General features: G+C 37.9%; 2 protein-coding genes and 1 long non-coding RNA gene across 5 annotated transcripts; 2 read left to right on the top strand and 1 right to left on the bottom strand.

Moving 5' to 3' along the window:
- Nucleotides 1-3,495: 3,495 nt before the first annotated feature.
- On the top strand, nucleotides 3,496-30,568 carry PITRM1 (pitrilysin metallopeptidase 1). Its single transcript, XM_064391587.1, has 27 exons — nucleotides 3,496-3,609; nucleotides 3,776-3,878; nucleotides 4,696-4,802; nucleotides 5,347-5,498; nucleotides 5,937-6,051; nucleotides 6,168-6,264; nucleotides 6,657-6,817; nucleotides 7,887-8,013; nucleotides 8,697-8,785; nucleotides 9,316-9,444; nucleotides 11,072-11,185; nucleotides 11,610-11,706; nucleotides 15,636-15,770; nucleotides 17,706-17,844; nucleotides 19,240-19,356; nucleotides 20,447-20,579; nucleotides 21,271-21,391; nucleotides 22,141-22,217; nucleotides 22,514-22,679; nucleotides 22,803-22,903; nucleotides 23,859-23,979; nucleotides 24,752-24,823; nucleotides 25,885-25,997; nucleotides 26,480-26,605; nucleotides 27,799-27,944; nucleotides 29,487-29,589; nucleotides 30,072-30,568. The coding sequence occupies exons 1-27, from the start codon at nucleotides 3,572-3,574 to the stop codon at nucleotides 30,163-30,165; spliced, it is 3,093 nt and encodes a 1,030-aa protein (XP_064247657.1). The 5' UTR covers nucleotides 3,496-3,571; the 3' UTR covers nucleotides 30,166-30,568.
- Nucleotides 30,569-31,197: 629 nt separating this feature from the next.
- On the bottom strand, nucleotides 31,198-73,698 carry PFKP (phosphofructokinase, platelet). Of its 3 annotated transcripts, XM_064391842.1 has the most exons (23): nucleotides 73,339-73,698; nucleotides 65,491-65,564; nucleotides 58,651-58,728; nucleotides 56,223-56,412; nucleotides 53,576-53,741; nucleotides 52,874-52,918; nucleotides 52,671-52,779; nucleotides 52,129-52,224; nucleotides 51,319-51,411; nucleotides 50,829-50,954; nucleotides 50,192-50,256; nucleotides 49,422-49,491; nucleotides 47,049-47,195; nucleotides 46,056-46,126; nucleotides 45,517-45,604; nucleotides 44,394-44,546; nucleotides 39,113-39,265; nucleotides 35,412-35,576; nucleotides 34,345-34,406; nucleotides 33,741-33,852; nucleotides 32,914-33,013; nucleotides 32,194-32,299; nucleotides 31,198-31,731 (listed from the first exon to the last, which is right to left on the bottom strand). In XM_064391842.1, the coding sequence occupies exons 1-23, from the start codon at nucleotides 73,421-73,423 to the stop codon at nucleotides 31,581-31,583; spliced, it is 2,505 nt and encodes an 834-aa protein (XP_064247912.1). In that variant the 5' UTR covers nucleotides 73,424-73,698; the 3' UTR covers nucleotides 31,198-31,580. The 3 variants fall into 3 exon arrangements, with proteins under 3 accessions (XP_064247912.1, XP_064247769.1, XP_064247837.1); XM_064391699.1 differs by lacking the exon at nucleotides 39,113-39,265; XM_064391767.1 differs by lacking the exon at nucleotides 44,394-44,546.
- A 149-nt stretch (nucleotides 73,699-73,847) lies between these two features.
- Nucleotides 73,848-137,994, top strand: LOC135282361 (uncharacterized). Its single transcript, XR_010348583.1, has 3 exons — nucleotides 73,848-74,414; nucleotides 131,723-131,841; nucleotides 137,838-137,994. It is a non-coding gene; the product is annotated as an uncharacterized LOC135282361 (long non-coding RNA).
- The last annotated feature ends 72,554 nt before the right edge of the window (nucleotides 137,995-210,548 follow it).

The raw sequence follows: 210,548 nt of genomic DNA, 5'->3' as shown, positions 1-210,548 counted from the left end.
AGAAATGAGCATTCCTAAAGGGAGTCTACAAGAAATCTAGAGAGGGACTTGTTGTAAAGGCATGTAAGGGTAGGACAAGGGATAATGGCCATAAACTGAAACACGGAAATTTAGATTCGATTTTAGGAAAAAGTTCCTTGCTGTGAGGGTGGTGAGGCACTGATGTGAATTGCCCAGAGCAGCTGTGGAAGCCCCATCTCTGGAAGTGTTCAAGGCTAGGTTAGATGGGGCTTTGGGCATAGTGGAAGGTGTCCCTGCCCTTGGCAGGGGGTGTTGGAATTAGATGATCATTAAAGTCCCTTCCAACATAAACTGTTGTATGATTCTATGATAAATTCCAGAAACCAAAAAATTGGTAAAAAAGCAAAGGATACTAGTAGGGTTCTGCGATGCTCAAGGTACAGCTGAAGCTGGGATCGTGCTCCTATCCTCTCAAAGATTAATTATTAGCAGAACCTCTCTCAGGAAGGTGATGGGTGGTGATTGCAGGGAACTGGGGGAGAGAAGGGCTGGCATCTGGGATGCTGAAGGTCATTCCCAACCCACCAGCTAACACCATTGTTGTGAACCCCCTTCACTCATGAAGACAGCCTTTACTCATGGCCTTCAGGAAAGGGCTGGTAGGCAGAGAGTCTCTCTCTCTCTCTCTTTTTTGGATATTTTAACTTGGCAAAATGATATTCATTATCTATGAATACAAGATGCATTTGTCAAGTGGGAGGGACCAACCTCTGCTGCAGGGGATAAAGAATGAAACTTCTTGGTTAAACACAAAATAGCATTTCCATTCTTGAACATATTATGTTGGTTTTTTTGAAAGAAACAGCTTGTGTAGGCATGGGACTTTTTAGACCAAATATCTAACTTAGATAAACATGTGATTGAAAATGGAATCTTTTGAAGGCAAATAATACTAAGCAAAAGTATCTCTCTACTCAAACACTGAGAATTAAATTATCATCTCATTCTCACCATTGGAAAAGCTCATTTGATGCAATTACAGTTACACAGAATTTGTCACTAAATAACTGAAAGCAAAATCTGGTCATGGTAATCAAAATGGTTTTATGCCATTTATCAAGACAAATCAACAAAACTAATGTTAATTATATTTTCACATACGAGTGGTTTTTATGAATTACTCTTTTCTTAAGATGCAAAAGTCATGTTACATATATATGTGTGTGACTAGATTTTACAAAGAATATAATGTGCTACTCTTACATTATCACCAGAGATCTTACACAGTAAGAAAATGAAAAACACCAGTTTCTGTTTTGTTTCACAGAAGAAAAGCTTTGATGTACAAAACATATCCGAGACAATAGCAGAAGAAAGAAAAAATATTTGAAAGTTGTCTAAAGGATCGCATAAAAGACTTCCATCTTGTGATTAAGTTTAGGAATGATGTTTGATGTATTTTGAAACTCTGCTTGCTCAGACTGGTGAAGTTTGTGAAAGGTTGCCTGTCAAACGCTATGTCAGTGATATGAAAACAGACAGCCAGAAAATCATCCTTCCAATATAAACATCAACTCAAAGTAAATAAATGTCTGCAGCAGAATGGCAGCCTGATGTTCCATTAAGATGAATGTTATAAGCCATGAAGAAAACTAAATATTGATGACAAGAAATCTGTAAAGAGAGACAGTAGCTTATGGTCAGATTAGCAAACTGTTACTAAATGAAGGAGCTGAACAGTCAACACAAACAACAATATACCCTTGAATACAAAAATTACTACAAATTAACATTGTTGAGTCCAACAATAAGCCATAAGCATATGAAAACATTTAAAAATATCTGAAAACTGAACCATGCAGTGCAATTGCATGGTTCTATGCAAGCTCAAAAATACTTTTTTTTTAATATGTTCATCCTTTTGAGAACTTGTTCATTATATGTTTACACCATTGTCTGGTTTTAATTTGAAAAAATGTTGAAGCTCTTATCATGACTGGTTCTTCACAGTGTTAGACATAACTTCTGGGAACATAAGCATATACTGAAAAGAAACATATACTGGAAGCAGGTCCTATGTAAAGGGGTGTGACTTGAACCTAATCAGAAACAAATACATAAAAATAGGACAAAGAGAGGATGTGAATTGGTAGAAGGTAATGAAGAAATCTGGTATAATAAAAACAGGTAGCAAACAAATTGCCTTTGCTAGTATCCAGGATATAAGCTTTACATGAGCTACTAGATCTTTCCACTAACCTTAAAAAAGAATGAGGAAGGTAAGAATTAAGATAGATCACAGGTTATATGGGTTAATGCACAACACCCAGACTTTAACTACAGCAAGCTATTGGCTTTTTAATTTAATTTAAAAATTCATGAAATGGCAAAGTTACATGGAAAACACAAATGAGGCAACCAGAGAAAATGAAGGGTCTTGGAGCAATCAGGAGCCATGTGGCCACTGGGAAGGACAGCCTGGGGACAGCAGGGGCAGAAGGGCTAATGTGAATCCAGAGTCACCAGAGGGTGATAAAATCTCTGCAGTGACTGACTACAGCAGCAGCTGGAGACAGGCAGCTCCGGCCAGACAGGAGATCAGAGGATCAGAGACGGTGGATACAAAAATTCAAAAATTCCCAGCATACTTTAAATTCCTTTTTTTTTTTTTTTTTTTTTTTTTTTTTTTTTTTTTTTTTTTTTTTTTTGGTTAACATCATAGCTGAAGAATTGAGGAGAAGCAGTCCTTCACTACATATGTAAGCTCCCTATGTAAGATCCCATATACTCTCATTTGGCACCAGACAGGCATCTTATGTCTAAATCAGGTAACGAGGCTCGCATATCCCGGAACATGGCATTGGCAATTTGGTGGCCGTCCTTCTGGGCAACCTCATGAACATGCAGTATGAAATCAAATTTCAAGTTACCATCTGAAAATCCTATTCATCTACAAAACGGCAGGAATAAAATCCCAGGCTCGTACAAGCACTTTCCTGGTGGGTACGCCCTGCTGTGCAGCCGCAGTGAGGTCGCACCACGACAGTGACACGGGTGTTTCCAAGCTTATCCGGCCGTGCAGCCCCGGGCAGAGGGTGTAATGTTGAAGCTCCTATCTATGCCGTCATTACAGCGGCTCCAGTTCTGCCCCTGCTGCTGCCGCCCCTGCCCGTTTTCCTCACCAAGTTTTGGCACTAACACATCGACACACGGGCAAGGCACGGGCCAGCAGCGATGCAGCCCTCGGAACACACTGATCTCGGGTGTGTTGTTGTTTTCTTTAATTTGGAAAAGCAAGCAATAAGCTCTGCTCAAAGGTCGCTCCTTTCACAACCAGCGGAGCTTTCGATTTTCCTGAGAACTTCGTGAACAACGCAAAGGCAATTCCAAGAGATTCCCCGGCTATCCCAGGCCACCCCTGCCCAGAAGGGCGAACGAAACGCTGACACACACTGCCCAGGCTCCGCCGGCCAGGCCGCGCCGCCCGGGCTCGGGGCGGGGCTGCGGGGCCGCCGCCAATGCGGGCGGGGCGGCGGCGCCTGCGCCGGGGCCCGCTCCGCTCCCGGCTCCGCTCGGCCGTGCGGCCCGGCGCGCCCGGCCCCGCGCAGCCATGTGGAGCCGCTACCGGGGGCTGCTGGGCCGCGGCCGGTGAGCGAGCGCGGAGCGGGCGGGGACCCTTCCCCTGCGCGGCCCCGGCCCCTGAGGGCCGCGGAGCTCCGAGCCCCTGCCCGGGCGCGGGGCCCTGCAGCGCCGGGGCCGGTGTCGGTCGCGGCTGCGGCAGCGCGGTTGTTCAGAGCCAGTCGTGTCGTTTCAGGTCCCTGAGCCGGAGGGCGTGGAGGTGGAAGAGCATTACCGCGAACGAGAGAGCGCTGCAGTACCGGGTGGGCGAGCAGATCCACGGCTTCACCGTGGAGCAGGTGAGCCCCGCCGCAGTTTGCTCTGTTTGTGTACAGAAACTTCCCGTGATCATAAGGCACTGGTGAGGCCAGGCGTCTGCGCATTAAATACTTGCTTTGGATGGTCAGTCATGAAAATGATTCAGGAGTTCCTTGTAGTTACTTCTCTGCAGACAAATACTTTAAGTGCCATTAGTATATATTCTTATAGGCAGCTAATTCTAGAGTAAATATTGCATCCCACGAGCTTGTATGTCTGCTGCCAATGTGATCATTCAGTGAGGCCTTCTAAAAGTCCTGACAGATAACAGGACTTCACTGTGTGAGTGTGTTTTGATAAACGTATTCAAGTAATACGTTATTTCCTAAGATGGTTTTAATACCTGTGTTGGAAAGCTGCCATGGAAATATGTTGAATTTCTTTTTCAAAGGAAAAAAGCAAGAGTGGAGAGTAAAGGATATTTGTGAGAAGTGGTTGCTAGTGACAGAGCTAGTGGTACAACAGGGTCCTTGCTTTTCCTATATCTGCCCTAGCCACTGATACATGCCTTGAATATACGCCTTTTCTTTTTGTATTTTGGATTGAATTTTTATCTGTACCATAAGAGTATGGCTCCTTGGTGGTAGTATATTTTTATTAGGTTAAAAATTAATTTAAATTTTATTTTCCATTTGCGTAATTATTTTTTCTCCTCAAACCAAAGGAGAAAAAATTAATTTAATACGGTGTAAGCCACTATTATGTATAGGACCAACAAACTGCGATTCCTATATCATGCACAATTTATTTGATCTGCCTAGAGTCACACTACATTACAGATGTTTTCTTCCAATGCAGGTGACAGCTGTTCCTGAGCTGTTCCTGACTGCAGTGAAGCTTAGTCACGATGGTACAGGAGCCAGGTATTTACATGTGGCTCGGGAGGACTCCAATAATCTGTTCAGGTAAGACATTAATATAGGTATTGCATGTTCAATCTCCACATCACCTTGTGTTTTTTCAGTTGTAATCTGGTATCGTGGCTGGATTATTCTGTGATAACAAGGAGGACAGTATTTCCTTTGTAGGGCTTCTTAGAATTTTTCAGGTTGGAAGAGATATCATGAAGTCTGTTGTTCAATCTGCTGCTCAAAACAGGATCAGTGTTTAATTTAGGTCCAGTTCCTGCCTTGCGAACTTTCAGAGACAGAGATTATGCAACCATAACCTTCCATGAATTTTTTTTATTTGAGCCTTTTAGATAAAAATAAATGTGTTTACTCGTGTGCTGAAAACTGCTGTGCTAACTCCAGAAAAAGAAGTGCAGAGGCTGTGCTCCCTCTGAAAAAGATGGCTGAGCACTCAGGAATCTGAAGAAGTCAAGCTCTGCTTCTGGTGTGTGCCATGTTAGCTGTTAGGCAGTGGTGGTGCTCCCATAAATCACGGGGGCAGGCAGGAGTGGCACTTCTCTCGCAAAGCCTGCATTCCTCTCTGTGCTCTCTCTTGCAGCATCCAGTTCCGAACCACTCCGATGGACAGCACGGGCGTCCCACATATTCTGGAGCACACGGTGCTCTGTGGTTCCCAGAAGTATCCCTGCAGAGATCCCTTCTTTAAAATGTTAAACAGGTCACTGTCCACTTTTATGAATGCATTCACAGGTAAGTCCAAAGGAAATGATGCCACTTAAAATGCAAGGGGTTTTATTGCAGTACAGCTGTCTGTCGGCTCTCCTTGATTTGGCTTTGGAGAGTCATTATTATTGGGTGTGAATGTTGTGAGGTATTAAAAAGCTCACAAGGCAAGACAGCAAAATAAGTATTGTTCATTTGTCAGTTACAAAATCCCAGTAGAGCTGGAGCTTTATAGTATACAAAAATGCATTTAATTATTTATATGGATATATGGCTAAAGCAAAGTTTCCATGGTAAAATAGCTGCCGTGTTAAATATGTGTATTCCTTAGCAAAAACACATTTCATTTAATATGTTTCTTATCTTCCAGTTATTCATATGGATGAGAAATTAAAAATCAACAAGGGCAAAATGCATCTTAGACTTTCTAAAATTCTGATTATTTTTATGTTTATTGACATGCAGCTAGTGATTACACACTCTATCCATTTTCGACACAAAATCCCAAGGACTTCCAGAATCTCCTGTCAGTGTATCTGGATGCAGCTTTCTTTCCATGTTTACGTCAGCTAGATTTCTGGTAAGACAGTTTGAGATGTATGCAAACCTTAAATTAAAAAAAAAAAAATTAAAAAAAGCCCCCTCCCCAAATCAAAAAAACGTTCAAACTCTCAACACTTTCTGTTAATTTTTCAGGCAAGAAGGTTGGAGGTTAGAACATGAGAACCCATCTGATCCTCAGACACCTCTAGTCTTCAAAGGAGTTGTTTTTAATGAAATGAAAGGCGCATTTGTAAGTTTTGTGGATGTTTGGTTTGAGTTCTTACAGATGGTGAAGTAGTTTCAGCTGTTAGTTATCAATGGCGTTATTGCACCACAGATTCCCATTCCTCCCTTTGAAAATTTAAGTCCTCAGTAAAGTCAACACTGTTGCATAGATTTTATTTTTTAAAGTTAGCATGTCAAAAGTTTGTTTACATATAGAAAGGCACGTTGTTAGTGGATTTTATTGTAAAATACTCTCTTACATTAGTATGGAACCATAGCTCATTTTATTAAAATACATGGGACTGCATGTGAGAAGGTTGTGTAAGTTAGAGCTCTGAGATCTCACTGAGCGAGCACCTTTTGTCTTTTGAATATGTTTTGGTGGCTTTCACTGAAATATGGTGTTTTCCTATTAAGACAGATAATGAGAGGATATTTGCACAGCACCTACAGAACAAAATCCTTCCTGATCACACTTACGGTGTAATTTCTGGTGGAGATCCATTATGTATTCCTGACCTTACATGGGAGCAGCTTAAGCAGTTCCATGCCACACATTATCATCCAAGCAATTCCAGGTATGTGAGGTTGGTGACTGGCTTCCTAGGTTATTGCTTAGTGCTTTCTTTGTATTTTTGTGAGGAGAAAACCTGAAGCACAGTGTTTTTATCCATGTGGCCAGCAACAAAGATAACTTGGGCCCTACAGAAGTTAGAACAGCGTGGAATAATAATGTTAGCAATAATGTTAGGGGGTTAAGACACAAGCAGTAGAGATTAATCTAGGGGTTCCTGTCCTCTTTGAAGTAACACAGATTGAGTTAGAAGTTACAAATGAATGATTTTTAATTTCCTTCTGCATCATTGTAGTGAGTTCTAAATAATGCATAGTAATTTGATTCAGGTACTGATTTGATTGGTATTAATAAGCTGTTTAAACTGGAAGTCAATTTGAAAGTTACATGCAGGGAAATAATTATTTCTCCTGTACTAATATTGTGCCCAGTGTGTTATGCTGATAAATTCACTTGTGGAATATCAGCTTGTGTCATGACAGTGAATTTACAATCTGTTGATTGTTCTCATCATCCCAAGCATCCTGCTGTAGTGGTGTTGAGATTTTAGTCAGGGGATGAGATTTACCTGAGGCACTGCTTGTGCTCATATTTGGTCCAGTGGAAGTCTTTTAGGTGTGGGAGTGTGTTTGGTGGAGTGACCCGTGGAACCCAGCCGTGTTTTATAGATAGACAAAACCTAGGACATGGATCATTGTATCTTAAAGTGTGAGGACCATAAGAATTTTCACTTCTGAAACTTGGGAGCGCTGGGTTTCTGGCTTCATTTACCAATATTTTTTTTCTGGATCACTGTCTATACCTGCAACTGAACAAATTTGAACATAGTAAAACTGAGTGTAATGAAGATAATAAAGTGTTTTTTGGCCCACAAGCTGAGAAATGTGGGCTTTTATCAAGAGATTGTGAGTTCTATATGTGTTGTATACGTTGAAGACCCACCAAACTATTTTCCACTCCAAATGTAACAGAATTACTGGAAAGCACATGAAATTCAGAGTATAAGACAGGTAGCTGCTGTAAATTTCATATTAAATCAAGTGCTTAATCCCAATATTTTATTTGAAATGCAGATTTTTCACTTATGGTAATTTTCCACTGGAGCAACATCTGAAGCAAATACATGAGGAAGCATTGATAAAATTTGAAAGAATTGACTCAAATACTGACATCCCAAAACAGAAACTCTGGGATAAGCCTGTAAGTAAAACCAACAAACAAACAAAAACCACTAAATCCAAAACCCCCTCAGGTTAATATTTTAACCTAACCTGCTGGAGTTACTAATTTGCTTAGAATTGTGTAAATGAGCTGAAGTGTTTTTATTTTTGGTTACACAGGAGACAAACTACAGTTACTTTTGAATTTCAGTAATGTAATGATTGCCTGCAGTTTGTTTTTCTTATTTCCAGTTTTCAAGTCCCTTGTCATTTGAAACACTGAAGCGCTTATTAATGGAAAGCATTTAGGGCTAATGAAAGAAATACTGGTTCTTGGTGTCAGGAAATATGCTTTCTAACGGTATCTAATCTTTCAGACATTGGTGTCAGAAATAATTTTCATCGTTTCTTCCTCCCACCTCCTCTTTTTCCTCCTTGGCTTGCCCAGAGGTGTAAACATTTCTTTCCAAAATAGCTCAGAATGTTATTTATGGCCCAACTTTCTTCAACCTCTCCTGTATTGTCCACTTTTAAACATTGAGATGCCACTCATTTTTTAAGATAATGTGTGTTGTGTATTTACTTATGGATCTTGAATTTATTCATGAGCATCTGTAAAATTATTTTAAATAATTGGAAATTTGATGCTATGAAGATGCAAGTTATTTTTTGTTTGTAACTTGTGCTGTGAGTTTATTGTGTATCATTTATTGTACTTTATAGAGAGAACACAGGGTAACATGTGGCTTAGACTCCTTTGCTGCTGATCCTTCCAAGCAGACCACTGTCAGTGTCAGCTACTTGTTGACAGAGTAAGTATATCAAAATGAAATTCTGAATAGAAGGTTCATTTTAGATCTCTAAGCAAGGTGCAGGCATGTTTCTTGTCCCCAGTCCCTCTTGATAAATGTCATCTCTAAAGAAAATAATGCCATGGGAAAGTAGATCAGTCCTGCTTTAGTAAATAAAAGTTTAATTGCTGAATAATTTGCTTTAGCAGATAGACACAAGAAAAATCAGGTGTTAATTTAAAGAACCGTTCAGTGGATGAGACATTTGAAAACATTGTCTTCCTTTCAGTTCCCTGCCATGTGCAAGCTCTTCTGGATGACCCTGCCACTAACTTATCTCCCCTTGCAACCCAATTTAAATTGCTTTCCTGGTAGTTATAACAAGTGAAAGATGCAGAGCCCTCTTATTTCCCTAAGGTCTAATGTGGGCTTCACAGCTGACAGTTATTTCTCCCTTGCTCCCTCTACCTTTGTTTTCTAGTTCTTTTGAAATGGACTTGGTGAAACTGGGTGTCACATATGGTTTTTAAGAAGTAATTGTTTTTCTTCAGTATTACAGACACTTTTGAAACGTTCACCCTCAGCCTGTTGTCTTCACTGTTGGTTGATGGGCCGAATTCTCCTTTTTACAAAGCCTTAATTGAGTCTGGTGTTGGTACAGATTTTTCTCCTGATGTTGGGTAAGTGTTGCAATTCACATTTCATCACAATAAGCAGTGTTAGAAAAACTAAAAAGTACTTCTGAGTTGGAAGAACTCATCTCTTATACAGGCAATTTACACCAGAGTAATCTTATTTTAATATTAAAACATCATAAAAGTTTCTCCTGGTGAGCTGTAAAGCATTCTCAGATCTAACTGCTGTCTCATCAAAGTACTTGGATAGAAGCTAAGTTGGTTTAATCAAGGTTGTATTGTTTACTGCTTATGAACCATAAAAATGGATAGAATAAAATATGGACTACCTTCAGTGTCTTAATTTACATGGGTTTTCATCTTGGACATTTAAGTATTACTCTGAAGTGTTTGTGAGCTCTTCTCTGTAACTATGTTGCTTTTTTTGTTTTAGTTCTATGGTTTAGTAGTTTGTCACATGTGCCTTTGTGCAATCAGGTGCTGTTAACTTCCCATCACCTCAATACAGAATTTGCCTTTTTTGTCAGCACAAAGAAGGAAGTGCTTTCCAGGCACGATTCATCTGTCTGATTTTTAGACTTGAGGGTGACAAAAATCATGCCTTTTTCTCCAGTGACTCTCTCAGGTGTTTGAGTGGGAAACCTTAATTTCTCACTCACCCATAATTTTAGTGTCTTACTCTACCTGCCTTGACCTGTTTCTACATGAAGTAGTTGGCTTTGTGCAAGTCCTGTGTCATGCATGCCAGTGTCGTGTAGACAGCTTAATATTCCAGAGCATGGCAGTAGAAATCCCTCTTTAGACACTGAAGTAGGGACTGTGCTGTATTTTTTTGTCAGCTGGTCCTTTTCCAGGCTGGCTGGATTGGTACAGAGTTGAACTGTTGAGTGAACTGGCTTTAATTTGCCTTAGTGACTGTAGTGATGAATTTAGAAGCCTAAGTTTGAGTCCAGAGATGAGTATTGCAGAATCCAGGGCCTGAGCCTGCCATTGAATTCCTTCTGTGGTTTTCAGACGTGTAATAGTGATTTTTACTAGTGCATGAGCACCTGTTGCTTTTTGTTTGTTGGCTTTGAACTTCTTGGTGTTCTGTATTTCTGCAAATGCCATTTTGTCTCTCTAAAGATGAGCTGTGTGGTTAACCCTGCATGACAGCTTGGACAGGATTGTCTTTACTGTTATAACTTTTTTTTAATACAGTTGATAACAATTGCAGTAAATGTGGAAAACTTCACCTTAACCACTTACTTTACAAATACTGCTTTAGAAGTACTGTTCCACTCCCCTGCTTAAGTAGAATGTATGTGTTTGGTGTTACACACAGCTAAAATTTTCACCTTAAAAAGACTTCTTCATATGAAAGAAATTACAGATGCATGGGAAGATTAACAGAAAATACCAGCTTTACTTCTGTAGCTGTTTTTCTTTCTCTAAAACCATATACTGTGTGTTCTCTTGACAGTTGCTACTACTACTGAAATTGAACAAAAAATGCTTTTAAGTTCCATTTCTTGCCTCTTTGATAACTTTTTTTTTATATTCTACCTAGCTTTTAAATCTCGTGTGTTTGGGTATGTGGAAACAATGGGTCTTTTTTCCCTTATGCTTTTGTTGGCAGCTTTAATCCTTAAGTTCTAGAACTTACCACTGTGTTGGTTATGTTTTACTCTAGGTTTAATGGGTCAACAAGAGAAGCTTATTTCAGTGTGGGTCTACAGGGTATTGCTGAAAGAGACATTGATACTGTGAAACAGATAATTGACAGAACAATCGATGAAGTTATTGTGTGAGTAATGCTAATTTTTAAAGATTATTCTTAGTTAATATAATAATATGTAGGCATGTAATAATACAGACTTGTATATAATAACATGCCTTAAAAATCTAGTTATATTACAATAAAGGCACCAAAGCAAAAGTAATATTGTTCAGTACTCTTACAACTTGTGTCTGCTACTTCCTTTATTGTAGTTTGTTCTCATCAGTGTTTAATGTAATAATGTAATAAACTTCAGGAGTTTAATGATGTTAGTTCAGTTTCTCTATATGACAAACATGATTACATTATTTCATATAAATTTTTATTCAGTGTGAAAGACATTATGTTGTAATGCTTCCTTTAGTGATCTAATAATTCATTTTCATAACTTCACTTAAAGTGATCAGTGTTAATGGATATGATTTCCTTCTTTCATCATCCCTTCCCATAGGAAAGGATTTGACGAAGATAGGATTGAAGCTCTACTTCACAAAATTGAAATACAGTTGAAGCATCAGTCTACGAGTTTTGGACTTGCCCTGACATCTGTAAGTTTGTGTGTGTGTTTCTTTTAATAATAGTTTAAAAAAGTCTACCACCTATGTCTTTATAAAATACAGGGTCATTTTGTCAGCTCCTGATATGTAAAACTTTGCACTTAAGGGCTCTTCCTTTGTCATATTGTGTACATCTTTCTTTTCAGTAGCTGTCAGACTGTCTGTGGACTTCCCACTGTATGAGTTAATCAGGCAGTGAGTCTGTTGTCTTTGCCTGAATAGCAGCTTTGATTGTAGTTGCACTGGTTATTCTGTGAAGGGCATATCATACTGGCTCTGGGAGCTGTGTGCTTTGGCTAGATGCCTCTGTATTTTCTAGAAGCCAAATAGAAGTACTGTATTTTTCTGTGGACTTCAGGATTGTACTGCTGCAAGTTAATTTCTAAATTCTCAAGGGAAAATGTACATTAATACAGTTCTTGGCCTCAAATTTTAATACCAAACTGTTACAGAAAATCCATTCCACAGCAGAATGTTGTGTCTTGAAGGAGTCTGCAAGTCATCTTATATTTGGAATGAGTGAGGTGCAGTATTTGCAGTCACTGTGAAAATCAGGGTGTCCTGCAGCCACTCATTCTTTAATCTCCTCTGTTCCTTTCTGCTCTGCAGCAACTTCAGTTCCTCAGTGGCTCTTCTGCTTTCTGTCTCTCAGGTGATGTACATTCTTTGCATGAGCAGGGTTTCATTCCTGGATATATACAGTTAGGCAAAGAAGCAGAGCCCTGGATTAACAGGAGATTTGTAAATGGGTGAGCACAAACAAAAGTGGTTTCAAATCAGATTGCCATACAGCCAAATAGGCAAATTGTGGGTATTTAAGTGCCTGTCATGTTTCATGGTGAATCTGGCCAAATACGCCTGACTTTAATAGTCAGTACTTTCTGGCGTGTCTTCAGATGTTGCAACTAATTCTGTCTGATGAAATATTTGTGCAGATAACTTTATCCCTCAACATTTTTAAGTCAACTGCTATGCCTTCATTGTAGAAAAGAAAGCTCTTGTATATTTCTTGCTGTGAAAGACCAGTCTTGCAGCATTTAGTGTTAATACTCCCATAGAGGAGAGTTACTTTTCAGTTTGTTTCCCTGAAATCGTGTTTTAGAAGTTGGCTTTGAAGAGGGCCTGCTTACAGGGACCTAGTTATAACTAAAGTGATCATAGGTATCACAGAATTGTTTGTTTTGGAAGGGACCTCTGAAGATCATCCAGGTCCAACCTCCCTGCCATAACCAGGGCCATCATTCACTAAATCCAGTTACTCAGGGCACTTTAGACATGTCTTCAAACGCTTCCAGGGAATGGAGCACCCACAGCTTTGTCAGCAACCCGTTCCACTGTCTCACCATCCTCATAGTAAAGAATTTCTTATATCCAATCTAAATCGGTAATCTTTCAGTTTAAAACCATAGCTGCTTGTCCTGTCTGTACAGGATGTTTAAAAAGTATTTTTGTAAGCCCTCTTCATATATTGAAGGGCCACAGTAAGGTCTCTCCAAAGCTCGCTCTTTCTCCAGGCTGAATAACCTCAAGTCTCTCAGCTGTCTTTGTAGGAGAGGTGTTCCAGCACTTTGATCATTTTTGTGGTCTTTCTCTGACCTACTCTAACAGGTCAATGTGTGTCTTGCACTGCAGGCCCCAGAGCTGGATGTAGTACCTCAGGTGGGATCTAAGAGTGGAGTAGAGGGGCAGCATCACCTCCCTCGCCCTGCTGGTTATGATTCTTTGGTGCATCCCAGGATACAATTGGCTCTCTGGGCTGGGAGCACTCATTGTGGGCTCATTTCTAATTTCTCATCTACCTATATCCCCAAGCTCTTCTCTACAGGTCTGCTTTCAAACCTTAAATCACTAAACTTGTACTGATTATTGGTCATTGGGTCACTGGGTCCCCAGCCCCAGTGCAGGACCTTGCACTTGGCCTCATATGAACTTCATGTAGGTGCACTCCTCAAGCCTGTCCAGCTCCCTCTGGGTGGCATCCTTTCCCTCCACAATGTCCCCCACACTTCTCAGCTTGGTGTCATCTGCAAACCTGCTGTGAGTTCCCTCACTGGCTGTGTAATTAGTGAAGGTGTTGAATAGTATTGCACCCAGTACAGAGCCCTGAGGGACAGGCAGTGCTTGTTGCTGATCTTCCTTTGGATGCTGGCCATTGGAATGCAGCTGCTTGCATGTCACCATCCAGCCAATTCCTTATCCATCCCATGGTCCATCCATCAAATCTATATCTCTCCAATCTAACAGTGAAGGATGTTGTGTGGGACTGTCAAAAGTCCTGTGAAAGTCGGGATAGGTTATATCAGGGTTGGTATTAGGAAAAAGCTGTTCACAAGAGGGTGGTCAGACATTGAAACAAGCTCTCCCAGGTGGCTGGGATAGAGTTAGATCTCTTCCCCATGGCTGGAAGGGGGCTGTGTTCTGGGTTTGTGCTGAAATCACAGGGGGTGTTTCCATTATTGCTCAGTGTTGGCACAGTGTCAAGGCCTTCTCTTTTTGTCCCCCTCACCCCACCAGCCAGGAGGCTGGTGATGGACAGGAAGCTGGGAGGGGACACCAGGGAACAATTGACCCCAAATGACCCAGGGGTTGTCCCACACCTTGCTCAGCAGCAGGAGCTGAGGGAAGAAGAAAAGAGGGGATTGGTGTTTGTCTTTCCAAGTCACCAGTATATGTGATGATGGAGCTCTGCTCTCCTGGGCACGGTGAACATCTGCCTGCCCTTGGAAAGCAGGGAGTGAATTCCTTGGCTTGCTCTGCTCACACACAGCTTTTGCTTTACCTGTTAAACTGCATTTATTTCAACACATGAGTTCCTTCACTGTCAGCCTTCTGATCCTCCCCCCACATCCTGCTGTGAGGGGCACAGTGAGTGGCTGTGTGGAGCTGAGCTGCCTGCCAGGGATGAACCATGACACTGAAGAAGTGGTCATGACCTCAAGCCTGTCAGTGCTCAAAAACTGCTTGGACAATGCCTCCTCCATGCATGGTTAAACCTTCAGGCTGCCTACTGAGAACCAGAACTGAACTGTTGCAATGACTCCACAACGGCCTCAAATGAGGAGTGACTGCTTCTGTGCCAGGAGAATAAGCTCAAGCACGTTCTAAAATAATACTCTGCTTTGGATCATATTAGGGAATTTCCACAGAATAGTAAAAAATAATTATTATTTTAAAATAGGTATTATTTTAAAAGTATTGTTAAATATTGAAGGCTTATGAACCTGCTTGTAAGTAAAGAGGTGAGAAAAGAGAAGGTGGATTTGACAGTGATTTTATACTTTGGTTTGGTTTTGGTTTTTCCCCATTCACACAGAGTAGAAATGGAGAAATTTTTGGTATCTTGCACTTGTGTTGTTTTGGAGAACTTTCAATAGCAACTTGAGCATACTCAAATTAGAAAATAAAAGAAATGTCCTGGGGATGTTTCTGGTTATTTAGTATTTTCTTTTTCCAAAGTCTCATCTAATTTGCATACTTTATGTTTGAGTCACCTTCCTATAAATCATTTAACGTAGCTGATACAAAACTGTAGTATGTATGAACTACTTCGTTTCTACCACCTCTGTCTGTTTTCCTTTTTTCTTGAGCTGAAAAATTAATTTTAATGTGAGGGAGTAAAGAATATGACAGTATATTTCCAGATATGCCCATGCAAAAAAAAAAAAAAAAGGTAATAATTAAAAAAATGGTGGTTTGGTATGGTGAAATTAGAAGCAAGAATGGAGAGAGCAGGGTAGAGGTGGTGATGGAATAGAACCTTTATCTGAACAATATCTTTCCCCCTACAGCTATGTTAGGATTACTCACTCTGTGTCTGCTGTTCAAGTATAAGTGTTAAGGTGCTTTTGAAACACTGGTGCTGTCAGTTATAGAAATGCAGATGGATTGTCCTGCTTACCTAATTATTCTTTCCCATTCAGTACATAGCCTCATGCTGGAATCTAGATGGGGATCCAGTGGAGCTTCTGAAGATTGCAGATAAAGTCTCTCAGTTCAAGCAGTGTCTTAAAGAAAATCCCAGATTTCTTCAGGAAAAAGTTAAAACCTACTTCAAGGTAGGCAAACCAACAGAAAGTTGTATTGTATTAATTTTCAAACACAATTTTGTATTTGAAGTTAAACTGAAGGCTAAATTTTTTATCATCATATTGCCTGTTTCTAGGTGTGGCTTAGACAGCAATATATTCCAATGAAACATGCTAATTTTAATGGTTTAAATTTCCACTTTTCAAAGTGGAAAAAAATTACCTGGCTGGTCATTTGGAACCACATTTAAAAGAACACTGATAAACTGCTAATTTTTTACCAAACTGTGATTTCTGTAGAAGGGCACATCTTTTTCCTGATGAGAAGTTCAGATGTGAACAGAGAATTTTGGACTAGTGTGTTCCTTAGTATTGACATAGCAAGGTGTGGTTCCTTTTCCTTGCAGAGGATTTGGTTTCAAGTAACATTGTCTTGGTGTTCTTCATGTTCATTGAACTGCTGTGTGAATCTTGCTGTCAGTGCCAATTACTTTCTACTCTTTCTCTTCTTTTCCTCTCCATATGTTCTTCTGCGGTTTTTGCAGAAATAAAAAATATCCAGTAAAGGCATTATAACACTGAATAGTTCTGAAGCCCTGAATTAGTTAATTCCAGAAAAGAAAATTCCAGTGATAGCAGTGCAAAAGTGGTGTGGGTTTTTTGTGGGGTTTGTTTGTTTTGTTGGCTTTGTTTTGTTTGTTTGCTTTTCTTGGTAGGTTTTTGGTTGTTGTTTTTTTTTTTTTTTTTTTAATTTATTTTTTTCCCCTTAGTCAACTTGTTTGTTTTGAAAGGCAAATTTAGTATAAGTGTCACCCTGTAACTGACTGGACTAAATCTGGGTTTTAATATACTCAAAACTAACAAGAGACAGTGGTATCAGTTTTCTTAAGAATATTTACTAGTGTCTGGTGGTAGTAGGGAGCTGTTAAGGTTTTGGCTTCTGTAGGGAAGAAATACAGGTGCATTTGTGAATGTCCTTTACATTGAGGATGCTGAGGCAAAGGCACATCTCAGCAGGAAATGATGAGAAAAGTTGGGTGTTCTTGCATCATAAGTGCATCATTATGCACTGTTGTACCTTGTGCTGGGAAATTATTAAAGCAGTCAGGCAGAGAGCAAGGGGGAGAATGCTATTCATCCTGTCCATTTTACTATGGCTGGTTAATCTCACATTTCTCTCTTTAACTCTGTAGTCAGGTTTCTGTAGTCTTTTCACACATGCACAGGGGAGATAAACTCGTAGAACAGAATCTGATTACATTGTCCCAAATTATTGCTGTCAGTGCCAGATGTTGCTGTTTGACTGCTACATTGAAATGGGCATTTTTTGAGGTTGTCTTTTGGCTGGCCTCCCTTTCCTATTATGGAAAATGGAAGCTGCTTGAGTAATTTCGATATTGAAATTCCACAGTCTGGTGTAAACAAAGAAGAATTCAGCAGCAGTTATGACACTTGTGTAATGCCTGGATTTCTGTGGCAGCAAGGGTGACGTGTAAAGCATTTCTGAGCAGGATGAAGCATGCACATTCTACATCATTTGGGATCTCTGTGCACTCAAGCTTGGGCAGGTTGAAAGAGGTTGAAAATCAAAGCCTCCTGCATTTAACAGAATTTCCCCATCTTAGAACACCCTCCAGATAGAACTTACAGCATGTAGTGTTATGTGCAGTTGTTTAACCTGGATTTAATTAAACTAATGAGTATTTTGTGCTCTTGAGGGATTCTGACTCTAGAGTGAAACTTAGCAGAAGGCTGTTGGTGCTTGTTCTTGTGGTGAGCAGCTTCTTCCCCACAGCAGCTTGTTCTGTATGAAATCAAGGGTTCAGTCTGTGTGGTTGTGATACTTTTGATAACGTGCAAGCCAAATGATGCACAGACTGTTTATCTGCTGCTGGTGGAGCAATAAGCTGAGGCAAGGAAGTTGCCCTCAGAATTAATGCTTTGTTTTGGGTTGTATTTCTGCAGGATAATCCCCACAAACTGACTCTGGCAATGAGTCCAGAGGAAGACTACCATGATAAACAAGCTAAAATGGAAGCAGAAAAGCTGGAAAAAAAGGTCAATGCACTTTCTGAAGAAGAAAAAACACAAATCTTTGAAAAAGGTTAACTTGCTTTTTCACATTTTCATATGTATAACCATTTTTTAGCTGTTTTGTAGAATATCTTAAATTCTCAGGTGCTCTCCAGCATTTGCTCTTAAAGGGATGGGGGTTTTTTTGTTGCAAATTTGTGTGTATGTATTACAGGGCTATGCAGGGCAGTGCTTACGCTACAGTGGATGGTTGGTATATTTCATTAGTTTTAACAGTCAAAAATAGAATGATCAATGTCTTCATTAGGACAGAAAAAAGGAAATTGTTTTAAAATACCAGTCTGTTTATTCTTTAACTTGCACTGGGTGGAAGGTGAATTCACAGAATCCCAGAATGGGTCAGGTTGGAAGGGACCACAGTGGGTCATCTGGGCCAGCCTCCCTGCTCATGTCCTAGAGCACATGGCACAGGATTGCATCCAGGGGATTCTGGAATGTCTCCAGAGAGGGAGACTCCACACCCTCTGTGGGCAATCTGTTCCATGCTTGGTCACTGCACAGTAAAGAAGTTCGTCCTCATGTTCAATTGGAACTTTTTTGTGCATCACTTTGTGCCTGTTGCCTTCTGTGCTTTTGCTCAGCACCACCAAGCAGAACCTGGCTCCATCCTCTTGGCACCCTCTCTTCAGGTACTTACATACCATGTACCTTGAAGCTGTTTATTTATGAGCATGAGGTCTGCTCCATGCTCCTGTAAAGCTTACATTTTGTAGTTACATTTCTTACATTTTCTGGTTAAAAAGCCAGCTATAAAAGTAATGCTGGGTTTAACTTATTCTGGAGAATAACTTATGCTTGAAAACCGTGGGCAGTCATCTAATTTTGTTAAAGCAGTGTCTAGTCACAGAAATCCTCCAAAAGTGTGGCGTTAATCTTCTGAAGCTTTGGTGTGTGACAGGAGATAGGGGAGCACGAAATCAGAGGAGGCTTTCTACTTACAGAGATAAATTGGAGAGTACTCAGAGGTGACCAGCTAGTATCTGAAAGTCTGAAATGTGAAAGTAATCACAACAATTTAGCTGCATCAGTGTTCTGGCAGAGCACTTGAGTAGGAGCTGGAAGGGATTGGGTTAGAAAGAAGCTTCTTATCTGCCAGGTCTGGGTCGATGCTTGCAGAGCTGAGTGACAGGACAGACTGGCAGGTGTCACTTAAAGATTAAATTACATGTTACTGTAAACAGGTTGTGAAGAGGAGATTGGAAAGAAAATCTAACAAGAGTGTTCTCTTTGCTGTTGTTACATGCTAATCTGCAGAATTTGCTTTAGGAAAATATTTGCAAAATTGCTGATAGAAGACTCCAGACCTAACTCTTGAGTCTTTCTGCATCATCTCAGTAGGTTTTAGGTCTTGACAGCACTTTCATGACAAGCTGAAAATGACAATTTGCTATTCTCTTCTTAATAGGTTTGGAATTAATTGCTCTTCAAAGCAAACCTCAGGATACCTCTTGTCTCCCAGCTTTAAAAGTGTCTGACATCGAGCCCAAAATCCCCTTCACTGTGCTGGAGACAGCACTCACAGGTTGGTGTCTCACTGTCTCGTGTCCCAAAGAGCAGCACTGTTGGGTTGTGCCCTGGCTGCTGGCCCAGCTGTGGCCCCTTGCCCAGCACACAGACTGGCTTTGTGGCCCATAGTTGTGCTCTTTTTCCTCACTCCAGCCCAGCACCTCTGGCAGACTGGCAGTGGATCTGCAGAGCCTTTGCCTCTGAGGGGCAGCATGGACATGGAGCAGCCTCCTGACCTTCCCAGGGCTCCAGGAGCTCCTGATGGCAGCTCCCTGCTGCAGGCATGCTCCCACCTTGCCCTGCCGTCAGAGGAGTCTCTGGCTGGCACATTTAGTGCTCTTGAGCAATCTCCTCACTTTCCAAAGGCTTACCCAGGTTGCGCAGCTCTTGGCAGCAAGGGCAGCAAGCCTTCTTTACTGCTGTGCTTCCCTACCTGTTCTTACAGAATCTGAAATAGAGGAGCCACGGGGAAAAAATAAGTTATTGTAATTCCTCATTACTTCAGTGCATGTTTTTCCCTGCTTTGCTAGTGGTTTCCTCAGGGACTGATAGGAGATGGTAGTTTTGAATTTTGTTACAGTTCTGTCAAAATTTTGCAGGTAAATACAGTTCTTTCATATATTTCTAACAGACATTTTTCTTCAAAAATTATCAGCAAGTGTCAAGCGTGTTTAATTTTGATGCAAAAAGTGACCTGGTTTTGGGAAAATTCTAATGTCTATATTCTAATGACCTGGTTTAGGAAAAGTGTACACTGCAAGAAGCTGCTTTCCTCAATTTTTGAACATATGCAAAAATAAGCAAGAAAAACTTTTTGGCTTGTTCAGGAATAAGTTACTACTTACTTGATCTGTTATTTCTCTATTAGAAGAATTCTCTTTTCAAATTGTCCAGGTGTCCATTACCTTACTATGAACAGAAACAGAAAAACCCCTTTGGTCCAGCATTCAGTATAATGTGCAAAATGTAAACAAGAAGTGGCTGTGAAATAAAATTGTTCTTAATGGGATGTTCTTGTAAGAAATAATTTTACTTTTGTGTGTTTGTAGTAGGAACTGCTGGTTATTCTTTGCTGGTTATTCTTTGCTTTTGTTTTTTATCCCTAGCTGATGACATTCCTGTGCAGTACTGTGCTCAGCCAACCAATGGGGTGGTTTATTTCCGAGCTGTTTCCAGCCTGAACACGCTTCCTGAGGAGCTCAAGCCATATGTGCCACTCTTCTGCAACGTCATTACCAGGTGAGAGGTTTGCTTTCTTAGAAGCTGAAGCAACAGGCTGTAATACAGCTTGCCAAAATACTAATACTGCCTTTAATAATTACAGCATCTGTTCTTACTATAAAAGGGAAAGGCTGATAAATTGATTTCCTGCAGAAAAAAGCCTTTATTCCTCAGTGTTGCTGAATTGTTTCCTCTTCTCCACCAGTCTGTGTTGCCTTTTTGCCCAGTGTCAACCCAAGCATTCCCTCAACAGACTGGAAAGTTTCTATAAATGAGAAATAGCCTAGCAGAGATTAAAGTTTTTGCTTGAATAGACTTCTGGTGCAATTGTGCCATGTGGGGACAGAAAGAATGACCCCATCACAAGGGAGAGAGGAGGACAGAGCAGAACAAGTGACCTAGGCTGGGAGGAATTTGTTTTTATTCATGAGACCAATTTATGTTATTAATGTAGTTCTTAAGGATGTTGGTAGCAAGCCTGCACATAAAGCATGCTTTTTAATACAGCATTTTAAATTAGCAGGATGCTTTAATTGAAAAGCTTGGTGGGAAGTTTTTATAAGACATGAAGTATTATGTTTGCTTGATAATGCCCCAGATTGTTTAGTTGCTAAACTAGTATTGTCCTAAACAGACTAATTCACTAATGCTACATGGATTTTGGTTTTGGCATGCACTGAAAAGGGAAAAATCTCTCTCTTTTTCACAGGATGGGATGTGGAGCCCTTGATTACAGGGAACAAGCCCAGAAAATAGAACTAAAAACAGGTGGTATGTCTGTCAGCCCACATATCATTCCAGATGATTCACACCTGGATGTCTACGAACAGGTAAGTGAGTCAAAACCTTGCAGATGTTACACTTGCAGGAACAGTTCTGTAGTTAAGGGTCAGTCAGGGCTTCCAGGTAGAGGGTCAAGCTAATGTGCATTGAAAGTCCTTGTAAGATATAAATTAGATAATTACAGGAACTGAGTGTTTTGTGTTAAGGGGAGTGCTTGATGTGGGTGTTGTGTCTAAGGCAGTGCTTTGCTAGCATCTGTCACCATATTTTTGAGTGCTCCAAAATATTTTGGGAGCCGAGAGTAGGGGCCAGAAAGGTGTGGTGTTACACACAAAGTTTGCTGTTAACGTGTTATGTCACTGTTGGCAGCATCATTAGATCTGTGTGTTGGGCGTAACAGTTCTGGCAATATTTCTTGAGATTTTTGCAAATTTGCTGGGGGTCTGCTCTGTGTGGATCCTGGAGTTAAATTAAGGAAATTCCCTTGGAGAAAGGTGCACCCCAGAACAGAACTTGTACTTTATGGGAAAAAATATGAAATTTTGTGTCTGAACTGTTGCTTGCTGTTGAAAAGAAGAAATTGAGGAATTGCCAGTCTTGCTTTGTGAGAAGAGCAATCACATTTCATGTCTGCTCTCATTTCAGTAGCACAGCCTGCATTAGACTTTGTCATGTGTAGCATTAGGTTGGCATAATTACATCACTTCCATAAAAAGTTACTGTGCATTTCTTGGGCCATTGCTGTGGTTGTTTTGTGTGAAGGGTTTTTTGTGTTTTGTTTATTTTTTTCCTTCAGGGTGTGCTCTTTTCATCTCTGTGCTTGGATAGAAATCTGCCAGACATGATGAATTTATGGAGTGAAATATTTAACAAGTACAGTACTTTGGGTTTTGTTTATTTGTGGGTTTGCATGTGTTTTGGGGTTCTCTTTTTCGCTCTTCCCACAATCGTTCTTCTCTTCTTAGAGGTTCTACTTTGGGATTTATTTTCATAATTCTATCTCTAATGTCTTTCTAAACTTATGTATTGCATCAAAAGCATGACTGTATAGTGGATTAAATGGACAACCAACAGTTTAAATGCACTTTGAACTTGGCATGATGAATGATTCAGTAAAATAAATTTCAGTGATGTCCTTTTGCATGAGACCTGCTTGTATTCTTTTTCAGCCCAAGATTTGAGGAGGAAGAACATTTCAGAGTGCTGGTTAAGAAGACTGCCCAGGAGCTGTCAAATGGTATTCCAGATTGTGGGCATTTATATGCCTCTATTAGAGCCAGCAAAAACCTTACACCTTCTGGAGAGCTGCAGGAAATGTTCAGTGGGATGGATCAGGTGAGAAGTTAATAATGCCCTTCAGCAAGGCCCAAATCCTTGACTGTGGAGTTACAGGCTCGTTTGTGTTAATTCTTCCTTTTAATTTAATCTGTGGTCTTTCTGCCTTCCCTTCCTGCACAGGTGAAATTGATGAAGAGAATAGCAGAAATGTCTGATATTAAACCAGTACTGCGCAAACTACCACGGATTAAGAAGTATTTATTAAACAGTGACAACATCAGGTGAGCTAAAAAGAAAGGGACATTTTGGTTAAACAAAGGCCATGGCCTGTGAATAATGCTTTTCTCAGTGCACCTCATGGTGTACTGGGGTTTTATGAAATGAGACGTCCATGGGAAGACTACAGAAATGTTTCATTTAAATTCCCCTTGCTTACAGAGAAATAGATATGGTAGCTCACTTTGTTCAGTTTTCAAATGGTTTGAGAAACTTGCAGCAAATTTTGTAGGTAAGAGTTGTACCCAAAGCTTGTAAGTGACCTGTGCAATTTTACAGAAATAGTCAAAAATCTGCCTTTTACTTTTCTCTTCAAGGTGCCCATTAGACAAATACTGTTAAATTGTTTTGTAGCAGTTGAATATAGTTTGATTTGGATTTTTGTTTCGCTCCTAAAAGGAGAGCAGTGACATTCTGAAACTTGCTTTATGCATATATTGGAAAAGGTAAAGAGAGCACATTAAGGAGTTTAAAGTCAGATGCATGAGTTCCAAAGATGGGTCTGTTTGAAGTGACATAAGTTGCAAAGTTTTGTTTTTTAAAGCATGAAATGATAAAGGAAATTATGTAGATATTTGTAGTGTTCAAAAGCATGTTAGGGCTGCCTGTAAAGAGAGGATAAAGAGGGCATTATTTTCCTTCAGAGACCTTTTTGTTTGCAAAACTGAGCTAGTCCTGTCTTGTGCACAGAAGTGGTTTGACAGCTACTGCTCAACTTTTGGTCTGAAAGTGTTCTAGGATGAGCAAAAGAACAGCAATTGGACTGTAATTCTTTTTTTTCACATTAGATGCTAGATTGAATATATTGCCTTTCTCTCTGTTAATGATTACCTGAGATCACTGACCTAACATTCTGATGATTTAATAGAAAATATTTAGAAAGACAAAGTGGTACAAATTATAAAAGACTTTCTGAAAACACAAAACCATACTTAAAAACTTGATATGTATTTTTGATAGATGTTCTGTGAATGCAGCACCTCAGCAGATACCAGCAGCATCTAAGGAAGTAGAGAAATTTCTAAAGGGCATAGCCAGAAGTAAAAAAGAGAGAAAACCTGTTCGTCCACATGTGATTGAGGTGAGAAATTGTCATTTGTGATTAGGGCATCAAATACAATTGACTTGATCATGTCAGTACCATTATGCAGTCAGAAAAGTTTGAGCTCAGATATTGTGTCCATGTGGAGATGTCTGACGAAATCTGCCAGACATCTGTGATCAGCTGCTCTGTGTTTTGCCATGGAGTGTCTTCACTGCAGCACAGTGGACAATAGAAATGCAGGAGATCAGCTGTTAAGCCTTACCCTGGGGTTACTGCTTCAGCGTGGGATGTGGAAAAAGAATTTCTTCCTTTCCTTGTTGCATAAAACTTTTAGCTGAGCTTTACTTGAAATGGTGGCCAAAAGCAAATAGGGCATGATGTGCAGCTCCTCAGTTGCATATGAGTTTGTTTTGTTATCAGGGTGTTCAGGACATTTGGCACAAAATATGCTTGATTCAATGGAGTTGACAAAGGATCTGCTCTGTCACTATGCAGATCTGTCTTAATTTCTGATGAAACTGGAATCAGCTCCCAGTTCCTTACCCCTGAGTGAAATGATAGTTTGTAACTTTATGGGCCTCATTTAATCAGGGTCTTGATGTCTCTCAGTGCCAGACTTCTCTTGGAAGAAAATAATTTGGCATTAGTTTAGAAAATATAAAGAAGCAATTGAGTACCTTGCTTATGTTTGTGAAGGCATGGTTTGATAATTGCCTTAGAGAGGTTTGAGTGGAAGGGTTTGCATTTCTAGTAGTCTTGGTCTAAATTGTTAAATCATGTTTTAATATGAGAACTGGCTCTCTTGTAGAAATCTTCGGAAGTGAAACCTGTGGGAAGTGAAATGGTTACTGGTTTGCAGATCACAAGGAAATTAGTTAATGTAAGTACATTATTGGTGAGGGATATTGGTATTGCAAGGCTGTTACTGATGGTAATGGTCCATCTTAAACTGTTACAGAAGCAGTGAAACATAATTCATGCCCATCAGTTCCAGGACTAACCATCAAACTCAGTCACTTCCAGTTAGTCCCTTCCTTTCCTTGGCCTCGTCCCTAAATGATTCTCAGTGAGAGTGACACCTCACAGAAGAGCATTAGTGAAAATTAGGTGCAAATGAAGATCTGTATTTGGCTGCAGGAATGAAAGGCATACCCTGAACTCTCCTTTTAGAAGAGAGGGGCAGGGAGAGCTCAGCCCAGTGCTGCAAATACACTGCTCGGCCCAGCCAGAGTTGTGTGAGGATCTGGGAATGGGGTTTCTGAATTTAAGAAAGGATGGGAAGTTCTGAAATAGTGATGCTGTTGGTGTGTAAGGATCTGCTTGTGGCTAAGTGAGCACACAAGCAGATGATGTGTCAAAGAGGCAAAGGGCTGTGCTGAGGCCCAGAGACATTGAAGGGGACTGGAAGGTTGGAAGTGAGGTTGTAAGCAAGAATTGAGTCTGTTGCAGGGGATGTTTGAGCACGAATTTATACTACAGCGGCTGTCATAAATAGCTTACTTTTTTTGTGGGTACACAGTTCCTGACTCTGTTTTCAATGTCTAGAATGGATGGGTTGGGATATGATGTGGTGACATGTACATGTGTGACACAAGTGGAGAGTTACAAACACGTGTTTCAATCAAAGTAAATCCGTGGCTAAATCCAAACTCCTTGGTAGTGATTGAAAATCTGCAAAACTGAGAAGGGGGGCTGCAAGGATGGGTAGCTGGTGTATGGTGTCCCCTCTCCTTTAGTTTTCCAAGGCAACTCTTTGTGCTGGATTGCTGATCCAGGAACAGGCACAGGGGCAGTGTCACTGGTTGCAGGGTAGGATAAGTGGCAGCTTTAGCATTTGTGTGTCTGTATGTTTGGCAGAATTTCTTAGCTCTCAAAAATGTGAAAGTTATCAGATGGGTAAATTGTCTCTGCTGCTGTGACAATAATGTGTTCTTCTCCTAGGATCCTACTTTCAAGCCTTGCCAGATGAAGACCCATTTTGTACTTCCCTTCCCAGTGAACTATATCGGGGAATGCATTCGAACGGTTCCCTACACAGCTGCAGACTATGCCAGGTGGGAAGCACAACGTCAGGGAGCTCTCTGTGCACTGCACAGCACAAAGCAAAACAGAAAGGGTTGGGCTGACTGTGGAAAATGGAGTGTTGATAGAAAATGATTTGCAGTGCATTTGTCACAAAATCTGTACAAAGCAGCTGTTGCAGGGCTGGACCCAGAGCAGCCCTGTGAATGCTGAGATTAAGTGATGAGGGGCTGCTGTCCCCTACCCTGGAATAAACAGCCCTGCCTACTTGGATGTGTCCTGAGTTGACAGTCGTGTTGCATGTAACAAAGTTCAGTGCCCCTCTTCAGTGCCCATCTTACAATGTTGTGACATTATTCAGCTATTATTAAATAGTGAGCATTGCTGTTGAAACTGTCATAGATTACGAGCAGCAGTGCATTGCAAATGGGGATCTGGGTGAGCTTTAGAGGCAGTTGAGGCTATTACTCTTGCCCAGTTCACATCTTCACTGCTTCTGTTTCTCTCATTTCAGCCTTCGAATTCTCGCGCGGTTGATGACAGCTAAATTCCTACATACGGAAATCAGAGAGAAAGGAGGGGCTTATGGTGGAGGTGCTAAGCTTAGTCAAAATGGCATATTCACATTCTACTCCTACAGGTAACAGTGCATTTCTTTCCTCTTGATGGCTAAGGGGACCACTGATTGCATTTCGCTGTCTTATTTTTGACTTCCTTGTAGCAGTCTTTAAAGAAGAAGTGAAGTAAAAGGGATGAAATTAAGTGAGTGATTCAGTGCTAATGAAGTTAGATTGCCCAATAAAACCATCCTTGCTTTATCTTGTTTGTATCCTTGGGAAAGCTTAATTTATCTCTGCTGGTAGCAACCACTGCTGCACATCTGCACTTCGGTGTTTACTGTCTCAATCTCAGGTTTATCTATAACTGGCTTTCACTTGTTTATTTCTGGGTTAAGGAGGCCCTAAAAAAAATTAAAGACTACTGTAAATTTGAGACCATGAAGTAGAATGGTGATGTTCCTTAAGGTGCTGAGTTTGAAAATATGCATCTTCCTTAAAGGAACTGGCTGAAATCATCAGAGATTCAGCAGAAAGCATTGCTGGTGATAAGCTAGAACGACTTGTTCCTTCTTTTCTTCTCTTTTGCCAGTCCAGAACAGTTACCCTGTATTTAGCTTACTGAGGCACTTTCTGATGAAATTTGAACTGGAGGTATTACAGTTGTAATCCCCACTAGCACTGTTGTGTGGATGGAGTCCTGGCTTCAGTCGTTTTCCTAGCCCAAAGGCAGGCTGGCACAGTGCTTGGTCAGGGTTCCTGACTGAGGTTTGAGCAGTCTGGCCTTTCTGTGAAGTTTCAACATGGTAGGACTTGTCCTTGCCAGTAGTAGTTAACCTGTGACACCTGTTTTACAGAGAGTAAAAACAGGTGTGGCAAGAAAAGCAACAGAGAGAAGATAGGGCATAAATATTCCTGGTGTGGGCAGTAATGGCAGTGGTGCTTTTTGAGCCCACTGTGAACAGCTTACCTCACCTGCTTTTATTACACCACTTCTCTCTGCACCATCTTGGAACTACTTTTAGGCAGTTGAAGATCTGTAGCTGTGTGTCTAAAATTCTGAATCTGCTTGGTTTGTAAGACTACTTTCTTCTGGAAAAGAAATGCAAAACCAAACCCCAGAATCTCTTTTTGTATGAAAAAAGGAAGTTTATAATTTGTTTTTCCCCATGTGTGATGCATAGTAAATTATGAATGAAGTGAGAATAAAGGAATTTTGGTTTTTCATTTTGTAAGACTGAACTAATTAATTTTTATGTTTTCTTTTTCTTCTAAGAGACCCAAATTCATTAGCCACCTTGAAAACATTTGAAAAAGCAGTTGAATGGGCCAAATCTGGAGAATTCACACAGCAAGATATTGATGAAGCTAAACTAGCAGTGTTTGCTGCTGTGGATGCACCAATAGCTCCTTCAGACAAAGGTACATTCTCATCATCCTCCCAGGGCTGTCAGTGTTTGTTTGCTTTTTAATTTCAGTTTAAAGGGAAGAAAACAGTTTGCTGAACTGTGTTAGATGATAAAATTTGTGTTTGGAAGATGAGAGATAATGACAGTGTCAATGACTCTATTGATTCCTGTTGCTCCTATTCAGAAACACTTCATCCGCTCAGGTTCTGCTGAAGTTTTGTGTTACTGCTCCTCTGCATCACATGGAGGTAGATTGAGGAAATTATTTTAGGTTTGGAGAGCATTATATGCAGACAAATGAAAAGAAATACTGGTCCTCTGATTCAAAAAGAGCTGAGGGATTACTTTCCTGACTCAGGCAGGCATATTGACTGTGAATGTCACTAGCCCTTTGTGCATATGTTCTCTGAAAAAGTTAAAGCACAGAGGTCTGCTGGGGTGGAGGGTGTTTTTAGCTTCTTTGCAGATCTGCACTTTCATGATGCATTGGTAGTATCTTTTCAGTTTACTGACATGTAGCTTTGCTGTCCTCACTTGTTCTCTAGCTGAATTTCAGTTGCCCAGTTAAAACACGTTTCCTTCTCATACACAAAGGAATGACAAGGTTAAGATGAGCATTATTTTAAAATGTGTTTGTATTAGCACTAACTTTTTAAACAGGAGCACTTCAAATGAAACTTTTATCTGTCAGGACCTGGTTTTGGTCTGGGCAGTTAAAAAGCAATTGGTGTGAGGTGCACACGAGTGCAGTGCCTGCACTCTGGGTGTTGGTATCAGCGAGGGATGACGAGCATTCTTTGGCATTTGAACACAGATCTTAACAGAGCACTGAATAGGAGAGCTCTGTTCCAGAGGCCTGGGAACTGGTGCAAGGAATGCCTGTCCCTTCATGCTTTTGAGTCACTGGAGCACTGCAGATGGATGTGAAAACTTTACCTGGCTGGGAAGTCAGCCCTGCCTTGGGCAGGAGCTTGGACTAGTTGACTCAAATCTTCCCAGCCACCTTTATTTACCTATGGTTATTTGCCTGACAAAAAGCTTTTCTGTGATTATTTTGGAGTTCTCTGGTTGTTCAAGGAGTGATTAAAATGCTGTGAGCAAGTACTCCAACAAAACATTAAAGCATTTGTATGCAGATTTCTGTGTGTAGTACAAAACTGTGAGCAAACCTTCACGTTGCAGATACATCACAACTCATGGGAAATAAAATAGCTCCAAAAACAGAAGCTTCATGAAATGCAGTTTGTTTAAAGTTGTTAGAACTGACACTCTTCAGAATGAATTATGTCTAAGTTTCCTGGACCACTATTATGTTCAGATTTTTGACATTTGCTAAAATAGAATTGCTTTTTTCCTAAATAGGAAACTGTTACTACCTCACCCTGGTTTTACTGTGCTTGATTCAGTTGGATATTCTCTCAGCATGATGGTGTGATGGAAGCCTCTATTCCTTTTGAGCACACATTCCTATTGTAGTTTGCTCTCATTCCTGCACGTGGCTGTGACAGATTGCAGTGCACCAGAGCAGTGTGTGGTTTTGTTTTCTTTTTCCTAGGAATGGGTCATTTCTTGTATGGGGTTTCAGATGAAATGAAGCAGTCGCACAGAGAACAACTTTTTGCTGTCAACAGTGATAACTTGGTTGATGTATCAAACAAGTAAGCCTGTGCTCAGTTGTCATATTTAAGTTACTGGATTTCTTCCCTTGGTCTTTCATATTAATCTCACTATTTTCTTCTGTAACCTAGAAAGGGTATGTTAATTGTATCCTGTTTATTGCATGTTTAGCAGATGTAATTCCCTCCTACACTCTGAGTTTATAGGAGATTGGGTTTGATTTACTTTTGAAAGGCCCAGAAACTGTCTGGGTAGACCAAATGAGTGCACTGTATGAACTGGTTCTACTCCACCTGTAGCATTTTATGTTCGACTTCTGAATTCCACTGTAGATGTAAGAATTCCACTACAGCCAAGTGCAGGGTTAAGGAGAGACTGTTGTGATGAGTGGGAACAACACAAGTTGTAGCAAACTACACTCTTCCTGAGATGGGAGTATTTTTAACTTTGACAGCAGAGCTGTGGTTAACCAAATGTAGCAGTTTCTCACTTGTTTATGTGGTGTTTTTTTTTTTATTTCCAGGTACCTTGCAGCTGGGAAGAGCACTCGTGGTCAAGCTGTACTTGGCCCAGAAAATGCAGATATCACCAAAGATCCCTCATGGGTCAAACGATGACTTTGGCTTTTCTCTGGGTGTTCAGCTGCAATCTGACTACAGCTGCAATCTGCAATGTGTGACTAGAACACTAGGGGTTTTTAGTAAATTTTAGCAGTGCTATGGTCCAACTGAAATAATCATTGCTGGTTTTTAACAGTATTCACCAAACCAGTTAGAAGCTCCCCCTCTCAAAATAACGATGTGAAAAATTTTCTAACCATTCAGTATTTAAGAGCAAGAATTACATGCTCTGCATGGCAAAGACAGACCTTGATCTTCTACTGAAGACTCACTCCTCCAATCACATACGAATACTATATAAATTAAATATTTTTGTATATGTAAAACTCTAGTTTTAAATGGTGTTTTGTTTGAAATCATGTCTGCTATTGGGTATATAAAGAGCTGTCTCATACTGACAGATTTCATTCTGTCGTGTGGTAATTCCAGCTGCCTTTGCATAAGCCACCTCCAGCCTGAGCAGTCTCTGACATTACATTCCACCAAGCTGAGTGTACGGTGCAGTGGGAAAACCCCTAATCAGTCAGGGGTGTCTCTTTTGTATCAAGTTCAGTTTAGCTTGACAGTTTGGGCAACGTTCAGTCAGATTTTGGTATGCCACGATTTAGTATTTACCTTGTTGTCAAGGTCCAGTTAACATAAACTAGCATGAGAAAACATTTGTGAGTGTTTTTCAGCCTCATTCCCTTTCTGATCAGTACTGGGGGTGTTAATCTTAAAGAAGCTCTGAGAAAAAGGAAACATGAAGCAAGGGCCAGGTTACACCATTACGAATCTGACTTTGCTAAAGCTGTTCTTCCCCACTCCCAACCCCAAGAACTAGTTTTATCATTCCTGTACAAGGGGAAATTATTCTAACTCCTAGCCTGATCCTGAAGCAGCAATGAAAAAACACTTGCCCTGGTGTGACTAACTACTTCCTGCAGAGCTGAGGAAGGAAAAGGGGAGTTTCTTTTTCCTTTACTGGAGTCTATAGAGAATCCTTCAAGTGCTATTCCCTCAGCTGTCTAAAGCAAGTGAACACACATGTGATGTTTGCAACAGTATTTTATTTCATTTCAGGAACATTTAGCACATCCTGTAACTCAACACAAGAACTAGCCATCTACACTTATTTTTGGGTGTAAGTACTCTGAAACAAAGTGCAGTAGATGAGTAACTTACAGAGTGCATAGAACGGTGTTGCACTTGCTTGTTAAAGGGCAGTATCAGTACTGGTGTTTTCCATTAGATGCAAGGGTTTGTTTCAAACATAACACACAAACAGGACAAAATCTGTGTGACAGCTGAACGTCTCATTTCACATAAAGTGCTGGAACAATAATTTAAATGTTACAAAACAAAGCTTTAAGGATTCTAAAGCATTGTTACTCACAATGTGCATCTATGACAACAATCTAAGTGTGGTGTGTTTAGATGGCTCCGGTCTCAGCTTCCTTTGGGAGCATGGCCACATGTTCCAGCTGGCCTGAGTCTGACACATCGTAGCTGGTCTTGTACTTGGCCAGGATCTTCATCAGCGGCCGCAGCTTCAGCCACCACTGCTCCTTGGGAATCCTGTGTCTGGGGGGGGGAAACAGGGAGGTGAAATACGTGGGGGTAAGGCAAACACCTTCCTTAGGAATGGAATCAGGCATTGACCGTCATGGGGGGATGTAAAACACTGACACAAAATGAGAAGAATCAAGGACAGAATCCCAAAGAAATGCACAGGTCTTACTGGAAGATGTTAAGCATAATACCAAATTTGGCACATAAATGCTGCCCCACTGACCTAAAGTATTTCTAGGCATTAGGCAAAGGCAATCCCATGGAAATTACTTAACAGGACAGCAGAGTCCCAGACTTCATCAAATGTAAGGAGGATGAAGTAAAAGCACAAAGGCAAGAGAGAAGCAAACAATCCAAGTGGATCTGGCAGAATTCAGGCCTAAGGCAAAGCAGTAAGGCGTTGGGAAGTGTTTGTTTGAAGTGGTGCAAGGCAGGCTGTGGTGAGGTGTTTACCACCAGGCAGTGCATACGTACACAAAGTCTGTTTCACTCTTCAGCTCAGCCACGGGTTGGAAAACAAGGTTGCGTCTCCGCATTCCCAGCAAACAAACTGAGTCATCAGTATTGGCAAATACTTTTCCTAAAAAGAATGAAATAATTCAGCATCTTTCTTACAAGTATAAGGGCAAATACGGCTTTTCTGTAATTAAACTGAACAAAAACTTACAGTAGCCTAATTTCAGCTACTGATTATTTAATAGGTATAACATCAAATTAGTGTTTTAATAGGGTTAAATCTTCACTTTTTAGCATAACTTCAGTGATTAGCAATGAAATAACAGTGCAATTAAAATGATTGAATTTTAGCATCCAGTTTTAGATCAGATTTCAGCAAGCAGTGCTTTACGAGAATTCTTAAAGACTAAATATTACCTCCTTCTGTCTCCCATGAAGGCAGCATGAAACAAAAAAGAACAAGTGTAACTATACAAACATCAATTCCTGCATGCATGAAAATCTTCCATCACACTGGCTATTTTGTTTTAAGAGGATGATGAAACAGCTATCTGAATTACTGACCTCACTCAAGTGGAAATGCTCATATAGCAAGAAGCACAGCAAGGCACTACTGAATAATAAAAACACCAAGCACGTTGTCTAACAAATATTCCTATGTTTGCAAAATGGAGGAGTCTTACATACTGACAGACAATCAAAGACAGTAACAAGAGACTGCACCAAACGTTTCTGCACCTTTCCGGTAGGTTTCCTTCAGTTTTTTGGAGATCCACTGCATAGCTTTTGCTGAAATTTTTGTCCCGAAATTTCTGTCAAATGGTGAAGGTGCTCCACCCTGTGCAAAAATTGAATTCTGGGTTAGCTTATCAAAGCAGGGCTGGTGTTTATCAGTTATCTCTGCTAATGGCCTGCTCTACCCCTTATTTCCATTTCCCCCACTTAGAAAAACAACCAAAAGCCCCACCCCATCAGTCAGTCTAAGGTGTTTAAAATTAGTGTCCAGCATCTCTGGAATTCTCACAGAATCAATACTACTTCTCCCTTAGAAGAATGGAGGGGACTGTGCATTTTCCTCCACCTCAGCCTCAGTGATGAGTGTAGCCAAATCAGGACTTCTCTTTGCCCACCAACCAGCTGCACAGTGAGATAAAGCAATGCAGACAACACAGGCCAAAGGAGTAGCTCACTTCTGTCTCTTCCACAAAAACACCCATCTGCACAGATTTTCTTAATGAAATCTCTGCTCTTCAAGAGAGTTCAAGAGGCAGAGACATTATGTATGGGCAGATAATTGTATTATGAAGAAGGTATTACAATTGCATATAAGACAAAAAGTGGAATTATTTATTGATATAGACAGAAGAGGAATAAAAATTAAATCATAAATAATCTAATGCATTTTTACTAGATTTTTAAAAGGGTTTGCAATAAAGCCTGATGCTAAAAAAATCTTTCTGAGTTGCCTACAAACAAAAATCCACATTTTTTTTTCCCTTAATCTTGAGTCAGACTTGTTTCAAATGCTTGAATAGTGCTGTCTATAACTTTACAGTTCTATTTACCTGCTGCATGTGGCCCAATACATTTTTTCGACAGTCAAAGACTCCTTTTCCTTCTTCAGAATACAGCTGATAAATGAAATCAGTTGTGTAGTTCTCATTGCAATTCTCGTTTCTGTAACAATTAATGCCAGATAGTTAGCAAATTACTCTGCACTGGATGTCTTTGCAGCTACTGAATGACAAGTCTTTTCACTTTTCTTGACAGCAGTAATCCTGGCTGGGACATTTTTATCTGATCATATACACTCACTTCCATGTAACAGGCTCACGATTTTTAGGGCTTTTATAGCAAAGGCCATTGTGTGACACACTACCTTTAGTAAGAAAGAATCTGGAATAAAAGACAAACCCAATGAGAAAACAGACTGAAGACAGGATGAAGTATTAGATTACAGAACAAATATACATAGAATGAAGTTTTAGACTTGCACATCCAGACAGGTCCCACAATTGCCTTTTGGAGCAACAGCTTTTCTAAAAATCTCAAATTAGAGGAATAATCAAGGAATATAGACTTGGAGTGTCTTTCCAAGTGGCCAAGCAGCCTACCTGGCTGGGATGCTCAGTATCACTGATGCCATCTATTACAAGTACTTTTACCTACCTCAGCACTAGACCACGCTGGATACTGGTTTTCATTTTTTCAGTCAAGTGTTCCACATTAGCCTAGAAACAAAAGTATTTTTAAAGATCCATACAGAACTCTGTATCTGAAACAACATTAATGAGCCTACATGAGCCAGAGAACTTCTGTCAAATAATCCACATAAAGTATTATGTGCAAATTCAAATTATCAAGATTTTTGGAGATGCAGGATAACATACTGTGTATGGCAACTCATCTTGGGTTAAAACTAACATCAGAAGTAACAGATTTTATTAAATCAAAGGAGGTTTTTATATGCTATACTAGTACAGCATCCAGCTTGATATACATAAAAATACACAAATTGCCACTAAAGTTTACAGCCTGCCCTTTCTTCCAGTCCTGCCAACAACTGTGTGGGGATAAGTTCTGATTCATTTCACATCTCTGTGCTTCCCAGGAAATTTTTATCCTTTTAGCTTTGTGTTTGTCCATGACTGCAGCTAGCACTAACCGTCTCAGAAGTGTAAAGTCCTCACAGCAGACAAGTTCCATATCGCCTTGTGTACATACTACGCCATAATCCGTAATCCTTAAAGCCTGAGGGCTTTATTTTAGTAACACTTCCAGACATGCTCTGAATAGCTGTGGTAACTGAGTCAGTATCTAATAAACCTGACATACTGGTCAGTTCTTTCCTGAACAGCCTTTAAATACAACTCTACCGTAAATGAAAAAATACTGTTCTCTTGTTTTTGGCTTTATTCTAAAACTACCCAGGTCTATTCATTTAATTTGAATTTCAATAAGAAGACTAAAAATGAAACAATTAATTTAGTAGTGCTTAATGGCCAGTACAACTATTTTTGTCATTTTACTGAACTTGGGTGTCAACAGTGATTGTGTCTACACTCCTTTATATAACGTTATGGCACAGGAACTGGGCACGACAAGTGCAGATTTGCAAAAAAAACAACCTCAGCTGTTTTTTTTCTTTCATGAGCCTACTACTTCAAGTATACACATTACGCTACGCACGTACAACTAAGAATTCCACTTAAGAATGAGCAAAGGGTGCTGAATACCTGGAGCTCTCTGATATCAAACTGCTCTTCGAAGATGTAAGCAGCATCAGCTCCTGCTGCCAGGGCGCCCATGTTGGCCAGGTAGCCGCAGTAGCCGCCCATGGTCTCGATGATGAAGACGCGGCGCTTGGTGCCGCTGGCCGACTGCTTGATGCGGTCACACGTCTGCTCAGAGACACCACAGCCTGAGTATGCACTACAACCCCTCACTGATTACGTTTTTTTATGTCATGCAACTTTGTGTCACCTACTGGTAACAAAAAAGTTAAAAATAAAGCATTTATAAAGAATGAACCTTTAAAGAATTCTAAAATGGTATATGTAACTATAATAATTATCTAATAAAGGATTTCTTATAAATTATACACTGAGCATCAGGATAGAAATAAAATGTTTTTCTACTAGCAATTCTTAACATATACTTACTTGCTTCCTGAAAATACTGAAACGAGTTCATTTTGGTTTGTAGTGCCATTAACCAGTTGTGTATCTGCGTTTTCTAACACAGATACAAATAGCTATAATGAAGCTTTTCAAGAAATTGTAGGATTAATACATTTCTCTTCTTTATTCATTACTTTAAGCTTACTTCTTAGTATTGATACTAAAATTCCCTGCCTTCCCATCTATACTGAACTTCTTGAGTCCTGAGCAGGTACTGCCCAATTATTTTCCAGTAGTGATTTCCACATAAATATAATTCTTTCAAGCACTACTGGTGCATGTTTTAAAATGCTTTTGGTTTTTGACTAACCCGTACATAGTTACTGTAAGAAGACTGAAATCTCCACTTGCACCTTACTCTGACCAGCATAAAGAATGGAGATCTGTTACTTACGTGAAACCAATTAACACCAATATTTTTTAGAGCTGCCTAAGAGATGTGGAAAGTAACAAAGACAGAGGCAATCTCCAGTGTGGCAAGACCTAGGAATCTTAGGAAAACATTGTAACTCAAGAAAATGCAGAAACCTAGGAACTATTTACTATCCACCTTTAGGTTTTAGTAATAACTCAAGAATCTATTTGACAAACTCACCTCCTGGAATGGATTTTTTTACTATTTGAAGTTATTTTAAAGTTGTTGATTAATGTATTTTCCTTTCAGAAAGCGAGTCAGAGAAATAAAGAGGCCCTATTTTCTTCTTTGTCTTAGAAACAAATAAATAATTAGGATATACCACACTTTGTGACAGGAAGAATTTTGTGAAACTGATGTAGTGTCCCAACACCAGTTCTGTTTAATAAAAATGGAAATGAAAGTACCTGGAAAGTTCGTCATCTTGCAACCTGAATTATGGTAACATTAAAAAATCCCCATGACTTACTGATTTTTTGAATGAATAACTATAGGTGCCATAAAATTTGAGGTATTTCTAGTTCACAGTTTTTTAAAACCAGAACTTCATTCAGCTAATTGAAAATACTATTTCTGCAATTCAGATTGTGAACAAAATAGTCTTAAAACCATACCTAACACATCACAGAACAAATCATTACCTGATATGTGAGAAAACTTAATACAAAACTCTAGAACTTCTAACATAATACAGTTTAATGCAATTAAAGACTAAGACCAGTGTATGCATGTATTCAGGTCAAGTTAGCAAAAGATACATGTAATTTAATTTATACATATTTTATCTTTGTATTTGCATATATGCATATTATGTGCTTACATAAAAAGTGCATCATTCACATGAATTTATTCAGAATATGGATATTCTGTTATCCCAAGCAGAGAAGTATCTCCATAACAAACTACATCACAAAAGTCTATGTTGACTTTCTATCAGTTTTTCAAAATGACACTTTTACATGTCTTGGGTTTTACAGTGTCCCCAAGCACTTTACTTTCTTCTTACAGACATTGTTTCATGAAAATTTTTGCAGAATAATGTAGCACTGGAGCAATTTAACTCATTTTTAAAGAGCTGCCTGAAACCGGATAGGTACTATTGTGTTTAACTTATGTTGTAAAACAATCTTGTCTTTAGACAATATAGATGTGAAGATTCCCACCATTTTGAGAGACTTCAAATATTTGTAAACCCCAAGATTTCTAAAAAGATTTTCCATCTGCTGGCAGGAGAGTGGACTTTTCTGCCTTTTGAGAATCCCCAAGCACTAAGCAAGGAGGTAAATCAGTCACTGCCTATGGGACTAATCACTTGAAACCTACTTAGAAGGGTTTCTGTCCTTGACCCTACAAGAGATGGAGCATAAACTTTCTACTACTCTTGCTGTCTCAGAATGACTGTGACAGAAATACCCAAATAGGAAATTGGCACAGGTAGACTTAAATGAATTGTTAATTCATACACTACACTACAGGCTGGAAAAGCCAAACCTTAAATTCCTGGTGCAGGTTTCAGATATCATAAACAAGGCATGAGGATTCTTTTTGGAATTCTGTTGCTAGCTGAGCTTTCATATGAACTGACCCAGCTTAATAAAAATCCTAATGTTCAAAACACCAAATCAAGTGTTCTGCTATTAACATTAACTAAACATCCTAATGACAATAAAATTCATATGATGCAACCATATTTTTTTTTACAGAAAGCATTACTGATATCTATACAAACTGTAATTAAATTACTACCAAAAACAATTTCGTAAGAGGAAGCAGCACTATATGCAATCATTTGTTGCCCCATTGTTACCACTTTTGAAGGTGCCACATCACAATTAGCAGACTTAGCTGCTTCTATAAATGTCAGGCCAAGAGGAGAAAGAGCTGAAGGAGTGGAAAAGTACCCATGTCCTGCCTATGAATGCTGCTACATGACATGCCCAAAAGACACCTTAGGACATCTCAGCCCAGGGATGCTGCAGTGCAGCCACCCTGTTTTCTGCCACAGCTCTTCCACTTATCTACTGAGCTTTTTCACTCACTGTGTAAGAACAGGAAAACAAACCTGCTTCTCCCAAACCCCTGGATCTGTAGTCTTGATTTGACTTCCTTGACAAATTACTTCATGATTAGTTATATGGCTTGCTAATGATGGGTTTGATAAAACTCAGAGCTGGTAAGATTTACTCATTTGTTTGCATTGCATCTCAGCTCAGTTCCCTTTGCTGTGTCTTAAGCAGAGTAAACAGGACTGAAAGAGCTCATAAAACAGTTGAACCCAAGGGAAAAACTATGGCAGACTAAAACTAGAACACTGACTGTTCTGACCCCACACTATTTAGTTGAACATCAGTGACAGACTTAACTGCTTATACTATCCATGCATTTATATGCACTTAATGTATGTTAAGCCTAATGGAGTCTACAGGATTTTTCATGTATTTAGTGTTAATCATGCATTTAAAATGCTCTGCTGCACTGAGCTCAGTCAATAGTTCATCCAACAAATGGGGCATTTATTTATAAGATATATGCTTTCTTCTTTTCCCTAAGTAATATGTAAGATAAAAATGAAATTGAAGAAAGCAAAATATTTTATTCTCAGTAAAAGCAAATACCCTAATACAGGAGTCTTGAAGAACAAAAGAGAGTCCCCAAAAATTAAGCATTTAACATAATACTTTTTCTAAGGTTAATCTTTAATCAGTTTTGGAAAACTGAACTATTAACCAATAAAAAACACAAGTACCTGAATTATTTAAGAAAACTAGACATTTCAACGTCTTTAAGTATCCTCATCTTATGCATTTTATCATCTTAACTTTTAGAAGATATGCAGTCTTACCTCCACAATAGCATTCAAGGCAGTGTCAGTACCAAGGCTATAGTCTGTGCCTGGCACATTGTTGCTAATAGTAGCAGGCAACACACACATAGGAACGCTAAACTCCTCAAAGCTGGCTCGCGCCTCGTAGAGCTGCAGACAACTTTCAAAGGCCTGAAGCAGTGGTACAAGTGTGAGTGAAACATTCCTTGTCTTTGGACTGCTCTGCTAATGACTCCTGGCATGTGATGGTAAATGTGGCTGTCCACTGGCCCAAATAAATACAATTGGTGAGATTATTTGGGGGGAGGGGGGGTGAAAATATCCTGTACATACCACAACAGTGCACTGGGGTTGCATTGGCACAATGCTCTTTGAAGAAATGCAGAGGATTAGTACGAGTTAGTACAGACTGAAGGAAGTGTGCACAGCAGAGAGGTCTGAAGCAGCTGGGTAGGAAAGGAAGGCAAAAAGCTAGACTGGAAGTCATTCCACAGGAAAGAACTTGAAGAACAGAGTATGATACATGCTAAGGAGCTTAGAAAATTAACTAGTAAAACCCTTGCAAATTGCTTAAAGAAAGACACTTTTTAAAAAAACTATGTTATCCTAGAAAGTCAAGACACGCATCTATTTCCACCAAGAGAAAGGAAAAAAAAGTTCACCCATGCCTTCAAAGTTTCTATCAACATCTCACATCTGCCTCTGTGAACACAGACTGGATGTAGGCCTAGAAAAATCCAGGAACATATGCAGATGGATGAGTTAATAAAGTTTGCAAGTATAGTTCAAGGATTCTTTGAAAAGCAGTTTTAGGTCCTTGGAAAGACTCCAAAATCTACAATATATATTATCATGTCAAAAGGATTAGGTGCTCCTAGTGGATGTCAAAATAAATGTTAAGATTTTGCAGGTGTTTTAAATAAACATACATTACATTGTTCCAATTATTTCTAATCTAAACTCATCAGCATCTCTCATGAAGTGTGGCAGTTTTTCAAACTGCCTGTGTAATGGCTCTCCACCAGAAAGCCTGATTACGTAATACACGACTTTTTCATCTCTTTCTCCCAGAAACTGATGTTCACAGAAGTCTCATTTTCTTTATTTCTCAAATCGGTTCAGGGAAGCCAACTATTGCAGATCAAAGTTAGATACCTACTGAGGTATCTCCAGGCATATCTCCACAGTGACTGGTATAAGGAAAAACTTAGAAGAAAATTATGTGTAAATCCCCTACCTGTGAGAGTTCTCCTTCTGAGCTTTTGTCCTAGACAGAGCAGGTCCTGTTCAGTGAGAAGACAGGATATTTATGCTGTAGGTGCATTTATGGCTGTAGGTGCATAAATGCAAACTGGCTTTCTAAAAAATCTTTCTCTTCTCACTGTTTTGTAAATGAAATGGCTCACTACTACACTTTCAGTTTGAGGTTGAAACATAGCCTAAAAGATGTGCTTTCAGACCCAAAGAGCTCAGAAGAAGTAGAGCCAGGAGCAACAAATAGGAGGGGTTTATTTGGGATTTGGTTTTTTTAGTGGCTGAGACTTCACTTAGGAAATTTCAGTAATTGCCTGGCCCAACTCAGCTCAGTCAGACTGCTTTCAACATTTATTTCTATTAAAAGAATAAAGACATACAAAGTAACAGTGGTTTGGTAAAACCACACAGCTTCCTGGAGATCTGCAGAACACAAGTTTCTCTAAAAAGTTTTATATTAAGACTTCTGGAAAAACAAGTCAAAGGGAGATGTAGAGCAATAACTAACATAACTGGTTAGTCTGCATTTATGGTATGTTAAGATGCAGTTATGATATGTTTTACTTGCATTAAATATTGCCATTTATTTGATGCAAGTGATTTCAGCCAACATATCCAATGTTGTACCTTCACCAAGCACGAGCATTAGATGATTATATGCAACATCTTTGCATCACTGTGGCAAAACATGAAAATGCTTTTAATATATGGTCACTTAATTATAAAAGGTAAATAAGTGATCAATGGTTTTAGCAATTGCTATGCTAGTATATTTTTTTAATTACTACACTAAGGCCATAGAGGGATACTGCACTGTGTTAATAAAATGGTTTAATAATTTCCTACCCTTTTATTGGATTTGTGTTACTAAAAAGATTGTTGCCATAACCAAGGATGCTTTATAAAAATTCATGCAGTCAAGCAGAGACTACTGTTTGTTGACTTTAAGATGACCTAAGTACAAATGGCAGTTGAAGGGAATGGAGTTACTGCCCTTACTCCACATCAGCTGTTACTAGATTGAAGGAGATGAAAAATTAACAGGTTAGCTAGTGGCCTGGCTAATTTTCAGCTTCCTAGTTCAGAGTACTGTGGAGCCACACATGCTACTGGGAGGGTTCAGGCGTCTGTTTTCCACAGGAAATGTGTGGAGACTGCCTTAAGGCATCTGACTGTAGCTGTGCTCCTCAGGGGACATTTGTTTGGTATTTTTTACCCCCCCTCAAAACCAAATCATCAGTCTGTATCCCCTTTTCTTCTGGTGAAAGGAAAGATTGAAGAAACACAACAGAAAGTTTTTAGCCTCTCCCTTTTTTGGGTTCCATTATTCTCATCTAGTTGATCCCTTTTCCTTTCATTTCATGGTTGCCACATTCCTGAGGTCTGACATCCAAAATAACACCCTATTCATTTCACTGAATTAGCAACATACTTGAAAATATAGATATTTTTATTATGGTAGATATTTTAGTGATGCTTCATTTAATAGAAAATCTGAAGTTCATGTTCTTATCCTGCAATCCTAAAAGGATAACTTTTTATGCCTACATATATCAGCCTTAAGCATATCCTCCTCAGGTAGAAACATTCAGCTTTTCCCAGGTACTTTGTATTTATGTTGTCATTAGCAGTTTTTCTAATATTCTGAAAAGTGAAGTGAAAAATACAGTTTATCATAAATTTAAAACACTATTCAAAATCTGAAGCCAAGATTTTAGAAGAGAAGTGGAAAAAATTGAACATTTCAGAAGGGTCCCCATGATCTGTTACAGAATCTAAATTAGTTATTGAGAAATGTACATGCCTTTGTGAGGAGCACACTCATTACTAATCTCTCATTCAGAAGTTATGTATCTGCTAAGTCTGTTTTTTTTTTCTCTTTTTAATTGCAGAATTTTAACACATTTTATCAGCAAATGTTTCAGCATACACTTGCCAAGTTAAAACAACTGACAAGTGTCTAATGATGCCAAACAGCAACAATCCCTGATTACCAGCACAATTGTACTTACCTGACTAGAGGTAGGCAAGATCACTCAAGTAAGAACTGTACCAGAGAAAAACTAAGTGTGATGACACTTTTGGTGCCCTGAAAGCATTGTAAACTGTGATGCATTTATTGACCTAACTGTGGTAACGAGAATAAAACCTACATATAAACTTGATAAAATGGATATTGATGTCCACCTCCTGCTTTTGTTTACCACAGCCAATTGTATGACATGTACTGAGCTTATCTGGTCACATTTAACAGGGGCACAGTTGCTACTGCACCTGATCTGAGCATGGCACAAGAATGAAAGGATGTATTTTTCACTGAGAGTTTTTGTGAATCAGGTTCAAACAATCAGAGCAAAAAACTGAAAGGATGCTTTCCAAACACAAGTCTGCTCCTTCCAAAAAACCAAAAAAAACCAAAAAACAAACACACAAAAAAACCCCAACCAAACAAACAAAAAAAAAAAAAAAAAAAAAAAAAAAGAGAAAAAATCAACCCAAATTTAATTTTCCACTCAACTGAATATAGATCTTGCAAAGCCATTACTTTTCATCTTTAATCCTGAGAAAAATCTAGGCAAAATTAAACATAAACATAAAACAACAAGAAAGCCATTAGTAAAAAAAAAAAGCTTTTGAAAAGTTTTCAACTATTGCATTGAAAATACAAATGTTTTATCTAATGAAGGCAAATGACACCTAGAAACCTAAATAGAAAAGCAAACCACAGCAACACAGACTGACTGCCTACTATATATCTCCTTTGCATGAAATAACCTATAAAAAGAAGTCAGTTTGGTTAACAAAGTTTATGAAGATAAGAAAAGAGGGAAAGCAGATGTTATGCACAATCATTTTACTCACCTTAGTTCATAATCAGTCATTTTGGACAGATATTTTTATTTACCAGAACTGGAAACAACATCAACACTTATAACCCAAGTTGTCAATAAAAAATTAACTCAATGAATTTTAGTTAGCTTACAGTCTTATTCAAGCCAATACTTCAAGAAACTGATATTTCCTAACTGAAGAATTTCTTTTGGTGAAGTTAAAATTATTTATGTTGGAATGGTGGGGAAAAAAAAGTTATGGCAGTGCATTTAAAGTTGGTGGGACCTGAAGAATCCTTGAAATTAAAAAGCTATCATGATTAAAATTTTCAAATACATTTAAGTGATAAGATAACTTGTCATTTAATTTTCAAAAGCAACTTGAAACTCTTTTTTCCAACTGACTAAGCTTTCTGCTCAACTGAAATTAGTATTAGAGAACTGAGGAATGGCTGGGGATGGATGGGGCCTCTGGACCTCACGGAGATCCAACGCTCTGCCAAGGCAGGAACACCTGAGCAAGAGACACAAGAACAATCCAGGAGGGTTTGGATTACCTCCACAGAGACTGCACTACCTCCTTGGGCAGATTTCTCCAGTGCTCTATCACACTCCAAGTAGAGAAGCTTTTTCCTCATAAAGCAAAAACTGGATGTTTAATCTCTTATGTTGTATAACTGGATTTGATTTTTTTAAAATTACTTAACATGTCTCAACTCTTTTTATTAAATCTGCTATTAACAGAATAAATGTAATGCCTATTATTGAGAAATGTGGATTTTACATATTCTCTTAGAGGAGTAAAGATGGTAAATAACTAAGAATCTCCTTCTCAACAGAGCAATTTTCCTTCAGTGTTTGTTGCAGGTGCAGAGACTGCAACTCTATATATTATGAACAGAGATTTTTCCCCCTCTACAGAGCAAATGATCATCCAAGTCTCAGTTTTAGGTTTATTTCTTTCTTTCTTATACAACAGATGCCATCTTATCCTGCACTTAAAAAATTTAGAGGTCATTGTAGTTTCAGCAGAAACCAAATGGAAGCATTCGGGATCCTAGACTTTCTCTTTTCTAAAGTGGTGCCATGAAGTAATTATAATTTCCCAGATCACATTTCTTAAGTTCTGGTCTACAAAAATATCCAGAAGTAGCCAATTGAGTAAGTCTAAACAACTGCTTTGTTAGTATATGCACACACCAGAGCAGACTTACATCAGTTATAGTGTTCAGAGCAGTATCTGCACCAATGCTGAAATCTGAACCCGGTACATTGTTGGATACAGTTGCAGGAACCATAACCATTGGAACACAGAATTCATCATATTTCTCCCGGGCAGCTGACAATTCCAGAAGTCCAAGGTAAGCCTGTTGGGCACAGGCATCAGGTAAAAAATTAGGATGAATAAAGGAAGGGCAGAGTTGGGAGTGACAAAATCAGAAGGGCCACAGGGGGAGCCATTTCTACCACAGCACACTTCAGCAAGTCAGAGCACTAAGGAACCACTAAAATCTAACACAGACAAAAAAGAAAGCGTTAGAAACAGGCATATATTTGAAAACAATAAATAGAACATATGTTTTCATGAAAATGAAAAATTTAGGCACAGAAAGTTGGTTTTCAACAAAACAAACTAGTTTCCCAATCTTCAGGTACTGTTACTCCTGATTTAAAAATCTTAATATTCCTGAATTAGGGTCATAGCTAACAGCTTGGACAAAAAAGGAAGACACAGTTTTTCTCAAAGGAAGACACAGTTTTTCTCAAAAAGCAATGAACACATTCTTTTCTGAATCTTTCCTGAATCTAAATTTCAAAAAATATACTTTCCTGAATCTAAATTTCAAAAATTATCTGTTTTTTTAGAACAAAGCAAACATGAAATATAGCAAAAAAACCCAAAACAACAACTTGTCTAGATCCATTACAGATTTTGACATGCACTATGTGAGAGGAGTGGCTTTAAAAAGGAGCCATAGTGCAATTTCTACTAAGAGTCAAGAACTTCTGCAATGATGTTCTAAGTATTGATACAGTATAGACTGAAACTTGCACAACTGAAGTTATTTATTTATTTTAATACAAAAAACTGTAACACTATCTCATCTCATTTATCCATTTAGCACATCAGTTTAGCAGTTCCAGTCACAGCCTTGAATGCCAGCTTTCCAGAGTACCCCTGACTGACAACACTTACGATTCTAAACACTATGTCATGTATCAAATACAGATAGAGCCAAATGCACCTTACATGAAGATTGGGTAAAAATCAAACCAGACTATTAATTTTGTTAGGATTTCTAGTCTACTTAGACATAATTAGATATTTCAGTGTACCTCAAATCCACCAATAACCATAAGGGCGTTAATGTTGTTAGTGCGCATCTGGTCAGCAATCTTCTCCAAATATTTTGCAGGAAGAGTACTAAAAATCATTAAACCAAAAGAAAAATAAAAACAATTTACAGATTTTGAAGCAGTAAGAACTCATTACTAAGCTGAAACCATAAAGTCAGCAGGCAACACAATGGTTTTTGTTTTACATATTTATCCATACAAGTAGCTCTTCCAGACAAACAATAAGGACTCATGACAAGTGTAAAGAAACTGCAGGTTTGAAATCCTTCAAAGTGTAAGGAACCCCAGAAATTTTTAAGTTGAGATCCCAGCTCCCACTCTTCAGAGAGGGTTCAGTACTACAAAGATATCCAAGTTGGAACACAAGGATTTGAACAAAAAACAAGCTCAAAAAACCCAAATGTACAAAAATTGAGGACTTAAAAACAGTCAGCGGGAAGAAAAGAATATGGAATCATACAGCGGTTGTATAAAGCACTACAATTCATCATATCAATTGACAAAAATATTGATTTTACCGTTTTGTACCAAGAATTGATCCTCCTTGACCAGTCCAGCCTCCAACATCTCCCCAGGAAATTTCCTTTATCTTTGAATAAAAGTAAAAAAGGAGATTTTGTTAAGTGATTATCCAATTACTTCTCTTGAGTTGCAGCAAACAACAGGTACTACTTCATGAAAAGCTCTTGGAACAAGTTGTTGGGCACTTGACATCACTAAAACTAAATGAGGCTAATGAAGAAAACAGTATCAAGAGTTTAACTCTATTTCTCTTGAATTACTACAATCCCTTTTGGTGACACCCCTGGATACCCTAACTGCTTTGTTGCCTTGCATTAGGCTGCAAGTCTGTTCCATTCCATTTGTTCTTTCTTCTTCTATACCAAGATGAACCCTGTCTGTCTCTGTGTTTCAAATCTCTATTTTCACATCCTCTCCTACTCAATGTGAAACAAAAAAATCTAAAGCTAGGTCTTTGATATAAGTTTTGGGATCTGTGGCTCCAGCCAGGCACAAAAATCAATAATCTTGCATTCAATTTCTCTTCAGTTTCACCAACCAATGCATAACAATTAAAAATAGGAGAAGAAAACAATCTAACTTACCTAAGGGAAAAAAAGCTTCCTCCCTCAATAAGCACCATTACAAAGTTTCTTCCAGCAAAGGAATACATGTGCAATAACTCATTGTTCAGAATCAGAGATTACTCTGCTACTCTGTGAAAAAACTTCAATATGCTAAACATTGACCAAAACTCAAAGGCAGGATTCATCTGAACTCATTTTGTAGCTCTGCAGCATGTGATTAGTAACACTCAGCATAAATGACTCTACAGACTTGAATAGTTGAGAAATACAGCTACAATCTAAGTTTTAGAGATCTTAATGAATAAAAGCACTTAGAGAAGCAGTTCCCTCAGCAGTTACGACACACCTTCCATGAACATGAGCAAAGGTGGTGGTGTGGGATGGGGTACCTAGCACTTGGTAAGGCACACACGTGACACTGACCTTTCCTCTAGCGAACCCTTCAAAACCATCAATGACAGCAAATATTTTGTGACCCTCGGTTATGCCAACTCTCACTGCAGCCCTCACGGCGGCGTTCATCCCAGCTGCAGGGGCACCAACGTTTAAAACTGCCACGTTAAAATTAGTCTGCAAGATAAAAATAATATTTAGTAAGGACTTTGATTTCTACACCACGGTTAATTTGTACATCATATGCACTTGCTAAGTACTGGAATGAAGGAAACAAAATTTCAAAGCCCCTAAACATGTTGAAAATTTAAAGTTAACTGCAAGGTGCAGACACACTTCCCCACTTGCAGAATATCAAAGAGACACACAATTAAGAAAAAAGAATGTTTCTTCTTAAATAAGACTTTATAATAATTCCATTTGGTTTACAAGTTAAATTATTCAGGTTTTTATATTCTAGCCCAGGTTCAAGAAACATAAAATAGAATCACAGAATACTTGGGGTTGGAAGGACCATAAAGATAATCTCATTCCAACCCCTTGACATGGCCAGGGACACCTTTCACTAGACCAGGCTGCTCAGAGCTCCACCCAACCTGGCCATGTTACCAGCTTCATGTTACTAAAGCAGGATTTTGTGTTTTTTGCAAACACACCAACAATAGCAAAAGAAGAAAAAAAAGTAGGAACTGACTCTAGCACCACAGCATTTATATGGGTATCACCAGTACAATGCAGAGAGGATCAGACAAGTTTTAAAATTTAGCTATTGGCCAGGTTTCTCAAGAAGCTGACAATACATTAGCGAACAGGAGCACTCAGCATCTTTCCCAACACCACACAATTTCAGATTATGGAAGTTTTCAAAATATTTCTGAATGACAACTGTAACACATTGGTCCTGCAGAAGAGGTAGAAGTTATTTAGCTTTATTCTGAAAGATGAGAACAAAAAACCAAAACAAAAAATACAACAGTTGTTAAGTAACTATCATGGAATCTCATCTGATTAAAAACCATAACAAGCAAACAAAACCCCAAACCAACAACAAGCCCCCCCAAAAAACCACAATAAAAGAGACACAAACCAGAGTATATGTAGGGGGTTTTTGGGGTTTTTTTTGGTTGTGGTACAGTTGAAGGATTGTAGAAAAATGCAATGTAACCACAAACAGCAAAATATAATGTGTGCAGAAGCACTGCTGAAGCAGAGCACTCAGATGGCTCTTCTGATCCTATCAGCTTAGTTCTTTCCTCAGCTCCTGTGACATGCACATTTCATCTACTTTTTAATTCCTATTCAGCCTCTTTTACTGAAGGCACACAGATTTTGTTAGTATGCTCAAATCTGAGTAGTTAGTAATTACACACGGCTTACATTTCCTTCTAATGTCATTTATAACAGAAGGTATGACAGAAATATTAAAAAAATACAAAAGACCAGTAATAATAGTCCAGGATTTGCACTGCTGTATTAAAAATAAAACAAAACCCATCTGCCAAAGAAAATGTTAAATATCCATTAAAAAATCCTGAATTCCCTGATCTCTTGAAGGTCAGTTTTAGGTGCTTACTGTACTATCAATGCAGTTTTGCTCCTTAATAATATTGAGAAGCTACCACCAGTAATCATTACTCAAATATTTATTTGGGAAAAATATTTCTAGAAAGTATAACAGCAACATAATAATGTAAATAAGGTAACAAATGGTCACAAACCACAATTAAAAGAGGAATTAACAAGTGAGATGACATAGTCACCAACTATGATCAAACACAAAACTAGTCAGTAAACTTTTAATTTAAAAAATCCTAAGATTTGTTTGCACACAAAATTTAGTGTCTGCTTCCTAAATAAATACAAATTTCCTCTTATACGAATCTTAGGAACTACAAAGAAACTAAATTTGTTATTGTATTATGCAGAGTAACTTATTTTTTCACACAAAGGTGATGGATCTTTGCTCAGTACTGCTTCCCATGAATTCCTGTATTTGCCCTCGCCCATGAGTGGTTTTACCCTTCAAAAGAAAGGGTAAGGATACTTTTAATATAGTACCCTCCTTTATCTAAAGATTTTCAGAGTCTTAATCATGATCTTAAACATCACCCCTCCTTTTCTTCATGGTAAGAAACACAGGGCAAAACAGTAACTGTTAGGACCAGACCTTTTAAGAATTGGGACCAGCTGTACATTCAAGACAGAAGGAAACTGTCTACAGCAATTTTCTAGTTACAATTGTATTTCACTTTAAAAATGCTACTTATTATTAGAATAAACTAGTGTGCTTCAGGCATCTTTATAATATTTAATTTGTAACCTATGCTATAATAGAGGTTTGAAGGGAGTTATTAATAGATCCCAAAAGCAGACATGCATTGCCCATTCAACAAACCCCCTTACCTTTGGAAGCTCAGCATCTGGCCTTCTGTGCGACAGTAATTTGTATGTGTTAAGGTTGTTTTCAAAGCTCCTAAACAAATGAGCAAATAAGATAAGCAAATAAAATAGTAAAATTTCAAACTCATAGTTATTTTAAAGGAACATCTGAATTTTTCAGAAACATTAAAAAACGGGTACGAAATATTAACACCATTATTACTGCAAATGTAAAACATGGCAAAAACTGGAAATGAGAGAACAATAAAAAATATTCAATTCTTTAAGAGTCATAAAATATAAAACAACTATGCAGCCAACAAATTAGTTTTCTAGACTGGGGAGAAAGCATTTTATTATCAGATGACTTGAAACACAAATCACTTTCCTGAGAGGACTGAAGAACACCTCCTCCAACATTACTGCTGGAAAACTACCAACTTCTTACAAACAAGCTCACAGGACTGGCCTCAAATTCATGAATAAACAAGCTTATGGTAACTACCAGTCAGGTCATACAGCACAGCAGCTTTTTGCTTTGTGACCAGTTAGCCTAGGAACAGCTCCCAGTCTGACACAGGAGAGAATCACAGTTTGCTTTGTTTTGCATGTTTTGATGCAGGTAAAAATTTCAATGATTCTATTTAGGCAACTCTTCTGTCTCCTCTCATTCTCAAACCCATAAAATCATACAGTTAGTAAAATATCTAAAATAAAATGTCACGTGCCAGCATAACAGCAAAGTAACTATGCTTTTCTACAGCAAATAAACTGATATAAGCTATTGGCCATACCTTCCACGAAGCCTCACAGCCTCAAGAAATCTTCCCTCATCCATGGCTTTCTGGACTTCTTGAGTCTTGAAAAAACAAGTTGATTACTCAGAATGTTTAAAAAACACAGGAGTTCAATTATTTAATATATTCCATGTGTTAATATATTTCCACAATGAAAAAAGAAATACTGACAATTCCTCAATTTATGAGCTACCTACTCACAGCATAAATTACAGGGTGGAGGAGGAGGAGAAGAAAGTAGAAACAAATACCTAAAGCCTTAATGGGACAAAGAAATCAGCATATCTGTTATTCATTTTCTTCTTTCTGTTTAAACTGCAGTTTTAGTAAAGAAACCTGACTTGTGTATGACATGTAAATGGATGCAAGCATCTGAAGAATTTGTTGTAACAATAAAAACAGAAGATCTGACATGAAATTTTAGAACAAATTAAGAAGATGTATTTCTTATTCCTTCATAGTTTGCAAATCAATGGTAATACAGAGAACATACATGAACTTCATCATTCATTCCCAAATATGGGAAAGTGCTGTACAATTCCATCAACGTCCTAATGAGAACAGGCAATTACTGTACATAGTAGTCTGTTGTAGTAAATAAATAACATAAATTGGCTTTTTGCCAGAGCCTCACCATCTGCACACACTCCATCAGAGGCAGACGGACAGCCTGGTTTCCAGACAGGGACACAACACAGGCAGGGGTATCTGGAGTAGCTTCTAAAAGGGCAAGCACGGCTTCCACACCCATACGACTCGCCTGCAAGTAGAGAACGTTTGGGTGCTCAAGCAAGCACTGAAATGCACAAGGCCTCAATCACAGAAATGGTCCTGATTTCTCTGTAACTCAAGCTGACTCAAATCACTCCTTAGTAAAGTGAAAAAGTTGTAGGCTACTTATACCCATAAGTACAGATGATTAAGCTTCGCATTTTGATCCTAAGCTCAGATTCCTTCACACAAAGTGCTGCACTACTCTGTATTTGAGCTATTCAGACAGTTAGTGTGAGGTAACAGTTTGATTTGTCTAATTAATCAGGTAGAGAACCATCCCACCCCCAAATAAACAATAAAATGCGGTTGCCCTATGTGGTGCCATGAGCAGCTGTTTTGGGAATACTCACAAGAATTCTGTCAAAAGCTGAAGGGGTTCCACCTCTTTGCACATGGCCCAGGATGGTTACCCGGGTGTCAAAACCAAGCCGCTGAACCACAAGCTGCATAGAATTTCAAAATACAGTGGGTTTATCATTATCAGTAGTTATATGTATGCTAGCATCATGTACACTTAGGAACACTTAGTGCTAAATGTTACTTCATAAAACTGCAATTCTAAATGAAGTCAAAGGTTTTCTAAAACTGACAGCTATGTGACTTCATAGTCACAGGACAGATAAACCCCAGCTAAAGCCAAAGTGTGATAGCTCCTTTCCACCAATGAGTATTTCACAATTTATTTCTTAATGACCACTAAAAAAAAAAAGCTGAAAAAATCAGCTTAAAAGTTTTTTTAATCTTAAACACTAATGAAATTTTTAGTAAAGCAATGATTTGGACAAGACTTTGTTCAAAGCACACAATATTAGTTGACTGTGAGACAGACCAATATGAAAAATTTTACAAGACATACAAAGTAAAACAGGATTATAAATACAGTTTGAGCTGATTTCAAATTATCAACTAAGCACCCATGAAGCAGATGCTTTTGAACTGCTGGGCTGCATTATAAGGAGAAAAGGTTCCAATAAATTGCCACTGAAAACATTGCCCTTTAATTTGACTATGGAATTTTAGATGATAAAGCACAAGCATAAAATAAAATTGTGTGATAAGTTACCTTATAGGAACGGATTTACTCTAAAGAAATTTTATTATTAACAATAAGGCCCATCTTATGAACAGAAATCTTGTATCATAGGGATGTTGACACTTACATCCTTAACCTTCTCTGATGTTATAGGTTTGTTGTGGCAATCAATAGCTCCTTCAGCTACAATAATAATATTCAACCTTTTCTTTCGTGCACGGTTCTGTAATAAAAATAAAAGCACATTCTTGTAGTAAAAAAAAAAACCAAGAGTAATTTACAACATAATTTTATAATCAATTGCTCTACATTAAGCTGCTAGGATTTGAGGAAGCATTTCTTGTATTTGATCACTCATATGTGATATGAACTCACAGCTTTTATTTTCATATACTTCTTTTCACTGAGGAAGTAGAATGTCTAACATCAAATTGCTGAGGAAATATGCACATATTGCTTAAATAGATATAATTTTATGCAATTCCCATGGCGGGTCATATGATTCCTCAAAACAATCACAGAGTGCAAGAAATGTTCAAGATACAGAGAACTTTATGTGACACCAAAACCAAAGACTTGCTTAAAAGTCCTGATCACACTTTTTAATCATTGCTTGCAAATAAAGATCCACAAAGACATCAGGGAATCTCAAACACATTAACAAATTACCTCTGAAAGCTTAACACACATTGTATCTTCCCAGCCTTCTTCTGGTGGGTATTCAGGAATAAACACCCAGTCTGCCCCACAGGCTAAGGCACTAACCAGAGCTAGATAGCTAAAAAATAGAACAAATTATTAGATTTTTATGGTTCAGATTTCTTTAATAATTGTACCTGTACAAGACACAAAATGCTGAAGACAATACATACCCACAATGTCTCCCCATAACCTCCAGAACAAATGTCCTCTGATGGCTGTCAAAATAAGAAAACAAATTAACTGAACCTAGTATCATTAAACAGCTTGTGTTTACTGTGGTTACTGAACTCAGAATTCCTTAGCAAAACAGAAAAACATTAGGAAAACAAAATCATTGTATATTAAATAATATATTTAAAATTAAGTCTCTTCCAATGCATAAATCATTTTCACTACTTTCTTGCAAAACACGTATGGGCAGCTATGAGAGAAGATATGAACCTTTACTGGAATTGTAAATGATGCAGACCCATAGTTAAGAACTGTAATGGTATAGCTGTATTAAAAGATAATAAAATTAATTGCTTCACTCTTACTGAAATAAAGCTTATATAAGACAGATGCTATTTTTGTACTATTCACGGTGTGTCTGGATCTTCTCTAACAGACTATGTCTGAAAAAGACTAAAAACATTGAAACCAAGTCTGCCCCTAAGGCTGATGCAGTCTCTATGATTGCACACTTGAAGTGCTCCATGACAGGAATGATGAAAAAGCAGTTACTAAGAAAAAAAGAAACCAAGCCATTTGAAACACGCTGTCAAAAAGAAATTTTATTTCCCCACCTACCTAACCTCTATTTAAAATGAACTTAAACAAAAGCATAAATATGTGTGTATTTATTATCAATCTCTATAATATGCTCAATTTACCTCTGAGCAGTGGTCATGATGGCATCCACAACTTCAATTATTCTGTGCAGAGCTGAGTCAGTACCTATGGTCATATCAGTGCCACAGAAGTCATTGTCTATGGATCCAACCATTCCCACAATGTTAAGGTAAGCATATTTCTTAACAGCCTCTGCATCAATCTTTCCTGTAAAGGAGTATTCAGAGAAAGAACTGTAAGACTACCAAAAAAAAAAAAAATTAGACATATTGCTCGGGTGCTCTACTTTTACAAACTAAACATATCCAAACATGAAATTATGTTTAGATATTTTAGGCAACAATGTTAGTCAAAACTACAAACAAAAGCCAATCAAACATCCAAACAAAAGAATCCTGCACGGAACTCCTTACAGTAAGGAAGGAAATAAGAGCTTTTCAGTCCACCTCAAAGTGTCAAATAATTAACAAGTTTTGCAACAAACCTTAAAATTGATGGTCTCAAATTAAAACAGTATCATTCAAACTGTAGTCTCAGTGTATAACACGCAATGAAAGAAGCAAAAGGATGGAAACTGGATGTGATAATGGGCATATGTAAACAGTTAGCAACCAGCATCCAACTTTTGAAGACTTCTCTTTTGCAACACTGAAAGGCTCTGATTTCATGATTAATAAGCAAACAGAACAGAAAAGCTCCTATTCTATGTCTTAGCAGTGTCTCCCAAGACAGCAATGAAAATGCTGTATCATCCAAGAGTTCTAAAGGACCTCAAGGATGAAACATCTTAGCTGCTTAAGCACTTAAAACTACCTTAGTATCTGTGGATAGGATGGTAGTAAATATAATGCCGAATTTTTAATATGAGATTCAAGAACTATGTATCAGTTTGTTTAATCTCTACATTACAGAAAAACAGCAGAAACCATAATGAAAAAAATATAAGTAATGTCCATGAATATAACATTGTAAAGAAGAATCAAAATGTTTTCTATGAATGTATACCATGCATTACAAACCTCTTCTAGAGTTCCAATTGTGGCTTAATATCTGGTTGACATATTCTACTTAGATTTCTAAAAAGCCATTGACAAAGTCTTTTGCCAAAGGATTTTAAGGAAACTAAGCAGTCACTGTATAAGACAGAAGGCTTTTCATAGAGTAATAATGTGAATAATGTGAAAGAGAGGGTAAAAATATGAGGCAGAGGGCAGTGGTAAATGCACATTCTTGTATCTTAGGAAGGTAACCAATGGAGTTCTACAGGGATCTGCGCTGTTCAGCACACTCAGCAAAAACCTGGAAAGGGAATGAGCAGCAAAGTGCCAAAGTTTACTGATCAAACTGAATTACTGGGATCTAAACGTATGGAGTGTTTGAGAAGAAATGAAGACTAGCAAGACACAGTGAGCAGTAAAGTATCAGATGGAATTCATTGCAGATAAATGTAAACTAAGACACATGAAAAAATGTACCCTAACATCACAAACAAAATAACACTATTTCCAGCATAATATAATAATGCTGTTTTCATTAATGAATCAGCTTCAATGCTCAACAGCAGTAAAAAAATCAAAATATTAGAAAATATTAAGAAAAGAATAGAGAACAAAACAAAGATCATTATACTACTGTGTAGATCCATGGTTTGCCCTCATCTTGAATACTGGGTGCAGTTGTGGTCCTCCCCACCTCAAAACAGGGTAGAACTGGAAAAGGTTCAGAGAAGGGCAACAAAGATGATCAAAGATATAGAACTTACATATAAGGAACAACTAAGCAAACTAGGGTTCTTCCATCTAGAAAAAGAGATGATGAAGGGAAAATAAGACAGCTGTAAAATTTCAAGTGGCATGCAGAGAGGAAGCAGGATTGATCATTCATGGTTTATTCTAACACAGAAACTATGGATATCAAATGATCTAGAAGCCAGCAGGATCAAAATAAACTGAAGAAGTTTCTTCACAATCTTCATTATTCAGTGAAGCTGCAGAACTCCTTGCTACACAATGTTTTCAGCAAAATTCTGTATGCTTTCAAGTAGACTTTCAAGTATACATTGATAAAAGAGAAATTCATAAAGGACTACTAACAGCCTCTGGTTCAGGAAGCTCTGAAGACAGAAATGGATGGAACCTATCAGAGTTTTTATGTATTGTGAGTAACACATAGCATCAACACAGCATTATTTTAGTCTTTACTCTTCCCTATACATTCTCCTGGATGCTATCAAAGGCAGCTACTGGGGCTGGCTGTACTTCTATCAACAGCCACTTAACGTTCTGATCTTAAACAAATAATGACATACAGGAAGGAAAGCATCATAATTTAATAACATACAAATGTGTAATTGTTATAGGAGAGGAATTACCACCTCAGATTGGATATGAGGGCATAGGGTTTTTCGAGCAAAAGGTAAGAAGTTCAGATCCTGAAAATCTTTGATAATAGAGGACAAAAACCACACAGACTGTTGCTCAGTAACTTATTTAGCCTTTTTTGGACCTTTATGAGACACACGAGCAGATGTACAGAAACCAAAAGCTATTATTTTATGAAGAACCACACGATTTCCTAGAATGAATACATTTGATTTTTAAACTTGAGATGCACCCTCTGGATACAGCCTGCACACCCACAGTTTGGGTTCACACCTTCCCTGCAGACTGGGCCTGAAGGCACACTCACCTTTCTGTGCCAGCTCTTCCAGCAGCCCGCTCCACTCCTCCCTGAAGAGGTTGGCGCCGGTCAAGCTGCCGTCGCCGCCGATCACGCAGAGGTTGGTGATGCCTCTCTGCACCAGGTTGAGGGCAGCCTGCAGCCGGCCCTCGCGCGTGCGGAAGGATTTGCAGCGCGCGCTGCCGATCACCGTGCCTCCCTAGGAGAGGGAAGAACAGCACTTTGGTTAGTGATCCAGGATATTGCTGTAGGTTTCTAAGGTGGATCAATGATGAGTTTTGTAGCATAATCTCCGTCTTTTCATTTTACAGTGAGGTAAGGTAATGATAAGCAAATTATCAAACCTGCGGGAATTTATGTTCAAGGACAGATACAGACACAAGGGAAAAACAAAAAAAAAAGGTCAAAAATGACTGATAAAGAGCTACTCTGGAAGGAAAACATTAAATTACATGGGATTAATTTTAGCAGTATTAAAATAAATAGATTGCTACTTATATTAAGAATAAAAGTGATGTATTAACTAGTTAAACATTTACATTAATTTGCCTCAGTATGGTATTTTCCCCCTTAATATCACAACATACATAGACAATAAGAGAAAAAATGTATCCCTGAAATTCAAAATTAGTATCCATTGTCATTCCACAGAATTATGGAAATAACTGTCTTTAATTCCTCATAAATCAGACTAATGCTACAATTTCTGTTTTATTGATTATCTGTAGCATTTATTACTATGCATTAAAAAGCTTCTTTTGGAAACGGTGGTGGGCATTTTAAAAAATAACTGAACTGCCCTGTCACTGAAAACTGCTGGGCGTCTTCCTGGACACACAATTTATATGTCTTCTGTGTTTATGTTGTTCAGTCACGAGGAGTTTAATTTTTGCCTTATTTATTGTCACAGTAAAAAGTAGTATCAAGTAAGACTTGATACTACTAAAAAAACTATTTTTTTTCCTGCAAGCAAATCTGAAGATGATTACATCACTTTTGCATAAACATTCCCTTCATTTTAACTTGTAGTAAACTTGTCACATCCATCTAAACTTGAAGAAGTTCAAATCTGCAGTGGCTGTACTGACATGATCTGCCCTGTCAATAGATGCTTCAGCTCTCAGGCCAGTCTGCCTGTGTTGCATAGCTGCTTGTGGAAAGAAAAAAGTGGAACAGAATTCAGCTGTCTCCAGACAAAAGGTAGATGTATACACACAGAGATGTTAAAAAAAAAAAAAAAACAGGACTAAAAAATGTCTCTAAAACTAGATATTTTCATATTTAGAAAACAGCTGCAAGAGCAAAAGAAACTGTATTTGAAACAAAGTGCTACTTGTTCTGAATAAACAGAATATACAATGGGCTGCAAAACCTTTCTCATCAAAACAACTAAACACATTCTGTAAGATACATGCTGAGGTTCATTGTTGGTCTGTTGAATTACCAGGAATAAAGCTCAGAAAGATATGTTTCTTTTACACTACACACGTAGAGGAGCCTACATCCTGCTCCTCCCTATGCTCTTGTGTGGCTTGGCCAAGAGAACACAATTTTCCTGTCATCATAAGATGCATCTGGATGATGCTCTTAGTCATATTGTTTAGTTTTAGGACTCAATGATCCTTATGGGTCCCTGTCAACTTGATATAATCCATGATTCTACTTACAGATTCTGCAAGATAGACATGGGGGGAGAAAAGAAGAAAAGCAAAACAACCAAACACAGGGGACAAAATACTCCAGGGCAATGGTTTTAAAAAAAAAATTGTCTCTGCTAACTGTTTTATGTTCATTACAAAAAACTCCAAAGAAACCCACGCTTCACCTGGAGGTAGTTTTCAGAAAGCTTGGCAAGCAGTAAGGCCTCTTCGCCAAACATAGCACCTGCTCTGGAAGAGGTAACAACATTACCATGCTGAGCAAAGGCTGAGGAGATCCAAATGGCCACACTGCAGAATGTTGTAATAAAAATGTACCAAGTCATTGGCAGTACCTGAGCTCTGCAGAACTGCACTGCAATTACATCCGTTACTATAATTCTAAATCCACTTACACAGAAAACCAACAGGGTTTCGTAAGAAATTATTTGCCTTACAAAACACAGCTGTTTCATGTTTTGTCCCTATAATGTCATTCTTATTAAATACAGACTTGCTAATATGGCTTTAGGAGGCTAATGACATGTGACAGTGCAAATCTAGAACAAAGGTTTTCAAGATTATTTCTGGGCTCCAAATTCAAGACCACACCAAGATCTTTAGCAAGTGTCAGCCATCCACACTGCAGAGATCAGGCTCTGCTGGAAGTGGCACATGCTGGTCACTCAGTCACCACACAGTCCAAATAAATAACTCCAGTGGGTGCCTGGATCTAGAATTTTGGCTCTTCTGTTTGAATAAAGAGGTTTTGGGTCCCACTCTCACCCCTTAGCACTTACCACTTGCAGGATACTCGAAACACTTTCCCAGGAAACTTCTACAATATTATCACCTCCATCAACCATTCCCTGGTAACCCTGTAAAAGGGAAAGTATTTCATAAGTCTGATTTTAAAAACTACATAAAATTTCCACTACAGTAATACTCACTTTGTGCACTTTAATAAAACTTTCATTAAAAAATACTCAATTTAAATGAAACAATAGTCAAGAAGGTATCAGTGTTTCTTTTATGGGGGGAAAAAGCCAAACAAACCCTCTTCCTAAAGGATTAGTTCGAAAAACAACATCAAGATAAGATAATACTTTACAGAGATTACACAGATATAAAACTAGAATGGTAATGTGCTTCTTCTTTCAGAATAAATGTTCAATCTTTAAAAAAAATCGACAAAGAACTTTGAAATGCATTATAAAATATGTTCCTTAAAAACATAACCTCAGCCTGGGGCCATGAACTTAGGAAATCTTTGTAACACATTGTACATTTTTCCTCCCAGTGCTGGCAATAAGCAAAACAAGATAAAGACCAATAACCCAAATTTCTTCATGAAAGAACAAGAAATCAGATGACACAACCTTTTTTTATTTTTTTGAGGCAGTCACACAATAAATAAAAGACATTTAAGAGGAAAGAAATACAATTTATAGTGTTGTATTTAAGAAACTCCTAATACCTTAACTTAAGTGGTCTTCTAAACCACTGCATGCTTTAATATGAGAAGAACTACACTTATCTGAAAGAAGGAAACTATCCAGCAAGCAGCTAAAGGGTTTTGCCTGGCTTTGCTTTATTTCCTCTCTACAAAAAATACTAGCAGGATGACAATTACAGATTATTTTCCATTAGGTGATAGTGTGAACACTGATGAAAAGGAAAAGGAAAAGGAAGAAAAGAAAAGAAAAGAAAAGAAAAGAAAAGAAAAGAAAAGAAAAGAAAAGAAAAGAAAAGAAAAGAAAAGAAAAGAAAAGAAAAGAAAAGAAAAGAAAAGAAAAGAAAAGAAAAGAAAAGAAAAGAAAAGAAAAGAAAAGAAGCAGTCAAGTCCTAAGTTTGGAAATCCCTAACTGACAGACACCAGAACAAAACTGGAATTACCATTCAACTTTTTGATTTATTTAAATCCACAGGAAAAATCATAACATGTTAAAGAAAATAAACAAAAACCTACTAAAGAAAAATAACTATGACAATGTTTATGTCTCCTTTTTAGACTATGTGTACATATCCCCACACCAAGGAACAATTAGTTAACATTTTTTTTTCTGTGCAGTTTTTTTTTTTTCAATAAGTCAGGAACTAGAAAAAGAAGGGAGTTCAGAAAACAGTAAAACTGACATTATAAACTGGAAAAATTTAATTAGGCACAATTCAGGGTATATGCAGAATTTACTCAATGCGCAGTAACTTGGTAATATACTGAGCCTAAAGTGGCTGGTATTCATATAATATATAAGTTTTTTTAATGTCAAACTTTGAGTCCTCACCAGCATGAGAAAATAACAATGTAAAGATAACCTGGACACAGCAAAATGCCAGTTACTCAATTAGGCATTTCAGGATTCCAGTACAGCTTCCAAGGGGAAAGCATGAAAGTTTCTGCTCAGTGAGACAATATGATAAAGCAATAGCAAAAAACATTCAGATGGAAAACTACTTATGTCTCTAATTTCTGCCATCCAACAGATCTTTTCAGTATCTTGTACACTCTCCAGATAACTTTGACCAGGCTGCTCAATGCCCCATCCAATCTGGCCTGGAGCACTGTCAGGATTGGGGCATCCTCACCTTCTCTGGGAAACCTGGCCAGTGACTCACCACTCTCACAGTAAAGAATCCCCTCCACACAGCTAACCTACATCTCCACTCTTTCAGTCTGACCCCATTATTCTTTGTCCCACCATTACAGCTCCTGGTGAACCATCTTCCCAGTTCCCTTGTGGGCCCCTACATACAGGACATACTATTTGTATGTTAATGTACACACACAATGACTTGAAGATCAAAGACATTATTTACACAATTTGTTCAAAATAAGAGCAAAGGGGAAAAAGAATGATGCTTAATCTACACAGCAACTTTAAAAATATTGTCCCTCAGATAAAGTGCAAAGACCTTCAGAAAGAAACAGGGCAGTAGATACAATTAAGCCTGATGATGGCTAATAAGTTACTAAATTCATTCATCACCAGCTTTGCTTGTTTGTTTTTTTTTTTAAACATAGAATTCGATGTTCCTTACATCATTCAGTGATGGAGTAAAAGCTTTTTCTCTAGGTATTTCTATTGACAACTACAATAACTCAAGAGATCTACTGGCAATAAATAGTGTAATGTTGCATCTTAATTCAGTTTGTAACACTGACTACAGTAAGCTGCACTGAGAGCTGACAAAAATCTGTACAGTACATGTGTGCTCAAGGCATTCACCTTCCATTTTAACTTGAGGGGAAAAACAAAAGTGCATCCAAAGAAGTATTACATATAAGAAATATATATATATAAATAAGACTGATGGAATAAAATTCCCAATTTTCAGATTAAAAAATCTAAAACACGGAAAAAAGCAAAGAGAGAAAATAGTAGCTTAAGACATGAAACACCTCACAGCTAGGCTAAGGGTGAGCTATGATCCATTCCTGAACCATGTTTCTTTGAAATAGAAGGAATTTGTGCATTTTGGTCAGGAGTTCATATCTGTGCTGACAAGTGAGAACTGGGGATGCATTAACAATTCCTGCCACTACAAGGCAAGGGCAGGGAACCTTTGGAATCATGATCTGTTTGAACTGTTATATGAACTTTTCCTAATTCAGATGTCTGCCAAGTATGTGTATGCTACCTCTGAATAAGGCAGATAGAACTGTCACATTGTTTTCCACACCATTAAAGATACAAGCTATAGATTTAGAACAGCTTTCCAAAAAAGTTATTGGGGGAAAAAAATTAATTACTAATTACAGTTGAGTACAATATGGTGATTATTTCCATTTATTGTTTTAGTTAGATAAACACTGATGAGAACTGGACAATGTATGTTTGAAGGTTTACCACTTCTCCAATTGTATGGTCACTGAAAATCACAGATGTGACTATAGACCTTAATATGAGGGTGGGAATTTGTCAATTTATATTTAAAAAGTAAATTCTTACTTAGATCCTAAAAATATAGGAGCTTGGGTACAGAGATACTAAAACTATGGGGCAAGAATGGAAAAAATCAACTGTCAAAAATACTGCACACAGTGTGTGAAGATAAGCTCCATTTTATGTTTAATCCTTCAAGTACCCAAAATCTGAATATTCAAAGAACAGGAACAAATCTCTGTGGGTGCAATGCTCACAGGGTACATTCACACACACTGCAGCTCCAAGAGAGTGTGGCAGGAGCAAACGTGGCTTCCAGCCTGAACTCTGAAGACAAAAGTTTTTGAAAAAGAACAATCATCTTCTGATGTGTTACATGTGAGACATTTGGGGCTTTAATAGTTATGTGAATTTACTTACTGAGGATTCTTAGCCATTACTCAACAACATAAAATAATATTGCCACTGAGTGCACAAACCCCCACAGAAAAGACATGAAGTTTGCCTCACAGAAATCCATGACTGCCGTACCATGGCACTCCCAATGCTGGCCTCTTGAGAAAAAGACTCTTAACCAAGATGCAGAATCTAAAAGTTCCATAGCTTAGTAGCAAGAGCACGCATCCACTGGGAACTATGTGCTTCAATCCTGCAAAAAGGGCAGGTTATTTGTATAAATATTTAAGACCTCAAGTTTCTAAAATTGAGCTGCCATAAATGAGAGGCATCACTTTTTCTTCCCATTCTCAATTAAAAAGGAAAAACAAGACAAAACAAAAATTAATCTGACATTAATAGTTTCTGATCAGAGAAAAAAAAAAATTAAACTAGCTCCCTTGAACAGACTGATATTCTGCACATAATTCCAGCTCCTAGATTTCCACACCATGAGTGAAATTAATCCATGGGTATTCAAATTTTAATTCAGACTGGAGTAGATTTGAGGAATAATTAGTGATAGTCAAGAAGGCTAACTACAGACTAAAATAAAATATTAAAAAATACAAAACTGTGAAGCTAGCAGAACTATACAGATTTACAATTAATAGCAAAAATTTGAAATGTGCTAACTTCAGTGAATTAAGAAACACAAGGGGTTTTTAAATTTTATAGCTAAAAAATCACAGTTTTATAAAAACTATAAAAAGATATATAACAAATAATAGTTTTTATATAAATTATCTTCTAGTTTTCGTTTTCACACGAGTTTACTCTTTTTTTTCCTTTTGGGACTTGAAGTCCAAATAGGCCATGAAGTCTAGTATGAACCTGTTTCTTTCTTTGGGCTTTCATAAAACTAATTTTAAAAAGGGTAGAAAATTACTTAGATCTTAGTCACTACCAATTTTAAGTCATTTATCTTAGTAAGCTCTCATCACAAGATGAAGAAAAATGCAGTTAGGAAAACAGAGTTACTTTTTTCCTTAGAATATGAACTAGTGCTGGCCACAGCTGTAGAAGACAGATGGTTTTGCAGTGCAAAAAAAATTCATCTGACAGACACAGCTACAGGAGAAATAAAGCATGATGACTACAGCAAAGTAAGCTTGAAAAGGCTGAGACCTATAACTCAATTTTTGGATCCGAATAAGAATACTTTTTTTCTTCTTTTGGATATGGTCACTTCAGGTTTTTCCTTCATTGTTTCAGAGCAGCTTCAATACAAATACCATTTTATTCTGACCAACATGCTAAAATGCTCCAAACATAGGCTTAAGATACAGTATTCTTTTTGCATAACACACTCAAGTCACATTCAGTAAACTGTAACTGAGAGGGAACACCTTATTAAAAGCAATAAATAACTCAAACTATACCCAAAAATACATCTCCTCTTTATACATCACACAAAGGCTTAGAACAGGGAACATTAGTGACAAGTATCAGAAGAAGATTTTTACCTTCTATTACACTTGTCACTTTCATCTGTTTCCCATTTTAAAGAGGTAAAATTAAATAGCTGTTTCATTTCAATGCTTGCAACTCTGTTTCTCTGAAGTACTTGTAGGCATACTGAAGGAAAACTGACTTCGTATTTCAACTATCACCAGTCAGAGAAGAACAAAGCTTAGTGTTTGATACTTTAAGAAATACAGAACTGAAAGGACTAATCTAGAAGCAAGATCTTTTCCAGAGCCCATACTTGCAATGAAATGTGCATTTCCTCACAGACCCTGCTGTTACACTGAAGACAGAAGGACAACATACATGGGAAACTGAAAATTCCCAACATTTATTAATTTTTTTACAATCACTTTTCCTTCAGAATTATCTATGACTTCACATTTCCCAACTCTACCAAACAGAGGAATATCCTAACTTAAATAGTGATATTTTGATAGTCTAGTTCAGAAAAAATAAATATTCAAATTTCTCTTGAAATTTATCACTCTGTGATACCAAATATGTTCAAAATGTAAAAAAAATGACAAAAATTATTGACTTAAGCTTAATTAAAAAATAAATTCAAATCCAAGTTCTGGCCTTAAAGATGTCCAAAACACCCTCCTTACTTCCAGAGAAGCATCTGACCCATTTCAGTGAGCCTGCAAAACAGCTGAACACTGAAGGAATTTCAGAGATTGGCCATGTAATTAGCACACACTAAGTATTCAGAGCAACTTGCACAGTAGTAGGAAAGAATTTTGGAGCACAGTCCTCTGCTTATTTGCATTTCAATATACTTTGCATCTCATTAGTAAATGAACTATAGAAATAAGCAGACCAGGAAAAAAATTGATAAACAACTACTTTTTAAAGATAAAAAGTATCTGCCATGCACAAAACTAAAACAAAAGCATTTTCTAAGCACTTCTATGAATTCTAGTACTCCATATTTTTATATTAAAGTTAGACTTTACTGCGGACCTACCAAGCTTTCTCTCATATAGTTTTTTTTATTATGATTTGTAATAACCTCAAACTACTAATAATCTGTACAGGAATTCCAGGGGGAATAGAATAAATATATTTATAGTATAGTTTAATCTACAAAAATTGTATAAAAACAATTTTTAAGCACCCTTTACAAGGAAGTCTAACTGCAAAAGTCTTCCAGGAAGACAAATACATGGAGCATTGCCTTGGCATTGACATTAAACTTGTCCCATCTTTTTTTTCATATTGCATAATTGCTACAGAAATTTACAGTCTTTCTGCACATACAGTTACAAATTTCAGCTACAAAATTCTGATATCAGGACAGACCAATGAGGGTCAAGTTTTTGATGTGGCTTTTTTTTTGTTTGTTTGTTGGTTGAGTTTCTTCAGTTGCAACTTATAAGCCAGGCAAGATGGCACCAGTGCCACAGTACTCTTGACCAAAACCAAGCTGTGCAATCTGTGAAATGAGGGTGAGGATACAGCCTTATCATACTCTAGGAAAATGGAGTCAAAGGATTAACAATCAGCAATTTAAACAATATTAACAAATATTTATAAAGTACACTAAGTGAGGCCAAACATCCAACAAGTGCACAAATATGTAGCTCACTGCAGGGTGATGACTGCTTTCAAGTCTTTGGTGGCACACAAAGAATTCCATATATTTAAGAAATTACTTTTAAATTACACAGTTTAAGAATATACCTTGTGAAATGTAAATTTCTATAAAAATAAAAAGTACTAAATAAAACACACAATGAGCAGGAATGGCACCTACCACATTTTTTAATTTATACTAGTCTCCAGCATATTTCTACAAAAACTCAAGTTTAGTCAGAAGACAAAATACAGAATGAATGAAACAAAACTAACCTCATAAATAAAATAGACTTTGGCATTTACATAGATTCCCATGCGTACTACTGCGCGCACAGCAGCATTCATACCTGGGAAGAAAAAGCAAAATCACGTTGTTACAGTCATCCAGCACCTTCTGTATAGCAAAAGTATTGTGTCTTAAAAATAAAGAGAACATTAATTCATTCCTAAAGAAAGACAATGACCAGCATCCATTAAAACAGAAATTTGCTTAATGACAGTGCAAGCAGCCCATGAGTATGAAGGGTTCAGAACTATTCTTTGTTACAATAATTATGTGAATGCCAGTGTGTGTGTGTTAATCAGAGATTAAATTGCTGCCGACTGCAAAATAGCATTGTAGAAGTTACAGCTACTGAACAACGAAGTAAATTAATTTTGCAATAATGGTTAGTTTCCAGTCTGAAACGCAAAACATTCAGCAAGCTAAAATTTAGCTTCTTTAAATGAGAAATTATATTCAAACAGTTTTTTCTGGGATTTCCAAAATAACACAGGTGTATATACAGCATTTGTGGGGAGCAGAGCCAAAGCTGACCTGGACAGATGCTCATTTAAAAAGACAAAAATTAATATAAACAATACTACATTGACTCATTTGACTGAAAAGCATCTGAACACCACTTTGGTCCCAAAAATGCAAGCTCTGATTGGAATTCTCTGCTCACAAGACATCTGACAAACTATAATCCTGGAAAATCTTCCATTTAACTCCCATGGTCAAACACTTAACCTCCTGAGCAACCCTGGAAGTTACCCTGGTCCCTCTACACAGGCCAAATTAATTTCTCTTATGATTCATTCCTTCAGATACTGCATTCATTCCTACCCACTATTCAGGAACTTTCTAGAACTAATCAACTAATTGCTTCCATACACTAAAACAGACATAGGAGATCACACAAAGCACGAAGAGAGAAATAGTTGGGCTACACTAGTCTTGGCTCATCAGTAAAAAACGGATCCAAGAAGGGTAACAACCCAAAGTACCAGGAACGCATTCTCCAAATCTGCTGTATTTAATACCAAAACAGCCAAGTAGCAGGTCAGCTCTGCTGCTCGACACAAGTGTTAAGTGTTCACCTCTCTGCAGATATAAAAAGCTGGTAACTGAATATATAAACAACAGAGCAAGTCACAAAGATCTAATCCTACAGTAATCGACCTTCACTGCAAAAAATACTGAGCTGTAAAAGCCAACCTGTCTAAAGAATCAGGCTGAGTTTTTCTCAAAGATTTATTATTTATGAACCAGAAAGTCCCTGAAGTTGCTCAACATGAAACAAAAAAATTAAGTTTGCCAAAACCAAAAAGTTGATTTTGCTGTTTGTGTAGCTGTCACACTTCAGACAAAAATCACAAGTAACAATGTTTTCACATAAGTTCTGTTTTAGGAAATTGTAGCAAGAATTCTTGCTACAGAGCTGGAGTCGGCCTTGTGGCATAGCTGGAAAAAGCTTTCAAATGCCAAGACAGCTAAAAGCACAACTTTAGACAAAGAACTGGATGATGCCAAAGAAAAACAGAGAATCTCATCTGACAGCCTGTAATGAAAAGAAAGTCAGCATGATAAATCTCAGATCAAACAGAGCAAAGTTATCTCCTCAGTGAAACAGTTTTCACAACAAAATTAACACCCCTCAAAGACCTTTAATTTTAACAAACTGACAGCTCACCACAGCACTGCCATTTTCCACAAACAGGAACACTCAGCACAAGGTGCTCCTTTCACCAAAGCCCACAGCTTGCTTCTATTAAAGCACATGTTGTGTGGGAGGCTTTTTTGTTGTTGCTGCTTGGTACGGAGGTTTTTTGGCAGTTCTGTTTTGGCATTTGGGTGTTTGTTTTGGGGTTTTTTTTGGAGAGGGATTGCTGTTGTTTGGTTTGGTTTGTTTGTGGGAAGTTTGTATATAAATCCTCAATACAGCCATATACTTTCTTAGTGAATACCTTTCAGTTTCCATATTTCTTGCATGAAAAATAGGTAAAATTCACAATTTGCCTGGTCCATGAAAAGGAAAAATCCCAGAAAAAAAAATCTGTAATCCCACAGATTACAGACAGACAGCATTTTCCCAGTACTACCACTGCAGCTTTATAAATTCAGGTAAGCTATATTTTATTGTTATTTTGTCTCCTTATAGAGAAAAAGGACTTGGTTGTCTACTGGCAAGCTCCTAGCTTCCATTTCAGAAGGCTGAGGACTAAAGGATATTAGAATTTGATACCTACAAAATACAGTTAACACATTACACCTTTAGACTTCTACAGTTTGACTGTCTAAAATGCAGTAATTAAAAAAAAAAAAAATCATGAAGCCTCTGTAGGACTGTCTAATAAAATTTTGTTATTTGTGGAGTCTTACAAAAGTATTTATGAATTACTGTAATAACCATGAAATGTTATTACTTATGTTTATTACTTTAAAAGAGATTTAGCAGGTTAACTGTGGATTTAGTCCTGAATAATAAATGCAGTTTGATAAACATACAGGATTAGAATAGCAGCTTCAAAAGAAAGCCACAAGTGAAACCAGTATTTTTAAACATAATATGAGAATTATTTAAAATGTTTCTGAATTACTACTTGCTTTTGCATTAAAGCCTTCAAAAGAGGGAAATATTTATTTTGCTCTTTTGGACTCAGCAAAGATTAAGTGAAATGCAACTACTTTCAGGGCTTTACATAACATCTGAATTAATTTAAAAGTTGATAATTTATTATCCTTGATCTTATTTATTCAATTGTCCTTAAAAGGAGCACTTGGTTTTCATAACAGGGTTACAAACAGTACTGCAGAAATCTTTAAATTATTTCAGAGGCTCTCTCTCCTCCAAAAGAGTACCCACCCCTCTCTTGTGCCTACATCCTGGTTCATGTATACATGCACCTCTGCAACAGAGGAGGTTCCACATGAGTTTCTGTTTAAGCCAAGTTTGCCTTGCTTTAGTCACCTAGACATGCCTTTAAATAAACAACTGCAACATAAACCACTCAAAAGGAAAATCAAAACTATGCATCTTGGATAAGCATCAAAAAATACTTAAGTATCATCAATTTTAAAGATAAACATTGGCTTTAACACAGGCTTAATGACTTAGCACATATGTTTCAGTGCTACCCTGAATAAAGATTCAGCCTTAAAAGATTATAAAGCAAAAATCACTAAGGAAAATGTCTAAACATTATCAAACAGGAAGATTTTATTCAAATATGTAAATGGTTATGTCAGTAAGAGCTTATAATCATGAAAAGAGAACAGTCAAGAACTGAACAAATCAATAAAAACACAACTTGAATTTGTTCCATTTACTTTTAATTATATTACAGATTTTATTGCATATAAACACAGTAGTTATTCTAGATACCTGATGAAAACATTACACAATTTTCCTGAACATCAACTGTATTAGATCAGAGCATTCTACTGCATGAATAATACAATTGCAGAACATCGAGATGGCAAACATATCTCTTTCTTAAAAATCTTAAGAGACCAGATTCAACCATTGAATCCACTAATTATAGAAGCAGCTTCTCAAAAATACTAAATGCATTGAAATAGTTACATTCATCCATTAATAACTACATTCCTTCATTTTACATACAAATAGTACTAATAATAATGTATCCATAGACACATATATATGTATTTCACATACGTGTCTATTTGCATGCACTATTCTTAGCTGGAAAATGGGCCTTTTGGGGGCTAGAATTCAAAAATTCCTTGTGACTATGTTCAAATCACATAAGTGTTAACAAATAAACTTAGTTTGGATGATGTAAGAAGAGTGTAGGTTGTTTTAGTCTGTGACTTTAAAAAAAATATTTATTTTCCTGTATTAGTTGAGAAACTTATGGTGGAAAAAGAAATTTTGCCACCCGGAGAAGATTAATACATTTACACTACTACATTAAATACATCTTATGATGTTACTCAGCCTGTAATGCTTCAAGAGCAGAAATATGTAAATCTTTGCTTCCACAGTCATGGTCAGTGGTATTCCAAAGCTCTGGAATCCAAAAGGCTTCTTCAGGGCTCTTTTTATGCTGTTTTTAAACCCAGTATTTGCTGAGGGAGCTGAGCTTTTTAATTTGTTCAGTGGCAAGATTTCTTCTTCCAATCTATGTCACCAGGACAAGACTTGCACATCTACACTACTAACAAAGCCTTGGAACTTGGGTTTGGTTTTTGGGAAGCCTGGAATGCTGTGAACATAGAGACACAAAGCTCTTTATTTCAGCAGGATGGGCTATGATATTCCAGACCTTACATCCCTTACTAATGCTGTCCTCCTCAACACAATCTTTCAGTTTATCTGAAAAACAACATGGTTCTACTCAAAGGCAATGACCTCGAGTCAGCTGGCTGGGCAGCAGCTCCACAGCCACAAGCACATCCCTCCCCAGGAGGGCACAATCACCTTCTGTCAGCGGCTTCCCCACGACGCTTCCCTGCCACGGTCCCGGAATAGGCTGCTGGGAGGCTGTGGGAATGCCAGTGACCTACGGTGGTCAAAACTGTCTGTGGCAGCCACTGGCAACCCACAGAAAATGAAGTACATGAAGTACAACCAGTGTACTTCATGACCTGAAGCAGAATGGCCAGAGAATCCAACAAAGTGAGAAGTGTGACTTATTAAACACCATTTATTAAACCACCTTGCTGAGCTGCAACCAGTACAATTTAGAAATACTCCAGAAACTGAACCAACCCATAAATATTGAGAATTGATTGTCAGAACTTCGTCTGCCTCTCAAGGTATTTGTGATTATGGTGGAAAGTACATTTTTAGTTCACAATTTAACAGCTGGCTAGCTGAAGTGATAGACTGTCAAGTTTGGTACTTATGCATATCACAAGTGTACTAAATAAAGATCTTGTTTTCCTATGAAACAGATCACTGAAAAAATTCTTTAACTCCACAAAGGAAAAAAGTCCAGTATGACACATATACATTCTATAGTCTTTAAAATTCTACTGGTAGAAAAACAAAAAAGAAAAATGAAACTTTCAAGGAAGTAGTACCAATGCGGGGAAGTAACTGAAAACTTAACATGCCCTATAAATAGAAAGCCTTGTGTAATTTACATAATTCTACTTTTAAATTATTAGAAGTACAAATAACAGCCAAGGGATTAATTTCACCTTAAAATAATTTCACGTATATTTTATTCTATGCTCAGACTTACAGTCCAATCTAAATACTGGCATCTATTTTGTATTTAACAGGTGTTTTTTCTGCTCAATTGTTTGTGAGTTTAGTTTGGATTACAGATACTTTGAAGACTTTTAGTGTCTGATGAATCTAAAACAAAACAAAATAGAAGACTGGAACTTTATTCCTAATACTAGAACTTTTTTGCCTACTTCTGAGTCAGTACCTTTGCCTCACCTACACTTTGCTTGAACAGATTATTTTCAAATAGCTGTAAAAGCAGCACACTTCCTTCTTCGTGCACTTCAGGACTTCACTTCTCTCACACATTTACACTCTGTCCTCCAAAGGGCAAATGACCTTGAGAGGGCATGACTCATTCTGTCCCTTGTTTAACTCCTAACCTTCAAACTGACTTGAGGCTGCTTATTTTACACATCTCTGCTGCTACCGAGATAGTAAGGGGTTATGGTCACACACCGTGTTGTGTGATGCAGGTGAAATGATCAAGTTCTAAAATGCTGGGAAGGTTATTTCCTTGTTCTTCAAAGTTAGGACAACAATGCTGCCAATGAAACAGCTTGGAAGGCATCCAGTTTACTTTTTTTGGTCTTTGTGACAACCCCACTCCTTAGACAGTAACTTTCACAGGCTGTTACTTTGGAACTCTCCATGCTTCTGTGGCAATCTGCCAGAGGTAAAGTCTAGATGTTACCCATGGATACTGCAAGTCCGTCAAATGCCTTAATTCACACAGTGGCCAGTGAAGATTAGTACTTTATAAAAGGAGATGCATCTGCTGCTGCATTATATAATCTCCAGCCACGCGGAAGCAAGTTGCAGGGCTCAGCCTCTTGCTGAGCACGCTATTGCTGCTTCAGGCAGTGCCCTGCCACACTTTTAAATTAAAATGGCGATTTGGCCACCAGACCATTAAGACAGAGATGCTCTGATTCTCAGTTCCTCCTAGAATCATTTAGCAGTGGAATTGATGTCACTGAGGGCAAACTGGATAAAACTTGAACAAGTGTAGCCCCACCGAGGGGCAAGAGAAGCCATTTAAACGCATCTATTTGTTTTTTTTTCTCCAGAACTGCAACATCTTCCTCCTCGATGGCAACAAATCCCTTTCATCCCGATTAGAGTTTCGTATAATCCTAGGTAAACCCGGGGGCTCCCCGTTATTCCTGCGGGCAAGGGGAGGGAGGATGCTTCTCCCAGCCCAGATGACGCAAAGAGGCGGAATCTGCAGCGACTCGCAGCGGATCACGTACACACCGGCGGAGGGAGGGAGGAGGGAGCGCGGAGACACTGGTCCATGCAAGCTACCACCGCATGGACGCGCCGGGAAAGCCGGGTAAGAGGACAGGGGAGGCTGCCCCGGCAGCTCCCCGTGTAAAATCTGGGGAGAGACTGGTCCCTAAACCACCGAGCTCACGCAGAACGAAAGGAGAGGCTCCCACCCCCCATTCTCTTCACAAACGCGAATGAGTGCCGCTTCTTCTTTAAGTGAAAGTACTCTCGAGACAGTCCCGGCAAAAAAAAAAAAAGAAGTAAAACAACCGTAAATTAAGAGAAGGTGCTAAAAGCAATTATCATTGAACAACTCTCCTCGTATAAGCAGAGCAAGAGTCCTCTCGAACAGCACGGAGCATTGCGTGTTTGAAATCTTAATTAACTGAAACTTTAAACTATTACCGTAGAATCACAGAATATGCCGAATTGGAAAGGACCCATTACAATATTCTGGTAGGAAAAGGGAAAGTGAAGTGTAGAAAAAAAATTGATTCTTGACTAGGTATACTGTGATCAAGCCTCTTTTCTTTCCCATCCCTCTCAATGTCTGCAGGTCTTTTGTTCGCCCTGTCCTGTAGTAGCTACGACTTCCTCTACACTGAAGAGATTTAAGAAGGCGAGACACGTTTCTAACATACTCCTACGTGGGGGAGAGTAAACCACGATTTGAGCGTTCTAAACCACGGCTAGGAACATAAACGTGTTGCTGGTGCCAGCACGAAGTGAAGAGCAGATGAGGCGAGGGCTGGCAGAGCCCCAGCAGCGCAGCCGAGCCTCCCACCCGCCGTGCAGGGCGGCACGACCTCCTCCTCCCCCGCTCGCATCAGCCATCCCTCCTCAGCGCACCATCTCGCCAGGGAACGAGACATCTCGGTAGTAAAAGTTACTGCGGCGTTTCTACCCTCTGCCTTGCCCAGCCTGGGGCAGAGGAAACGTGGAGAGGAAGGGACAGGGGGAAAAAGGGGTGAGGGGATGTTTGAACCTCAAACGCCCAGGCCGTGCAGAAATTATTTATCTTTTAAATGCGCTTAGAAGGAAAGCCGGGTCGAAGGCCAGCACGGAAAGAGGAACCCGAGCACCACTGCAATCCCGTGTGAACCGCTCCCAGAGACCTCTCTCCACTCCCTCCATGTGCCGCACCGTGGCTTGCCCACACCAGCCCTGAAGCAGCCCACGCTGCTTCCCCGGCCTCCCGCATGGGCGCCCCGCCAGCCGGGGAGGCCCTCCCTTCCTGCCCCTCACACCGCCCTCGAGGGGCTCCTCGCCCTTTCCTGCTGCTGCCCCACTCCCCACCGTGCCCGCAGCTCCCCCGCCTTCTCCCTCCCCCTCGGCTCCTTCCCCTCGTCCTCCCCGTGCTCCCGGAGCAAACGGCGTGAGCCGCTACCTTGGGCATCTCCGCCGCTGGTCAGCACCCCGATGGCCTTCCCGGCGCCCGAGAGGTTCTCGAAGAACTTGGGCTGGTGATCCATGGCGCTGCGGGAGCGGCACCGGCGGGCGAGGCGGAGCGCGGTCGCTGAGGGAGCCCCTGGCCGCCGGGGTCTGCCCCCGCTCCGCTGGACCGAGCGTTCGGCCTCTGCGGGAAGAGAGCGCGAGCAGCCCGATGTGGGTGTGTGGCTACCGACAGAAAACCAGCGGGAAGTGGCAAGACTGTGTGCAAAAGCCCGGGAAACAAAAAAGAGGGCGAGCCGAGCAGCACCTCTTAAGCTCCTCTGCCCCGCCGCCCCCCGCTCTGCCCCGCCGCCGCGCCCTCCCCGCCTCCCCGCGCGCCGCTGACAGCGCGGCGCGGCCCCGCCCCCTCAGCCCTGCGGGAGCGGCGCTGACGGGCGGGCGGCGCGGCCAATGAGCGGCCGCGGCGGCTCGGCGGGCGGGGCGGGGGCGCGGGCAGGTGGGAGGGGGCGAGGCGCGGCCCCAGCGGGGCGGGAGTCCCGGCGCCGCCTCCCCGCCTTCCTTCCCCTTCCCCCTCTCCTTCCCGGCGCCCGAGGTGGGGGCGATGCGGGAACATGGCTGGCGCCTTGGCACGGCGGCAGCGCGGGGGAGGGAGTTGTGTTGGCTAGAGCTGGCTCATCCTCCCCGCAGTAGCGGCTGAGGAGCGCCGCGTGTCTCCGTCGCGCCTGCGGCTCCTGCAGCGGAGGCTCTGCGGCGGCTTCCCGTCGCCCTCACGGCTCTGCCGGAGGCTCGAGGGGGGATTCCGCCTCCAGTGTGTGGGTCCCTCGCAGCCCGGTGCCTCGGGCGCGGCTCGGGCTCGCTGGCCCGCCCGGCTGCTGCTCGGAAGGCTCGGCGGGGAATGCGGGACAGACGGACAGACTGTGCCCGCGTCTGGCAGGGTCCGTGTCACGGGGGCGGGCAGGGACACCCTGAGGCCCCGAGCTCTGCTCTTGCGGCCTCTCTTCCTCAGGTGTGTCTTCCCGCTGAGGCTTCTCCGCACCGCAGCGGGCGCCGGTGGGAAAAGGAGGCTGCTCTGTGAGTGTTGGCGGCTGGGAGACAGAGTTTGAGTCAAGGAGAGCAACAGAGGCCACGCACTTGGGAGGAACTGCTCTGGGTGGGAATCGCAATCTTTTCTGCCTTTATTTTCATTCTCCTATTATGCGCTGATGCTTTTGCTTGGGGAGTGGTTAGTAGTAAGTACTAGCACTTAAGTGCGCTCTTAAACTCCCTGTATTGTAACACCACGCTGGCAGAATAATTCTCTTGGTCATAGCAGCGTGCATAGTCACAGTAATATTAAAAGCGCCGAATTTTGGTAATTTAAGCAAATAAAGCTGTATTACCCTGTATACACTTGTTTGTAGTACTTTGCATAAGTAAAAGTATTTGCGAAATCCGGCCAATTTACTTGCACGAAATAATAAAGCAAGTCAGGGATAGAGTCAGAAACAGCATCAAAATGCTGACTCGAGTTTAATATTTTAATTGCTGTGTTAATTACTGGTTTTATTCAACGTCTTCATCACATCACAGACAACTCACATCGTAAAAATACACGTGCTCATCCTGTCAGCTTTCACACAGACACACGAGGAAGTACAGTCATTTGAGGAGTTCAGTCAAAATTAGTCACAGATAAGTGTTTGAAGCCATACCTGAAAATGGATATTTATACCTAGTGTGTGGGCAGCTCGCATTTGCAAATCTACACTGAGACTATTATGAGTGTGAGTTGACAACAGAAATGATCCATTGACAAATAGATTGCATACCCTGAGCATTAATATCTCTGTAGGGAATTTACTATATTCTTTCCCGGATCTGAAGTCTTGAGTCACAGATTATAATGAAGGTGAACTTCTGTTACAGAACTATGTAAACATCCACAAAGTCACGCTGTGTTCAAACTGTGTTCAAAGGATTTTGTTTTGATTTGAAATCACATTATTTTATTTAAGAATAGCTCTGCAAAAGCTGAATTAAGGTCTTTGAGTGATTCAGGGCTTGATCCAAAACCTGTAAAATCAAGAAGATCTTTTGCTGGTAGAAACTTGTGATTATTTTAGCACCATGGACCAAGGACAATTGTCATCTCAGAAGCACTTTGACAAAGGCAACTTCTTGTTGCTTGTGTTTGCTTGGTGCAGCTATTTCTAAAAAATGGCTATTCACTGTAGCTAAAGCATTCACACCTTGTGTGGAAGTGGATGTGTCCCTCTTGCTTCCCAATACAACGTCAATGCTAAGGAGATCCTATTTCTGAAAGTATTTTCTTCTTCAATTGCCCTATTGCACACATTAACTTGTAAGTGATTAATTTTTTCCTCCTCGTGTAACAAGGGATCTGCCAATGTTTTCATCATTCATTATAGCTACTTCTTGTTCTTCAGTAGAGCTGTTGGGGAAGAATTGTGTTTTGGCTGTGCCAGGTTTTTAGAGGTGGGAGGAGAGGAAAGGATTTGGAACTGTTTGTTCCTGAGGCTGTCTTGATACGCTTAAATGTCTTCCAGCAATACAATTGCCTGTAATCTCAAGAGAGAGTGACTGCCTGGCTTAAGTGTTGAAGATTGTTGGGGAAAACAGTGTTAGCCTTGTGGGATATTGTTAATGCAGCTAGGTACACATGTATAACTCATACTGACACCAAGAGAATAGGCATTTTTCAGATATGCAAACTGATAAACAGAAACTGTATCGGAATAAAGCCTCAACAGATCATTTGCACACTACATTAGGTGCTATAATTGTCCTGTTACTGCAATACTAAAAGGAAACAGTTTACCTGGCATAGGGAGAGGACAGGTGAGTTTGCCTGTTCTCTGATACTGACCATTGCAGGTGGCCTGGTGCATCCTTTTCACATTGCCTATTTGTTCCCTGTTCCATATAGGTCAAGCCTATCTGCCCATCTTTGAATCTCATCATGACCTAAAAAATCCTGATTGACCATTTGACATACTTTGGGTTGCCACCCACCTCCCCTTTCTACACCAGCATCATTCCAGGTGCTGCTTTAAACTGTACAGCAGTTCATCTTCTGGGTCTGGTACCACAGATGCACCCAGCACCACATTCAGCACAGCATTTTCCATTGAAATCAGGTTCAACTGGGAAGAAAAAGTTATACCCAAAGAGAATGAGATTACAGCATGGATACCAGAACTGAATGAATGGATTTCCAGCCAAGTGAAACAGTTTTCTACAGCTAGACCTTTCTTGGGTGTGGATTTTCTGGCATCCATGATACATGAGCCCACACTTCCAAGTTTGTTTGAGGTGCTTGGAGGAGTTGTTTCTTCTGCTCAGCTGTGTTTTTTTTCATGAGACTTAGGAATCATAAAAAAATTCTGCATATTCAACCTTTTAGTATTATTAGAAATGAGGCAGAGAACAGAAAATGAGATGGAGGAATTTACAGAAATTCTGGCATTTTAAAATTATGCAGGCTAGTCATGGAATACACAGATAAGTATGAAAAGAAGGAACTAATAAGTCATTTAGGTATCATGTCTGAGCAGATGATGACAATGATTTCTTTAAGAAAACTGACTTTTTTCTTTCATAATACTCCCCTACTTCCCATACTACAAAATTTCCTGGTCCTACATGTCGACTATAGAAGATTTTTTATTGTTTTCAGTGAGGAATGAAAAAACATCACTATATATTCATCATGAAGGAAAATCATGTATTGAACATGAGCTACAACCTTTTCTTGAATGTCAAATGGCTGTTTGCTGTAACTGATTCTTCAGTTGAAAGGTTAGGTACAAATTTAAGGCATTGAGTAAATTACCACTGAAATAAAAGTACAAGAGTTTTTAATGGTACTTTAATCTGGCCTACTGTAAATTAAAAGCACAAATTTAATTTCTATGTTTACTTAATTATAACTGTTCTTAATTAAAATAAAAAAGACAATGATTGAACAGTATTTGGTAAAGTATTTCTTCCACTCCATATCTTGGAATCTAAATGTAAAACATGACAAATCAGTAGCAAATTAATTCCTAGCCAAAACATTTTGAATGGGAATGTTGTTACATGCTTTAAAACCAAAAGCTATTGTTCAGCTTATAGTAGTTTTGAAGCCTCCAGGGTTTTATGGAAAATGTTCTATAAGTAGTTATTTGGAAAATATGTCCATGTGGTCTTTAGCCTTTATATTATTTATTCTCTGGTAAATTCATGTATGATTTCTTAAATGACACATACACATTTTTATTGGCGCCCTACAAGTTCATTATTGTGTCAGTGTTTTTCCTTCCTCCTGCTGCTGGCTCCTAAATTTGCTGCTTAGTGCTACCATCAAACCACATGCTATATATGTCTAGATTATCTAACTTTCAGACTTTGATTATTGAAAAAAACCCAACCAAGTTCTAAACACTAAAACCTCATCTTTCTGTGGTTTGATGTGACCTGGAGTCCACTTCTTAATTGAAAAGTGCATTCTTCTTTGTGTTTTATTGGGTAGGAAAATTCACAACTGAGCTAAATACCACCAAAAATTATTGCAGACCAAAGAGGATCTGTGTTACTGTGAAAAATACATGGTGTAAGATATACCCTTTTTGGAAAAATTGAGCCATGCTAGTCATACACGTATCATAATTGCTCAGAGATTTAAAAAACCCTAAAAAACAGGAAAAAAACCTACCTAACACTTCAATAAGAGGAAACCTTGTGCTAATTAGTCAATTAATCAATCATACAATTGACTAAGCTATTTCTCCAGGTTTGGGGGCAAAGCATATGAAAGCCTTTCCACCTAGAAAATTCCACAGTGAGCCATCATTTGGCACCACAAGATAATTTGCAAACTTGCTGTACTGAGCCACAAAAGTTATATGTCTCATTGAAATGGGTAGGGCCATGTATACATAGTCATAGTCTGCATTAAAAGGATACAGACTACTCTTGTGTTCTCAGAATGTGGTAGTTCTTTCTGCAGCTTTCTATTCAGTAGTGTGAAAGGATTTGAGATACCAGGGAGAATTCTTAGTCTTTGTGGGATAATTCTCAAATTATGTTTGTTTACTTTGATGCTCAGTGTAAAAATGTGAACAATAACCTTAGAACATTGTCTAAAATGCAGAACTTTCTTTTAGGTGAATGCCCTAATTGATTATAGGTGGTATTGTCCTTTTGTACAGTACTTCTGAATTAGTGAATCCTTGGAACAGCTCCACCAGGAGTGTTGGAGTGTCCCGACCCAGAAAATGTCCTCCTGATTGGTGGGCAGATCGTGGAGGAAGGCTTCAATGTACTTGGGCAACACTTATTTTGCATGGAGGTCACTGCTGTTGAAGAGTGAATGATAAGAAAGACTTCTCTGAAGATTTGTTATACCATATTCCTTGACAGAATTTGGTTAGAATAATGTTTAGCCACTTGCTTCTGAAAAGACACGAATACAGAACACATCAACTAAGTGCTTATGTGGATTGGGGCCAAATGGATAATTTGGCTTGAAGCTTTCTCTGTTCCTTTCCTTAGCAGGATTGATGGAAATAACTGCGAGGGGAAAAGTCTGAAAGAACTAGGAGAGATAAAGAATGTAGATGATTTGTGCAACTTAGGGCTGCTCAAGGAGACAGTAGTCTCTTCCCCTTTTTTATGATATTGGGGATCATTTTTATGTGTAAAAGAAAAACAACCAAAAAATCACAGGAATGTTTTTCTACTTAAAATTATCTACTTATAACTATATTTCAAAAAATGCTACCATTAGTAATGATCTGATTTCATTAATGTTTCACAAGCCTCACAATGGTTGTTCCCTTCCACAAAGAATAGAATTTTACAAAGTTAATATGGAAGTATAATTGAAGTAATATAAATGTAGTTATGTCGTCACTGATATGATGAATTAAGAATGCAGTCCTCCCAAATACTTATTTGTGCAGCAGTTCCTCCAAATATTCAACAGTTCTCATGCTACTGGAGAATTTTAGTTTATTTAAAATTAAACTGATTGTGGTTTACAGTTTGCAATCTTTATGTTTTGTAATACATGAGAGTTAAATAGATGACCTTGTTGTCCATTGCAGTGTAAATACTCAACTTCTTACTTACCAAATGCTTTTGCTGAAGTTTAAGAACTCATATTGCTTTTATTTGTACTGTTAAGCGATGCATTTCATGTCTATTTCTCATTGGTTTGCTTTACCTTTGAGGACAGATTTCACTCTTTGCAATAGAGATTGCATGTTTTCTTTGCAGTTTCGTGCCTTGCCTGAAAATGGCAACTCCAGCAATGCTTAGAATATCTTAGGTGGTTGTGGAGACCTCAGGCAGCCGTTAGTGATAGACTGCTCAGATGGACAGAATGATACGTGACTGCAGATTTTATTGTACGTGCTGTGACCCTAGTCCTCCAAAGGTTCTGGTTCAGTGGTGTCTTCGGATTGAAAGAGGAATAAAAATTGCCTAAGCCTAATGGAGACATTGATATGGGGGGCAGTGAGGTGGAGGGAGAGCATAACTGCTCTAAATGGAATGTGTTCCAGAGTGTACAGGACATTTTTGTTTCTTTCAAAAACTCTCTGGGGAGTACAGAGTTGTGTTTGCAGGACTGAGGAGACTAGAAAAACAATTTTGGTACCAGAGCTGAGAGTGGGATCATCATTACACGTACACATGTGTAGCCAGTAGTTTCTGACAGAGATTACAAGTACCTAGAGATCGTAATGAAGTAAGGTATTCCATCCGAGTAATTAGCATTTCAAGAGCAGTCTTTACCTTCTTTTCCTTCCTTTTATGTATTTTCTTATCATCCATTTTCTTTTTCTCCTTGCTTTCATTACTTTCAACTTTCTTCCCACCTCTTTCCCCCTTTCTTCTTAAATTGGAGATAACAATAACAGTTTTGTCACTTCCATTGTTAGTTTCAGTATAGTAGTTAACTGCTACAATTTCCATACTCCTACTTCTAAATATTTTTATGACGTTGATTCAGTATCATAACAGAGGATGAAAAATACGTAATGTTTCCCTTACAGAATTTAAAAAAAAGCCTGCAATAACTGGCAGAGCCATTTTCATTTGTAAGAAGCCGGTCTGGATGCCTTATGCAATGTGATCTGTTTTCTTCCTGTGAGGGGAATTAATAACATCTCATTTCTCCTTGTCTGTGAAATTTAATAAGTTAGCAAAGATGTATTTAATATTGATTTCCTTGGAAAATGCATTTGTGTGCATCCCTCGCACAGAACAAAACCGGAAAAAGTCTAATCTCAGATTCTGTAGCACAACCCCCACCCTCCCCCCTGAAAAAAAAGTCAAGCACAAAAGAACACCCCATAAAAAACAGCCCAAACATATTGCTTATGCCAGAACCTACAGTTTAGAAATAGTTTACAGGCATAACTGAGTATTTAAGTGATATATTTAAACTATGGAGCAGAGCTGAGTAAAAAGCCCAAACCAGATTGGTTTTGCTTTTATTTAGAGAATTAATAACGTAAACTTCTGTGTAGTGTAGAATTGAAGAATTTAAGAGTTTGAGCCAGTGCCTCAAATATTTTACCATATACAAACATATTAAATATCTGGTTTCTTGCCTTTTTTTTTTTCTTTACTCGTATAATAGTTCCTTGAATCCCCTTAGAATTTTAATGAAGAAAAATTGATTTATTTGATTGTTTTTGCAAGTGACCAAAGTCCTTTTAAAATACATTTGAGTAATACCATTAGGATCATTATGTGAAAATAGACAGCATATTGTGAGTAAATTGAATGGTGATTGTTTGGATCAGGCATAGATGAAACACGTTTAATGTTTAATGTTTACAGTCAATTTTCTTAGGCTGCTCATTTCCTTTCCAGGAAGGCAGTGTTTCTTTGACCTTGAGTGTCTCCATTTGCTGCTAGGGCCAAATGCCTCACACAGAATCCTGCCTTTAGAATCTTGGTGTTGGAAGAAGGGTGGCACAGATCTCCCATTGCATTCACAAGTATTTTGGTGTAGTTCTCCTCAACCTTTTTCGTCAAGGGAATCAGAAGGTGCATGTGACTTATCTCATCCCCTGTGTCCCAGTAGGATGTACTTTGGAGTATGGTATGGCATCTTCCATGGAAAGGAAGAATGTCAGCTTCTTTACATTTCCTCATTACAGCTAAAAACATCAGGTGGGGTTTACACACGTGGTTCCCCTGCCAAGCAAGTTGCAGCTGGCCTGAAAATAATTTTGTTCGAAGAAAGAACCAGTGTAGTTTTAGAAACTTGGTCTCCTCTGAGGAAATTCTTACTGTGCAGTTGTCTGGGTGAACAGCATGAGTCAGTGCAAGATTGTGATTAATGAGAAAAGAGGAAATATATCATAGCTGACAGCTTCAGACCCAAGGGGCACCTCCTTGTGCAGGGAAAAGAATTGTTAGAAGCATGAAGAGCACAAAATTGCTGATATTACAGGTATTTTCTTTGCAGGTGTTAGGGCCACAATGTCCCAAAAGCCATGCACCCTGACAAGAGGCCACAGTGCCTGTAGATGATGTCATTAAAGGAGGGGATTTTGCTACAGAGCAAAAGCAGTACTGAAAATGAAAGTGAATATGACTTGTGGAGTAGATCTGGCAGGACGCAGCCAAGTCTGGAGGAGCAATCCTTTCCGTGGCACCTTCGAGCAATGTCAGTCAGCAAACACTTGGAAAAAGAGCAATAACCATCCTTAAGAGGAAAAGTGTAGTGTGGGTGTTGGAGGGAGAGGCTGCTGAGCACGGATCCAGCACATGGATCACACGAGGAGGGCAAATGGGAGATTTGTACTATGTTCCTTTATCATGGAACTAATTCAGTTTTACAACCTTTTCAGCCTTGTAATGAGTTCACATCATCAGGTTTGCAGCAGAGTTTCCCCTCTGCTCTGGGTTAGGCCTTCAAAGTTAAACCTTATGAGATAACATGAGACAGCAATTTGACGTAGTTTCCTTTAAATAAATTTGCCACCTAGATATTGTATACTTAAAAATGAACATTGCACCTAGTTATATCTTTCAGGATATGAGGGTTTAATAAGAAAATTTCTTTGAACAGAAATAAAGAATTCAAATGTAAGAGAGTACCATATGGCAATAGTATTTTCATTATTTTATCTGTAATGCTTAATATTCACTAGCAATTTTACATGTATTATCTATATTTCTTAAGAGGCAGATGTTATCCACAAAACAAAAAGATGAACAGTGATTAAACAGCAGGAGCAGAATGTTCATTCCTGTCAACAGAAGCAATAGCTCACTCTAGCCAACAACATTAACAGTTCTGTGACAAAAGAGAGGAAAGTCACAGATCACAGAATGGGTAAGGCTGGAAGGTAATCTGGTCCAAGGTGTCTGTTCAAGCAGGGTCATTCTAGAAAATGTTGCACAGGATTTTGCATCTAGATGGTTTTTGAAGTGACCTCTATGGAAGTTTAGCAGTCGAGACAGTGGAGCCATGTGTCTATTGAAGTTTCAAGTCTAGAAAGAACTGTGAATCTGCTGAGCTGGACAAAGGCTGGACATGTTCCTCTGTGCTACACCTGCTTTTCTAAAGGGGAAGCTGGGATTCCAGAAAAATTCTGTATTTCTGGTGAGACTGTCTTATGAACTCAGATTGTTGGAATTATTTTCAGGACTCCATGCTGCAGGAAAAGTCTTACTTGGAAAACAACTTTGTATCTCAGCTAGACTATGCTAGGTTTTTCTGATGTGTAGTTGTGATGTATTCAGGGAAAATCCAAGTGAAGAAGGAAAAAGGATGGGGTGAGAATATAAAAATATGGAAAGAAAAAAGCTTTAGTTATAAAATATTACTTCTTTATTGCAGAACTGCTGTTCTATTTGTCAGAAAGAGCATTTTCTTTGAACAGTTTCCATTAGAAAAAACATGTTAGTATTCCAAGCTAGCTAGAGATAATGGGACTATTAACTTGTACTGGATATGTGTGGTTTCAAGAAGTGGAATTTGGTAATGTTGTAGTATCACAGTGGATGAAATATTAAAAGTAATTTGGAAAGAGCAACATGGTTGTTATAAAATCTTTACCATTTTTCTCGAAGTATTTTAAAATTGTCTAAAGCAAATTAGACTTAGAATGATTACAGCAATAAGGTTATCACGCGAAGAGTGTGTTGGTAACAAAGTCCAACAAAACAATATAAAATTATCCCTTCATCAAAACACCATAGGCTATTAGTGTTTTGATATGCAGTGTGGACTGACTCATATGAGCTTAAGCTAAATGGAAGCTCTCTGAAGAGTTCTCTGGAGTATAATTCAGAGCAGCTATTTTTTTATTAGCTATAGATAGCTTCCCTAGCCTGTAACAGGCTGTGCTGTAACAAGGTTTTTTCTTCTACTATGTCTGAGTAAAGATCTCATAAAAAGGCAATGTGGGGCTGCTTTCTTCCAATGTTGTGGTTAGCTCAGATTAAACTGAAAGCCATGTATTCTCATTGAGGTCTAAAAGCTGGTTTATGGCACTCATTTCTTCTTGTTTTCAGCTGTGAGTTCATGTTAAAAACTGAATAACAACTGACACCACTGTTGTTGCCTAAACAGGTCAGTTGTTATAGCTGAGTAAAATCTGAGTAAGCAGAATTTTCCCATTTGTGCCTTTGCCTCGTGCTGCTCTTCCCTGTCCCTCTTCAGATGCCTCTGTGCCAACGGAGTGGGTTAAAACTTCAAGCATCAAATAACTAGTGTATATTGTCCTACGCTAATAGCACAAAGATGTCCATTTTCACTTGCTCTTGCTATTCTTGCCATTCCTGTATGCCAGCAGGTGCCTTTCTCCTGAGTGATAGCTGGGTCAAGGACAGCTACAAGCTCTTACCATATCAGGTACACTAAAATGTTCACGCTCAATCTGACTGACAAACCAAACTCTGTTATGTGCTTCATTATATTAATCAGTTCAGACTCTAAGGAGGGTACCATTAGACTTTAAATGATGCTGGTTATCCAATACAGACTAGGGAAGAGTTTAAAATCAAACTTTATCACATCATATTGGGAAAAGCCTATGAAAATAAGAATGCAAGTGTGAAAACCTTCAAAGTCATCATGGATCTACACATGTGTTGGAAAGAGTGACCACTCTCATCTCTTTCATATGTTGGAATTAGACACTCATAATCTGGTCTCAGTAAAAATGGTGTTTAATATAATACAGTATGACTGGTCAATTTTTGTATTGTACCTTAAAATATGTTCTTCACTTAAAAGATTGTGCTTGCTGCATCTGAGGATATACACACTTCCTGTAATTATCAAGGCTGCTACTGAGGTATGAGGTTTTACAAATATGCTTTTAAGATGAAAATTTGAGTGTGAATACTCAAAACTACGCTTAAATGTTGATATTACAAATTCCTCTAGGCAGATAAAATCATATATGCTGGACATAAGTAGTTGAAAAGAGAACTAGAAAAGATTAGTTTTAAATTTTTGCATGCTAGTGATTTCAAATGGAAGAAGAAATAATAAATTTAGTCTATTGCAAAGATGTTGTTTTATAGCATGTACAGTCTGTTTGCTTTACTTATATTATGAAATACTTTCATGTTGAAATACTTCATAAACATATGCTAAATAAGATAACATATATTTAATCCTGTATCTACAGCTTTCCAAGAAAAAGTGTAGGCTGTTCAACATGATAATTCTTTCATATTTTTATTTCTCTTCCTTTTAAAAATCTTTTTCCTCCAGGCTTTTCTCTCTCACTGCAAAATTAGTGTTTTAGAAGATGTTAAATAGCTTCTGTCTTTTTTCCCCAAAGCATAAAAACCTTTAGCAATTCTAATGCTATTTGTCAAGAAAAAAAAAATAAATTAATAAGCCACTCATGAATAGTGAGTTATGCATTGGTATTTTTTGAGTCATGTTAATTTTTTGTTGTATAAGACCAAGATTGCTGTTGTTCTGCTCTTCAGAGCGTAAGTGAAGTACTGATCTCTAGCCTGTTTTTTGATCATGCTATGGCCAAGTGTTTTAAAGTTAGGTCAGGTGTTTATGGACTACCCTGTGCTGTAGAGAGTTTTCCTGAGAATGGGGAAATTTTATATTATTAAATATTTGTATTATTTATATTATTTATATTATTTATATTTATATTTATATTTATATATTTATACCTGGTGGTTCAAACTTTCTGGCACTGTCTGGCACACAGAGTGGATTGTGGCCATGTCTTGTGATTGATGTCCCCAGACAGAAGAGAACAGATGTCTTAGTTTCATACATTGCTCTAACTTGCCTGCAAATCTATAAATACACAGAAAAGTGTGTTCTTATGGAGAGAGCACAGGTTGGTTTATCCATTGAAGACCAAAGAAAGTTAGAAATAGCCAACTTTTCCATCAGAAACTAAAGTATCTATCCTTTGAAATGGCTGTTTGAAATGCACAGTGTCACTGCTAGATGCCTGAAGATTTTCTAATCCTAGTCACTCTTCTTCTATGTAAGAAGCCTGAGATAGGTATTGTAAAAATGATGCATTCATCAAATGATTCTTTATCTGAAACTTGAAAGCCCAGTGCATCTCTTCACTCCTTTATTTTTCCAAAGTTGCTTTTGTCTCATATTTTCTGCATTAAATATTTAAAATGCATTTTGTACTTCCAATATGATTAAAACAGATTATGACCACTATCAAAATAAATATTCAGATATATGCATTGAATAATCATCATACCCAAACTCAGTTTCCAAATGTCTGCATGTTCCAGAATAAATATGTGCGTGTTTTAAACTGAACTATAATTAAGGGAATACATTGGAAAGTGACAGGCTTTTCATTATTATTACTATAATTTTAAGTATTTAATGCTATCAGTATATATAATATGTTCACACTGCACTGTACCATTTATGATGGAAAGGCCAGATTCATATAAAAATAACACTAATATGTGTCTCATATGTAACACTAATATCTGCCTTAGAAGGCAAAACACTCCCTCAGTTCAAAGATGTGAAAAGTCTGTTCATTATTTTAATGTATTATTTGGCTTAGTGGAATTTATTCATTGAAGAATTTTGATTCTTGTACTGATTTCTGTGTGACTTCAGGGTTTTTTTTTTTTAGCTGGAACAGTGTCTGCACACTGATCAAGTCTCAGCTGAGTGAACACTTTCCAATTCAGATGAAGCATGAACAGGGCAGTATAATGAATATGCCATGAAAGAACACAACTGTGTTTGGTGTTCAACTTGGTGACAAAAAGTGATGGTCCAAAAGGGCTAATATTGATTAACTGGTTACTCATATATTTATTTGTAAAAGATAGAAGCTTGGGTTTTTTTCCGAAGCCATTTTTGAAAGGAGAGATGAAGGGATCTTGTGACTTTGGGAAAGTCACACTGAAGTGAGGTGCTAGGCTGCCTGTAAAGACTCAAACCAGATTTAAAACCAACCAATATCCAAAAATGGTAAGAAAATGACACACATAGGGTATTACAATATTTTTACTTTTTTCATCTTTGTGCAATCTAAGATAAGTGTAAATATTAGAATCTTTTGCAGTCTTCTGATTTGTTTTAGCATCTTTGTCTGAATAGACCACTTGAAAACCAGTGCCTAGAAATCAGGAACCACAGGAATAAGGCGTATCACATTGCTAAAAGATGTTATGAAACGCTGTTCATTCACTGTACCCCTCCTTTCTCTTCTGCAAAACTGTCAGTTTCATAGATGTTATCTTCTTCTACAGGCTCTCAAATATTCAGTGAGCTGTTTGGAAAAATGTGCCAGTATGCAGTGCTGCCATTGCCTATTAGATACCACGATATCATGTGAGCATTTAAAAGTGTTTTGCTGTTGAAGGGCTTAGTCTTTACAACAGAATGTGGAGATTTTTTGTTTGTTTGTTGTGTTGTGTTTGGTTTGTTTTTGGTTTGGGGTTTTTTTTTTTAATATCTGTACATCCATAAAATTTGCATCTGGATGATCAAACTGCCGTCTCAGAATTCCTGAATGGCTGTGGAAGGCTGGCAGCACAGTGTTGTGGAAAGAGGCTGATGTTTTCACACATGAATGGTTAGGGAGCCTTGTGACTGCAGTGCTAAAAGTGCAAGGGTGCAAATGTGAGATGTGCATTGGAAAAGCACTGGGCTGTCAGAGGTTTGTATTTCCATAGCTTGGTGGATGTGAAATCAAACAGTGTAACTGATATGCTGACTTTTTAGCTTGAAAACAGTTTTGGAGAGCCTTATCTATGATACCTATTTTATGAAAAATGTCACCTGAGGTTTTGTAAAACAAATAAATACAAATATATTTGCGTATGGGTTTTTGCATCCTTTTTATTAAGGCTTAAGTTTTTATATTAGTTTAGAAAAATATCTTTACAAAAATAAGTTAATCTGTTTGTAGTCTTAAATACAAGCAGTGTGTGTGCTTCTTCCTTTAATTTTTACATCTCAACTTGATAGAAGATCCTTGAAGTATGTGGTAGAAACTGACTTTGCTAATGTTTTGCTCTTCTCTTGAAAGAGTAGTTTTCAATTCTTTGGAGTATCTCTCTGGAATGTGCATGGATCTCTTGCCAAACACAGTGGTCATTTGACTGGGAAAAAAAAAGGTTATTAAAAAGTGTCTGTTAACTGGTTTGTAAAAATTACATCCAATATTATGGCAAGCAAAATGTGAGTTGAGAAGAAGCCTATAATAATTTAAAAGAAATTAAAAAGTATTAATTTTAGGAAGTCTACCTAAAGTATAAATGTTCTTTAATATATATGATGACCATTTATTTTCCACCAACAGACATATGGCTAATCCTGACCAATGTGATGTAAAGTTTTTCTAAATAGGCACAGACTGCCATGGGTTTTGGTGCTGAATTAAAATGAAATGTTTTTTAAAAGCCCATGATGTTACATTGGCCTTGACATGAGTGTGGACCAGAAGATTTTCAGTGAGTGAAAATCTGTAGTGCATGAAAGTGGGGCACAATTTCACAGGTATGTGCAGCTTTGATCAGCAGTGGGACTTTGGCATAAGAAGCTGCTATTTATCTTTAGTCTTCCTTAAATTAAAACACGCCAGGAAGAAACAGTCTACTTACCTTGGCCACAAATTCCTCCATTTTTTTGAAGCAGTCTTGCACTACAGATTCATGGGTAATGTTAGGTCTAGGCTTCAGCTGTAGGGAAGGGAAGGGAAGGGAAGGGAAGGGAAGGGAAGGGAAGGGAAGGGAAGGGAAGGGAAGGGAAGGGAAGGGAAGGGAAGGGAAGGGAAGGGAAGGGAAGGGAAGGGAAGGGAAGGGAAGGGAAGGGAAGGGAAGGGAAGGGAAGGGAAGGGAAGGGAAGGGAAGGGAAGGGAAGGGAAGGGAAGGGAGATGAGAAGAGAAGAGAAGAGAAGAGAAGAGAAGAGAAGAGAAGAGAAGAGAAGAGAAGAGAAGAGAAGAGAAGAGAAGAGAAGAACTGTTATTTTGAACAATGACTAGTATATAAAAGTTCAAACAGTGCCCTCTGATGGACACGATTATCAGCTGAGAGCACTGTAATTCTGCTGCCATATGCAAGCCTGCTGAACGGGTTAATGCTAGAGGTAGTGCAGCACACACTGTGTCTGCAGAGAGATCAGGAAATTAATATTTCAGTGTTCAGGGCAAGGCAAGGGACTATGGATCTTTTTGTTTTGTGGCAATACTGGTCTTGTCAGGCTGAAGGAAACAGATTTCAGAGTAACTGGTGGTCACTGACATTCAGAGTTACAGGTGTACAGAGGTGATTACGTTCGATCAGTAGCACAACTAATTATTGATGTCTATGTTGTATATATACGTGTTAAGCAGTGGTTACTGTCCACAGCTGTACACACTTAGTCCTGGGGTCTGGCCTGGTCAGGAGCAGCAGAGTGTCTTTGGAGGTCAGTGCTCCTGTGCTCCTGCTCAGGCTAGTGTCCAGCCATGGAAAGCTGTCTGCCCTGTAGAGCTGAGCAGTGGGTTCCTCCCCTGCAGCACAGACAGGTAGCGTGTACCTTTGTATGCACAGTTCTGCTCTTCTGTAGGTTTGTTGGCAAATCTGGTGCCTGGCACAGGCATTAGTTGCAAGGGAAGCTACAGTAAATCTGAGGCTTTGTCCTCTGTAAATAGTTCTTAAGCTGTCCCCAACTGAGTTAACTATCTGCACATGTTTAAGTAGTTCACTCAGCTGAAATTGGCTGAATGCAGGCCTAAGATTGTTTGCCTACAACTTAGCTTGTCTTGGCAGAAGTCATACATACTTGACGAAAAACACATGAAACTGATATTTAGTTAAAATAGTAACTACCTCTGTTTGGAACTAGTGCTTTCTTTAAGGAGAAGAAAGAGAAATACTGGTTTTAAGCATCACATCTTTAAATATGCCCATAAATAAAATGTGTGAATTTAAAATTGCCTGTATCATACAGGTCAGTAAAGGAGTTGAAAGATGCCTGTCTTTACTTTCAGACATAAGATTTAGGTATCATTATTTTTAAATGTAGTATTTTAAGTTTTCTATTGCATTTTCAACATACATATTGTCAGTTTTATTCACCATGAATACCTGACTAGAATATCATGCCATATGAATGAATAAATTGTACTTACACATGTCTTGAGCTGATCATGAGTCTCATACATTTCTCTTAGAAAAGTGTCCTTATTTTGAAAAGGACTGTCTGCTCTCCTGAAAAACTCAGCAATTTCATGCACTATATGAACAATGGCTGCATTTTCGTATTTAACCTGTGATGACAAAAAAAAAAGTGTAAACAAATTCCGTTTCTAAAGTCTGCACTTGTCAGTTAATTTTTCAACTGCCTGAGTCCAATTATCAGAAATTGTTAAACAAACAATTTTCACCACTTTCCTGTGTTTTTCTAAATTTTTCAGTGCAAAAATTCTAGCTAGTAATACACATTACAAAGATGGCATTTATTTGAAAATCGGGAATTGCATGTTCAGCTTGCAGTTGCAATTCATAAGTTGCTTCAATTCAAGTTGCTTTCATAAGGAGGACCCCTATTTTGTAAAATTAATCTATCTTGCATTTTTGGCTGCGTTTATATACTTTGATATTTACAATGCATAAGCAATAAGTAAAAGGACAAGAGGAAGAAGCAGATCTTTTGAATTCAGGCCCAAGACATCAGACTGTGCAGGGCTTTTCTCCCAAGCACAGTCCCTATCTGATGAAGGGCAGCTCCCTCTACCTCAGAGAAGATGAAATATAGGAAGGCCAATATTGCCATCCTTTGTCCTTTTGCTCCCTGGGTGCACTTTAGAAGATCCATTGAAGAGATGAGATGGAAACAGGCAAAATGAATGGCTGGGGTGCAGTTCTCAACCAATTCTCAATTTATTTTGTGGCATTGCAGATCTGGATGCAAAGTGAGCTGTGCACATGAAGTGATGTATGTGCTGAGTAGTAGATGGAATTATCTCTGCACTGCCTTTATGGGATGTGCTTCTGACTGAAACTGAGGCCAGCATGCTGTTCTGGTGGTTTCCATGCTACCAGACTTATTCCAACTAATTTCCCCCCTTTATACTTTGATGTTTACAATGCATAAGCAATAAGTAAAAGGCCAAGAGGAAGAAGCAGACCTTTTGAATTCAGGCCCAAGACATCAGACTGTGCAGGGCTTTCCTCCCAAGCACAGTCCCTATCTGATGAAGGGCAGCTCTCTCTACCTTGGAGAAGACGAAATATAGGAGAGGCTAATATTGCCAAGTGGCATGGTGACTTAAATAGTAGGAGGAGGAAGAAAACAGTGATTTCCATAAAAAACCTCTCCAGGAAATAATTTAGACTGAAAAGTCAACAGTCAGAGTTATCGTTTAAGCCTGTAATATAATGTGGCACAATTCTAGTGAAGATGTCTCATAACAAGATGCATAGGCTGTGTGAGGTAGAGCTACTACAGTGAGATAATGTCAAGTACGTGTGTTTTTCTACTTACTGCTTTCAGCATCTGCTCAGGGAAACACAAATCTTCATTGCTCACTTCCTCACACTCCAAGGAAAAACCTCTTTTGTTCTTAAAGAAAACATAACAAAGAAACTATAAGCAAGTACTAAACCAGATTTATTATGTAAAAAATTCATAAAGTTACTTCTCACTTTGTTTCTTAACAATTAAATGTAAAAGTGATGACACAGACATTATATGTCATCAGTTAGAAGAAGATTAATTTGCTTCCCAAGCCTCTCTGAAATGGGAAGAATAGCTGCTTGTTTCAACTTTTTTTCAAATTTTCCAAGGATGTCAATATGTACAGAGTTGAGGAAAGGGCAGGCCAGAAAAGAAGCCAAAGTGGGAAAAGAAACTTTCCATGTAGCTGATTTAAAAAAACAGTTTCAAAGAGTCTTTTGTACCAGAAACTTTGTGTCTGTGGATGTCTTTTTCTTTCAGTGAGATTGTGTCGTGGTAAAGTACATTATGGTATTAGAGTTTCAGCTGATGCCAATTAGAAGGACTCCTCCAGATGACTCAGCACTCTTCTTGGGAAGGCAGACAATTGTCATATATTCAACAGGATGGATACAAGCTAAAAAAAGTTCCACATTTTTGCTTTTGGAGAGAAGGAACATCTGACTCATAATTTTTTAATTATGTGGGGAAATAAATCGTAATCTGGCAGTTACACATTTGAGAATTCCTTACACCTAAACTGAAGAAAGACGGAAAACAACATCTGTAGATTGTGGCAGTGTTTTATTCTTTGACTTACCAGTTGCTCAATCTTCTGTAAGACCTCACTCCACGGCACACTTTGCAAGCACCAGCGGCTGTTGCGTTGGGGATTACCAAGGGATGTAGCAATAAGGCAGGCAGCAACGAGGAAGAAGCAGCTCCCAGGGCAATACATTGTCAACTTCTGGAACTAGGAGAAGACAGGAGGCCTAATAAAATCAGGAAGGTTTTACAGTTTTAAGTAACACAAGCATAGGTGATAGCTGCTGCTTGTTCAGTGTGCTCTGTATTTACAGATGTTCTGTGACAGACCTAACAAGATCAGATCTTGTGGTGGGGACATTTGAAGGGTACATGCATTTATCCAATGAATAAACAGAAAAAAAATGTATGGGAAATCCTTTTAAAAATTATATATATATATAAATATATATATTTATATATTTATATTTATATTTATATATATTATATAAAATTATATTTATATAATATGTTAAGGGTCGCACATGTGGGATTTTTTTAAAAAATCCATTTCTGTTTTTCTGAAAGACTTATTTTCATAAATACATTCTGGATCTACAAAACTGGCATTTTTTACTGTAGTAAATTTAATTAAATAGAAACTATTTCCTACTAATTAATGAACTAAAAATTAGTTTTTCCAGTTTTCCAGCCATTTGCTGTAATTCATATTAACCTGTAACTTTGCTACCTGTAATTCATAACATGATTTAGAGCAGTTTCTTCTAAATATAACACTGTATTTTAATCTGACCTTTTTTCATAAACTCATTTGGTCTTACAATAGTAAAGTAAAAGAGAAGAATTTAAATGAGTAAGTAAATTTCATCCAGAAAAAGCAGTAATAAAATCAAAGAAGCCTACCTTGTGGATAACACTGAGCTCTTGCTTGTGCACTTCTGTAGGGCTCCTGGGGTACCATTCTGCCAGCTGAGTCCCTTTTAAATAGTCTTCTTCCACCTCTATTAATTTCTGACCACCTACTCTCAGTAGATGATGCAGAGTGAAACTATCTTCTTTCAGTATTCCATCCTTTCGGGTGTGTTGATTTCCAGGCAACAGAGAGGCTGTTTGTGGGTGGCATGTTTTGAAGGTTTTATTTAAACAGAAGAAAAGCTAAAGTCTGTAGAAGAAAATGTTCATTTTTATCTTACTTGATTTTAAAATAACTTTATTGCTAACAGTTTGTAAATATTCACATGCAGGTGTTAAAATACACTATTCTTTTATATGAATAGTATCACCTTCTGTATTTACAATATGAATGTAAAATTTCATATAACTTACTCAATGTGGTTTATACTTGTAGTAATTGAACATTAAAAAAGCTTAACTGTACTCTTTCCGAGTGAACTTCTTAGTTTATAGTCCTGTAACTATTATATTTACTTCAGAGTATAAAACACAAACTCATACACACACACATATTACATGTCACATGTATGTATATATAGACGTGTTAATTCCGGAAGTTACACCAACTACTATGAAGTAATCTGCAGAAATTTTTATTTTACTGGAGGTTTGAGGTACTGAAGAGAATTAACTTCCAAGAGAACTAATCCCTACAAAATCAGAAAATGTAGTAGTAATAAGAATAATAGTAAGAACAATAAAATTTCATGACATTTTCTCCTTGGGAGTTTTAAATCCCATTAAAACTCAAAGCAGGCCTGCTGTACATCCAACTGTAGTGTTCTTGTTATTTCATACCTATCTAAGCTCCTTCATCTTACTGCCTGGAGTTTCTCTGTGATAATTTGGTCAAAAGTTAAGCACTACATCACTTGCTGGCAGAAAGGGGATTGCACTAGGCTTTTGAAGCTCTTTATTAATGGATTTGCTCATAATTTTAGAAGTCTTTAGTTGCTTAACATCCAGCTTCTGGAAATCACATAAAGATTATATTTGTAACTTTCATCTGTAGTATTTTGTTGGTTTTTCCCTTTACAGAATATGTGCCCATCTTCAATAATTTTACTTTTATAATTCCAGTGGATGTGAATTCTCTATGTGCCATTCATAAATCATCAGGAACTGTAATGAACCTGACAGCTGGAATTGAAGGCAACTTCTGCCACTTGTCTGAAAATAACTGTATGTGTGTGGTGAAACAGGCCTTGTTTTATCTTGTCTTGGAGCTGTCTCCTGAACATCCTTTCAGCAGTAGACTGAAAATTATATACAGCACTTGAATATTTACCATAAGATACCTGCAGCCACTAGGGAAGGGTAAAATTGAGGATTCTGCATTGTTACCATAGTGCCATGTCAGGATTGAATAGGAGTAGTGGTAACAGGGCAAAGTGGGCATCAGTGCTGGAGCCTGGAACATTGTCAGACTTCATTGCCATTTCACTGTGATCACACCTTTCAGTGTGAGCCTCCTGACTACCTAACTTGATGCTGCAGATGTGGATGTAAATCTTAGGGATTCATTTATAACCAGGATTATTGTGTAGTGTCCTGTGACAAAATCATAGCTGTTCTTTCTAGAATTTTATTGTACCTCCAATAAAATTGGGTTTGACTGCTTTGGAGAGTGTATTCAGGGAAGGAGTGTGGTGGGGCTGCAGCTAAAACACATCAGCTTTCAAAATGTTTATGTTGTGTTAGTAGAGGTCCTTTCTCAGATAACTGATGAAATAACCATGTTGTGTGCCTTCAGTTCACCTCTGTGAGGGTCTGTAATCATCTGTCAATGTTGGGATTCAAATATGTTCTCATGAAGAAAAAAAAAACAGAAAAAATGAAGACAGGAAAAAATAAATATTTTGTAGTGATGGCAATAACCTTGTTTGAACCTACAAATCTTTCAGTAGCAGATTTTTTTAAAAATAAAATTAGACTATCTTAACAGCATAAATGCTACTTGCATATTGTTAGAATGATAGACTTTTCTTGGCCTGAAGGATGACTGACAAATGTCTGTGTTTGAAAATTTGCCACTTAATCTTTTGACCCAGCTTGGCTTTCAACATTAGGCTTCACATTTCAAGATAACATAATTTCCTTTTGTGCACTGGAGCACCATTAGTGGCTGGGGCTGGCACTTGAAATAACTTTTAGCTTTTTTACTTTAATATTTTGTTCCTGTATTGTGGTTTTCCTTTTATAAGGAAAGCACTGATGTGGTAAAACTTTTGCTCTGCTATGTTTCTCTTTAAAGCTTTTGCAAACAAACAAAATACTTTAAAATTAATTAAATCATGAAAAATATTTCACAGTAAATTTATTGATCATAAGAACCAAAGTCTTTATTGTGTTTTGGCCTTTTTCTGCTGTTTTGACAGGCTCATTTTCTAAAAATGAGGTAATGGAACAGTGTCAGTTTCACTACAGAAGTATAGAAATTCCTTATGCTAGGAGATCCCATTCTGTTTGGGATTAATGTGTGTAGGAGGTGTGTACCTACTCTGCCCCACCTATTTATTTTTTTAAGTTTTTTTTTTGAAAAGGCACACCTGTCCATGTGAAACATGACTGCAGAAAGTGAAAGTGACATGTGAAAGAAGGCAATTTCCTTTCTTCAGAGAAAGGAACCCAAGCTTGGGAATTAAGCATCTGACTTTACCACTTGGAATTTCAAAGTAAAGACCTGTAACTGAAATGATGGCATCATAGCTCTCAAGAAAAAAATTTGCTTTCACTAGTTCAAGAAGATTGATAGTGAGGAAATTATTAACCTTTGTTAGGCCTCATAAAGATACAGGTTATAAATTGTCTTTAAGGCACCAAAATGGAACTTGGAAGACCTGGACATTCAGACTTTGTATTTTAGTGACCTTTGTGCAATCACTTTTTCTTTATTACTTTAATTCTTATCTCTAGAAAAGTGTCCATTGGGAAATTTAAAGAAGACTCTCTGTCTGCAGAAAGCAACCTAAATATTGTTGGAGAGTGAAAGTCAGAGCTTGTGTTAGTAGCAGAGCCAGGAACAGCAAAGTCTCTGGAGACTCATCAGTGTGAGCATGGACAGACTCTTTCCTATGATAATCATATCTTTCCTACTATAATCATATCTTTCCTGTCATATCAGCCTGTAATCATTCCTACCATTCCTAGTGGAGAAGGCTGCAGCGTGATCTAAACCATGTTTTCACAATATTCATTTCCATTTTCAGTCTTCACAAGGAAGTTGTCTTGCAAATTCCTCATAACTTAGAATGACAAATCCTAAAACTAAAATATTTACCAGGAAGGGGAGAGAATACTAGTATTTTGTCACTGCTATAGGTACCTGAGCTTCATGGATAAGAAATTCAGGTTGCTTAAAAAAACCCAAACAAACTCTATTAAATTGTGTCACTTTTTAACTTTGGTGAAAGTGATCAGTTATGATTATTGATTATATTATATTATTGATTATTATGAAGTTATCAATTATGACTATTAGCACAAAAGGCATGCAAGAGTCCAAAGGGTGAATGCAGAAGACAAATGGTGATTTAATAACCTGACTTTATGAATATGATGTTTTAGGAATATTTTATTTGACTGTCAATATTGTCTTGTTTCAGCACATTTCATTACATTTTAGGAGAAATGGCAAATGTGATTAAATTGTGATTGCATACCAATGTTTAATTTTCTTCAAAAGGAAGGTATTGTTTGAATACTGAAGCTCTGAGTATGTGGCATCACAGAGTGGCAGGAGTAGGTTGTAGAGAGTGACAGCCATGACAACACATCACTCCAGAGATCTTGTGCCTTTTTTTTTTGGTGGCTTCCTGATTTCCCTAGGGCCAGGCCCTCCACGGTACTTAGCAAAGCTGTTTTGAGAGACACCCTACTACACAGGGGCCACTTTAAACACACCAATATTTAATTGGCATTTTACAGCCTCTTGGATTCTGGTATAATTTTCTACTTGGAGTAGTGATAAATTATATTTTTCATTAACATATGACCTTTATAAATTGATGAAAAAATAATGAAATCCAGCGTGTGCCAGAGCTGGAAGCTGGATTTGGTGGTTTTAGAAGTTCCTGCATATTTTTCCCCACACTTTTGTGAGCTTGTGTAAATATTCTTCAGAAAGTTTTAACTTAGCCAGATTGAATTCTGATTTGAAAGCCAGAAAATTACAGGAGCTGCCTCATTTTCAGTTCTCACAACCATTTCATTGCCTAATTAAAATAATTGTAGAAATGATAAGATTGTTTAAACATTGTGGTGAGGCCTGAACTCATTTGAAAATGAAAATCCTTACTACTTTTGGTATCATTTCCTTCCCTAGGATTTAATAATCCGTGCTTTCTATTCCTGAGGTTTATGCATCTGTTTTAAGATTCTCATTCATTTCTTTCTGTGTACAATTTTTCATTCAACAACTGAGCTCTGTGTCAGATAATCCTGAGCTCATGTTTGGAAGTATTTTATGGTTTATATAATCTCTTTCAGCAATATTGTAATATGAAGAATTATAGATGTCATTTTTTTGGCATCCAGACCAAGGCACTTTCAAAAGGCCTGTCTTCCTGGAAGTACTGATCATCCAGTCCCTGAAATTAATACTTAAAAAAATTATGACATTAAAAATAATCAATTATTTTCAAAATCATTGTCACGCATCTTTTAACTTTGCAGTAACCTTTTAAAAGTTATCTTTTGTTAACACTTTCTATAAATTTACCCTGTTTCTTTGTGAATGAATATAGGCCTTGCTAGAATTTAATTTTTATTAAAAAACTCAATTCTGTCAGAAAATAATAAAAAAATGTTTATGGAAAGTCTGTTAATTAGCTATATAGTCCAGCTGTTCCTAAAGTGTGACAGTTTATAATTCAAAATTTAGAATTAAAAAGTTCAAAATTCACTGTTTAATTCCCATTAAATTCCATAGAATTTCTCACTTATTTAAAGGTCAATGCAATTTAAAAAATGTACTTATGTGTTAGAAGCATAAATTTAAAGCAGCCATTTATGCTTTTAACACAGAAGTATATTTATGAAAAGATGCACAAAAACCTGTAGTGAAGTAATAGAGTATAAAAATTATGGAAACTTACTAAATTTTTATCAGAAAAATGTATGCTTTTTTTGACTGGCAGATGAAATTCTTGTTTTGGGAAAGAATCAATGAAGTTGAAAGGCCAATAACAGAAACAAGAGTACAACAAAAAGGAAACCTAATTTAAAAAAACTCTAAAAATTTCAAAAACTCTACCAATTTTCAACTCTCTAGAATCTTCTGAAACCTCATCGTATTTTTTATCTTTATGTATTTCCTAATGTGGACTCTGGGCTCCTGAGCTAGGCACAAAGGTTCTGGAAAGTGTACTTGGAAAGTCAGCTGCTATAAACCAGGTCTGGAACACCAGATACAGGGAGAGACTGAGCTAAAAAGGGAATTTGTTCATTGTCCTTGCCATGGGTAGTGTCTGCTGCCATGTGCAGTGTTCCTTGCCATGGGTAGTGCAACAGGTGATGTCCAGAGATTCCCTTCCAGTCTCAACCATTCTATCAGTCTGTGATTGAATACAAGGGCAATATTTTTTTAAAAAATCCCAATTATTTTGCTTTACAGTGTAGGATAAAACGAGTCAGAAACATAGGCGGCATCCTTAATTTTAGCATAAATTATAACCTGGAGATTTAAGGAAAGCTGTACCAACTAGGGATGAATATAACAGCCACCCTACTGGTGCTAACATTTTAGTTAAATCTTGTGCCTGCCCAGGCTGCCTGCTGAGGCAGTACAGGCAGTGTGAGAGCTGTGTTTCATTTGTTACACAAAGAGGAAGAGGCACTGCTGTTCTTCCCCAGATATGCCTTAAAACTAAACTTCATTGGCTTCTCTCTCGAGCTGATCCATTTTGTCTTCCCACTAAAGTAGAGTTGTGTCTTTTTGTGTTAAACTACCAGACTGCCTCCCCTGAGAGTTTCAGACACAGGTTATGTGCTGTGCTTAAATGTGAGATAGATGTTGCTCAGGCTCAATAGTGCACAGGGGAAGAACGTTACATGGCTTGAATAAATGAATTCAAAGAGATGAAGTTCTGATAAATTCAAGCATCTCTAAGGCTTCCAGAACTGAAGTCTTGAACAAAAGTGTATGATGTAGGACTCCAATATTAATGCAGTCCTTTTTGGAATTGTTCCAAAGCAATCCTTTTTATAGAGCAGACATTACTGCCTAATGTTATAGCTACTTCCCTTTTCCCTTCCAAATATATATGTAATGTGCAATATAATAGCTGGCCAGTATGCATTAACTTGTAACTTGAATAAACTCCTTTATTCACCAGATTCCACCATCTACTTGCAAGAAAATGTCATTAAAAAACTTCTGACCTTTAAAAAGTCGATGAAATTAGAAATATACAGGGCACTTTCAGCCTTTCAACAGCTAGTTGGTTATTATTAATTACTGCATGGAAAAGCTTCAGGATTAAAAAAGAAAGGGGGAAAACAATGAAGAATGAATAATACAATCCAAAATGAAAATATTTTTTTCCAGTGACAATTTAATGTTGTTGTTTATGAAGTGCTACTCCAGAAATGAGGATTTTGGAATCTATAAAAACATAACAGATGACTATGGAAACATCTGAGGCAGTTTCTGCTACAGTGACTTTGGCTTCAATTTTCCATTCGTATCTGTAGCTTTGATAAAGTAGCTGAGTGGGTGGTAAAAAACAGATGCTGCTGTACAGTGTAATTGGAAGTCTCCAGAGACTAAGCACCTTGATTTTGGTTTTTGGGAAAATTTAGGATTACTTATTCCTTTAAAAATGCAGAGCAAGTCATCCACATTTGTGTGAAGCCTGGCAAATAAACCTGCAACCTGATGTCAAAAATCTCCTCTGCTTAATAAAGGGTAACCTCATAAACCAGGTGCTGCCAGCCTCATTTGTAATACAATATTTTAGGCTTATGGCACTTGTGCAGGTATGCTTAAATTGAGGAGTGATGTACACAAGGCAGATACATTTCTATAATAAAACAGATTTTTCACACTGTGCTAAGAGGATCATGGTGGTTTTGGAATTGTTGATAACAGGGTTTTGGACTACCTCCATCTACTGCTAGCATAAAAAGACTGAATGAAATTAATGAAAATTTTCATAAACATTAATGTTTTTAATCATTTTTAGGTGGCAAAATTATAGAACATAATTTTTAATTGCTACATATGGTAAGCACTCTGCAATTTGCTTTAAGAAAGCTTAACTTCAGTGCAAAATGAATGGGCAGAGGAGGTAATACATGTGGAGAGAATGAAGCCAGTTTGTTTTCAGTTCCCAGAAATGGACATTTAGAAGATTTGTGCAAGCCAGTCAGTCTTTTAGATTTGTCAGTCATAAGAAGCTCTGTCATGACTTGCAGTAACAGTTACAGTCCTATTTTCTCTTTTTTTTTTTTTTTCATTTTAACAGGGTATTATAGGAAAATGCATCATCATGGCATAGGCATTTTATAAAGCCTGGTCTTAGAAGGCTATATCTGGATTTTCATACAACCTAGAAACTGGAAAGAATGAAATATGCATTTCTGAAAGGTGCTTTCAATGAGTTTAAATTTCTAGCACTTTTTTCATGTTTTTTAGAAGAGTTATTTGAAATAACATTAAATTATTAAGTATTTTTAAAGCTTTGTGATTCATAGTTAACAAAAGATACAACTTTCCTAAAATCCTAGAATATTTCAGAGCATCAAGTTAGAGATTTACCTATCTCATAATCCAAGATAAAATGTGATATGTTTATTTTCATTCTTCTTGTTATCAGAACTCAGAAAGATATTTTAAATGGGGAACATATAATTGCAAGATATTCTAAATCAATGTGTATATATATGGGTATTTATCCATACAGAAAACAATTATTTTCAATGTTGACTTACTATAGTATATAGAAAAAATAAATAATTTGCCACAAGATCTGAAAACACCAGTTATTGAAATTTTTTAAACCAAACTTTTATAGTGACTGGGGTTTTTTTAACTGCAAAGGTAAATGAGACCTTAAAGATTGTTAAGTTTATTGCTGATAAAAGAAAACCAGAAAATGAACTTGAAAGGTTATATTTTTTAAACTCTTATTTCTGACTAGAAAAACTTACGTCTGTAATAAATACTTGGTTCTCTTTAACATGGGCTTTAAAAGCAATGCCAGTAGTGTGGATACTATATGGATACTTATATATAATCTTCCTATATATATAACTGAGAAATTTTATATATAAAAAAGTCAAATTTCTTATGGTTTAGATTGTTACAGTGGTCTAACAGACCTAATTTTTTATTGTGCAAAATCAGAATGTTCAGTTCCTAGCTTTCACTTTTCTTGGTCAGAGTAGCACTGAATTGTTTCACTTTACTCTGACCAGAAGCTGTAAAATAGTCTCCACCCTTCCCATAAGTTTAACACCTCACTTTACAATAATTTGCAGAATCTTTTTAATGGCCAACTCAGTTTTTGTTTTGTTTTATTGTTCCATTTGATGAAATGGACAATTATTTGTATAGTACATTCCTGCCAGTTCCAGCTTGAGTTGGTGGGTATTTTTTTTGTTTGTTTGGGGTTTTTTTGGGTTTTTTTTTTGGTTTTTTTTTAATTCACAGAATTTCATTAATGCATTAATGGGTTTCCTGGCAGTAAATGGAGCATCTCTGATGATGACGTAACAGTGAGACTTGGGGAATTTCATGCTTCTCTACATTTCTTGACTTTACATTTGGAAAAAGTCTGACACATTTACTTTCCTTTCCTTTTAGTGTGCTCCTGCCCATTTCACAGAATCAGCCAGGCTGGAAAAGCCTCTGAGCTCATTGAGTCCAACCTGTGACCCAACACCACCGTGTCAACCAGACCATGGCACTGATTGCCATGTCCAGTCTTTCCTTAAATACTTCCACTGACGGTGATTCCACCACCTCCCTGGGCAGCTCATTCCAATGTCTAGTCACCTTTTCTGTGAAAAAATTACTCCTAATGACTAAAATTCCTACTAATTTTAAATTTCCTTGCTATATGCCAAGTTCGGTAGCAACGAACTAGGCTTTGTATCCAGGGAAAAAACCTTGTCAGCCTTAGGCCAGCTGCCCAGTTTTGTCTGTGAGGGATTCAAGATCCCAGAGAATATATTTTGAATAGTGTCAAGGAGTGACTTTACAAAGTACTCATAACTTCTACTCATCATCTCAAACCTGATTTTAAGGCTGCCTTCCAAAATGCCATCTTTCATGTAGGACTGATGTGTTTGTCACCTGAGGATCTTGGGAAATCTGGCAAGTTGGAATTGATGGCTATTCTTCCTGTTCCTGATATATAACTGAGTTGAAAATATAAGTAATTTGGGCACAGTGTAAGGCACAGAATTTTGCACAGCCATCTCACTGGCCTGTTGGTTTGACAGAAAAACTCTTGCAATGTCTAGTACCATTGCTGCCTATACTTGCCACTAGATACTAAAAGTAGTAAAAAGTACATTCTTAAATTATGTCATGCCATGTTAAAATGATAATATTGGCTGGAAAAACTTGATACATCTTTGTTAAGTAGAATTATTTTGTTTTATTGTACAAATTTGATACAGTAAAGGTAAAAGGAACACCACAAACTAAACAAACCTTAAAAAAAATGAAACAAACAACAACAAAAATATAGGAAATAATTAAATACAAACATGCAATAAAATAATATGGAAACCACTTATTAAGTCCATTACCAGTGAGTTATGCCCTATCTGTTTCTAGTGATCTGTCAGCAAAATTTCCAATATGGATTTCTTTAAAATTCATTTTACTTATCATTCAATTTAATCTGAATTGTATAGCAGTAGTCTGTGAATTTTGAAACTGTTTCGAGTCTGGTAGACCTGATTGACTTGTTCTTCCTGAAGTGAAGTGTAATCACCAGTCAGATAGTTCATTAGATTTATTATCATGCCTACAAGACAAGATCTCACAGAGGAACATGAGGAGCTAGAGAAGATCATAGACTTCTGCACTGTCTATCATAGGAGGGTTACTTTTCAGATTAATTGTAAAGCAGGTGATGAGACAATTCAAATTGTTGAGAGGAAAAAAATAAAAAGTGCTCCTATCACAAGGGCCCTCAGGGAAAAAACTGTCTCTTAAACCTCACATTAACATGGCATTCATGGGGACCTTCCAAATGTCAGTAGAAAGCCACTGTGAAGGTTTAAATATTTACAGATCAAACTCTTTATGTCATCGTTCTTCTTTTAAGTAAAATAAAGAAGTCAATAAGTGAAGACAACTTCTAAATCACAAATCAGTTGAGAGCTTCAGTGACATCTCATTCTGAAAACTGTAACCTCATGGTGGCATAAATGAGTAGTCTTTCACATGAATGAGTTGTTAGTGACCGGGTATCTAGAAATTAGTCTTTGTTAAGCATACAGGTCTAAATTTTGGTTATGGACTATGTCACCATTAGAAAATTATGCAAGCAATATGAATGAATCTGTAGAACCCAAACAGTTGATACGGAGGAGTGGAGTTCTGATAAACTATCCGAGTTTTGTAGTGGTTATTTGTGGTCAACTCTAGTCTCAGTAGTAAGTGTTCAGTTGTGATCCAGGAATGCATCTTCTGGTTGCAGATGAAAGCAGTGCCCCCACTCACAATCTGAGATTTTCCTTGGAAACACACTCCTGACCCAAATCATCAATATGCCCTTATCTGAGTTAGTCATCTGGGGTTTTTTAACAATCAATGAATGTAAATAGGCAACTCCAAAATGTGATTAATTGGCACTTAGACACTCTCTCAGAGTAATTGTCTAGAAATTTCTAGTTGTTTACCAATATAAAAGGAATCTACAATGAATAGCTCAGGTTTAGATGTCTAACAACTAAAATTGTAGCTTTGGGCTAGGTTCCAACCTCACTAATGTATAAATTAAATCAGTCTGCTTAAAGTATCTTATGTAGCTGGTAAAAAATAATGAACACTTGAACACTTGAAATAAATCTATTATTCTCAAATAGATCAGCATAATTTTTCTTCATCTATCTAAACTGATAAACCTTTGAGGTTTTTAGCCAAAGCCAACTCATAATGGATCTAGTCAAAAGCATGGGTGTTTAAAGAAATCATTGAGTGATTCTGTAGTATATTTGTAATTTCTGATATATAAACTCGGGAGTGTAGCTTTGTGATTGTTATTGACCTATGTATTTGAATATCTAAAATGAAATTTGTATACAAGAAAATATATTTCTATGGAATTATTTCTACTTCATTTTCTTAATCCTCTATCTTCTCATATCAAGTTCATTTTGTTTTTCTCAAGAATTTCTTATTTAAATTAATGATTGTTCTGGGTGTTAAACAACCAACATACTAATTGTGTGGGGTATATATTTTTTTTTTTAATGAGAAATGTCCTGGATGAAAACTAGTAAATGTTGAATTTATTTCATGTAATACTAGCCATCTACAAGATAGCAGTTATATAATTACATATTTTCTATAATGGTAGACCATGAAGAAAGAGAGACTTAGGATAAGTCACTTCATTCTAGATTGGATCAAATAAACTTGCATGTTGAGGAATTTGTCTTAATAATATTGATGAGAAAAATCCTCTGCAGGTTTTCTGGTCCAACTCTCTGCTCAAAGTGAGGCCAGACAGGGCAGGTTTCACAGGGGTGCATCCAACTGAGATTTTAATATGTCCACTATGAAGAGATAGGGTCTCTCTGGACATTATTTTGCTTTCCCTCATTGTGAATGTTTTTTCCACACTAGTCAGAGTTTCCTTTGTTGCCATATGTGTCCACTGGAAGTTGTTTCATCTCTTGCACCTCGAGGAGAAGTCTCTCTTCTCTGTTCCCTGTCTTTAAGCAGCTGTAGACCTCTCTTTAGATTTTCATTTTTTCAGGTTTACAAGCCAGCTCTCTCAGCCTCTGCCCATCTTGTGCTCCAGCCCCCCAATCCTCTTGGTGACCCTTGTGCTGAACTTGCTCTGGTGTGACAATATCCTTCATTGTGCTGGACACAGAAATCCAGGTGAGTTCTCACAAGTGCCGAATGGAAGAGAACAATTATTTCCTTGGCCCTGCTTGCCAACTCTTGCTAATAGAGGCCAGGATGTTTTCCACTGTGAGGGGGTAGTGTTGACTCATTTTCATGCCCCCCAGGACCACAAGTGTGTTTTGCACAGCTCTTTCTAGCTGCTAGCACTCAGCATGGGCAGTTGGGTGTGGTTACTCCATGCCAAGTACAAGGACTTTCCATTTGTTAAGCTTGATATCAGTCCATACCCTTAGTCCTTTGGAATTCCTCTGAATGGAATTCTGTCACCTTCCAGTGTACTGGCCCCTTCCCTCCACGTTGATATTCTCTACAAACCTGCTGTGAGTATATTCACTTGCATTGTTTGGGTTGTTAAAAATGACACTGGAAGCACTGACCCCAGCAAAGGCTGCTGCCCCACAGACACCAGACTGGGCTGAGGAAGCAGGTAACATTCTGGATCAGTGACTGGTTGTGTGTGTCCTTTCCAAACTAAATGAGTCCACAATTCTTTGATCCCATGACTCCTGAGGTTCAGTGTTGGGAGTTCACTGCCCTCTGTGCTGTTGATTGCAACCTGCTTAGTCAATTTTCCACTCATAGCCCATGAATTGAAACTGTATTTCACCAGTTTGATTAAAGGCTACATTGGAAGACCATGTCAAAAGCCTTGCTAAGATATTAAAATTAGTTGAATGAGTTACAATGAGAAAGAGATTTTAGTCAAAGGTCTGTAAATCTACAAGCCCAACAGTGTAAGCTCAGAGAGAGCTACAAAATATAAGATCAAACATTTTAACTTTGAATGCAATTGCCAGTCTGAAATTATCACAAGGTCATTGTGCTTTTTGCCATTTGAGTGCTCTAGAAAAATGGGAATACAACTTCAAAGGCTCAGCAAAACATTCCTGATGATTCATCTTCATACTTGTTTCATCTTGCAGCTCCCAATATTTGCTCTGAGTGTTATGTCCTTTTGTGTAACAGCTGTTTTCCCTTCTCTGAATATGGTAAATGTGGAATGTGCATTCCAGGTGAGTGCACAATAATTTCAGTCAGAAAATAATTTTCTTTTATATTTGGATCTAGTGAATTAGAGTTTGAATCTCACCATGCTGGAGTATTCCTATATTTAAAAAGTTTATAATGTCCCATGTATTTCAATAAATGTCCTCAGATTAACTAGGACTACAAGACTGAACTTACACGAATAAATTAATGCTTTAATATTTACAAGGCCTATTTTATACTTCAAGTGAATACATTTTCCATGGAACTGTGCTCTTGTTTCTCTTAGGCTGTGTTCAGACACCTCACAGTAATTATTTGTTATTATCTCTTAGTGCATGCCCTGACCATGTTGGGACAAGAAGTGGATCTGTGTTGGGATGAGGCAACACCATTTCCCTTCCTGATTCTGTACTCTTGTTCCTATTTGAAGAAAATGCATTCACAGGAGCAGAAAGGTGTTACAGGCCAGCTGAGGACACGAAGCTGCATTTGTTGGCCATGCTGGTGCAGTAACAATAAGCAAACTCCATGTCAGGGGATAGTTTATTATGGCAAAGAGAGTCTCCTGCTCTTACTTGACACTTTTAACCCTAAAAGGGCAAGATCTGAACATTTTATTTCTCTGTCTATGATGATATACCAACACTCTGTCCCACATGGCTATAAATTCCAAATGCATTTGATAACCTATAAGAATGACCAAATATATTTTTTCCTAAGGTGGTATTTAAAACTTATTTTTCTCTCTTATAGGGGTTGATTTGGGTGTTTTTTGTTGTTTAATTGCTGAGTTTTTAAAAAATAAATAAATATTTATGAATGTGTATAATAAAAAATACATTCTCACTTATAATTTGAGCAGATAGGAAATAGTCTTTCTATTGCAAAAGTCGGATTATACATGTGTGGGTAAAGTAACTCACAGTAGATGTCAGCAGGTACACTGATAATAGGGGAAACTGCCCAGCAAACAGCCAAGACAGTTTCTGCAGGATGTTCCCTTTGGCATTTTTGTGAAATGCTCCAGGAAACAGGGTGTCATACTCTCTCAACTAGTCCTGTACTGCACACCCTGACTGCGATATGTACTGGCCTGAAGAATTCTCCAAGCTATTCTTTTGCTACAAAGATTCTAAATTAAACACAATGTTTTGCTCTCACTGCCCTAGACTGAAAAGGAAAAACAGGGTAGAGGACTTTTTCTTGCCCAGTATGAAGCAGGCAAAATGTTCATTTTAAACAACAGACTATGCTTAAATGACATTTTTTCAAGGACTTTATCACTCTATTCCCCAGATAAAATGTGGCATATTAACCCCATAAAAAGGCATTAAAGTCTGAAGTCCAGATCTTAAGTGAGGGCTTTTCATTTGCATCCACCAGGTTTTCTGTTCATTTCTTTTTTTCACTTTTTCCCTTTTGCAAAAAATTTTGCAAGCTGAAATGAATAAATCATTCAACATCCAACAGGAAATGAGACCTTGTAAGATATTTCATCATGTTTGTTGCAGCACAAAGAAAACCAGCAATTATTTCTAAAAGAGAACATGTTACCCCTGAAATGACACAATAAAATGAGGGAAATTAAACTGAAGCTGATGTACAAAGGGAAAACCTCAGCCTAGTATGTTGAAAAGTGCAGATGAAATCTGGTGTTCCTACTGCAGGGAAAGGTCACTGGGAACACACGACCTGCCCTAGGTCAGGCAGGTTTTGTGGAGGAGCCCTTCAGAAAATGTCAGATATACACAAAAGAGAATTCTTTGTGTTCCTTTGGTTTTCATTTTCCTGATCAAAATGTGCTTTGGGTGCTGTCAGTGCCAGCAGTGGACCCTCCCTGCAGGGAGGGAGATGATCCTGTGCTGCACTTGTGTCTCTTAGACAGCATCACCATTGACTGAAAGGAGACACCTCCACCCTCAGGCCTCTGGAATCCTTAGTTTGGTTAATTCCTTGACTTATTGTTCATAAATAATCCTATGTACTTGACTGCTTTTATTTATTCTTTCTATCATGTTTCTTTACCTCCCATTATGACACAATTCCCAGCAGAATGGCTCTGTTTGATACCATTATGGCCTATTTGATAGCATTATGGACTATTATCTCTGTTGCTGTTTTCAGGACTGTGAGTAGCACTATGCCGGGAGAATCCTTTACAAATGTACTTAGAAAATAACTTTGGTGCAGATTGTCTTTACCCATTGTCATGGCTAGAACAGGATCTTCAGAAATAGTTTGTTAGAGAAATTCTCCCATTGATTTACAGGGTGCAGAAAGGACCTCCTTCTGAATTCCTTCACAAACTGGAGTCTAGGTGCAGTTGAATTCAATCTAAGCCATATTCTTAATCAAAGGTTTAGGTCTAAACTATTATATAGGAGTAACTGAGCCTTTATACTGTTTAATCTTGCAGGATTAAGAATGGCAAACCAAATATATTTATATCAATAGCATAATTTATTGGTTTAAATTTATGGTGATAATGTTTAGACTGGAAGATCTTAATCAGCATAATTTACTACACAGTATAGGTAGCTAAAAGTAATAATGTACTAATTATTGAAGCAGTGATGCTAAATCTACAAAAATAATTATTAAGTAGAGATTGATGTCACTCACACCCATGTAACCTGTACCAGTGACTGCGGGCAAATCTGTCACTCAGACTCAAGGACAAGCCTTGAGGGACTTTCTCACTCAAGGAAGTAAATTCTACACACATTCTAAGAAAGGGCATGTTAGAAGACCCTACCACAAAAAGGTGGGACTGGGCTTTTCTAGGATAAAGTGATTTATTTATCTCTCATACATTGCTGGGCCAGCTCTGTCAGCTCAAGATCTTAAAAAAAGTTATCAGTGTTATCACAAGTTGGTTCCTTTATCAGGAACATTGTCTGCCACATCCTGCTCAGTGCCAGCTTCTGTCAGGAAATCTTGTTCTAAGAATGTTTAACTTTGGGATTAGTGATCTAGGCTGGGCTCAGCAGTGTGTGTGTGATCTCCATTCTCCATCTATCACCTTTGCATATAAGGTATTTTTAAGCTATTCTTTAGGCAGAGCAGATTGCTACACCCATGTTATCTTACTTTGCTTATTTTATATTTCTTTTATTCTCAAAATTGCATATTCTTTCATTATAATGAAAGATTATGTTGTAATCCTGAAAATTCCACCTGGGATTAAGACATTGAGTAATTTGAAAAGAAACTTTGCAATCTGCCTGGTTTTCTGTGTAGGTTTCTTATAACATTCTGAAGAACTACATGCTGAATCTTTGACTGGTGTATCCTCAGTGCTCAACTAGCATGGATTTATTGAAAATAGTAGTTTAGGAGTATTACAACTTGTACAACTTTTCCTCTGCAGCAGTTTAGATGTACACAACTCTCGTTGATACTTTTTCCTCAGAAATGTCTGCAACACCATTTATTGTCCTGCCTATCAGTGCACAGTTTAAGAATTGTTACAACTGAACTATCAAGAGTGTTAATTTCTTTGCCACTTCCTTCAAAACTAATTTGAACTATGCAGTGTAAGCTTTCGTGTGCATTATACCTCAGGACTGGAATAACAGGAAAACCCAGCAGAGGGACCCCTCATACCTTATAATGCACATGTTGTGTTTGCAAAAGTCTTTTGTTCCTGTATGAGTATTTTGTTCTCACACAAATTTTTGGCTTTTTTAATCTACATGAAAAATAAACTTTAATGCACTAGATATCAAAATAACATGTGACTTGTAAAGAAGGTGCTTAGGATTTCTCCTTGTCCTAGGAAAAAAATGTAAATAATAGGAAACAGAGGTGTTGCAGTAGAGAAATATAATTTATAGAATAAAAAAAAAAATAAACGGTCTATAAATAAAATTTTAAAAGTACTTCATTATTTATCCACTGGTTAGACCTGTCTTATCTTGCATGTTTTCATGTTTGAAACCTAGAATCTGCATTTTAACTGCCTATTTTAAGAGAAGGCCCTAAGAATTTATGCTGGTCACACCTCTCCCAGCTGTGATAGACTCAATGTTTGGTTTTAGCACTGCAGATGAGTCAAGTTGTCTAGGTAACAATCTGCTGCCTTTACTGAGCTTATTTTAAGTATTTTCTTATATGATTCAAATCTTTTTTAATCAGATCACTATGGAGTCTTTGGAGACACTGAAGGTATTACCATAAAACTGAAGTATATAACATTTTTCTATTGATTTATGTGTAATTTAAGTAGTATTCTACAAGCTGTGTTGTATACTGTATTTTGACAACATTGGTGCTTATATTCAGTGCAGAAAAACACTAATGTGAGGCCTATTGGAAGTGCAGATATTTTGTGACTGCTTTTTGCTGTTTCACCAATAGAGTTAAATCCTAAATGTGCTTGATCTGTCTCTAGAATTCTTCCATTCATGCTGTCAAACTCCCAGTCCTTGGTCTGTCTGGCTAGCCTTATATTTGGGATGTGGCCCTGAGGTCCAGCAGCAGAGCACTGCCCCTGCACACACACAGAGCAGAGAGCAGGAGAGCCTGCTTGCACAGAAAATAGGTGGAAACAGTTTAATGGAGAGGTCAAGCACAGGACAACTACCCTGGCCTGCTACCTGCTTACCTGTGACTTGCCCTCTTTTAGTCTGTCTTCAATTTTCCATGCCTGCTCTTCCCCAATCCACCTTGATCCCTGCCACTACCTTTGCCCTTTCCCCTAAGTATCCCAAGTATCCCTTCACATTCCTACAATTTCCTCCAAATACCCCATAATAAATCTCATGCAGTGCCACAAGCCTCTTCTAATATTGTGTAAGGTATTTGGTCTTTCCTGTGAGACCCTGATCATGGTGTTTGCTCTCCCATGCATTGCTGAGTGCTGGCTGACCCTTTCACAGGCTGAACAGGTGGGTCCTGAATGGTCCATTGGGCAGAGGGAATTCTGACCCCTGCTGTTGTCTCAGTTATCTGCTCCTGGTCACAGTTTGTGCCCTCTTTTCAACTGATAACCTTTCCTGTTCCTTCACTGTGTCTCCTGCATGGAACAGTCATTAGCTAATCACATTTCTGGGTTTTAAGCTGTCCTTACAACCCAGATAACCTTGCCCTGTTAATGTCAACCATACATGCACTTCAGAAGAAACTTCCTAGCTAGTCTTCCTCTGTGTCATCATTACAAAGATGCTCAGAGTCTCAAAGAAATAATAAAAATTCCACAGTCCACCAGGTCCTATGAAATGAAATGAAGAAATTATACATCCAGGAGGAGTTGGCTGATTTAGGCATTAGCATTAGCTAATGCTTTTCTCTGGGTGAGATGGGTTCTCTGTGCATTACTGTGGTTTTGCATTTGTTTCTTGATTCTGTGCCACAAAAGGAAAAAACAAACTTCTAGCCCAAGTCCAAGGCACAACAACAAAGGAAAATGAGTGAACTAGGAAATATTAATGCAGTAAATATAGAATTATCTTAGGAAATACAGCAGGAAGAGAATTGAAGAGGCCATCTGCTCCATCCCACTGCCCCAGATCGGGCCTGACTGCATTTGAGCTATTCATTCATAGTAGCCTGGCTAACTGGTAATTAAAAAGTTCAAATTACAAAGCTTTTCCACAACCTCCACATCTAATCTGTTCCAATCTCAACTATTCTTTTTGTATAAGGGTTTCTCTTATGTTCTGAAGTAAATCTCCCTTAATTCAGTTTCAAATAAATTAGAATAACCCAGCAGTCTCTTAGTCTGGTGCTGAATTAGTGCTGCTATTTAGATTACTGATGCGAAAGTATCCACATGATGCTGTGAAAGGAAGGCTTAGCTCTTGTAGTTTTTGACAAAAGACTTTTGTAGCAGAGTTGTGTCACAACCAAAAAAAAAAGAAAAGAAAAAAAAGGAGGATAGAAGAGAGTGAGAGTGGATTCTACTCTATTGTTGCAATTGGATCTCAATTCCAAGCCTGGCATCCAAAGAAAGAGAGTTTATATTATCATTGTACTTGTTTATCTGTCTGCTAAATTCAAATTTTTATAATGCAAAAGAAGAAGCACACCTTTTGTGTAAAGCCAAGAATTTATTGTTGATACAATTTCAATCTCAACAGGATGATCAAAGGAATTGCTATGTCTAATTAATGAGGGAAGAGAAAAGGAAAGGGTCCATTTTTTCCCCCAAAGAATGCAGGGAGCAGGGTGTTGCATAAAGGTTCATTGCCCCCACATTCTGTCCTGGGAGGAATGATGGTGATGATGGTGATGATGGTGATGATGGTGATGATGGTGTTTCTTCCCCTTTGTCAGGCAAACCATCACATTGATGGTTTCTTCTTCACTTTAAGCTGTTTATGTTTTCTGACACAGATTGATGCCTTGTTCGTAGTTAATGTCTGCAGCATCATACTGCATCCAAATTTTGTATGTAAACTGCTTTACAAATATTAGAGGCTTTTTCTTTCTTTTTTTTTGTTTTTTTTTTTTTTTTTTTTTTTTGGTTTGTTTTTTTTTTTTGTAAAAATCTAATTTTGTCCAGCTCCATGTGTCCATTTGTTAACTAACTACTGAAGAATTACCTGCATCCCTGACACCTCCAGTGCTCCAGTGACCTTTCTTACCACCCCATGCCTGTTCTCTCTACTGCAACCTGTGCTCTCAGCACTGCCATACCATCCTTGTGCTACCCTACCACTACAGCATCATGCTGAAATTATTTTTCATTCTGTCTGTAGAAAAGCTATGGTTTCCCACTGAAAAATAAGCGAAGATAAAACTAATTAGGCATAGCAACCCTTCCACATAGAATAATTGGTTTTATATCTACACAAGCTGGTAGAAAAGTCCAGGCAGGCCAAGTTCAAACCAAACCCACCAAGCATCAATCTCAAGACCTTGAAAAGACAGCTCAAGCCTGTAGCCTGCTAATGGCAGTGGTAGTGATATATTTTTGAGTCTTCTGAGCTATAGGGACCTTCCCTTACTTCCTTTGGACTTTCAGCTTGAAGGTTAGAAATCCAGAAACATGACAAGAGAGCATCAATGGTATTCAGTGAGAAATTGGTCATGTGGGAGGCACAGAAGTCTGTATCCTCCTTAGCCTGCCAGGTGACCCAGCCCCAGGAGCTTGCCAGGCACTCTCTGAGTGCACAGCTCTGAACCAGCCTCCAGCTGCATAGACAGCAGTGGGACACAAAAATAAGCTTTGTGGAGGTGGCAGTACAGCTCAGCAGAGCTGGAGCTAGGCTACTTGGACTTCTGAAACAAAAAGGGGTCATAGAAAATCAGACATTCACCAACAGAACATTGGGCTATGGTAGCTCTCTTTGCAAGTATGTGTTGTGTGAGACAGATGACCTCGTGCCTGAGGACACCAACAGAAGCTTTAGAAGTAAGTTGCTGCAGAGAATGTCTTTCACAGGTCTTTGCTGCTTGCTTCTACCCGGCTGCATCAGCCATCACAAATACAATTTAAAGTTCTGATTACAGCAGTGTCTGATTGCTTCATCATCATCAACATGCCTTTTTCTTTGCACATAATTCCTGTGATAGAGAGAAATGCTATTGTTCTGATGGTAGGGATGAGTATCTTAATCATGGCTACTCAAAGATACTTCAGGAGTGTAACTAGCAGCCATTCTTAAGCAAATAGGTTTCCAAAGACTTTTGACCTGTTCAAAGGCATGGAAACACAGCACACTCTATATCCCATGTTACAACCTAAACCACTTCTTCCCATCTCCAGAGTTCTCTTTTTATGTTCTTTTTATTTTCAGAGCAGAAACTGTACTTCTTGGACTTTCTACTCCCCTTGACTTCATTGGCACTGCTAGGGGAAGAAAATTTCACAGCTCCATACAAAGGAAAACTAAAGATTCTGTTGAATCTAGTTTTGTATTGCAGGCTTCAGGAGACATGTTTTCATACATACCTAATTTTTTTTTTCCCGAAAAATAGGAAAAAACAAACCTCACGCAGTTAAGAAAATGATATGAATGACACTTGAAGCTGGATCCTCCACTGAGCCTTCCTCTGGAAGTAAAAACTGCTAATGAGTTGTTCCATCAGCAGCAGACTTAAGCAAACATGATCTTTTGCAGATTTTTGCACTTTCTTTTTCATAGTTCTTCCATGACATGTATCACTGTCTTGCAATGCTCTGTAGCACTGCCAGTTTCTGCCATATCTGTGGTTGCCCACACAGCTGCTGTGCAGCCCCTGCCTGGGCAGACATGCTGTGCTTAGCCCTGGTTGCATGTGTGGATTGTTTGAAAACATATCTTGAGCTCATGATCCTATGTGTCTCATACTTGGTAGTCTTTCCTTCCACAAGGTAGTTAAATTTTTCTCTTTTTCTTCTCAAGCTGATTTTTTTGCAAAGCTTACAAGTTATTCAGATATCTTAGGGCCTCTTCTCCCTTAGTAGCTGAAATTGGCTTGAGTGACTATCAGAGGACTGTCACATGGACAGATGGACTGCCACATGGTAAAGTCACATAAACCTTATTTTCTGAAGTGAGGAAAAAACAAGTGATGCTTAGAAAACCTAACCAAACAAAACCCCCTCCAAAAAAGAACATCTATAAGAAAAGAGCAGTAGTTTTCCTGTAGCTCTTCCTCTATCACACTTTGCACTGTGCTCTAGAGAGAAAGACAATGTTTATAAAGATAGCTGGAACTAGTCCTGCAAAAATTCAGTTCTGAATCCTCTTAAGCCTGATATAATATTTCTAAAACTCAGTTGAATCATTAAGAAACAAAATATTTCCTAAAGCTGTAAACTCTCTTTTCCCCTTATTCTCTCCATCTCTCACAGCATCACACCCTTGAGCTGATAAAACTCGGGTACTTGATCTGGACTTCAAATTCCTTGCCTCCCATATCCATTTCTACCATTTTTCAGTGCAATTTGTGTTTTATGAAGCTCTGAAACTTTGCTATTTCAGCAAGTGCGAGAAAATACTGACTTCATAAAATTCCCAGACTAGTACACAAAGAAACAGGAAAGGCCAACAAGACAGAAATATGTTACCTAAAGGCAAGTCTACATTTCAAAGACATTTTCTCTTCCTTTCTCACACACACACATACTTTCATCACAAACTTGGTATCTCTAGACTATGAGTATGAAGGAGCACTATGATCTGAAGAATCTCAGTATGCTGCCGGAAAACTCCTGAGAGGCTAAATAATCATTATTGGAAAGGAGATAATAGTATATATAGCTACTGAGAGGACTGTTGTATTCAAGTGTAAAAACAGATTTTGCCAAAACAGGTTTTGCAACTGAAAATCATAATTTTTTATATTTCAAATTTTCTTCTAGAGAAGAAATTACTCATTTCCATATTAATTGTATTTTCTAAAGGGAAAATGTTAATGTAGTAATATATTTTGACTTTGTTGATCTGATTCAGAATATTTTTATTCTTGTTGAACTGAGACAATGAACTTAATTACAAGTCAGATTTTTTAAAAAGGATAATAAAATACATGAATAAGTTACATTGCTCTGTCAGCAAATGGCCTGTGAGATGCTGTCATCTCTGCCTCCAGACTGGCTCCACTGGCAGAGCTTTCTGGAGAATGAGAGCTGAAATGATGCACATAGATATCACTCTCAGCTGCACTGTGCTCCATAAAGAATGCAAGTAAGCATGGGGAAAAGTTGGATAAGGAACTTCCAACTAAAATTCAGAAAAAACAAAAGTGCCATTATGGAGCAGGTAGTTCTGGTAACTGACTCAAAATTCCAGGTTGATCCAACAACCAAAAAAATGATGCTTCTTTTTTCCTTTCTTTTTTTCTTGAAATGTAGTAATACAGATTTGCCTGGGGAGATATGCAATCAGGAGAAATAAAAATCAGTCCACTTCTTTTGTCAACATGGCTGTTTAATAATCTGACTACTTAACTGTGTCATGTAAAATTGCCTATGATAGTAATTGTATATATATCTGCATCCTAAATGATTTTGACGAACATAGTATAAGATGAAATGTCACCTGTGTGGCTGGCTTCACCAAAATAAAATAGAATGGGAAAAAAAAAAGAAGAAGCAAAGAAGAAAAAGAATAAAAACAAAGAAAAGAGATGAATAGCAGTTAAATTTTCATATAATAACTGAGATATGAGAAGAGGGAAATGTTAAATTGCAATTTGGTGAGTGAAGAATTTAATCTGTGAAACTGATCCTGTGCTATCTTCACCTGGAGCCTCAGTCTGAGACATTAAGTAAAATGAGTGTGTAATCCCCACTGAAAATTAACATAGCTCAGTTCATATCCCAGTATTTTACAGATTTCTTGGATGTTGTGGACACTAGAGGGAAGCACATCACTGAGCTACAGCAGTTTATGGTGCTGAAGAGAAAATAGTACAGTCCTGTAATAACGGACTCTTTCCTTTAATGGCCACATTAAAATTTTTCAGGGAGAAAACACAATTAGTGGACTAGGGGAATGAATGTAGGTTACAAGGCTTATTCTTTCTGTAATGGATATAAACGTACTTTAAAAGTTTAGTTACTGTTATGGATCACGGACAACCAAGCAATTTATATATTAAACTAATCACAGGTAGTCTTTATATGTCACGGTTCCATCTTTTCTTTCTTTCTCCTGCAGCTGATGTTTCCTAATTTAACATGTTCATCCTTTAATACAAGTAAAAGGAAAAAATCTTTAGGGTCTGATTCACTACCTTCTGTATTGTTTATTTCTGGTTTGACATGGCAAAGGAAAGTCTTGTCTTAAGAAGCTTTTTTTTTAACTTTGTGCCAGAGTTAATGAATACAACGTATTGGATCTCATGCACAATTCATGAGAGCTGATTTAGCATTAATGCAGGTGCAAAGAATGGCTGGAGCTGTTCACCTGCTCTCCCTGATGGAGGCAAAATGCTGCCACGATTTCTAACAAGGAAAAAGTGGAGGAATGAATCAGGAAGATAAAATGTATAATATATAATGTATATATAAATGTGGCTTAAAATGCATTGCAAATGATTTGCACATAACTGGTGAAATACCCTTCTCTGGTGTCAGGGTAATCTGCTAGTCAATGCTAAGGTACAAGGCTGGATTGCCATCCTGTTGGCAGCCCTTTGAAGCAAATTAGGACTTGATCCTTCTGCCAGCAGAATCATTGGCAAGCAATCATATGCACAATATGCTGTTCTAAATGCAATCAGAGAAATAGAGTGCATTTGACTTAACTAGGTAAAACTCTTCAGCTGATAATCACCTGCTGACTTACAACCACCTGATAACTTGTCACTTCTCTAACTGATGTTCTTATAATATATAGAAAGAAATTCTAGTAAAGTAAGAATTTTTTTTTCATCCCCATGCTTATTCATTGGAAATAGATTTTGTTCTGTTGGTTCCAGTAGCCTTCACAGCTACTATCAAAATTGATTTTCTCTTAAAGTGATCTTATTATAGAGTCATTGCATTTATAGGACTGAAATTATTTTCTTCCAAAAATCAATATTGACATGCATTTACCATTCCTAAATGCTGCCAGCCTGTATAAAGAACTCAGTCACTATGTCCTGTTTATCTTCTCATTTCAGCTCTTTTGCTTTTGCCCTGATGAGGAAATACCTAAGCACTTGGAATTGATATGTCTTGTTTTGACTAGAATTACAATTTTTAGTTGTAATATTAAGTAAAATTCCAATAAGTAAAGAGGGCTCAGGGGAGATCTTACCAATGTATGTAACTCCCCCAAGAGAGGAGCCAGGCCCAGTGTCAGGGCCAGAGGCTCCAACAGAAACTCAGGAGGCTCCCTCTGAACATCAGGAAACTTTCTCACTGTGACTGTGACAGTGCTGGCTCAGGGTGCCCAGGGCAGCTGTGGAGTCTCCATCCTTGGAATTATGCAAAAGCTGTCTGCACACAGTCCTGACCATCCTGCTCTGGCTGACCTTCTGGTGAGCTGCAGGGCTGGATCTCCTGAAAGATCCTTACCAACCTCACCTGTACTGCGGTCCCAGGATTCTGTCAAGTGAATGAGCTGTCATAAATTATCACCTAGGAGTCAAAAATAATCACAAATACTGTAATTCAGAATTTAAAAATTAATTTTTAGTTATTTCTTCTCAAATTTCACATAAAAGTGGTTTGTGTGATGTTAAACTTTTTAGGAATGTTATGCTCTGTTTGGGATAAATTTTAAAACTTATCATAGGTTAGTAGGGTTTTCTTTTCTCCAGACTCAAATTTTATGACTTAATCTTCCAGACTACTAGTCATTCCCAAATTTCTTGGCAGATAAAATTTAGAAGCTAATTCACCTCTCAATGAATGCAAAGTTCTATGCCACTGCCTTCATTGAAACTTGCACTTGATCCTGTCAGTTATTTAAAATGAGCAAGTAGATCAAGTCGATCAAAAGATTCACATGCCACCCATAAGCCACATTATAGAAACTATTTCAAGGTTACTTGGTAGTTTTTAATATTTTTTTTTCTCTCTGTAGTCTTCCCAACTAAGACTTTGTATGGTTCAGTAGATCATGCTACATTTTTTTAGAGGTCTGCAAAGCCTTCCAGTGAGAACAGATTTGTACAGAGAATTCAGCCAAAGTCTGTTGCTCATTTGCTGACAGCTGGAGAGGGATCAGAGAAGGCAGAAAGAGATGGAAGTCTCTCACTAGAGAAGACACTACCTGTTGGAATGTCCAGAGGATGGTTAAGCATTATTATGCATTATTAGGCAATATCTAGAGATGTGTAATACAGAAGGCAGCACATACACTCCTGTGGTCTATTGTGGCAGATCTGACTTAATCATCAAAATTTACATGAGTCCCACACAGAGCAGGACATATTTATAAAAGTGCTACTATGACTATGAGTTCCATTATCTCTGCATCATTTTCTCGAGCTGAAAGAAAAAGTACGAAAGAATGAGATATCACCAGTTTTTGTTCTGAGCAAGTCCAGAATTCTTTATTTCAGATTATGGCTTCATTTCCTTTCCTATCAATTTAGCTGCTAATTCCATTGTACTGGTTTTCTATATTTGAGTTTCCTTTTGTACAATAAGACCTTGGTCAGCACAAACAGTTGTGTTTCTGTTTGCTGTGGCAGCATGACAGCCTGAAGGTAAGTCCTGGGCAGCCTGGCCTGAGAGAACTTCTATAGCCAGGAGAGTAAAGGACTATGAAACGCCAGGCATTGGTTTATGCACCAAACATCACAGCAGACTATTTCTCCCCTAGTGAACAATTACCTTTATCCAGGAAACAGTCATATTTCCCCACTTTTTTTTTTTTTTGTCTTTTTCTGGATATTAGTGTATAAACGGAGCTTCAAGTATAAGGTTTCAAATTGAGATAGAAATTAATAACTATTGTCTATTTATGCTCTGTGTGATAATAAAAAAAATGGAATTAAGACAGCAGCATCTCAATCCATAAAGACTGAAATTTCAAAGAAATGTCTAGATAACAGATAACCTATATAACAGAAATTCCAAAGCCTAGATAACAGAGTGATGTTACTGGAGTTACATTAGGGATCACCCAGCTAAGGATCCTGAGACTGCATTGCAAAGCAGTGTTATACTTGTATTATGCTGAGAAAAATTCTATGGATAGCCTAAAATAACTATTCAAAAGTAACTGTCTATTTTAGAGTTGACTGAATAGATCTCTAGGTTTCACTAAATTTATCTGATTAGATCTCTCTTGATTGTAATGAGATCTTAGCTTGCTTGTAAACATCTAAATTTAAATGTCTAAATCTGTGAGCTGTACCACTCAGGATGACTATATTGTAATAAAAAGACACTCAAGATAGCTTTAAACCATATGGCTTGGATAAGTCCAGTCTAATTTCACAGCAACATAGATTTTAGCTCAGAATAATATCCTGGCAAGAAGGGTGACTACAATATAGGTTATTTGAGAGACCTGCAGTAATTTGGGTAATAAAAAATTTAGCATTAACTTAAATGGAATATTATTTGGTAACCAGGCTGTTTGATGAGCTGTGCTCTGCAACCTTAATGAAAAAAGTATTTATTCCTTATGCATTAGTGCTGGGGATATAGAATGAATTCACCTGGTAAAATCCTGGACACTTGGTGAAATAATGATAACTATAATGACATTATAATAAACTTTATTTCATTTTTCATTGTGTAATATTGCTTAATTTGCTTGCATGGACATTGATCTTGGGTGAGGTCATGCAGTGGCACATAGCTGATTACTGTGGCTGGCTTTTGTTAAATAATAATTTACAGTGCATTCAGCTAGTCAAAGTTATACATGCCTTAAATGTGCAGCATTAAGTTGCTGTCACAATATATATTCTGTCACCTTTCTGAATACTTTTCTGATTCCCTTTTCTTTATCATCTTGTCTAGTAATAAGTATGAAGAGGCTCCAGGGAGACCTTACTGCAGCCTTTCTGTTCTTAAAGGAGCTTATAAGGTAGATGGAGAGAGACATTTACCATTACTTGTAATGACAAGGAGGAATGGTTTAAAACTGACACAGGGCAGGTTTAGATTAGGTATTAGGAAGAAATTCTTTACTGTGTGGGTGGTGAGGTCCTGGAACAGGTGGCCCAGAGAAGTTGTGGATATCTCATCCCTGAAATTGTTCAGGTCCAGATTGGATGGGATTTGAGCAATCTGGTGTAGTGAAAGGTGTCCCTGCCCATAATCTAAGATTCTACAAATATGTTTATATTTGACTTCTAACTCATAAACACTATACATTTCTTTAATGATGCAAGCAGGCAGTTTGGAAAATTGGCTAAATATCCTTTTCAATTTTTTTTTCTTCATAACACAACTCCTTTCTCTTTTATTCAGGGGTTTTTCTTATCAGAAAATCTTCTTGTAAAGTGTCACAGAAACTAAAAAGTAACCAATTTACAGGCATGGCCCTTCAGTGATCCTCAGTCAATCCTTTTCTATTCTGTATTTATAACAACAAATTTCAGGGAACTCTTTTAAACTTAGTAGTCATATTTTATTCACTTTTTTTTCAAATAAATTAAAAATAAATGCTTCTTAAGATACAAGATTTCAAGATTTGAAGCAACTTCTTTTTTATTTTGGTTGATTGTTTCTTTAAATAAATTTAGCAATCCACTTCACAATGGACTTTTTTAAAGTGTAGATTTAGGTAGGGATTCTTTATTATTCCTTTTTGCTGTTATCCTCAGGTAACTTTCCCATGAAATTTATATTCACTGTCACCTCCCACGTACAGCTGGGGATATACAGTGAGACATTCAATTTTTCTTTTATAACACTGTGAAGAATAATTTAATTGTTTTTGTTTTTAAAGCCCATGGCCTACTAACATTAGCTGGTAAGGAAAATTTTCTAAGCTCAGATGATGCCAAGAGTTAAAGAATTTATTGTTAACTACCTGTATGGTATTATACAAAGAGGCACATTTGATATTGATGTTCTGTCCTGTTACATCCTGTATGACATTATTGTTTGAAGACCATACAAATATAAATATATATATAAACATATATATAAATATTGTATTTTTAAATGCAAATATACATGCAGAACACACTTAATGAGTGTCAGAGCACAAGTACAAAAATATGAAAATCAAAACTCATTGTGAGTAAATATAGGTGCCTGAAAGATATTGCCTAATAGATGTCATCAATAGAGTAATGACATCTGAAATAACATTCTCGGTTTGGTGGGGTTTTTGTTTGTTTGTTTGTTTTTTGGGCTTTTGTTTGTTTTTTGTTTTTTGTTGGGTTTTTAAAATAGCATTTGGGCTTCCAGAGCCATACAGCAGGTTAGCAGGAAGACCAAGAGCTGATTCTAGGAATAGGAGTCACCTCATCTTCCTTAAACACATGTAACAGCTATTTCTGAGACTCCCTTTATATTCACTGTAGAGAAACAGACCTTTTTAGGATTCAATCCATTGGATGTATTTAAAATGTCTATTTTAGAGTTAGAGAAATTCTGTCTTAGACTTTGTAGTCTGTAGTGACTAGATTTTTACTGATTATTTCTGGAGACTGGGGTAACTCAGATAAAGAGCAGGCTTCTGCATTTAATCAGACGAATCCACCCCAAATCTTTCAACTGTAGGAACTAAAGCTTTTCTCTCTGAACCATGAAATCCTTCTGAATTGGAAGATAAAACAAATGTAACTAACTGTTGTGCATTCCAGAATAAGTTCAAATAAACCTTTTCCTCTTCACTTAGTTAAGCCAAATACGCCTGCTTTGCCATTCTGGAGATACCTGACACAACTGACTGTATTCTACCTCCCTGTTATCCCAGACAAGGCACAACATTCAGAGTGGACTCCCACATGGCTGTGTAATTTACAGTCTCATGTTATCTGATTTGCATATAAACTACCCCAATAAACCAGTGTCTAGTGAAGTAGGTCCAAAAATATCAGACATATGCACAGTTTCAGTTGGTGACTTCTTATAAAAACCCCTTCAACCAGAAAAGAGTTCCAAGGATTCTAACTTGCAATTTGTATTCCTGTTATATTTAATAACTCTTTATATAATCCATCTAGGTCAGGTTAAATGAATGCCTTGTTGCTACTTAGATGATTATGGGTTGCAATTCATTTAACATGCCCAACGATTCATGTTTAATTTATTGACTTTAATGTGGTATGTGAGTGACCTGTGCATGTGTAGCACTTTAAATGCATGCATACTGGCACACATAGCTCTCTGCAGTATTTTGCTTAAGTAATAAGCTAATCAATGTGTTAGAGTTTGAGATCTTGTGTGACTCTTTATACCACTGTTTAATTTAATGCTGCTTGCAGTAATGAGCCTGTCTGGGTTGACTGGCTACCTCTCAGAAACTCCATGGCTTTTATGCCAGCCAGAATGACTCAAGATGGGTCCAGTTCTGTGATTTGTTACCTGGCCATCTGACAGGAGCCACTGACCTGTGTTTGAGTCTCATTCTATTTTTGTGTTTGAAAACTAATTGATGAGTGCCCTTTGTTTACAGCTGGAGCTATAAATCTTCCTTCAATAATTGACAAGACAGATGGCATTTACAGCTAATACCTTTTACAGAAATGATCTTTCAGTATGATAAAGGTACACCTCTATGATTTCCTGAGTGTTTTTTAGTGGGTTTTTTAACATGAGGAAAATGGAGAATGTTTCAGGGAAATTTGAGCTTTCTTCAAGTCCAGAAGTTTTGGCAGACTTGTACCTATTAGCCTGTTCTGTTCCTGCTCAAGGCAGCTGCTTTCAATTCTCATCATGAAACCAAATCCTTGCAAGATAGCAAAAATGAAATTATTGAGGAAAGGTGTACTGTTGTCCTGATGAAATCCACAGCAGCAAAGATGTCTTCTACCTTAAACACTTGTATCTCTAAACTTCAGTACCCAATCTGCTGGTTTTTGTGATATCAAATGAAAGGAAATTCATACGGCAGTCTAATTACCAATTACCCAGTTCCAGATTTTTTTCTTCCATCTATCTGAGGCATAAGAAAATTCTGCCTTTTGCATTTGCCCTCCCCTCTGATTTTTTTGTTACATGCATTTTCCTGGGTTTTAAGTCATCCTCATAGCACCCTGTCAAAAAGGACGTCACTGTAATGGACTTTTTTTTGACTTCTTTAGGGGTCTCTCAGGGAAACAGAGTCCAGAAAGTCAGGAAACAGCCTATTTCCCAGATTTTCTATGTCCCATATACTAAGTATTTGGGTTCTAAGTGGTGAAATATAGTTCTGTTTTCTTGTGAAATAGTTCCCAGGTAAACATCACTGTAGTGTCAATTGAGATGTGCTAGTTTTAACTTTCTGTTAACAAGTAGACTCCAAATCCCCAAGGAACAATGATAGTTCTATACTCAGATTTGCACAATTTAATCATACTACATTATACCCTGTAGAGAGTCAAAAAACATTAAAGTAGGTGCTGCCTGACTGTCAGCACATCAGAAACTTTGAAATATAGGCCAGAGATATCCTCAGCAGAGGCATCTAGCAGGGAGAGCCAAGATCAGAATTTCATTTTTTAAAAAGATGCAAATTTAATGCAAATACCTTTATTGGTCCCATAAACATTTAGAGCTTATCCTAGAGCTACTCTGTCCTAGAGCTAAGCTATCAGCTTTGTAAGAGAAAAAATTGCTGGCACAGCAAACTTCTACACTGAGTGGTAGTTTATTTCCAGGATCCTTGGAACAGTTGTCTAGCAGAGGTAAAATGTCATAGTTCCAGCAATGGAGCTGTGCTTTATGTCAACTGATATGGCAGCCCTTGACTCATATTTATTTCTATTGAAATCTATTGTTTTAGAAGCATTTCAAGTGCTTTAAAAAATCATCTAAAATTAAACTGAAGCAGCATAAGCCCCTAGCCAACCACTTACACACATCCAAGTTTGAATTGATTCCCTGGTCTTTAGCTGTAATGAATTTCAGAGAAAAAGTGGGTTGCCCTGTAGAAAAACTGTATGAGATAAAAAAAAAAAGAAAAAAAAATCATTGCTGTGGCCCTAAACATATAAAGTATTTAAAAGATGAGAGGGTTGCAGACAAATTTAGGATAGACTGACAATATTAAGAGTCTTTTCCAACCTAAATGTTTCTGTGATTCTGTGATTCTCTTTTCTTCCTGCAAGACTGAGAAATATGGTAGTTCTGTAGTGAATGTCACAATGCCTTGTACCCTGCATCCAGATGGCTCCCTGGCAACCAGGAAGGGCTACAGTCCAGCACCTTTCCAGTAACTAACCTCCAGAATTGGTACCTGACCATCTGGATAACACCACTTGCTGTTTTGTAGATTTCCTGTAGTGTCTAGAACAAGTTCCTTAATTAATTGATATTCCATTTCACTTTTATAAAGTGAAGACAATAGTTGTAATGGTATTGGGAAATAAATACATTACGGATTTTGTATGCCTCAGCTCCTATGGTAATAGAAGCAATATAATTTCCATAGAGGATCGATTTTTGCTTTATTTTGCAAGATGATTTATAACAAATCCATGACTGAACCTGATATTTAGAAATATCTTTGAGGCATATAGTACCAGTTTTTCTGCCAGCTCTTGTAAGAATCCTGGGTTAGTTACATTCTGCCTGAATTGCAGTTAATGGAGAGTTTATTGTCTTAAATGCATCTTCTCTGGCAAAAAGGCTTCCAGTCTGAGTATCCTAGCAGCAGCCTGCTGATTTCAGAAATGATGTATTTCTATTGGTGGTAGACAAGCTCCTCTAATTGCCTTTTTTGATATTGTCAAGATATATATTACATGTAGTTGTTAAATTGCTCAGCAACTTTTGGTAATATATATCCTGTGAGATGTCACTTTCATTTCATGCTACACAGCTTTTCTTTTTTCCTTTAACTCCGTACAATAGCTCAGTTCCCTGCTCGCCTCTATGTGCTGAGGTTGTGTGATCAGAACAGTAGATGCAATCAAACTCACAATTAGACTGTGATTCACATTATGTAAAAGATTCATCATGCCAATTGATGTGAAATGACGTGCAGCCTCCAGGCAGTGATTGCACACAGCTTTAATCTCCCCACACGGTAAAACCTGCACCTATCACGGTTCAGCAAAGCTTATTTGTAATCATTTTTGGACTAATGCCTTTCCATGATTTCATTATGAAGAGTATTACAATGAGGCTTTTTTCTGCTACTTCTTTTAAATGCCAGGGCGTGCTGATTACTCAGTTAGCATCCTGCTTGCAGTTGACCTTTTGGGTAGAAACACTATGAGAATAGTGGGTTTTACCATTTATGGATTAGGTGTTTCACTGAAGACAAATGACAATTTTTTATTCTTTATCCTAAAATTCCTCTTTTCCTTCTTTGCCTGCTGGGTCAATCACCTTGTTTTTTTTCTAGGAGCTAAAACCAAAAGAAGGCATTTTTCTAATTTTTAAAACAAAAAAAGATCTTAAATGACTCTTCTAAACATTAGTTTTCAGGAAAAGTTACTCCTAACCATAGTCTACATCTTTATGTAGTTTACTGTAGATATGGAAAGCTAGACTCTTTGTATGTTTGTCTGAAAAGGATGGCAAGGGTCATGCCAGCTGTCTGACCTGAGCAGTGAGTGACCAGGGGTGTGTGTATGCCAAAAACGAGGTGTGCAGGAAAGGTGCAACTCCTTGTAATGGTCACTGACTGAAAACTGCAGGGACTGCATGGGCAGGGGTTTCCAGCCTTGAATTCTAAGTAGAAGTGGATTTGCCTTTAATGCCTGTGGATGACAAGGAATATACAGAGGCTAATATGCATGACTAAACTCTCTTTCAAAGAACTGAGTGTGACTGAGCGGCACTCATTTTTCATTTGTGAATAACTTATCTAGATGAAAAATCATTTGAGACATGCATATCAAAATAAAAACATCAGAAATATGTAAATTGTTATGTCTTTGCTCAATAATTGAAAACGCTAATTTCCAGAACTGCAAAAAATTAGTCTTTGGCTATTTTGGAATTCACTCTGTGTCCTATTTCATTCAGCAGGAAATGCAGATGATTAAGGGTCAGGCAGAAGCTGTAGTCATTGACTTCTGATGGAATACTTTGAACCTATTTGTGTTCAGAGTTCTTTTAATTAACTGCTTTTTCTACAGGATGAAAGAGAATTGGAGGCAAAATCCACTGAAAACAGGAGATCAGATAAAGCTTAAACTAAAAATACTATATTTTGTGGTTGGAAATCCCATTTTGCTATTCACACACATACTGTAGCACAAAAGCTCTGTTCCTCAAGCAGAGTTATGACTCCATGAAAGATACTCTGGAGTCTTCCAGAAGTTCAATGAGGACTTTACTATTGTTAATGTTTCTAACACTGCTGAAAACTGTGTTCAGCTGTGGTAAAATAATGCAGATTAACTTTTCATGAGAAAAAGTTGTAGATTTTTTTTTCCAGATGCAAATCATATGTTTGTATAGATCAAATATATTGCATCAAATTAAGATCCCTGTCTGATGAAGATATGGATTTCATTCCACATTCTTGTGATTTATGATCTAGTAGTAAAACCTCTGAAGTATTGGCAGTCCAAAGATGTCCTTATATGTAGCCACTCTGAAATACTCTGTTCATACATGTGCTATAAGCTAAGTGGATCAGCAGGGAAAAGTCAAATGATCTCTTCCAATTTAAGAAAAATTTTTTACTCAGTTTTTAAAGCCCATACCTGAAATAAGTGATCTTTTCATTTTTACATTTTCTTTTATAGTCATAGAATCCCAGAATGGCTTGGGTTGGAAGAGATCTTAAAGGGCATCTACTCCCAACCCCTCTGCCATGGGCAGGAAGGGTACTGACTAGATTGGGTTGCCCAGGGCTCCATCCAACCTGGTTTTGAACATTTCTAGGGGTGGAAATGTTCTTAACAAAGACAATGGACTGGGTGTTGCCTGAATTTTGACCCCTACTGACAAATGTGAGGAGGAGAGAGGAGTTGTTGAGCATGCAGAAAATCAGCTCCTCTGCCCTGGAGAAAGTTTTCTGATCCAATTCGGAAAAACGTGTGCTCAACTTAAATATTAGATATGAGTGCTGATGTCTATGAAACTGCTCTGTTAGCAAGCACTGATGTGTTTTATTTATTTGGATAAGCAGCATAAAGAAGATAAGCAGAAAGATAAAAAAAATTATTTTGGAGAGCTTCACTAGTGTCTGGAGAGTGATCCTCAGAAACAATCCCCAGTATTTTCCTGCTGCAGAATCCCTGCTTTGGCCTTGTTGATGCTGCACAGTGCCACATAAAATATCTCTATTATGTCTCCTGCTGTGAGCCAAAAGTGGCATAGCTTCAAAAGATCAGTACTGTGCCCAGGCTTATATGTTTTCTTTTCCAATTCTGGTCTTCAGTAAGGGAGGGAATAGGATAACTTCTGACACACACAGACTTAGGAGAGACCTCTCAATCTATGCAACATATGTGGATGTTTCACTGGTAGCATTTAAATAGCCAAAACCTATCCCAAAAGCCACGTGCAAGGAACCACTCAGCTGCCTGTCAGATTTAGAATAAATGTAATTTTCCCTCTAAATAAGCTTTATGTTCATTATAATAGAAACATATGTTGATGGTAACAGTGTTGAGGGCCATGTGCCAAAGCCTCCTCTGTTGTTCCTAATGGAATGCTGGAACTCTGGATATGTTCAGGTATTTCCAGCTAAGACTGCAGCTGTTGATTTTAGTCTTCTCACCAGGCAATAAGCATGTTCAATTACACCTATCACTACCTAGAATCTTTTTCGTCCTGTAATTTATTTCTTAAAACAAGCCTACAGGTGGAAATAGAGTTTAGAGAGTAATTTCTCAGATGTTAACATATAACAGCAATTATTAGGTTCCCATCTCTAGTTACCCAAAATTTGCACTTTCTCCTCTCTGTTGATTCATAATTTTGCACCATCACTTTGCAAGGGTCTGTCTCTTGATACACACCATTACCAAGAGATGAGCTTTTCTTAACGTTCCTTCAGGGAGAATTTAGAGATACACATTTAGAAATTTAATCTTACCTTCAGAAATGCTGTGGGAAATGGAAAGATAGAAACTTCCACAGACACTGAAGTTTTTGATTTGCAGCCTTGGAAGAAGCTTGGATTGATGTAAAAATAAAGTACACAGACATTAAGCAGAAAAATCATAAACTTATGTTTCTATAGTTGTAAGTAAGAATATGCCTTAAGTAAGTGAGAAATTGTATTGATAAGATGGTGAGATATTTATAATGTAGGGGTGTAATTGTATAGAGTAAGCTAAGAGTTTAGAAGTTATAATGGAAGCATATGTGTGTAGGTGAGATTGTAGCCCATTGGCTAAAAGTATATTCATTGCAGTAGAAGTAAGTAAAGGTGATAGGTTAGAAAAGCAAAATAATCTTTGTGGCAACTGTCCATTGGATTAAAATGTTTTATACTGTTTTGTAATGGAGAACTTGTGACTACTTTAAGCTATGGCCAACTGCTTGCTCCTTTAAAATCTCACAGCCTTTGAGGCTGATGTTTATCTGAGCAATAAATCTTTGTTAACCCAACTATAGTCCCATCCCTTCAATTAAAGCTGCAAAAATAATAGTTCCCTATGGGCCTGTGTACCAGAACATTGTCTTCAAACATGTGGCCATAGGATACTTCCCCAAGCTTTGCCTCTAACCCTAGCAGGTCTAATGGTGAAGTCACTGCAGCACTTTAAACATTGTTATCTGCTGCCATGGCAATCCCTGGGGAGTCACTTGTAGTTAACTCCAAACAGCTCCTTAGAAACCAAGTGGTTCCTAGGTAGTGATACTTGTTGAACATGGAGCACGATCTCCAGCAGCAGGAATTCCAGGATTTATGCCATGCTCTGAGTGCAGCAGCAGGCCCCACTCCTCACAGTTTAGCTGACAAGATGCTTCTTTAAAGTGTTCTGATGTGCTTGGGTCAGTCTGCCATGAAACAAGCTGTGTGAGAGAATCTGTGAGAAGTCTCACTTGGGATCTTTGCCCATGCAGAATCTGCCCTTGGATCAGGAGCTGCACTTGAGCTCTGGCTTAGCCCTTGCCTGGGTTATGCCTGTGCCTGATTGCTGATCCTCATCTAACTTTGCTCACTTGCCTTGCCTTGGCTGTAGACCTCCCTCGTCCCTTAGGACTTGTCTGGAGATCACTTTTCTGCTTGATGATGCTCATTATCATCAGACCTGCTGCTCTACTTTGGGTCTTGTCTATATTTTATAGTTTTAGATGATCTAGATCTTTTACTATTTCCCATGCAGAACTCTTCCTTGTTTTGCCTTGATCCATTTAAATGACTTGGAGGTTTAGGTGGACACTAAAAAATACATTAAAAATGAACTCATCAGTGATTTACAAATTCCTTGTGCTCACACTAGCTCATTCCCCTGTCATCCCTTGTTAATAATAGGCCTCTCACCTTGAAAACTCTGAAATTTACCACAAAGGCATGAAAGAAATACCATGTAACAGCTGCTGCCCAAAATTCCCCTTTTTAGTTCTTCGTTTGAACAGGGCAAAATAGTATTTTCATGTATTTAATTGGGTCAGAAGATGCTGATTCATCACAGTATGCTTGTGATTAACAGGCAATTTTGCTGATTCTCTTCACTACCAGCTTTCAAAAGAGAGTTGTTTCTGGTTTCAAATAATATTATAAATGGAAAAAGAGAAAAAAAAAAACAGCACTAAAATATGACAGCAGGTAAAGCACAAATTAAAAAAAATAGCAGTAAGAGAAGAAAAAATCAAAGACATTAAGGAAAATGAATGAAAAAAATGAAGGCAATTCTAATTACAATTCTAATTGCTTGCTTGAGGCAACTTTAGTAGCATTGCAAACCCATGACAGAGCCTTGTTAATATAAAATAACTTCATAGAAATGCATTTCTTAACAGCTGCACCCAGCTGAGATGCAGTAATTCCTGTATAAGTGCTATATGTGAAAGTTCTATATTTTGCATCTTAAGATTGAAATATTTAGATTTTTATGGTTTTTTTCCCAGTGTAAAAATATTTCCCCCAAATTAGTCTACTCTTTCTAGCAGTGAGATGAAGTTCTGTAAACAGAAAATAGCAGATTTTTAAAAAGATTATATTGATTTTATATGCATAAAGAAAAAACAAACAAACCAATAAAAACTTACTAAAAATTCTTCAAGAAAGAAAAACCCCTAAGTTTATATAGGAAAATATTATTTTTTTTTACATTTGCCTTCAGCTGGAATGAGAGAAATTTTTTTACCATCTTATAATGGTTTTAGTAACAAGAAATTAAGTGAGAGAATATTAACTTTGTTTTGTCAAATAGTTAATATTATGCACTACCTATACATCTTTTTCCAAAATAAAGTAAATCATACACATATCTCCCTCATGCTAGTGCGACTCCTGAATGTGATGAGGGAATGAAAGTTGGAGGGAGGTATTTGGAGAGAAGGGTTCCCTTTGATATATGGGCAGGACATCACAAATCTGTCTGTGCTTTACACTATTCTGAGCAATGAAACACTGCAGAATTTGAAAATGTTGAATTTTGAAATTGTTGAATTTGAAATCTGATTGCTGGGGTGGCAAGCTGGGTGTTCTGCACACCAAGGTTAGAAAATTCAAGCCAGCAAACAGAATCCAAATATTTTTGTTAATGAACAACACAAAGTCTCAAACATTGGTTGTGCATCTCTCTCACTTTCCCCATTTTCTTATTATCTCATACTGATCTATATTTCATTTGCTTCTCCTCTACTTCAGATTTAGTCATCTTACTGCCTTATATTTCATTTTATGAATTTCTAATACTGGTTTTAAATTGGATCGTATCCTTTATCTGACCAAATTTTGAAAATAAATCCAGTGCAATGCTCATTTGATGTCCATATTCAGCCACTCACTTTAGGCTTATATTTGGGTATAATTCTGTTGTATGTGCACAAGCTGCCTGTCTGAGCTGTGCATAAATAACTAATCAACTGTGCAGAAAGCTCAGGGTACAGTGTAGACACCTTCTCTGGGTCAATCTTTGAAAGGAGAGAGAGGGATTTCCTTTCTTAAAAATAAATAACATTTTTCTTCAAAATACTATTGTATGTCTTGCTATGTGTGTAGCTAGAGTTAACCCTTTAGGAATAGAGATATTTTGAAGCTTGCTTTAAAAGCTGTGATGAAAGACCTCTAAAGAGTTTTGTCTCTGTCTTTCAGCTCAGCTGTCTGTGCTCACAAACCTGCTGCAAATTGTGTTTCTGTAAAGGCTGGAGAAGGAGGATGTCTGTGCCTTCAGGAGCTTTCTCCCTGGCATTGTTCATGGGGCCGTGGCCAAGGTGGGACTGAGCAAAGGCATCTGACTGTAGCAGCTGGAGCTGCTGCAGCTCAGACCCATTTTTTCCCTTCTGACGACTCTGCAATTAGAGCAGTGTCCTCCAGGACAGCTTTGGAGCAGTCACAGGCAATGCTTTCTTAAACTGTTGCAACAAGAGTCACTGGAGTTCATCTTCCATGGTATTAAATATTAATTATACACATATACACACAGAGGTATTTACACAGAGTTAACTCATCCCTTGTGTAATGCTGCATGTTTAAAAGACCAAGAAGCAATGCTGGTTTTCAGTTTCTGGTAAATCAACATCTTCATCCTTAGTGTTTCAATAGAATCAAACACTGTTTATTATTGCACTTCTTAAAAATTTCATTTATATTTCCATTTCCATGAAGGAATTCAGACTTTGGTGTTATCCCAATTATACACACACATACACACACACACACACACACATACATACATACACACACTTATATATAAAACTTCTCTAAGTAATTCAGGCAGATAGCTCAAAAAAATGTGTCCACCCATGGCTAAATATTGTGTATAACAATACTTACTCTGTGTGTGCCTGACATGGATATGGATGCTTTTAACAGGAAAAAAAATCTTAATTTTGACGATATTAGTAGCATATATATAGAATATTACTACGACCTTTATTTTTTCTTCAAAGCATTTATTTTCAGAACAATTGAATCAATTTAATTATGTTAGTAAATTATTTTATGCTAATATCCATACTGTATAATTTTGAAAGGAATACTATTTCTTCAATGTCATGAAAAATAAGGAAATGCTTTCTAAATAAGAGAAGGGAAAGAGATTTTCTTCTCTTTCTGGTTCAACAAGAATTGTACCAAATAATTTAAATTATTATAGTAGGAGGTTTGTTATTTAATTGCAGTCTTCTACATAGCACAGGCATTACTGTACTGCTTTCTCACCCCTTTTGTTTATTTGAAGAGCTGAGATAGAACAATCTATATTTTTTATTTTTTTAATGCTTCATGATATGATATTACACAACAACTAAACCACATTTTGAATGAATACTTGCTTTTCGTTAATGAGTAATTTAATTTTTTCCATTATTTCATATTGTAATTTTGATATTTTATATAGGGTTTGTTTTTTAATTCTTTGAGTAAACAAGAGGCTGATAAAGCTGCTGCAAGACTACTACTGGGTCTTCACAGTGCTATTCTGGTTCTGTTCCACCCTTCAGATCCTCTGGCTCTGCCAGTCCTGGGTCTCCCTTTTTGACCATTTCTGATTTCTTGGGGGATCTCCTTCAACAAATCAGATGCAGATAAAGTATTCGTATACATTTAGCTATTATAGTGCCAATTATTATTTCAGTTTTTAATGCTGTGTTATGGTGTGTAAGTAAAGGCTTTATAGGGTTTCTGAACTCTGGGGCTGCCCTGTACAGTGGTGTGTGATTATAGTTTGTTATTTTCCCTAAATAAGCTTCCCTAGAAAGCAGCTGGTTGGTACATGAAGATTTTTTTACAGCAGCATTGCACAAAGAGGAAGTTTCTTCTCCAGTATGTCCTTCCTGAAGTTCCCATTTAATGAACTGTTTACTGACCCTGAATAAGCAAAGCTGTCAATGCCTCTTGTGGGTTTTCCTCACTTGGAATGGTTGAGTCTGTGTGATTCTGTGTTTTGCTATGTGGTGGTAGAAATCCACATCTCTCCAACTGCTTAATTCCATGACACAGACATTTCCTTGGTAAATACCATTCTGGTGCCCAAAGTTCCATTGGAAAACTGTGATTCCATAGTATTGATCCACAAAGGGACAAGTATTGGAAGGGCACAGGTGGGGAACTACCACTGAAACAGGATTAAATAGATTTTCCAAACCCTCTTCTTAAAACAGGCCATCAAAGACTGAAGGCAAAATCTGGGTAGTTTGCGAAATAAGAATTGAAGAAGGAAGGACAACAAAATACAAAGGATTACAGTTTATTCTAATCTCTCTAAAAGGATGGTCATAGTCCTCTGTCAGTCACAGTTCCCATAAAATGAAGGGGGTTTGGCCTGGATAGTTGATTTTTTGGAAGTTAAGAGAACCAGTTACCATGACTGTTAGTGCTTTTAAGTGTTTGCTTTCCATCAAGACATTTATATTTCCAGAACAGCTCATTTAATGAACTACTTGATGTTCAAATATCAGATTGTAGAAAGCTTTGCTTTACTAGAAAGACTGGTTGGTTCATAGGTCTCAAATTCTGAATCCATTTTCCACTTGTTAATAATAGAAAGACATGGTCAGGACAGCTAAGTAAAATGTTCTAAACTATGCAGTTATTCAAACAAAGTAAGCTCTTTTTCAAAATATTAATTTTAGAAATTTTGTTTTAGCCTGGCTCACCTCTTATTTCTCTTCATTTCCCTTGTTGACAGAGCTTAGTGACCCAGTAGCCTGGAATGAATTAAATTGTTGGTTAATTTTCAACCAAGAAGTTGAAGCTTATACTGGGTGTGAAGAGAACCACTTATCAAGCCTACATCATGGTCACTAAGGAGAGGATAACATAATCTCAAATTAAAAGAATTTAAAACTAGTATCCTAGTAATGCTCAACATCTGTTGAACAAAACATCTTTCATTGTGTTTTCTGTCTGGCTGCATACTCAACAAGGTTGCACTAGATAATTTAACACAAAATAGGTACCCCTGGGGAAATTTCTGTGACAAATTTGATCATAATCCCACATCTTTCAAGTAGTTTTAGCCCCAGGTGTAGTTGTTGTCGTTTCCCCCTCTAGCAGAAAGTGACAGTGTTCTTAAAAGTTGCAATGGTTTAGGAGTTTACTGATCTTATTATAGCTCCTGGTGGTGTGCGACCTTATTTTTTGGGTGTGCATCCACTGTGTGCTACCTAAAAATAAACATTTTTCGCCCAATGGCTGAATAATCAGGGAACAAAATGTGAACACAGAAGATTTGCTTAGGCTTTCATTGCAATAAGGGAAAGCAGATAGTAGGATTACGGCACTTTGACACTCTTCCCAAGAAGTCATTTTTATCCAGTTCTTGGTTTTTACAAACTATTGTTTGTAAAATATAAATTCCACAGAGAAGGGATTTTTTTCTCATTTTTTCCCCCTCTTCACCAGACAGATACATCAACAAACAGTAGGAGGGCTGACTCATCTCCACTGATAATAGCATGCAGGATAACTTTGCCATGTGACTCACTTTCTTCTTTGACTCTAAAAGATATTTGAAAAAAAGAGTGGCATTAATTTAAATAGATTTCCCATAAACAGGATTTACTAAAAAAAAAAAAAATCCTTGTTTTTATCTCATCTTTAAAAAGTACAGGAAAGAAAATGCCTACTATGATGTTCTAGCATTTTATAATGTTATTGGAGAATGAAAATATTCTCTTAGTGAGTAAATGGAACATATTTGGGGAAATGTATTTGCAGGGAAGGGTTTTTACCTCTGTGCACATCACTTCTGTCTTAGTCTGTCCCAGAAAAATGTTTTTTTTTACCTCCTGCCCTTTTATAGCTAGACCCTCAACTAACCTTGACCAGGGTCATGGCATAGAATGAATTGATAAGACATACTTCATTTAGGATTAAATAATGGGACTGATAGAGCCTAGAGGGGCTTGCAATCCTAACTGAGTTTATCAGCACTCTTAGGGAAGAGAAGCAATATGACTTGGTTTAGTTTCTATGTAGTAGATTATAAACCTGTGAAAGCCTGATTCTTGTCTTCTACCAGTGATTTTGAAAAACACCAACATTCTGAGAACTTCTTGTGATTCAGTTTTTGTACCTATTAATTCAATGAGATTTCACTGTTAGTCATAAGTCATAATTTCTTCCCTGCTCCCTTTTTCACTGACTGTGACAGTGCCTTAGGTTATTTTCCAAGACTTCTTTTGGTTTCCATGTATGTTTTCAGTAACACAGAGATAATTGTGTGCTGCAGTTTAGCCTAAATTTTCAAATGTGGATGAGAAAAAGAAGGGATCCATATTGCAGGGTACCTTCAATTCCAAATCCTAGACAATTATGTTTTAAAAATATGTATTTTTAAAAGATTTTTTCATTGTATATTCTTGATGTAGCAAATGGAATTCTATGTTTCATTATGTGACAGAGGTGACTTGTGGGAGCATCTAGTCTAAAAGTCTTGACTGAGAATTTTTTCAGATCTCAGGAGATAAAAAAGTCACTTGTTAGTTGGATAGCTAAAGCTTATCCTTTTCTTCAGATAGAGAATTAATAATCTTTTGTCTTCTGAGCTGTAAAAGTTGAAGTGTTATGTGACTGTTTCTCCTAGACATTTTAATTGGCATTTATGGTAGGAATTTGAGGGTGTCAGTTTTAGCAGCATGTCAATACCAGGAGCCAGGGGAATACACTACAATGGTATATATTAATTTTGATTTTTACACACTGCACACTAAATTAAGTTTTTAAGGGGTATATTATAAAATGTGGCACTTATTTTTGAAGGATCACATGTGTTAATCAATTTCATGAAACTCAGTTCTCTTCTGTAAGTGCCTATGAACAGTTTTCTCTTAACAAGCAGTCTTAAAACTACTTGTGCCCTTATCAATTATTTAGATTGCAATTTCAATACATGGCAATGAAACTGTTCTCTAGCAATCTGTGAAATTAAGTGTCTTTTTCCTGGTAGATTTTTCAGGAGACTGATATAAATCCTTTTGAGCTCATTAGGAATACTTCCTTTATTCTTATTCAGGGTAGAACTGCAACATGAAAGAATGTATTATTAGAGAAGGAATTATCTGTATAACTTGTTTGTCATAAACTGTAAAATTAATTTCGATTATTCTTGTGATTTTATGATAAAAAATTCTAGCCTTGCTACAAATATCTTTTGAGACCTTGAACAAATCATTCAAGCTGCCTACTTTATTTCTCTGTAAAATGAAGAAAATGCTTCCCTTGTCCCAGATTTATAGCATCGTTTTTATCAGTGCTTCGTGTTCTTCAAATCCAGGATGTGCTTGTACAGGTCCTAGAGAAATGGATGTTTTTTGGTAGATGTGGCTTTGACACACATTCATATTTGAAATATATGAGAGAAGCAACAGGCCTGTTCCACAGCCTAGATGGCATTTCAATAGAATAACTCCTTTTCTTACATGCTTATCATATAACTGAAAATGATGAGCCTTTCCAAATACTTATATCTTCCAGTAGGTTAGCTCTGCTAAGGTCTTTGCAAGTCCTTCCACAGACAATATATCTCCTTCATTTAATTTTCCAGACAAGTATATTCTATGGTGATGAACTCATAACCAAGATGAAATGACTTGAGCTTGACTGGATAAAGTCACAGTTCTACCCTCTCTAGGAACTCCAGAGCTCCCAGGATTTCTATGTGCTCAATTTCCATTAATTCTAATATAGCAGTTCCTGTTAATGCAGTTTTGCTGACCACTTCCAAAAGAACTTGATCACTCATCTATTTCTTTATTTTCTGTCACAGTGTTTTTCATGGAACTGTGCTTGCTAACATAAAGTAAATCTTTAGTGCCTTTTTCTTTTTCTGCTGACCTACAAATGCATTAGGTGAGCATGTAGAATGTATATCATGATTGATCTTTCCTCTCATAGATCTTGCAGTGTAATTTTTACAATATAAACATGGAGGTGAATGTATGCTGATGGGTAATTCTCTGTTAGGGTGAATTTAGCAATGTGTTTTGTCTGTTCTCACTCTTTACTAGAGTCTGATAACTGCCCTTTCCTCTGGCACAGGGTTCCCCTTCTTCCTTTGCAGAATTCCTGCTTCTTATCAGGTTCCTGGAGGAGATGACTCCAGCAGAAAACCAACATGTGGAAACTTATAAATTTTGGGATATCTGCTTACTGAGAAAGCAGGCAAATTACTGTACTAAAGAGTGATGAGCTATTAGACTGCCTCAATAATACAGAGAATATCTTTAGAAAATCCTGACCTAGATTTTCTTTATTATTTTTTCAGGCAAGAATAGGAGGGACATTCTGGCCCACAGTATGGAGTTATGACTGCAACACTAAAAGTGTTGTCTTCAGTTTATTTGAAGTCTCACCCTAACGGCTTACAATTGATGGTATAAAATTCATTCTTTCAATTAAAGTGATCACCCCCTATCAAGCTGGAATGTGTAAATGTAAGTAAATACATTTTTTTTAAAATTTTCTCTCAGTATCTTGTGTGTAGAGAGATTTACAGTTATCAGTGTAATAACTTTAACAGTTATTTTTGGATCAGATATGAGCTCAAATGAATGGAAATTATTTCCTTCACTCTAAAAATATGTTTATCAATGTGTTTAAAATTTGTGTTGCACATAAGAGTGTAGTGATATTTAGTCATCTGTTTGTGATGTTTCCCAAGAGAAAAAAGAAATTAGGCAACAGCTTGAATGCTTTATAGAAATAAAGCACCATAGTCAAATAAAAGTAATGCACTGACTGTTCATCTCAAAAAAAAGAATCTTTGCTTGACACTGAAATGGAGTTTTGGTCAGAGTTCAAAAATATTCACCCTTCTATTCCTGCTGTGTGAAACACCTTTGTGGTGACCTGCCAATTACTAATGAAAGCTGAAGTATTTTATAAGTCAGTGAGAAGAAAAAAAGAAATGAGGGCAAGTTTTCTCTGATATTTTAAATCTTAAAAGGAGTACTAATTGCTAAAGCTAATTCTCTGATGACTTCACTTTGCATTTTACTGAAAATCATTTGACATTCTGCAATTTTGACCAGTGTTTCTGAGGCTTGTTAGTGATTCATTTGAACAAACAAATGGGATGACTACTGATAGGTAATACTTTTAACAGAATGTTAAAAATACTACATTTTTTTTTCTAATTCTTATGAAACAGAAATAAAGATAGGTGTATTATTAAATGAAAATAATAAAATTCTATCTTTGGGAAGGTTTCTCCCTGATTAACTAGTAGAACTCATATTTTGTTTGTTTTGTTGAGGAAGCCAAACCTAAATAAGAGGTTATTCTATTGATTAAGGTGTCTGTCTGTATAAAACTCCTAATCTTTTAAAGAATAGCTTTATTTATTTTATTTATAACAAGTTACAAAAGGTTGCCAAATATATTTTTTCTATCATTATAGTTAGGCAAATAAATGTTATGGGGGAGTTGTAATGCTTCCTGTTTCCATCAGAGGGTACTGTAAACATGCTTAAAACTTACATTTTTTGTCTTCACTGCAAAGAAGTGGATGTTTCTTTCTATGTGGAATTTCCAGATGATTTTCAATGCTTATAAATTCTGTGTACCCTTACATATATTTGCCTTGCTGAAAGCATGAGTGGTTTATGTAGTCTCATTAAAAACATTTGAAAACAAGTTTAACTAACATTCTATTTTCCTTGTAAACATTCACTGGATATTCCCTTTTAAAGAGGAGTCGTGTTCTAAAACTTCTGTATATAAAATGTCAATGTGGAAGAAGGTAAAAATGTTCCTAATGTAACAAGCATCTTACACATCTTGGCAGTCAAAATAAACTTTCTTAGTGGGTACAGAGGGCGATCCTGTCAGCAGAGACAGAGCTGGATGTGCTCGATGTGTCCTGCACAAAGAGGTTTTACAGCAAACAGCAGAGCCTGGCAGCTCACGAGGCTGGCACTCTCTGGGACACGAGCCACTAGCCACTGGCTGCTGTCCCTGTGCCAGCACCACGCTCATCCATGGAGCCTGGTGGCTTCCCAAGGATTTGGGGGTCAATTACCTGGGTTGCTCATATTTTTTTTCTTATTTTCACATTGTTTTTAGTTCTTGTGACTCCTTGAGGCCAGGTACTTCTCCACATGGACAGTGTCTGTTTGTACACCAAAGGCATTTATTAGTGTGCAACAAGGACATATTCAGTATTTCTTTCTTTGATGACAAACTTGGTTCTGTATGCCCTTTGTCATCCAGGCACAGAGGAACAGTGGTGTCACAAACAGACACCAGTAAGAAATCAGGGGAAGTGAGCAGCTCATGGGCAGTGTGTGGGAGAAGTGTGTGGGCAGAAGTGTGTGTCCCAGCCCAGCCAGGAGCAGGGCAGGGTGTGGGGGCAGCCCCAAACATTGGGCATCTCCTTTGGGACAGGGCCAGGCCAGCCTCAGCTGGGACATCACCCTGCAGGCGGGCTGAGCTTGGCAGGGTCAGTTTCCAGGCAGGGCAGGGCTGTGGGGAGATGGAGACCAGCAACAGAGACTGATCCCTGCGGGGCTGGAATGGGTCGTGGGCGATGACAGGATGGGGGAGGCCCTGGAGGAATTTGAGATGGTCAGTTTGAGACGGTCAAAGCAGTTACAAGCTCATCTCCAGCCTTCATGCTCTTCTCCTCGGGCAGCAATGTCCATTCTGGCTGGGTGCTGTTGGCAGCTTGCAGACAGGCAAGTTCAGTAGTAAATTAAATGAGATTTTAAAGCCCAAGATTAGAACAAATAGCTACATGGGTATTCAGATGGTAAGCCTTCAGTTTGTTTTTTTAGAGCTGACAATAAAAAAATGTTTGCTTTTCTTCAGAAGAACCTGGGTGTAGTAGTCTGCCCATGTATTTGTAATTAGCAACAAAACAGGTACTATTTGTTGTTCCACAGGTCTTATTTGTTGTTTCATGATGAACAAAAAATGAGCATAAACTCTGGGTTTATGTGGCCTGACAAGTAGAACAGAAACAGCCTTCTGACCATGCTTGACTGAAATACAATCTTCACTCAGGTGTGATTTTGCATCAAAAAACCCTCCAGAATTAAAAAACATTGTCTGTATATCAAACCTTCAAATTGCAACACAAACATTCTGATAACATTGTGCTCTCTTAGTAGAAGCATAGAATCACAGGTTCATAAAATATAATGAGTTAGAAGGGACCCATCAGAATTATTGAGTCCAACTCCTGGCCATGTGCAGGACACCCCAAGAATCACACAACTGCAGTAGGACCTTTTATAGGGCAAGATGTTATGTGGCTTGTAGAAAGTGAAATTGGCACATAGAAATCAATGTATTTTCATGGTTCATGAAAAAAAAACCCCACTTCTTGGAAAGGTTGTGGAAAATATATTTTATCAGACAAGAAATATACCAGCAGAAAGTAGTGCTTGAGTCTTATTCCTCTTTAGAATCATACGTTCAATTCTTGGTTAAGATCATATACACTACATGTAGTGTATGTACAACCACCCCAAAAGGGTTCTGCTACCTGCTTTAAGCAAAGCTAAAGCATACATTACATTTCTACAAATGATAAAGGGAAAGTTTATTTTAAAACCCATTTTTCTGCATATACAGCCACCATAAATTTATGAGAGGGGCTCTGAAGTAAGACTAGTCCTATATCCACTGCATGTCTCCCATTTCCTGTATACCTGAGCACTGAAACAGAGGAGAGCCTGCTTCCACACACCAATTTTGCACCTCTTTCTCAGCAAAGTATCCCTCCCCCATTTTCTGAAATTCCACACACATATTTCTTCTAAGACAGCTGTCTTCTTGCATTGTTATCACTAATTTGAGGTTTCTAAATTGTTGTTATTTTTAATTTTCCTTGGCTATTCAAAATTTCATTTTGTACAGGTTTCTTTGAAGTTATGGTGTGGTTTACTTGTTGATTCTGAAGTTTCCTTCTGACTTGTAGGTCAAAGCTCTACAAAATGTCCAGAGCTCATTTTATTTCTAGTCAGAGTCAGAGTCAGTTTGTCTAGTCCAGTGCCCCAGCTCAAAGCAAGGTCAGCCATAGAGGATTGCTCTTAACTTGTCTGGATAGGTTTTGAGTATGGCCAAGGTTGAAGACTCCAGAACCTCTCCAAGAATCCAGCTTCAGAACTTGATCACTCTTGGAGTAAGAAAGCTTTTTTTCTTGTGTCTAAATGTAATTTTCTGTCTTTCAGGAGATACATCTGGAGGTAGAAATCTTAAGAAATAGCTGAACAAAACCAAACTGGTTTATTACTGGAAAAATAACACTACCCCTTTCTATTGCTACTTTGTTCCTATATGCTTCTTTCACAATTTTGTGAAGAAACATTAGAACCAGTGTTTTAATTTATATGCAGTATTAATTTGCTTTAAATCAAGAAATGGGTCATTCAGTGGTAGCTGGAATTGTATAGATTGCTGACTAAGAAGAATTTTAAATTATCTGGGGTTTTTGAATAGTTTATTTATTAACTGCTTAGGTTGATTTTTTTAAGATGATACCTATGTGTATGAACAATTTCTTTTTTTGAAGCTATATTTGGGAATTACTAAATGTATATAAAGTCAGAATCTGGTTCATTTGATAAAAAAACAAAACAAGGTCTCATTGTATTTGCTTAGGTTAGATTTTTAAACTGTAGAGAGAAAGAAAAAATGTGGTATAAAATCTGCCAAAATCTTGATATGTGAGCATTAGAGGCATTGACACTGAATGTCTTTTTACCCTTCATATCTGAGTGTACTGAACTTAGTAGAGTAAGGAATTCTCTGTACTGTACATTCTATATATGTAAATAACAAAACTCATTGTACTCAGTGGTACAGGATTAGTATCTTTTTTTTTTTTTTAACTGGGGCAGAGGCTTTTTCCTTACCATTATTGTATCATCATATAAATATAGCAGTGTTATGGAAAGCCTAAAGCTTCACGCCACTGCTTTGCTCATCTTCTTAAATTCAGTACCACATGGCAGATTTCTGTGGAGCCTTATCTCTCAAGTCAAAAAGAAAAGCATGATCACAATAGTCAGCTTGGCTTTTCTTCTCATCTCTGTATGCACTTCAGTGCAGAAGAAGTTCAGACACCACAGAGCTTCAAATGGTTTCTTTCAAAGGCATTAAGAAAGGGAAACAAATATTGAGCTCTAACAAAGACGTTTTCAACCAGTGCATGTTTATTAGGCTTACTTTATTCTACCCAGCATATTCAAAGACATCTGATTAAACTGTCCCAAATAAAAAAGACAAAGCTTGCTCCAGTCTGTGCAGGGCAGATAAATAATTCTGTGGGAGATTTCTATCATCTCTCAGACTCTATATGGAGACTTGTTGAGATATTTCAAACAGAGTTTGCACATCACCAAATACAGTCCTGCTCAGAATGCTAAAATGTTGTATCTGGCTAATTGGAGATAGAAGAGATTGTTTCTAATCGCTGCATGACATTCTTTGCAATTCTTATAGATATGCAGACATATTCCTTGTTTCACATATATTTCCAGTGAAAGAACTAGGGAAAGTAGCAAGAATAAGAGAGGGCCAATATAGCAGCAGAGATTGTGGTGCAGCACAACATACAAGGACCTTCTTATGACCCTTGTTTGAATATCCCACTTTAACCTTCTCTAATGTTTCAGCTGTGTGATAACTTACTGTTATTTACAGGTAGCCAATATTTTTGGAAGGGACTATTGAAAGGCAAAAAGAAATATTGAATAGCATTGTATTCATTAAGGTGGAAACAGAAAAGTTCCTTATCTGTAAGTTTTTTTGAGATCAACACAACACTGTATCTCCTTTAGTTTCATGGGATCTTTCTTTCTTTCTTTTTCTTTCTTTCTTTCTTTCTCTCTCTCTCTTTCTTTATTTCTCTCTTCAATAAATAAATATTTTTCATACAAGAAAAGTTATTTCTTACTGAGTTAGGGAATTTAACTGTTCTTTTTTTCTCCATGGGGCTGTATGAACACCACTAGGCCAAATCACTTGGTGTTTCTTCATCTGCTTACTTGCATTTAAACTGCTGACTAGTACAATATTCCAACCAACAGTGTTGTTACTGTCAATCTCTTCTCCTCCTTTTCCTCTGTTCATCAAGTTGATATTTATTCAAGTTGATCTAGGAGATAGATAATTTAGCTTTAGTTTTATTAGCCAGCCACTATCGCCACCTTAGTCACTCATCATGCTCTTCTGCCTGGAGATCAAGACTTGGAGGAAGTTGCAAGAGGAGACTGCAGCACTACATCTATAAGAATAAAAAAAAACTTACTGTAATCTCCTTTGAAATACAGAATTGTTCTTTTGTTAATATGTTTCCCATATTGAAATGATGTATGTGATGGAACCTTTGCTACTGAGTTTGGGAAACATTCACTCACCTTAATGACAGGAGTACTTCGTGTACACACAAATATCAATTAGCACCCCACCTGAATTCACAACTAAGAGTTTTGTTCAGCAAAACTCACTTACTAATAAGTATATTGAAAAAAGTCAATCATTTAATTTCTTTCCATGAGTCCTCTTTTATGTATTTTCCTATTCTAAACATTCTCCTTTCTTCCTGCTGTTTACACCAATGGTTACTGACAAAAGTAATGGCTACTTACCTGTTCCATGTTCATTAATCACACCATTTGGCAAGTTTTCCTTTGAGTGTCTCTGCAGGAATATCAATAACATCGTGCCTCTCACAAAGAACTTGTGCCCAGCAGCACAGTCTGTGCAAAATTAACTTCCTCATCTATGATATTTCCATTTTGTTCTTTTTGTTAATAGACCAAAACAGTTTCCAAAAATGTTACCACCCACTGCTGTCTGCACTGGAGGAGAGGCAAAGAGAAACCCAGTGAAGAGAAGATTATTTCGAAGATGATGTCTTCACTGAAAAATAATTACTTTAAAATGTAGTGAGTGGATCCCAAATCCACAGCCTGCTTTAGCTCTTTCCCAGTGGGAATTTCCTCTGGCTGCCTCTCCTCCCCGCTGCCACCAGCCAGTACCTCAGGAGAAGCCCAGCACCGTTAGTGGCTGGCTGCAGCTCACCCAGGCAGTTCTTATCAGGCTGTAACTCCTTGTATACATGCAAACACCTCTTCAGCTGGAGGTGCTCACATTTTTCTAACTCTTTCATTCTGTCTCTAAGACACAGACAATAAAATTAATTAAAGTAGGTTTTATTGCACATTTGGGTAAGTGATGGGCCTTTGCAGCTCTGGATCAGCAGTCTCTGATTTCATATTTGCATGGGGCTAATAAAGAAAACAAGACAATTGATATAATACCCTCTGCAGACAACATTTCTGTAACTGATGGCACAACCTTCATGGCCACAGTGCTGCAATGCATTAGCTTACCACTGCAAGGAGATTTGCCTCTTTTGTGATGGTTTTGGGAGACTTTACATGAAATTGCTGTGTACACATCTATATAAGTAATGGCCAATAAAAAAAGGAATGATTCCACTTGGCATTGTTTATTAATCAGAATTCTTCTCTGGGCTTTTATTTGGGAAAAGGTGTAAGAATCTTCTTTCTCTTTTTCTGCATTCATTAATAATTGTTTATATTGTCTTTTATTTCCTAAAGAGAAAACTCTGGCAGCTCCAGAGTGCAAAGCAAATATTCTCAGGGGCAGAAAGAGTGGAGTATGCCACTGATCTTTTCTTGCAGAAGAAATCTGGCTGATATTAAAGTCTGGTTTAGAAATGTGCCTTAGAGCTCCGTAAAATCATTCATTTTGGAGAGATAGCTTTTAAATATACAATTATTAATTAGCATTCTTAGGTAGTGTAACATTTTTACAGCATTTGGGGATCTTAACCACATTCAGTAAAGCTGTATAATTTGCAATAACTAGTGTTTTGCAAAAAAAGAGAAAGTATTTGTGGAGGGAAGGATTCTTCAAATGAATAGTTAAAACTGTCTGGAAGAGAATTGTGTAATTTTAATTCTCTAAGAGAAATTGAAACTGTTTCATTAACAAGAGTGAGAATCTCTGTGAGAGTCTATTACTACAATTTTTCTGATTATTAAATTATAATAATACATGTGGAATTATGGGAACTAAAATACATACATACAATGTCCCAGCATTCAAGGTACAAAGTTCAGAGCTACTGAGTGTCATAAATGATTGAAATAATCTATAAAAGTAACCTGCTCATATTGGTAAAATTTTTCTATACTGTTGCTTATTTTCATGCACAAATTTTAGCTTTTCATTACAAGAAGTCAAAGATGAAACTGATTTCCTTTTTCCTTTTAGTTAATTGGAAATTGAAGAGCCTTCCCTCACACTGCAGCTTCATTGCAGGAGGCTCGTGCAGAACCAGTGGGGCTCTCTAGAATGAGGGTACCCCTTCTCTCTGACTCCATTCTCCTTACTCACATCTCTTCCCCAGATTCCACATGATAAATGTGCAGGCTTGCAGATGGGGGCACAGAAGGTCCATCCTGAGGCACTCCTTTCCATTTGCTTCACTCTCAGCCTTTCTGTCTCCTCTAGCAGTCACGTTGATACAGACATAAATGGATCCATGTAAGGAGGGAAATGCTTTTGTGTTTTAATGGGCCTCTTTCCTGGCGGGATAAGTGAATTCCCAGGCAAGCTATTTATATGTGAGAAAGGTGCCTTGGACTGTGCCTAAATGTGGTCCTTTACCCTTACTATTCTTGTAGATACACAGTCACTTATGAGGCAAAATATAGATGGCATCACAAACAGCTTATAAGTCTCCTATGCCAAATAAAGCTCCAACTTATACAAGACAATTTGTAATTCAGGTTGTAAAACTGCTCAGTTCTTTTTGCTGAATTTTCGAGCAGCAGTTTGTGACAAGCTTCTACATGAATGCCCAGAAAAAACCTTGTGTGAGATGCTCATTTACCCTCATGTGAGACATTGTTGTTTCTCTCCAATCCAAGAGCCTTTTCCTGGCTGTGGTTTGAAACACTTGCAGTGTGCAGAGAGAGAAATTGAGTTTCAGCATCCCCTGGATGCAGTGGCCAGTGAGAGGGGTCCAGCTGAACTGGGGACAGGCAGAGCATCACACTTGTGTAAAGATGGATTAGGCTTCAAAATCTCCTTATTAAAGCAGTAGTCAAATCACTTTGGCATCTGGAGTTCTTTTTAGCTCCCAGCAAAGTCAGTTGGAGCTCTGCAGCAGACTCCAATGAGAAAAGAATAAGGCATTAAATAACATGCTGCACAGCTTTTGTGTGAGTTGAAAGGGATCCAGGCAGACCTTTGCCAGAGTGATTGTGGATGTGATGCTTTTCCAGACGAGTTTGGAGGGGCTCAAGCTTGGCCAAAGAAGTACAAATCAGTTCAAACCTAAAATTGTGCTAAATTTTCCAAAACCTAAATGACAGACAACAGAAAAGCATGAAAAACATTGAAGCTATAATCCAAGTTAACATCTGAGCAGAGTACAAAAGAAAGATGCAGCTGGTTAAATGAACTTTTTTTCTAAAGAAACTTCAGTTGTAATTTTTTTCATATTGAATTTTAAAAATAGTCTCCACTTTACCCTCTAAGTGAACTGGAAAAGAACAAATGACAATAGCATAGCAATTTGGGGGCCAATTTTCCTTAAATACATGTTCTATTCGATATTGAACCCTTTTGATATTCAGAAGTTTCAGGACTCAGTTCTCTGAAAGAAGCTGCATAAATTGTGGAATTCTGACAATACCGTTTGGCCTAATAGCTACTTGATCATGATTCCTTGGTGGATCCCACTGTTCTGGCTGATTGGAAAGCTCTCATTGCATACAAGAATGCTGAAATGCCAGTCAGACTGCCTTGCATAGGGTTTCATGTGCTTTGTCATTAAGCCCTATTGTCAGGGTCTTTGTCATCTGGCTGTAAATCATTCTTAGCTGAGGGAACATGCACAAACCTGAAAGGACATCCACTTCGCTATTTTTGCATATTTTTCAAAGTGCTTGTTCTCTTTTCCTGCCTTTATTTTTTAGTCCTTTTCCATTTAACAAGAAGAAAAATGAAAATAATTCTCCCAAAAATCTAATACTTAAAGTTCAGATAAGTTGGGCATTTTCAGGGAAGTTAATTTTTTCCTAACACTGCTTCTAGACTGACACTCACCAGAAGGTGTTTTTATTCTTTCCTCCCAAAAAAAAAGTCTTAAGAACACTTAGAGGCTTTTGTCACATTCAGGACCATAGTCTGGCAGACCTTTCAGGGTTAGTTTCTAGCTGATATGCCTTTGGCAATTTTTTGATATTGGTTGCAAACTACATGGACCCACATGTTCTGTATTGGCTGTAGTAGATTCTTCTAGAAATAATTGAAATTTAACAGAGACATTCAAGTTGGTTTTCCTGTAGTGGTTCTTGCATATTTAAAGTTTTTAAATTTTCTTTTGTAAGTACTGAGAATTTTGTGTACTGTTTATGTCTGGCACATTATCTAATTCCATTTGGTATTGGGCCTTTTCTTTGAAGAGCAGAGGAAAACATTTTCTTGTAAATTATTTTCTGTGTATGAGCAAATACAGGCAGAGCTCATAAATTAATCCTGATAAACCACTCCTCCCTTTCTCCCTTTCTGTGTTTCATGTTGCTTTTTCTTTCTTATTTTCTTTAGCTACCTGCCCATCTTTGTAGTTGTGCTCCACTAGCTAATTTCAGATTATTAAAACTCAGTATTAAAGAACAGTTTCTATCCTTTCAAATTGATCTTGTGATTGAATAATATATTAAAGTTCCATTTAGAAATAATATAAATATATTTTAATAAAAATATTGGAACCCAACCATTCAGCAGTTTGGTTAAAGCAATATTTATTCTGACTCTAGAAATAGCCTTGTGATTCATTATCTGTCATAGAAACAATTATTAGTTATTAACTCATCACCTTGCAATGTATTGATCAAGTTAGTTTTAAATGTGTTAAAATTCTGCTAAAATAATAAAGAGAATTTCTTTTGTTTGCTAAGGAAGGGTTTTTAATTTATCTCAACATCACCAAGTACAGTGTTACCCAAACAAGGGGTCAGAGAACATTTCCTGTTATATTCAAAGTCTATTTGTGTGGACAGGTTCTTTTTTCTAGAGACCAAGTTACAGCTCTGCCTTGGACCAGTGTCCTGCTTTCAGCTGGAATAAAGTTCATCTTCTTTCCAGTGGATGGTGCAGTGTTGTGTTTCGGATTCAGCACGAGGATAATGTTGATAACCCGGTGCTGGTTTAGGTGTTGCTAAGAAGGGCTTACTTGAAATCAAGAACTTTTTGGTTTCTCATGCTCTGCCAGTGAGGAGGTGCACAAAAATCCTGGAGGAAGTACAGCCAGAACAGCTGACCTGAACTGGCCAAAGGAATATTCCATCCCTCAAAACACCAAGCTCAGTATATGAACTGGGGGGAGGTGGCTGTGAGCCACCAAGCACTGCTCAGGACAGGCTGGGCATCAGTCAGCAGGTGGGGAGAAATTGTGTTGTGCAGTATTGTTTTTTCAATTGGGGTTTATTTTTTAAAATTACAATTATTATTATTATAATCATCACTATTAGTATTATTATATCGTAGTATAATTACTATTATTATATTCTATTTGATTTCAATTGTTTAGCTGTTCTTATCTCAACCCATGAGGGTTTTTTTTTCCTTGTCTCATTTTCATCCCCATCCCACAGAGGAGCATGTGAGCCAGCAGCTCTGTACTTAGCTGCTGGCTGGAATTAAAATTAAACCAGCAGGCACATGGAAAGACTTAAATATTAGGTACTTTTGGATGCTAAGACTCAGGACCCAGAGTGGGTGATGAGAGTGTGAACTCCCGTGATATTTTGTGAAAAATTCTCTTTGCCCAGGATTCCTGGGGAGCTGAGAGGCCTCAGAGAAAAATGTAAATAGTAATTATCTGATTTGCTTCTCCTGTTTTGCTGCTTTGGAATGTGGCAGGTGATTGTTTCATTGGTTTGATGTGAATTGTTTTTACTTAATGACCAATCACGGTCCAGCTGTGTTGGGACTCTGAGGAGACACGAGCTTTTGTCATCATTGTTGTTAAGCCTTCTGTCTGTATCCTTTCTCTATGTTTAGTATAGTATTCTGTAATAACATAACATCATAAAATAATAAATCAGCCTTCTGAGAACACGGAGTCAGACTCATCTCTCACCTTGTCCTGGGGACCCCTGCAAACTCAACAAATTCCTGCTCCCTGACCAACCTCTCCTTCCCCAAAGGTGATGGAGTGCCTTGTCTCTGCTCTGCTGTGAGTGCAGCAGCACAGGAAAAGTAAACGCAGTACCCTGCAGTGTCAGCTTGCAGTCACTTCACTTGCATTTCTTGCCTGCCACTCATCTTTTCCTTCCCTTGGCTGGGTGCAGCTCTGCACAGCAGCAGCAAACTCCTCCCGGCCGCCTTTGTCTGTGCTCCTACAGCCGGGAGCCGCTCCTGCAGCCAGCCCCAGGATGTCTGCGTGCCCACGGGGCAGCCTGGCCAGCTCAGCACCTCCACACCTGCAAACCTGGCATGTCACAGACTGGGGACATTCCTGGGAGAAGGCAGAGCAAAGTGTGCAGTGCCTGCTGGCAACTTGCCTGGCTTCAGCCGGAGGTATTGATTGTTAGGTGCATTAATATTAGGAAATAAGTTGTCTCCATTCTTTTTCAAAGGGCCAATACTCAGCTGTGAAATCATTTAGCTGACTTAACTGAGGTTATTTGACAAGGAGGACAGTTGTATTAATATAAACAAGCTGTTTAATTGCCTTCCTCTTTCAAGCAACCCTGTCTGTTATGATCAAATGGAATGATCTTAAAACTTTTTTATTGCTTCCTGCAGAGGAAAAAGATCAGATGAAGTAGAAAAAACCCTGAAATTAGCTCAGTATTAGCAAGACAAAAACTTTCTCAGATTGTTTAAATTAGTGGTTTCTTTTTTCCTCCCAGGTACTATCTTTTTTTTTTTTTTTTTTTTTAAACTGTCTCGTCCTTCACACTTTCCTCAGCTAGGCATTTGTCTTTTCAAACCAGCACCTCTTTTCAGGATTTTGCTTTTCCCAGACTGTTTAGCTTATATTTCAAAATAAATAAATAAATGAATGAATAAGTAAAATAATCTTCTCCTGCCACAGAAATACATAATAGAAGGGAGTCAAAGATATGTGTTATATCATCAGACTCATAAAATGGCACTTGATAAAGTGTCACATAAAAGACTTACGAGAAAGTAAGGATTTATGAATTACACGGGAAAAGAAGGGATATAAAAATGCAGTAGAGAAGAGAGACTGGGGAGATATGATTTGTCATTGTGACTGACAGTCTAAAAATAGTGCTCCTGATGCTGGTAGTGAGTAGTGATATCCTCTGAGGCTCTCTTTCAAGCCTTGTTGTCTGCTATATTCAGTGCAGTTTATTGATGGAAACGTGAGGTGGAGCAGCCTTATAATAGACCTTGGGAATAGTCCAAAGTGAGAGAGGAGTCTGTTGAATGGTAAAATCTTGTTCCATGTGACACTGTTGAAACAACCAAGCCATCAAGTTGTTGACTTCAAGTTCCTCTCCTTCAGTAGCTCATTCATGGGTTTTACACCAGTACTTTGTGTACTGGCAACAATACCTAGAGTTCAAGGTAGTTAATTACTGAAGTGCAGCTAATGAAGCCTACTCAAGGAATTCCCAGGGGCCACTTGTAAATCAAGATAAAAGCAATGACCAACAATGAGAGCCAAAACCCACTGCAGGTTAAAGAGAACTGAAAGTACATAAAACTTCTAGTGTTTGGAAAAAAAATAAATTTTGTAAAATGTTTCTCATTTACATCCTAAAGTCTTTATTTCTACAAAAAAAAATCATCTTGGAAATGAAAAAGGTAATATTCTGCCTTTGGCTCTACTTTGGGCATCTATGGATTCTGTACTGCAATATGTCTATGTTATACATTAACTAATTAATTAGATTTAAGTTGGAGTCTTGTTTTCAATATTACCACGTATTATAATAAAAAATGCCCTAAATTGTGAACACAAAAATTTGAAGAAATAATGGTATTAAATTAGGAAAGGAAAATTTGCTTTCTGTAAGGTCAAGGAAGGCCAGACTAAAAGTCAAAAAAATTGTGATGAAATCAAAATTGTGTTTTACAGTGGCAAAGGGAGAGGCCTTGGATGCATCTGTAATACACACAAATTATGTTTTCATTTAAAAATCCTTATGCTTTCTACTAAAATTCATGTACAATCTCATATAAAAATCCCAAGGGAGTAAAAAGTGTTTTTTCTAAACATGAACCATGCATGTGTTAAAGTCAATCTCAATCTGATGTCCATGGCCTTGGATACTAATATGGTTGAGAGACAAGTTGAGACAACTCAACTCTGCAGTTGTGTTTGTGCCTCTCAACAAGTGCTTGGGTAATTTAAATTCCAGTCTACCATCACTGGAGAGTTAAACACTTCTGCAAAAGTTCCCAAATTCTCATGTAGTCTATAATTATTAAAAAAATCCTTCTTAATGAAATGTGTCATGGTTTAGGTATGCCAAATTTAATGTTCCCACTGAAACATTCCAAACCAGGGGTTCACTGCCCCCTTCCCCTGTGGCAGGCTGGAGAGGAGAACTGGAGGCACAAAAGGCATAGGTTGAGATAAGAACAATTTACTGGGAACAGCAGTGAGATAAGAAGGGAGCAGGAACAGCTGATAACAGAGTGTACAAGAGAGGCAAACATTTCCCACCCACCACGTGGAACACAACCTTACCCCATATCCCTGCTTATGGCATGAGGTGGTGTGGAAAAAACTCTGGGTCCCAGATACTGCAAAAGTCGATCCTGTCCTGGCCAGAAACAGGACACCTTAAAAAAACTCTAAAGAATGTGAAAAAAATAAATAATAACCCACTTATTTCCCAGATTTATCTATTTAATTCCCTCTCATTTTAAGAAAAAGAATATTCTGTAATGTGTCCTTTCTACTCTGAGGTAAAAGCAGCATCAGTTTCACAGGAATAGTGTTACTGTACTATTTGGATATCCATCCTTGAAATAGTTGTCAAACATTCCCAGGAGGACAAATGCTTTACTAAGCTTTGGGGCTAAATGGTTCATAGAGAGGTCCACAAGTCCCTACTCAGCTCTGTTCTTGTCCTCTACATATATTTTCAGGAAAAAAAATCTCTTCCATGAATACAAGGGTTTGTTAAATAATGTACATCTCTCAGAAATTTTAATTTTCTGCATGCTATTCTTTGATATTCTCCTCAAGTTTCCAGAAAAAATGTCTCCCACAGAGAAGTCCAGATTCTTGGATTGATGCAGGCTTACAAGGATCTCCTAAGAGTCACTAGATAAAATGCAGGAAGGTTGCACTTGCATAAAAGGTGAGAGTACCTTTTTGCTTCTCCTTAATAAAGGACAGAGATGGATTTTTTGTTTATTTTTTATTACTTTCTAATTATTTTTATTATTATTATTTTTCCAACTGTAAATTTTCTATGGCTTTTAAGAGTAGCCCAAACTTAACCATATTGAAATCTTGCTATTGCTTTTTAAAGGGCTTATGATTCAACTAGAAAGAAGAGATTAAACAAAAAAATTTTGATAATATTTTATTCTTTGCCCCTACATAATATATTCATATGAATGTGTTGACTGTTGCTTTTGCAGCAATACCAAAAAATTCAACCCTCCAGAATTTCTCCTGTACCATAGAATATTTATACTCAAAAAATCCAGACTGGTCATTTTAAATATATGAGCAAATATGGAAGTTCTGCAATTCAGTAAGCTCAGCAGGCAGAAAAAAAGTCACAGGCAAGAAAAGGAGCTGTGATGTTGACAAAGAAATATTGTGAACATTTAATGGCAGTTCCAGTAGCTGCACAGTGTATTGTAGTTAAATAGTTTTGTCAGCTGCTTTTCTTGTAACCATTGGCCATGCCATAGTTCTCTATAAACCTCTGCAGGAGACAGAACCAGCTTTAATGAAATTTGAGTAGCTGACATATTAGGCAATGCATTATTCTGGAAGAAATGCTCCTTGATATTTTTCCAAAGGACTCTCTCTCAACTGTAATCACTTTCTCCGTACATGAATGATGTCACTAAAGACTTTAAAGAAAATAATTATTTTGACATTGACTGTAAAACAAATAGTCTAAGAACATCTGAGGCTCTGTAGAAATAATTTCTTTTATCCTGTATTGATAAAGCAACAGCATGTGGCAGAAGTTGATTCCATCAGGCCTGCTTGTTGCATGGCCAGTGAGTCAGATCTCATGCAATGGGAGAATATTGCTCATTTTGCTGCTCTAACAACTCTGAACTCTATCATGGAAAAAGTGCTTTAGAAGACAACAAGTTACAAAGCAAATTTATTCATAGATTTTTTATTTTTATTTTTTTTAGGAATATCTTTAAACTCAGAGATTTTAACTCATAAATACATGTTCAAATGGTTTAAACACCTGAATGTCAGATGCAGAAGTTATTTCAGCCCAAACAGAAATCATCACAACCTGTGCTTTAGTACCTTAAGGTTTAGTAATCTCAACACCCAAAAATTCAGCCCTGGCAGGTTGACTCAGGACATCTGAGATACTTACCCATCCCTTCAGAGGCAGAGGAATGGGATAAGAAGAATCAAAACAAGCTGGAAAACCTAGATGGTGAGCAAAGGTTTCTTAAAGTTATCCATGGGAAATGTGCCCCAGCTTCAGAGATACTTGGTTCAAGACTGCATATTTGGTATTTCTTTTCATTCCCATCACTCCTAATCCATGCTGGGAAGCCTGCCAAGTTCAAACGCAACCTGTTTTACAAAAAAGAAGGAAAAAGTTTGCTGGAGAAGTTTTTGCTGCCTGTCTTTGACTTAATAGCTTTTGTACTTGCCTGGGCTATTTTAGACCTCAGCTCAATTTCCTTTTCATACTGAGATGGATCAGACTTCTGTTTACCACTTTATAAAAGAATACCCTCACTGCCAGATCATAAAGTAGGTGTGGAGAAGGAAGGAAAAGGTGCAAAGGGAGCAATACACTCAAACTCTCTTATTAAGATCGATCACCAAGGGCCAAAGGCAAACAGAAAAGCAAGAAGGACAAGTCTCTGCAGTTCAGTGCCTATGCAGGAGCACTCAAGTGTTCAGAGCAGGAACTCTTGTTACATCAAGGAAAAGGGAAGTTTTAATAATTTGAAAATCGAATTTATTGTTGATCTCCTTTAAGAAAAATTATTAAAAACTTGACTGTATGCTTATCTACATCTAACATATTTGCTTTTTTTAACCTGTTTTCCTTCCACTTAAGAACTTTTCTAGTTTATCTGAAACAGGAATTCATCTTAATTTTTCTTTATCTTATATTCCTCTGTATCCTTGTCTACAGAATATGAGAACATTATTTAGTTTTCTGCATGAGGAAGGTTGCTGTTCTTTCCCAACTCCATATTCTCAGATCTGTTTATGACCATCATAAAGTCTGCATTACAAGCAGAATTTCTTTATTGTATTTGAGTTAGCACTTCTGTCTTAAATTGGATGGCTTTAGTGGAGTTGCACAAGGTTTCAGCATCTGAAAATCTGGTTCAGCATTTCATATAGAAATTGTGTTTCAGATACTTCAGATAAGTGTTTCAGATACTTAGCTTACATTAAAACCACTAAATTTTGGCTGTGTTTATATCTTATTCATTGTCACTTTCCAGCTTTACACTGTGTCTATGCTTGTATGAAAAAAAGTAAATTTCACAGTTTCACGTGAGGTCATGAATAGAAACCACATTTTCACATTTACAAAGTTAGATATTGATAGTAGTTATATATTTCAATAATGAAATACCACCACCACTAACATCAACCAGCAATCTTGAATAGAGAATCGTCTAATAATGCTTTGCAGTAATTTTTGCAGTGCTTCACTGCAACTGGAGCCAGTCAACATCTGTCTGTGGAAAGCAGATCTCACTAAAAAGAAACTTTTGGAAAGATATGAGCATGGTTGGTAGGATACTGTCAGGCTTCCACATGGCTTTGGATATTGTGCTGTGCAAAGACAGCACTAGATCAACACAGGCTATTTGTAAACCATGTGGATTAATCAGTCACACAATAGAGAGTTATCATGATGGTGTGGTTTTGCAATTTGTAGTTTAATTGGTTTTGACCTACTTTTTGTCATTAAGCATATATTTTTTAAACCCTGACATGTAAAAAACCATAAAGTTCTCAGGAGAAGCATCTGTAACTGGCACAAAAATAGGTTAAATAGCAAATAACAGAGATGTTTATTCACTTGTTAGAGAGCACAAACAAATCATATGAATTTCATTATATGCAAATATAATGTAGTATTAGAGCAGTAAATGGAGTTCATAATCTTCTGAATAGATTACTCCTTCCTGAAAAAAAGGATTTAGGGACTCTGGGATTTAGCCAATCTAATGTAAATTCCTGGTCTGATACAGTGTTAGAGGTGTGGTCCTTAGAAAGGAGCCCAGAACAGGAGTAGAGAACTGTTTTAGTGTTCTTCTGATGTTGCAGAGAAGAGCCTTGAGATTGGCCAGAGAAACAGAAAATATCCCTTATGGCAAGTTCCTGAAGCTGTCCTCTTTGTTTAATAAATGACAGAGAATTTCAAGGGCAACAAAAGCCCAGAGTATAAAGACTTTGAACTAATGCAAGAGAGAAACTACAAACTGTGCAACAAATTAATTAGCTATTGGTGTCAGCAACTCGTGGATAATGGGAGAGCCTCACTGAGGGCTTTGAAATAAAACCTGAATATTTGTCTAAAGTGTTTCCTCTGATTCAAACCGAATCATGGAACTGAAAGGAGGAATTAAATAATAAAAGTCCAATGACCTCTGTCAAGCTTAGACTATAATCACTGTAGTCCATTTTGGCTGTAAAATTTCTGTGATGCTGGTTTGCATAGTAATATCACAATTAATATTCATTTATCCACAAAATGTGCTAGGCAGATTTATGTTTTATTTTACCTCTCTTTTATAGATGATGAACAGAGAAACACATAATTGTCAGGGACATGCAATCCAGTTTAGATCTGTCTATTGCTGTAACTATTCCAGCACCATAATTTTTTTGTGTAAAAGAGAGATGCCTGTAAAACTGTGTGTCTTCCTACTGCCAATGCACATTAGAGCCTGTAGCTGTGAGAGTGTTACTACATTGCATGACTGTCTACCTCCCACATGAACACAAAGATTTCGAAGCAATTTTCAGTTAAATGGGTGACTGAGAATAAAAGGATTCAGAGGCAGCAGCAAATGTCTAGAGCCTCTTTGCAAACATGCATGTGGAGATGTGTTTTCACTGTGTATTTGTCATTTTCAGATAAACAAGTATGCATTAAAAATCCAAACCCATGTAATTTTCATAGCCAAAACCACACAATTTCAGCCTAAGAGAGCCAGTATAACAGGCATAGCCTGTACTTACTATATAGTTCCTATGGAAATTCACTGTGTGAAGGCTCCTATAGGAAATGTATCAGTTCACTGATACTCATCCTCATGAACATTTTCTACTTTTTCTTTCTTAAACGATGAAATAATGATTTAAATCAGTTAGCACATGACAATAGATATTTTTCATAGTCTTCTCTCTGATTAGGATAGCATAAGCTTTCATTTTCGCATTCCCTCTAGGTTTATAAGATACATCAAAAACAACCATGCATTAGGTTAGATACTTTCTGTGGTTAAACATTTCTTTCTTCAGGGGATGAGTCAAGGAGGCCAAAAGGTGATAATTCAACAGCTTTTTACACACACATTGCAGTTTCGGGGCAGCCTGAGGCTGTTTCAGTTCCTTTCAGAACTCAGAACTTTGTATCTGGCAAGAGTTCCTTCAAACTGCAGTCAGATGCACCCAGAGACCTTAAACGGTTTTCACTCATTCAACTAGACTACTGAAATCTAGGACTGGATCAAAGAACATGCAGTTTGCAAAAAGGCAGAAAGTTCTGCACAGGGAAGAAGGATATTATGGAACTGAGCTTAGGCAAGTACTTCCCTTAACAAAGATACTGTGCTTTGAACTGCCATGGTCAGCACCTTTAGGCTGGCAATCATCTGCTCCTAATTTAGCATTTTTTTCTCTTTCTGGAGGCCAGTTCTTCCACAACTGCTGCAGTTGTTGTGCTTGAACTGGAAAGCCCAAAAAGTACTTCCACAACTTTAGTCCCACAACTTTAGCAGGTTACAGTCACGATTTCGCTGCCTACTGCCCATTTCAGGCTTGCAGCCATTAGAGGGCAGACCATAACAAATTGTTGACGAATGTACTTTTTCTCACCAGCCTTATTTTTCCAGTTAGAAACCTTAAGAGACTCATTTTCAGCTCTGTTCTGAAATTAATAAGTCACAGCAGCAATACAAAGGCTGGTGAGGCAATTATTTTAGGTTTTTTTTTGCTAGTCTCTTCTAATTCTGATGGTACAGATTACATCTCCAGGAATTTTTTTTTTTTTTTTTTTTTTTTAGTTCTTCTCTAAGTCTTGATGGAGCCATTTTTGTTAAAAAGTACAAAATTTTCACTTGTGCTGCTGTTATAACAACTGAATTCTGTTGCATCAAGGACCTCTTTGGAAGGGAATACATTTTTGTTCAGTGTATAATTGATTTTATTCACCATACTGGTTTGGGTCTGTGCTCTGGATTTGTGAGGAAAACAGTGCTGATAACACAGGGGTTTAACAGGCTTACACAGAGTCAAGTCCTTCTCTGCTTCCCAGCCCACCCCAGGAGGCTGGGGGTGCAAAGGATTTGGGAGGGGACACAGCCAGGACAGCTGACCACCCTGTCCAAAGGATATCCCATCCCAGATTGCATCTGCTGGTCAGGAACACCTGCAGGGAGAAGGAGGAAGAGCAGGATGTCTGGAATGATGGCTTTTGTCACCATTACATGTGATGGAGTCCTGTTTTCCTGGCTGAACACCTGCCTGCCCATGAGAAGTGGTGAATGAATTCCATGGTTTGCTTTGCTTGTGTGCACAGCTTTTGCTTTACCTGTTAAGCTGTCTTTACCCACAAGTTTTCTCACTTTTATCCTTCTCTCCCCCATCCCACGGCTCCAATTAAATCTCTGGGCGGTGCTGGCCAAGGATAAACTATGACAAAGGGTTAATGTGCATTCAGATCATCTGTCATTGCTCTCTCTTTTCATTAGGGAAAATGGCTGAGTGAGATGCTGAAGGAGTTATGAACATGATTCATTAATGACTCTAAGGAACAGAAAATAAAGAGGTAGGAGGAAGATAGTAATAAATTGCAAGTGAACAGCAGCACAATTTTCTTACCTACTGGTGTAAATAACACACAGCACAAATGTGCACAGTGGCCCCCTTCTATACACAATCATTCTACTAAAATCCAATAGTCTTCTCTCCCACCTCGAAATTCCTTGGTCTAAAAGCCCTGGAATTATGCTAGAACATTTGAAAGAATAACATGAAACTTCATAATAAATACAGATGTGGCTTATGACTACCTATTTTCAATAACAGAATGATTCTAAAACTTAATCCTTACCCAGATGAAAATAAAAGAAAACTAGTGAAAATTATTCATATTTCTATGTTAGGATCAGCTAAAGAGAGAACTAAAAGAGGGACAATTTGATTTTTGAAAATGCATTAATCTGTGAGAACCTGAGGTCTTTGGAGTTAAAGCCCAAAGAGAAGTACTTTGAGTCTTCTCAGCTGAGGTAATCCTGCAATAATTGTCCATAAGGCTGGTTTGAAGGCTGATATCAACAAACCTTTGAAACAGCTAGACTGTAGGGAATGAATACAGTGGAGAAAGTACAGTACACAGAGCCACCCAGAGCCTCAAGTAAACCAACCAAATGAAAAGTATTTGTGAATTATTTTTGTAGCTGGTCTGCCAAAGGTCAGGAGAATTATAGTGGCTCAGGAAGGGACTTAAGGAGATTAGCCTGTCACCCTTTTCCTGCCCACTAGAAACAGTAGCTGCAGACAAGAGTAATTAATCTTCAACTGGACTTCTGTAAGTCACTATGAGGAGAACTGTATCTCCACCACTGCAGAAGTCTGCCGAGTCTGTCTCTACCAGATTCCCCCACTGCAATTTTTGGGACTAATGAAGTTAAGGTAAGGTGTAACAGCTGAGACAGCAGGTCTTGTCTTGCTAAGTAAACACCTGGGCATCACCAGGACCCCTGGCATCTTTTAGTTAACTTGAAGTTAGGAATCATGTTAGCTGGACTGAAATGACCTGAAGGAAGCCTGTACCACTGTATCAAGGTTGACTCTTTCCATTAAACACTAAAATTAAAAAAAAAATTTCTGTCTGAAACCTCTGGATCTCTAAAGGGTGCTGGTAATAAAACTATTTATATTTGATAAGAAATTGATAAGAAATCTCACAATATTTAGCCTGTTAACATTTTCACAAAGCTTTCCTCCTCCCCATACATGAATTTAAATCATCTTCCTGAAGAGCATAGAAGAATTAGATAGGTGATACCAAGACTCCCAGAGTCTGGGGGTAATTTCTGCCCCTCTTTGCTCTGTAGATCCTGCTTGTGTTAGCCGGACTAAATCCAAAGCCCAAAGTCTCATTCATATACAGAAGTTTGCAAATTGTGTGGCTCTGGTCCCTCCCTCCCCCTGTTCAATTAGGGGATTATCCTAGTTTCATTTTACCCTTCAGCATCTTTAGAAACTTCCTTTCTTTTTAGTAAGGAAAGTGCTAAGAGAGGCCACAGAGGGTTACCTCACCCATGCTGAATCTTATTTATTCCCTTTGAAATCCATTTCTTAAGTCTCCTCTGCTGTAGGCAAGTCCTTTATTTCCAACATAATTCTTTACATGAGAGCAGATCAGCTGTTTTCTCTAAAGTGAAAAACTTTGTGCAGCAATAGGTGAAAGATGTCCTCCTTTGCCAAGCACCATCTCTGTTACTGCAACAACTTTGTGTTTCCAGTTAACCCCACAGAGGAGACCAGACAGCAGTGGTTTTGCTGGGGATGGAGAAATAGCTGTTTTTTTTCCAAAGCTGTTAATGCTTAACTTTAAAACATTCACTTTTATCCTGTAGTATTTAATCTTCTGGCAAGACAGTTTTGGTTTTTTCCCCCTGAATATTATTAACTTTTTTTCAGTAGTTCTAGGACTTTTTATTCCATCCTGAAATCTAAGAATTGGCTTAGTTGTCCCTCAGAAAACACCCCGTGTGTAACAGTGCAAGGGTTACAAAGCCTCTGCACTCCCCCATTAACTCAGGGCTATCACCAAAGAGGCCAAGAGCACTCCTTCCACAAAAACTTGCAGGGAAACCGTAAGAAAAAACTTGAAATTAATTAAAGGCAAGCCTGCATGGAAAGCGTGAGCATAACTTATCAGCATATTTGCCTCTGTTGTCCTTATCCAGGGAAAGGCACTGACAAGAGCCTGACCTAAATCTCCGAGCCAGGATGCCAAAGAGCCAAATAGTCAAGTCTTGTCTGGAACTTCTCTCCCTCAATGAGATGGGGGAGAGACTTGGAAGAGTAAGAGTGAGAAAACTCGTGGATAGAGGTAAAGACAGTTCAGCAGGTAAAGCAAAAGCCACGGACAGCAGCAAAGCAAAGTGAGGAATTAATTCACCACTTCCCATGGACAGGCAGGGGCTCAGCCATCCCCAGGACAGCAGGGATGCCACAAATAATGGGGACAGGGGAAGACAAACCCCATCCTTCTGAATGCTCCCCCCTTCCTTCTTCCCCGGGCTGCTCCTGCTGAGCATGGTGTGTGACATCCCTTGGGCCACTTGGGGTCAGCTCTGCCCTGGTGTCCCCTCCCAGCCTCCTGTGCCCCTCAGTGTCCTCACTGGTGGGGTGGGCTGGGAGGCACAAAAGGCCTTGACTCTGTGTCAGCCCTGGGCAGCAATAATCAAAACATCCCTGTGTTATCAGCATCTTCCTCACAAATCCAGAGTATAGCCTCAAACCAGATACTGTGAAGAAAATTAACTCTATCCCAGCCAAAAACAGCACAGCAGAGTGAGCTAGAAGATCTAGATTTTGTTGGATGGCTGCTGCAATACATCTAACAGGGAAACCTTTCTCTTTGAATGAGTTAACATTTTTGCAGTCAAAAATCAGTCTTGCATCAGTCCTGCTCACTTTTTAAGCTTGTCTTCCAGTATTAAGTCTGCCCTGCTCTCCAGTTTGGAGGGGTTATTTTTTGTTTGTTTGGTGGGGTTTTTTTGCCTGTTTATGTCAGTGTATGCCAGCCATTTAATGAGAATCTTCTATATAATTCAAGGAATTCTTTGTTAAACACATTTGTGTACAACACTATTTTTTTTATCCCTTCAACAATCTTTTCTGCATGCTTTCGTTCTTGTTATTGTTGTTTATGTAAAACAATCAAATTCTTAGCCTTTATTCTTCAGCTTGCAGGAAAAAAAACCCCCAAAAACAAGTGTCAAGGGGTGTATTCTGTTTCCTATTTTAATTTCAATTTTTACTTAGATTTCCTTCGACCAGAAATTATACTTTTAGTATTTTTTACTTTTTTTTCTAATATAGAGAATATATTAAACTTTCCTTTAGTTTCACTTTGGTTCAGGATCAATATTTCAACTACATTCATAGCTTTGATATATAGCATTTGTCTGGCAGAGAGTATAAGAAGCAATATATTATTTTCCTCTAAAGAAGAATGGGAATCTGATCTGGAGATTACGCGCTAAGCGGTGGTGAGGATTTATTTCAATTCCCCTAAGAACCTGTTAGTATATAATTTGTTGTGTAGGATTTATTACCCTCCCAAGAGATTTCACTCAATGTGTAGGAACACCTCCCTGGTGTACCCAAGGTGTGGATGGGTTTTCTTATTAATATGGCAGAGAGTTGCCCCACCACTCCCTTGGACATTTTCAGTCTTGGCTTTACTTGTCTCCATTAACTTTTCCGAAGCAAGATCAATATGCTGTATCCCTCTGCTTTGATTACACTACCATATACAGATTTATCTTTATTAAAAATGCAGCCAAAGTCATCAGTAGTACCTCTCATGGTCACAAATCATTAAACATGGATTCTTTAAAGGATAAAGTCCCAATAGCAAATTCTTAAGACACATTTTATTTTCAAAAACTTTCTTTTTCCTATATGCCTAGCCACTTCATAGTTCATTGTTAGATTCTGTGTGGGCATTAAAATTTTACTATCTATATAGTATAATTACTGTAGTTTTATAAAGTAATTATTTTAAAAACACTTTGAATTTCTAATCCAACATATATTTAATACTAAGCCTTAGGGTAACTTTAGCTGTGCATATACTCAAGACATTCATAACCACATCCATTACCTATTGAAATCTACATAAAAACTCCCTATGAATTTGGTGAATAACAAATCAAGGAGATTTTTTTCCTTTTTTTAGTGATGCTGAAGGAGTTTCTTGTACATGGTCCTATCATTGGCTTAAACACTTCATTAGACATCTTATTCCCTCTTCTGCAAACAGAGCGCATGAAACACCAAGCTCTTTTCACTTTAAAGGAGAACCTGAGATTTAAGGAAAGTTATAGAAGATAAAGTTAGGAGAAAAGTAAGTCATGAGTGTTGTAGGTATACAGCATCTGTACTGGATGAATAAATCACAGTGGAAAGGTTTCAAGGGAAGATTTCTTCCAACTCTACTTTTCAATAACTCTGATTATTATTGAAATTATTTAAAACCCAACGCTTTATTATTAAGTTCAGTGTTTAGTTCTGTTAAAATCGAAGAGCTACATCAGAGTTACAAAACTTGAATATGTCATTAAAACTTTGGTCATGGAATCATAGAAACACAGATTACAAGGCACTTCCAGATATGACCTAGTGCAGCCTGCCCTTTCATGTGGGACTGTGCCAGTACCAGACTGGTCAGTCACGGGTTTGTCTTAGCAAGCTGGGAGGGCTTCCAAGGAGAGAAATTTCACAACTCCCTAGAAAGTCTGTTCCAGTGATACTGTAACCTGACAGTAACTTCTTTCTTCTCATTTTCAAACTAATCTTCTGAAATCATAGTTTGTGGCCATTTTCAGAATTGTTATAAGATTGAAATTAATATTTAATATATATAAATATATAGGAAATTATTAAAAACTCTTTAAAAGCCAAAGTGAAGACTATACATGCAGAAATCATGGCCAAAGATGTCCAGGGATAAATTATGACCTTTGACAAGGCCTCCTTCTTGAGTCACCTTTCTGTTGTCCACACACGTTCTAATGATGGGCCAGAAGTCACTCCTCATCTGAATTACATTTTAAAGCAAAATGTCATTTTTCCTGTTTTGATGTGTTTTCTACAAGTATTTTTATGATGAGCAATAGCTTCATATGAGTGACTGAGTCGATTGAAACAGCAAACATAAGAAATCTCAAGTGTCAGAATAATTGACCTATATGCAGCCTCAGTTAGTCCATTCTTCACCAAAGAGTGAGAACCAGATGGGCTTGTTTTTGGCAAAATAATGCCACAATGAACAAATCCCATGGCAGAAAATAATTTTGGGAAAAGAATTTGGTCATCACAAAAAATTCAAGCAGAGATGCAAACAAGGTCAAAAATTAGCTTAACATGGTTGGAGCAAATCTTGATGTCTTGAGCAGAGCAGAAAGCTGATATAGAAAGGTCTCTGAAGGAAAACCCTCCTATGGCTTGCAAAGACTCTTCATGCAAGGACACTCACATTGCTCAAATGTGTCAGGGCAAAAGGAAAGGCTGCGTAATTTTTCCACAAAAATATTTACCTCAGTGTAATTGCAATGGCAACTGTTAATGAAATAAAGCTATTCATCCCTGCCATCATAGCCCAGATTAAATGGCCCTAAAATCACTGAAACAGCATTTCTGTGATTAGGTTGATGGGTATTTACAATCCTTAATGAAACATTATATAGTCATTTGTGCAAAGCATGAGCATATTGTGTACAGAAATTGTCACATAGCCAAGTTAAAATTATCCAGGATACAGATAGGATCTCAGCAGCATGCCATGCTATGAAAAAAATCCAAAAAAACCCTAAAACAAAACAACAGAAAACCAAAACCCTTCAAAAAATGCAATTTTTAATTTTTCTCTTTTTTTTTCTTCTATAAACTTGTATAAAATGTTGTAAAGCTTACTTAATAGCAACCTTACAGAATTGTTGTTATTATGTTGTCTTTTAGGTTAGGTATTGCACTGAAAAGAAAGGAAAAAACACCCTGATTTTCTATACTTAGGGGTAGCAGAACTGACTAATCATGCCAGTTTATCCCTGGGATCCCTGGTTTCCCTTTTTCCCAGAGCCCACTTTTCATTTTCTAGTTGCTGTAAGGTTATTACAAGTTTTATAATTCCTTTGAGACATGACTAAGGCCACTTTTTCTCTGCCATATGGAGTGCTCCTTCAATTTTTTTCTGAATGCATTTTTTCTGTACAGTGACTGAACTATGGCCTATGGATGCCAAAACACCCAGATTTGGGGAAGATGAAGAGTTGCCTGTTGCATTTTTCTTTTTATTTTGATTAAAGAGAAGAACATTGAGATTGCTCATCTGCTTTTCCCATACCCCTGATTTTCTAATTTCTCTTCAGGTGCAGTGCAGTAACTCTGCTTTCTTTAGTTCTGTCCTGACCCTGCCATTGGTTGTTTGAATTCAAAATTAGGACTCAGATTCAGGTAAACATCCTTAAATACATGTCAAACTTTGAACTGCATGTCTAAGCTATTATAGTCAAAGGAGACACTACTGTCAGTGGAGCCTGAATATTGCCAGCTCACCTGGAGTAAATACCTGATTAATTTGTTCAGGGGAATCCCTCCCCAGCTGTCTGCATCTCCCCCTGGCCAAAGTCTGGTTTATGTTTTTATGTGTCCAAACTAAGGAGCTTGGACACTCCCACTTGATTCTTGATTTTATCTCTTGAGCTCAAGCCATGGGGACTTGCATATTCAGCAGGAAGGTCTTATTTCTGTGTTTGGTGACAGCTAAGATGAGATCATTCTGCCTACAGCTGAACAGTAAAGTGCCAGCTGGCAGCCAATATCTCTCCTTTTGATTGCTGTACAAATTGCCCAACATAGCCAGGCCACTGCTATTTAGGCTTCCAAATCCTCACTCAGATCCTAACATTCTGAGGTCTTTTCTGTGTGTGGGAGGTGGATGTTTTGTCACTGCCTTACCTTTCTGGAATGGTAAGTGGTAAAAGGCTCTCCCTGAAAGCTTTTTCTGTATTACAGATGATAAACATTTGTCTAAAAAGATTCTGGCCATGCCTCCATTTAGTTAAATTTCCCAGATATTCTAAGAGTTAGAGACATCACAGTGTGTTAAGTGAGAGTAGGAATTGCTAGGAAAACCTTCTGAAATCTTTTGGATAGTTCCAACCCAACATGTGTGTAGTTGTATAATGAAATGCCATATTCCTTGATTCAAAAAAGTCTGTCAGCAAATTTTTAAATCCATATGAACTAATTGCAAATATATAACTGTAAAATTCTGAAATAAGTCCTTAGCTACTGTAAATCTTTTTTTGATATTGAGTTCAGCAGTCTACTGTTATGGCTGTTGAGGTCTAGCTGGGAGGTAAGACCAAAGCAGTGATCCGAGGTTACAGCTAGTTTATTGTCAGAGCACTTTACAGCCCAAAGAACTTGCTTATGATTTGCAGAATTTGCAATAAACTAATTCCCAGATTGACTACAGGTTAACAAAAGCAACACTGCTTCAAGAAAAGCACCATAGTCAGCACCTTGTCCCTGAAGTTATAAGTACCTAAAAACCCGCACAAAAATAACCTAAATGTGATGAGCTGCCTATCTGAGGTTTCACAAAAAATCCTAAATAAAAACTTTGCCAGACCCTTAGGTTTGTTAGCATATCAGTGAAATTAAACCCACTGCTCCTCTAGACTGAGTGCTTCAGTGCAGTACTTTAAGACTTGAACTGCTTGTTTAATGGGCTGTGAGATCTTTCCCATTTTCTATTCATAGGAAAAAAATAGTATTGTTGTTAAATTTTTTTAAAAAATAGCAACAACTCTAATTCTAGTTAAATCTCTGCCTATGCTGAAAATTAGGAAATTATCAGTACAATAATCTGTCTTTAAGAATATGCAAAGGTGAAACACACCAGTGTTCCAAAAGAAGATATGCCCAGGAATAGAGGGGTTTCTTCCTATTAGGAAATAAAACCTCGGCATCACTGCATGCCTTGTGGGTTTAATAAAATGCAAACAGAATTTCCAGGAACTGAAGACTAGCATCCATGCAAGCCAGGACACCATAATTCCTGCTGATTTGGAAAAGCTGCAGGAGAGAGAAAAGTGAAAATCAAGGAAAAGATTTACAAGGAGCCATCAAGACTACCCAGCAAAGCCAGAGTGGGGTTTTTAAATCCAGTGCTGCAGAATGTGCACCATAAAGTAAGATAACAGGAAGAAATACCTGGGGAAGTTGCTCCAAGAAGTTCTTTCCATTGGCCATTGTGCCAGAGAGGATCAGAAGGTGTCTCAATGGTCCTCAATATTTTTCCTGCATAGGGATAAATTTCTGCACTGTTATAAGGCAATGTGGAGCACACACCCAGGTTAAATCCATGAGTGGCTTACTATAGTTTTCAGATTTATACTCTCCCAACATATTTCTTGGTTGCTGAATTTTTTTTTTTTCTTCCCTTAAACATCCTCAACTTCCTTCATGGACCCAACCTGGTTCCAAAAACATGTGTTCATCACTTTGCCTTTTTTCCATTTCTCAGCATGGCTTCTATACAGCTTGATTGACACCATGGCCCTACTCCCATGATCCCAAGACTGCCTTTTCCTGCCATACTTTCTCAGCTGTGGGCATTTTTACTTGGGCAGCTCTTCTGCACATATAATGAAAGATAAAGGTGCTAGGCAGGCCAGACATTGGCTTATTGTGTTCTGATGGGATTAGCATATGGGTTTAAAGACTGCTTTTGGTCCTACCAGTAAAAATCCAAGTAGGAAATCGGGCTTTCCATCCCTGGATCATACAGCAGAGCAGAGAAGGGCTCTTTGTAGTAAATTCCAGGAAACTTGTAACATGTGTGGTTAAATGTTTTTTTTTAACACTGCACATGTAGTGTGCATTTTGTTCTGATTACGTTCTTGTCATTCTCTATTCTCCTTTCCCCATTTCTTTGAAAATGATTAAGAAAAACAGTTCTTGAAAATCTGATATTTAAAATCTTTCATTTAAAATATAGGTAATTTCTCTTATTAAAGCCTCAACTAGTTCTCCTATTCTCTGGAGAATATAAAAAACCCGAGAGATGCCATGGTAGAAGCTAAGTCAGTGATTCTGATCAAGTAGCAAGAATATACTGTATTTTTTTCAATTGTCCTTACTAAAATTTGTTTTAAGACGTGATTTTTTTTTTGGGGGGGGGGGGGGATTAAAAATGCAGGAGATCAGAATTCCAGGAAGGCCCTAATCTCTGTCGAACTGGGTATCAGATTCCAGGTGTAATTTATGGAGACTGAAGGTCTTAACTTGAAGTATTCAGTGATCTACAGGGTTGCTGCCCAAGACCAGGATCCCCTGTGTCTCAGAGCACATTCTGCAATCCTGTGGAGTCATCAGATCTGTCAAGTGGCATTGGAGACCTTTGTTCCTTGATAATGGATAGAGGGGTGTCTGTAGGGCCTGGCTTGGTGACAGCACGTGGAAGAGCAATGATTCACCCTGCCCAGCTCACCAGGGGGATAACTTTAATAGGGCCACTCTTGCAAAATCCAGGCTCATTTAAAAACCTGTGCTTTGAGACATCCATGTTCACATTTACGGTAATGGTATCTCTCCCAGACATGGACAGGACATGGAAAGGACATGGAAAGGACATGGAAATGTCCTTTCTTGTCCTGCCTGGTAACTGTTTGCCACCCAGTGGCACACCTGGCATGCTGGTTTCTGTCAGGGACATCTTCTGGCCAGTGGTGAGGGCACAGCAGGGCCAGCATCAGCATGGATGACCTTTTGGTAGGCACTGGAGGAAAGTGAAGAAGGTTAACATCAAAAGAGGAGTGGGAAAAAGTCTTCCTGGAAAGGTATTTAAATCAAATTAAACATTAATTGTGACATTATCTGACATTAAAAAAAAAAAGAAAATAAATGTACTTTAAAATTTACGCTGCAGCTATGATACATGCAAATGAACCAAATCCTCTCTACATCTGACATATTTGCATGTTGTGCATCAATAGGCTTTGAACTAGTGTTGAGATAAACAGAATAGACTGACAAGTTTTGCATTACATTAAAATATTAGATCCTGACTCTGTGTTTACCTGGTAAGTTCAGAAATGTGGCACAATGACAAATATCGCATGTCATTTAGAACCTGTTTATTGGGGAGTTGTTGGATGCTCTCTCTCTCCCTTCTTCAGCTTCTCATTCAGTAAAACCCCAAATTTTGAGGCAGATAAGAACTTCAAATACTCTATGAATGTTAGCTACATAAACCTTAGCAAAAAAAACCCCAAAAACCCTTAGAGGTAATTACATAACATCACAGATGGCAGAATGGATCTGCAAAGAAGTTATTTGCTCGAAGGCACTTATCAATTTCATAATACACTGCACAAGTGTTCATTCTTTATTCAAACTGAAAGAACATTGCCAATTTATTGTGTAACCATGTTCTGCCAATGTCCTATATAATGACATGGTTTTGTTTTGTATTGCAGACTTCTCCATTACCTGCCTTTCCCATTATCCACATGTTGTCTGCCAATGGCAGAGGCAGGGCCAACACTAAGGCTGAAGACCATATTTATCTTCCAGCTCACAGGTTTTTGTTTTTTAATGTTATTTTTTTTCCTGAAATTGAATTTTTTTATTTAACATACAATATTATTTACCACAGAGTTAAGCAGCAAGGGTTTCAGACTGAGAAAAAATGGAAGTGAAAAGAAAGAGTGTTAAATTCCTTTTTCTACCCTGGGAGAATAGAGCAATATAAAGTACTCTCATACCATCATAATGTTAATTTCCCCCCCAGTGATTTCTGGCATCTGGATCTGTTCCCCCATGCAAAGGAGTTTTACAGAGTAATTTGTCTCATTAGGATTTTTGTTCCTGAAATGTGAAAGGAAAATAAATGTACATAGTATCTGGCTAAATATATTGACGTATATAAATATAACAATAGATAGATGTAAATGTATTTCATAGAGTCAAGTATATCTAAAAAGTATTAATTCCCAAATTTAGCCAGAAAATAAGAAATTTGATCTGCAGTTATCTTTAGGACCTAAATTCTGCCTTCTTGTGTATAACAGTTACAATTCAGTCCTGCAGGAAACTGGAAAAAAATGGTAACAGGATTTCTTGAAAAATGTGATGCTTTTTGCATTGGAGGATGGAGAACATCTTATACATTGGGTATTACTGCTTTTTTCCCTTGCTCAAATAAAGTTCCCTGGTGAAAGCACTTCCTAAATGAAGAGTGGAACTGTTGAAGCTGCTTTAGGTAGAAATTACATCCAAAAAAACCCAACAAAAAAGCCAAGCTTTTCTATATTTCTTTTCTTTTGTACAGCAATAGGAGACAAATGCTGAAAAATACTAAATACTTTACTACATCAGGAAAATATGTAATTCCTCATGCTCTTCAGCTGTATTGGACCCACATGATCTGCCATGGTCTGCCAGTAGGTGAAGTGCTGCAAGTACTGCCCAATGGGACTGCAGGACCTGCAGCAGATGCCAGTGGCAGAAACCAGATTTCTGTGTGCTTCAATATGAAACATTATTGGCTTGCTGAGAAGGTCTGTCTTGTTTATGTTGGGTTTTTTATACATAGTCTATTACATTTTAAAAGTTCCCACTTGATATTAAACCCTCAGCACTTAAATTGTAGTTTTTCTATGAATAACAGCATTCTGATACATCATTTAGGGAAAGTATGTCTGTGTATGCACACTTTGCGAAAGGCAGCCTCCTTTGTACCTCCTTGCACCCGTCAGGTATCATCTAAAAAAAAAAAAAGTTAAAGAAATGATGAAAAACAGGAAGGGGAAAAAGGCAGTATCACCTTTCTACTTTTCAAACGGAGAAAATTTTTAATATTTCTGACACATTTGATTAGAGAATAAAATAGTTCTAAATTATGTTACCTGTTATTTTTTGTAATTTTTGAAATTGCCTTACATCAAAAAGAGTATTAAAGATCCCTAGATGTGTTTGATATAATCAGAGCATAGTTATTTAAAGGTCTCAGTGGACTCCTAGCCTATCTAGATAGAATTATATTTTGCAATCCCTGAAGAGCAAAAGTCCGTCAAGTACTTAAAAAGCTAGAGATGAAGGACTATACTTCAGCTAGGGCAAGTGTAAGCTAAAAATGGCTGAATGTAGGCATTTGGGAAATGTGTCAATCCTGACTGCTCAAAAATAGAAATAATTATGTAAATCTTGACTCCAAACCAGAAAATGAGTGAGTTAGAAAGGTTGTTAAGTATGGTCACATACTTCAGTAAATTAATTCAATCTCCTGTCAGAGATTAGAGATCCCTTATGAAGGTGCTAAAAAGATAAATTGCTGAGTAGCAATTTGGGTCAGGCCAACTTAGCTCGTTCAGGGCTGGGAAAGTGTGGGGTAGAACACTCTGCTCCAAATGTCTCAGCGCCCAGGCAGGCAATTACAGCCTCTGAAGAGCATCAAGAGCAGCGAGGCGTGGTTGCTTCCCAGACCTGCTCACAGTGAACAAAATGCTCACCCTTAAAACAGCTCGGGTTACACATGAAAAGAGACTGAGTAAATTGGAAAAGGGAAATGGAAGGACTATGATACAGGTGTCCATTTTTTGCTATAATAGTTTAAATTAATTTCATGGTTTATAGACAAAGGCTTACTTGTGGGACTTCCAGTTGTTCCCACCACAGAAAATTAGAACATTAAATTTGAGATCAGTAGGAGAAAAACCCCCACAATCTCTTTCTGCATTTTATGATTTGATAAATTTTGCTTCTTAGGAGCAGATACTGTTTTCACCACTGGGATCCAACTCTTGTGGCATTTTATAGCCATGACTTATAAACTGCATTCCACCTCTCAGGTGTCTGAAATAAAGCCTTATGTTCTTCAGAAGGGAATTTTCAATGGAATCACTCCAGTTTCTGAGCTGTGGAGCACTGTGTCCAGTTTTGCATTAAAAGATATTTTTGTCTATAGTGATGGTGGCGAAACACTGGAAAAAGTTGCCCAGAGAAATCTTCCATGGAAACATTCAAGATTTGTGACAGAGAAACCTGGTAGGATGAAATCTTCTTTGAGAAGGTGGTTAGATTTCATTACATAAAGAGGTTCTTCCTAATCCAAAATATCTCTGTGTTTCCATGGCACAGTAGAAACGCGTTGTTTTTAGAGCTAAAATTGTGATGTGAATCCTGTGGATCACCTGTGTGATCTCAGGTTCAGCTGGCCGTGCTGGCTACCAGGAGGAGCTACAGAGGTGTACCAGGAAGTGACATTTTCTGCAGCTGACAGTTTTGACACTCCAAAAAGTGAGCTTAAGTAGTCATCACCGTTATACAAAATAGATGAAGATACAATCCCCTCAAAAACCCCTATGAAATAAATTAGGATTTAGGATTTTGCATCTGAAAGAGTAAGAAACCAGTAATTTACACCTTTTCCTGGGCTATGGATACTGATAATCTAGAAGGGCACAGATGTGGACACTGATATATGGTTGTTCATACTATGCACTTTTACCACAGAATCAAGCTCCAGTGTTCAGGCAAACCCCCCATATTTAACAACATTTTCCAAGCAGCTGCAAAGTGGTTCCTCTCCTATGCAACAGGATGCATTTTGGAAGTGTAGCACTTAATCACGGGCTTGTCTTTCTATTACTTCCAGACAAATAGCATTAATTTTCACAGGTCTAATAAGTCGTCATTATCTAGCTGGTAAGGACATATCACTCAGAGCTGCCTCAGCAGGAAGAGATGAAGTAGCAAACTCTGCCTCTATGCCATTAAGGGGAGCTGCTAGCAAATGCCTGCTGTTCTGTGCAAGAATAACAAAACCAACTAACACCTTGCTGAAGCATTATAAAAAATGTTTCATAGAACCACCTGCTAAAATGGCAACGAGATTAAGTTTAACACATATGGATATAAAATGGATGTAATTTTTTGAAATTTCAAAGGTTTAATTAAAGCATAAGAATTAAAGATAACTATGGAAGGTTCCATAATAAAACATAAAGTGATGCAAGTATTCTGATAAATTAAGCAGTAAAAAAAATTAATTTGTAAATAGCTTCTTTCTGTAGTGCCAAAGTGATGTTTTTACATTGACAAGAAGGAAAATGGTTTAAAATAATAAATAAAAATTATAAGACTTACAAAAATATTTACAAACCAAAGCAATTAATGGCCATTGGTCTATTACTGTGAAAATATAGTCTTTTGGAGTCTGGAGACAAAATACAGCATCATCACATCACTTAAATATATCCTTTCCTCAAACCTGGAAATTCACATATTCTTTCCTTTTTCCCTTTTTTTTTTTTTTGCTCTTATTTTGCTTGCCTCTCAGAGGTTACATCTGTCAGGCTTTTTAAGTACCAGCCCTAGACAAACTAAATTGGCCCTCCTGTTGATATAGATTAAAGGTAGAGCAGTATGAATTGCTTTGCCTTAATCCTACTATATGCAGAACCAGCTCAGAGCAGAGCAGTTTATGGTTTCAGACTGATCAGAAAACATAACCTGAAAATGTTCCTGCATTGCTAAGCATCCTAGGACTCCTTATTGGAAACCATGAGAAAATAAAAGTTGTGTTCATTAAAAAATTATTTTGTAAAAATCATTAGCACTATGAAGTATTCACTCACTTATTAATATATTAGTTGCTACCCTGGAAATCAAAGCAGCTGGAGTGTATTTGAAGAACCTAAAGTTCTGATTTTTTTTTTTTTTTCTGACAGAAAAAGGAAGTGCTTAGGAACAGTGAACATGGCTATTTTGGGATCAGAAAGGATGGAGGAGAGGCAAAATGGCTGCATAATATTGCTCGTTCAAACTTTGAGATTTTTCCATAATTTTTGTTCCTCTTTCAATTTACTGGCATTGTTTTGCAGGCAGATATTTAGAGGTAATGCTTTGGGAGGAGGTGTTGAAAGAAGGTATGGACCACAGTTTAGGTCAAGGAATTTGGAGAGCTGGAGGTGTACGGAAAGACAAAAGCATAGATAAGAACAAAAGATGTGATGGAGGTTGAAGGTAGGGTGAGTGGATGGAGGAAATCCAAGTAACAGGAAGGAATCAGAGATGAAACAGGTAGGGGCTTGAAAAATAAAACAAAACAATAGGCACATGGAAAAGGGGAAATAATAGTGGTTTTGAAGAACATTTGGTCGTGAAAAGCATTGAGGCATCTGGGTGCTAAATTAGGGCATGTGGAGGGTTATTTATCCCATCATGAAAATCAGTAGGATGAGATGAGAGAATGCCTCTACAGTTGCTCATTTTGCCTGGAGCAGTTTTGATATTTCCCACTAAGTGAATATTTTTTCCTAATAGTATGGTCCCATTGAAGTGAGATGAATGATTTCATAGGAGCTTGCTCTGCATAATGCACAATGGGAGCTTCCTTTGGGGAGGTTTAGGCAGTCTCTGTGCCTGGATGGTGAGAGGACCCCCTTATATGGGGTGTCTGCCATTTTTTTGTATGTAATTTGTCCCAAGTTTGAGCTACATGTCCAGAGAGTAAAAAAGCCAAGGCTACAACAAAGACATTCCTGTCTGTGCTCTGTACAAGAATGATGTGGCATGGGATAGGGCTTGTCTGGGGGAAAGCCTTAGTGGCCCAAACTGCCTTGTCTCAGTTTTCTGTCATTAGGTCTAATTCCTAAGAATTCAGCTGTTTCTAAATATATTTATTCAAGCTGATTTCAATACTGCTATCTTTAGTGTAATGAGAGAACCTGAACAGAATGGATGCTGTGAATTGTTTGCCATGGGGGAGCCCCTTAAGTTTCAGCAAAGAACGGGTGAATGTCAACATCAACTCTCACACAGAGAGTGTGTTTACATGTAGCTTGAAGCCTGACACCTGCTCAGGTGATTCAACAAGCTCACTTCCTAGCAAAATTTTTGTATTTTTATATTTTTTCTGATTTTTATTGCTGTTCTTCTTCTCTCTTCCACTAAACACAAAAAGTTCCTAGAAAAGGTTTTGTTTGTTTGTTTGTTTGCTGTTTAATCCAAGATAATGTCTACTAGAAGTCCAGAAGTAGCTGCATTAGAGAGTTCAGCAATTTCAAAACCTAGCTAATAGCTGTACTAGAAGGCCTGCCTTAAATATTTTTACAACTTTATTTAATTTCTTAATTCCATATACTTAGAAATGTGTTTCATAAGTTAATTAGGTAAATAATGGCACATTAAGGGAAGTTAATTTTATTTAATTGTAATGTCTTTGTTTTCTCTTTCTAACTAAAATTGGAGTAGTTTCTGTCTAGCCTTATACAGAAATCTCTTCATGTTAGTTGTCATTTTCCTTTTTCAGGTCTGGGCAATTTTAATGGTCATGGGCTATTTTCATGATAGGATGACTTCAGCTGAGTATGGAATTCCAAGTAAGAGTTCATCATTCTTTTCTCTACTGCGAAAATAATAGATTTCTTACTATTTTGTATCCTGTTCCCATTATCTTTATTTCTCCCCTCTAAGTTTTTAAGTCCATCTGTAATTCTAAGTTCAGCTGTAATTCAGCAATAATGTCTTCAAATTATTTTATCCAGTGAGCATTGCTGTGCATTTCTCAACAGAGATTTTGTCTGCCATTATGTTACCCATTCACCTGTCTATGTAGGATTCCTCTAAACAGCTCAGTCTTTTCCAGCTTTTCGTGAACTTAAATATTTTATGTTGGGTATCTCTTTTCTATCTTCCTTAACCTTTTAATTAACAGCTAGCCAATAAATAATAACAAATAAAAAGTTTTTAATGTCTCAGTTCTTTCCAGGCAGATTGGAACTTTTGCAACTATTTTTAATCTTTATTAGAATTAATAAAAGAAAGTATTTTTTAGAATTAATATTTATTAAAGTATTTATTTAGAATTAATAAAATAAAGTGTGTGTGTGAGTGTGTGTGTGTGTGTGTGTGTGTGTGTGTGTGTGTGCATGGGTTGACATGTAGAAGGGTCTCTTTCCTCAAAATGATTCAAAACCCAGCTGGACATAAACAACCTGGCCAAGATGGTCCTGAGTGGAGCAGGAGTCCAGGCTAGGTGACCTCCAGAAGTCCCTGGTGACATTAACTGTTTCACAGAATAGAATCATAATCTCATTTAGTTTGGAAAAGTCTCTTAGGATCATCAAGTCCAAATGCAAACCACTCTGTGAATTTCATTGTTTGCCCAAATTACTTTCAAAAACAAATTCTATACTTATTTTAGTTAGATAGAAAAAGTTTGGCAAAAAGTGGAGTTTGAAATCAAAATATTTTAATTAACCACAAAGTTATTATTAGATTTTCAATAATTTTTTTATTAGAGATTTTATCTTAGCACTTTGTCTTGTCTTGAACATATTACAAAATCTCAAGACCCACATGAAATCTACATTATTTTCTACACAATTCTCCTTTTTCACTCCAAATTACAACTAAAGTAGCTCTTGATAGTTTGCGACTTTCACTGAAATTCTTTTCCTTCTTTGCCTGCAGCTTCTTTCCTAGATCCTTTAAATCTGACAGAGACAACCAGCCTTAGTCCTACAGGGGAATTTTGCAAGTATCTGCTGCTGGCTGAATTATTTAAAGAAATGGAAACAATGTTGAAAAGTTAAAAATAATTCTATATTCAGCTCACTTTCTAAAATTTTATACTAATATTTTGCTCTCATATATATGTTCATTCATCAGATTGACTTAAACTACTCTTTTAAACATACTACAAGGTAATTCTTCTAAGATTTTCTCAGAAAAAACAATTTTGTGGGTCAACCCTGCAAAGCAATCCCACACAGCCATTCATTCACCATCCCCCCAGTTGAATGGAGGATAATTTTCACCTTTGTGTAGAACAGCTCTGGATGGGAAACTGGTCCCTGGGCTGATGTGAACAGATGTGTTTGAATCTGTGGAGCGCAGAACCAAGATGATCATGAGAAGGACTCTTTGCCTGGCTGGAATCATGTTGGAAAATTGTCCTGGTGTGAGGATGGTGGTGTATGGCCCTGTCATCAGCCAAAAACAGAGTAAACTGAGGTGCTCTCCAACAACCAGGACCTGGAGTGAAGCAGGAGTGACAGACAGCACCTGCTGGGCAGACAGAAGGGGCAGGGAATATTCATGTAATCTTAACAAAAACAACTCAGTGGATATGTTATCCATAATTAGTGTCCTCTTGCTGCGCTGAGATTCTGCTGCTGGGGTGGTGCTCAGTGCTTCTGGATGCTGCTGATACTCAAACATAAAATGTGGCATGAATATGACATACCAGTATGGATTGATGACACCTGCCCAAATCACTATCTTCCCAGTAGACTGCTTTTTGTCCCAATATTTAGGATCAACATTATTATCATTGATTATAATACTTTCACTTGAAATGTGGAACGAAATCTTTTGTGAATAAAGGTGTCCCAATAATACCCCACAGCAAATTATTTGGATCTAGTGAAACAAATAGAAGGCTTCCTTCTACTGTCATCCAAGCAGGAAAGGAAATTAATTTTTAATTGTCTTATGTAGAAAGAAAAATGAAACAATGGAATCCAGTTCAAAAATGCCCTATTGAAATCAATGGACCAGAGTCCAAAAGTTACTTATCTGAAACTTTGTGGCTTGAAATGTCTTTTAAATCACTGATTTGTCAGAGCAGATGTAGTTAGGGAGCCACTAACCAAAAGATCACCTATTTCATAGTGATACCATGCCACGGAGGCAGTCACTGGGCTATCTGATCTGAGGGCAATCTGTGACAGAGGACACTGTTTTGTTCTGGGTCTTCAGCAATCCCAAGGAAAACAAGCTCCATCCCCAGCCCACAGTCAGGTCAGGAGAGCAGGCAGAAGTAGGCACTGGCAGTGGGAACTGGTTGTGAAGGAGCTTTGGTTATTAATAAGATAACAGCTGTACTACTTGTTTTGGTACAAGGGAAAGATGGGCCTATTGTGATATTATCCAAATACTGGGAAAAAGACCAAAATATGTTTTGAACATGCATCAAAAAAAGACCAAAAGGATTAAATATCTTTTCCTTCACTTGCACAATTTAACAGGGATTCACATGCAGAAGAACAGGTCCTTGACAGACCAAACCAGCCTCAAGATACTTTCCATGTTGTAACCTTTTATTTCCACCTCATCAGTGACTGGTCTGCTATGTGTCAAACTGAATGCAATTGCCTGGACATAGAACATTGTAAGCAATTATTTGGTAATAAAACCCTCCCTACCTAATTTTATGAATAATGGCAAAACAGAGCTGTGACAAAACCTGCGCAATTTACTGCACTGTAGTTACAGCTGCCTGTAAATTCTTGCTGTGTGTATCCTCTCTGGAACTTCACACAATCCCTTCCTTCCCTGTATTTTAGGGAGTTAACCTTGCATTCCTTAAGAGAGAAATTAAAAGAGGAGAAAAATCCCACCCCTAATTAAATAGTGAGAGAATTTTATAAATAGACATAGTTACAATTGTGTTCACTGAGACATTCACTCAGCCTCTGCACTAACAGTAATTGTCTCACCTTAAACTGCTCATGCAGTTACCGCTAATGTGCATGTTCCAAAAGCTCCAGAGTGGGAGAGGGATTAGCCTAATTGGTGATAAGAGAAATTGTAGAAGGCTCCGTAGTTTGCATGTAAGTCTCAGAAGTATTAATGAACTGGTTGGTTAAAATTAGGTAGAATGTGGATCTTCATACAGGCTAAACTACTTTTGGGAATTCAGTGGTTCATAATTGAAGCCAAAAGTGCCCCTTTTACAGATTATTACCATAATAATTCTCCTACATATAAATAACCAAAATGGAATTCTTCAACAGTGCTCTATACTGCACAAAGGGTGTGTTTCCCATATATAATTTGCTAATGTAAAGAATTTGGGTTACTTTGAATTGATGACAGCAACAGCATATGAAAACACAGCTAATAAATGCATTGGGTCCTACTTCCAGTCCTATTAATAAAATGTTTTGAAAATCATAAACTGGGACTTTGTGACCTATTGATTTACACCCAGAAATGTGCTGTGCCTGGATGTGCTTCTTGCTCTGCTTTTACAGCTTTTTGCACCTTTGTACACCTCACACCACTGCTCAGGGAACCCAGACTGGAGACAGGTGGGGAGGAATGGATGGTGGATTGAATCAGTGGGATTCAACCCAAAATTCAGCAGAAACCAAATCAATTATTATGAACTGTAGAGTCTAGGAATAAAACCTTTGCAAACAACTCACAGGAGAAGGGATAGAACTGAAAAAGGTTAAACTTGGAGTAGATGTAAGGAAGACATTTTCCAATGACAGTGTTGAAGCACTGGCACAGATTGCCCAGAGAGGTGGCAAATGCTCCATCCCTGAAAACAGAGCCCTGAGAAACCTGGTTTATTTGACTGCAGGAGGTGTTGGACTAGGTGATTTCTAAGGAGCTTTTCCAACCCAAACTGTTCTGTGATACCATTAAATTCTCCTTTAGACGATATTTGAGATCAGAGGAGTCCCCAGTAGCTCAGTTAATTCTACTTCACAAATGAGACTTAATACTAAAAGTTATTGTTAGTTTAAGTAATTATACTTTTTATATCAGAACATAAAATGTCCTCAAAGCCTAACTTGGTATATTAATGAAATTCCCAAGCCTTTATTTTTATTTCCTCACAGTAATACTCCCTAGATTTCTCCTGGAAAGAAAAGAAAAAATCAACTTTCTGTATCTGAAGATGTATAATTAAACTAAATATTTCTGTATTTTACCAAAAGATCCTGACTAGGTAGAAACAGAGCATATTTCACAGATTAGTCATCTGCAAAACATGACATAAAATTGTGGCTATCTGTGATCTCCATTGTGATGGGGTGTGATATGGAAGTCCAGGACTTGACTTCTTTTTTGAGATATTGGGGAAAGAGTTCAAATCACAGTCTCTCTTGAGGTATCATTTTATTACAAAATAAAATGTTCAGGAGACAATCATTGCTTCCAAGAGACAAGACCAAATAGCATGGAGTGACTGCACTGCTAAAAGGATAACTATCCCTAGAGCAGACTGGTTTCACCAGTGCTGTTTGTCCCTTGGCTTTGCTCACCCCCTGCCTTGTAAATTGGTCCTCAGATGTTAATACTGGTTTTGCATGTTTTCAGTTCAAAGCATCTGAAATGACAGGAAGCTGTGTTGCAACATTCCAGAACGTTTCCATAGCACAGTGCTAAAGGGGTTGTACACCCTGGGATAGGGCAGGATGATGCTGCAGGTGTGTGAGGATGTCACAATGCTAAAATAACACTGGGAAACTGTAAAACAGAGAAAGCAAAACTGGTTATGTCATTTAGACAGATTTTTGCCTGAAGACAATCCCTGGGAGAGGGTGAAGATGCATTTCAGCTCTGGGAGTTCTAACTCAGGTGAAGGATTAATTGTTTAGGAGGTAATTCTCTGGACAAGAACAATTGCATAAATTCTTCAGAAGGAAATTTTGTGTCTGCTTGGTCCCTTGTTCTTGGTTGTTCTTCTCAATAGTTATAATCTCTGTCCAGGCACTAATAAGGAAGTCAACTGCCAAAGTTCAAGGGAATGATAGTGAATAACAAAAGAGCAATTAGAAATTTCCTCTCTGTAAAGGGAAATAAAAACAATTAAATGTTTTAAAGGTATAATAATAATAATAACAATTATTATTATTATTATTATTATTTCAGATATTCTTAATTTTTAAAGTGATTTTGCAAAACACCTCTATTTATCAATGTTCTTTGGTCACCTCTTTTAACGAGGTGGTCTGACAGCACTCATTGCCTGGAGAAAAGAATTCAGGGTCTGCCTCTCCAACTACCCAGAATATTCCTGACAGAGAACCAAAAAAAATTCTGTAATTCTTAACTTCTTACTGTGTTGTGCTGTTGCTGAATAAGTCTGGCTATTCATAAAGGAAATTGCAGACCCCAGACAAACTCCCAGTGCAATCCCTTTCATTTAAACAAAATTGAAAAATATCACTAATGAGGTGCCAAATTAAGGCAGCAAGTGCTCATATACATTCCAGGCAGCTGATTATCTCTCATCAAGGTGCCTAAGTAATACAGTCCTCATAATGAACTAATGGATTTGCAGGTCCAGTTAACACAAAAGTTCAACCTCAGACAAGTTAAAGTTAATCAAGTACAAAAAGGATTAAATTAGTACATTTAAATTCAACTGACAGAGGCATTAGAGCTGTGCTGCATTCCCTTATTTTCTGCTTTGGTGTTAAGTGTTGGGAAGAGAATGGCAGTTGAAGTATCCCACTCTTTGGGGACTTCATGCTTCAGTTCTTTACCACCCATGCATATGGAGCCGCTAATGACAGAGCAGCTACCCATCAGGGAATGCAATTCCACGTAGACATTTTCACCAAAATGGATTATTTCAGCCTCGTTGGTCACAGATTCTGTAGTTTTCCAGTGATTCATCTTACTATTAATAATGTCAGAGAATTTTAGGCCCTTGAATTAAATAATGATAAATAGGAGCCACTGAGCGAGCTCAGCAGAGGCAGTGCTGTTTATTTCAGTGTGAAGCTCTGTCAGGCCTGATAAATCGGATCCCTGAAATAGTTTATAAAGTACTGAATTGATGTGGCGGTTGGTGAGGGAGAGAATTAATGTTACGAAATAGGCCTGCAACCTAGATTTGATGAAAGCTGAGGAAAGCCTTTTATATAAATTCTGTGTCTGTGTAGGAAATGGTTGCAGTGAGAGGTGAAAGAGCTGCACAGGGAAATAATGTGCTTCTGTAATCTCGGTGGGTACAGGTCGGGGAAGCAGGCACTCCGCGGTGCCGGCGCTCTGCGGCGCTACACGAGAGCTCTGCCAAGAGGAGAGGTGGTCACAGGCTGCTCATTTATAATACCAAACACTGAGGACACATGCACAAAAGAAAACTGAAAGGCTTTTTAAAGATGCAGAAAAGGCTTTCGAGTTCCACACGGCTGGCTGTGCCAGGCTGCTGGGAAGGAAGGGATCCTTGATGTTGCCCTCAGTAGTGCAGTTGCTATTGCTAATCTCTGGCTGAATTAATGGTTTCCTCTTCAGATCACTTCATAAAAATCCACTGGAAAATGCATGTCAAAATCATCTTCCATGCAGTTCATAATTCTAGGTGGGTGCTTTCCAATTGTAGCAGATAGGATTGCTAGGGATGGCAGCCAGTAACAGAGCTGGCTAAGGTGGGTGTTCTGAGACCCACTCAGCTTTCAGGAAAAACATGTTACACACAGAAATTGGAACTTTTCAAAGCTGCTTACTGATGGAATTGTGCACACAATTGCTGTTAGTGAGACCTGGTGAAACCAGATGTTGCAAGGGTTCAGTAATGTAGGTGCAATATTTCTGCACCCAGCTGAGGGGGAAAGATGACAACAATGTTTATCCAGATATTCTGGTTGTGACAACACACCAGTGATGAACACCTTACTTACATGTTTTACTTATTGCTAGGAATTTATATTTTTATTTAAATCTTTAGATAGGAAATTCCTTTCTGACATCCTGATGCACAGTCATAGAATCATTGAATATGCTGAATTGGAAGAGACCCATCAGGATCACTGGCTCCAACTCCTGGCCCTGTGCAGGACTCCCCAAGAGTGACACCAGGTGCCTGAGAGCATTGTCCAAAGGCTTCCTGAACTCTGCCAGGCTGGTGCTGTGGCCACTTCCCTGGGGAGCCTGTTCCAGTGCCCAACCACACTGCAGGTAAAGACCCTTTTCCTGATATTCAACCTAACCCTGACTCAGCTTTGTGCCATTTGCTCAAATCCTGTCACTGGTCATGAGAGTGAACATATTGATACCTGCCCATCCTCTGCCCCTCACAGGGAGCTGTGACTGCAGTGAGGTCTCCCCTCAGCCTCTTCTTCTCCAGGCTGAGCAGACCAAGTGACCTCAGCCACTCCTCACACAGCTTCTCCTCAAGGCCCTTCAGCATCTTTGCCACTCTCCTTGGGACATTCTCTCATAGTTTAATGTCTTTTTTTTATTGTGGTACCCCAAACTGCCCCCAGCACTCGAGGTGAGGCTGCTCCAGCTCAGACCAGAGCAGGACAATCCCTCCCTTGCCCAGCTGGCCATGCTGTCCCTGATGCCCCCAGGACAGGGTTGGCCCTCCTGGCTGCCAGGGCACTGCTGATTCATATTTAACTTTCCATTGACCAGGTCCCTTTCTGCAGGGCTGCTCTCCAGCCTCTCATTCCCAATCTATACACACAGCCAAGCTGGCCTCATCCCAGGTGCAGAGGAATTCTGTGGGTGGAGTTCAGATCCTTATTCAGTCAGTCTGCTGTGCTACTTTTTGATTTTATATTTGTTCATGAGGACATCCTAAAGCAAAAAAAAGAGGATGGGCTTTTTTTGATGTCACTCCCTTTCCTGACACTGAATCACAATACTAAGGGCTAAAGCAATGATTATTTATGTGGCTCATAGACTTCAAACCATGTGCTAGCCACAGGATGAGGCTGTTGGACCGAGGATGATAGTTTAACAATTCTGTATTTACTTCTTCCTACAAGATAGTAAAGGGAGAGAAATATGGTAAATGTTTATCACCCCCAGAGGCAGGTTCTAGGTCTCATTGTTAGTATTTTCTCTTTTTTTCCCTATTAAATGGGTTATTGTTATTACAGGTATTCACCATTCACATTTTACAGAGCTACAGCATGGCCAAGACCTGAAAGCAAGAGCCATAGCTACTCTTATGCTTCTCAGTCAGTACAAAATCTGTTCAGTCTAACAGGGGAATCAGTGGGTTAAGATCTAAAGGGTAATCCTTTCATGCAGTTGAAATGTATAATATCAGAACCATATAAATGGTTAGATAATATCCAGCATTTAGGCTCCATTTTGGGAAGAGCTTTGGTGCTCCCCTTTTCTCCCATCAGGTTTATCTCATCTCTACTAACAACCATAAAATTACTCTGTAAATTGCATAAGTGCATGCAGTATCAAAACAATGAGAACACCATCATGATAGAAAAATAAATATACCTTTCCCTTAAATGTATTATTTATCAGTGATGTGCCTTGAAATGACTTGGTACCTGTTTTCTGTCTCCCTAGTCTTTTGTCCTTCCTTGATCTCTCAAAAGCACAGATCTGTTGCAAGTGCCTTATGCAAGGAGGAAAAATAGAATGGGCTTAATTAAAAAATATACTGATTATCTTAATATAGGCAATTTAATCTCTTAATCTTCAATATTACAAGATTAGGAGAAGATTGTAAACTATAAAGTAAAAACAAGGGAAGACTTTCAGAATGTTCCCCTCAGTACTGATAGAAAAGTATGTATTTAGAAATTACACAATAACACGGTTTTTCTCAGACTTAATCTTTTTTGTTCCCTTCTAATTCTGTTTGAAATAAGAAAGAATTTTTGAATATGAAATAGCTTGAAGGAGTTTAAAGAATGTCCTGAAAACAGTGAAAAGACTCCCAGACACTCAGCTCACCTTACTTTCTATATTGCAATACAGATACCAGCACGTGAGCTAATTGCTGTGGTCTGCCTTTACAGTCAACAGAGAGAAACAAACACTTTTACTGCCTGTGTTTGCATGAGAAGGATTTATTCTTTTAAGTGAATCTCTAACCCCTTCCTTGGTCCAACCCCATTATACAGCAGTGCATCACAGCAACTGGAAAGTGATGCTTGCTCATGGATGGGAATGTCAGATGTACTTGTGCCATAGTCCTTAGTTCTCTGTCCTATTTTAAATAAAAAGTGGATTACTCCATTCTCCCAAAATGTGTTTTAGTGAGTTATTTATAGAAAAGTCCAGCTCTGTTGGAGTATTTAATGTTTTGTGGAGTTTTTCTTTGTATATTTGCTTTTAATCTGTTTCAGTCTTTGTGTTGCATAATGGTTCCATATTACCATCCTCCCATTTCCCTGCCTCCACCTGATTTAATTTCTAGTGAATCTTTAGAACATATCTTTCACAGCACAGTCTGGGTCCACCTGGGGTCCAGTCTTACAAAGATCTGTTATGAGATGCAGCTCCTTTAGAGAGAGGTGTTGGTGAGGGAAAAGCAAATTATAAAACTAGCTGGGAAGTGATTCAGGATAACAGCAGCTGAAGCTACTCTCAAGGAAAAGAGATACAGGTAGCAGAAAATCCTCTTTGAGAGGCTGGGATAGCTGGAGGAGAAATTAGGATGAAAAACTGTATAAAAACATTTGAGAGGCAAATATTGTTTATGGAATCCGCCTGGAAAGTATCAGGAAGGGAAGGAGGATGTGAATTTCTTGATTTTGAAGCTGACATTTAATGATATCCTAACAAAAGGCTCTAAACCAGGCTCCAGATGTCACAGAGAAGTCTTTCTGTAGGGGGGAAGCTTAGTGATACTCTCCCATTCAAGCATGTTTAATGTTTTTGCAATAATTACAATGAACATTAGCAATGAATGTGGGAAGCTCTGTGACTGCTTATGAAGTATCAACTTCAAAATTGCTTGTGATGCATTAGGACTGGTAAATAACTAAATGAAAGTTTAAAAAATGAGGGTATATTTTTGTAATTTTTAAATGAATATTATATGTAAACTGATAAAATCAAACTGTCTGAAATTCATCCAATGTGAATTTTAAATACAATTTCTCTGCTCTATATTTATTTTTCTGCTGGATAGCTAAACCTGATAGTTGAGTTTCTGGACACTGAAAGTCCATTAAGTCTGTTCTTCAGGATGAGGACCTAAATTTCTATTTTAATCAAAGCAACATTTCTATTGGTAAAGTTGGTATTTTTGGGGCCCAGCCTTCAATTTATATATTTATGCATCTTACCAACATTGAACTGTAGTTCTATGACATAAAGAAAATTATAATAACAATATAAAGCAGTATTAAGCAGAAGGTATATCCTTCAAAGTATTTTTCTCCTTCCTGTTTTTTTCCTCACAAGATTTCTCATCTGAACCTGAGAGAGGGTTAAGGCCCAGGAATTTTCAAGCTATAAAATATACTCTGGAAGAGACAATGAGAGTTTCTGTGACTAGTGGAAATCAACATTCTGCATTGCCTAAAACTCTCTTTCACAGCCTTTCTTCATTGGAAATTGCAGATTTCTTGAGACTGCATATGACCTCCCTTCAGAGAGCAAAAATATTTATCTCTTGCTAGAACTGAACTAGCTGTACTTGATTATGTCATGTATATCATGTACATCCAATAGCTTAACCTGCTCCATGCCATAACCTAACATTAGCACAGGAGTTCAGTGGAAGTTGCTCTCTCCTAATGCAAATGAAATGAAAGTCTGGAACCCTTTTTAACCTATTTAATAAAATATGAATTCATATTAGGTAATTTCTCCAGCCTGCTCTCTCAGGGTCCTCAAAGAATCCTGATAGCACAGGAAAATCTCCAGTAGGTGTCTCTGACAGTGAATATATTCCATTCTCTCTGCTTGAATCCCAGTAGAATTTAGGTTTTACAATGCTTGTTACAAACATTTGTGATAATCCTGCCAAGGAGTAGAACTAATATCTCTGCAACAAATGTCAAGTCCTAATAGCTGAAGCATTGCTGTAGAGGTGGGTGAAATGAAGGTAATCAGTGGAAAATAAAGAGGAGAAGGATTTTAGCAGTGTCTGTGGCACTGTTTTCCTGTAGTATAGGTTCCCTTTCATCATGATTCAGAGCCCTGAAGAGTCAGGCTAGACCTGTTGGTGGACAAGCCAATATTCTCCCATGAATCTATCTGGGAGGAAATGGACAGTAAGCATTTAGGAGAGGTTTCTGCCCATTTTTATATGCAGTCATTCAAGTTCTGTGGCTCATGACTGGAAAGGAAATATTAATTTCATTATCGAGCTCAAATATCTCAGACTTCGTGTCAGACTGTAGGTTTTTTTAGGCTTTCACAGTTTCTCCTTTGAAAACTGTTGCTTGTTCAGACCAATCAAGTATCAACAAGTCCTGTGAGCTGGGTGTAACACTGCAGTGTAGCACTGTACCTGTGAGAGGTACAGCTGGTCTCTAGACATCAGCTGAAAATAAAGCAAGCATTGTACAGGAAAACCACCTGATGGTCCCTGCACCTTTTTCTTCAAACTCTAGCACTCAGCAGTGCTTCCTTGTCATCCAGGGTGGGTGCTGCCACATTGATTTTACCTGTAAAAAAATAAAATTAGGTCCTTCAATAGTTTGATATTGCTGGTAGAGGACTATAATCCGCTTCGTCTCCTTCTTTTTGGATGTAAAGAGTTGAGCCACAGTTTTCCTGTAACAGGATGTATCTTTGCTTGTGTTGTTGTAGATATGAAAGGAGGGTGAAAGATGAAAAAACACCACACTCAAAAATTATATTTCCTGGCCTTCAGACCTTTGGCTTGATATTGGTGAAAGGTTTGTTAGCTAGGATAGGAATTGATATGTACCTGGCTTTGTCCACATAAATTGAAATAAATTTAGTTCCCTAGAGGGTTAAGCAGATTCAGGCTAGTTCACACAAAGATAGACTTAAACAAAATCTTTTGAAGGTTGAGACATAAATATTTGCTTCTGAATCAGTACATAAAACTGCTACCAGTTCCTTCTTTTCCTATCATTGATCTGTCCCCCTGGACCACTTCAGTTTTAATGCTCTTATTCAACTAAGTTTAATAATTTCCCATAATTGACTTCAAGGTAACAATTTGTACAGAAAGATTATATCAAGAACAGCTTTTTAAATTTGGCTGTAACTTCCCATATGCTGTGATTAAAAATGTCCTGATTTAGTCTATTGCCATGGAAACACAGGAAATACAAAGAAATTTGTGGAACTCCAAAATATTCACATAATTTTTACAAAACAACAATAGCACATGAAGCAACAGGCATGAATAAGAGGCATGTTTTTTAAATTTTTTTAAATCTAACTTTTTGGATAGAACAGCTAAAAATTCCAATAAAGCCTGCAATTTATTTATAGTCATAATCAAGTTACCTGGGAGAATAATCTGAAATTAGAATGTACATTTTGTTATCAATATTCATAGCAGTAAATTTTATCATATTAACCTTTTCACTTTAGCACTGGAATCATAAATCTAATTAAGAGCTTTTAACAAAATAAATAGTTCTTTTTGTAAGCAGATTTTCTAAACTAGGGAGACTCCTATCTGTTCTCTTAGCAGTCTAGCATCTATTCTCAGAACTTTCAAAGCATCGCCCTTTTCCTATCACCACAGAACCACCAACACTGCAATTTATTAACAGTTAACTAAATCCCTTCACTAGTAAGCAAAAAACCTCTAAACAGTTGTTTGTGTCCATCAGTGGATGGAATTCATGTCAATTTTAATCTTTCTTCCTTTACCAGTGCTTTTTTAGCTCTCCCTGAAGGGAGCAAAAACATGTAGATGTGATGGCAAGGATGTAGGTTATTCTGAATGGGGTAGGACAATTCCCACATATTAATATCCTGATCTCCAGGAGTTTCATGGTTACAGCCTTGGAGACACATTTGCTTCTCTCTTGCTGGGTCATCTCGCTCTTATCACATAATCACAGAATCACAAAACAATCTGATTTGGAAGGGACTCACCAGGGTCATTGAGTCCAACTCCTGTCCCTGCAGAGGACATTCCAGGAGACACACCAGGTGCCTGAAAGTGTTGTCCAAAGGCTCCTTGAACTCTGCCAGGCTGGTGCTGTGGCCACTTCTCTGGGCAGCCTGTTCCAGTGCCCAGCCACCTTTTTCACCCTCATTTCTCTAATATCCAGACTAAATCTTCCCTGACACAATTTCAGGCCATTCCCTCAGATCCTGTTACAGGTCACTGCAAAGAAAAGATCAGTGTCGTGCACCTTCACTCCAGCTCTGAGCTACAGCTGGAAGGTAATGTCCCTGTGTGCAAGGGGCAGGTTGGGGCAGCCAGAGAATATCCAGAAAATGTGGCTGTTTCCTACACTGCAACCTCTTGGAAGGAAAGTTTCCCAGGAAACTTACCCTGTGTCAATGCATGACCTTGACACACTGAGCATCTTCCATCTGCTTGACATGTGACCTTGCTGGTGCTTTAGGTAGCATCTTGTAGATTTTCCTTTGAAAGAATTTGGTGTTAATTTACTTCTTAGTGAAGGGACTTAGATAACTTGTTAATGAACAGCACTGGACTTTGGCCTTTAAACGACCTTCCATTTTTTTTCCTCAGTAAAAACCTGTAGAAAAATGTAATGAGTTAAATTGTACAGAAACCTTAGTAATTATCAAAAAATCATGCATTTTTCTCCATATTACCCTCCTTTTTTCTATAAATATTACTCTTGAGAATTAACATTTATGAGTACTCTCTTGGATTTTTCAGATATAATGTTAAATTTTTTCTACAAATATTTCTGATCAAGCAGAGTATTGGCACACTTGGCATTCAAAGTTAAAGAGGTTTGAATGACAATAGATGTCACACTGAAGTTTTTTGCTCCCTGGTTATGTAAGATATGTAATTTTAGAATCTGAACTGTATTGCTAAGTAGTTCTCCATCCCAAACATGCTTCTCTAATGCTCCTTAATATTATCATAAATTTTAGCTTCAACAAAATTATTTGACAGAATATTTAAAGGAAGCTAAACAAAAGGGATTCCAAAGTATCAACCTGTAACCTCAGACATGGCTGTATGGTCTGAAAAACCTATTGCTAACCTGAAAGCATGTATGGAGAAACACAATTTTCAGTATGAATTGTGGCTTACAATCCTTGTCTTTAGGCAGACACTGTTGATGTCCTTCACCAGTGTCTTTCATCAATATAATTCAAGCCATAATGTTACAAGGTATGGAACTAATCTAAATGTATTTAATTTCCATCTGAAATGTACATTTATTTACATTTTAATGTTATATATTAAAAAAACTCCCAAGAATCAAAGTAGATTAAATAAAAAAATTAGTCAACAGGTATGTTAAGCTATGAAATTTTAGGAAGTCTTAAAGCAGCTGTCCAATCCCACTTTAGCCCATTTAGTATACCATGAGATAATCAAGCTGTAATTAGATGTTCACTTGATTTTTTTTCAGAGAATGTTTGCTTGGATGAACTCTTAATGCTCTTCACTACTTTGCTTTTCCTCTTTGGTTGATGAAGTAACTCTAACATAATGCCAGACTTTCTCTGTCATATGCTCTTTATGCACAGTTAGTATAGTATACACACTTTTCCCATAAAAAAATTTGAAATATCTGAGAGTTTTACAGATATATATTAATTTATTTTCACAGCAGCACACTTAAAATAAGGAGAAATATTCAAATTTTTTAGAAGTGAAGAATTAAAAGGACCACTTAAGAAGGTCAGAATTCAATGTTCAGTTTTGACACAACTATATGCTTTAAATGTTTTACCAGGTCCTACAATTTTCCTACTTATTAAACTGTAAATGATAAACCATGATTCAAGTCAGTTGCCAAAAATCTAATCAGACACCAAGTGACCACTCATGAAAATATTCTGGTCATGCTTTGTTTCACAAAGTTGATTAACCTACAAAAGCTAAGAGCTCTCCTTTCTTTTTCCATAATGCTCAGCTCAGTCCTTGCTTGCCTTCCAGCTTCTGTAACATTAGCAGTACCTGCATGAGATGGGTCCATGTGAGTTGGCTCCTTGAGCAAGTTCCTCTGTACTGAATGGGAGCAGAGCTGTGGGGATGAACCCTTTGATCACACACCCTCTACTGCCAAATCCATTCACAGTGCCTGCTATTCTGGCCTGGTAAACCACTTTTAAAATATCAGTTTAAGGCAAATATGGACAATTTCCAGAAGGGAGAATGCTTGAGCGGATGAATTAAACGTGGTGTCATTCTCTACATCACTGAACATGGTTTGTATCAGTGGGGCAAAGTGAATTGTACCTGCTGGTGGCAGGTACAATGATCCATTGTGAGGGCTGTGTGAGTGTGAAGAGTGTTACCAATCCCATCTCTAATTAACAGAACTAAAGGACATTATTTCAGTGGTGATGGAAATGATTGTGGTTCCTCAGAGTGGAACTGAAGCAAATCAATCTGAGCCCATTAGACCCAATCCAATTAAAAAGGAGATAATCTGTTTTATGAGAGAGAAACATGGCCTACAAAGAAGACATTATGATAACTAAAAGAAAGGGAAAAATTATGATTAATTCAGCTTTCATTTTGCATATTTGCTCTGATAATTTCTTCAGTGTATTTAATAGATCATATTTATATACAATCAAAATTGATGAAGCTTATCAGTAACATCACTTGTATCAACAGTGTTAATCTAAGGAAAAAAGTCCAGATAATAAACACTTATTTTTTACCCCAGTCTTGTAGTTCAGACTGCCTTTCACATTCCAACTATTCACTAACTAATCTACAGATTATCCTAAATAGTTAAATTTGGAATAGATGGGCTAATTAATGAATAAAAACCAAAGTAGATATTTATCACTTCTTGATTTTTGTTGTTCTCAACCAGCTTTGCTTTGAAAGCTGGGACCACTGGGATGATTTAGAGGTAAGTACATAGCTGTGAGCTACTACCAGCTGTAATTAATAACATATCCCATTATTTTTGAATCTATTCTGTGATCTCATGAAACATATGAGGTGGAGTGTCTGCAGCAGGAGAAAAGGATCATTAAATATTATGTCACCAAGTTTTCCAGTTCGTATCTGTCTCAAGAGACTTTGAGTAGTTCTGCTAGATTCTTTTGGAACCAAGAAATGTCAAAAAGATTATTCAAAGTAAAACAGTGAATTGCTTGAGTATGCAGATTTCCAGAGAGCAGGCTTTTTGCTCTTGGCACTGACACTTCTAGTACAGACTGGAGAGTGAATGTCATAAACTAGTGTTCTTCAGCAGAAAACTTGAAAATGGACCAATATTCACTCTCTTTGAAACCTATCTGGAATGAATAAGCTAGCAGAAGGAATTCACCTTGCACCTCCACCTGATTAGATCCTCTGGACCACCACTGCAGTCAGGAGAGAGCAATAAACCTCTTAAAGCACAGGCCAGCTGATCCTAACAGAACAGACAAAATGAATCAGTGCCTCTTCTCTTACTGTTTATAGAGAAAAAGTGTGTGACTTACTGCAGACTCCTGAAATGAGGTGAGATGAAACCCCTGCCCCACCACATAGAACAGGATCAGGATACTTGATTTTCAGGGTTTTTTTGTGCACATTTTGATCACATCTGCATATCTTTGCTAACATTTCTCTCTATACTTCTCTTGTCTTTTGTATAGGATAGGAGATAATAGTTCTTCATCTTTGGAGTGAAAGGTAAGGATTAACTGTGTGCTATTCAAATATCATGATTCACTGGACAATATCCTAGATGAATGGGTTGAAAGAGAAATACAGATAGATGCATATATGAGATTAATTTTTGTTAAATTCTTTGGGCTCTTTTGATGTAAAAGGCTATGCATATTCGGTATATATCTATTTTAGTATTTTACTTGAACCAGTTAATTCATCCATAGTTTAGAGGATTTTAAGAATAACCCAGGTTCCTGTCAGATAAATCTCCCCAGTTTTGCAGCTAGAAAAGGAACTGAACTAGATTTATGACTGTAAACACCTTTTTTCTTTTAAGGGGTAAATTGATAGACACCTTCCCATGAGACTCCCTGTAGGTATGGTGACTACCTTAATGACTATTCCATATCAAGCCCACTCTGCTAAAGAGCTGCTAAATTAAAAGGCTGCTGTTTGAAGCAAAAAGCTACAAACTGAATTTCAAACACCTAATAAGATACTGAAAATTACCTCTAGCTTTCAAATGTCACATACTGTAAAAATATAAATTAGACTGTAAAATTCAGCCTAGCCATAATTAACACTATGATGTGCTCAAATAATCAAACATTATCCTCAGAGGAATCTACAGAAGGAGATTATTATGAGCAGTAGTTCACTAATCATTTTACGACAACTATTTTTATGTCATTGATCTAGACTGCCTTGTCTATTTTGTCAGTGTCACTTGGCATCTTTTAAAAAAGGTGATATTTTCCCTCACACAGAGACAGTTCGTCCTACAGCTCCAATTGATGTCAACCTTTGCTCACAGTTATCATCTGCACACAGCCAGGCTTCATTTTAAATCAGAGAAGCAGGGATAAATAAAACTGGATAGCTTTCAATTCTAATCACATCCTGTTTTACCTCACATCAGCCAAAAAGTTTTCATGAAATGATGGGCATTTTCTCTGTGCAAGTTAAAAAGTAAGTTTAAGATTTTCAAATCTGAAAAATAGTCTCTTAGATCTCTTATCTGTTTTGAAAAAAAACATTCCTCTTTCTTGGAGGATGAAAAAACCTAAAGGTTTTTATTGTTTTGAATAATAGAAAACGAATTATTTCAGGAAGAGAAGAAAATCAGATGTATTCTGTAAAAATGGAAAATGAGACAGTCACTACACTTTGTATTATTAGATAGTCAGCACAGATTCCCAAATTTCCCAAAGCATAGTAATTGAATTTCACAGCTCCGCTCCTGATCTTCACACTTGCAAAATTTTCTCCAATCCATAAAGCATGACACAGATGTAAACTCAAAGGAGCTGAAGGGTTCAACCTTCTTGTATATTCCTCTTTAGTACTGAGTATCTATGTAAAAAAAAGTGAAGCTTCTGCAATTTAACCTTTTTTTAATGTGTTTCTCCATTGCATATCTCCAAGTACAGGAGTATGAAAGAGAATAAAAATTCTTACCTATCCTCTATGTGTGGTTTAGCCTAATCCTTGAAAATAAAAATAAAAAGCCATGAATAAGAACTGGGACTAGCCAAGTGTGTAATATGCTGCACTAACAACACTCACTAGAGAGTAAATCACCTATGACTTAACTTCCAGAACACACAGACTATTAAGGAAAAATTTACACCATGTGATATACTTATGCAATATGATGCAGTGATAGTCAACTCTAACCTTACCTTGGAACTGAAGCAGAATTGCTCCAGAATTATTTATAAGGTTAGGCAGAGTTGCACTTGGCATGTTAAAAGTATTTCTGTTGATTTTACTAGAGTCAAGTGAGAGCATGCAAAAACATCATTGGAGAAGACTTTACTAAAAACTGTAAGTTTAACGTCACTTCTCTGAGAACTTCCAACAGATTGTGTCTGGTTAGAAAAAAAAGTATTCCAAGGTTCAACTATTTAAAAAAAACATAGTAGCATAGTATGTGTCTATACCAAGAGTATGTAGGACGTCTGGATTGGGTTCCTACCTCTGCTCAATGTTGGCACCATTCTTTAGTCTCTGTAATTCAGTTCCATTTCTATAAAGGCAGTACAATTAATTTTTATTTTTACTGTTTTTAAATTTCTTTTCTTTGCTTCAGTAAATGGGCTGTTTTTTTTCATATTATATTGAAAATGTGGCCATGCAAACCAAACAGTAGAAATATTATTAGTAAATAAAATCCAGGGTCTGGTATTTTGATGACCTTGTTAATCATCAAATATTTGAGATAGAATAGTTGTAACTTCAAAATGGCCATAAAAGAAGTGAAGAATGGCAGTAAATAACCTATCCTGTGAATATTGAAGTTCATTTAATGTAACTTCATTATGACAAGATGGGGTGGAACAGCTAAGTGTTTTTATAATTGGGAATTAAAAATACTGGGGACTAAAACTGAAGCTCCCTTAGAGTATTTTAAAATAATGTGCCACATGACAGAAATGTAATTCTCTTTTGCTGCTGTTTCTGCATCTAGCCTTCCTCTTAGTAGTTTGTCTCATTTTTTAAGGAGAAAATTAGTCTTAAGGGCAAGAGAAAAGCTACATTGGCCGAGCCCCTGGAGGAAAAAGCAACGCCCCCCTCAACAATTAAAATCTTCCTGGGCTGTAGAAAGGGTGATATGCTTTTAGTGCCTTTAGCAACCTGCACACTGGTGAGGAGCAGGATTTTGGCACGGCAGGGAGGGAGCAGACAGACAGCTGGCTCTGGCAGCCGTTTCTCCTATGCCTTCAGTCCACGCTGACGTGGTGTGAGTGTCTGGCAGGTGCTCCGGGCTCAGGGATGGCGCTGCCGCGGCTGCTGCGGAACCGCGACGCTGCCGGAAGGAGCGGGAGCTTGGCCAGGGCCAACTGGGAAGGTTGAGCTGCACCTTCTGGCCAGGAAAAAGGAGAATCTGTTAAGTAGCAGAAAGACGTTATCAGAAGTGGCACTTTTTAAAGTGCTGTTAAAAAAACTCAAAAAGACATTTGCTTCATTTTGAGGAACATTTTTATCGGGGGGTTTTTGAGCCCAGACCACTTCTGGAAACAGGTGGATACCATTCCGTCATGAGGAATGGAAAAGAAGACAAAACACAGGATGCTGTATTCTTTTTTTTTTCCTAATTTAAATGAAAAGAACTGGTAGTGATGATTTCTGTTCATTGAATATTTCACACTCAAATTTGGTGCAGTACTTGTACAGCAGCACCGTTAAACTCCAGAAGCTGAGTTTTGCAATCTGCCGTCAGAGCTTCATTCAGGAATGAAAAAATTTCCTGTCTCTTAGTTATTTCCATGTTTTTCTCAATATTTTCATTGATATTCAATGATAATTACTTTCCTTGTTTCAATGATAGTTTCTTTATTTGCTTTGTCAAAAAAAAATCCTTTTGTATGAGCTACGGCACATGATTTTGAAGGAGTTTTCCATTTTTTCTTCATTTCTGTCTTTATTTCTGGGGTATCTTAGAAATAAAGACTTTTTTGAATCTCTTATATTTTAACATTTGTTACAAAATGAGCCCACTTGGCACCTTGCATCCTTCAGAAGGCCTTTGCTCTTGAATGAATTAATATACTTTTTTATTAGCTTAGATTTTTTGAACTTCCACATACGTATTGTAGATATCACATTTGAATTAAAGGTTTACAGAATGATCACTCATTTTGCTGTTTATGACATATTACAGATGGTGAATGCAGAAGCAGAATAATGCATTTTAAATTATTTTTCTCTCAGGATTCTCATTTTTTTTCCCCTTATAAGTAATTAGCTAAATTTCCATAAGTGCTGTTGGGTCAGTTTATGGTCATGGAGTTATTCAGTCCCTGCACTGTATCTGTTTTCCCTTATTTTTGTGCCAGTCATTGCCTCGCCAGTTTAGCCATTCATTCAAGTCTGTTTTAATTTTCCCTCAGCAAACAACAAATTGATATCAGTTGACAGTGGCATTTGCCACTGGTACTCTATAGCCACAATATTCCATTTGTGTGGAAAACCTTACCTTTATGTGTGATCATTACCAGCTATCTGTCTGATTATCCTCAGAGTGATTTCCATTGCAAAATGTTGTAGCTGTTCACCTACAGAAGTGGCTACCTCATGAATTTTCCCTGTTTTTCTGTGTCTCAATCGTAATGTCATACTGTAAATCTAGAAAGATTTTCTGAATAAAAGAGCATTATTGAGAGATCTGGACATTTTAATGGTAATGGTAATTACCATTTTAATGTAATGGTCTTAGCACAGAGTTCTGAGCATCTACTACTCTTTAATATTTTTACTACAATACATCCTCATGATAAGGTTAAAAGAGTTATACTATCTTTGGAACAGGAAATATGCATAGAAAATTTATCCTAAATCAGACATAAGTTCTATTTTACCTATATTTCCATTAAGAAAAATGAGCTGGACTGAGTTTCCCTTAGCTGGATTCCAGGCACCCACCAAAGCCTATCAGCCGCCTCTACAGCTGGACACGGGACAGAAAATATAATTAAGATTTCACGAGTTGAGGTAAGGACCAGGAGAGATCACTAATGAAATACTGTCACAGGCAAAATTGGCTAGAATTTGGGATAATACATGAATTTATTACTAACAAAATCAAAGCATGACAGTGAAAAGTAAAATAAGACCTTAAAAATACCTATTCCCCCCTGCTCCTCATTTCTAGCTCTACCTCATCTCTTAGTGCTTCAGGGAGATGAGGAGTGGGATCTATGGTCAGTTCATCACGTGTTATTTCTGCTGCTCAGGGAGAATGGTCCTTCCCTGCTCCAGCATGGGCTCCTCTCCCCATGGGCCTGCAGGTCCTTTCCTTGCTGTTCAAGCACTGCCAAGAGTCTGTTCCAGGCTCACAGCCTCCTCTCAGGCATCCACCCACTGGAGCATGGGTTTCCTCCATGGGATGCAGCTGCATCTCTGCTTCCCCGTGGACCCCCATGGGCTGCAGGGGCACAGCTGCCTCACCATGGGCTGCAGGGGTACCTCAGCTCTGCCATCTGAAGCACCTCCAGCCCTTCAATCTCCACTGACCTCGGTGTCTGCAGAGTTGTTCCTCTTACATGTTCTCACCCCACTCTTTTCTGGACAAAATTCTGTGACTTTTTTCCTTCTTAAATCTGTTATCATAGAGATGATTGGCCCAGCATTGGCCAGCTGTCTTGGAACTGGCTGGGATTGTCTCTGCCAGAAGCTTCTCAAAGCTGCCACCCCTGTAGCCCCCATACTATCAAAACTTGGTCATACAAACCCAAAACACAGGGCCATAAACATCCATCAAGAAGTGCCTGTATTTAGATACCTACATTTATATGTCTGCATGTTAGCTAGGGCAGCAAAGAGCTACAGTCCAACCCACCTGCAGAGTCTGTCTCAGACAGTAGCATGAAAAATTGAATCAGCCACTGCTGATATGACCTCAGAGGAGACTGGATCATGTGGAATGCCTTTCTTAAGCAAGTTGCTACCATTGCCACTGCTCCTGAGAAAAGGCAACACCTGAGCAGACTCCCAGGATTTTGTCTTAGTTTCATCATTTGCTTTGGCCATACCCATTCCTGCACATATTTTAGTTATTGGGAAACAAAGGTCAATCTTCCACCATTTCTGAGATGTCTTGAATTAGTAAGACTCTAATATAGCATGGACTCTAATAATTGCATATTATAACTGTGTTTTGCAGAAAATTCCAGGCTTGTGCCTGGAAATTCTTTTTGAACCTGTGAAAAAGGCAGCACAAGCTAAAGTGCTGCATTTAAAGCAAGGTGAACTTTTTACTTGGCATCAGCTGTATATCAGCTGCTCTTTTAACCAGCTGATTCTCAAGATCTGTTTCCCTTTTCTCTATCATGTTGGAAACCAAATCTCCCTTTGCCATTTTTCTCCAATGAGAAAAGTTGTATTTGTTCTGAGTCTGGAGTGGAATAAAATAAAACTTTCTGAAGTTTTCATGTCACTGTTCACATTGTACCAAACATTAAACAAATTATAAAACAGTTTCCATGTATATTTTTATGAACCATATATTAAGCTAAAACTGATGGGCTAGGGGAAAGGGCGGAAAAAACACTGAGAAAGAGAGGCAGAAAACTTGTCTGTACTTGGAGACCAAGTTAATAATTTACTTGGAAGAAAACTTGAGATGAGATCTTTTGGATGCTTCCAATACTTCTTAAAATCATTATATTGTATTGTCTGCTGTAATTTTTATTGCATGGTTGCAGCTTACTCGAATTTCTAATATCTACTCTGCTAAACCTCTTCATCATGCCTATCTTAGTCCAGCTTCCAAGCAATATAGTAGAGTCTGAGAGCTCATAAGCTTCTCATATATCCCTTAAATCTGCAATATCCAAAAGCTAGTAATTTTCCTTGCTGTGCATACACTGAAAATCTTATTTTTCTTTGTGTTCAAACACACATTCTATGCTACATGCAGGGGCTTTTTGCAACAGGATGAAGAAAATTGGCTAGATTTTCTACTGGTTTAAACTCAGTGCAGCTCATTTGAAACTAGGATTATACTGATTCATCTCAATTGAGGGTATAGCCTTATATAACATAATATTCTAGAAAATATCTCTGAGCAAAGTAGCAATGAAGTAATATCATTGAGCATGAAGAAATAGGAATGAAGAAACATCAGGGGACATTTATTTTAAAGCACTATTCAATGTATGTATCAATATTCAGTGCATGATTCTAGTACATGCACTTTATTTTTATATTCTGTACTAATCTGTAATCCCTACCTGTTACAAACTTCAGGTAATTGGTGTCTGTAAAACATCTTCAAGATCTTTGAGTGACTGGTGTTGTGTAAGTACACTTAATTGTTTTTTCAAATTTTTTTTTTCGTTCATGTGTTTAGAAATTCCCTTTGATCATTTGCCATGGAAACCATGCAACTCATGGCAAGGCTACATGCAATGCAGAAGTGGGAGACTGGATTGGCAACCACACAAAGAAGCACTTGGCCTCTAAATATTTAATGAAATAGGTGATAGCTTTTTGACAAATTTTGAAATAAACTATGAGAAATTTTCTTTTTTTGGCCAGTGCTCATCCTTTTCCTACACTCAAGTTTTGAAGCAAATCACAGCTTTGTGGAAAGACATTTGCAAACAGTTTTCTTTTGCCTTTTCAACTTTGTGTCTTTCTGCAGAGTAACTAAACTCACAGTTAAAACAGTTTCAAATTTCCAAAGAAAGCTAATAGTTATATTTTCATAGTTTAACTTATTTACTAATGTTATAATTCTTTTGTTATGCTTCATTTGATGGTGAGAGTTGCAGGGCAAGGTATGAGTAGATGAAGGATATAACATCCAGATTTAGCTGCAAGCATTTTTCAAAGTGCTGGCAAGTAAGGTTAAAAGGAAACCCAAGTGGAGGATAGAAAAGATATTGAACCAGTGAATATTTTAACTATGTCGCAGTTTTTCTGTGGAAATCACTTTTTAGTAAGCTTTTAGACATCAAGAATGTTAATGGAACTTATGAATAATATATATATATATATATAATGATAAGGAGATTTACTCTTTGATATAAAAGACTTTGCAGACTGCTCTAGACAAATATCTATCAAGAAGAGCTTGGACAGAGCTGGTTTGGATTTGGATCATGGGTGTGGATTAGTCTGCCTCATGAGGTCTATTCCAGCTGTGTTGTATTTCTTGGGCTAGTGAAGACTGGTAAAACCCCTCAAATTTCTATGCTGAATTAAGGGATGGTAGGACTAGGAGTAAATAATTGCCTCAAATTCTGGATCTCCAGTTCCTATATTCTTGCAATTTAAAGACTACTTTTGGGTTATCAGAAGTATTACATTTTTGGACTTTACTTTTTTATAAAATTATAATGGATTGAAAACCATGATTCTGAGTTTTGAATAGACTCCATAGTAGCATTCAGCTGTTCTGTTTCTTGTTAGCAGACAGAAAATTGCACCTATAAATGTAAAAATTCACTGATGTATCTGACTTCTTCTGGGGTCATAAACATTTCATAAATGCTAAGCAATTTGCTGAGCTATTGCATTACTTTTTCAGAATATGTGGTCTACAGCTAAAGAGGAAAGTGTCAGCATCCACATTTGAGCAACTTCCAACTACAGATTAAATACCTCACTGTTTTTTACTTTTTCTTTCTCCCACGCAACTACCTTTTTGAAAGCATAAGCATCATTTAATGTCTGTGTTTTACTAATAATGGGTTTCATGAAAACCAAAAAATTGTCAAGGTAAAGAGTATGACCTCCTCCATTCCCTCTTCAGTCCTGTGTTGCAGCACTGTACCTCATTTGTTACCTTACTGCACTTCACTGCAAAAGCTAATTACAGTTAAAATTAAACTCTATAGAGTGTGTCCTGCCACCTTTTAGCTGGTAGACACAAAGAGGCTGATTCCTGTGTATTCATCTCTTGTTTAGAAGATTCATGTTTATCTAATGTGAAGTCAATATTATTGTCCTGAAAACAGTTAGAGTATTGCTAACAATTCATCAGGGAGTGCTTCTTTATAGCACTGACGCCATGCTCTAGTGGCTCAGAAACCATTTAACAGTGCTAAGATTCTGATCTACCTTGGTGCATTAACATTCAAACCATCATTTATCTCTTCTTAAATGCTTAACAATAAAATAGTTCATCGTGTTTAACAGTCAGGTATTTTGTAAGGGGAAGGAAGGAGAGAATGAAATACTAATGGAAGCACTGAAAAAGTACAGAGAAACACAAACCAAACTCTCTATGCAATACATACCTCTATAAAATGTATAACATAGGAATCTGGTGGTCTGGGTGAGTCTGTGTCACAGTATATAAATTTATCTATGGATAAACTGGAAGCACTACGTTACTTTTATACTGGATGGAGAGAACTAGGCCTCCAGAACACCACTTATTTTAGGATGACATGAAAGCTGTTTTAATTGATATTTTATCTCCATTGTCCCTAAGAGGAACACAGGCTGAGTAGCTGTTATTCCAGAACTGAAACATTGAGGTATCTAGGTTAGGGTAGGTGAATTGAAGTGTGGATGTCTATTGCTTGCTCTGGCTTTGTATTTTTGTTCTGTAATGTTTGATATGGTTTATTACTATAATATCTTTGTATTATTCTGTCAATGACATTGCTGTTCTCCTCTCTAAACCATTTATGATATCTCATATGTATGTAGTTACATACATACATACATATATATATATTTTTTCAAAAAATCCCAAAAAATAGGGAAGGAAACAGTAACAGATTGTGCACTGGAAGAAAAATTTTATATTAATACTGATATGCTTGTATGTAGAAGAAGAACTACAGAAATGTTTTCTGTGTTTTGTTGCATATAATAGATCAAAGTGGGGCTGAAAGTTTAAGATCTGTTCCAAGGGATGAGTTTTTGCTGCGGTTTCATAGAACGCAGGAGGTACCTGAGCTGGGCCCAGGAGCAGCTTCATTCCACAGGACAGCACGGGGTCATTATGGCATGATGGGTGGCCATGTCCTAGCCATCCTTTCCATAGCTTCTGTTGCTGTCTGTGGTCACCAGTCTTTTGAAGAAACATTTGCAACACAGAGATATTCCTCTAAAGCTGCCCAGCACAATTCTGCCTCTTTATACAAGTTCAGTTTTTCCACAGCCACAGGTGTTGTCAAATTGTGAGGGCAGCCTGTATTAAAAACTTACTGTAAGTAAAAAATGCAGATGTTTTAAAATTAACTCTGTGCAAATGTCTTATTAGTTCTGTCTTTGTGATACCATTTTGTTACTATTTTGGGGGGGCAGAGGGGGAGGCAAGAGGGGGAATATTGGTTGGTTGATTTTTAAACAATTTTCTTTTTCCTTACTGTCCCAGTTCCAGTAGTTCCAGTACAAGAAACACAAGAAGCAGCGAGGAAATAAGACTTCAGCTGTGGTCTCATTCTCCCACTGAACCTCCTTCAAGATGACTAGAATTGCTCCCACTTTACTGGAACTGGTTTGTGTGAGATTAGAGTCAGGCTTCACTGCTTTGTTTTAGACTGCCATTTTTTCACACAGTTTATTTTAGCTGCCTTCCATTTGCTTATTCATCTTTCAACCTACTCTTTAAAGGATTTTACTAGAGCAGGACAAGAAAAAAATGCAATGGTCACACAACCCACTAATATTCTGCTGAAGTACATAAGGTAAGATTTTATTGGTAGCAAAAGAACTGTTACGAATAGAGAGATATTTTGTCTTTTTGCTGTTAGCAATGTTGCATTTATTCTTTGATTTTAACAATGTCACATTCACACAACAAGGTCATTTAACCTGTGTTTGGTAGGCAAACACATAAAGCTGCAAGATAGCATGTAATGCAAACTATTTTCAAATTGGGTCCGGGAATTAGAATGACAGAATGAGTGAACTCCAGATTTGAAGAGCAAACATTTAATGTGGCATGTTCAGCATTGGCCAGCTTGATTAGATTAAATGCCATATTTTCATGCAAGGTGTAAATATTGAACTACAGCTCTATGCTGTAGATCAAAGCTGTTTGCTTGGCTGAGATGATTAAATAAGGGTTAATAAATATAACCTCTGTTAAATCTTCTATAACCAAATTTATCTCTCAGCTTCACCTACCGTAGAATTAATAACTGAAGCTGGTAATTGTGAGCCAGAACATTTAGGCACAATATCTCTTGAGCAGAGTGTTTGATATTTGCTCAGAGCAAGAGTTGTAATTGACTGACAGTCAGTAAATGAACTGGTTCTCATTTGCTCATCTGGGCAGAGAAAGGGCCAAGGGTGATTTGACCATCTTGTTTTTGGTGTGCCAAAATGTGATATGACAATTACCAGTTGTGTGCATCTTCTGCTGCAAGGCATTGTGTAAAAAGGTTCAGGGCTTTGGCAGATATCCTGGTGTATTTGACCAAGCAGAACTCAGAGGGAGACTCCCACCTTTTTCAGGGCAGAAGACCCAATGAAAATAAGGATGAGAGAAAGAGGAGCAAGGCAAAATTACTTTGTGAGGATGTTCTTATTCTTCAGCTATTTAAGTTGTCTCATTTAGCAGGCAATAGAAATCAATAGGCAGAGAGTGACGAAGCTGAAAAATTCATGTTCAGTGTCCCTGATAACTTTTCTACTCTGTGGCCAGCTATTTTATTGTGGTGAATTGGACCCTCTTTGCCTACAATACACAATATGCTAATTGGATGAGATTTCTGGAACTTCTGTTTACCTATCAGTAGGCCTTAAAGAGATCTCTCTATCTCTGTTTCAGAGTTTGAAATACTAATCATACTCTACCAGTCTTGACAGAATTTATCATAAGACAAATAATGACATTAGAATGATGGATGGACTTTATCAAGGAAGATGATAAGTAAGTGCATACTAGTCCTGGCTGAGATAGGCAAAGATGGAGCATATTCTGCATGGCAGCTCAGCCCCAGATTACAAGATAAAAGATGAATTATACAGTGCTAACCAGCATCCCCAGAACTTTACAAAGTTTTTTCAGAATTTGCATTTCACTGATTTGACTGGTGTCTGGCACTAACAAATTTTCAGAAAAATCACATGCAAGGTTTTTTTTCATCCTTGAGAAGAGGAAAAATCGAACAATCCAAGTATATTAGGTTTATCCACAAATCTTAAAAACCCATCTCTTAATATCCTGAAACAGAAAAAACCCACAGAATATCACTCTTTCTGCACATGGTAGGTATTCTGGCTTTACTTGTGAATGGTATTAAAACCATTATAATGACTAATAATTATTATGGTATCAGGTTGAAATATAAAGTACTGTATGGAAAAAGAAGTGTAACTGTGAGAAAAGTGAGTTCTGTTATTATAGAAAGCTTACTATTACATCCTGGTGCCGCTTTTGACAATTTTGAAGTGTTAGGGATATGTTGCTTTGCTCTTTCAGATTGAGTTTATGTTATAAGCCCTACACTCCATGAGTATAAAATAATTTACTGCGTTTCAGATAGGGAAAATATACTCTATGCCTTCTCCTTTCTTCATGAAGGCCTATTTTGGAATACTGTCTGTGCACGTGCTGTGTGATTCAGCTAAGACAAGCCTGGAAGGGAGAAAGGCAGAGATGAGGCACAAAGATTTAATGGCTCTGCAGGAACTCAGCAGCTTGTTAAGGCAGTGATGTGCAGCACGGGCAGGAACAGGCAGCCAGGCACGGCACAAAACCTGCCTAGCAAAGCCAGAATTTTGATTGTAAAGAGCTGGCATTCAAGACGTGACATTGTTCCCAGAAAGACAAGCAATTGCAACATGAAAGGCCTGCAGCAAAAGCTTGGCTTGCTTCAGCCAGGACAGCCAGTTTGGATTTTGATAAATGAGCTGGTGTCTGTCATCCTGAGCCCGAGTGAGGAAAGGAGAGTGACACTGCAGGGATAGCTGGGGCTGAGCTCCTGGAGCTGCAGGGCTGCAGGAGGGCAAGAAGGAGCAAGTGGAAAGAACAGAGGAAGCTAAGTAAAGGAAATACATACAGAGCAGTGCACACAGCAACTGAGCCGTGTGGCAAAATTGCTTGTGACAGACTGACACCTCTGTAGTGGCAAGCAAGGTTCAAGTTTAGTACTAACAGTACTTCTGATCCACCATAACTAAACCAACAACGTGACAAAAAGATCAGGAGTGGGAAAGATTTATGCTAATATAAAAAGGGAGAGAATGGCCAAGAAAATACCCAACATAACTGCAGTTCTTTAGGTTTTAGGAAGTTTTTCATAAGACTTTTTATCCTAAAAAGACAACTTGCAGAAAGGCACAGCGTTTCTTTATGCATAAGAAGGAAATATCAAAGAAATAGGAAGAGGTAATATCTTTTCTTATTATTTTTTAAGAAAGGAGGATATGATTATATTTACAAAAGAGCTGTTTGCAGTGCAGATAAATTCAAAGGACAGGATGGAAGTTTTAGCAGTAGGGTCTGTGTTCTTTTAATGGAATGCAAATGACTATTTTTAACATATGCACCTAATAATTCAGAGGGTGTTGTCTTTGATGAGGCCTTCAGGGCAATTTCACAGGAAAGGTGGAATATTTCTGTCACATAAGAGAACTTCATCTGCACTTCATTCACTGAAAAATATAAAGATGAAAAACTATTCTTCAGTCAAAGAAGGGAAGATAAAAGATTTAGATAATGGAACTAAAGCTTGTGTGTTGCCACAGAGATGGGATTCTTCATGAAAAGGATTGTAGTTAATTCCTCCAGGCACACACAGTTCACATTTCTGGCAATGGAGCCAGACATACTGGGTGCATGAGTAAATGAAAATACAACTGGTGTGTTACAGACACACAAACACGAGTACTTGTGATAAACAGAGCATACAAATATCTAGAGTAACAAGGTGATAATTTTATCACATTTTTGCTAAATTCTGAGAACAATTCGTAGAGGATTATCACAGACCATTATTATGGAGATTTGGAAGTGCTGGTGGATGAGGCTTGACATGATCTGGCAGTGATCACTTGCAGTCCAGAAAGCCAAACATGCCCTGGGCTGCATCACAAACAGTGTGGCCAGCAGGTGAGGGAGGGGGATTCTTCCCTCTACTTGCTCTGGTGATACTCCACCTGGAATGCTGTGTCCAGCTCTGGGGTCCTCAGCACAGGAAAGACCTTGCACTGTTTGAGTGAGTCCAGAGGAGACCATGAAGATGGGAAGAGTGAGATGATTTGGATTTTTTAGCCTTGAGAAGAGAAGGCTGTGGGGTGACTTATTGCAGCCTTCCAGTACCTGAAGCGAGTCTACAAGAAGGCTGGGAAAGAACTTTTGCAGGGGTGTATAGTGTCAGGGAATGACCTTAAATTGAAAGCAGGTGGGGTTGGATTAAAGATAAAGAAGATATTCTTTACTGTGAGGGTGGTGAGACACTGGAAGTGTTCCAGGCTGGGCTGGGTAAGGTTTGAGCAACCCTGTCTAGTGGAAGTTGTCCCTGCCTATGGCAGGGGGGTTGGAACCAGATGGTCTTTAAGGTCCCTTCCAACCAAAAACATTCTGTGATTCTGTGACTGATTCTGTGACTGGTTCTATGAATCTATGATAATTAACACTATTTGCCTAAGAGTCCTTTTTCTGTTCTTGCAATAAGGTATGTCCTGTATTTACTGCCTAAATTAAAAATTAATATTAGCATATTGTGTTCATGAAGAAATTTAACACGAGATAACAGGGTCTGTGAAAATACAAGTTTCCTGAAGCCATGTGCCCTCTGCTTCCAAGAGATCATGCAGATAAAACTCATCAGGATTAAACATTTTGTGAATCCTAGCCTTTGACACTGCTGACACTGTTAGTAGAGCCAGCTTAACCCTGTACAGACTGACACAGGAGGACTCTACTCCAGAGTCTCCAGCTGTAGGTATTCTGAAGGATGCCACTGCCCTGCTTGCTTTGCATTTTTAGCTGTAACCAGGAAGAGCCCCCCTGCCTTTTAGGTGTGTTTGCATCACCTTAAAAGTAGGAAATAAAAACTCATTTAATCTAGTAAAGCAAAGGGTTGATGTTTTACTTCAAGGATACACTTTTTAAGCCTATAATGACCTTGTCATTAATGCAGGGTTGCTTCAGAGCTGGAGCTATGGGACCAATTCAGCTGCTGGTCCATCTTCTGTGAAGATGAGATATTCATGAACAGGTCTCTAGCTCATGGCTGGGGATACCAGAATTTTCTGCATCTTTTCATCCACAACAGAACCTTTTGTCTTTAAATTTTTTATTTACAAGGACATACATTACTGTGTCTTTGATTAGAACTGTACATTTGTGAGACTGAAGATGAAAGATTTAGGAGGATTGTGTATGTTTTTCTTTTGTAAAAAAGTAAAAAGTCTTTGATGTATAGATTCTTCTTTTGAAGTTTCCTCTCTGTCTGTGCCACAAACTGAACTACAGAGTAACCTCACTCCTCTGCCTTCCAAGAGAGTGTGATGTGCTCCACCACAATTTCTCATAGCTTAATTCTACCTTAGAATTATAATAAGTAGCAACTCTAGAGTGTTGGTCAGCCACTTGTTACTTATTCTCTGCAGAAGGCAGGGCTGGGATATGAGGAAGCAAATGACAAATTTGACATTTAGAATTGTTTTTTCCAAATCAGTTCATTCTTTGCCCTTTGCCACATTGGAGTATTCTGATTGCCATAGGCCAGCTGGAGAGATAAGCAAATCCTTCACTTCTAATTAAAAAAAAAAAAGACAGTGATAACAGGTATAACAGATAGAATCATATTCTATTATTAAATTAGAAAAACAGCACAATTTGAATCTATTCCATATTGTTACTCCCATCATGCTGTATATGACATTTAGCTTCAAGAGAAAGGAAAAAAGTTGCTAAAAAAATATCAATGGTGCATATTTAATGGACTAAAAATTTGCTAAGTAGTGATTTTTGAGATTTATTATAAAAATGTCATATAATAATATAAATGTAAATAAGAAGTTGTTAATTAGCAGTGAATTTCCAGAGACTTGGTTTTCATCTTGTTCAAATTTTATCAATGATTTAGAGAAAGCATGAAAAGAGTTTGCATAAACAAGTATATAACAAATATATAACAAAATGTAAAAAAATGAGAACAAAACTCATGCTGATATACCCATGGTACAGGGAGATCTGGTATTGGGAAGAGTAACTTAGAAAAGAATTGTAAATCATTCATTCTGGCTAATTGTTGGGGATTGGAGATGGTGCTCTCCTGAGTTTCGTTCCAGCTTTGTATGTCTTTGATTCCACAGAAATGCATGATTAAACAGAAAAAACTCCCAGATCAACACTGTAGCTTCAAAGAACTAATATGCTCTTCAAATAACTTAATAGGGGAAAACCTTACTACAATATAATGTTATGTTATTATAATAGTGTTCCAATATAAACAAGACAAACAGTATATTGATGACTTTGAGAGGTTTTCAAGAAGCAGCATGAAAATGTAGCACAGTATTGGAAGATGTGCTTTAAAAAATTAAGAAAAGTCAAAAGGTATATGTCGAAAGCTTACACATTAATGGGCTCGGTGATCATGACATTTCACTCCATTTTCCCACCTCCTGATACCAAGCCCCACTGAGATATTGAAAAACATGCTTGTGCAACTATGCAAAGAACTAGAGCAGAAGAACACTGGCCTGACAAATGCATATTCCTTTTTCCAGGAAGAGAAGAATCCAGAATAAGCAGATGAGGAGTGAAGAGACTTCACTTAACTGCTGTAGTTTCCAAAAGTACAGTCTCACCTCTAAGACAGTCAAAATAATATTTGATTTTCTCTTTGACGAAGACTCATGCTTTCAAGAGAAAGAAACAATGTGGACCTGAGTTTAATGTCAGGGAAAAAGGGAAGCCTGGATCCACTTTGAGAGATAGGTCATATACTGTCATGCTGACATATAGAATCAGAGAAGCACAGACCATTCTGAATTGGAAGGGACCCACAAGGATCATCAAGTCCAACTCTTAAGTGCTGTAGGGGGATCACAACTTTGGTGCTATTGGCACCATGCTGTAACCAAGTGGGCTGATCTCAGGGTAGTGTCAGGACACAGAGTGTCATCCTGGTGACACTGCAGTGGGAAGATCTGTTGAGTCCCTTGAGGGCAGAGAGGCCTTGCAGAGAGACCCCAGGAAATGAGAGATGGACAATCACCAACCGTGAGCAAATGCTGGGCTCTGCACCTGGCACGGAGCAGCTCTGGCTGTGTGTATAAACCAGGGCACAGGAGATAGAAAACGCCAGCACAGAAAAGGATCTGGAGGTCCTGGTCAATGGAAAGTTCAATATGAATCAGCCTTGCCCTGGCAGCCAGGAGTGCCAGTCCTGGCCTGGGAGCATCAGGGACAGCATGGCCAGCCAGGCAAGGGAGGGAATGTTCCACTATTCTCTGGGCTGGGGCAGCCTCACCTTGAGTGCTGGGGGCAGTTTTGGGCACCTCACTATAAAAAAAACCCCAAACATTAAATTATTAGTGAGTGTCCAAAGGAGGGCAAAGATGGTGAAGTCACAGGAGGAGTGGCTGAGGTCACTCAGTGTGTTCAGCCTGAAAAAGAAGAGACTGAGGGAGGATGTCATTGTGGTTTTCCACATCCTCAGAGTGTGAGTGCAGGGGCAGGTACTAATGTCTGTGTTCCTGTGGTCAGTAACAGGACTCAAGAAAATGACATGAAGGAATCAGGGGAGGTTTAGGGTGGATATCAGGAAAAGGTTCTTCACCCAGGGGGTGGTTGGGCACTGGAACAGGCTCCGTAGGGAAGTCGTCACAGTGCCAAGCCTGTGTGGATTCAAAAAGTATTTGGAAAATGCTCTGAGGCACATGGTGAAATTCTTGGGTTGTCCTGCACAGGGCCAGGAGTTGGACTCTGTGATCCTGATGGGTCCCTTCCAACTTAGTATATTCTATGAATACACACCAGGAATCTCTTAGATCAGAAAAAAAACAGGTTTGAAAAGCAAAGAAAGGGGGTGGGGGAATGCTGCTGCTATTGGGAGCACAATTTTGTACGTGGTCCAACACACTGGCTGTCACATAGGCTGATAATAACTACATCATCCTCTACAGCTCCCTCATGGGGGGCAGCAGAGGGGCACTGCTGATCTCTCTGGTCATCAACATTAAAACTTCAGAAATGAAACAAAGCTGCATCAAACTGTACATTAGGAAGAAGTTTTCAATTGATGCAGCAGCTGGACATTGGAACAGGGTCCTTGGGGAAATGGTCAAAGGCACAAGCCTGTCAGAGTTCAAGGAAAGCCTGGATAATATTCTTAGTGACACAGCTTAAGAGCACTAAGGGACACAGCTCAGTGTTGGACACTCCTGCAAGAGCAGGGAGTTGCACTCTCTGACTGTCATGAGTTCCTTTCAATGTGAGATTTTCTCTAATTCTGCAATTTGTGCTGTTTTCAAAGACATAAATGTTTGAATGAAGATGGGAGGTTGAAGGCTCGGGAGGTACTCAGAATAGCAGAACAACTTTTTAAGGTACAAGAGGTTGAAAGCAGCTGCAAATATCTCTTTATGACTATGTTTCAAAGAGAATTTGCTCCAGAATTCTGTTAACCAGCTTTGTATCTGAACACTTTCCCCACCAAGTATTATATACAAGAAAACAGCAACCATGGAAGCTGGTTAATAAGCAGAGTGTGAGATCCCTCAGGCACCTGGGCCTGCAGATGCTGTGTGAGGGCTGGGTAGAGGACTCCCCAGAGAAGAGCATTTCATTCTATCATCCTGCTCTTATGACAATACACAGAGGAAGAGGAAAAGCAATCTTGGCTTGTTACTGGAGCTGTTGAACCTTGCTGTCTTCTCAGCCAGCCCTAACTTCTGCTCAGTTGAGTTGCATCCTTCCCATTTCTTATGTTCAGGACAGAGATGAATTAATGAAATCTTAAAAATCCATACATTTCAGGACAGGAGAGGAAAAATGGAAGAGGAAAGGAAACAACAGTCTCATTGTGTGCTCTGTGGCATAATTTTGTGTAGTAATTTCCTCTCTACCTCTCTCCCCACTTTAAAAGGTAAGGGTC

The sequence above is a fragment of the Passer domesticus genome, chromosome 1 (genome assembly GCF_036417665.1).
Source record: "Passer domesticus isolate bPasDom1 chromosome 1, bPasDom1.hap1, whole genome shotgun sequence".
NCBI classification, from domain to species: Eukaryota; Metazoa; Chordata; class Aves; order Passeriformes; family Passeridae; genus Passer; species Passer domesticus.
The sequence above is the reverse complement of the archived record's forward strand: the minus strand, read 5'-3'. Positions and strand labels throughout refer to the sequence as shown.

What these genes read in the sequence shown, in the direction of transcription:
- PITRM1 (XM_064391587.1), top strand. Translation starts at nt 3,572, where the DNA reads ATGTGGAGCCGCTACCGGGGGCTGCTGGGCCGCGGCCG. An exon ending in ACGGCTTCACCGTGGAGCAG is followed by an intron (nt 3,879 to 4,695) that starts GTGAGCCCCGCC and finishes CTTCCAATGCAG; the next exon opens with GTGACAGCTGTTCCTGAGCT. An exon ending in ATGAAATGAAAGGCGCATTT is followed by an intron (nt 6,265 to 6,656) that starts GTAAGTTTTGTG and finishes TTTCCTATTAAG; the next exon opens with ACAGATAATGAGAGGATATT.
- PFKP (XM_064391842.1), bottom strand. Translation starts at nt 73,423, where the DNA reads ATGGATCACCAGCCCAAGTTCTTCGAGAACCTCTCGGGCGCCGGGAAG. An exon ending in CATCAGAGAAGGTTAAGGAT is followed by an intron (nt 51,412 to 52,128) that starts GTAAGTGTCAAC and finishes AATTCTATGCAG; the next exon opens with CTTGTGGTTCAGCGGCTTGG. An exon ending in CAGATGCTGAGCTTCCAAAG is followed by an intron (nt 47,196 to 49,421) that starts GTAAGGGGGTTT and finishes TTTATCTTGCAG; the next exon opens with ACTAATTTTAACGTGGCAGT.